General features: G+C 40.7%; 9 protein-coding genes across 29 annotated transcripts; 4 read left to right on the forward strand and 5 right to left on the reverse strand.

Annotated features, from left to right (window-relative positions):
• Nucleotides 1-6,591: 6,591 nt before the first annotated feature.
• LOC133451233 (interleukin-8-like) lies at nucleotides 6,592-8,307 on the reverse strand. The gene is made up of 4 exons (XM_061730207.1): nucleotides 8,136-8,307; nucleotides 7,851-7,983; nucleotides 7,651-7,734; nucleotides 6,592-7,037 (listed from the first exon to the last, which is right to left on the reverse strand). The coding sequence occupies exons 1-4, from the start codon at nucleotides 8,185-8,187 to the stop codon at nucleotides 7,025-7,027; spliced, it is 282 nt and encodes a 93-aa protein (XP_061586191.1). The 5' UTR covers nucleotides 8,188-8,307; the 3' UTR covers nucleotides 6,592-7,024.
• Nucleotides 8,308-16,965: 8,658 nt separating this feature from the next.
• Nucleotides 16,966-18,074, forward strand: LOC133451241 (interleukin-8-like). The gene is made up of 4 exons (XM_061730215.1): nucleotides 16,966-17,200; nucleotides 17,330-17,462; nucleotides 17,579-17,665; nucleotides 17,762-18,074. Exons 1-4 carry the CDS (start codon nucleotides 17,134-17,136, stop codon nucleotides 17,772-17,774), a joined length of 300 nt encoding a protein of 99 aa, XP_061586199.1. The 5' UTR covers nucleotides 16,966-17,133; the 3' UTR covers nucleotides 17,775-18,074.
• A 15,397-nt stretch (nucleotides 18,075-33,471) lies between these two features.
• On the forward strand, nucleotides 33,472-91,669 carry camk2d2 (calcium/calmodulin-dependent protein kinase (CaM kinase) II delta 2). 15 transcript variants are annotated; one of them, XM_061712156.1, is made up of 22 exons: nucleotides 33,472-33,880; nucleotides 38,524-38,618; nucleotides 63,808-63,867; nucleotides 66,321-66,375; nucleotides 68,628-68,693; nucleotides 69,138-69,210; nucleotides 70,662-70,764; nucleotides 72,237-72,320; nucleotides 72,477-72,571; nucleotides 73,607-73,729; nucleotides 74,080-74,163; nucleotides 74,440-74,482; nucleotides 75,541-75,581; nucleotides 78,572-78,631; nucleotides 79,906-79,950; nucleotides 80,084-80,132; nucleotides 80,619-80,717; nucleotides 83,518-83,538; nucleotides 83,949-84,024; nucleotides 84,120-84,214; nucleotides 86,985-87,213; nucleotides 91,164-91,669. In XM_061712156.1, exons 1-22 carry the CDS (start codon nucleotides 33,819-33,821, stop codon nucleotides 91,165-91,167), a joined length of 1,662 nt encoding a protein of 553 aa, XP_061568140.1. In that variant the 5' UTR covers nucleotides 33,472-33,818; the 3' UTR covers nucleotides 91,168-91,669. The 15 variants fall into 15 exon arrangements, with proteins under 15 accessions (XP_061568140.1, XP_061568209.1, XP_061568277.1 ...); XM_061712225.1 differs by having other exon boundaries at nucleotides 75,544-75,581; XM_061712293.1 differs by lacking the exon at nucleotides 83,518-83,538.
• Nucleotides 91,670-94,312: 2,643 nt separating this feature from the next.
• Nucleotides 94,313-173,828, reverse strand: ank2a (ankyrin 2a, neuronal). Of its 3 annotated transcripts, XM_061713391.1 has the most exons (46): nucleotides 173,703-173,828; nucleotides 167,066-167,167; nucleotides 158,539-158,637; nucleotides 155,798-155,896; nucleotides 155,585-155,683; nucleotides 155,291-155,476; nucleotides 153,218-153,316; nucleotides 152,829-152,927; nucleotides 151,133-151,231; nucleotides 150,845-151,042; nucleotides 150,664-150,762; nucleotides 150,462-150,560; nucleotides 150,280-150,378; nucleotides 149,956-150,153; nucleotides 149,739-149,837; nucleotides 148,791-148,889; nucleotides 148,381-148,578; nucleotides 148,182-148,280; nucleotides 147,469-147,567; nucleotides 147,265-147,363; nucleotides 147,070-147,168; nucleotides 146,883-146,955; nucleotides 146,251-146,377; nucleotides 146,066-146,144; nucleotides 145,839-145,942; nucleotides 143,905-144,129; nucleotides 143,079-143,233; nucleotides 142,223-142,434; nucleotides 141,330-141,537; nucleotides 137,508-137,604; nucleotides 137,181-137,409; nucleotides 135,303-135,428; nucleotides 135,076-135,198; nucleotides 134,944-134,976; nucleotides 134,831-134,852; nucleotides 122,479-132,162; nucleotides 121,683-121,760; nucleotides 121,335-121,466; nucleotides 120,578-120,718; nucleotides 120,281-120,491; nucleotides 118,022-118,100; nucleotides 99,613-99,696; nucleotides 98,379-98,543; nucleotides 98,068-98,241; nucleotides 97,316-97,407; nucleotides 94,313-96,332 (listed from the first exon to the last, which is right to left on the reverse strand). In XM_061713391.1, exons 1-46 carry the CDS (start codon nucleotides 173,826-173,828, stop codon nucleotides 96,125-96,127), a joined length of 15,354 nt encoding a protein of 5,117 aa, XP_061569375.1. In that variant the 3' UTR covers nucleotides 94,313-96,124. The 3 variants fall into 3 exon arrangements, with proteins under 3 accessions (XP_061569375.1, XP_061569232.1, XP_061569298.1); XM_061713314.1 differs by lacking the exons at nucleotides 97,316-97,407; nucleotides 150,664-150,762; nucleotides 150,845-151,042; ... (7 more) ...; nucleotides 167,066-167,167; nucleotides 173,703-173,828 and adding exons at nucleotides 143,682-143,780; nucleotides 144,644-144,679 and having other exon boundaries at nucleotides 96,183-96,332; nucleotides 150,462-150,556; XM_061713248.1 differs by lacking the exons at nucleotides 145,839-145,942; nucleotides 146,066-146,144; nucleotides 150,664-150,762; ... (8 more) ...; nucleotides 167,066-167,167; nucleotides 173,703-173,828 and adding an exon at nucleotides 143,682-143,780 and having other exon boundaries at nucleotides 150,462-150,556.
• Nucleotides 173,829-194,878: 21,050 nt separating this feature from the next.
• On the reverse strand, nucleotides 194,879-200,151 carry LOC133451252 (histone PARylation factor 1). Its single transcript, XM_061730226.1, has 8 exons — nucleotides 200,085-200,151; nucleotides 197,792-197,975; nucleotides 196,702-196,888; nucleotides 196,442-196,540; nucleotides 196,033-196,186; nucleotides 195,739-195,826; nucleotides 195,470-195,642; nucleotides 194,879-195,186 (listed from the first exon to the last, which is right to left on the reverse strand). Exons 1-8 carry the CDS (start codon nucleotides 200,121-200,123, stop codon nucleotides 195,052-195,054), a joined length of 1,059 nt encoding a protein of 352 aa, XP_061586210.1. The 5' UTR covers nucleotides 200,124-200,151; the 3' UTR covers nucleotides 194,879-195,051.
• Nucleotides 200,152-201,844: 1,693 nt separating this feature from the next.
• On the reverse strand, nucleotides 201,845-218,360 carry pde5aa (phosphodiesterase 5A, cGMP-specific, a). Its single transcript, XM_061713498.1, has 20 exons — nucleotides 217,955-218,360; nucleotides 215,900-216,584; nucleotides 214,612-214,695; nucleotides 214,173-214,253; nucleotides 213,619-213,708; nucleotides 213,362-213,514; nucleotides 213,197-213,264; nucleotides 212,204-212,352; nucleotides 210,379-210,554; nucleotides 210,223-210,273; nucleotides 208,722-208,868; nucleotides 207,670-207,798; nucleotides 206,874-206,968; nucleotides 206,471-206,558; nucleotides 204,996-205,096; nucleotides 204,828-204,905; nucleotides 204,690-204,753; nucleotides 204,508-204,582; nucleotides 202,673-202,756; nucleotides 201,845-202,525 (listed from the first exon to the last, which is right to left on the reverse strand). The coding sequence occupies exons 1-20, from the start codon at nucleotides 218,218-218,220 to the stop codon at nucleotides 202,355-202,357; spliced, it is 2,835 nt and encodes a 944-aa protein (XP_061569482.1). The 5' UTR covers nucleotides 218,221-218,360; the 3' UTR covers nucleotides 201,845-202,354.
• A 3,679-nt stretch (nucleotides 218,361-222,039) lies between these two features.
• On the forward strand, nucleotides 222,040-231,331 carry ppp2r2ca (protein phosphatase 2, regulatory subunit B, gamma a). Of its 3 annotated transcripts, none has more exons than XM_061713718.1 (10): nucleotides 222,040-222,392; nucleotides 222,733-223,095; nucleotides 224,070-224,167; nucleotides 224,282-224,465; nucleotides 225,099-225,211; nucleotides 225,452-225,629; nucleotides 228,087-228,251; nucleotides 228,369-228,538; nucleotides 229,396-229,487; nucleotides 229,716-231,331. In XM_061713718.1, the coding sequence occupies exons 2-10, from the start codon at nucleotides 223,032-223,034 to the stop codon at nucleotides 230,011-230,013; spliced, it is 1,362 nt and encodes a 453-aa protein (XP_061569702.1). In that variant the 5' UTR covers nucleotides 222,040-222,392; nucleotides 222,733-223,031; the 3' UTR covers nucleotides 230,014-231,331. The 3 variants fall into 3 exon arrangements, with proteins under 3 accessions (XP_061569702.1, XP_061569635.1, XP_061569567.1); XM_061713651.1 differs by having other exon boundaries at nucleotides 222,771-223,095; XM_061713583.1 differs by having other exon boundaries at nucleotides 222,902-223,095.
• An 8,127-nt stretch (nucleotides 231,332-239,458) lies between these two features.
• On the reverse strand, nucleotides 239,459-256,755 carry wfs1a (Wolfram syndrome 1a (wolframin)). Its single transcript, XM_061730235.1, has 11 exons — nucleotides 256,285-256,755; nucleotides 252,138-252,217; nucleotides 248,610-248,754; nucleotides 248,345-248,518; nucleotides 248,027-248,104; nucleotides 247,795-247,928; nucleotides 246,953-247,090; nucleotides 246,603-246,848; nucleotides 243,957-244,235; nucleotides 241,720-241,883; nucleotides 239,459-241,605 (listed from the first exon to the last, which is right to left on the reverse strand). Exons 1-11 carry the CDS (start codon nucleotides 256,583-256,585, stop codon nucleotides 240,426-240,428), a joined length of 2,919 nt encoding a protein of 972 aa, XP_061586219.1. The 5' UTR covers nucleotides 256,586-256,755; the 3' UTR covers nucleotides 239,459-240,425.
• A 4,068-nt stretch (nucleotides 256,756-260,823) lies between these two features.
• crmp1 (collapsin response mediator protein 1) lies at nucleotides 260,824-278,388 on the forward strand. 3 transcript variants are annotated; one of them, XM_061713909.1, is made up of 14 exons: nucleotides 260,824-261,193; nucleotides 264,061-264,149; nucleotides 264,279-264,463; nucleotides 266,277-266,441; nucleotides 267,914-267,975; nucleotides 268,116-268,196; nucleotides 268,787-268,855; nucleotides 268,942-269,062; nucleotides 269,178-269,334; nucleotides 270,581-270,722; nucleotides 270,810-270,980; nucleotides 274,266-274,445; nucleotides 276,868-277,033; nucleotides 277,130-278,388. In XM_061713909.1, exons 1-14 carry the CDS (start codon nucleotides 260,879-260,881, stop codon nucleotides 277,219-277,221), a joined length of 1,995 nt encoding a protein of 664 aa, XP_061569893.1. In that variant the 5' UTR covers nucleotides 260,824-260,878; the 3' UTR covers nucleotides 277,222-278,388. The 3 variants fall into 3 exon arrangements, with proteins under 3 accessions (XP_061569893.1, XP_061569814.1, XP_061569967.1); XM_061713830.1 differs by having other exon boundaries at nucleotides 260,824-261,232; nucleotides 277,130-278,387; XM_061713983.1 differs by lacking the exon at nucleotides 260,824-261,193 and adding an exon at nucleotides 262,982-263,216 and having other exon boundaries at nucleotides 277,130-278,387.
• The last annotated feature ends 1,432 nt before the right edge of the window (nucleotides 278,389-279,820 follow it).

Here is a 279,820-nt window from a genome sequence, read left to right on the forward strand (position 1 = left end):
GTAGGGTCGTGTTTGGGAAATTAGAGAACATGCGTCCGTATAGGTTCTCACTTAAACTCAACTAAGAGCATCCCTTAAAATTAATATACACTTTTTACCCATAGTCCAAATTTGCCTCATTGACTACCATCTCATAAAAGTGCAATAAAAATGTAATACATAGGCTATTTATTTTCACTTTCACCACATAAAATCTTTTCAACAAGTTCAGACCTAGCCATAGATATAAAATGTATTATAATTTTAAATATTATTTTTACAACTCCTGATTTTTTCAATAGGAAAATCACAAAATATGCAATATTTTCAAAAATAAGGTTCAAAGTGAAATATATTACAGCATTGACTATGTCAATAATAACATTTATTTTGATGCATTATTATTTTTGGAACAATGAGAGTTCATTTAAAAAAACTTACACTCTTTACCTTCATGTCCAAATTTGCCCCATTGACTCCCATTATAACCACATATTTCTTATGTAGGTACTGTAATTCTTACCTATTATAATTTTTTTCAGACGAATTCCTAATAAATCTAAGCCTCTACCTTCAAAATACAGAGAAACAGGTTTTAAGTCTGGTGACCCCCCCAAAACTAGCAGGGGCAGCAGAGCTTCATCACATCAAGTTTCAGTGATGTCTCATCCATCCCGCTCCCGTGTTTAGTTGGGGTCTTCCGTTTAAAAAAGTGTCAGCCTCCACAAGGTGTATTAGCTTCTACGCACACCTTTCAGTTAGACATGTCAGACATGTCCTCTTGACAGAGGTGTCAAAAGTATTCACATTCATTACTCAGGTAGAAGTATAGATACTAGAGTTTAAAAATACTCCTGTAGAAGTTGAAGTATCAAGTTTTTTACTCAAGTAAAAGTAGCTATAAAAGTACTGGTTTCAAAACTACTTAAAGTATAAAAGTAAAAGTAAAAGGCCATTAAAAAAGCCATTAAGGACAAAAGCCATTGAAAATGAATGCATCTTAGTATAATGCAAATATATTAAAGAACCATATATGTGTACTATTGAGCATTAACATGTGTTTCAGAGAGCAGAAGATATGATGACTAGTTGCTTATAAGTATTGTAATAGTGCAAAAAGTCAAACTTATGAGGTATTTTATCATTTATCCTAACCTTTATTGGAATGTACATCCAAGTTTAGCTGCAGGAATCTGAGGGCAACGGATGTAGGAACAAAACTGGACAAGAACATCTGTGCCACAACCACAACCAAATTCTATCCGGATGGAGCAATTTAACTGGATAGTTTTTTTTTTAAGGCCAAAATGAAATAGAGTAACGAGGCTGTTTTTAAAATGTAACGAGTAAAAAGTACAGATGATTGTGTGAAAATGTAAGGAGTAAAAGTAAAAAGTCGTCTGAAATATAATTACTCCAGTGAAGTATAGATAACCAAAATTTCTACTTACCGTAAGTAAGGTAACGAAGTATTTGTACTTCGTTACTTGACACCTCTGCCTCTTGAAAGTGTCCAGACAAACTTATCCTTCACCTTGCTCCAGTTTTAAACTAAATATAGTCTTAGTTATTCAAACAGGTTGATTATTATACAGCACTGGTACTCTTTGCAACTTTCCTGGACCCAAAAATGTACAAGACAAAGAAAAACTGCTGTGGAATGATCATACATTAATGTTTTTTTCTGTATAAACATCTTAACAGAATTGATTTCATTGTATTCGTATTTTTCATGTGGCATCATATTTAAATTTGTCATCCTCTGTTGACCCTCAACTTAGCCAAACTTACCAAATTTAATTCACAAAAAATATCAATGCATTGTAATTAGTTTTATTAGTTTGATTATATGTACATTGTTGTTATTAATAAAATAATAAATGTCTTCTTACTTACTCAGTTATTCTGCTCCTCACCGGTGGAACAAACTTCCTGTAGACCTGAGGTCTGCTCCAACTGTCAGCTCCTTTAAATCAGGGTTAAAAACATTACTGTTTACTGAAGCGTAAATTAACTACTTACCTGCTGTACTCTACTGCCGTTACTTTTTAACAACTTGTGCTTTTTATTATTACGGCCTGAGCACTGACAGTGCGAAGGCCCTATTGTATCTGTAGGAGTTTTTTTTTTTTTTTTTTTTTTTGTTATCCTCGTTTTTCTTCCGACCAGAGGAGGGCCTTTTTGCCCCCCTAAACGTGCCCCAAAAGTCACCAAATTGTGCACGCAAGCCAAGCCTGGCGAAAAATTTGATATTTAATGGTTTGCATTAATGGGCATGGCCTAAAGGCTCAACAGCGCCCCCTAGAAAACTTGCCATGCCATTCCTTCGACAGTTAATGCGGCCTGAACCGTAACGTGCACCCAGGTGTGTTATACATCAAAATGTGCGTCTCGATCCTGCGACGACGGGCATTACTTTTCTCTTTCAAAAGCGTTACCGTGGCGACGCTAGACGCCAAAAAGCGCGCCCCCCCTTCATTTGATTGGTCCATACAGATAAAACTTCATGCCTCAAGCCCCACAATACGGTTTGACGTACATGAACAAAAATCGGTACACACTTGTATCATGTCTCAACTTAAAGAAAAGTCTCTTGGCGCCATGGCCGAAACTGAACAGGAAGTCGGCCATTTTGAATTAATCGTGTCATTTTGGCGCAATTTATGCCATTCCTTCGGCAGTTAATGCGGCCCGAACCGTAACGTGCACCCAGGTGTGTTATACATCAAAATGTGCCTCTCGATCTTGCGACAACGTGCATTACTTTTCTTAGTCAAAAGTGTTACCGTGGCAATGATAGATGCCAAAAAGCGCGCCCCCCCTTCATCTGATTGGTCAATATTTGATAGTCCCTATTTTCTACTATAACTTTTGAATGGTTTGACATAGAGAGTCGTGGGTGTTGTCATCTGACTCGGTTTTGACTCCTTCACCTTAATTGGTGCAAATTAGCCCCACCCCTTCTTCTGATTGGTCGATATGTGATAGTTCCTATTTTCTGCAATAACTTTTGAATGGTTTGTGTAGGTGCCATATGCTAAATATTTATGTTTATGTTGGCATCAGCTGTCAGTTTGACACCTGTCACGCATGTCACGGGGGGGTGTGGTCAAGGCGTAGTAATCTAAGTAATGAATGAATGGGCATATATTCACCTGTTCACCACGCCGGCTGCATGGAGAGGGGGTGAGTAGGGAGAGTGTCATTTTTTGTTGACCGCATGAATACCGCTTGATTACCGCTTGGATATACGGACAGAGAGTGAATATCTTGCCCTGCCTTGCCTTGCTTTTGGCTGTTTGTTCGGCGTTGGAGGAGAATAAATGCGGAAACGGTTTAACAACACGGAAATGGCTTGTCGTTTGTGCAGCGCGTCAGCAGTACCATGCTCCCTCACTTAGCCTCTCAGCCTTGGTTTGGAGTCACTACAGTTTGACATAAAGACTTGTGGGTGGTGTCACCGGACATGGTTTTGAGTCCTTGAACATAATTGGTGCAAATTAGCCCCGCCTCTTCATCTGATTGGTCGATATCTGATAGTTCCTACTTTCTGCCATAACTTTTGAATGGTTTGATATAGAGAGTCGTGGGTGGTGTCATCCGCTAAATGTCCAGGACTGAATACATCTACATGCAAGTCATACAAGCGCTTCCACTGCAGCACGCCTGAACGTGCACAAGGGTGCAAGGGCTCGTTCATCGCTGCTTGCAGCTTTAATTTTACCTCTTTTTTTTTAATCCTTTTATTTGTTATTTACTATTTATTTGTGTCTTGCTGCTTTTAATGTTGATGTAAAGCACTTTGGATTACCTTGTGTTGAATTGTGCTATACAAATAAACTTGCCTTGCCTTGCCTTAGTTACTCAAACAGGTTTATTATACAGCACTGGTACTCTTTGCAACTTTCCTCGACCCAAAAATGTACAAGACAAAAAAACTGCTACGAAATGATCATACATCAATGTTTTTTTTTGTATTAACCAAATACAACAGGGGTTTTAAAAAAGACCAGCAACATTGATTTCATTGTATTAGTCTTTTTCATGTGGCATCATGTTTAAATTTTTCACCCTCTGTTGAACCTCAAGCCGAGCGCAAAACTAATGCACGAACAGTACTAATGCATTGTACAGTAATTAGTTTTATTGCTAATGTTTGATACTCTGATTATATGTACAGTGTTGTTATTGTTTTATTATATGTACATTTGTGTCATTGCATTTCTGTTAGTACATTTTTGTTTATGTTTATTTAAAAAAAATATATATTTATCTTCTTTTTATTTATGTGTACTTCTGACTTGCCTGACAATAATTCCAATGTACCTGTAGTGTCTGGTGCCTGTGCAAATGGTAATAAAACTATATTCTATTTGACAATATGTGGCCCTGCAATGGACTGGCAAACAAAGTATACCCTGCCTTTTGCCCAAAGAGAGATAAGATAGGACCCCGCTTACCTCTGTGACCCCGAATGCAAGGCAAGGCAAGGCAAGGCAAGGCAAGGCAAGGCAAGGCAAGGCAAGGCAAGGCAAGGCAAGGCAAGGCAAGGCAAGGCAAGGCAAGGCAAGGCAAAGCAGCAAGGCAAGGCAAGCAAGTTTATCTATATAGTACAATTCAACAGCAGGGGGATCCACAGTTCTTTACAAAGACATTAAAACATATATAAAAAACATGATTTAAAGCTTACAAAAAATAAAATAATAATAATAATAATAATCATGATAATAAGATAAATAAATAAAATAAAAAATAATAGGATTTTAAGGATTCAAACCTGAGGGACTCTAACACAACTAAATAGGTATAAGCGGGTATAAATGATGAAAAATAATGTTTCATAACAAAGTAATAGAGAATATGGAAACACATGAGGATCAAACACTACAGTGAGGCAAAAGTCTTGTTTTAACCCTGTGGTTGTTAAAATGTGATTAAATGTGTTGTTAATAAGGATTACCACTAGATGATGTTACAAGGACACATCCTGAGTTGTTGTGATATCATGGTGAAGTTTGGTCATTCATGTCCCCCTTAGCAAAGACCGGTCTACGCTTCACAGGCAAAAACACCGTTAGTATGTATTGACACACGAAGACACTGCTTGGTGGAAATGGATCCTGCATTTCTATTGTCACAACATTACTGAAATTATGGGGTCAGATGTTTTAAAAAAAATATGAGCGACTGAAGAATCAAAGCTAGTTGACCCTGAGTGTGACTACTTTGTTACCACTGATTTCACTGTTGAGCCTCTAAAGAAGTGCCTCATTTCAGATGATTACTGAAACCGAACCTGAAACAATAAGAAGGATGTATTATCAAGCAGGGGTTTAAAGGATATTGGCTGTGATTAAAACTACTAAGCTGTTGGATCTCAGGTGGCAAAAACCTGTGAGAACACCTCTGGATGACAGCTGTGTGTAGCTGGAGCCTCAAAGGATTAGCCGGCAAGAACAAAGAAGAAGCCAAAGCGGGGTCAATGGTGCTTAACAGTGTTGATGGTTCAATAAAGCCCTTTTACTGGAAACAAATAGTCCAAATGAATGGTCCAAATTCACAGAGTTCCTCGTAAAAACAACAAACGTAGTTGGCTTCTACATTTCCTTAGGAGTATTATAGTAGTAATAGTCTGATTTTGCTGGTTTTTGTCTTCATGGTTTTAACTTTGTTGCACCACAGACTCTGTTCAACATGACAATTATTCATTGAAAACATTTCAATGTTGAGGGATGTTGCTTTGAAATAAAAAAAACCTTGGCTGCAAATGAAGAAGCGCCGGCTGTAACCATTGTGATCGTGTGCTCCTGTGTCCAAGAGATGGCGATATCCTTCCACTGACAATTAGATTTGACTAAGCAGGTCAAATGTTTTACAGGACGCACCCTGAGAAGTGCTGACCCTTTTTTTTTCCACTACTGTTTTATCAAAATTGTACTTTTAAGTCTGCAAGTTTGGAAATAGAAATCACCCAGTTTTCCATTGCAATGAGAAAAGTAACATTTGAAGATGTGGTGAGGGGTTTGCAAAATATAAGGAGGCAGTGTAGAAGTGTTCAGTGGTACATGGTGCTCTACTTGACAAACCAGTTTTTGTCTTTTATTTTCTTTTCTTTTTATGAGAGCTCTGTTATGGAGAGTTTTTTCTTGTCTATTCTTGTCTGAAGTCTCACGGGACTAATAGGGCAACCGAACTGAAAGTCTTTTCATCAGTTTTACGGACATGCTCCGTCTTGTTCAGGGACCAGTTGGGGGGTAGGCTTTCCAACTTTCACAGCGAAAGAGATGGGGTACACCTTTAACTTGTTGCCAGTTCGTCACCGCATTAGCACGTAAAAACTATCCACAATCACACTCAAAACTAAAACCCATGTTAAAATAACTCCAGTAGGAGGCAACCAATCATTTAAAGGAAACTCACTCAGGCACAGAAAAAAAAACTTTAATCCAGCTGAGGTCCATACTAAAAGCGGTCAGCCTTGTAAGATGTAAATTAGACTATATTTAATATATTTGTTTGCTTTGTCTGTTTCTCCAAAATTCCCTGAGATGGTCTCTGTGGTTAATTTGTACTACACAAAGATGCAACATTGAATTGAAACAGGATAGCAGCTTATTCACAATTTCTCTTTAATATACAATGTGAAGTGCAACAATTTATACTACGTGAACATTGGCCTGGAAATTACATTGGCAGTTTAAAATGTCCCATCTCTGTTTACAATGGAGAAGGAAAGCTTATAAGTAAATCATCAATAAGATTTGAAACCAAAGTTTGTACACAGACTTCAGTACTGAAACACATTCATAATACAAGGCTGCCACTGAGTGATTTTTTTTTTTTTTAAGTAAGGTGGAATTTTTCATTTGGAAAACATTTTTGTCTCATCATGCCTTCGTATCCTGCTGACGCCTGGGTCTTAACAGTTGTATCATCTCCTCTTGAATGCCACAGCTGCCGCATGTTTCTTTCTAACAACATACAACAATCTTCACGCTCCACTTGTGTGATTATGCTTTAAGTCCTTGGAGTAACAATTTGACCCTCAAGGCTTCTGCCTACAGAGAAGAAAAAAGTACACAAAGACTAATTCAGTTTACTTACATAACCAAACATGAAAATTGTACAAATTACTATTTATTTTATGATATGATAAAAGTGCAATAATAATAACTTGTGTTTCTGAATGTGTTCAAAATTATATCTGAACTCCAGTAGGCTACTATGATTTGCAATGAAATGTTAAGTGAACTGTCACTTACTGGATTTACTATGAGTAATGATTGTCCTAATACTAAAATATTTTAAATGTGTGCTGTAAATTTTGTCACATTTCACTGAGCTGTGAGTAAGTGTGAATAATTACTTAAAAACACACTCATGACCTGAGCTGACATCCACTTGTCAATCATGTGACATCACACCTTTGTGTTGCAAGAGGTTTTTCAGACTGCACAGACACATTTCTATGGACCACTTACCCTGAACATGATTCAGATTCAGATTCAGATTCAGATTACTTTATTAGTCATTTGTGTAAAACACCTAGGAATTTGTTACGGTGGTAACAGAGTGCGCATTCAATATATTTTCACAAAATAAAAGTCCAAACTCTTCTCGTACAAGCATGGCTTTTACATGCTCATGAAAATACAGTAAAGATAGACTCACCTCAGAAGTCTCTTCTTTAGCAGTTTGACCCAGCGGGCATCAGGGTCAAGGCAAATCTTCTGTCCATCCTTTTTGAGAATGGCACTGCAGGGTCAAAAACACATTACAGATGCAGATAAGACAGAGAAACAGCTGGTTTTGTCATTTCTTGTGAGTTTATGAGTTAATATAATCAAAAAAGGTTTTAACCAAGCACTTACACTAGCTCCATGTCGTTGCAGTGGGAGTTTGGAGGATGCACTTCCAGCACTCTTATATGGCGCCCAATGGGCCTTTTCTCTTTAGTTATGCATTTGCATCTCAGATTTACTCCATGTTCTCCCACACTTCCCCCTAAGATTTGAGAGAGGGTACAATTCATCTCTGTACTCAAAGCAAGGACACAAACTTTGTTTTTAAGTTACAAATAAACATCATGCTGACATGAGGCATTGACTTTAGATTTCCAGCACAAAACGATCTGCATAATTGACAGATGTGTTTACCTTCATGGATGACCAGAAAAACCAGCAGTGCCACAGCGGTGATGGGAGACATATCTGCTCTGAGAGCGAGCTCCCGTGCCTCCGAAATATGATCTAAAGTCAAAGAATTTTGTACGTCACTAGACAGCAAGCATTTGCATAAGCTCTTCCCTCTGCAGCTGCAACTGTGCTCTGCAAAGACTTCACAGGTTACAGCTGTTTATATGTTCCTCCTCCGATCGTCTGAATGAAGAATGGAGATAAGACCGATACCCATTTACCGTATAATTATCTAGATTTCTAGGGAAGGAAATGTCTGGAGTAAAGAAAAACTTTGTAAAGAGAACACATTGGGACAAAGACATAAGTGACTTACTTGAAATAAACTGCTTTACTGTATTAATTTCCCATAAAATGCAATGAAAACTCTCTGGTGGTCAAAAAAACTATTTTATAGCAGTGCCATTGAGCAAAAAATAAAGAATAGCCTATGGAGAAGAAACATGTTTTGGTAAAAAAAGGCATGTGAACCCTTTGGAATCTGTGTTCAACTGCCATAAAATGTGATCTGATCTTCACCTAAGTTGGTATAAGACACAAACAATATGTTTATGATAATAACACACAAGCTTATTATCTTTTGAATTAATTGAAAAGCAAGCTGCTTCCCTTGGTTTTTCTCATTAGGGGTAACCGCAGCAGAGCGTGTGTGTTCTGCGTATTGCTTTGGCACGGGTTTTTATGTGGGATGGCCCGCCTCACACAACAACCCCCCCCTATTTATCTTGGCTCGGACCCAGCACGATGAGAAGACTGGCTTATGACTTTTTAGTGGCTCGCTCTTTGCAGTGGAGCGCAAATGATGGGTTCAGTGTCACTTGTGCAATCTCCAGACGTTAAGGTTTGACGCAACCAACTCTGCCCCGAAGACATGCAATCAAGAGTAATTGATGTTCATTGGGCTGGGAAACAAGGGAAACGAAATCATCCCAAGGTGTTCAGGCATGCGGCATTGTCTGTAGACAAATTGTCCATAAATGAAAACAGTATAGTACTGTGGCTATTCGTTTTGGAAATCTGCACCCTGCCTAGATGACACCAAAGGCAAATTAAGAAAACATCAGTGAGGTAAAGAAGGACCCACAAGTGACAGCTCTGGAACTGGCAAACAACCTTTGTCCATGAGTATACCATACGCAAGTTATTGAACTTCCTAGGAAGATTTGAAGATTTGGTATTAATTGTTTTATTACCTCAAATAGCTTTGTTTCTGCCACTCCAGTAAAACTTTAAACCTGGACTTGTTTGCGTTGTATTGAATGTGGCAATTGCAGTGGCAACAGTACACTACAAAGACTTCAAAATTACACTGCATCTGCTTGGATTTACTTAAGTGGACACATAATTTCCGTTAATATTATTAGTTTTCGTTTAGCAGCTGTGTTTGGACAATATGTATTAAGAAAGCGTGCATGTTCAGCTTTTTAAGAAAAGAGTCTATGAATTGCTGTATAAACAGTTTTAGTGGGTTTCACTAGATTTCACAGTGCCCATCATCACCAAACCAACCACTGCAATTTCTCCTCCCAGCTCCTATTCTGCAATATTTCAACCCTCTTGGTTATTTAGATTATAATCCCTAAAAAGTTTAGCCACATTTCTACAATACCAAAAAGAAAAAATTAAAGCTGCAAGCAACGATGAACGGGCCCTCGCAGCCTTGTGCACGTTCAGGCGTGCTGCAGTGGAAGCGCTTGTATGACTTGCATATAGATGTCTTTGGGCCTGGACATTTAGTGGATAACACCACCCACGACTCTCTATATCAAACCATTCAAAAGTTATGGCAGAAAGTAGGAACTATAAGATATTGACCAATCAGATGAAGGGGCGGGGCTAATTCATGCCAATGATGGTCAAGTACTCAAAACTAAGTCAAATAACACCACCCACGAGTCTTTATGTCAAACCATTCAAAAGTGATGGCAGAGAATAGGAATTATCACATATCGACCAATCAGAAAAAGGGGCGGGGCTAATATGCAGCAATTATGTTCAAGGACTCAAAACTGAGTCCGATGACACCACCCACGAGTCTTTATGTCAAACCATTCAAAAGTTATTGCAGAACATCGGAACTATCAAATATCGACCAATCAGAAAAAGGGGCGGGGCTAATTCATGCCAATGAAGGTCAAGTACTCAAAACCGAGTCAGATGACACCACCCACGACTCTTTATATCTAACCATTCAAAAGTTATGGCAGAGTAGTAGTAGTAGGAACTATCAAATATGGACCAACCAGATGAAGTGGGGGCGCGCTTTTTGGTGTCTAGCGTCGCTTTTTTCTCAGTCGCTTTTGACTGAGAAAAGTAATGCAGGATTGAGACGCACATTTTGATGTATAACACACCTGGGTGCACGTTACGGTTCGGGCCGTATTAACTGTCGAAGGAATGGCATAAATTGCGTCAAAATTACACGATTAAGTCAAAATGGCCGACTTCCTGTTCGGTTTCGGCCATGAGACTTTTCTTTAAGTTGTCCCATGATACAGGTGTGTACCGATTTTCGTGCATGTACGTCAAACCGTATTGTGGGGCTTGAGGCACAAAGTTTTCTAGGGGGCGCTGTTGAGCCATTTTACTACGCCCATTAATGCAAACCATTAAATATCAAATTTTTCGCCAGACCTGGCTTGCGTGCAAAATTTGGTGACTTTTGGGGCTAAACCTGGTGTATTTACACTGCTTAATGTAGTGTACATAAATATGCATTGTCCCGTCTAAATAAATCTTGAAACAAATGTTTAGGGGGGCAAAAAGGCCCTCCTTTCGTCGGAAAAATAAAAAGGAAAAGGAAAAGGAAAAAAAAAGGAAGATTCCTACAGATACAATAGGGGCTTCGCACTGTAAGTGCTCGGGCCCTAATAAACACACACCATAAAAGGTATGCCACGACTATTCAGCGAGTGTGCCTCACATGGATACCTTTCCTCAAAGTCAAGAAGAGCAGTCAGTTTTCAGTCATACTCCCCCTCCTGGGATTTCGAAATCCGAGAACTTCCTGAAATTTCCTGGAATCTTCAGTGGCTGTATGCAGGCTTCCGCATCACTTGTGCTGTACATTATTCATACTAACAACAGCTCAGCCCTTGCTCAAACTAATTGTATGCTTCTTTAAACATAGCGGAACAGAGCATGCTTGAACCTAATACTAAAGCAAACCAACCAGGTAGCTTATGCACACACATATACATCCACACACACACAAATACACACAAAAGAATGTTTCAACAAGCTCATGATTCATTCCTGAGTTTCCCAGCGCTGCTTTCTCTCCATTGTATCTCCGGCTTTTGTGCTTAGTATCGGTGTGTAGAGATTTGCTTGTGCACAATCACATGTTGTTAAACCTCCAACAGGACAAGAGAGTGGACTCAATTTGTTTTCAAGACGAAGTATCCTCTTTGTAGATCACTGTACAAATGTGTGTGTGTGTATACTGTATATATATATATATATGTATATATATATATATATATATATATATATATATATATATATATATATATATACAGTATATACACACCGGGAATTCCATGAGGAGGAGGAACCCCCATGGAAAGAAGTCAACAGCGTCACAAAAAGGAACACATGAAACTGGATAGATACCAACAGTCGAGGGAAGAGATGGAGAAGATATGGAAGGTGAAAGCAGCAGTCACGTGGAACAGCGGAAGTGCTACGCAGAACCCTCAAACAGAGCCCACGTGCAAATACATGTGAAATGGCTGGAGCTGAAAATAAGTATAACTTATTGAGCCTTATCCTTTAAGAACTTTCCGCTCTGCACAAAACCTTAGATTTGGGTATTAAGCAGCTTCACATCCAAAACTTTTGCTGTCAGTAGCAGATAAGTGATCAAAATGAGTCATCTCTGTTGCAAAAAATATAGTGTGCAAAACCTTTGATTGATAGCAACATACCATTCTTCATGGTCATTTTCTACTAGCAAGTCGAGAGATGAGTAGAAATATGTGAATGATTTTTTCAGTCTGTTTGTTAGCCTGCAAAATGAGGAACATGCTGAATATCACGAAATCTGATGGAAAGAAAGTTGAAAGCCTGTTTAATTTTATAGCAAATTAAGGTCAATTCCATTAAAATTACATCGACGTGTGTGTGTATATATGGGGGGCGATGGGGTGAATGTCACTTCTCAAACTTTTTTCTTTTTTTTCTGCCTTGTTGAAGTTTAACTTGGGTCAAGGAGATGTTTTGGAAAGTCCAAACTTTTTTACTTCCCCTGTGATCGACTGTGGCCGTCAGAGGTTGTTTCCTCTATTTTGGCTGTATGTTTTTGGAACCTCATCATGACCTTTTATGGTATAATCCTTGACTAGTGTGGCACCAGGTACACAATGCCATTTCTGGGGTCCTGGTTAGGGTTCAAGTTAGGCTGAAGTTAGTTTTTGGTTTGTACAAAATACGTGGAAGTCAGTGCCATGTTAATATGTGAACTCTTGTGTAGGAGTGCATGTGGGTGGGTGTAACTAATACAGTGCTGTGAACCATAATAAACTACTGTTTTCACTAAAGAAAATAAATACCATAAATATAACCCAACCATTTTGTTGGTTTTTATTTTTGTTTTCCTTTTTTTTTTTTATAATAATCTAACATAAAGAATCCAGAATCTTTTCAAGAACAAGAGTAAATTGAGGAAGTGGACATTTTGTTTCATTTTCATTTATGTCACCACACTTAATAGGTTTTAGAAATGCTCATATTAAATCCAAAACTTTCCAATGAAGATGATCACATGCTCTCTATTTAACCTTATCTGTTGTTTTTCCTGGCAGCACAGTGGCTTAGTGGTTAGCACTGTTACGTCATAGCAAGAAGGTTCCTGGTTCCCTGGCCTGGCAGGAGTTTCTCAGTGTGGCGTTTGAAAGCTCCCTCCGGGTCTGGCTTCGTCTTTGAACTTTGGATCACCTTGTTGTTGAATTTTGCTATACAAATAAACCTGCCTTGCCTTACAGTCCAAAAAACATGCATGCTAGGTTAATTTATTATTCTAAATTGCCTGTAGGTGTGAGTACATGGTTGTTTGTCTATGTATGTAGCCCTGTGATAGACTGGCAACCTGTCCAGGGTGGACCCCTGCCTGTGATGAGCAGGGATAGGCTCCAGCAGAGCACAGGATAAAAATGGGTATAGACGATTGATTGATATTTTTTTTTTCCTGTCTTCATAAAACAAAAAGGATAGCTACTTCAGAAGTGGATTGGCCAGACATTCGTACAACTGAATTTACCACCTTCAGTTTAGTTTATTCAGGAGAATTTTAATGGAAAAATGGATCACTTTCACTTTTCTTGGGACTATAGAGTCATTCTGCCTGTTGGACTAAAACAACAAAAACGATGACTTGAGGAATAGATCTTGAGATCAAAGAAGAATTTTATATAGCTTGGGTATCTGTATCGGATGCCCCCTGGACGCCTCCCTAGGGAGGTGTTCCAGGCATGTCCCACCGGGAGGAGACCCCGGGGAAGACCCAGGACCCAGGACACGCTGGAGAGACTATGTCTCTCGGCTGGCCTGGGAACGTCTCGGACTCAGAAACGCTGGAGGAAGTGTCTGGGGTGAAGCAACCCGGGAACGGATAAGCGGTGGAAAATGGATGGATGGATGGATCTTTGGGAACTATTTACGCTTTACTTGGGTAAAAAAAATAAAATAAAAATAGAAAACACAACATTACAATAATGTGTGCAGCTGGTAACAAAAAAATAAGTTATATGTATGTATGTGTGTATATATGTATTTGTACATGTGGACGTGAAGGATTTGATTATTTACACAGGAAAGCACATATTTAAACACAACATATGAATCTGTCATACAGAGTTTCTTTATTTTGTATTTTTTGTGTTAATGGTGAGTGCCCACATGAGAAGCTACTGCTTGAATTAATTTAAAAAAATGGATTTCATTACAATAGATAAATAAATCTATTTTAAATAAATTCTTCTTTCTTTGCTGTCTGTTCAGATTTTTTTTTCTCATTCATATTTTTTTTTTAATGAAAAAGAATTATACCTGAACAACGATTTTTAACAGGTGAATTTCCTCCTCTGTCCAATAAACTTAAATCACACACGTGCTATAAATTAAGCAACAAGTGATTTCATTAGTCTGAACCAACGGATTCCTTTCTTTGTCTAGGAAGTTACACAAGACGTCCCTCAGCTTTGTGTGAATAGCTGCTCTGACGTGATGAATGATATGTTTGAGCCTGTCAAGGCCTTGGTCCCATGAACATTTCTGGCACATGGCCTGACGTTGCTTCAGTAATCTCAAACACTTTAGTATGTAATTCAAACCTTTTTGATGTTTGTATTAATTACCTTGCGGTGACACGGTCTGAAGGCTGTGTAAATGTCAACGGTTGTAATCTCATTTTATAGATACTGAGTATAAACACGACTAATAAAGAAGGTTCACCCTCTTTTAGTTTTGATCCTTTATGAATCATCATGTGATTAAATGATAATCAAAATCTTCTGGTCACTCCTCAGGTCATAAAATGAAATAAATATAAACAGCAATGCAATTGAACCACATGTTTGAAATCCTTGTCCAACCAAATTTAGCAGGAAAAACTGAAAGTATTTGTTTTGAGTTTTGTATTATTATCACATGATTGTGGAGGAATTTTTGGTCTATTCTTTTTTCTTTTTTATTTTGCATTGCACAGTTTACTATTAGGGTATTTCTTTATGTACAGCTCTGTTAAAGTCCCACCACAGCATTTGGCTCTACGGGAATCTTAACTATGTCATTCTTTTCTTTTAAGGCATTGTTTTTGAAAGGTCATACTTGGGTTCATTCTTCCGTGTTACGTCCCATGTTTCTTATAAACTGCCAAACAGTTTTGAGTCGGATCCAAGTTATGTGGTTAACTGTTGTCTTTAACTTGTTTTGTTTGCACAACCTTTAGCAGCAAACAACACGACCAGGAGTATTTTGACTCACTCTTCGGTTTCACGTTTGACAAATGTCTTCTCCACAAAGCATTTTTCAGAATTTTCCACGGAAGTTCAAGAGACTCATAAGGACCACTTAAAGACCGGTCATTTTTTATGCTTTTAGTTTTAGCCGCATGTTTTGCATCATAACCTTGCATCAAAGCTTAACTTTCTCACTCTGAGCAGTAGGTTTTTCACTAGTGTTTCACTTTTCACATATCTTTGAGACTGCTGAATGCCTTGTAAAAAAAGCAGCTCAAAAACATGACCAAGCTCCCTCCATGGTTCATGGGAGGTTAATTTTTTCCATCTGCAAATGTAAAGGTGATGTGACATGCCAGACATTCTCTCCTCAACATGCACTCTTTTTCTTCCCCCTCAAATTTAAATGTCCATGTTTTCCTTTTTAAATGCAGTCCTTCTGGGTTCCCTTCTTTCATGCAACAATGCTGTTCAAACATCAACAGATGGCTTGATGATTTTCTTGGCCTATTGGTGACTGAACATGATATCCTTTTAACCAAACTGGGTTGCATTTCACCTTGCAGCTATGCCCTGAGAGCTAGGCTACAGTCCCATTGACCTAATTCATTTAGCTAATAATCCCAGGTGTGGTCGCAAGAAAAGGAATTGGCTTGAGACAGACTTAAAGCCCTCACGTGCTTGTCTGAACTTTGCTTACTCAGGTCTTTGGTAAACACTGTCGACACAATGGCCCGGTGTGTTGAAAGCAATACATCCTCTGATTTTCACATAGAAATATGACACATGATATAAGAAAATAAATGCTCACCTTTATAGTTTGCTGTTGATCCTACACAGGTATTTGATTTCTCCTTCTAGTTGAAGCAGCAATGGAGATATCTGCAGCAGAAAGTTTACTTTGGGATGCCCCCCTCAGAATAATGTTTTATCAGTGTGGAGAATTTTTTTCTCCTTTTTTTTTGTGTCCAACTGCAATTTTACCTCACCTCAGCTTACCTTGCTTCATTGGAATCCACTGCCTATGTGCAATTGATTAGTGAATTAATGAATTTAACAGTTCTGTGCAAATCTACCCACAGATTTATGATGCAATGTTTTATGCTCATAGTGATAACAAATATGGCCAAACTATTTGACAAACCCTTGTAAGATATACAATAAATCCTTTATCTTCACAGTTTTATTGGGCCACTTCATCAGATAATGACGGCAGCCGGATACAGAGGAGACAGTGTTTTTATTTATTTAATCAGATTTCCAGATGAATGAAGAAGTCAGTGAGCCGTAACTTTGTTGTGCAAATACTAAGTTCAAGTAAGGGCAAAACAGATTCCTTATCACGTACTGTAGCTTTGTGACAAAACGTGGTAATATTCCTCAACCACTCATTCACTGATTGCAACTAAATGTTATTTCATCTATGAATCAGTTATAAGTTGATCAATCTCTAACTCAAATAGCAGATATATATATGGTGAAAACAGAATGATATCATTTAATAAGGATGTCATACAAGCGGACATCCGTGAACCTCAACGGGATTGAAACAGGTATAGAAAATGAATGAATAGATGAGTGGGTGGATGTCAACAATTCCTGTCACGTGTGTCAATTCGTTAGAGAGATTTAGTCACTGTGATTTTCCTCATGACACTACTGCTGATAAATCATAAACAATGAATAGATTGAAGATAAAACCGTGCAGTGAAAATTCCGTCTGGGCAGTAACAGTCCAAACTTGCGCAACTCCCTCAGCAGGCGAGTGACTCACTCGAAGAAATCACTATAAAAGCAGAGGCTGCTCAGCGCTAGATTCAAACAGCAGGCAGACAAAGCAGCTCCAACCTGAGTAAAGGAAGAAGGGAACTGAGAAGGAGAATAATAAAGCAAAATATCTCTATGTTGTTTAGTGTTTCAGGCTCCATCTGAAAGCTTTGTGAAGGACCTTCTTATTTTTCATTGTTAGTTGAAGTATTATAGGATTTACAAGAAGCAAAATGGCAAGCAGCAGAGTTATTATGACTTCTGTCGTGGTTTTCTTGGCTTTTATTGCCATCAGTGAAGGTAAGACTTACATATCATATTATAGTAAAATGAATTATCATTTAATGTGCTTTTTTGTTCTATGCACTGAATGTTAGCTACATGCACTGTTGCACTTTGTGACCATATGCAACTCTTGTCTGCACGCAGGGATGAGTCTGAGAAGCCTGGGAGTGGAGCTGCACTGCCGCTGCATCATGACTGAGAGCAAACCCATCGGCCGCCACATTGAGAAAGTGGAACTGATTCCTCGCAACTCCCACTGCGATGAGGTCGAGATCATGTAAGGATTAAAAACCTCCTCCATTCATAATGACGGGGATTTGAGATTGTGTCATTATTTACCTGTTGATTTTGGTGTGAAGTCTCAACAAAACTCTTTGTTTCTTGCTGTAACAGTGCCACTCTGAAAAAGACCGGTAAAGAAGTTTGCCTCGACCCTGAGGCCCCTTGGGTGCAAAGAGTGATTAAGAAGATCATGGCTAAGTAAGTTTCACCTGAGACACAATACAGAAAAATGCTAAAATCCACTTTTGAATCATGTATTAATAATTGTTATTTCCTGTTTCTTTTTCTCTGCAGCAAGAGACGCTGAAGAGCCATGAGAGAAAGTACTCCATGATTGAACAAATTCAAAGCATTGAATAGTATTTGTAGATCTGATGATCGGGTCTTTACATCTCCACGCTAAGAAAACAACCATTCTTATCAGCTGTTGGAACAAAAGAATCATTTTACTGAAGTGTTTGTATCAAACATATTTTATCACAAAATCTTTCCTTGTTTGTGTGTCACGTTTACTGTTGTACAGTTGTTATAACTGCACTATTATCTTAATATTTACACAAATGTATTTATTTATCTATGTATTTATGAAGTATATATTAAAGCATTAACTACAAATACACAATTCTCCATTTGTATTTATGAATCATTTGTTGTTTGTGCTGTATGTTGGCATGAAAGTAATTTTGTGGTGTTATATATTTGTAAGATAGCAAAAGGTATCCTCTCCGTAGAAGCGTTTAACCTTTTCAATAATGTTGCATGTGTGGTCTATATCTCCTATACGTGGATGTTGGGCCACACCAAAAAGCCCCTTTATATAGAGAGATTTTAGGTAATAGATAAAGCAGAGAGTAAGTAAGAGCAGAAACCAGCTACTCAGGTGTACATTTTTGAAGTATTCTACAAAAAGGAAGCTTGATGGAGCCACTGCTCTGAAACCACAACGTAGAGCCCAGATTACAGTTTGTTGCTGCATACAAGGATACATATGTTCATTTTTTGAGGACGGTGTGATGAGAAATTGAAATGTTTGATTGTTTTATTTGGAGGAAAAAAGATGGAAGCTTGCAGGCCTCAGAACACAATCCGGGCTGTGAAGTATAAGGATGGCAGCATTATGACGCAGGGCTGCTTTGTTGCAGAACAGACTAATGGACTCTATCAAACATAAATCTCCATTAGAAAAGAAGACTCTGAGGGTATAAAAGTCTGAAGACATCAGCCAACAGTTCAAAGCTTAGCCATGGATGGAGCTACCAAATGGACAATAACAAGTCAAGTCAAGTTTATTTGTAGAATAAGTGTGATTCATATACAAGGCAATTCAAAGTGCTTTACGGCTACATAAAATCACAAGAAGGCAAATAAATAATTCTATGAAACATAAAAATAATAATTAAAGGAGCTTGAGGCCGGATTGTGGCAAGATTTATGAAAAAAATCTGTATACATTTTAAGTTTTCTAGTAATAATGTCAGATGAAGCGTTCCAGACCCAAAAGAATGAGCCCTCTAGTGTATCTCTCCTTTGCCTTGAACAGGCTGTGTGCTGCAAAATGTGCAGCAATTCGGTCCCGAATTTCCCGCGCTGGGCTGCGGATGTGACGTCACATGACGCTGCATGCACGTTCTCCCCGTTCTCCCGTGCCGGCTTCACTGTTGGCTGCAGTACCCCCAACGGCCGTCGTGGTGAAGGGTGGCGCTAGAGAGTCTCATTTTTTAAAAGGAGCCTCAAGCTCCTTTAATCAATTATTTTAAATAAAAAATGAAGCGTGCAGATAGCACAGCTAAATAGAACTGTTTTCAGCCTGGATTTTGAACATTGACAGAGCCTCAGAGTTGAGGCTTGTCTCACATCTTCTTTCCAAATCTTCCAAATTTTAGGAACATAAAACTGAAATGCAGTTTCACCATGAGGCTCTCAGAGTCCGAGTTGGTTCATATGGCTCTAACATGTCAGAGATGTACTTGATGTAGCAAAGCAAAGCTGTTTTAAAGTCTATTCTCTGAGCGACAGGAAACCAGTGCAGGGACTTGAGGACTGGACTAATATGGTCGTATTTCCTGGTTCTAGGCAGGACTCGAGCAGCAGCATTCTGGAAGTACTACAGGTCGTTTAGAGCCCTGTGAGAAGGCCGTTACAGTTCTCTAACCTGCTGGAGACAAACACATGGATTAGTCTTTCTAAATCTGGTTTAGACTCTATTCCTTTGATTCTGGCAATGGTTTTAAGATGGTAAAAAGCTGCTGATGGTACTGATTTAATATTGCTGTTAAAGTTCAGATCTGAGTACAATATCACCCCTAGATTTCTTTTTTTTAATTTCTTTTTTATATTTTTATCCCGGTTTTTTCCCCATTTTATCACCCAGTGCTCCTAGCTAACAGTCCTGGGCATTGCCATCCTCTACCAACCCCGGGAGGGCCCTGCACTGAGCCCAGGTCTCCTCCTTAACCTGAGGAGTGAGCAGGCCGCATCTTTTCACCAGACACCAGTGGGGTTTCTCCGGCCGGACGTAGCCCTAGATTTCTAACCGGATTATTAGGTTCTAGAGAGAGAGTCACAGGGTGACTGATAACACATTTGTTTTTGTTCTGTGGTCGCCAGACAATGATTTCAGTTTTGTCTGAGTTTAACTGCAGAAAATTGTTTTGCATCCACACACTGATCTGTTTTTATACAGTGACACGATGAATCTACAGGCCCATGTTCCCCTGCTGTCAGTGACGCATAGATCTGAGCGTCATTTCCTTATTTGTGGTAGGACACATTATAGCTGCGTATTAGCTGGCCTAATGGAAGCATGTACAGATTGAACAAGAGGGGTCCCAGCATTGACCCCTGGGGAACCCCGCATGTCATAGCCATTAGGTCTGAGACACAGTTACCAATTTCAACAAAGTAACTCCTGTCCTCGAGATAGGACCTGAATCAGTTTAAAACAGCACATGAGATTCCCACCCCATCTTCTAACCTCTGTAATAAGAACACATGGTCAACTGTGTCAAAGGGAGTGTTCGGGTCCAGCAGAACTAAGACAGAGACTTTGCCTGCAGATATTGTTTTTCACCTTGATCAGAGCTGTGTCAGTGCTGTGGTGGGGCCTAAAGCCTGATTGGAAAGTATCAAACCCAAATATGTCACCAAATTAGTTTTGATTGACTGAAGAACAGCAAAATAAATATACTGTACTTGAGTGACTATCACAAAGCGCTGACTTCAGTCAGCGGGGATGTTTAAGCAAAGTTACACTGTTTAAAGGCATTTCTAACAAATACCAACCAAAGGGATGTGAACTTTGGACTTTGAAGACTGGTATTAAAAAATAAAAATACAATTCTCTGACCAGTTTTTATTTTACAAGAAAGAAAAAAAAGTAATTTTTTTCCCAACATAATCGAAAAAATGGTTTGCATCTTCTTGCAAACATTTGAATAAAACCGTAGGTTACATCAGTTGTCGTCTGCTGCAATAAGCATGTAATCAGAGGACCGGAGTCAACAAGTTTTACACTCTCTGATCCATTGCCGCGATAAAGGAAGAAAAGCTGTCACGACTGTGCATGACTAACAAAACAGAAAAGCAAAAATGTGCATCAAGCTTGTGTCACCATGGGAAAGCCAAAGAAGAATATATCATCAATTATGTCATTTATTACCTCATCGTGGTTGGTATGAGCAATCTCAGAATAAGGGTAATGCTGACATTCTGAAACTTTAATAATTCCCAATAAAACTTTTTTGGTTTTTCACTGTTGGTTATGCACATCATAAATTACACTGCAATGAATAACAAATGGAGTGGAATGATGAGAGTCTGTTGCTGCACTCAACATTGGTCTGTGCCTGGTGTCCAGCAGTGTAGTGTTGCGTGACTGTCAGCTCATATGGAACAATGAACACTGATGACCACTTAGCCTCTGGCATTATTATTATGTTAATCGCTTGGAATTGATATTAGTTATTGTGTTAAGTCAAAGTACACAGTGAGTTGACATGTAATTATAACAATTAAACATTATAGATTTATTTCTTTAAAGAAATTGGTTGATTACATATTTATTGCATTTATCGTTTTCTTTTTCATAACCAAGTTGGGAGAGTAGAGAGTAACAGAATAGACCAGAGAAAGTGAGAAGTGCAAGCATAGTATCACATGAGAGATGAAAAGGTGGAGATTGTAATACAGACAAAGGTAACTCAGTTTAGATGAGGTAACTCAGATCTTGTCACACGAACAAAAACAAGCATGATTAGCCAAGTGTGAAAGTTAATGAAAGTTCTGGAAGTGAACAAACATATTACTTTTTTAGTATTTATTTGTCTACCAAGACTTAATAATCTTTAGTGTATGCACACAGTCTCACATCTCATATTCAATTTACTTTGTTCTCTCTATTTATCATGTATAGTAATTTCAGTCCTAAGCCAGAAAGGTGGAGGTACACCCTAAACAGGTCAACTCTTCATCACAGTGTTAGGATTTATATCCCAGCTTGGCCTTTCTCAAGCTCTTTCGCTCTTCATCGCTCTCTCTGACTTCTGTCTGGATGTTTTCTCCTCAGCTAATTGAAGACGAGACCTGCCACACATGCTTCTCATTTACTTATGGAATGGTTTGAATTTGGAGTTAAAAGAATGTACAAACATAAAACAATTTAAGAAGAAATATAAATAAAAAGTTTATTTGAGGTATAAAAGTGAAGACTGTGTTTAAAGATCACCGGCGGTGTGTGTTCTGCTATTTTGTCATGCTGTCTTTGTATGATTATATACTTAGATATACGTATTATATTTATATCATAGTTATATTATATTTATATCATAGTTATATTATGATAGAGCTTATATCTTGTATTAAACTAAAAATTATATATATATATATTTATACAAATTAATGAATAGTATAAAAAATAATACAGACATATAATTTATGTATAGTTTAGTATAGTTTATGTAATTCTTCCCACTCCTTTTCGAACATGTACTGTAACTGAAATATGTGTTTTGAAGTTTTTTTTTTCTTTATGTGGTGGAATGCCCACCTGTATTTGTTTTCTTATCTTTTTTCTTGTTTTTTATACATGTTCGAAATAAACAAAAACGAACAAACAAACTTATCAGCCTGCAGTACATAAAGACCTTCATTCAGTGTCAATTTGTCTGCTATCCTCAGTCCTCCAAAATCCTCACACACATGGCTATTTTATTTATATCCAAATTCTGCAACTACCAAGAGATAGTCCAAAGTTTATTTTTGGGTTGGGCTAACCCTCCAATGCTTCCAGAATCTCCAAGTACAAAATGCATAACCTTCATATGAGTACCAAATATGTAAATCAACCCTAAAATTATCTTGAATTTTCTGATGAAAGATAGAAGAAGATTTTTCAGTCACTGCGTAACTGTTTTACTGGTCTATGAGCAGTTTTGTGTTTCCAAGGTTTTAGCTGTTGGCATCATGTTTGAATCAACAACATTCTAGTATATAGAAGAGTCTGCAATACTTTTTGTTGCAAAACAAGCCCAAGGCATCACCCTACCACTACCGTGCTTAACAAGTGGTATGAACTGTGTCTGCCAATATGCTTGGTTCATTTTTGAAAGGTGCTCTTAGGATGCCTCGGTGCGTCCGAAATGCCATACTAAACAGTATATACGAAAAAGTATACTTAAATTCGGCACACATTTGAGTAAATATCAGTAGTGTGCATTAATTCGAACGTACTATTAAGAGCGCACACGTCACTTCCTGCCGTTGGGAGGAAGTGACGTGTCACAGCAGCAGTAGCAGCGCTACGTTCCGCTATTTCCCATTTATCCTGGCTGAAACGACATTATATAATATCATTATATATGAATATTATAATATGAATATTATATAATAATATTATTATACTTAATATTATACTTATGACATATACGTATCACTTAGCAACCAAACACCGCTTGGTTTCTGCTCGGCTAGTGTCCATCAATCCACACTAATAAATTTCTCAGGAATGAGTATGGATAGTGCATACTATTGAGTACATTCTAATGTTTCGGACGCACTAAAAAATCTTGCATACTCATTTTGCGTACTCATTAGGGTGGAAGTATGCAATTTCGGACGCAGCCCCTGTGTACCTGGAAATTAGTTGCCATGCAGCTTTGTGGGGGGATTTGCTGGATGGGCAAGTCCGGTGTAGGTTTGTGGACTACTTCCTGACTCTCTTATTCCAGCTATATATAATTTTCAACTTTACTACTGGCCCAGTACGATTCTGGCTTCAAAACCCATCCTCACCTTGGCTGAACATGGAGGCGGCATGTTGCTTTCCATCCTCTCTCAGCGTTATTCTTCTCCGCTCTGTCTAATGTTTGTCATAACTCACGATAATCCTCCAGTCTCTCACACACTTCAGATCTGCTTTCAGATCAGCAAAGCTTTTAACTGCTTGGCATGTTCCCTCAGAAGTCAACTAGCCAAAAACGTATCTTTTCTACCCTCATTTCAGAATACATGAGCTCTTCCAGTTCAAAACAATTATTTGCTTACATTGTTTTAACAAAGGTCCAGTGATTTTTGTTCGAGGATCGGTCCTTCATATGAAAATTGTTAACAGGCTCAAGCAAACTTGGCTCATTGTCTTATTGGATTAAGATTTATCGAACCCTGAACATTGTTTTGAATACATGTGCCAAGATAATCTGGATCGCTTGATGGCCGTTCTGGGAACTGTTGATTGTAACATAATTAAAAGCAGTGCAGAACATCACATGATTGCATTTATGAGCCTTCTTCCATGAAGGATGATCTTGTTTAGGTGGAAACTAAATTTAGCACCTACACATTTGCATTTAATGAATGAAGTGATGAAATACTCAGAGCTTGAAAAATGGAAATGATCTTTGAAGAATAAACAAGAGACAGTTTATAGAAATCGCCAGATCCTTACGGATCATTGAAATATATTGGTCCATCTCCATTCCTCTTTTATAATAAATATAACAATAATAATCATTATAATAAAAATGAAATTCCATCTGCAGTTTTAGCAGTTTTCTCTGTCCACAAACATTAATCAGCAAATCTGATGCAAGTAGTGAAAGCAGGAAGTGGTAATTTTTGTGTCAGAACCAAATTCCCAATTTTTTCAGATGTGACTCACTGCTCCCCTCAGCTTTGTGTGAGTAACTGCATTAATGACGAAGAATGTGTGACAACATGTTGAGGCTTCAGTCCCGCAAATGCTTCTGGCACATTTCCCAATGTTACTTTAGGTATTTTAAACACGAGTCAGCAATGTAAAGCTTTTTGTTAGCTTTGATGATTCTATTACCTCAATTACAGTAACATACTGTATTACAAAAGGAACACTTAAGTGCCCCCTCTTTCAGTTCCAAGGTTTTATGTCTTAAGATACTGTATAATCCTTAAAATCCTTTGTTCTATGACAGGTAACTACTATGTTGAGCTAAGTACAACCTTAAACATCACACCGTGTCAGTATTTATTGAACAAAAATTAGGCCAAATAGTTAAAACAGCTTATCAAAATCACTCCCTTAAGGTCCCACCACAGCATTTGGGTGGGATGGTGGTCTGGGCTTTGGCTGAGCCATCACAGCACTTTGATTATTTACTTTTTTGTCCTATTGCATAACCCCTATTTCACTCAAGCTGTTGCACAGACAGTTTCAAATTTGACTGTAAAATACTTTGATTCCAAAGGACTAGGAGGAATCCAGGAATCTTGAGGCGGCAAAAAAGCCCAAATCACCACCCTTCCACCACTGTGCTTGGCAGTTGGTATGAAGTGTTGTGCTTGAAAGATCTGCGTGCTCTTTAATCTGGGGATACCATGAGAAAAACCAGAGAAGAACCATCAAATGACAAATCAAGCTTCATTGTACCATGCACAATATTTTCCAGCCGGGGGTACATTTGTCTGAAACCACAAGGGTAGGAGAGAAATGCACACTGAGAACTCTTCCTACGGTCTTTTTATACCCAACAAAAAGGAGGTCTTGTTTTTCTACGAGTGGGGTCTCCAGCCCCTGTCTGAGCCAGACACCATAAAGACACCTAAACATATTGGTTTTAAATTATCGATTCCAGTTGATTGTTTTTACTTGGGAAACTCAGCAAAAAAGTCTAAACAGTCAGGACTTTAAAGAACAGGACTGTTATGGAAATTATTTCTTTACAGTTACCAAAAATGAGAGCTCCAAAGTTATATTTCTTTACATAAACTGCTTGGACATAAATCCATGGATTGCACCAGACACCTGGTCCTCCCAGTCATAAAATCCCCCCAACACGGGGCCGTCTCTCAGGTTCCAGCACACGCTGCAGCACGTACGGGGTCAAAAGGCCAAATCCCAAATGGTCGAAGCCTAAAGTTTACAAGCTTTTTAAATTTTTTTTTTTTTATAGTTTATATAGTTTTATTTGGATCCCCGTTATCTACAGCAAAACTGCAGCTATTCTTCCTGGGTCCGACACATAATACACAGTACATTACAGTACAAGCGTCATGTAGTTAGAATGTAACATCTATAGCAAAACATTCAAGCAATTTCATAAAATACTAACACGTTGATATGTTTAACTTTTTTTTTTTTTTTTTTTTGTCAAATGTGTTAATTAGGGCCCGAGCACCTTCAGTGCGAAGGCCCTATTGTATCTGTAGGAATTTTTTCTTTCTTTCTTTCTTTCTTTTTCTTCTGACAAAAGGAAGGCCTTTTTGCCCCCCTAAACGTGCCCAAAAAGTCACCAAATTTTGCATGCAAGTCAGGCCTGGCGAAAAATTTGATATTTAATGGTTTGCATTAATGGGCGTGGCAAAATGGCTCAACAGCGCCCCCTTGAAAACTTTGTGCCTCAAGCCCCAGAATGCGGTATGTCGTACACGCACGAAAATCGGTACACACCTGTATCATGGCGCAACCGAAAGAAAAGTCTCTTGGCGTCATGCCCGAAACCGAACAGGAAGTCGGCCATTTTGAATTAGTTGTGTCATTTTGGCGAAATTTATGCCATTCCTTCGAAAGTTAATTCAGCCCGAACCGTAACGTGCACCCAAGTGTGTTATACATCAAAATGTGCGTCTCCATCCTCCGACTACACGCATTACTTTTCTCTTTCAAAAGCGTTACCGTGGCGATGCTAGACGCCAAAAAGCGCGGCCACCCTTCATCTGGTTGGTTCAGACAGAAAAAACTTTGCGCCTCAAGCCCCATAATACGGTTTGACGTACATGAACGAAAATTGGTACACTCCTGTATCATGTCGCAACTAAAAGAAAAGTCTCTTGGCGCCATGGCCGAAACCGAACAGGAAGTCAGCCATTTTGAACATTCTGAATTAATTGCGTAATTTTGGAGCAATATATGCCATTCCTTCCGAGAGTTAATTCAGCCCGAACCGTATCGTTAACCCAGATGTGTTATACATCAAAATGTGCGTCTCCATCCTGCGACTACACGCATTACTTTTCTCTTTCAAAAGTGTTACCGTGGCGACGCTAGACGCCAACAAGCGGACCCCCCCTTCATCTGATTGGTCCATATTTGATAGTTCCCCAAAAGGCACCAAATTTGGCATGCAAGCCAGGCCTGGCGATAAATTTGATCTTTCATGGTTTGCATTAATGGGCGTGGCAAAATGGCTCAACAGCGCCCCCCGGAAAACTTTGTGCCTCAAGCCCCACAATACGGTTTGACGTACATGCACGAAAATCGCTACACACCTGTATCATGTCACAACTAAAAGAAAAGTCTCTTGGCGCCATGGCCGAAACCGAACAGGAAGTCGGCCATTTTGAATAAATTGTGTCATTTTGGCGAAATTTATGCCATTCCTTCGGCAGTTAATTCAGCCCGAACCGTAACGTGCACCCAGGTGTGTTATACATCAAAATGTGCGTCTACATCCTGCGACACCACGCATTACTTTTCTCTTTCAAAAGTATTACCGTGGCGACGCTAGACGCCAAAAGGCGCGCCCCCCCTTCATGTGATTGGTCCATATTTGATAGTTCTCCAAAAGTCACCAAATTTTGCATGCAAGCCAGACTTGGCGATAAATTTGATATTTCATGGTTTGCATTAATGGGCGTGGCCTAACGGCTCAACAGCGCCCCCTAGAATACTTTTATCTGCCATAACTTTTGAATGGTTTGACATAGGAAGTCGTGGGTGGTGTCATGGGACTCTGTAATGAGTCCTTAAGCTTCGTTGGCCTTAATTAGCCCCGCCCCTTCTTCTGATTGGTTGTCCCGATTTCCTGCTATAACATTGGAATGGTTTGACATAGAGAGTCGTGGGTGGTGTCATCAGATTCTTTATGGAGTCCTTGACCTTCATTGGCCAGAATTAGCCCCGCCTCTTCTTCTGATTGGTTGTCCCTTTTTTCTGCTATAACTTTTTAATGGTTTGACATAGGAAGTCGTGGGTGGTGTCATGGGACTTTGTACTGAGTTCTTAAGCTTCGTTGGCCTTAATTAGCCCAGCCCCTTCTTCTGATTGGTTGTCCCGATTTTCTGCTATAACTTTGGAATGGTTTAACATAGAGAGTCGTGGGTGGTGTCATGGGACTCTGTAATGAGTCCTTAAGCTTAGTTGGCTTTAATTAACCCCGCCCCTTCTTCTGATTGGTTGTCCCTATTTTCTGCTATAACTTTGGAATGGTTTGACATAGGGAGTCGTGGGTGGGGTCATCAGATTCTTTATGGAGTCCTTGACCTTCATTGGCCTGAATTAGCCCCACCCTTTCTTCTGATTGGTTGTCCCTTTTTTCTGCTATAACTTTTGAATGGTTTGACATAGGAAGTCGTGGGTGGTGTCATGGGAATCTGTAATGAGTCCTTAAGCTTCGTTGGCCTTAATTAGCCCCGCCCCTTCTTCTGATTGGTTGTCCCGATTTTCTGCTATAACTTTGGAATGGTTTGACATAGAGAGTCGTGGGTGGTGTCATCAGATTATGTATGGAGTCCTTGACCTTCATTGGCCTGAATTAGCCCCGCCCCTTCTTCTGATTGGTTGTCCCTTTTTTCTGCTATAACTTTTGAATGGTTTGACATAGGAAGTCGTGGGTGGTGTCTTTTCTGATATGCTTATGGGGGGCGGTGGCCGTGAGTGCGAGGGCCCGTTCATCGCTGCTTGCAGCTTTAATGTTCATCTTATGGCTTCTCGACTTTTGTCCTACCTGTCCAAAGGACATTTATGTACTATAAAAAAAATGAATGCAGATGAAAAAGCTTTGGGATAACTTTCCCTAGCCACTTTATATATATTCACACATTATATATATATATGTATATATATATATATATATATATATATATATATATATATATATATATATATATATATATATATATATATATATATATATATATATAGACTTTGTGAGTAGATATTTACAGTAAGAAAAAAAACACCGACAGCGTATACTTTGTGATGGGCATGAGTTCAGGAGCAATGTTATGTTTATGACAGTAAATAAAAAAGTGAATGGAATATACAAACACGAGTCAGTCTATAAAAAAAAAACGAAAACGTCAACATACAGTGTTATAATGTTACACTATGTTACTCAATGGCATCGTTATGCAGTATTGTGGCAGGATTGCACGTGTTGCACACCTAAATTGCACTAAAATGATATGTCAAATGACTAATCTCTAAGGTGTGACTCATAATGATCATAAGGAAGTGTGCCTATAAAGCTTCTCCTGTTCCGGGATGTTCTGGCGCCGGCATTCACCTCAGGCACTGGCCAAAGGGCATGCTACTTAACTTCAACCACTCATCCTGGCACCGCCTTTGTTACACAAAGAAATAAACTGTATTTATCAATGTCATCATCTGAAGGTAGGTCCTAATCTGGATTGGTTTGAGTATCAAATAAACATCACGAGGGATTCATTTATGCAAAGCTCAAATAAACAGACTGGTGCATCCGGTAAATCTGGTATAATATATATATACAGTATATACAGTAGATAGATAGATAGATAGATAGATAGATAGATAGATAGATAGATAGATAGATAGATAGATAGATAGATAGATAGATAGATAGATAGATAGATAGATAGATAGATAGATAGATAGATAGATAGATAGATAGATAGATAGATAGATTGATTAAATAAGGTCATAACTAATAGAACGCTTCAGACTCATCTGCTTAAGACAATAAAAGAGATGAAATCACGAGAAGACAGAGGGAAGTTTTCCTGACCAAAAATCTGATATAAAAATATTTTTTAAAAAGGGGATTAAAATTAATTCCACGTGAACTGTAGTTAAAAAAAAGAAAATCACATTGAAGGTTTCTTAACCAAAGTTAATTCACCCGTTCCAATCTTAAAGTTTGAGAGGGAGGTAAAGGTCTTCTTCTCCTTTTAGTCAGTTTTATAACTTTCAACTCCCCAGTTCCCTACAGTGTCGTGCACTGAGGGACTCCTCAAATTATTTTAGACCAAATGTATATTTCTTTACACAGCGTGTCTGACAGGGTCAGTTACTCCCTCAGTGTGACCGCACTTAAAAAGGTCATGTGTATTTCACCGTTGGTTTGGAGATTGTGTCTGTATTTTTGAGATGTCGTAAACCAGGCCTGGATCCTGCACCTGGGTTTCTTCTTCTTCCAGGTAGAGAAGTGCTGCAGAGTAAGCAGCAGAACATAGCAGTCACAGGAACATGAAACTGCTTGGAGATGGTTTAATAATCTCTAGTTTTGCTGTCTGCAGAAAACACTCTTTTGTTTGTTTACAGTGGTCCATATTCAACTTGAAAATTATTAACACAATTATGAAAAAAACTATACAGATTTCTCCTATACATGCATTTCATGGCTGATAATGATACTGATTACACATGAGAAACTAATTATTGCTGAAAAAAATAATAATAGTCTAAATTACTTTCTTCAATACACCTGTTCTGATCAATCTGAATCATGGCTTGGCAGGTGTAACGGTGCACAGTAAATTCCCTCTGAGCCAACAGTAGCATCTTGCACAATCTCCCGGAGCCAGGGAAATGACTCATTTCCGGGAGATGGCTATAAAAAACACAAGCTTTTTAGGGCTGGATTCAAACAGCAGGCTGAGTAAGCAGCTGTACCTGACAGAGTAAAAGCAGAAGAGAAAAGACCATGTTCTGCTCAGAACTGTGTTATTGCCATTAATCTAAGTTGAATTAATTCCATGTGGAATACTTGCTAGCTTTATTCATGTCTTATTTGTGCAATTGTTTGTTTTTCTGAACCCTGGTTTCCTTTACTTCCTGTTTTATTTTCTAGAAGTAGCCTGACTTGTTTGTTCCAGACAACTTCACCTCCTGGCTTTCCTTCACACTAAGGTAAAGGGGCCACACTGTGCTTATTTCCAGCCATGCATTTTTTTATTTCAGGTACCTTAAGCCCATTGGACCTAGCATAACTCCAAAAGCCTTAATTTCTGAATGACAAAGACTAAGAATCACAAAGAGAGGCTCTTCCTGAAAACAAGCAGATTGGAATTCGCTGTTTCTTGACATTTCCTTGGTTGTATACTGAAGGCTTGGTGATGGCAGATGGCAGACCATCACATTACAATACAATGTTTTTATTATCCACCCATCCATCCATCCATCCATCCATCCATCCATCCATCCATCCATCCATCCATCCATCCATCCATCCATCCATCCATCCATCCATCCATCCATCCATCCATCCTCTATACCTGCTTTATCCTTTGCAGGGTCATGGCGGTCTGCTGGACTGTATCCCAGCTAATTTCAGGCGAGAGGCAGGAGTACACCCTGGACAGGTCGCCAGTCTGTCGCAGGGCCGTTTTATTATTGTTATCAATATTATTATTGTTATTAACTCCTGTAAATGACCTGCATCCCCAATCATACATATCCATGTTCTGAATGGGATACAGAACATAAAAGTGGACGGTAGATGAAACATGACAACACAGATCACAGCTGAACATCTCTATTCTTGAAATACTGAACCTTTTGTATAATATTACAGTAATATTTTACTTATGATCTATGTAAATACATATACTTTTTTCATGTATACCTGCGTTAATAGCAATAGATGTGGGGAGTGTGATAAAAGAATAATTAGACATCTCAGATCAAGAAATAGAAGAACAAATGATACTGCTGCTAGAACATTTTTGACTCAATAGTTGTCAATACACAAAGCTGTCTTAAGCTGATAATCAGTTAAACTGATACTTTTTAACATGAGATACATTGAAGTAAAGTTACAAATTTATTTCCTTTCATTTATTGATTTTTTTTGAGTACTCAGCAAAATGTTACATTTTATTATTTTAAGGTGTCAACATTTGAAGTGAATACTAAAAAAAACAGGTATGCAGGATGTTCTAACATAATCCTTCTTTGTCTTAGAATAACTTTGATTAAATGTTCAAATGTTGACAACTGTCTCTAAGTTGATTAGCTAAGATCTGCTCCTCCAACCACTCTCCAGGACAGCCTCTGTCACGGTTTGTTTCTTTTTGAAACGCGTGTCTGTGTTTCAGTTTTGTCTTGACTCCCTTGTATCCCATCCGCCCTGATTGTCCGCACCTGTGTCTCGTCAACCCTTCTGTGTATATCTGGTCTTTCCCTTGCTCCCTGCTGGTCCGTACTGTTTCATCCCTCCATGTTTCCTGTTAGGTTTTTCTCTCTGCTCGTCTTTTTTTGGCCTCCTGGTCTCTCCTGCGTGTGGGTCCTCATATACCAACTCGTGACAGTTTCGGTGAATTCACAACATGCTTTCAACATTGGCAGGTTGCTGTGGTGTTCGAGTTATAGCCCCCCCTTGTTGTCTCCCCTTTGATGAGCTCAGCCAATGCTTTGTGCTCTCCTTGGCTGTAGCTCAGAGGTGGAGTCACCAAAGGCTGCAAGAACCAGTACTGAGGAGCTCCAACTTTGGAGAGTTAAAAAAAATAGTTTGTGTTTCCAAAATACACAGAAACACCATTGAGCTACATCATAATCTCCTTAATTTTTACATAATTATATTTGCCCTTAGGGTGAGAAGCTCAGTCACTCGGGAGGAGCTCGGAGTCGAGCCGCTACTCCTTCACATTGAGAGGAGTCAGCTGAGGTGGCTTGGGCATCTCTATCGGATGCCTCCTGGACGCCTCCCTAGGGAGGTGTTCCAGGCATGTCCCACTGGGAGGAGACCCCGGGGAAGACCCAGGACACGCTGGAGAGACTATGTCTCTCGGCTGGCCTGGGAACGCCTCGGACTCCCCACGGAAGAGCTGGAGGAAGTGTCTGGGGTGAAGGAAGTCTGGGCATCTCTGTTGAGACTGCTGCCCCCGTGACCCGGTAACGGATAAGCGGTGAAAGATTGATTGATTGATTGATTGATTGATTGATTGATTGATTGATTGATTGATTGATTGATTGATTGATTGATTGATTGATTGATTGATTGATTGATTGATTGATTGATTGATTGATTGATTTTTATTTGCATATATATTAATGGTTTATACGGGGGGGGCGAGTCTAGTGGCTACAGAGGTGGACTTGGGTCTGGAGGACCCAGGTTCAAGCCCTGGATTGGCAACCAAGATGTAAGTCACTTTGGATAAAAGTGTCTGATAAATGACAGCAGTAGTAGTAATCCCAAGTTTGCTAAAAACCTAAAGCATTTGCATTTTAATATATAATCAATTTCACATATAACGTGATTTTTTTTTACTTATTTAGCTGATCTAGAGCACCTGTAGCACTAGCAAGCCTGTAACTTAATGCATCTCCCTACATGGTACCAATAATTATTTATTAATATTATGATTAAAACCACTGTATATGTTTTTTTGTTTGTTTTGTTTTATTGTAGCTATAATTAAAAAAAATCCTCATTATTTTATTGTCAATATCCCTGTTATTTTGTCCTCGGCCTGTGAGAGGATGCAGGGAAAGGGGCGGTGCTGCGCGCACAGTTGGGGGTGCAGTAGTGCGGCGTCTGATGCGCGCAGAAACACTACACGCAAGGCGTCGGGCGCACACGCTCCGGAGACACAGAAAACGCGCACAAAATGCTGCGTCCACGAGCTGTGAGAAGCCGCTGGATGTGAAGTGAAGAAACACACAGGAAAGCCCCCCCAACCCCCCTCGTCTCCTGCCGGACTGTGTTTGTTGTTGTTGCTGCTGCTGCAGCAATCATTCCAGCACAGCTCTCGCCGATGCGCTTTAGCCGTGCAGGGATCCTTCCGTTTGGTTTGCAGGTTCAGGACGAAACCTGCGCTGCTGACGCCTGACTGAGAGAGAGAGGTGGGGGATACAGCCTTATCCACGTCCACGCACACCCAGCTTGGCACCTGATCCAGGATGGCGTTAACGATCTGCACGCGATTTACCGACGAATATCAGCTGTTCGAGGAGCTGGGGAAGTAAGGAAGCATGCCTTTTCTCTTTCTTTCTTTTTTTTTTTTTTTGGTCATCATCAGGAATCATCCCTGTGAAATATCAGCTTGTTATGTAATAGGCCGCTTTGGTTTTGGGGGAAGCGGATCTCGACACTTGAGCGCGTTTTCTTTCCTTTTTTTTTACCCCCCCCGTGTGTGCGCTGGCGCGCTGCTGGCATTCCAGCCGGTAACCGGTGGTGATGATGATGATGATGATGATGATGAGGATGATGATGATGATGATGCGGGGATCTAAAAACGCTATCATGTTAATCTGGGTTTCTGTTTTTCTTTAATCCCACATCTGAAGCCCTGCTGACGTTTTTTTTCCTCCTTCTTTGCTTATGAAAGAAGATGTCGTATTGAGGGTGTCGTCATTTTCCTCCATCATATGCAGCCGGTGATGATGCGTTTTGACATTTCAGGTGCCACAAGCCCCTGTGTCGAAAAGCCCCCAACCAGATGCATTTGTGTGGCTGATTTATGGTTCCGCGTTACACCAACGCAGAGCTTACGCCCAAGGGTGCGCGTCGCCGCGTAACCCATACGGCGTAGGCTCTGCGTCGATTTAACGCAGAACCATAATTCAGGTTTAAGGGTGAGATGTGCTCACCTCCCCTCACCCCTTCCTCCCGCGTGACAGAAATACACACTCTGTAATGCGACAGCACACCATGTAATTGAAGATGACACACTCCCCAGCCAAGCACCGAGCTGCGGTCAATTATCAGGCCCCGGCTGGGAATTCCTCAGCCCTCCGAGAGAGAGGTGGAGACGAGCGTCCGCGCACCTGCCTGTGTGTGCGTGCGCGCCTGCGTCTTGGACCATACCAATCTGTTGCCCAGTGCTTGTGTGGATTTTTTTTTTTTTTTTTTTTTTTTTTTGTGGTGCTGCTCCGCCTGACCTGCAGTCTAGTCTGCCCATCTCACTGTGGCCAGCGTACACAGTCCCAGATGTCTGCAGCCACCGCTGGCTTCCAGCCAAAGCAGAAAGAGAGAGAATATTGCACTTCCACTCGCCCTGTGTTCCCCCCTCCTGGAGGAATTACTCTCCTAAAACCCATCTGATGGAGGCCTATGTTTCCACCTCTACAGTTCAGCCCCTTCCTTAAGATCCTATGCAGCATCTTACACCCTCCTCCCTGAATATTTTCCATATTTTTATCATGTAGAGCCCCTTGAATTGCCTTGTTGCTGAAATGGGCTATACAAATAAAATTGCCTGGCCTTGCCTTGATCATCAATAATGCATGCATTTTCCTTTATAGTACCTTTTCAGTCAGTCACCTGATTCAATTAGTGCTGCTGCACCATTTCCCTGATAGATATGAAATATGCGTATTACAATTACTACAATGTAAAAAGAAAATCAAGTTTATACTGCATATTACTGAAAATCTTTTCAAAGTGAATATGACAAAACAGAACTGGAACATTTAGTTTCATCTGAGGTGCCATATAACTGTGTTTATAGACATTTTCCTTCCCAGACAATGTCAATTTTTGTGTTATTCAAATGCTATACACATTTACACAAAAATGCATGTTGGATTTTTGAATAGATGGGTGGTTTTTGTAGGCATTGGATGCATATGTGCATATTTCTCCTTACCCCATACTGCTGTACATAAATCTAAAAACATATTTAATTCAGTTAAATCCAGAAAACTGTATTGCTCCCCGAAGGGGAATTCATTGTAAATTCAGTTTGTTGTGAAAAACAGTACAATGTAAATTAAAGCTACATTAACAAGTTTTTCCATGTTATAATGTTAGTTTCAGATTAATTTGGGCTGCATATTTGATTAGTTTCAGGAAGCATTCTCCCTTTCCTATATCAGCAACACCCAGCCAAATTAACTTTGGACTCCAGTCTCGGTTGTCTATGTTATAACAGCTTATGGCTTTTACAGCACTATGTCACACATCAATAAAAATGGATGTTACTAAGAGATTCAAGAAAGAGAAAACTCTCGTCAAATGATTGAGATTGCTCCTGTCAAAAGCTGTGAAATGTTCAAACTTTCAACGCTTTGTCACGTGGGTCGGCCAATCAAGTTGTGGCTCTGCAGGAAGTGCAACAATATCTTACATTGGTGCAGGGACATTTTCAAAGAACGAGGCCCAATTATGAACAGAAAAAGAAGACACTGGATTGGTTGTTTATGGTACGATGAAGGCAGGTCAGAAGCACCATCTGTCAGGCATTAACGCTGCTGTGTGGGCGTAGTCTAAGCCTTGAACAGTGATGTGAAAGGAGCATAACCTCTACACCTAAAGATATTCTCTCTGAGGTAAAAATTGCAAACGAAAAATTGCTTTTTAAACAGCACAAAATTGAATATTTTCCTTATCTTTTGCCGTTTGGTGTTTGAGACCTCCCCGTCTATCCAAGGCTTTATCCTCCTTAAGCATTTGTATGTCATTAAATGATCAGATGTTTCGGCTTCACGTCTACAGTATTCCATTAAATCTTCTATCCCTGAAATGTCTCAAGCGCAGATGGTACATTTTTTCTTTTGTAGCCATCTTTCACCTTTTGCCCCCTTATGATTCTTGTTTCCGAAGACGCTGCTGTATATCCAGTCTTGTAGGACACAAACATATGTGCTTCACGGTGCCTTGCTCCTCAACCAAACTGGATTGTCAACTATAATTCTTATGCAACATGTCATGCTATGATTTATTTATTTATTTATTTTTTGGTTTAACAAATCCTCTATAAATTAGAGGTAAGCTTTAGAGGCAAGCTGCTCACTCCAGAGGATGTTAGATAACGTGCTCATGGTACACATCAGCGTGTACCCAGCAGCTCATCAGTAAACAGATAGAAAGCATCATCTATTTCTCATATTGTCACACTGATGTAATTAAATAACGTAATGTACAGTAAGCACAGTTATCAGAAATTTGAAGTAAAATGAGTCAAACATCAGGGTTGATTTGAGGTAATGATGTGTATTCTCGGTTGGATCTTTTCAGGGGTGTTGAATGCTAATTCTGCCTGCATGCGCGGCATCAGTGCCGAGCAGATCTGAGGCAGGAGGACCGCTGTGGCTGCATTGAGGGATGAGAGATGCAGCATCCTGTTCGTCTGCCCACTCAAATATAGATGACCTAGTTTTTTGATCTTCATGCGTGTCCCTGACACACTAGAAGAGCACTTGGCTTAAACAATAGCACGGATGGTTGGGATGTACTGTATATACGTGTTAACTTGGACATGGTGCTTTGTAGATACGGTGAGGAAGTTTGCATGAGTGACGACAGACTTACTGTACTGCATCATGAGGAAATAATGCAACAAGTAATCATTGTGACTTTGACATGCTGCGGGTGGTTGATAGATTAGGATTGGAAGCTGAAAGCTTGGTGCATTTCAGTAAGCAATCAAACCCTGTTAAATGAAAGAGGTTTACCTAAGTTAGTAAATATGGAAACATCTGTGCTGGGTGGCTCCACATCAGGCTTAGCTGCTGGAAATGCAGGTGTCTTCGCCAGAATTTCACCGCTGCAGTCAAGTCAGAATTACTTGCTGCTCACTCCGGAGGATGTGAGATGAATTCTTCTTATAAACCCATATTCAAAACAAAAACAATATTTTTTATTCATTTTTTTAGTTATAAGTATGCACATAATATTGGAATGTTTTTTTGTCAATGTTTACACATTAAGCAGGTTTCCATTAGCGGGGAACTGGGGTAGTTTTATGGGGTCTTAACTGTTGGGGCATCCTTCCTGTAACCGGAACCGCCTCTCAAGGACGATTACTGATATTTCCTTTAACTTTGAGCTTCCTCATTTCATTTTCTATCATTCTATGAATGCAAGAACAGCAAAGAGTCTCAGCTCCTTCCGTGTTGACCTTTGCTGGCTCTCACACCTACTTGGTGTTTCTGTTGGTGTTACAGCTAAACTGTTGAAGGATGATCACATCACTTCATAATTCCGGTGGGTTCTGCTGGGATTCTACGCTGTTTTCTGGCACCATCTAGTTATGGGTTTATTTGTCCCAGCGCTGTTTGAATAAGCTGTTCATTGACCCCAGATACTATCCACTGACTGTATACAATCTATTAGTTTTTCTGTAGGACCCACTTCTGTTATTGTGGTCCCTCAGTTTTTATGGTTTATACGTAACCAATCCAAATGACCAAACATGTAATCGCACCAAGAGGGCTCAAACATTCGCTTAGCTTCTTCTTTGGCTGGTATGCCAACAATGCCTGCTCCCATTTGTAAGTCAGTTTTTCCATTTTCTTGTTCTTTCGGGTCACCATCTTCTTATTTCATTCTCTTGTTGTCTTACACGAGAGAGCTAGGGATCATCTCTTGCCTACAGCATAACCAATCAGCACTGAGTCAGCACCACACTCCATCCAGCAGTTTCTTTGGGGTCACATTAGCGTACCCAATCCAAGGCATGGATGGACTTGTCTTAGCTCTGTGGACTTTCCCAGAAATTTGGTGAAGGGGACATGTGCCAAAAGTTGAAGTCCTCGAGCTAGCCTAATGTAAACCCTGCTTGTTCCAAAATGAAAACAGGGCTTTTATTTTGCAACAATTTTCAAATGACTTTCTTTCACTTGATACATCAGTAAGTTTGTGTGTGTTCATGTCTGTTTCAAGGGGCGCCTTTTCTGTGGTGAGGAGGTGCGTGAAGATCTCCTCTGGACAGGAATATGCTGCCAAAATCATCAACACCAAGAAGCTTTCTGCTAGAGGTAGGAAACACAAACGCACACACAGAGACACACACACTCCGCATGAGCAGAACAACATTCCCAGAGTGTCGCTGAATTACATGCTGATGAGCTCTGACCACGGCTGCCCCTGAAACAGGCTTAAGGCTCCCGGAGGTAACACGCATCTGTGTGTGCGTTGGTGCAAATGTATGTGGCTCTCGATGCCAGCGAGGGACAGTCAGAAGGAAAGAGAGTCATCTCAAGTTTGGATGATAAAAGTGAATATGTCAAGTAATATATCATTGTATATTTACTAACTTGCACATCTCGTGGTATGCAGTTATTTTTACTTTTAGTGTTATTAATATTTGTCCTATGGTTTCTATGCAAATGCCTTTTGTGTGTGCGTGGGAGTATGTGTGTGCATGTGTTCCGTATTGATTCAGGGCTCTGCTGTTCTTGTCGTCCCAGGGGCAGATCTCTTGCGGAGCCGACCCAGTTCTTTCACATCCGTCACTGTAATTGTAGCCGCTGGCCTGGTTGCCTCAGGCTTGAGACTCACACACACACACACACACTCTCACTCACGCATATTCATACACTCGTCCATAAAGACACACTCACAAACACGTGCACGCACAAGCACAGACGTGACCCAGCCTATTTGTGAATGCTAACCAATGGTGTGCTTTGCCTCAGAGGTTTCTCCTTTTCTTCAGCCAGTGTTGAGTTTTGTCACCACTTGGTTGGTCGCGAAAAAGGCGACGACTGGCGACACAAGTGCCTAAAATGTCCAAGGGCAGAATGGTGCATGTGGAATGCTTTCCTGGGATTTCTTTAGGAATTGTGCTCCATTTTAGTGGTTAGTCTGAGCAATGGAATCAAGGTCTAATAAGAAATTGTAAAAATAAAAGGATGTTATTTATTATCTCAGCCATGTTTAATGAAACTCAAATTTATATAGCACATTTCAAGCAGAAATCTACCCAAAGTGCTTTACAGGGCAAAAATAAAACCCAATAAGGCCACAAATGTAGAGATAGGAAAAGTATATTATTAAAACGAGAAAAATGTGAATCCATTTGCAGATAGTATTAAAAGATTAATGATAATATAAATAAATGCCAAAATGTAAAGTACAGAAAAGACAAAAAAGAGCATATCAGAACATACACACACACATGAAGATGTATTAGTTAGATATAACTTCTTAAAAAAAGTTTTAAACTTAGTCCTTATATCAGAGTATGTGTTTGGGTCATGTGACCAAACTAGGAACTGGTTCCACGAGAGATAACCTGAAAAGCTAAAAACTCTTTCTCCCTTTGACCTTGAAATTATGTGAAGCACTATTAAACCTGCACTGTAAGAAGAGTTCTTATTAGGTTATAGGGAACGAAAAGATCTTAAAAGGCAAGACAGATGAGGGTCATTAAGGACTCTATGTGATGAGATGGATTTAAAATTCTCTTTTTAATTTTATGAGGAGCCAGCGTGAAAAGGCTAACAATAGACATCTTTTCTCTCTTGATAGTTTCGATTGATACTCTGGTTTTAGTTGTCTAGTTTTTAAGAGAAAGATCTTCTGAGTTTGGTTCTATTATGCATATGAGAGAAGTTTTATCTAGAGTTTTGTTTTAATATGTGAATGAAAGGAAAATATAGGCAAAAATGAATGATTCTGTTGTAACTATAGTAACAAAAACTGCATCGTAACTATACAGTTAAATGAGATTGTTAGCAGGCAAAATAATTTGAAGTATTTAGAAAAATGACAAATCATTCAGGGTATTATGTCTCCAAGACAAGTCTATTACCTGTCAGTTAAGTAGTTTAAAGCAGCACAACGTAACTTTCAGCTTTTTTTGAGTTTGGCGGCTCCTTTGGACAAAAGCGGTAGTGCTTTACCAGTAGTGTGGAAGGGTTCCTACCATCCACCTCGAAGTTACATAGTGCCAGTGAAGGCGATACAGACCCCCTCAGTTCATGACAGAGGTGTCATTAAACCTGTTGTAAGTTGATGTACTATCACAATGACTCTGGAAATATTATATTAAGGTGGAAAAGTTACATAGTGCTGCTTTAATCAGACCATATAAGTTACTAGAGCCGGTGGTCATTGGTGAAACAATATGAAAGTATTTATACTAGAGCTGGGTATCATCACTGACCTCCCGATACGATACGATTCCGATACACTAGGTCCCAAGACGATACGATTTCCGATAGGATACGATTCAATACGATATCGATATTCTGGTTACAATAAGGGAATAACATGATCCTTCCACGCGCCACGTCCGGCCAGAGAAGCCCCACCCTGCCTGGTGAAAAGAAGCAGCCCTCTCACTCCTCAAGTAAGGAGGAGACTTGAGCTCAGTGCAGGGCCTCCCGGGGTTGGTAGATGGAGCAATGCCCAGGACTGACTTAGGTAGAAGCACTGGGTGATTAAAATGGGGGAAAAAAATCGGGATTAAAAAAAAATGTATTTATTTATTTATTTTTTTTTTAAATCGATACTTGGATTTATGGATCGATAATCGTTCCTACACATGCATATCGATAAAATATCGATTATATCGATATTTTTAACCCACCCCTAATTTATACTATACTTACTGATGATCTGAAAGGAAGCGTTCAAAGGAAGAACAGGAATGATCCTTGTTCAGTACCCTGTGGAACACCATAATGCTGTGTGTGGAGGAAGTTATATTTGTGTGTAGAAACTGGGATCTACCAGTTCCCCACTTGGTTTGATGATATGTTCAATTCAGGGCAATACTGAGATCTACAGTTAAAGACACAACCATTGTCGCAGGTGTGAAAGGAGTGAATTATAATTATAGTTAACATAGTTTCAGTTTTTTGGGATACTCTAAATCAGTGTTTTCTCAATCCAAGTCCTCGAGGGCCATTGCCATGCATGTTTTAGATGTTTCTCTCTTCCAACACACCTGGTACAAGGTCGTGCCGGAGCGATTACATCGCCTAGCCAATTTATGACCATCTCTGTAATTCCCCAGAAGAGCTGAGGAGGTGGTTGTGGAGAGGGAGATCTTGGCTTCTTTGTTCAGGCTGCTGACCTTGCAACCTAAACTTAGATAAATGGAAGTTAATGATGGATGGGTGGCGTTGGAACACCTTAAATGTGCAGGGCAAGCAAGGGACCTCGAAGACCAACATTAGGGAACACTGCTTTTAATTTAAGCTGAAATTTAGTCAGTTGTTTAAACAATTATTCTGCAGGTGGGTGTTGTTTGATTCAAGACACCCTTTCCAATGGTATTAGGAATAAAAAGAAGATTAGATAGAAGTCTGTAGTTGGACAAAACCTTAAGATCGTCAACTGGCTTTTTAAGCGATGGTTTAATTACAGCTCACCTAAAGCCCTATTCCATGAACAGGTAATTGAGATAGATTGCTCCTATTGAGTACAGAGATGTTGATTAGGAGTAGAAAATCCTTGAACATTCAGTTTGGATTTGGTCGAGCAAACATATCAATATTTTAAAAGTCATGATTGTTGATGTTCACGCAGGCAGATCGGTAGGAGAGAAAGAAAGTAAATATGAGTCTTAATCAGGCCTTTCACCCATTACTAAAGTCAAGTATCAATTTGTTTTTAACATACCTTAACTTGGCCTCAGCACTGAATTGAAACCTGGGGTAATTCTTGTTTTTCTCTTTGAGATGTAATAAGTATGTAGCTCTAGCACTGAACACAGTTTATTTTTACAGGTTATAATACTGTCTTTGGAGGCAAAGAAGCACTCTTCATGTTTAAGGTATATTTCCTCTCGAGTCTTTTCAGTATTTTCTTTAAGGTGTATGAAGACTACACCTACCTACAGTCCACGTTTCCTCCTGCATAGAACAACAGTACTGATAATTCAACTTGGAGAGGCTGCAGCACTGTCAACTAGACATTTCACTTGTATAGGAGAACAAATTGCAACTTTGCCACACAGATTATTTATATTGGGGATTTTAGGAAAGGATGTGATCAACAGTTTGTTGGATAAACTGGTATATTGATAATAGATTCTGCATTGTCCTTGATTGTAGCTGCAAGGCCAGCCAACAAATCAATGGAGCATATCCATTTGCACAATCACGATTGTAGAGATGATGATGATGATGAAAACAAATTAACTAGAGATTTCATTCAGTGCATTCACTGGTATTTTTAGGTTATGAATGTTAAACTGTACCAACTATAAGAGGTCTTTAACTGTCCAGTGTCTATGAGGTGGCCAGTCTACCATTGGTAAAAGGACATTTAACAAACAGTCAGGATCAGTGAAGTTGGAGTCTGACTGTGGCATATGGCTGCATAGCCTCAGTCACTCATGCATGGAAAGTAGGGCTGGCCTGAATACCGTTTTATGGGCTCCTGAGCTACAGTGGAAGATTAGAGATACTTCTTCAGTAACCTGTTCAGGATTACACTATCATCTGTAACACCATCCCTTATCCCATACTCTTATTGCACTGTCTGCAGTCCATTTTATAAGAGTGCTGTAATCTGGAATAGAGTATAGTATATCACATTTTCTTTTTAACCACTGAAAAAACCCCTGGCTGTTGTGCATGAGTTTGATTTTTATGACATAAATTTGTGTTTTTTTTCACACCGAGTACAGTGTTTGATGTGTGTTTAAAAAGCAACCCCTCTGCCTTTACCTTTGCAGTAATTTACCTTTCATGTGATTCCAGCAGCCCACAGTCTTTCCCTAACTTAGCACCCTCTCCAATCTTGTTCTCAGTTCCTTTTTAAAAATGTATTTTTTTCTCATTCGTATAGTATTATCATTATCTTCTTTTCTGTGATTTACAGAAGCCATATCTTTCAGCGGGAGCCCATGCCCATCTTTGTCTCGTACATTTTCTTCCCTAGTACCCCGCCATATATATTTGTCCTTCGTCTTGGATCGTACGTGTTATCTCTGTGTTCATTCACTTTGCTCTTGCTCTCGTCCCTCTTCTGCCCATGTTGACCCTCCCATTTGCTCAGTGTCGTTGTCAGTGCAGACCGATCGTTGTCTCACTACTTCATGGGCAGATTTTCCAAGAATACTGCAAAGAATACGCTCATCATTTATGCACGAGCAACCACACATGTACTCCCTCTTTCTTCAGATGTGTGTGTGTATACTAAGGTTTACATTCAGGGCATGCTGGTGTGTCGGATATGGTCTTAGCCTCGTTCTGCAATAAGCTCTAGAATTGCAACTCCCTTGACTCCCTTCTCTCTGGCAGGATCATGACCCCACCTCCCAACCCTTCCCCATCAGTATGTGTCTACGTCTGCATGTGCATGCGCGTTTGTGAGGGGTTTAAGATCGGTGGCTGGAACGCAGTCAGATCAAAGCACCGAGTGTGAGTTGGACGCTTCTTGTTACGCAGGCACGCATGTGCGCTGGTCCTGCAGGACCAATCACGGTCAACAGCTCTGGCTGCATTTCATTAATGTCAGGGAATGAGAGGAGGCATTGGGGATACAGTAGGGAAGAAAAGGCTAGGAAACAGGGACAGAAAATCAGAGGGAAAATTGGAGGGTAGCAAGTCGGTACTTAGGCATTTTTGTCTTTGAGCATTCAGAACATTCCTTACAGCAGTTGGATATTTTCCCTGTCCCTTCATGCATGTGTCAGTATCCTGTCACTTCTGCTCTGTCTGCTGTCTCTTGTCACTTTATATTTGCTTCTGCTGTGCTGTGTGTGCACAGTTCCGCTTGTGCATGTGTTTGTAATCCCTCATCTGTCTGTGACTGTCTTTAGATAAGTGTGTTGAATAAAAAAAATAAAAAATCTGTTCATCTCACTCTAAAAATATTGCATTGCACTAATGACAAGGGGCTAAGGGTGAAGAAATAGTGCTGCATTTCATTTAAAAAAAAATGCTAGTTTGATTTGATAGTTTGGAAAAGAGTAAACTATATTTCTCCTGATTTATTGATTTGTTTTTTTCACTTTTGTCAAAAAAAAAACAATAACCAACACCTTACACCCTTGAACATCTGACTGTGGAGTAGCCTGATAGATCAGATGATCCACAGGGCCTCCCCATCCAAGGGATGGCACCAGCGGTTTCTTATCAGACTGCTTTTGCACGCTGTTGGTTTGTGCTACGACCACTCAGAGCAACGAACAAGGTGACATATTCAGATCAACAATAGCGAGTCAACAGGAGAGTGAGTTGTGGAAATGAGTTTGATAGAGCAAGAGAGACAACCGTATAATAAAAATGAATTCCAACAACTGTTGGCCCTTTTTACGAGCAGAATTGGAGAATAACCGTGGAGCTCAAACACTCGAGGGATATCTTTCACATCAGGGACCATGTGTAACACAGCTGGCTACCATTAGAGTGACATAATCATGTTCAGATTACTTCTTGGAGAGCTTACTTTATTTATAGAGCAAGTTTACCAGATGCCTTTTGCCATTTGTAAATGAGCTGGACCTCATCCACCACAATCCCTGAGAGGTTGTCCCAGACGACCTTGATGGCCAACTTGGTGCCGTTTCGTCTGCAAAAGCCGGGATTCGGCACCGCTGGATATCAGCTTGCATTGGGCCCCTTGAATCTCACTCTGGTTGATGGCGAGTTGCAGGGCCGAAAATCCATATTTATTCGCTTCTTTCACTTGGTCCTCCATCCAGGGTGATCACTAGAGAGACACCAACCACCAGTGAGATTTCACTAAATCCCTCGCATTTAGTTACCAGTGGTGCTAACAGGTAAATTAAACTTTTACCGCAGCCTGTCAGCAAAAACAGCACATACACCTTCCTTGCAAAAGGAGGAGTTGAGGACTGTCTTTTGTTCAATTTTCAAAGAAAAAGTCTATAAATGTCGATGGTAAAGCGGATTCAAACGAATGCTATTCCTCAACTGCAGCTACTGGTTACCATCAGGATTACAACATCGCTACTCTGTCGTCATCGTGTTAAGCCCACCATTGGAGCGGCTCCCCATGACTTTTGGACATAGTTAATAAGCTCCAATGGATGGTAGCTCGATGTACCTGCAAAGCAAATTCAAATGTATTAGTGGAATGCTTTGATTTCTCGGCTTACTTTTGAGTGCAAAAAGGAAATAATTTATTAAAGCCACTCAATACAGTATACAAATGCCACTTATGACACTTAGATCTGCTGTGTTGATAAAGAGCCATTTAGTGCATTTCTATTCCCTCTAAATTTGCGCAAAACCAAATATTGAAAAAGAAATCCTGTAATGGAATAGAGAGGATTTTGAAACTCATTCAAAATAACTCCTGGATATCAAATAAACCTTTTTACAATTCCTGAGGCAAGACTGATTAAATTACCATTTTGCAACAAAGCTAGAATCTGCTTCTCTGTCCAGCTCTGTCCAGAGTCCAGGAAAAATAATAAACTATCATAAATATGTCACAAAATGTTAGTGTAATCCCGCCCCTTCATGCTGTAGTACAGTAGTTTACAGGGTTGTGCCCGGGGAGATTAGTAATATTTGCATGTAACTTCTGTGGCCTTCAATGCACTGAAGTGGAAAAATGCCTCTGTTGTCCTGCATTTGTTTTAAATTCTGGTTAAAAAAAACAGTTGGTGTAAAAAAAGTCCAACTTGCTTTCCTTAAAAATTGATATTTTCTGTGCTAATTGATAGTTCATCTTGTTATGAGCAGATGGACTTAATTATAGAGTATTTGTATATTCATGCGAGTATGTTTTCTCTTAGGATTGGGACCATTTTTGTAGTTCCCCCTCATTAGTCAAGATAACGATTTGTCCTCTGCCCTTCTTGCCATCTTTTTTCCCCATCATTTCCTTATCTTTTCCATTCCTATGTTGATTTTTTTCGGGCTACACTGTTGCACCTTGCTTTGAAGGCGGGTGGCGGAGGGAGTGGACAGAGGAGGGATACGATTGTGAGGGAGCGAAAATATGTAGTTGGAGAAACAGGAGGCAAGGAGAGAGGGATCAGTGGCAGGAGAGGGGATCACATGACTCACTGGGTTCTTGCGGGCTAAAAATAAATGCTGGTCGTGCCTTCATGCTGGTTGTCTCCGCGTCTATGTCACACACAGATCACATACACACATATGTGCACACATAAATATGTTTTTAAACTCGGCGTTTCATGAAAAACCCGGACGCTGTGCCAGGACTTTCGTCGCCATTTCATAACTGTTGTTTATATATTAGGAGATAATTGTCAAGATGACCCTGTGGTTTTGTGATTATGGCTGTTTTATTTTGGTAGCTTGGTGCTGTAAAGAATATGTATGTGTGACTGCTTCTTTCTCTTAGAAGGTATCTCCCCGTCAGGATGCGCTCAAACCATCGTCCTCAAATGGAATCACTTTCCACATGTTGGTTTGATGCGTCCGTCTGCATCACATTGGCTTAATTCCATCAGCTTTACACTGCAAGATAACAGACAATCCCACACCTTGTGAGGCTCCCACATATACTGGCTAGTTTTATCTCTGGCAACAACCACCGCTCGTTTCTCCTCCTGAGGAGAAAGCAGGGAAGTTAACAGTTTCATAATTCCTCTCCTGCTGGGATCCATCCAAGGGGACGGTGTTGAAGTGTCTCAGGTGGTTTGACTAAGCGTGTGTGGTCTTCAACATGCAGATTGGAACCATAACCACTGGCCGAAGGGGCTGTTACATTCATCCCACACATTCTTTTTAATTAAAATTCTTAATTGAATGGGAGAACAATCTTTTTTGAGATCTGTGGTTTGTGTGTTTTTGCATTTGTTGTGTATGTTGGGTTAAGACAGCAGATCAATCTTTAGTTCCTTTGATTAAATCATTGATAGTTTACAAGAGTTGATTGATTTTGGCCATCTCTGAGGATGTGTTCAAGCTCGTTATCTTGTCTGATCAGGAAAACATCCAAAGTTGTAAAATTGACATTCATTTAAAGTCATGTATAATTCTAATTAACACGCTTTTTTAATTTTTTACTGGATAGGATATTTCATTTATGAGCTGAGTATCAGAAGTAACATTAAGAGCACTGAATGGTATGTATGCTGTTCAGATGTGCACGTGAATAAAAATGGATTATACCGCATTAGAACAACATTGAGATGTGCCCTCGATGTCACCTGGCGCTGATGTCCAATGATGTGCAGAACTAGTTTCTTCTTCGTCCGTTCGTAATGCTCCTGAAGATCAAAGTTGAATTTAGAGGAACCAGACTCATTTTTTTTGTATTAAAGAGGAAAGAATTAGAATGGCTGAACTCTCTGTGTGATGCAGAAACACTTGAGTTAATGACTTTGCTTTGACCTTTATTATTATTATTACATTATATATTATTACTACCATAGTATTATTTCTGCCATAGTATCAAATAAATGAAGTCTGATATACAGAATCCGGTATATAGATTATTTTATTTTATTTAGAAGTGAAATGTTTGGTTGACATTAATTATGAATAACATTTTCCCCCAAACTGCTGCAGGATTCTTCTCTTCTCTTTCTGACAATGAACAGAAATTGTTCCAGGTTCTAGGATACAAGTATTTGTTCAAAAAAAGGGTGCAACTAGAAACTCTTTTTATATAAACTACTGATTATTGAAACGATTAATCGACTAATCGGATTATGAATTGTGCAATAACTTAAAGCATTTTATTTAGCAATTAGGTTTTAAAATGAGCCTAAGGCTGTTTAAGGCATGCAGCGACTAACAACTAAACATTGGAAATTATTTCTTCAGTCAAAAGTATGTAATTTTTTTTACCTGTGTGATGAACAAACATTTCTGCCTGTAAGACTATAAAAATATAAACTACATTAGATCAAGTTTAACCTTGTCAGCTCCAACAGGATTTGGCAGAGTACTTATAACCGTAACTCCTAGACTGTTTAAGATTTCTAAAAAATAAAAAAAAAACTACCAGAAGTGAAAGACGATCTGAAGTTGGTTGGTTTGAGAGAAAGTGCGAGAGAAGAGGATGTATATGATCAGCTTAGATGGGTCAGATGATTCAACAAAGTTAATTATTTTGTTTTTTCCTCTACTTCAAAATCCAACAGAAAAGGAATGACACTTTATTCCCTATATATCACCAGATTATGGGTCCTTAGGCAGTTTCTTGTTCTTACTCAACTGAAAATATAAAAGTGCATGCGGAAACAGTTAAACATAGTAATGTATTTGTGCTTTTGCAAATGAAAACGGGGTAACATATTCAATAAAAATTAAGCTCTCTGAGTCAACATGAGAATACAGCTGGCATTAGATGTCAGATCAAACTGATTATTACGTTTGGACTGTTTTATGCAGGTTGTGTAAAATGAGAGTAAGAAAGTCTGGTGACCCAACATTGGAGCTCAAACCGTACAAAATTTGAGCCTAAATGATGGACCAAATGTTCTGAAAAACTGTTCAGAAAATCTGGACTCACTTTGTGTTTAGATCAACCCAGTTTCCAAAACATTTTTTATTGGCTCCATTGATGACTGATTTTATAAGAAAAGAGGAATACAGTAACTTAGCCATTTTCAGCTTTTTTTTGTGCTTAACATATCTATTAACGTTACTGGAGGGCCAGCGAACAAAACTGTTCTTGGTTATTTTATCATGGTTCGGGAGGGATTACAATATTCAGCTTATCACACTTCAAGGGGAGGCATGTAACCTTGGTTTGAACGAAGAAACAATGTCTCGTAGTCTCAGTGTGCGTATGTAAAATTCACCTAAAACTAGTCATTTAACTTAGGTGTGGTTGTTTGTTACACTGATGCAACCTGACTGTCCTGCTCATCTCCTGCTGCTTCTGTTGCTTCTGAATTACTTCTACTGCAGCAGCCACCATGTAACTCCTCCCAACCCTCCCAAGTCTTTGTTACTCTATGTGACATGCAGCAAAAAATATTGTTCGCAATAGCGGACACAATGGAACAATTTGGGAAAAAAAAGGACCTTTTATAAAAAAAAAAAATTTCAACAACTGATTGTCCAAATGATTAATCCACCTCTGCTTGAGTGAATACTCTCCATCTGGAAACACCCATGCTGCCATCTTTTGTTTTAATCTTCATTTAGTAGATGTGAACAGCCTTCAGTGTCATTTTTGCTCGGTTTCCTTTTTCCTTTTAAATCTTTTTTTTTGTCCATGCATCTATCTGGCTTTCCCTTTACAGTCTGGGTCTGGCACATATTTGTCCCTCAGTGTGGATGAGTTAGGCTTACAGGATGTCAAAGTAAACATTAGGAGACCCTACACTGCTGCAGTGCGGTTGTGGACGTGACACATCACAAACTCAAAGAGAAAGGTAGCAGTGGGAGTAGGGATGTAGGTGGGAGTTTGTAAGGGTCTGCTGTGGGAATGCTCACATTTGTCCTCTTCAGTGCAATTGTTTTAAGAGCAATTAACCAAATTGATCTGTGGAAGGGTAGTACGTCTCTTTTCAGGGTTAAGACAAGCTGTCTTCTTGGCTGCATGCAACTAGATGCATGTTTGATATATGAAAACAAAAGACCATGGTCTCGCTTTGTCTTTGATCTGCAGTGCAATTAAGTCTGACGGTGGAACACGTAAAATCTAGCGGTTAGTTTTGTGAAATAATTAGAGCATTGCCTCTAATGAAAATAATTTCCTTTTAATATTACTTTTGATGCAGTTTTCCTTTATTCACTGCCTAACTTGCTTTGTCTTTGGCCAACAGCAGCTCGCAGCTGCTTGTTTTCTGACTCTACACTCATTTGGTTATACACTGAACTGGTTATTATCAAAACGAGTTAGTGGGACCCGCGTCACACTTTCTGGGTCCATTTGTTTTGGGCTGAGCTATTAGACGTTAGTGCTTTAAAAACAATGAAATGACAGATTTGAAGAAGGTACCCATTAGCAATTTCCCTCCTCCGTTTAAAAGTTTTTTTTTCTTCCTATAAGCATCATGGTCACACGTCACACGAGTGTTTGAGTAGTAATTCTGTGAGACGGGATAACATACACAGAGACAAACATTCAGTCAGCATATATCAGGCCCATAGGCGTTGAAGAGCTGACTGAAGTAGGTCTATATCTGCCCGCACAATTATAGCGGCCGCAAACTCTGCATAAACGTTGCCGCCAGTTTTAACCACCCAAGCAAAGTGTCTCTCATAAGTGTCTGTGGCAACAGGGCTCAAGACTGCTCATGCACAGACACGTTAAAGTATTGTAAAGCATTTTTGTCAGCCCGTCACAACTCATTGTTGTCTCATTCAGGTTTCGAAGGGTCTTGCACATTTCAAAGTTGCTTGCAGCAGACGTGTGTTAATGCAAAGGGGTTTATCCACTGGCCTATCCAGTGGATAAACCCCAGTTTCGACCGCCACACCTCCACTAACGCACATATCGGGTTTAAATCCTTTACACTCGTATGAGTTTTAAGTTTGCAAAAATTAATAAAAAAAAAGACATTGCACGTGAGGGCTAAACAATACAGACATCACACCAGAAATGTAAGAATAAATGCTTTCTTATATTTGGAAAGATTCTTGTTAAAGCTGGTATTTGCAGTCTAGTAGTGATTTGTTATCTTGTAAATAATTTATTCAGCAAAAGCCAAACCACCGTGAGGGTACATGACATTTTCTCATTTTTGTCAGAGATTTCAGCTGTGCCCCTTCTACAGCTGTGTGATATTTTTTCTACAGTTTAGATTTTATCATTTAAATAATATGCTTCAGAGAGCCGCATTTAACAGCGTTTAAGTAGAGCTTAAAGCTCAATGTCCCACTTTCCAATTCAAGCTGATGGTGTACAGTAAATTCGGGCTGAGTGGTCTTAACGCTTCTCAAAAAGACGTGCTTGAGTCAAAACTGGAACTGTGGATGCTCCTGCTGAGCGAGTTACTTTTGCTTTCCCCGTCTGTTTTTCTGTAGAGTTTGGTAGTTGTGTGTGAACTCTCAGATGTCTGCCATTTGCATGCAAGCCTGGTTCCACTGCAGAGGAGAGGGGAGGCCTGACGCTCTGATTGGTGCAGGAGTTGCTAGACAACAGATGTCCAGCCAGCTAGGAGGTGTGCTACCTGTGGAGGAACGAAACGGAGAGGGAGAGCGACGGGGCAAAAGCATAGTGAAAGAAAAGTTCAGGTGGAAAATGCTGGAGAGAAAGAGTTGTCATCTGAAAGGTGTTTGCATTGTTCAATTTGTTGGGGAGTCCTCGGGGGAGTCACATGGGAGTAATTCCATATGAAAAGACTTTCTCACAAAGCATCAATATTGTTCTTGTGACCCTTTTTTGAGGGACGTTCAGTTTTTAGATGCTGCATTACTAATCTAATGATCCCTGCGCTTGTGATTGGTGCAACACAAATGACTACATTTGACGAATAAAATAATATAAAAACGGTGAAATCTTTTCCACTGGTAAAGATTTTGGGCCTGTTATGTTGATAGACTCCTCTGCTGGGAGGAGCGGTCATACCGGCACCGTGTGCTGCATTATGACATCCATAAGAATCCACCTGAGTGGAGGAGTGCACATGAATGAATCATTGTGGCAGGATAACAGTTTCCATTTAACTGCAAAACTAATCTATATTTTTATAGATTCGCTTTTTATAGATCTAATACACAAGATATTCTACAATCATCAGATGAATTGATGGCAAGTGACTGGGATTTATATCCAATCTTGACAAGGTGCAAGGATTGGCTATAAATGTGTGGCGGTAAACATTCATCGCTTGAGATTTAAAAGATTATCAAGACTTTTTCAGTATTGTAACTTTTTCAGAATTTTTCATTATATGCAATGGATGAAAATGAAATTAATTGAAAACGCTTAAGGGCAGATTTACTAAACAAGGCAAATTAGTGTATGGTTGCAAATTACAAACACAGTTAATGTGCTTTGGATGCTCAATTCTCCATCCATCCATGCTTTATTCCTATTTAGGGTCACAGGGATCTGTCGGAGCCGATCTCAGTTTTCTGTCAGATTCAGTAATATTTTATTTATCCCCGTGGGGCAATAGATAGGGCAGAGGGCAATACAGGGAAATGAAAATAAATTACAAAAGATAAAGACAAAGCAAGAGGCAGCACAGGGGAAGGAATGAGAGTTTAGGTGTTGGATGAGTTGATGTGCATAGCTTGTGTTATTTATCTACTTTAAATATGCAAAAAATGAGATAGTAATATGTAAATATAAAATAAAAAATCAGATAATAGCCTGTAGTTTGCCTGTCATTCGCAAGCAGAAACCTGATCACGTTTTCACTTCAAATATTCAAGATATACTCTTTGGCTCGGAGCAAAAAAAGAATTCTACTTTATTTATTAAAGCAGAATGGATCTGCTTTAATAAATAAACTCTATGCGTGTCATAATAATTTGCTCTTCATCTTAACTAGTCCTTTTTTGTAATTGTGGGCCACACATAAACTATACTAAAGCCTAACATGTAGATAAATAACAATAATACCAAAAGGTTTTTGGATGTATTTAACAGCCAAATATCACTGTAGCCTGTTGTCCTCTCCTAAGATATCCATGAACAGCAATTATTCCAGAAAGTGCTTGCATGCATGCATATATATATATATATATATCGCGTTTTGGCTATAATGCAGTGAGCTGTTTCATTATGGGGTACAATATGTGAGGTAGACTAGTCACCTGCACACTGGAAATGTTTCTGCAGGTAGCACACCATCTAGGTATTTTTAGCATACTGCAGACTATTTGGAAGGAAATAAAGGCTACACACACGGAGAGAAAGAACAGTCCCCAGAATGGATTATCTAGATGTGCATCACAGCCAGCTTTATCCGGACACACAAAGACTCTCAAACTGTATGATGCTGCATGCCAGCAATAAGGAGTAGAAGATTAACTTCCAACACACATCACTGGATACCCATGACTGTACAATGAACATGACAACATCACACATTTGGGCTTCTGCAAAGCATGGCCATATGTGTTAGACCTTGTTTATACTTGCAAGAACCCCCCCTTTGAGCTGTGAAACCATTTGAGTCAGTCTCTTTTTCTCTCCATAACAATCTTGCAATTATTTGCATGCAGCATACAGTGCATTGCATTTTGGCAAAAGCAGCACATGCTGGTGGTATTGCATGATGTTTTTAAAATGGCCACACTCTTCTCTTGTTGAGCTAAATGAAAGTCATCCCTTGACAGCAACTATTACAGCCATGCACACAATCTGAAACATGGCAGCATTTTGCATGGATAGTTTAATTAATCCCCTACTGAAGTCTTCGATAAATACTAAAGCAACATGGACAAGTGCTAAAATCATTATGTCCAAGTCTGCCAGCCACTAACTTTCAGTGGTATACTGTGGATAGTAAATATTGACTGTAATGTTTCAACACCAAGGTGAAGTTTGCACAAGATGTAAAGTCATAGTTAATCTAGCCCACAGTATATCCAAGCAAGGACGGTTAAAACATTGATGTCTGTGATGATCTGGAGGTGGGTGACTTGTCATAAGAACCATAGGTATCTATGTATGTCGACACTGACTCGTATATTGCTTGTTTCAGGGCAACAACGCCAATGCCATTATGCGTAACTTATGGTAGCATGGCTACATATGCACAGTTTTCTTCTCTGGCCTGTCAGAACTCCAAATATGTCTGGATGTGTTTTGGAAATGCATGACACTTTATGAGGAGGAGAATCAGGCAATAATGGCTATGGCGTCTTGAGCAACTGGAATTTTGTATTTAACAAGGATTGACACAGCAACAATCTCAACATCTTCAGTAGCCTGGCGCTGGAGTCTGGTTCCTCTAGATTTGATTTTGATTTCAAGGGGCATTATCAGGAGATGCAGAAGAAAGTACCTCTGAAACCCGTTGAAGCATGTGACGGCGAGACTAATGTGCAGTGGAGTGACAATGTCAGACAATGACTGGTGTTGGTTTTGCAGTAAAACAAACGTAATCTAAACAGTTATTAGTGGATATCCAGATCTTTTTTTTCGCTTTGAGTCAGAGTCATTTGATTTTGAGTGTAGGCCGAGGACCGAGTCCTGGTCCAGTACTTGGCAATCCACACCCCCCCTTTACATTTATGTCAGCCAGTGTTGCCAACTCCTCAGTAAGGAAATTAGCTATTGGCTTTAAAATTCCAACTTTAGAACAGAAATAAACATATTTACAGCCTGCTTCAAAAAACCATTTGGTCTCAGTCGTTTTTGTAGCCATGACATATCTGAGGGAGGTGAAGTTTTTTGTACCACGCCAGGAGAGTTTATATCAAGTAATACATTTATTTCTAATATGATTGATTGACAATCCGCTCAGCCAATAGTTAGCCGCTATCACTTCCTTATCCGTAATTATCATGCTACCGCGCTTAGTGAAGCAACCACTTGCTTGTACAAACTCAGTATCGGCTAAATGTAATGTGCCAAGGCTGTGTTCCCATCGCTTGCTGAGCAGCATGCCTGCGCCCCATACAAAGAAAAACAGGCTTTAAAACTGGTCTTTAGAAACCAATGAGTCACGTGACTGAATGCTTCGTCCATTGTTTTATAGAGTCTGTGGCTACAACTGCTACCATATACTGAAGGTTACGCCTAGTCCCCACCTGACATAAACATTTATTCTTTTTTTTTTTAAACTTTGTTTATTAAGATTTTCAGGTTTTTATAAGGACAAGTACAAAAAACAAAGACAAAAAAACAAGATTGTGGTCAACCACTAGGTGGAGGCAGAACATGCATGAACTGTAATATAAAACATGGTATGTACGATAAATAAAATGATACCCTCAGCAAAATGTAAAGTCAAAAATAACAACAGCAAAACAAACAACAAAGAAAGAGACAAGAAAAGGAAAATAAAAACAAAACAGGTAGGCACTGTCACACATGACGCATGGAGATCAGAAGAAATGAAGCATGGCGGATAAACATTTATTCTTAACAGAAAAACTAATGGATGGACATATAATAATTATTAATCAAATAATGTCAAATAGTGAAATAAGAATGAAAAGAACATCACATCTTGCCTCCCGATCATCCGGAAATCACACGATTTCCGATTGTGTGATCGGATCGGGACATCGTAGCTTATTAGCATTTCTGCAGCCATATCGTTTTTTGTTTAATAGTGGCCTTTGCTCCTTTAAGAATCTTTGCATAAACCCTGCTCCCACCCCACGTGAGTGGTTTGGTCCTGCTGTTGTCCTTTACCAGTGGAAATGGCTGTGGCGAGTGGTACCAATCCCATGTCACCAGAGACACTTTTTGCAAAGTGAATGTGTACAGCTGAGCAGATTGTATTAAGTTCCTAGACGGTTAAAAAGTGGAAGTAAGATTCGATGAAAGGACTAGATGGTACAATCCTCGGGACTATGCATGGCAGGGGCGTCCTCTTCCCTGAGCCAAGCTTGCGCCTGACTGCATACCTGAGTGGAAGAGGAGTTGCTGCTTTACAGCCATACTTAGCCCCTGGGACACATCGTCAGTTCTGTCCTCAGATCATGGGGCGTTTCGGCCAATTATCACAAGACGCCCTCAGCCGAGGCAGGCCCACCACAGGTTGATCAGACCCGGGTGTGTGTCCCAGGGTTAAGCATTTGGCTTAGCAGCCCAGATGGTGTCGCTCCTCTTCATCCACAGCCAATGGTTCGTTCTCTCGGCAGTGTTGGCCAGCTCTTTGATGGCCTGTTTGTGAGTGTGTCCCCTGATTCCAACCTCCCTAAGGAGGTTCGCTGTCGAGCTGGCCACAAAACCCCTACAACCCACCTCCACCGGGCGCACCCTCGCCTTCCAGCCCCTGTCCTCTGCCTCAGCCGCTAGGTTGGAGTACCGAAGTTTCTTGCGTTCATACGCTTCTTCAACGGCATCCTCCCAAGGAACTGTCAGCTCAATGATGTAGACGAGTTTGCAGGTGTTGGACCATAGGACAAGGTCTGGACGTAGGGTGGTCGTTGCGATCTCCGGGGGGAAAATGAGCCTCCGATCCAGGTCAGCTTGCATTTGCCAGTCTCTGGCTGCATTCAGTGGGCCCAGGTCAGGATGTGAAACCCTTGCCCTCTGCTTTTCCCCCTCCCGAACAAACCATGGTGGGTGTTGCCGCACATCCTGGTTGTTGGTGGGCTGGGTGTTGATGGAAACCCTCTTGCACTCAAGCTTATCAGCCAGACATCTGAGGACCTGGTTGCGTCTCCATGTATATCTGCCTTGAGTGAGGCTGGTTTTACAGCCCACCATAATGTGCTTAAGTGTTGCTGGGGTCGTACACAGGGGGCACGCTGGGTCCTTTCCAAACCATTGGTGAAGGTTTATGGGAGATGGTAGCACATCATATGTTGCTCGAACAATGAAGCTCAAAAAGACAGTTATGTAACACAACCATAAATAGTTTCCCTTACTCTTTGTGGGGCTTTGGTTCCTGATTTGCTTATATTTTGCTGAAGGTGGTCGGTGATAAGATCAGATGCAGATTCATAACTTTATTGTCATTGTACAAAATGTGCACCAAACTAAGCAGCTGGAGTGGTTTTACCAAATATAAACATAAAAACATTGTGCAGCACAGTAAGTGTTACTGCATTTGTGTCTTCAGTGCACTGACCACTTGTGGGAAGAAACTGTTCCTGAGTCTATTGGGTCTGGATAGATGTCTAAGGGAGGTCCGCAGAGATGATGATACCAAGAAAAGTGAAGCTGTGGACCCTTTCCACAAGGCTGCCATTGATGCAAAGGAGCAGTAGGTTCTGCAGCAACTGCAGAATTTGTGTAGTTGGGTAGCCAGGAGTGTTTCGCAATACTTTTAACTCAGCAGAGTATTTCACTCCCTTAAGTTGTTTATCTACTGCAGACTGTTGTCATTAAGCTGATTCCTTTTCCAGTCTGGACTCTTTCAGCAATTACGGCAGATCTTTTGGGCTGCTGTTTATATAGTAATTGAAAAAAGAATGACTTAAAAATAATCAAATCTTGCATAAATCTAAATGTGAACAACCTTTTTGGCTGATGTGAAACAGATAAATAAGTATTCATCTAAATTCTTCTCTGGTATTGTACAGCAAGCCACACTGATGTGTACAGTAACCAAATGCGTGGAAATGAAAAGATTTATAGAACTTGAAGATGAGGTAAATGAAATGAATGTTTTAAATTGGCAACTACAAAGCAGAGTTTGTGCTAGATTGAGAGAGAAACCAAAGGATTATGTGCAGTGGCAAGACTGTTGAGACTGAGGCAGAGATGGAGAGATTAGTGACCTTGCTCAGAGGGTCTCGCTAATAATGCAATAATGGCGGATCTGCCCTTGTTTCTGGCTCTTTCTGTGCTCCTCTGCTGCTCTGCTTGTCTCTGCAGCTGGCAGTACACTTAAAATAAATAAATAAAAAAATAGAATCGCCGTTTTCTCGAGGGCAATGTGGCAGACTTGTGACTAGACAAAAGAACAGAGTTGGATTCTGTGTGCAGGAGTGATCGCGGGCTGTCTTTTACTGCTTTGAAGCAATCATTATTTGCAATAAAACCAAGTTAACTGTAGCTGTTGATTGCTTTTTATGATTATTTGGATTTCGTTCAGTTCAGAGATTGCCAAGTTCCATTTTGACAGAAACACATTGAGCCTTTTTCCTGGGTGTCTTTTCAAGATGTCCATCTGTTGCTTCCGAGAGATTCACGGCATACTGGCACAAAGAAAACAGATAGCTGGATCTATGATGAGAGCCAGCTGCCTGGTGGTTTTTTTCGGTCATCATTCCTCAGTGCTGCAGAGAGTCTACAGTTTCCATAGCATCTATAAGAGCAGGCGCAGAAGACGCAGACGAGAGTTGGAAAAAATAGGTGTCCTATATTATTTTGGGAGAAAAAAATACAGGCAGTACCTGCTGCTCTTCTTTCTCTCCTTCACTTTCTTATGCTTTCTGTGCCTCAAGACCATGTTGAAATGGGTCACCTCGAAACAGTACCGTGTTACTCATTACGATGACTACTCTTTCGACTATCTTGTTTTTTAGATGCTTGACTGGGGTATTTCTTCTGACAGTTTTGCGTGTTCCTTCTTGCCCACAGATTCAGATAAAATCAATCTGGATTCTTTGAAGAGGGATGTTAGATCATGTGTGGGTCACCATTTACATGACTGGGGTTTTGTTGCAACAGATTAGTAATACAGTCACCCCATTGTGTCCTTACTATTGATCAGATCATTAAATGTAGTGGTGTGTGTGTGTATATATATATATATATATATATATATATATATAAAATTCAATATACATTTAACTTACTAAATGGCGAGGATGCAGTGATGCTGCAACAAATTTGTATTTGTATTATATATCGTGTTGTGAAGATTATATATATATTATATATAATTATATATATATATATATATATATATATATATATATATATATATATATATATATATATATATATATATAATCTTCACAACACGATATATAATACAGATATATATATATATATATATATATATATATATATATATATATATATATATATATATATATATATACATATATCCGGTCTCCTTGTCTCTTGCCTACCTCCATCCATGGCTTTTCAGCCGGATGGTGAAGATATACATATATGTGTGTGTATATATATATATATATATATATATATATATATATATATATATATATAATCTTCACAACACGAAATGCTCCCTCATATCTTTCATTATATGTGGAAATGGGCAAAAGAATCAGTAAGTGCATTTTAAATTTCACTCAGTCAAATAGATGCATTGTCTGTTTTAAGTTTGGTCAATATGATTTTAATATTAATTTGCTCATAATTGTGTTCAGAAATCAGGAGAAAATAAGAATCACTATGATTTTGGTGCCATAAAATGGTGCCAGTTTTGTGGTGTAGAGGGTGTAAACGATCAACAAAGCCATCTGTTGTTGGATGTGAGGCCCAAAGGCTCTTTCAGACCACATGATTTCAGCCCCAGTCTACCAGTCACTTAACAGTCGACAGTCGGTGAGCAGTTGAGAGTTTGAACTTGGTCATCATGTTTAAACAACCCATAGACTCATCAAAGATGCTGGCCAATGTGTGTACTGCCATTGGCGAAGCAAGGGGGAGATGCACACAGTGCACCATACCGCAGCATGAGCAATCAGCCACGTTTTCATTACAAATCACATTTCCACACATTTCTGTCCTAATATGTGCCTGTTCCCATGTTTGTTCATACGGGGAAATAGTTTCTCTCTTGGTGCATTTTCAAATAACTCATCATTTCCCGAATATTTTTTGTTGATTAATTGCAGTTTCAGAGACTAGTCAGGCTGCTGAGTCACGGGTAGATTGTTAAGTATGTGGTCCTTCATTGGTGATCCGTCATGAAGTGTGTACTGGGAAATGACTTCAAAGATCCTGATTGCAAAACAGAGTCTTGTAATCTGAACAGACAATGGTCTGACTCTAAAAATCACATAGCCCAGAAAAAAAGGAAAAAGTAAAATACCACAAACAGCCACTAGAAGTTGGCTCCAAAACAGTTCTGATCCTCAAAACAATCCGAAAAAGTCTCCTATGAAATGCTCCGCCAGTCAATTCTATCCTCAACTCATTATGATTTCACCAACTGAATTGACCTATTCTCTTTACGGTTTTTATGGTTCTTCCAAAAAATATTTAATTATTGAAAAGTTATACAGTACAGACCAAAAGCTTGGACACACTTCCCCATTTGTTTGAATGAGAAGCCTTGGTCTGTACTGTATGTCCTCAAATAATTGCACCTAAATCCAGCCAACCTTCAGGGATCACTCTTAAGCTCCACTTTCTTGCAAAAAACATGGTCACTCCTGGTTTGAGAGAGACCAAAATGGGCGGCTGAATACTGATCTAGATGTACAGCACTGGTATAACTTATAACATGTATTTTGCAGACCATTAGGCGCACCACACTATAAGGCGGAATATCAATGAATGGGTGTATTTTCATACATAAGGCGCACTGAGTTATAAGGCACATGAACTGAAGATGAACTCTATTCAACTCATTCACAATAACTCGTTCAGTTGTAACAAATACAGAAAAATACACTCACATACATTTTAAATAATTCGTCTTCCACGAATCCATCAATAAAAATTGGAGGAGGTATGTGTACTGTAGTACTACATCCTGTTCTATGATTGGTTCATTGTTGCCAGCGATAGCAGACACCTGAAGTAGGTGAGGTTGGAACAACGTTGTATTCCAAACATTTGATTTTAATTGGATTATGATATAGATTTGAAAATTGGGTTTACGCTAAAATCCTAACGTTGGCTTGACGTCTAATTATAGTAAGGTAAAAATGACTAGATGTTGGATGATGGTTGTTTGCCAGCGCTTCCTAATTATCTAACGTTGTCTAACGTTGCAACCCCTATCCAACCAAGGACTAACTTTAATCCGTCAGCTGAACGGTCCTTCCCTCAATCAAGCGGAGCTGCTTCGTTTCTTAGCAAAGTCGCATTAAAACCCTTTTTGAGAGCAGTTGTACCACATAAAATTGGTTTCGTGGTCAGTAAGCACAATGAAATCCATACATAAGGCGCCCCTGATGTATGGATTGTATGGAAAATGTAAGGATTTTTAGTGCGCCTTATAGTGCAGAAAATCCGTTAGTTGAACCGGCCCCTTTAGAAAAGTTAGAATTAAAAAAACAAACAACAAAAGACGAACAAGGAAATAGAAATTTAAAATGGGCTTCCCCTGACATCAGATTTATCTGTCCAAATTAACGATTAGTAACACCTAACTAACATTAGTGCATTAGTCACATTTTAAATAAATACATCAATCAATTAAAGCCTTACTTAACATGCCTTAACTGGGTTCTCCAAAGCACTTTATATGTTTCTCATTTATCCATTCAACCAAACGCTCTCATACTACAGTGCTTCTATTATACTGTAAACTGATGATGTACAGCACTGCTTTGATTATTTCATTCATACCCCAACAAGCATGTTGGGAGCAGTGAAGGGTTAGGTTTCTTTCCCAAGGACACTTTGACTTGTGGTTTGGCTTCGGATCGATTCGGCGATCTTCCAAGTTGTTGAACTACCGACTCCACCCAGTGAAGCTGCGGCTGCTCTAAAACTGTTTCAACTGACTCTCTCTGTCTAGGACCCAGTTGGTGACACACCATCTGAGTGAATGTCAGACTTGATTAAACTTGGAAAAAGGTTGCTGAAAAGTATCAAAGAATTCCAAAATCTAAACATATACCGGTATCATGATCTAATTTAAATCTAATCAACATTTTTATAAATAATCTGAAACGTCCTCTCAAACTTTTCATACCTTTTTTTTTTTTTTTTTAACAAAATTTTATAAACTTGTCTTGTTTCCATAAAATAACTGTTCATACAAGAACAAAGATGAGTAAAAAAAAATGAGACTGAAGATAAATATAAGGTCAGTTGCAATAAACCAGTCAAACAGTGCCAGATATCTCACTTGGTCTGCGTCCGGGCTTGTGGCCCTTTCCTGTGCGTTTTCCCTTCTTTCCTGTCCTTAAATACCTTAAATAAAGGCAATCAGAGACATAACATCTGTGGTCCTGTCTTCAACAGGTTTTGGTATATCATAAACATGATCACGGCATCTCTTTTCATTGCTATGCCGATGACACTCAGCTGTACCTCCGGACTGACCCCAACCTACGTTCCACCCCAGTCCTCTCATCATCACCCACTCAAGCCCTTTCCAACTGCCTGGAGTAGATTTGGGCGTGGATGAGTCACAACTTCCTCCAACTCAACTCAGTTCCAAAACCGAAGCCATACAAATTGGCACCCCTCACCAGGTCCAGTCATCACCCATAACCACCATCTCCTTCTCCGGTCAAGACATCCCCCTCTCTACCAACTGTTACCAACCTCGGTGTGAAGCTGGACCCACAACTCACCTTCGTAAACCACATCAAACATCTGTACAAAACGTGCTTCTTCCACATAAAGAACATATCCAAACTCCACCCCTTCCTCACTTTCTCCGATGCAGAAAAACTCGTCCACGCCCTAATCTCCTCCAGGCTCGATTACTGTAACAGCCTGCTCATCGGTATCCCCAACAAACACCTCCGGAAACTTCAATTCATTCAGAACTGTGCTGGCCGAACTCTGATGAAAACCTGCAAATACGACCATATCACCCCTATTCTTCAGAACCTACACTGGCTTGCCATAACCTCAAGAATTCACTACAAGATCGCCCTCATCACCCACCTCTGCATCTACAGCAATGCCCCTCAATACCTCAAAGGCCTCCTGACCCCTCACTCATCCAGCCGTAACCTCCGCTCACAAAACACCAACCTCCTCTGTCAGCCCCGCACACGACTCCGCTCCATGGGAGACCGAGCCGTCTGCTCCGCTGCCCCCCACATCTGGAACTCCCTCCCTGAACAGCTATGTCAACCCCAGTCTGTGGACTCCTTTAAAAAGGGGCTTAAAACTTTTTTGGCTTTCCCTGGTCTTTTATAGATGTTTTTATTGTTTTTATGCTTTTTACTTCTGGTCTTTTATGTGTCTTGATTTTATATTCCCTTTGTTTATGTTAGCACTTTGAGATTATTTCATGAAAAGTGCTTTACAAATAAAATGTATTAATATTATTTTTATGATCATGGATGTTGTGCCAGGTAGCGAGGTTGTGCAAGTAATCAAGTTGTGATAATCATGTTGATGCAAGCAAGCAACGAAGTGAGATAGAGTACCTGAAAAGAGAGAAAAAAATGTTGAGAATATCCAAATGTGGATCATTTCAACCCTGATTAAACCTTTTTGAGCCTCGAGTTCTGATACTGTACACAGATACAAACAAACCAATAAAGGGAACTGACAAGTACGTTTCCGGAGCCTCATTAGGTCAACAGGAACCCACCGTTCACCGCGGTCATCCACTGCGTCCGCTGCTTTCTGTGACCTGTTTGTCTGTTTGTGGCACATAACCAAGCACATATCAGGTCACGTCATTTCTGCCGAGCATTTCAGTTCTAATAAGGAAAAGAGCAGGCTTGGTGCCAAGCCAGAACACACAGACTGCCTTCAAGAAAAACACGCTCTGACACTGACGGTGATGCCCAAACACTCCGCTGTGTCCTCCACTGAGGCAAAACTAAGTTGCAGCCAACTTTCATATCAGATGATTTAGAAAGCCAGTCATCGCAGGGCAGCGACGTGGAAAGTTAAAATAACTTGTCTCTCTGTGTGTCTCCTCTGCTTTTCTTTCAGATCATCAAAAGCTGGAGAGAGAGGCGAGGATCTGTCGTTTACTAAAGCACCCTAACATTGGTGAGCGGAGTGTCCTCGATTCAAAATACACACGTGCATGAAAACATACACTCGGTTCAGGTCTCTTGTGATTTCTGATATGGCTATTCATCTTCTAGACACACATATGAGCAGTGGTGTAAAGTAACGAACTACAAGTACTTCGTTATTTTACTTAAGTAAGATTTTTGAGAATTTGTACTTTTATTGATACTTTCATTTTTCTGTACTTTTACTTTTACTTCGTTACATTTTCAAGGAAAAAATCGTACTTTTAATCCGCTACATTTAAAATTGGACACGTCGTTACTCGCTACAAATTAAAGAACAGCACAGCGGGGGCTGATTTATGGTTCCGCGTTACACCGGCGCAGAGCTACAGCGTAGGGTACGCGGCGACGCACACCCTACGCCGTAGCCTACGGCGTAAGGTGTGCGTCAATTTAACGCGGAACCATGAGGCGGACGGGAAGGAAGGGGGGGCGCGTGAATATACCGAGAAGGAGCCGCAGCTCCCGGGAGAGTTGCGCCGCAGAGGCGGGCTGGAAGGCCGGAGGAACCGCCGTCGCGTCGAGTACCGAGGAGGACTGAAGCCTGAATTATGGTTCCGCGTTAAATTGACGCAGAGCCTCGCCGTAGTGTATGTTGGTGTAACGCGGAACCATAAATCAGCATTGAGCGCCAGCCGACGCGTGTCCATGCGCACCATTCTTTGATTCCACCACTTCTAAGGTGGTTTTGGCATTTAAAAGTTCAAAAGTCTCATCCTTTATCAGCTGGGGTTGCTTAATGTTGTCACTGCATACTACAGGCTGGGGGTGGACCTGTCAGCGGGGCCAATTGGGGAACAGCAGCAGTGATGAGCAAAGGGAGAAATTAAAATGGGGTAATGGAAACAAACACTAAAGGGGTCAGAATAATATCACCATTATTTAGAGTTGTAAGCAAATTCTTGGATTCTTCATTTCTTTGCAATCCTTTTGAAAATAATTTTGTACTTTGAATTTTGTACTTTGTACTTTGTACTTTGTACTTTTTACTTTTGTACTTAAGTACATTTTAACCCATGTACTTTTTGTACTTTATTATATTTAAGTTGAGGTACTTTTATACTTTTACTTAAGTAATTTTCTTAATGGGTACTTTTTACTTTTACTTAAGTAATTTTCAAGCAGAAAATTTGTACTTTTACTTAAGTACAATATTTTTGTACTTTTTCCACCTCTGCATATGAGACAGCTCTGTAGAAGGAGAAAACAAGTGTGTGTTAAAATATCTAATGATGATGATGTTCCCCCCTCTTTCTCCCGCCAGACTCATCAGGAGACAGGAGCCCTTTGTCTTTTATGAACCTCTGACATTTAAAGCCTTGGATATACTTGCTTTTGGTGCTTGCGTTGGCGTCCGTTCACGTCCGTTCGCACGCACCACAGACCGCAACGTCGCTCGCGTAGTACGCGAGGAGAGCGCGTCGTACCGGCGGTCACCGATAGGGGGCAGTAAGCAGAGCAACAGTAGGAAAAGCGATTAAATATTTAGTAGCAGCCATTGGATGATGTAGGAGATTATAACATTGCTTTGGTTGCGATCTCGGCGAAGGAAACGGCGCCAGCGACCTCCGTGTCGTCACTTGTGACTAGCTGGTATCTGACCGGGACCAGCGCCACTCGCGGCCAGAGCAAGAACTGCAGGTTGCTACGCGTTCAGGGTCTTTTTGAGAACGTGCACGTCGACGCGTCAAATGAACGCAGGATACGCATGGTGGCCATGATGCATACACGTACGCGGTCTGAACTGCAAGTATATCCCAGGCTTAACTCTCTTTCTTCCTCATTACACCCACCCCAAAAAATAATAAATAAATAAATAAATAAAATAAAGAATAAAAAAGAGGTTTTCAAACTATCTCTAAAATGCTTATATTAATTGGCAACATATAGTTGATGTACCCCAATGAAGCGTTCTACAATCAAAGGACAGTTTTTATACAGTACTTGCTGGGTTTTTGTGACGATTATTAACTCTCACTGGTGCGTGTATGTTGTGGAGCAAAGTGAGTCCGAAATTGTGTTTTCTTTTAAGGAGATAAAAGAATATGTCAAAACCAGGATTTGGAAATCATTAATCTATACAGTACGTGATTGTCTGCGTGTCACTGGGGTTATCAAAAAGTTGTGTTAGATGAATGTTTGAGGTGCAAACATTTTACCAATTTCAGTACACAAAATCCCCAGACAGTTTGATAATAGAAAACATTCGTGTCCTGGTTCCCAAATATTGTCTCAAAGTCATTTTCCGTGGTGATTTTTGCTTCTAGACCATATTTTAGGATGATTTTCAAACTATTATATATCACCAACGAACAATTGTTTCTTTTTTCTTAGTGGAATTTCTGATGATATTTGTTCTTCCTTTGTGTCCTTGATTCCTTATCTGTCGTGTGTGTGTGTTTTTTTTTTTTTTTTTTCCCACAGTAAGACTCCATGACAGCATATCAGAAGAGGGTTTCCACTATCTGGTCTTTGATCTGTGAGTAACACACTTTCTCTATCTGTTACACACACACACATGCACACTCACATTTTACATTCTAAGCTGTTTAAAGGAGGTCAATGCCACTTTGAAATGTTTTTTTTTCTTAGTACCATAAAACCTAATTCATTTATCAGCCAATAAAGATGTTAAGACTCCCGCTGGGCATTGATTACACCCAAACCGGAAATCAATCCATCAACTATCTGATGGAGTGAAAACCTTTTAGAGCTACATTTTGAGCTCTGAGCTACAAAAGGGAGGAAGAGAACAAATTATGACGAGGCACCATGCACAGGTGGAGTTGAATGTGAGGAGGTATGATTGTTGATGCTCGGTTTTTTCTAACCCTCAACAATTTTGTTACATTTTACTGAATATCTAGCTGCCCATCTCGTTAGTACATTTAAAAAAGAAAAAACAAACAGTTTCAGTCTCAAACCGTGGTAAATATTCCTCCAGCCATAAACTGGGGGAGGGTTTGTGCTTGTGTGCATGAGTCAAGGATGATGATTTCCAAACATCGGACTCATCGATGCTGCTGCTAGCCTCTCATAGCAATACAAAGTGATAACAACAGTGCACATGGTTTTTACGACCAACAACGTGGCAACACATCCAATGAAAAAGTCAACAAAACAAGTCTGTGCAAGTCTGACTTGATGGAATAAAAACTCGAGACAAACTGACAAAGTTTAAAATTATAGAGTATCTACTTTGCCGATGCGAGTTACAGCAAGGTTGCATTCCGAGGTCGACGCAGCGGAGGTGGTTTCAACTTTCCAAGTCAAAGTTTGACCTAAAGCAGAAGTCTAGTAAGAACTTTTGGGTAGGAACTTGGAAAATCTGACTTCTGAGTGCCACGGAACACACAAATGGACGGATTGCCTTAGTGAAAAACATTTTATAGAGAAACTTAATAAACATAAAAATGTATTATTAAACATTTATAGCTTCTGCTTCAGGCAGTCTTCAATTTTCCCTATGTCCTCTTCTTCTTTGCATTTCAGTGTTTGTATTTTAAAAATATTGTCTTGCTTGAATGCAAAAGTTCTGCTTTAGAAAAGAGAGAACCACCAAGCTTTTTTTGTTTAGGTTTACAGGGCTAAACTACCTACTGTAGCAACAAAACAGTTTCCATATCTTCCAGCTGACCATTTTCAGGAGATTTCCATAACATAACTGAGCCTTTCCCCCACTTTGAAGACACGGTTTAAAAAAAAAAAAGGTTTCTGTCATTTTTTTGCAAATGATGGTGATCTCAAACAGACTTAATTTTGATAAGATGTGGTCATGACTTATAGAGGGGCTTTTTGTAAGGGGTTTAATTTAATTGTTAACCTGCATTTTTATATTTCAAATTCTGGATAAGAAAGCAGGACGGGCAGTAGTAAAAAAAAGTCTTCTCGGCCCTGAAGCTGACCTCAGGATGGAGTAAAAGGCACCATCTTATGTGGTCACTGTGGGGAGTCACATCTTAGGCTCCACATAGCAAATATATTTGTAAACTAAGCTCATGACAAACTGGTGCCACAACCCCTCTGTTCCATCAAGTTTCCTAATTTTATGTGCTTGTACCTAAACTAAACCTTTTTCTCACACTGCCCAAGAAGGGACTCAAGCCCAGTCCTTGATGCAGTCCCACTTCCACCTGAAACCCATCTATGACTCCTACTTCCAACCTCACTACTGTCATATGGCCCCCTTATACAGAACTGTCTCAGAAAATTAGAATATTGTGATAAAGTTCTTTATTTTCTGTAATGCAATTAAAAAAACAAAAATGTCATACATTCTGGATTGATTACAAATCAACTGAAATATTTCAAGCCTTTTATTATTTTAATATTGCTGATTATGGCTTACAGTTTAAGATTAAGTTTCCCAGAATATTCAAATTTTTTGAGATAGGATATTTGAGTTTTCTTAAGCTGTAAGCCATGATCAGCAATATTAAAATAATAAAAGGCTTGCAATATTTCAGTTGATTTGTAATGAATCCAGAATGTATGACATTTTTGTTTTTGTAATTGCATTACAGAAAATCACAATATTCAAATTTTCTGAGACAGTCCTGTATATCCTGTACGTTAAACTCTTTAGTTATTTCTTTTTTCCAGCATTAGGCACAATGTGTGTTTGAGTGAGATTTTTTTTAAAGATGCAAGAAGAGAATGCAACATTCTCTTTTAATTTTCAGCTGTGAAGTGCTGAATCAGGTAAAAATGCATGTCTCTGTGTCCCTGCAGGGTGACTGGAGGAGAGCTGTTTGAGGACATTGTAGCCAGGGAATACTACAGTGAGGCTGATGCTAGGTAACACCCACCCACAAACCAACACACACACACACACACACAAACGCACGGTCATGATGCAACGCTGTCACTGAGGCAAACTTTATGTACATACACTTTTTACATATGGTTGTCTCTGGGGCACGACACAGCCGCCTTGTCTCTGAGGCATCATATGGAGTTATTTATACAGATGATTAATGACATAAAGACTGCAGTATTAATCATGTACAGCCTACCTTACAGTACCAGCTTTCTGTTGAAATATAGCCTCCCCAGAGATGGAGAGAGCTGTTGGAGTTCTTCTTTGATGTTACTGAGTAGCTTAGTACGTTCAGTCTTTTTTTTTCTGTCGTAGTTTAAGAAAACACCAGAAAGTCCAGAAATATAATACACATAAGGGATATAATGGGGACTACATATACAGTATTTTGAATCTTTTTCCCATTCGTTCTCTGCCTTCAGCCACTGCATACAGCAGATCCTGGAGAGCGTCCATCACTGCCATGTTAATGGGATCGTTCACAGGGATCTGAAGGTTTGTATGTCAGTAGACGTCGCAGATGGCAACGTTCAAAAGGACCAACGTCTTTTAACTTTCAGTTTTTTGCCTCTTTTATCATTTCTTTAATTGAATCGGAGACTCTTTTTTTTGATAAAGCATTTAGCTCGTTTGATTCTTTGTTGTAAACTTCCTGTTTGAAGATACCTATTTCTTCCTTGATTGTGCCACCCTGTACTTCACTTTCATGTTGGATCATTTTTGCGACAGTCGGCATTCTTGGTTCAGCAGAACCTTTTTTGGATGTGTGCGGGATTGTGTAGTACTGAGTGCAGTGCAATGGTGATAAGAATATTGGATGATTTATGCCTTTGCGTCGAACGAACAATGAAAGTCCACCTATAGGGACACTGCACCAAAACCTTCGCTGTAGCCTGATGCGCATCGCTTCAGAAATGCAACCACGGGATCAGTAGCTCAGAATATATCACCATTTGCATATCCAAGCAAAAATGATGTTGGTATTGGCAAGACTTTCTTAGTCTATGAATATTCTAATGTGGTCTCCACTCTCATAGCTTATCTCGAGGAATTTTGATGTGGAAGAGAATAGAAAAAAAGATGTGGCTTGAATGTGATAACTGTAATCTAAATAGTATAGATTGCATCTGATATTTCCAATCTGCTGATGTTGCTGGGTAAAGATGCCTTTCGCTTATGTGGTGTGAAGTTTTTATGTGCTTTGTAATTACGAATATTTATTCGTCTTTATGTAGATGTGTCCAGTTGTCAGTGAATGTCTGTGCCGTTGAGTTCAGTGTCTGCTGTAAACCGGCTGCTCACAGGCTGTCTGTTTTTAGTCTCTAAATGTTAAGAACTGCATTATTCATCAGAGCACGCTGTCTCACTGGCCTTGGGTTAGCAAAGACCTTTCTGCACCTGTGTCCGTGTGTGTGTGCGCGAGAGGGGTGCGTGCATGTCTGCATGGAGCGGCTCATGAGTATTTATGATCGTACTAAACTCTGTTGGTCGTGCAGTCGCCGTTGCACATATGTGGCCGAGTCACTTCACTGTACGTACAGTCACGCCTCTTGTGACACCTTCCCCCTGTATCTTTCTCCCATCACTGTGCACTATGCCCCCACTCATGGATTCTAACAGTGGATCATGGAGCATCATGTGCGCTACCGAGTCACTCCCTGTGAATCCATGAGCCCGAGGGAGCAAGTCCACAGCTCCGGCATACAAACTGTCCATGGTCACTTAGAGAGTCGGTCCCGTTCACATGTTTGTGTCTCTGTCATTTGTGTGGCAGAAAGGGAGTTGCCTCAGACACTGATTTAAGAGCAGTTTAGTGTCACTGACCCCTAATGGGTTTGATTAGGATTTGGTTTGGCTAATCTGATTTTAGATCTGTGTCTGTGAGCAGCTTGGTCCCTGAGCGTGTGACCTCTCACCTCTAACCTGTTTGACTCCGCCCCCCCCAGCCTGAGAACCTTCTATTGGCCAGTAAGCTGAAGGGGGCGGCGGTCAAGTTGGCTGACTTTGGGCTGGCTATCGAAGTACAGGGGGACCAACAGGCATGGTTTGGTGAGTATTTGCCCATCCCTTTTTTTTTTTTAATGTAGAGAGTTGGTCAGTCATCCAACCACTCAGTTACTCAGTCATCTCTTTTTTGATCTTGACATTGGTGAGGAATCTAACAACAGTAAAGAGAACCCTCTGAATCAAGTGAAAAGCTATTTTACGTAGATGTATCAGTTACTGTACACTCACACATACGCTTTGGAAGCGGCACGAGCATTGTTTTCCGTTCACTTCGAGTGAGGTGAAGTCAAAAGTTGATTAATTGAATTGTGGATTTTGTGCATCTCAGCAGCAGCATTATTTCTTCTAAAAGTAGGGGAGTATTTGCCTTTCAATGCCTCATCGCAAGTGCCAGCCAATGAAGTTGCAAGTGAACAAGAACTGTTATTAATTGAGCTGACTTTAGCATCTTCAGCTTCTGGTTTACACAGTTAAGGCACATGTTTGTTATAAAGTTCTGGTGATGATCACATGGTACACCCTTGGTAATTCAGGGAAGAATATGTAATCACCCAGAAGATTAAATCATGAAGCAACTCTGTGGAAGAGGTTATCGTTTCCGCTTTTGATTTTATGTGTTCATATTAGACCCTAAAATTTGAGTTTACAAGCGTCAGACTGGCCCCAGACTTGTGGACACAAGGCATGACCATAGCAGATGTTTTGCATTTTAAAATAAAAATGAATTAAGGTGGAAGTAGCCTCACTAATTGTGTAGATTATTTCGTGCCAATTCAGCAGTTTTAGATAATAAACCACAACCTCCATCCATCTCTATAGGGCCAAATTACAAAAAACAGATCACCTTTCATCTTAAAACTGCACCGTTTCCCACAAAAGCTTTGCAAGAACATCAGCCTAATTACATTTCGTAAACCTGACAGCTTTGTCGTTTCAGCAGCAATTAGTACGTCAACCTCTGTTTTTTTTTTTTTAAAAGGAGCTGTAATCTTAAGTCCCTGTGGCTCCAGTGTTTTGGGTTTATTCCACATACGATACCAGAACAAACTTGATTTCTTCATCAACTCACTCAGCCATCACAAAACGAAAGAAGCTGTGCACAACCGTCTGGGAGGTGCTGTTTATTTAGGCATTTCATGAGAAAAGAAAAGAAAAGAAAACAAAGAAAATGGTGGGAATATACGTTCCTGTCTTTTCTCTGGAGCCGACTCTTTGGGTCTAAAGTGGTCTGAAAAAACCACAGTAAAGCTTCTCAGACCCCGATTACAAGAAAACACTCAAGTGCAAGTATTCCCAGAAATCAATGACCCCTTTTTAAGTAAACATTTACACATCCTGAGATGCTTCATCATCTCAGAGAAGACTTCAAGTACCGTATACAACAATTACAGGACATGATTTTAGCAAACACAACAATGTGGCTATTTCCCCCATATCCAAGAGCCAAGACACTGAATTTCACAACACCATCTACCATTCCTTATCTGCTCCCTCCCTCCCTATGATCCCTCCAGGGTTTGCTGGAACTCCGGGCTACTTGTCTCCGGAGGTTCTAAGGAAAGACCCCTATGGGAAACCCGTGGACATGTGGGCCTGTGGTAAATAACATTGAAACTCTCTCACTTCAGCAGGCAATAGTCTAAGGTCTTTTGTTTGGAGGCAAAACTGAAGCTTTGTGCTGTTTGGAGGATTTTGCTGGTGAATGATGAAATGTCCATACATGCACACACACGGCTTTGCTTCACCTCTTTTAGGTGTGATTTTGTACATCCTGCTGGTGGGTTACCCCCCTTTCTGGGATGAAGATCAACATCGCCTCTACCAACAAATCAAGGCTGGTGCCTATGATGTAAGTGTAGAAGTGTCTCGTCTTAATCCAGGGCCGCCGCAAGGGGTGTGCGAACCGTGCGACCGCACGGGGCCTCGCGCCCCAAGGGGCCCCAAGGGGCGCAAGGCCGTTTTTGAAAAAAAAAAAAAAAAAAAAAGTTTTTTTTTTCTCGTTTTTTTTCTTCCTTTTTTCCCTTATAAATATCAACAGTCACGTTCCATTACAGAGCTAAATGTGTACTAGTCTGTGCCTATCAATAAATATATGTGCAATGATGCGCGTGTCTGTTCAATACAACTGCGTCAGACCAAGCGCAGACACGAGCTGCTCTGATCCAGATGGGTGGAGTTGGAACAAACTGTCACACAATGTCGAGAGAATGAGACAGATTCAGGAAATTTCCATCAGGGGATGAAAAAAGAAAAAAACTAAAGAAAATGGAAGAGTTTAATGCCTCTCTGAGAGGCTTGTTTGATACATTTGTTACAAAAATCACCGATCCGACCGGGTCTCCAGCAGCCGTGGGGCCCCGCGTCGAGGCAAGTTAAATGATGATGAGGCAGGGGAAGGTATCCAGTATTTTGCTAATTGGAGAGTTAAAATTGCGCATATAGACACCCGATCCGACCCGAAAAACCCCCCCAAATTTTGGGGTTTTTCGAAAAACCCAAACATTTTGAGGGCCCCCCCCCCCCCGGCCATTCCGCACAGGGCCTCGCAAAGCTCCCAGACGGCTCTGTCTTAATCACAAGTTAAAGGGGGGAAAATGACCAGATTACTTTTTGTTTACAGCCTTACATTAATACTCTATCTTGATTTTTTTTTTTTTTGTCGCATGAGCTAATTTTCAGATAAACTGTTTACTCTTAATGTCTCCCTTTTTCCTTAAGGGCATGGTGTCTTATCGGTTTTTCAAACTTTTCATTATTGTTTTTCTATCGCTTCTGCTTTGTTTTGTTTGTTTTAAAAATAGAGCACCCTTGGTGCTGTGCGCTCTGTTAGCTTTGGCTCTGTAATGAGTGTTTTTTTTTTTTTAATGCTCGTGTTTTTTGACAGTTCCCATCCCCGGAGTGGGACACTGTAACTCCTGAGGCCAAAGATCTGATTAACAAGATGCTCACGATCAACCCCAGTAAACGCATCACTGCCACAGAGGCGCTCAAACACCCCTGGATCTGCGTATGTGACACACTCGAACATACACAGAGAATTACATTTACACTAATGACGGTCTGGCACTTTATGCAACAGTTTTCTTCAATTCTAAATAAGAACTGTTTCTTGCTAAATGTGAAAATAATTCTTCTTAAAACACACCAGACTGATGCATCACCACAGATCATCTTAAAGGGTCGAAATTGACCTTTGATTCTGTAGTTTTACAAAGCACTGGCGCACAAACCCCTGAAAAGCAAGAAACGGCTCCGTGTTGAATTTCCTAACGTGTCTGAAAACACAAAACTTGGCACAGTTGCATTGATGTCTCAACAACTTTCTAACCCTGAGCCCGTCTCATTTTGTTGCCACAGCAACGGTCGACCGTGGCTTCCATGATGCACAGGCAGGAGACCGTGGAGTGCCTGAAGAAATTCAATGCTAGGAGGAAACTCAAGGTGAGGTTTCTGGCAGTCGATCATATTTCTATTTATGCCAAACGAATCCATCCAGACTTTTTTCTTTCTTCCCCCTCTCTTGTTTTCCTCCTTCAAGACTTCTCGCTGTGGCTTAAAAAAAAAAAAGGCACCTCCCTCTCTAAAACCTCCACGTTCGCTCGCTGTCGTGCTTCTCTTTTCTTACTGCAACCTTTTAATCGATCTTCCTCTCTGTCTCCTCTTTTCTTTTTGTCCACCGTCATTTCCTCCTTCTTTACCTCTCTTCTGTGACTGCAGGGAGCAATATTGACCACTTTGCTGGTCACAAGAAACTTCTCAGGTATGTCTTTGTGACTTTAGTGTCTAAGAACTGGTTTACCAAACGCCATACTAGACGAGACGCATTGAAATATAGCTCTTCTGATATAATATACAGGCACTGCAAAGTTACTTGTAGAGAGGACTAACTTTAACCTTGGAAACCTTGAATTGACATGATATATTTTAACCTATTTTGGAATGCCCTTTTGAATAGAACAAAGATGATTTTTGCATAAGGCGGCCATTGGTAAACAGAACCATGTCTCTTTATTTCTCTACCTATTTTGTCATACTTCCTTGCATATTTTTCTTTTGAGCTGTCTTTGTTTTACTTTTTTTTTTTGGTTTTACTAGACCACTGCCTCTTCATTCTATAATGAAATGCATTAGCACCTTTGTGTCTCTTTTTACTCATCATATTCTTCCTTTTTTTTTCAATTTTCTTTCCGTTTTTGTTTGGATTGTGATATCCTTTGGAGGTAAGATGTTTGGAAGGGCAGGGAGATGTACGTGGACGAGCGCGACCATTAAGCTGTGATGTCTAGGCTCTCCTGTAGTCCTAATAGCTTGTAAAATATGCATGAAGAAAAGGCATTAGTTGTCTGAAACGGCTATTCTGAATGTTGCTCCAACATAAATTCATTAAGCAACTACGTGGCATGCATTCTACTGTGAAGTTTAAGATTTTGATTTTGCAAAGCACTTTAAAATGACGAAGGATTAATAGGATTGTACACGTGGGTAAGTGCATGTGTATGTGCGTTGGTTTAAGATTATGTTAGCGGGTACAGATGGGTAGACTGTCCGTCTCATTATCTCCTACAGATACCCTTAAACTCCCATCCTTCAGCCCCTCACTGTTGACTTCGAATGTGATTGGATGGCAGCCTTGCGTAAATTATGTTATTCAGAGAATTAGTTGCCTTGCTTTACGGATCTTGCAGTCAAAATTTGCACCTGGACTTTTGAAGATAGGCACAGCTGATTGATATGCTTGCTGCATGTCAGCTGAGCCTCCGGCGCAGGACTCTTGTTTGGGAGGTCGCGTGCTGAACTCTCTTCTCTGTCTCTTTGCAGCAGCCAAGAGTTTGCTCAACAAGAAGACAGACGGCGTTAAGGTGAGTTGCTCTGCACAAAAGAGGGCAGTGCTTTCCTTTCTTGCATTGTTTTATTTTTGCACTTTTGTTTGCGGAGCCCTGTTTTTATTATTATTACAATGCATTGTGCATATAACAACATCATTCAGGGACAGTCGTTGAAAACTGTGGGAGGTGGTTGTTACTTTCTTAGCTTCCTCTTACTGCTGCTTCGTCACGAAGCAGAGGTAAAGGTGAAACTGCGTTAGTCTTTTTAGCTTCTCTACCTTTGTGTATTTCCTGATTTTTTTCCTTGCCATATAGTTTCCCTAATCATTGACTTTTCATTTTACAATCACTGTCCTGCTTTACATTTCTTTATGTGTTTACGACTCAAACTAAAATCCAGCACCTGACATGGAGGTGTACGCGTTGACATCTGTGTAATTTTTGTTCACCTGTTAAGAGTTTGGTGAGATGCATTAACTTGGTGTGTCTCGTTTCATACAAGAGAGAGTTGCTGTGTTTGGGTGTCACTGACCTGCAGAATCCCACGCCACATCCGTAGTGTCTTAAGTTTTGATTAAATGAAAATATGCTCTACTTACAAAATGCCAGCGTGACATCTACGGTATTTGTAATTTCATGCACCGCTGGGTTTGTTTATTAAGTCAAAATTACAGCATCATTGAGAAATTAGGCGTCAATTTATTCAGTCTTTGCTTTTGGCCTTTAGCATACGGTTGAGAGAAAAGTGCACCCACATCCCTCAGAGTGTCACGTGTTTTGTGGACCATTCTGATGGATAAAGAGATTTCTTTCCTTTTTTTGATAGTTACCTGCGTATGTTTTTCAGACCGTCTGATACATGTAGTTAAAGCAATTTAGGACTGCGATTTTGGAATGGGAATAGAAAAAAAAAGAAAGGAAAAGATCATTTAATGACAGTTTTACTGGATATAGATACAGAAATAGTTATAGATACAGTATATAGTTGTAGTTAAAGATGATGGAATATGCCCAGGATTAATACTCAGGTACAGTAGGAGCACTGGGTGATAAAATGGGAAGTAATCAGGGGATAAAATATTAAAATAAAAAAAAAGATTTCAGTGAAAAATGGTTTTCCGAAATAATTTATTTTATATGTAAGGAATTCTGTCGTTTTAGATGCATCAGTGCAGCTGCAGCATCAGCTCCTTCAGGATTAGTGGTTTTGTTTAGAATAGAAAAAAAACTCATGTCTTAACTAAAACCAGTTGCCTAATTAATGATGAAATATTTTAACCATAATCAAATATATTACTGTGTTGTTTGATGTCATTTTCTTGATATGAAAATTTACATATTTATTCTGATTTCTCTGACTTTGCAAAGTGAAGCAGTGTGGTTCCTTGTTAAAAACATTATTCAATAGCACTTTGATACCCCTACCCCTGCAAACAGTTGACCCCCACCACCCCACCTGCCCAATATTTGATATACCACAAGGTGCCTGGCCAAAAAAAAACCCAAACAGTCACAGTTTTGATTACAGCATGTATTTGCTGTTGCATGATCCTTTCAGTAAAAATCATGTGGCGATTATGGGAGAGACAGATTGGTGCTTAAGGTCTTCTCCAGCGCAGCCCAAATTTCTAAACGAGGCTGAGGTCCAGCTAAGCCATATGTAAAATGATGTGTCATATCCCCTGAAGGGATCCTGATTTGTCATCTTGGGATATGCCTGTGTCGTCAGGAAAGACGGAGGAAGTCTGTTGATGGAAAACCTGGTCGTTCTGTGCATCCAGGTCAGCAGCTGACCTAATTTTTTGGGCACTTGAAGTTACTGAACCTCGCTCTGACTAATCCAACCAATCCCAGCTCATGGCCCCGCCCCCGCATGCTTGTATGGCAGAAACATGGAATGATGGGTGGTTCACTTTATTTACCACTCTTCTTACACGGGAACAAGTCAAATCTGGACTCATCATCCCTCCCTGCTGTTTTTTTTTTTTTTAATCTCCGTTTTTTTATTTTTTATTTTGATTATCCCCACACAGGGATGGTTTTCTTAAAGCTGCACAGCCGTTTCTCCCGATTTCTTGGCTTCTCTGTGTGGAAATGATTTTGACTTTTGTGGATTTTTTTTTCAGTGTTTTATTTCGTTTTTCTTTTTCTACTATTACGGGGTTCGAGAAAGTTTGCCTGACTGAGCAGGTGCCCCATGTGCGGACGTAGCAGCCCCTGTCTAATTACTGCTCATAAAAGCCGGTAGAGCCAGAAAGAAAATCTTTAGATAGATGATTTTTATGTTAAGTACATTTTTTTTTAATTATCACCCTCCACAATCATTCAGGATTTTTTTATAACCACATTCTTCCTGAAGTTAATGGTTTATCATTTTCCTTCCAGATTTTAATATAGCATTGGATAGATCTTCACCAAATATCTCTCTACTTGTCTTTTTCTTTTTTTTGTTGCTTGAACTAAGACCAGGAATTTGAGCTTTTCTAAAACAGTGCCAGACATATCTAAATAACGTATTGCTAGCTGAAACATATTAATAACTGCAGTCCGTTTCTCTTGGGAGGATCTTGCTTAATTGCTTAGCTAAATACAGATAAACCTTTTTTTGGCCAGGCTACAAATTTGACTTAGAGGAAGGTCAAAAATAAGCCTCTTTTCCTTTCTTTTTTTAAATCTATCTGTAACGTATCATCTAAAATCTCATAAAAGGAAAAAAAATCCTTGGAATGCATATAATTATACAGCTCAGTTTGATTGATTTTTGTCTTTTGCAAACATTTCCTTCAGAGCTTTCCTTCATACATCAACCTTCTCTAAATCTTACAAGGTGTATACCTTTTTTAAAGTGTGCTTTGTAAGATGCTCAACCTCCATAATTCGGTGGTAGATGTGTGGAATGTAACCGTCAGTGTCATCAGAACCAGTTGCTTTGATAACCTGGGAACTGAGATGGAGAGAGGGTGTGTGTGTGCGCCTGAAACGTGCGTATGTGTGTCATGTCGCCTCTACACTGCCCCCTGCAGGTCAACAACAAAGTCAACACAGTGACCAGTCCTAAAGACACTGGCCCTGCCCCTGCACTGGTATCCACACTCAGTCTCATCCACACCCACATTTTCTGTCACAAAAACATCCAAACCTCATATCCCGCTGTCGAGGAGCTCCAGTTTCAGCACCAGCACAGGCTCAGGCCATTTTCTGCTCCATCTCGACCTCACTTGAACAGTTTTAAATTGTTAATAGGGTCTGTAAAGGGCGCTGATGAAATCAAGGGCAGTAACATAGGATGAAACAGCTGTCGAGCTCAGCATCAGGCTATCCCTGAATGAAATAGTATGTAAAAGCATTTGTGAATGCACAGCATGCCCCAGCTGCAGAATCTTTGATACAGCTAGCCCTGAGAGATATTCATAATTCAAATTGATGTATTAATTTATACATTAATTCACTCACTCACCTGAATACGCAAAGCATGCATTTCGTAAGGTAGAGATTTATCAGCCTTGAGTTGTGCATTGTTGATGTTGGGCTGATAATTCTTTACACACACTGGGCTTTTGACTAGTGTGGCCCTCAATCTTTGATTAGGGCATCAATTCTAACCCAACAGCTCCCCCTCCCACCTCACACTCACACTATGCATGAATCCCTTCCGAGTCATTAAACATGCTTCGCTCCTAGCCGGTTTTGCACATGAATGCAGAATTGTCTGACAAGAATCCACACAAGCATTATGCGGGATTTGTTGCTGCTGACACACTTCATCCGCGCATGGCTGCAAGGGGCATTGGCTCCATGGCTGTCCCTTTTGTTGGCTTGTGCCTAGCGCCTGCTCATTGGCTGCCTGCGTGAGGCCACGTGACCGCTGCTCTCCATGATGTTGAAGATTCTCTTTCCTCTCATTTGCTGTCGAGTTGATTACGCATGAACGCAGGCACATGACATCTGTCTCTTTCTCTTTCTATCCTCTTTTCTGTCTTCATCATCACACACACACACACACACACACACACACACACACACACACACACACACACACACACACACACACACACACACACACACACACACACAGAGCCAAGGATGCTGATGTTATAATCTAGTGTAATCTGGGCGAGTGATTAGAAGGACTGAGCTGGTCATCAGAATCGATTCTACAAAAGCCCAGACATCTGATTACTGAGGCAGACCACTGGCAGGCACAAATGAGACAACAATGTCATAGACGGAAAGACAGATTTCATATATACACACACACACACACAATTATTTCCATATCAATGTCTGTACCTTCATACCTCTTTGAGTGTTTGTGTGGTATTTGATCGCACGTTCTCCATCGTTTTGTCCTCTTTAGGAGCCACAGACGACGGTGATCCACAATCCCGTGGATGGAAACAAGGTACAACATAAAAACCACCTCTTTCAGCAGGATTTGCACTTGATTTTAACGCCGTGCTCTCGACTGAATGCTTCTTCGCTCGCCGGCGAACGATCTTTTTAAAGATGAAGGAGTTGTTGGTTGTTTTCCGCAGGAGTCCGTCGAGAGTGCCAACACCACCATAGAGGATGAAGATGCAAAAGGTGAGGGAAAACTCACCAACACAGTTGCAGAAATCAGCTACCGTGATTTTCAGTCAGACTATTAACACCTTTTTATGTTTTTCTTCACTCTGCTGTGACATGGTTGATAGCCAGTTAACTACTGCGTCTCCTTTTTTGGATGTTCGCTCCTCGTTTTTTTTTTTTTTTTTTTTTTTTTCTATTTCCTTTTTAAATTCCTGGATTTAATGCATCCTCTTTTTTCCGCGTCATGTTTGAAGTTAATAGCTGTATAACCAATACGTTCTTTTTGCAGACATTTTTCTGTTTTCAGCATTATTAAATGTCGCCCTTTTCTGTTTTTCTCCTCCTTTCTTGTGTTTTGTTTAAAAATGCCATTTTATTTTTTTGTCTCACATATCTTTCCTGAACAAACATGCTTATCATTTATGACACCCCTCACCTAACCCACACACGTACACGTGGCACCGAACCACACACCCATCACTCATGCAACCCCCCCGTCAGCCCTTCGTATGGGCAGCTTAGTGAGCAGTGTCTTGAGTTCTAAGAGCCGTTCCTCACAGATGTCAGACTCAAGACAGACTCCCACCTCCTCAGTTCAGAGTAAGTGCCTCTGCAAAAAGGGGAGATGCTCTGTTTCGTTTACCTCATGTAGGACCGTGAACCTCAGTGTGTAAAAGTGTCTCAGATTCTGTGTTCCCGTTGAGCAGCTAATTTCCTCGGCGTGTATGACCCGATCTTTCATGTGGTCTTTCACGGTGTTCCTCAGCTCTGGTGCTCGGGGGCCGCTGCCCTACATATTTGAGATATTTCCTTCCTTCGACACACCTGATTCAAATTAATGAGTCATTAACAGGCTCGTTCAGACTCTGGTGTCGAGCCGATGGCGATCTATTCAGGACCGAGTCAGGTGACCTATCTAAAACATGCAAGGCTGTGGCCCCTGAGGACTGAATTTTAGAAACACTGGTCTGTAGTTTGATATCATTGGTCCCTTTGATACACTAGTTATCTAGTTAGCTCTCTTAATAAAATGAAACCTTTGTTTATGGCCCCTAAAGCCCCTTGCACACCAAAAACGGCAACTGCACCTCAGCGCACGAAACCCATTCGGTAGCTACGGCCTCACGATGAAGGTTTGCCCGTCTCGGCCTGCTGTGAACAAACTAGGTCAAAGGTAGCTCGGTGATGTTTGACATGTGGAATAAGTGACAGGAGTTTAAGTATCCCGGGGTCTTGTTCACGAATGAGGGCAGAATGGAGATTAACAGGCGGATTGGTGTGGCGTCTGGAGTGATGCAGGGTCCGTATCCGTCTGTTGGGGTCAAAAGAGATTTGAGCCAAAAGTCAAGGCCTTCTGTTTATGGGTTGAGCTACATTCACACACTCACCTACGGTCAGGGACTGTGGGTAGTGACGGAAAGAATAATATATCAGATACAAGTGGCTGAAATGAGTTTCTTCTCTCTGATTGAAATGAGTTTCTTCTTTCTGGTGGCTGGACTATCCCTCAGAGAAACTGCCCGATCCGCAGGGTCCGTACCTACTTTTAAGAGCAAGCTAAAGATTCAGTTCTTCGAGGAGCATTTTTTGCATCCACTTAACTTCTCTGCTCATCAGAATGACTTAGAAGATTTATTCATCTCTTTGCATGACTAGGCACTGAGAAAGCTTATGCCAAAATGATATTATGACAGTGAATTTTAAGACATAGTTTTGCTGTATAAAGGGATTGTTGTTGGGTGAGAAGGCAACAAAAAAAACATAAAGATTCTTGCACCAGCATGTCAGCACCTGTGTCCAACTGGACTCACAGCAGTCTGACCAGCACTGATCCAGCTGGACCTGAACTATGTGATTTCTTGCTTGTCTTGTTCTCAGATGTAAGTCACTTTGGATAAAGGCATCTTATGAATGACTAGTAGTAGCAGTAGTAGTAGTAGTAGCAGTAGCAGTAGTAGTAGTAGTAGTAGTAGTAGCAGTAGCAGTAGCAGTAGCAGTAGTAGTAGTAGTAGTAGTAGCAGTAGCAGTAGCAGTAGCAGTAGCAGTAGCAGCAGCAGCAGCAGCAGCAGCAGCAGCAGCAGCAGCAGCAGCAGCAGCAGCAGCAGCAGCAGCAGCAGCAGCAGCAGCAGCAGCAGCAGCAGCAGCAGCAGCAGCAGCAGCAGCAGCAGCAGCAGCAGCAGCAGCAGCAGCAGCAGCAGCAGCAGCAGCAGCAGCAGCAGAAAACTTCCTCTGGAGGTGTTTTAGGTACGAGGCCCCATGGAAGACCCAGGAAACGCTGGAGTGATTATATCTCTTGGCTGGCCTAGGAACGCCTCAGTATTTCTTTGAAGGAGCTGGAGGAAGGTGACCAAGGAGATGAAGATTTAACAGTTTGTTTTGTTTTTACTTGAGAGTTTTTAACTTTGTAGTTCTCTTTTGAGTATGATCATTTGGTATTATGAAGTTATAGCTAGTTGAACTTACTTCACTCTGCGGTACGTACCAGAGCAACCAGTTGTCTTGAGGCTCACAGGCCGTCCATCAATCCAGGATGACAACTGAGGCCAAAGTAAGCAATAGCCAGTTATAAAAAGAGGTCGCTTGCGAATAGTTTTTCTCCATAAAGCAATACTGGCAAAACTGGAAGTGAGTCGCGTGACCTCTGCAACTGGCTTCACTGCCGTGCGCCATTGCATTATGGGAATCAGTCTTTAACGTAGACTTGTAAGTTGTTCACTGGAAATATTTCCAGAAGAACAACACAGCGTGCGTTTTGTTCACATACTGCACACAGTGTGATACTCTGGAAGTTGCAAAGCATGCAGTTTTGAAAATGGCCTCTCATCTGTTAACTGCAGCAGAAAAACAAACCCTAATTCTACAAACTTTACCTGAGCGTCGCATATATCCACATACCTGCCTTTTTGCTTTCCCTTTCTTACCAGCGGGGTTGGTGTCAGCGCTAGTTTATTAGGATGAGTCTATAAACGCTGCACATAAGCAGGAGGCTTTGTGCAAGGCTTTGTGCAAGGCTTTGAAAGCTGCGTCTGGTTAGCTCTTTACTCCACAACTTCCTGCTGACGAGTGCGTGGAAAGTGGTGAGATCAGCACATGTCGCCTTCGGTGTGCAAGCCGCTTAATCTTTCCCCTTCCATCCAGTTTTTTTTTTTCTTCAAGAAGAAATTATCCTGCATATTTGTGTCAGTAGATTCAGCTTTTTTCCCTCTCTACTATTTGTTCCGACTTAGCCAAATACTGTTTCACACCATGAAGAACAACTCATAAACACTCTCGTACGCTCGTATTTGTAGTACGTGTTTATAAAGGAAATGACAGTGAAAGACTGATCTAAATCCAGTTTTTATTACTTAACATGTCTCTTTTGTTGCACAATTTAAGTAATTTTTTCAATATTCCCCAGCCTGCACCAATAACAATAAAGGTAACTGTCAATATTACTTAGTTGTACTACTTTTGTAGTAAATACATTGCATCTGAGCATTGGTTTGTCTCTCCATTTGAGCTTTGTTTTATATTAAAAAAAAAAATAATAATCCCGTCATCCTGCATTTTCCTGCCTGATATCACTGTTAGTGATGGGAGGCTTTCTTCTGTTAATTTAGACATAAAGTATCAAAAAAAAAAAAAGAAGTGAGATCCTTTTTTTTTTGAGCGCCTTCCATTTCTAATACCTTTTTGAAATCCCCGTAATGCGTAGACTAGAACTCATTTGAACCTGATTTGATGTCCGATTTTGTTTCCCTGCACTAAGAACATTTGCCTGGAAAAAAAGAAACGTACGCAGTGAGTACTTCGTCCTTGTTGATGATAAACTGTTGTCTTGTGTTGTAGCTCGCAAACAGGAAATTATCAAGGTCACTGAGCAGTTGATCGAATCCATCAACAACGGAGACTTTGAGGCCTACGCGTAAGTGTCCTTCTCCCTGCATGCGGTACCGACTGACTTTTTTGATTATTTGTTTGCCCCTTTTTCTGATTCTGGATTCATTTTTGTTGCAACAGGAAGATTTGTGATCCTGGCCTGACTTCCTTTGAGCCTGAAGCCCTCGGCAATCTTGTGGAAGGACATGACTTCCATCGCTTTTACTTTGAGAATGGTGGGTGCAAGACTATTAATAATGAGGAAGATTTAACAGTGATACCATAAGCTTAACGTGGCCTAATAGTGCCAGTATTTTTCCACAAAACAAACACATTGCTGGAATAAAATCAGATTTTTTGTTGAACTAGATCTACTTACCAGTTAGACAGGCTGAGAAATATTTTTTTTATTTTAGATGTTTATATTCAATTGTGTATGTTGTTCAAGCTGCTCTGTAGATTCTCAAGAAGAAGAGTTGTGTACAGTATTTGCTTACTTTGGCATGATGGACTCACTACTCAAATCTCAGTGGGGGACAACATCCTGTTGGGGGGAATTCAAGTTGTGAAATAAGAAATGTGTATGTTCAAAGTGGTGTTTTTGCATTTACATGTTGACAAATCCTTCCTTTAATGAAAGAAAAAACATAGTTGTCACTGAAATAACTTCAAAAACAAAACAAAATATGGATACTTTACACTGACTAATGAAAATCACCACTGCTTATAAATTGTTGGTACAATAGAATTTTTATTATTATTATTATGATTATTGATTAACTAATGAAACTGGCCAAGAGAAACCTAGAAAAAAGCTGTACACCTACAAAAAGATTGAAAATAATTTGACCACCAGAGGAAGCATAGGAGAGAGTTGTATGAAGAGACCACACAAGGAAAATTGATGACAAAATTAATGAGAAGGATAATACGAATGGTTACTTAAAGGGGACCTATTATGAAAAACACGTTTTCTCTTGCTTTAACATATATAAAGTGGTCTCCCCTCAGCCTGCCAACTCAGAGAAGGAGGAAAGCAAACAAATTCTGCAGTGTCTGTACAGCCGCCCGGATGAGCCATCCAGTATGATGTGGCTTCTACGAGCCGTTCAGATTCTGCTCCCTTTCGTTACGTAACCAAAAGGCAATATGTATCGGTTGGCCTTCGATGCGTGAAACCACGCCCACAACTAACTCTGGCCGGAACAACAACAACTAACTCCGCCGGCTGGAGCTTCCGCCAATTTTTCCGTAGCGGTGTATCGCGTCATTCAGGCAGCCAATCAGCACAGTGCCTCATTATCATAGCCCCGCCCACTCAGAATCCTGCATATATAATGAGGTTAGAGAATGGGAAGATAAAGACATTCCTCAGAGGCTGAATTTCTAATTTATTTAGAAAAAACAATCAAAAGCTTGTTTTTAAGACATTCAAGGCCTGTTTAAAATAAGGTCCCCTTTAAGAACTTCCAAAGAGATTCAAGGTGAACTCCAAGGTCAAGCTCCTTCAGTGTCAGATCACACCATCCATCGCTGTTTGAACCAACGTGGAGGACCAAGGAAGACGCCGCTGTTGTAAGGAAATTACGTATCAACAAAACTCAAAGCTTCTGGGAGAGTGTCCTTTGGACAGATGTGACAAAACTGGAGATTTTTGACAGGTCACAACAGCTCTTTGTTCACAGAAGCAAAAAATGAAGCATTTAGGTAAAGAAGCGTGTAGCTACTGTGAGTTATGTTCTGGAGCTGCTTTTCTGCATCTGGTACACAGTGTTAATCTTTGCAGGTGCAATAGAATCTCCAAACTATCATGGCATTTTTCAGCAAATTTCATTGTTCATGATGTTTACTGGTGCAGAAGTTTCATTGAGACTTTCAGAAATCTGACTCAAAAGTCAAAATTATCAAACTGAGTTTTATGTGATTTATTTTTTTAATTTTTTTATTATTATTTCTTAGAACTACAACTCAAAACCAGTTTCTGATTTTCATGGTCAATGTATCCTAATCCTGGGATCCCAATCCTGGGACCAATAAAGTATATCTCATCTTATCTTTAGTAAATCGTTATTTATGAGTTTCATTTTTTGTTTATTTTTCCATAAAGGAAAGCTACACATTTTCCAAGTCTATATTTACTTGGTTTGAAATTCCACTAGATGCCCACTAAAAACTGGTCAGCAATTATAAACGTAATTTTGAAAATAATTGTTTTGGGATTATCACCCGTGTGTAGGATATACAGCTGATATGAGCTTGATGAGGTAGCTTGGTGGTTATAAATCATGGAAACAAACACATAATGCAGCTTCAGAGACCAGATACCTTAACGTGTCCACTGAGATCTGTTTCACTTATTCTGGAAAGGTATTCTTGCAATAACCCTAATGTTAATGAGTACTCTCGATCCCCACCATGATTATTAAACATTAAATAATTATTTCTTTCTTTTTTATGGTATTTAAACAAGCCACTTGCAAAGAGAAAGGAAAAGAAGACATTCATAGTAAGATGAAGGTCACCATCACAGGAAAAGAGAAAGAAAAAAAAAGCTGTTAAGAATGAAAGAGTATAAATAGGGCATTTGTGTGTATGGCTTCAACTATATGCTTCATATCGATATGTATCCTGTCGGTTTACAGTTTGTGTGTTCTTGCTGCTGCACTCGAAGGACATGGGCAAACCTTGAAGCAAAATATTACTAATGCATAACGATTGCCATAAATGGCAGAATGTTCTCAGTCTGGGTAAAAATAGTTGAGATAAACCAGATATGTCCCAGAAACCTCAATCACTTGGCAAGCCTGTGCTCGTCTGCTATCCAACGTCAACATATGGAGGCTTCGGCATCTCGTAACAATTAATGTTACAAGGAAGATTAATTGTTTTCCTTTTGAACACTTCTTTAGATTATTATAAGAAGTGCCCAGCGTTGCGTTGAAAGCAAGAAAAAATGATATCCACATTATTAACTCACTGCATTCCTTCTGTAATCTCTCAATTCAGCACTGTCCAAAGGGAACAAGCCAGTGCACACCATCCTCCTGAACCCACACGTGCACCTTATTGGGGAGAATGCAGCGTGCATCGCCTATATTCGGCTGACCCAGTATATGGATGGCGGGGGCATGCCGCGCACCATGCAGTCTGAAGAGACCCGTGTGTGGCACCGCCGGGATGGAAAGTGGCAGAACATTCACTTCCATCGCTCAGGCTCGCCCAGCATCCCCTCCCAGTAAGAAACTCTTGGAACCACACAACAGGAAAAAAACACACCTACTCATTTATATGAACATTAATGCTGCACAGCAAATAATACAGATTTTAATTACGAAAGGAACACACCACAAATACTTACAAGCCAACTAAAGCTGCAGATTTTATCAACTGTAGTGGTAAGTGCCAAGTAAATCTAATACTAAAAACACATGTTAGTTCAAAGCTCTGTCCCTTATGGCTTTTTATGCCTCCTGATGGCTTGTTTTTAAAAATGAGCCTGTGAAAGGTTCTTACATATTCACTCGATGGCATTGCATGTATATTGTACAATCCAGTGAGTACTTTTGTGGTTAAAATATGCTTTAAAAACAGACTAATCAGTGGCTTCAAAAGTGTTCTATTATCTGAAGGATGGGCAGATTTGACCTCTGGTTGCTGTAATGTTTTAGTTTACATTTTTCTGTACAAACAATGACCTGGGAGGCTTTTTTTTGGCAGCATAGACCTATAGATGCTGTATAAATATATATTTATGGATCAAATGCAATTTGAAATTATGATTTACGCCCACAAAGTAAAATTTCTTTCACATATTAAAACACAGAAAAAAAAAATCTCGTCCTTACTATGTGTTAAAATTTGGTAAATCCATGTTTGTTATCTTTTTCAGGGAAGAATGATGAACCCCAGATTGTTTCGGAATGACTTTGTAACCTTTACTAGGAAGATGATCCGCTACTATTACGTCACCAAGTTTATTCCTGTCCATCCTTCGTAGTATTAAAGCATTAGTACCGAAAAGGTTTTCTAAGGAGCTGGTTTGAAGCATTTCGTTTTGTGGTATCTGAATGTTGCCCTATTGGCAGACATTACTCCACCCGACCCTAGTTGATCCAAAAATGGGATAAATGTGCAGAATGAACCCCAACAACTGGTTAGGACATGCTCACGTAACCTCAGTTACCACACGCTGACTATTTTAGCTTCACTCATCTCATTCTAAGCCATGATGCTCACTAGTAGGCTACTACCTTACATTTCATCTGGTTGAATTTGTCCATCCATCTTCATTTTATACACTGCTGCCGAAATAACTAGGACAGGTTAAGCTGAAATAAGAATAGGCACGCCTGTAATCAAGCTCCGACAGGACCCTCGACTAGCAAACCTGGGGTCCCTGGGACTCTGACAGAGTTTTGGGTGAAGGGGATCTGGGAAACATTTAGTCTGGAAGGGTGCAGGCCATCGTGGAGTTTAGGTCAGGTGGAATAGCTTGCTGTTGCTGCTTCTGCCAGGGCTATTGGCCGATCAGCTAGAAGCAGTCCTCTGTAGCCTATACACGAATCCGGCGACCGGTTTGTGTGTGCCGCCATCTTGCGGCGGCGCTATTGCTGCGGTGGCAGGTGTCAATCAATACATGATGCTGTTATTGTAACCTGACGCTCTACACAGCATCATGAATAGCTGGATTGATGATGTTAGACAGTGGCCTCCCATAACTAATGAAGGTATCTTAAATTAATGCTGATGTTAATTTATAATGATGATGAATAATGATTTGTTTGAGCGATAAGCATGAAAGAATAGAGGAATTGGGAGATAAGGGAGTGTATGATTAAACACTGTAATATAGCATACGTTACGTGTGCTGACGTTAGAAAGCTAGCAGCGCGACATTTAATCATTATGGAAAGGCTACGTGATTAAAAAAAACAACAACAACAACAACACCTCATGTTTTGTTTTATTTTAGGTATCCAAGAATATTTAATTTATCGCCTGGTGTCCGATGACCAAAAAAAAACGCAATTACAGGTCTCTAATTGAAGGGCAGAACTATCTCAGCTCCGGATGATACAGAATACATACATACATAACCCCAATCTTCAGATAAAACTAGTTTGTTGAGGAAAAGATATTAACTCTATTTGTAGCTGCAGAGGAAAAAAATAATCCCACGAGGAAAAGAAAAATATTGCTCACGCCTCGGAGCCTCTTCAGCATAATATAGCAGTCAAAAAAAGAAAAGAGAAGTAAGAGTAATACAAAACATGTACTGTATGTTGTACTATTATACTAATTTATTGAAACACATGGTGAGTCAAACATTTACCAAAGCAGCTGCCAAACACTCCTAAATAAGGTAGCCTAAGACGTCGGTTGTGCAGAACTGCGGCAGCAAATCCTCATCGGAGCTCCACTCTTTGATAGGGATTTCATATGAACCCAAACCGCTAATAATCATTATTTTCTCCATATACCACTCCCTGGCTTCCTTGTTTAAGGTATCCCGGTAAATTCCAGTTCCTTTCCAGCAGTTTAACATCTTTTTTTTGCGTTCCGTCTGTTCACTTGGTGAAACAGAAAAGTAGTTTTGAAAGTCAGTCCCGTCTTCATTCGCTATCAAAACAAATGCACGCGACGGGACAGGCGTTTTCCAATAATACAAATACATTAAGAGAGCCTGGCAGGGAGCCGCCACCGCAGTAATGGCGGCCGCTAGACTTCCGGTTTTTGCTGGATTCGTGTATAGGTCAGATAGCAGCCCTGGGATATGGGCAAATTGATAGCAACTACCTGCTGCTCAAGTAATGTTCAGCTTTGGACCCTTCCAGGCCAACATTGAGCCAACTGTGGTGGTCTGTTTCTACAACTAACTATGGAATAAGCCATACTATTTTTTGAAATAATAATTAGTATTATCTTTTAGGTCTTTATGTACAAAGTCAACAACATCGCTAAACTCTAAATCAATGACAGCAAGCCGTTGCCATCATAGCCTGCAGTGCAGCTGTCACTCAGAAAACATGACAGCATAATATAATTTTACCTGACGAGGTCCATAAAAATTCACCTCCCCACACAGTTCTAGCCATTAAGACCAAAGTCATTTTTTGTATCATGATGTAAATATGTATATTTCTGTTGTAAAGCTAGACATTTCAACATGGGGATCAATAGAGATCAATTCACTTTTGTAGCCAGCCTCTAGTGGTCATTGAAGGAACTGCACTTCCTCATTGGCTTAAACAGGAAACCCAGAATTTGCCCCTTGGTGTTGGACACTTAAATGATCCGGACCAGTAAACTGCCAAAACCGCTGCTTTTATAGAGGTTCTCACTATTGTTGATGGCCTGTTTATCAGTGCACTCGAGAGGCCAAATTTGGCTGCCACCCCCCCCACCCCCCCGATTCCCACGAAAGCAGGACGTTTCTACTTCATTTTTGCAAACTTTTTTGACACATTATGTGGTATTTTCATCTTATCTTTTTTTTTTTTTTTTTTTTACCACACTCTGACATTGTTTGGATATATAAAAGCTGGGACTTTATAGAGTTTACATTTTTTTCTCATGACTGTGTAAACAGGGATCAGCTCAGCGTCTGCAGTGGTACAGACTTTGGGGGGGTCTTAGGCTTGTCCAACGGGGAGGAGGACTTGAGCCAGATCGAGGACGTGTTAGAGAGATTATATTTCTCATCTGGCTCAGGCACCTTTTTTACCTTGGAGATGGCGGAGGAGAGTGAAGTATTGAGTTCTCCTCCCTCAACCCAGACCTGGATAAGAAGAAGTTAAAGGATGGATGAAAGGATATCACACATAATAGCTTAGCAGTGATTTCAAAGGCTGCACACAGGTCACCTGGAAGTAGTCAATAGACCCAAAAGCTTGGGAGTTGGGTTGACATGCTGCATAATTCTCCCTCTTTTGTGTCTTCTCCTCGATGAAGCCGTTAAAAGCGAACCCTTTCACCTTAAAAGCGTAATCTGCTTTCAATCAGCCCACAAGAATTTCTGCAACAAATGCCAGAAGCCACGGATCCAAGATTTCCCAATAAAATGCTGCACTTTCGCAAATGAATCAATGTTATTTACCTCCCCTGTCATCTGTTTAATGCTGTGACCGATAGCTGCAGTCTGCCAGTGTTTGTTCACAAGTTTGTTCTCTCTTTCTCTACTTGCAGTTAATGGAATATCAATGAGCGGAAAAAGTGAAAGGATAAAAGAAATCCCATCAGCAAATTTAGCGGAGCAGTCAACTAGCCAACCCATGACTGCCTTTTAGACCCTCGACCCACCTATAAGGATATAACGTCGCACAGGACACAAGCATTACTCAATTTTACCGTTATGACATTTTCTGAAAGGACATCATTCGAAACCACCGTGGGGTGGTTGTACTCTGTATTTGGACATTATGAAACAAGCATATTGAGAACATTTTGTTTGTTTGGTTAGGTTTTTTTTTTTTTTTTTAATGTTTTGGTATGCATTTTAAATATAAAATAGAGATGTTTAAAAATCTACGACTGTAACCTCACCCAAAAAATTAGTTCCGTATTTTTATGTGTATTAATGTGTGTGCAACTCAAAACCATTTGGAAGATCAGAACCTTAAAAACTGAGCTTGCTTTAGTTCTGGTGATGTATATATGTTGTGTTTGTTGATAAAAGGAAAAAAAAAAACAAAGCCAAACACTGAAATTGCTATTCTTGCTATCAGAGGACTTACGAGTTTCTGTAAAAACCAGTTTATGAGCTAGATTTATGTTTGCTATGAGCTAAGTCATACTGTTTCAACTGTCAGATTTCAACCTATAGTACTAATTTAAATGTAAAGAACAGCAGAGCAGCTTCCACTTTGCATTGAGATATGTTTGCCTTTATATCAGTGAATTAAGAAATAAGAGAATGTAGCATATATGTAACATATGAAAACTCAAGACTATTGTGTAGTGCATGGTGGGGCAAGGGGGGTGTTACTGTCCGTAAGATCATATGAAACTAAAATATCTTCTGTTTGGTTTGTTAAACACTGACTTGTTTGTTTGCATTTGTTATTGTTGTGCATCAGTCCTGTCCCAAATGTTTCTATTGTCCTCCAGTATCATGAATCTGCTGTAAAATAAATACTGTTGTGGTTAACATCCTGCGCAGTTATCAAAACCTCACGTCAAATAGGAGGAAGAATAAAATATTGGTTGTGGAAAAACCCCTTAAAATTTTGTTAAAAAAACAAAAAAAAAAAAGAAAGAAAAAGAAAAAAAAGCTAATTTTTCATAATGTTTGTATGTCAGATTTCTGTTGTCATTCGGTTATTGTCATACCGGTGTGTTGCTTTGCCAGTTGCACAGATGGTGCAGATAAATGAAGATGGAGCGAAAGCCCCGGAGTCTCAAATCGGTGTCGACCCTCCAAAGTCATGTCAAGAGAAAAATCAGATGCCGCTGCAAAAGTCTCGGACTGGAAAATGTTGCAGTCACGAGAGTCAAATGAGAGTTGGACTGTAACAAAAGTTGGCATGTCTTCCTTGTTGATCAGTGCTTCTGCCAGCCAGTGGACTTACCATGGCAGGACAATGACAATGTCTTTGTTGTCCCTACTGTTTGCTTTTATCCGATTGGTTTTGTCTCTTCTTTTTGTAAAGGGAAAATAAGATAAAGGTTTCTTTTGACAAAAGGTATGATGTCAATGCAAAGCACCAATCCTTATATGGTGTGTACCTGTTGCCAGCATGGCAATGGATGGCTTAAACATGTTTAAGAAATAAATATATCAGCTTAAAGGTGTGATAAAGAATGACTTTTAACTTGGCTTGTGTGGCTGGTTGATTTGCTTTCCTCTCAAGAGCAGCGAAGGGGCGGAGCGGCTGCTGTGAAAGTCTCAAAGGTTCATCTGTGAAATAGAGGCTAAGGTTTTCTCTCACAGTCTCACAGAATTTTTCTAAATTACTTGTTTGATTAGCAACATGTCCAGCGTGGACGGGCTCCTGCAGGCCCGGATAGGAAGTAGCGAGCATAGATGAAGGATGGATGCATGCTTCCATGCTGCTCTCAGCTTTAATAATGACAGAGACCCACTAAATTGATTAAAGTCACTCTGTGTGGCAACACCATTCCTGACCACATGGAGGCAGCATATCACAAGAAGGTTCAGTGAATTGAATAATACTCCATTTATCCACAATCATACTGTTTCAGTGTAAATTACTCAGGAACATATAAAAGAAAATTAAATGAATTATGTCAAATTAAAATGCAGGTAATGTAAAAACATTATGAATGCATTGGTGGGTTTTGTTTGTCATCTGAATACAAGTCTCATCAGTGCCACTCCCAGGGATCCCACACACCCCATGATGACTGTGGGTGCGGGGGGGGGGCTGCCATCAGGCATTTACAGCGCCCATGTGGTCAGAAGTGGTATTTACAGCGGTTAACATGTTGACTTGACGACGAAATAAAAAATGACAGATGCTTTGATTTAACATTTGGTTAGCACCAACGGGTGGTTTCTTCGCTAAGCGTGGCAGCATGAAGATTGTGGACAAGGAAGTGATAACGGCCAACTATTGGCTGAGCCTATTGTCAATCAATCATCTAGCTATCCATCCATCCATTATCTATCACCGCTTTATCCTGCAGGGTCACGGGGTCTGCTGGAGCCTATCCCAGTTATTTTCAGGCGAGAGGCAGGGATTACAACCTGGACAGGTTGCCAGTCCATCGCAGGGCCACATATACAGACAAACAACCAGACACACTCACACCTACGGGCAATTTAGAATCATCAATGAACCTACTATGCATGTTTTTGGACTGTGGGAGGAAACCGGAGTACCCGGAGAAAACCCATGCAAGCACGGGGGGAACATGCAAACTCCACACAGAAAGGCCCTGCTGGGCCTGGGAGCCGAACCGGGGACCTTCTTGCTGTGAGGCAACAGTGCTAACCACTAAACCACCGTGCTGCCCTGTCAATCAATCATATTTGAAATAAATAATAATTGATTTATATAGATTCTGCTGCCCTGGTATGTGTTTATTTCTACTGTAAAGTTGGACATTTTAACATGGGATTCAATTCAGATTGACACATTTTTACAGACACCCTCTAGTGGCCAGTCGATGGAACTACAAGGAATCTTAGTTTGGCATCAACCTTAATCCAGAGGTTAGATGGTTGGCGCTTGCAAAGTGCACCTCTTCTGGGATTAAGTGGTATTACAAGATGTGCTTTTTTTGCCTCCATGTGGTCAGAAGTGGTGTTGCTACATAGTGTCTTACATGTATCACAAGTTAAAAAAAAAGTACAAGACGCAATCGACTCATCATTTTACATTTGTAGAGTTTTATTCTCAGCGATAGATACACTGCAGCCATTTTTGTTTTTGTCTTTTCAAATTTTGATACAGTAAAACATGCCTTTGTAGATATTTATATATGCGTTGTATATGCATATAGCTGTCATCACAGAAAAGGGATGCTGATTTTTCAAAGTAAAAGCATACCTGTCACAGTGAACTTGCACTAATTTGCATTATACATTTTCCTGGCTCACAAAGTAAACAGTGATAGTGACATAAATACATGTAGGTACATACAGTTGCGATGCTCAGAGCTGTGGATAGTCGCGTAATCGAGCTCTCGACCTGACTGTCTGGCGTTACTTTATCTGGCATGAGACTATTCCTGCTGCTAACATCTGCTGCATGTCATAACCTGTACACAGAGAGCATGGAGGTGTTCCCGTCTGACATTCAGGAGTGCAAAAGCAATTAGTGTAAAATAAACAGTTGTCTTCTTCGCTGACAGACACCAACACACGCTCGTCCACCACATGCACACACAGACTCACTCGCTCTCAAACGTGCTGCATACCCGGTTCAACGCTTTCTGATTCAAAAGCTGAACTAATAAAGCTTTTACGTTAAATAAAACATTGAATCCCTGGTCACTTTACCACAAATGTCACATCAGAAGTACGCCACTAGAAGAAATGAGAGGATTTTGCTTCAGAGTGGCACATTTTGTGGGACTTCCTCATAAATAAAAGATAGCAGTGCTCCCTACTAACTTGTAAACTAAATCAAAAATCACAAAATAGCTCTATAATAAGACATCTTCAAACAGCAGAGTGGATGATTCTCTAAAGTTATTCCCCAAAACACTCTCCTCAAACCAGCAGTCAACGCATTCAACACGTGCACAGACAAACCAACATTCAGCACTCACACATTCACATCCATACAAGGAGTCAAGATCAACAATTTAAAGCCTAAAAACAAAAGAAAGACACACACGGAAGGGAAAGAAAGGGACAATCCACTGAACGACAAAGCGGTCAAAGCTAGGATCAAACTGACAGATGTTGATTAGTCATGCCTGTTCTACGTCACGTGAGTGATTATTAATTCCTAGGCTACAGATGTCGGTAATTTTCAGATTATAGATAATATATAATTACCCAAGACAGAACACACATAGCCCACAAGAAACACGATGGTAGCAGATAGATTCGGTGTCAATTCAGCCTGGTTTTCGTTTGTGACATATATTGACCACCTGAAAAAAAAGAAATTTAAAAAAGCAGAGAGGCTAGAACAGTGTGTAAAAGACGTTTCCTTTCCAGTTAGGAATATCTGAGTTGTGAGAGGCAGTGCAAAGTGAAATACTGTCTTTCATTCTGAGCACCTACATTAACAGCAGTAGCAGTGGGTCTTTACATTTTTGTCATTTTTTGAGTAAGGTTGGTTTTTTATTTTATTTTACCTTCAGTAGGTCTGTGAACTATCTAATGTGAACTATGTTTTCTTCTTTTTTTGTTGCTCTACTACAAGATCAAGAACAAACTAAAGACAATTTCGACATTCAAAAAAAAAAAAAAAAAAAAAAAAAAATCAGGAAAACGACAAAAGGCTTTCTTTGGTCACAAAAAGGCAAATCAACATGAAATATATGAAAAATAAGGACCCATATAACTATCAGTCAGGGAAGAAAACTCTTTGTGGACAACGAGATCATCTTCCAGGACTAAAATGGGAAGACTGTGGTCGTTCTGCGGTGCCGAGGTACACACTGGGATTGCATGTGGCTAATGCTTAGGATTAGCAGGGACGTTAGTGTGGAAAGTGTAACTCAATATTCTACTCTTCGTCCTCCGTTTTGTCCTCATCATTGTCCTCCTTTTCTTGTTCAGAGCAGCGGTGAAAGAGCTGGTGGAGCTGCTGCTGGAGATCAAAGGGCGTCGGCCCTTGTCTGGAGTTGTCCGTTAGCTCCACGAGGACATGTTTGTGCTGCCCAGCTCCCTTCACTACCGTCCGTCTGAGGGTGCGACCTTTAGGCATGTGGGCCCTAGAGATGCGGCGGAGAGAGACGGAGCACACCGTTAAAGACCTCCTTCTTGGATGCGATGAAGACACAAGGAGCAGCAGCATAAACTAAATGTTTGCTACCAGATGAACACACCCTCGTCCATCCTCTCCTTCCAAGCAAACTGGAAAAACTGTGGTGTCAGTTCAGGATGCACATAAATACATTTACATCATGCTTTGTAAATCCAGCATTTAGTAAACATGCACAGTAACTTAATAGAGGCTTCCTAGAAGCAGAAACCTCAAGTTTATAAATGCATGCATCCATCCATCCATCCATCCATCCATCCATCCATCCATCCATCATTTATACGTCATGGGGCTCAGCTCGCCAGTTTATAAATGTATGATACACAATTAATTTACATGCCTCTACACATTTATTCAAAGATTTCTTTTAGTCCCATTCCCTCAATTAAATATGGTTCTCACAGGAAAGTCCCAGCAATGAGACAGTTATTGAATTAAACTTCTTACAGACTTCATTTTGATCGCTTGACTGTGTGTCTCCTTAATTACTTGGAGGGTTTTTTTTTGTCAGTAAACAAACCATGCAGTGGCAAAACATCCGGTGGTGATTAATACATTTGTGATCTACTAAATCCATCTACAATAAGGGTGTCTCCAGTTCTCCTGTTTTAGATGTCCCTCTGCATCAACATACTTGACTCAAATGAATGAATTATCAGCTGCTTCTTCATTCATTCAGTCATTCATTTTTATTTCCTAACATTAAAATGGGCTTAAGCAAACATTTGATTCAGTCAATGTTCTTTCCAAGATTAAGTGACATCATTCACTGTCTGACGACCTTGTCACTGCTATAAATACTGTGCAAAATGAGCAGACTTTAGTCACTATTAGTGAGTTTGTTGCACTTAGATATTCACACTTATATTAAGTCCACTCACACAAAATATCAAAAAGAGGCACTGCATCTCAAACCCACACCCATCCACACACCTCCTGACCACAGTTCCATCCTCTTTGACAGTTTCTCTTTCTACCACACGGGGGAGCTCTGCGCTGCCGCAGAGTCCTAAATAACTCAGTGCCTGGTGGCAGAAAATGGAGAAATGGGAACGAAAAACTTTAGAGGGGGGTTGAAATTTAGCTGCATTGATGGTAAATCCTCAAACATAAACATTCCTAGCTTATTTAGAAAACTTTGACATACTGCGAAAAACTATAATGGAATATATTTAAACTCCATGTCTACATGGCAACAGCCACATTTGTCATATTATATATAGCCTATATATATATATATATATATATATATATATATATATATATATATATATATATATATATACTTTTTATTTTTATTTCTTTTTTAATAAATTTGCAAAAATTTCTACATTTTGTGTTTTTTTTCTGTCAAGATGGGTTGCTGTAATGGCTTCAATGAAAGAATTGAGAACTTTCCGTACCGGTACCCACTGTATATGTAGATACATACAGATGTTCAATTTAATGTCAGCAACAAAGCTGGGATCAGGAGAATAAAAAGCACAAAAAAACAAAACACTGCAAAATGAATAAATACATAAAAAAAACCTTTAAGGACTTAGATGATTTGCCAACCATATATTAATGGGTGTGTATGCTTGTAAATGTCTGTACAATGAACACTCAACCTCTCACTACTGTATTGCCTGTATGATCTGATAAATATGCACTAAGGAATGATGAAGAGGATGCTTTTAACAAACCTGTTTGAAGTCATCTTGGGCTGAGGGGAGGTCGGAGGCCAAAGATGGATCACCCTGGGAGGTCATCGTTCTTTCAGCCTCCACCACTGTTGTGTTTTCTGTGTGAGTGACCTCACAAGCATCAGCTGTCTGCTGTCGTGAAGACAGGAGACTGTCGGGTTCGACAAATGTCACCTAAGTAAAAATAAAAAAGGGATTTCACATACTTTATATACAACCAAGAAAGCAAATGTTCTTGTGTATATAAGAATATTAAACGTTGTTGATCGTGATGATGCCCACCCACATACAATAATGTGCAGTAAATGTACCTCTGTGTCATCCCCTTCACTCTTTACTACAGTCCGCTTCACCACTTTGGAGTAGCCGTCCCCCTCTGCGAGAGGGGCGGACCCCTGAGGAGCTCCCTCTGATGACATGTCGTCGTGCTGCACGCCATCCATGGAAACACACTTTTGGATGATTTTTCGGGTAACCTGAGCACATTGTGTTCATAAATCTTCAGGTAACAAGTACTCATTCAGCAGAGGTGTCAAAAGTATTCACATTCATTACTCAGGTAGAAGTATAGATACTAGAGTTTAAAAATACTCCTGTAGAAGTTGAAGTATTATCTCAAGTTTTTTACTCAAGTAAAAGTATAAAAGTACTGGTTTCAAAACTACTTAAAGTATAAAAGTAAAAGTAATGTAACGGGGAAAAACCATTAAGGACAAAAGCCATTGAAAATGAATGCATCTTAGTATAATGCAAATATATTAAAGAACCATATATGTGTACTTTTGAGCATTAACATGTGTTTCAGAGAGCAGGAGATATGATGACTAGTTGCCTATAAGTATTGTAATGGTGCAAAAAGTCAAACTTCAGAGGCATGTTATCATTTATCCTAACTTTTATAGGAATGTACATCCAAGTTTAGTTGCAGGAATCTGAGGGAACGGATGAAAGAACAAAACTGGACAAGAATATCTGAAACAACCACAACCAAATTCACTCTATCCGGATGGAGCAATTTAACTGGATAGTTTTTTTTAAAGGCAGAAATGAAATAGAGTAACGAGGCTGTTTTTAAAATGTAAGGAGTAAAAAGTACAGATAATTGTGTGAAAATGTAAGAAGTAAAAGTAAAAAGTTGTCTGAAAAATTATTACTCCAGGGAAGTATAGATAACCAAAATTTCTACTTAAGTAAGGTAACAAAGTATTTGTACTTCGTTACTTGACACCTCTGTCATTCAGACACTGCAAACAGCAAATGGTTTACCCTTACGTTCACTGATCACTTTATTAGGTACAACTGTTGCTTTTTACTCTAATCAGCCAATCACATGGCAGCAACACAATAAATGTATGGATATAGATATGGTAAATACAGCCAAATAAAGTTACAAACCAAACATAACCCCAACCCTGAGCTACAGCCTCATATTATGCATCACTTAATCTAAAACCCCCTGTGTCAAATAGAGCAGCAATGTTCTACAAATGCAACTTGTACAAAACAACAGGTTAAATAAGAGCATGAGTATGAGAATGACTTTACCCTTCTGACAACTATGTGCCCATTTTCATCTGTGTACTTCTCCTCTGTCACTGATTGAGTGGGGAGGTAGGCCATTTCATCAGCCTGTAAGAGAAACAGGACAAACAATAATTAGATTGCCTTCCCAGGTCTAAGTGACCTTGTTTTTAATTCTCTGTTTAATGGCAACAGATGTTAGAGAGAAAATAAGACATCAAAGTGGTGCTTTAGGTGACTTTCAACAAGGAAAAACAAGGGGTTATGTTTCAAAGAAACCAACAAAGACGTGCTCAAAGCAGCAGAAAAAAACTCCAACGGGATTCAGCCATCTGTGCAAATCAAGTTGCAGGTTATGTCTGGTTTCCCACATTTTCCCTCGTTCTGAGAGGATTAAACACACACCGAGACAGGTGTTGTCAGACCTTGTATTCATGCCGAATTAGAACACCATCAACCACACCGGATCGGATACCTGAATGATAAACCTCCGTCGTATTATTCTGGTTGTCAAAAAGTCATCGTCTGAACTCTCAGACGTTGATCCAAACCCTGCAGCGATCTCCTGAGCAACCAAAAAATATCGGTTCAGATGTAATGAATGACAATAAACCAAATAAATGCCATGTTTGCAGCAAAGCAAGCAAAACCAGCATGACATGCTGCACTTTCCAAGGTGTTGAATGTCACGGTGTTACTTTGGAAAGGCACAACATGGCAGTCTGCTTGAAAAGCATTTGTAAAAAAAACATCATGCTTTATGAGAAAAAGTTATGAGAAAAAGAAAAGTATTTTATGTCATCCTTTTGCAATTAAGGTGAAGAGACATGCTGAATTAGGATTGGTTATGTCTGAAATCAAAAGAAAATGAAAGGTACAGGGAGTTTCAGATCCCATTCGCGTGGCCAGAGGGTCAGAGGGTTAGCAGTCATTCCTTCTTGAAGCGGATATATTATTTGGTGAAGCTCAGCTCTGGGGGAAAAACTTGCAGGTTTTTACGAGGTCTCAGCTTACCCTTCTTAGAGATTTTTTAACATCAAATGTTTCAGGTAGTTGTGAACCCTCACACATGATAAATTCTTCATCTGATGTCTCTGAGAAGTGTTGTGGTTCTTCGCTTTCTTGTTTTACACCATGAGACGGCTCATGACTGAAAGAAGCATCTTCATAATCTTCACTTCCAGAAGATAAGAGTACTTTTTGACTTGCCCTTTCTCTCACTCCAATGTGACTGAGTGTATTCTGGGTCTGACCAGCACTTGATGTAGCTGTTGTATCAAGTCCATCGGGTTCGGTCTCAGAGAGGTCTGACACTCCTTGCTTGCAGTCAAAGTAAGGTTCTGGGTCTGAATATCTTAAGGTCGGGCTGTCTGGTCCACTGTGTCCCCCCTCATCATATCCTGGAGGTGTGTGTGTACAGGCACAGGTACAGTTCTCTGCATACGCTGATGGGATACTGTACTCTTCATCAGAAGTTGATGAAGTCATCCCAGTCTTTGTCTGGGCCGATGGAGAATGATGGCCCAAACCTTCATAGCCAAGTGGAGGTGGGGTTTCTTCTGAGCGGTCTTCACAGGTCCTTGGCCCTTCCTCATCAGAGGACATCTCAGGATATGGCGCCAGCTCCTCAAAGCTGAAATGTCTTGCAGTTGTAACTGTGTCAGGAGTCAAATCGGTTAGAGATTGAGAAGAAAGGGTTTCAAAGGAGCCTCCATTGCATAAATGATGATCTTGGAGATTCTCTGCTGGCGTTTCTTCTGTCACACCCCTTGGCTCACTGGATTGAGGTATTGAGCCCTTTTGACTTACGTCACTTGTAAAATCTTCTCCACAAAGGTTTTTCTCAGGTACCTCAGGTGCTGAAGGAATCGATTCAATTGCGTTTGTAGAATTTATGCTAGACTGAAAAACATCAGAGCTCACTTCAAATCTTTGGGGAGATTTGGGGCTTGAACTGGATTCAGCGGGGAACACAACGCTCGAGTCGTATGTCTGTGTTTCATGGCGAGTGACTGCTACATTTGTGTTATCTTCTGGAAGCTGTGCAATAGGTGACATGTCGTTTCTGAAGGTATTGCAATGTTCTGGAGGGCATTGATCACCAGGTGAAAGATCTTCAAACTTGTACGTTTCATTAACTGCGGGGCTGTCATCAGGAAACTCTGGCAAAGGCGGGTCAAGCGTCTCTCGTTTAAGTGCAAGTTTCATCTCCTTCAGGTCAGACAGAAGTTGGTCAAGCTGAGGTGACCCAGATGCCGGAGATGCGTCTGAAGACATGATAGTTTCTAAATCTGGACTGCCTTCTGAGTCTGGTGTCATCAAACTTGGTTCAACTAAGCCAGGGTCTTCGCTTTGTTTGGGTAATGAGCGCTTTTCATCTTGTTCTGAGGATAAGCGACTTTGACAAGTCAAAGAGACGTCGTATGGGGTGTTACCTAAGTCCAAGGTGCACGGAATCACTAATTCTTGTTTTGCGCTGGGAAGTGTGTTTGAATCATGTGCCAAAGATGGTGCCTCCGTTGGAAAGCAATGCCTTTCTCCTAAATCATCTTTCTCTTTTGATGGGGAAAAAATGGTCTTGCAAGATGCAGATGGTACCTGAAAGAAATACAACGGGTGAGGGAATAAATGACAGTGGAGCGATGGAATGAATGGTGTTGAAATGAGTCTTGGATAAAACATGCACTTGGCACAAGCAGGTCATCATTTTAAACATGATGCTCCCACATGCATACATCTTGTGACAAATGATTGACGCATACAAACAATGGAAATGAAAGGAGTAATCGAAACCCCTTGACCTCAACCATGAGGGAATTATGATGTGAGGGACATTTAACTTGCATTGTTTGAGGTCCACAGATAACACAGTCAGTGTGGTTACGTGCAAATCTAAATCAAGCTATTGGCAACCATTTAGCTAAGGATTAAACTTGAGTTTCCGAGAAATCCAAGTATACATGTGCAAGGAGACAAGCGATTATTGAGTGAGGTGCGTTCGACTCCGCAATGGCAGGTGGCGCCACAAACTTTTGCGTTGGTGTTCTTCCGGTTAGTTATTTGTTGTTTGTCTTCTTCTTCTCCTACTGTGATGATATTCTGGTTTTCGCAGTGTCATGACTTCCCGGGGCAGTCATTGGCACGAATAGTTCGATCTCAAGAGCTTCAGTTCGGTTCAACTACAGCCCGGCTAAGGTGTATACATGGCTTTTAAAAATTCGATATCGGTCAGATTAAGGCAAAAATTCGACTTTCTGTTAGTGCATGTAAACGTACTGAGTCAAACGGGGGGACAAATCAGTGTAAACAACTTCTGAATTAACATCTCAGCCCTGTGATAAATTATATTCTATCCTGGTGGCAGTGGCCTCTTTTAGGACGACAAAGGCGCCGTAGCGCAGTTATGGTATCGTTGTAAATCACAACCACTCTAGAAAGTGAGAGTGGTCACACCAGAAGCATTGAGGTGCAATTTAAAAGTGTCCCAGAAGCAGCCGTCCACTCTGTCCTGGTAAAGTTTCGCGATAAGTCTATTTTAGATTTAGCAACTTACACACTACACATCAAGCTGGCAGTAAGTAGGAAGCTACACAGGGATGGCATCGAAAACCTTTTCTAAAATAAAACATCATCAGCCGGCTCCAACTAGAACATCAAAGGTACATTAAAGGAATATTCCAGAATTAAAACCACCCTAGGTCTATTATCAGATGGAAAGGAAGATAAACCTACATGTATTTTTGGGAGCAAAATACAGTCAGCTAAAGCAATTTTAAGTTAGAACACAATATATGTTTTGCAGAAAAATGGCAAATAATATTAACCATGGCGGAAATAGACTTGTATCAACTCTAATTCTAAACCACTGACAAGACTCAAAAATGCCATTCCAATTACATGATGTTGTGGATAGGGGCCTTGCAGACAGACAAATTAATGGCCTTTACTTTGATATAAATTGATCAGTGCTTATATATTTATGACAATACTGGAAGGAGGATTGTTTCAACTCTCCTCTCCAAGTCAGGAAATACTTGTACATCCTATTATAATACACTTGCTGTGTGCAGATTACCGAATTGCAGCAGGAGAAACTCATCAAATGAACAGTCAAGAAGTTAAGAAAAAGGTCAGCAGTAGGGGATAATATATCATTTACCACATTTAATTTTACAACTAGACTGAATTCTGGGCTGAACCTATATACGTACGTGATTGAAACTCTCCTTTACCATTGGAGAGGTACGTCTAAAACATCCTTGACGTGTTTTTCATGGAAATGTGGGAGCATGTGCTTTACTAGGGGGAAGGAGCATGACAAACAGCACATGCCACTCACTGTCTCAAATTAAAGCTTTCACGGCTGTTAAATATTGTAGGAGCACAGTCAACGATGGCAGAATTGCAGAAAATTTCAATAGTCGTGTCACTTCCACAGAACCACGGTAACTTCCATTAGTTCTGCTTCAGCACAGGATTATTCCGTGTCCTTCAATGCAAACAAGCCACACCAAGACACTAAAGCCTGTTTTGTTATTAGTGGAAGCTGGAGGAGCATCTACGACATCCACACTCGTCTGTCGCCATGGACTACGGAGCTTTAGAAACCAACACTGCACTCACTGACAAGCAAGAGCTTCTGCACTCTTACCGACACCAGGGAGGCTTTTTCTCGTCTCGTTGCTCAGGGATTTTCTGTTCATGGTCTCAGGGAAACAAATCTTGGGTGGAAGTCATCTCAGTTCATACACAAGGGGGTGATCATTTTCTGATTCTTCCTTCACTCGTTCGTGGACAGCATCTTCAAGCCAGTCAGCATGGTGAAGCCATTTGTTTGGTTCTACAGATGGCATGCAACTCAACTTGGTGCAAAACTGTCTAGTAATGTACGATTTGACACAAGAGAGTCTCACACTTGTTGGTGACTAAGAAATATAGTGAGTAAAAATTACTGCTCATTTAGTTTTGATAAGGGAGGTCCTATTTCAGTTGTCCCCGTTCATCTCATTGGTATTTTAAAATACGGATCTGTTATCTTAGATCAGTGATTCTCAACTGGTGGGTCGCGGACCCGATTTTTAGTAGGTCACGGCCCTTAGCCACATGGTAAAGGTAAAGCTCTTTTTGGAAGTACTTCTCACCTGCAGTTGTTTGGATCCTAACAGAAAATAAATTTAAAAAAAGAAGGTTTGTCTGGGGTTTGTGGCTTTCCTGTTCTTATTTTTTACTTTTTTTTTTAATATATTTTGAGGATTTCTCAGGGTTATTTAGAGGATTTATTTATTTAGAGGATTTATTTACTGCACATAAATTAAGGAAAAGCAAACATAATTTATTTCAAAGACTGCACTAACTCCCCAACACTATATAGTAACAATATGTGATGGCACATTGTTGGAGGACATTTAGAATTCAGTGTCAAACACTGTGAATTTAGGGCTATCTTTTAATTCTTTATGGGTTTACCAGGGTCGGAGAGCATTTTAACTCAATCATGAAATAAAATAACCATCAACCGGATACTTGTGATATTTGAAATCATGGTAGCGTTAACTCTGAAAGTTATGACATATTTTAGAAATAGTGTTGCTGTTTCAATCAGCATGGGCGTGCTGAGGATAAAAGCCCCAGAAGAAGACCCCTCTGTGAACTGATGGACAAAAGTCCTGAAAGCTTTCGTCATTAGAGCAATGAAAACTTTACCAAACCCTTGAAAACTGTTGGTGCCTTAAATTTCATGTTGTCACATTTTTGTGGTGCAGTATACAAAAGCGGTTAGTTTAATCCTGTTCAGAATCTCTTAAAGTTAATGTCAGGCAAACCCCTACAGTACATGCTAGGATACGGCTGATATTTTTTACAGAAGCTTTGTTAAAAACATGTGAAGAGCTTGAGAAATATCAGGTTCTGAAATACGGAGTTAAATCATTAAAAATGTCGTTATTTTTGTGTAAAGGATTTCTTTAATTGTGTACAGATCAGAAAGTCAGGCTCAAAGGAGCTTTCTGACCTCTCAGCTTAATCATACCTCTAACTTCTAGCTAACTCGAATGAAAGAAGATTAGAAGTTTTACAATTCAGGACACAACAGTTAATATTCTAGTCTTACAAGGGTTTAAAAATGAAGTGTAATTAACTTTATATGGAAAGTCCTGAACTAGAAAGTGACAAATGCTTTTGTCATTTTCAGCATTTGTGATTTGGTTCACAGAAACTCAAGTTTCGTTCCAAAGGCGAGCACACTTCATGTGACCTGGTGTGTGTATGTTTGGACTGGTTGGTTTCACTCCCTTTTGGCTTTCAGAAGACTAAAAACTTCAAGATTTGCATCAACTGCTCAGACTTTTGCAATCGAAGAGATTTATTGTTTTCAGCTTCTGTTTCAAATTTCATATGTGCATAGATTTGTTTATAAAACATAATCCTCAAAGCCTATATTTCAAATAAAGTCTGTTCATATGTATGAATATAGGTTACATAGTGAAAATTGGCATAATATTGGGTAATATATCAGTATAATGCACAAGTATAATGTTTTAATTGTGGTAACTCTGGTAGCTGAAGACTGGTACATTTGGGGAAAGGTGGAAAAATTTAGCAACACATTCACATTTGGAAGAAATTTCAGATGTCCGCTTGTCTACTGCTGTGATGTTTAAGTGGATTCAGGACATGTCAAGTTGCAGTAAAAACATTTTCCCTTGTAAGCTGGATCATACACGTGTGACATGAGGGAAGGTCTGCATCTACCGTGAGACTGATGGAGAGAAGCAAAACTGTCGGATGATGACTGTTTACATAAGACAGTGGCAGACTTCACAATATCTGCACATGCAATAGTTCTGTCAAGAGACACCTGTGAGGAGGCAGCTGCACTTGATTTTAACTGTGAATCTGAATCTGGTCTACGACCATGAAGACTACTGTCAAGAAGGGAGCCAAGATCCTCACCATCTGATGATGCTGAGGGAGGTGAAACTGCTTTGTTTTCACAATAATGCAAATAATAGTCACAATATGTATGACTCATTTGACAAGATGTCATGTTAGGAAACAAAGACAAAACTGATGGAGGTTCAACGTCTGATGAAACTGACTGTGGGGATTCTGGTCTGATTTCATCAAAAAGTCTTTCCAGACACAAATCAGTGCCTTCCCAGTCTGATGATGTAGATTCTGGTGTAAACGACCTCTGATCTGACATGTCTATGTTGCAGGCCAGATGTGTACTAGTGAACTGAGGAACAGGGGAGTCAGGAGAGAGAGGTCTGAGGTCACTTTGAGATTCTGACTCTGGAGAAGATGGTCTGACCTCAGAAACCCAATCATCTATGGAGGACAGACTGTAGTCATGATCTGATGGTGAATGAGGAGGCCATAAACCTCTGAACTCCAGTGATTTGAAGCTTAAAATAGGATCCCTCTGCTTTTTAAATTTAATTCCACCAACAACATCTGTAGTAGTTTGATGTTTGGTACCAGACAGTGAAGAAGATGCAGTTACATCTGAGTGTTTGGATTCAGAACCTGAAGGAAGTGAATCTGGTGAATCTGCTCTGTTCTCATCAAACATGTCATCAAGAAAACATCCAAGATCCTCAGCATCTGATAATGTTGATAAAGGTGATTCTGTTCTTTTTTCTGAGTATTTTAAGAAATAGTTACAATACTGATTACTTATTTGACCAAAATACATGTGAGGAGACAAAGAATATAACTGAACTGATGCTACAGATTCTGAGGACAAAGCTCTGCTACTAAATAACTGATCCAGTTCAACGTCTGATGAAACTGACTGTGGGGATGCTGGTCTGATTTCATCAAAAAGTCTTTCCAGACACAAATCAGTGCCTTCCCAGTCTGATAATGTAGATTCTGGTGTAAACGACCTCTGATCTGACATTTCTATGTTGCAGGCCAGATGTGTACTAGTGAACTGAGGAACAGGGGAGTCAGGAGAGAGAGGTCTGAGGTCACTTTGAGATTCTGACTCTGGAGAAGATGGTCTGACCTCAGAAACCCAATCATCTATGGAGGACAGACTGTAGTCATGATCTGATGGTGAATGAGGAGGCCATAAACCTCTGAACTCCAGTGATTTGAAGCTTAAAATAGGGTCTCTCTGCTTTTCAAATTTAATTCCTCCAACAACATCTGTAGTAGTTTGATGTTTGGTACCAGACGGTGAAGAAGATGCAGTTACATCTGAGTGTTTCAGTTCAGAACCTGAAAGAAGTGAATCTGGTGGATCTGCTCTGTTCTCATCATGAACATGTTCAAGACAAGAATGAAAGTTCTCAGAATCAGTTGTTAACAGACGTGAAAGATGGACATTTTCTGAGGGATGTAAGTAAGAGAAACAATGTGCACGAGTTGTTTGAACAGAACTTATGTGAGAAGAAAAGGAATGTAACTGAACTGATGCTACAGATTCTGGGGACAAAGCTCTGCTACTAAATAACTGATCTAGTTCAACGTCTGATGAAACTGACTGTGGGGATGCTGGTCTGATTTCATCAAAAAGTCTTTCCAGACACAAATCAGTGCCTTCCCAGTCTGATGATGTAGATTCTGGTGTAAACGACCTCTGATGTGACATGTCTATGTTGCAGGACAGATGTGTACTAGTGAACTGAGGAACAGGGGAGTCAGGAGAGAGAGGTCTGAGGTCACTTTGAGATTCTGACTCTGGAGAAGATGGTCTGACCTCAGAAACCCAATCATCTATGAAGGACAGTCTGTAGTTATTATCTGATGACAGAGACTGTTCTGTGTGTTGTTCATGTTTGGTTCCTCGTACAACATCTGCATATGTAAGAGGTCTGGCAGCAGACAGATGTGAGGATGCAGTTACAGTTACACCTGAGTGTTTGGATTCAGAACCTGAAGGAAGTGAATCTGGTGAATCTGCTCTGTTCTCATCAAACATGTCATCAAGATAACATCCAAGATCCTCAGCATCTGATAATGTTGATGAAGGTGATTCTGGTCTCTTTTCTGAGTATAGTAAGAAATAGTTACAATACTGATGACTTATTTGACCAAAACTCATGTGAGGAGAGAAAGAATGTGACTGAACTGATGCTACAGATTCTGGGGAGGATGCTCTAAAGTCCATCAGCCAGTCATTTAGGAGAGAAAGGTCCAAATCAGAAGACACAGATTCTGGGGACAAAGCTCTGCTACTAAATAACTGATCTAGTTCAACGTCTGATGAAACTGACTGTGGGGATGCTGGTCTGATTTCATCAAAAAGTCTTTCCAGACACAAATCAGTGCCTTCCCAGTCTGATGATGTAGATTCTGGTGTAAACGACCTCTGATCTGACATTTCTATGTTGCAGGCCAGATGTGTACTAGTGAACTGAGGAACAGGGGAGTCAGGAGAGAGAGGTCTGAGGTCACTTTGAGATTCCTCTGACTCTGGAGAAGATGGTCTGACCTCAGAAACCCAATCATCTATGGAGGACAGACTGTAGTCATGATCTGATGGTGAATGAGGAGGCCATAAACCTCTGAACTCCAGTGATTTGAAGCTTAAAATAGGATCTCTCTGTTTTTCAAATTTAAATCCTCCAACAACATCTGCAGTAGTTTGATGTTTGGTACCAGACAGTGAAGAAGATGCAGTTACATCTGAGTGTTTCAGTTCAGAACCTGAAAGAAGTGAATCTGGTGGATCTGCTCTGTTGTCATCATGAACATGTTCAAGACAAGAATGAAAGTTCTCAGAATCAGTTGTTAACAGACGTGAAAGCTGGATATTTTCTGAGGGATGTAAGTAAGAGAAAGAATGTGCACTAGTTGTTTGAACAGAACTTATGTCAGAAGAAAAGGAATGTAACTGAATTGATGCTACAGATTCTGGGGACAAAGCTCTGCTACTAAATAACTGATCTAGTTCAACGTCTGATGAAACTGACTGTGGGGATGCTGGTCTGATTTCATCAAAAAGTCTTTCCAGACACAAATCAGTGCCTTCCCAGTCTGATGATGTAGATTCTGGTGTAAATGACCTCTGATCTGACATTTCTATGTTGCAGGCCAGATGTGCACTAGTGAACTGGGGAACAGGGGAGTCAGGAGAGAGAGGTCTGAGGTCACTTTGAGATTCTGACTCTGGAGAAGATGGTCTGACCTCAGAAACCCAATCATCTATGAAGGACAGTCTGTAGTTATTATCTGATGACACAGACTGTTCTGTTTCTTGTTCATGTTTGTTTCTTCGTACAACATCTGCATATGTAAGAGGTCTGGCAGCAGACAGATGTGAGGATGCAGTTACAGTTACACCTGAGTGTTTGGATTCAGAACCTGAAGGAAGTGAATCTGGTGAATCTGCTCTGTTCTCATCAAACATGTCATCAAGAAAACATCCAAGATCCTCAGCATCTGATAATGTTGATAAAGGTGATTCTGGTCTCTTTTCTGAGTATAGTAAAAAATAGTTACAATACTGATTACTTATTTGACTAAAACTCATGTGAGGAGACAAAGAATGTGAGTGAACTGATGCTACAGATTCTGGGGAGGATGCTCTAAAGTCCATCAGCCAGTCATTTAGGAGAGAAAGGTCCAAATCAGAAGACACAGATTCTGGGGACAAAGCTCTGCTACTAAATAACTGATCCAGTTCAACGTCTGATGAAACTGACTGTGGGGATGCTGGTCTGATTTCATCAAAAAGTCTTTCCAGACACAAATCAGTGCCTTCCCAGTCTGATGATGTAGATTCTGGTGTAAACGACCTCTGATCTGACATTTCTATGTTGCAGGCCAGATGTGTACTAGTGAACTGAGGAACAGGGGAGTCAGGAGAGAGAGGTCTGAGGTCACTTTGAGATTCCTCTGACTCTGGAGAAGATGGTCTGACCTCAGAAACCCAATCATCTATGGAGGACAGACTGTAGTCATGATCTGATGGTGAATGAGGAGGCCATAAACCTCTGAACTCCAGTGATTTGAAGCTTAAAATAGGATCTCTCTGCTTTTCAAATTTAAATCCTCCAACAACATCTGTAGTAGTTTGATGTTTGGTACCAGACGGTGAAGAAGATGCAGTTACATCTGAGTGTTTCAGTTCAGAACCTGAAAGAAGTGAATCTGATGAATCTGCTCTGTTGTCATCATGAACATGTTCAAGACAAGAATGAAAATTCTCAGAATCAGTTGTTAACAGACGTGAAAGCTGGACATTTTCTGAGGGATATAAGTAAGAGAAACAATGTGCACTAGTTGTTTGAACAGAACTTATGTGAGAAGAAAAGGAATGTAACTGAACTGATGCTACAGATTCTGGGGACAAAGCTCTGCTACTAAATAACTGATCTAGTTCAACGTCTGATGAAACTGACTGTGGGGATGCTGGTCTGATTTCATCAAAAAGTCTTTCCAGACACAAATCAGTGACTTCCCAGTCTGATAATGTAGATTCTGGTGTAAACGACCTCTGATCTGACATTTCTATGTTGCAGGCCAGATGTGCACTAGTGAACTGAGGAACAGGGGAGTCAGGAGAGAGAGGTCTGAGGTCACTTTGAGATTCTGACTCTGGAGAAGATGGTCTGACCTCAGAAACCCAATCATCTATGAAGGACAGACTGTAGTTATTATCTGATGACACAGACTGTTCTGTTTGTTGTTCATGTTTGGTTCCTCGTACAACATCTGCATATGTAAGAGGTCTGGCAGCAGACAGATGTGAGGATGCAGTTACAGTTACACCTGAGTGTTTGGATTCAGAACCTGAAGGAAGTGAATCTGGTGAATCTGCTCTGTTCTCATCAAACATGTCATCAAGATAACATCCAAGATCCTCAGCATCTGATAATGTTGATAAAGGTGACTCTGGTCTCTTTTCTGAGTATAGTAAGAAATAGTTACAATACTGATGACTTATTTGACCAAAACTCATGTGAGGAGAGAAAGAATGTGACTGAACTGATGCTACAGATTCTGGGGAGGATGCTCTAAAGTCCATCAGCCAGTCATTTAGGAGAGAAAGGTCCAAATCAGAAGACACAGATTCTGGGGACAAAGCTCTGCTACTAAATAACTGATCCAGTTCAACGTCTGATGAAACTGACTGTGGGGATGCTGGTCTGATTTCATCAAAAAGTCTTTCCAGACACAAATCAGTGCCTTCCCAGTCTGATGATGTAGATTCTGGTGTAATTGACCTCTGATCTGACATGTCTATGTTGCAGGCCAGATGTGTACTAGTGAACTGAGGAACAGGGGAGTCAGGAGAGAGAGGTCTGAGGTCACTTTGAGATTCTGACTCTGGAGAAGATGGTCTGACCTCAGAAACCCAATCATCTATGGAGGACAGACTGTAGTCATGATCTGATGGTGAATGAGGAGGCCATAAACCTCTGAACTCCAGTGATTTGAAGCTTAAAATAGGATCTCTCTGCTTTTCAAATTTAATTCCTCCAACAACATCTGCAGTAGTTTGATGTTTGGTACCAGACAGTGAAGAAGATGCAGTTACATCTGAGTGTTTCAGTTCAGAACCTGAAATAAGTGAATCTGGTGGATCTGCTCTGTTGTCATCATGAACATGTTCAAGACAAGAATGAGAGTTCTCGGAATCAGTTGTTAACAGACGTGAAAGATGGACATTTTCTGAGGGATGTAAGTAAGAGAAACAATGTGCACTAGTTGTTTGAACAGAACTTATGTGAGAAGAAAAGGAATGTAACTGAACTGATGCTACAGATTCTGGGGACAAAGTTCTGCTACTAAATAACTGATCCAGTTCAACGTCTGATGAAACTGACTGTGGGGATGCTGGTCTGATTTCATCAAAAAGTCTTTCCAGACACAAATCAGTGCCTTCCCAGTCTGATAATGTAGATTCTGGTGTAAACGACCTCTGATCTGACATTTCTATGTTGCAGGCCAGATGTGTACTAGTGAACTGAGGAACAGGGGAGTCAGGAGAGAGAGGTCTGAGGTCACTTTGAGATTCTGACTCTGGAGAAGATGGTCTGACCTCAGAAACCCAATCATCTATGAAGGACAGACTGTAGTTATTATCTGATGACACAGACTGTCCTGTTTGTTGTTCATGTTTGTTTCCTCGTACAACATCTGCATATGTAAGAGGTCTGGCAGCAGACAGATGTGAGGATGCAGTTACAGTTACACCTGAGTGTTTGGATTCAGAACCTGAAGGAAGTGAATCTGGTGAATCTGCTCTGTTCTCATCAAACATGTCATCAAGATAACATCCAAGATCCTCAGCATCTGATAATGTTGATAAAGGTGATTCTGGTCTCTTTTCTGAGTATAGTAAGAAATAGTTACAATACTGATTACTTATTTGACCAAAACACATGTGAGGAGAGAAAGAATGTGAGTGAACTGATGCTACAGATTCTGGGGAGGATGCTCTAAAGTCCATCAGCCAGTCATTTAGGAGAGAAAGGTCCAAATCAGAAGACACAGATTCTGGGGACAAAGCTCTGCTACTAAATAACTGATCCAGTTCAACGTCTGATGAAACTGACTGTGGGGATGCTGGTCTGATTTCATCAAAAAGTCTTTCCAGACACAAATCAGTGCCTTCCCAGTCTGATAATGTAGATTCTGGTGTAAACGACCTCTGATCTGACATTTCTATGTTGCAGGCCAGATGTGTACTAGTGAACTGAGGAACAGGGGAGTCAGGAGAGAGAGGTCTGAGGTCACTTTGAGATTCCTCTGACTCTGGAGAAGATGGTCTGACCTCAGAAACCCAATCATCTATGGAGGACAGACTGTAGTTATTATCTGATGGTGAATGAGGAGGCCATAAACCTCTGAACTCCAGTGATTTGAAGCTTAAAATAGGATCTCTCTGCTTTTCAAATTTAAATCCACCAACAACATCTGTAGTAGTTTGATGTTTGGTACCAGATGTTGAAGAAGATGCAGTTACATCTGAGTGTTTCAGTTCAGAACCTGAAATAAGTGAATCTGGTGGATCTGCTCTGTTGTCATCATGAACATGTTCAAGACAAGAATGAGAGTTCTCGGAATCAGTTGTTAACAGACGTGAAAGATGGACATTTTCTGAAGGATGTAAGTAAGAGAAACAATGTTCACTAGTTGTTTGAACAGAACTTATGTGAGAAGAAAATGAATGTAACTGAACTGATGCTACAGATTCTGGGGACAAAGTTCTGCTACTAAATAACTGATCTAGTTCAACGTCTGATGAAACTGACTGTGGGGATTCTGGTCTGATTTCATCAAAAAGTCTTTGCAGACACAAATCAGTGCCTTCCCAGTCTGATAATGTAGATTCTGGTGTAAACGACCTCTGATCTGACATTTCTATGTTGCAGGCCAGATGTGTACTAGTGAACTGAGGAACAGGGGAGTCAGGAGAGAGAGGTCTGAGGTCACTTTGAGATTCAGACTCTGGAGAAGATGGTCTGACCTCAGAAACCCAATCATCTATGAAGGACAGACTGTAGTCATGATCTGATGACAGAGACTGTTCTGTTTGTTGTTCATGTTTGTTTCCTCGTACAACATCTGCATATGTAAGAGGTCTGGCAGCAGACAGATGTGAGGATGCAGTTACAGTTAAACCTGAGTGTTTGGATTCAGAACCTGAAGGAAGTGAATCTGGTGAATCTGCTCTTTTCTCATCAAACATGTCATCAAGATAACATCCAAGATCCTCAGCATCTGATAATGTTGATAAAGGTGATTGTGGTCTCTTTTCTGAGTATAGTAAGAAATAGTTACAATACTGATTACTGATTTGACCGAAACACATGTGAGGAGAGAAAGAATGTGACTGAACTGATGCTACAGATTCTGGGGAGGATGCTCTAAAGTCCATCAGCCAGTCATTTAGGAGAGAAAGGTCCAAATCAGAAGACACAGATTCTGGCGACAAAGCTCTGCTACTAAATAACTGATCCAGTTCAACGTCTGATGAAACTGACTGTGGGGATGCTGGTCTGATTTCATCAAAAAGTCTTTCCAGACACAAATCAGTGCCTTCCCAGTCTGATGATGTAGATTCTGGTGTAAACGACCTCTGATCTGACATTTCTATGTTGCAGGCCAGATGTGTACTAGTGAACTGAGGAACAGGGGAGTCAGGAGAGAGAGGTCTGAGGTCACTTTGAGATTCAGACTCTGGAGAAGATGGTCTGACCTCAGAAACCCAATCATCTATGAAGGACAGACTGTAGTCATGATCTGATGGTGAATGAGGAGGCCATAAACCTCTGAACTCCAGTGATTTGAAGCTTAAAATAGGATCTCTCTGTTTTTCAAATTTAAATCCTCCAACAACATCTGTAGTAGTTTGATGTTTGGTACCAGACAGTGAAGAAGATGCAGTTACATCTGAGTGTTTCAGTTCAGAACCTGAAAGAAGTGAATCTGATGAATCTGCTCTGTTGTCATCATGAACATGTTCAAGACAAGAATGAAAGTTCTCAGAATCAGTTGTTAACAGATGTGAAAGCTGGACATTTTCTGAGCGATGTAAGTAAGAGAAACCATGTTCACGAGTTGTTTGAACAGAACACATGTGAGGAGAAAAGGAATGTAACTGAACTGATGCTACAGATTCTGGGGACAAAGCTCTGCTACTAAATAACTGATCCAGTTCAACGTCTGATGAAACTGACTGTGGGGATGCTGGTCTGATTTCATCAAATAGTCTTTCCAGACACAAACCAGTGCCTTCCCAGTCTGATAATGTAGATTCTGGTGTAAACGACCTCTGATCTGACATTTCTATGTTGCAGGCCAGATGTGTACTAGTGAACTGAGGAACAGGGGAGTCAGGAGAGAGAGGTCTGAGGTCACTTTGAGATTCTGACTCTGGAGAAGATGGTCTGACTATGAAGGACAGACTGTAGTCATGATCTGATGGTGAATGAGGAGGCCATAAACCTCTGAACTCCAGTGATTTGAAGCTTAAAATAGGATCTCTCTGCTTTTCAAATTTAATTCCTCCAACAACATCTGTAGTAGTTTGATGTTTGGTACCAGACGGTGAAGAAGATGCAGTTACATCTGAGTGTTTCAGTTCAGAACCTGATGACACAGACTCAGGGGGCAAACGTCTTGATTGTTGTGTCCTGACAATATCAGTTTGTTCTGTTTGTTGTTCATGTTTGTTTCCTCGTACAACATCTGCATATGTAAGAGGTCTGGCAGCAGACAGCTGTGAGGATGCAGTTACAGTTACACCTGAGTGTTTAGATTCAGAACCTGAAGGAAGTGAATGTTTTTGGTCCAATGTTTGTTCCTTGCTCCTGCCATTTGCAGGTTTTGTTGGGCTGCCCTGTGTATTTCCATTTTCCTGTGAAAATGCGCTTTCATCATGTACTGAAGAACTTTCAGTTGGAAACAATAAAACATATTTTGGTTTCTCTACAAATTCGAAAACAACTGATGTTGATGATTGCAGTCCTTTTAAAATGTGAATAGTTTCAACAGTTTCGTCTTTCTTGTAATCAGAGTTTGAGCTTAAATCGGATGATTCTTTAATCCTACTTAAACTAGGATCCTTTTCCTCTAAGTTGTTTTGATTGGCGTTTGATACTTCATCATCCAACTGATCTGACAATGTTGTATTTGTAGAAGACTGTTGTTCAAACTTTGAAAACCAGTAGGTAAGGTAAGACTGAGTGCTTTCGTTGTCCGGCGTTGGGATTGCAGGTGCGTCTGACTGAACTGACCCTTCTCTCTCACCATGGATAAGTTCTATATCAGCATGTTGTAAACATTTTACACCTTCATCAGCAGCTGATCCGTCATCTGCATTTACATTACCAGTGGGTGAATCTGAAACACCTTTTTCACTCAACCATTCATGATTGAGTGAAAAAGGGCTTGGATTTTCTCCTGAATATTGTAAAAAATAAGTACAGTGTTGGCGCATAAGTTCGGCGCGTGTTGCCTGTGAGTAGAAGAGGTCAAGAAATGAGAAACTGTTCTGAGAACTCTGAGATTCTGGGGAGAACGGTCTCGGATCCCTGTCTGATCCGTGAATAGATGTTACCGTGTCAGGTGAAAACGCTCTTCCACTGGGAGAAGCATATTCAAAATCAGACTTTATAGGTGAGAATGTGCTTGACTCTGTTTTTATGTTCACTTCAGGTACAGTCTTGCTGTATTTTAGTGCCTGAGAGTCAGGGGACAGTGGCCTACATTCATCCCATGACTCAAAGGCCTCAGAAGTTGGCGTGATGTTAAAGTCTTTCGGGCCAAAAGGCTGTTTACGCTCACATGCATGCGACAGAAAGGGATCAAGCTTGCTCTCTGTGATGTGCAGCGTAATTTCTGGTGAACTACATTGGTCGGACATCGAATACAGAGTCGGAGCGTCTTCCAGTATACTGGAAAAATCAGCCATTAAACCTCTTCTTTTACTTATGGGGGAATCAGGTGACATTGCCCGATAATCGCTTATTGACATGACGGATTCAGGAGACGACAGTCTAGACGGGTGCTTATTTAATATCCATTCTTCAGCAGCGAAGGGGCTCGTCTCACTAAAGGGTGAGAACGAGCGCTCTTCAGCTGCCGAAGAATCAGGAATCAAAGGGTGGTGTTCTGTAAAAGTGGAAGGGGATGGAAAGACCAGTTTGAGCTCATCGTGTGGTCCAGTGTGGGTTAAATCCTCCCTATCTGGACTGAGAGAACACCAATCACTGATCATTTTAGGTGAGTTACAAGCCATGTGAGAAGGGTCTCTGTGTGCAGGACTTTGTAGCAAAATAGCCTGCGTTACCTCCATTTGCTTTGGTTTCACCATGCTGTACTTAGCTGTAGCAATGACGGATTCAGCCGACTGGGTATCGTCACTCTCATCAATGAAGGGAATGTTTTCTTTCCATCTGTCCTTTTGCACTTGTTCTATTGTGTTTTCTTTCTTTTTTGATTTGAAAGGCTTGAATCCGATCTTGACATCTGAAACATGTGGTATCTTGTCACGGGCATAGGTTACGTCACAGAACTTGGCCGCGACCTCATCGGTACCCCTGTGAGAGAATCTGCTCTTTTGAACTACATCTGCGTCGTCTTCAGTGACGGCCAGAGTAGGGTTATGGTCCTCTGGCGCTGAAGCTGACACCTTTGGTTCATAGATTCTTCTCTCGCTGGGGCAGCTGAATTCTTCAGAAAGCTCGCTGAAATCACTTTCTGCTTTGTCAGACTCAGACAGGCTGAAGCTGAAGTCTCTGATAGATATGGACGAGTGTAAACCGGGAATTCCTGCCGCTTGGCATTGCTCGTTTTCAGACTGCTTCAGTGGTAAGGTTTGGCTGCGGTCGTCTTTGACTAGCGTACCACCTTGGGGAGACCTGAAGACATGACCTTCAACACCGCTGTCAACTTGTTGCTGTTTCACTTTGGGGTGATAAACCCGAGCTGCTCGGCTCCCTTCTTTGGACTTGGGTAGCGTACTTACTTGCTCATCTGAGATGTTGTGACTTGCAGGTTCGTGTGTCATTACGTCCCTGGAGGTCAACAGGTTAGGGTTCAATTCACTGTGGAACAACAAAATGAAGTCAAAAAACATGACTTTGATGATTCATTTGATATGACAGAGAGCAACAAAATTCAAGGTCGACATTGTTCCACTTCCTAGACTCAGCATGGTGTTGGGCGTCGCCCATATGCCCATGTGAACTCTGGACTTATAAATGTATGAACATGTTGTGAATGTGTATATTCAACTTTGAGACTGCTCAGCCGAAAATCGGCTGTAATGTGCCTCCTAAAATGGCCACCTTGCCATGAACTACAACCCCCAGCATGCCTTGCGTGGGGGGCGGCGCCTACAAGCAGCGCGCATCCAATCGCAACGAGGCACCGATGACGTCACCGCAGCGCGCGGAGGACTCAAATCCCTGGGTTGCTCCTTCATCTTTCTCTTTTTCCTTTCATCAACCGGTGGGTCGGCACGTCCTTTTGGCTCCGGGCCGAAAGGGACCACGACCTCCCCCCCCCCCAAAGGGGGGGGGGTAAGAGGAGAGATCTGCAGCGTGGTCTGGCTGGAGGATCCGAGGATCCACGGCACAGACCGCGGCGCTGCATCCCTCTCTCCCTTTTTCCTCTCTTCTCCACTTCATCTCATCCAAGCTGGATCTTTTGGCTCCGGGCCAAGATCCCATCTCCTTTTCTCCCCCCGGCTGGGGGGAGGTGTAAGGCCCGCATCGGATCGGGCCCGCCCGTTGGACCTGCGGTCCACGGAGCAGCGGTCTCCGGGAGGCTCCGACCTCTCACTAAACTCTGTCCTCTAAGTTTTACAGATCCGAGCTCCCGACGCCCACGCGCTCCCGGCAATCAGATTGGGACACAGCTGCGACTGAACGCTCCGACTGAAGCCCCCCTCCCCGCTCCAAGCCCCTGTCTGCTAACCGCGCAGGGATCGGGACGGACGGCCGGCCGGCGTCTCGCCCGGTTGTGAGCTTTCCCGGGGCCCGGACGGCCGCGCGTCGGCGACCGGCGAGCAGGGAAGCACGGCAGGAGAGACCGGTCCCCCGCCGCGCCTAGGAATGCGTGTGAGCCTCCGTTTGGTCCGGAAGCACGGCCTGGCACGAGGCGGCCCCGCTGCTGTCTAATCCATTTCAGGGGAAGGGACGGCCCCAGTCGACAAAACCCGCAGGCACCCGATCCGGATCCCAGAGGAGACGTGAGCACGTGAGCAGTGATCAGTAGGACTAAGAGCGGTTCCGAACTGTGTGTGAAGTCGTGATCCCTGGTTATCAGTAACTTAAGAGCGTTTTCAGAGCTAAATCTGTGTTCCGAACTGAGATTACCGCATACATCATCATCATTGTTATCATTATCGTGTCTGATTATTTGGTAGTCGTTGTTTTCTGCCGTAGTCACGTTTGAAACGCCCGCGTTTGCCATCCGGTCTAATTGCACGTGGCGTGGTTACAGTCCGCCATCTTTAAACACCGCAGCCATCTTGGTGCAGCCACAATGTTTTAAACCGTAGATGTTCGTTGATACCATGTTTATTATTACATTTGATTCTTTTTTTTCATTCCATGCATTTAACTTTCATTTCATTTTTATTGATTGCTGTTTTTCTAGTTAATTAATGGTTTTATAATAACGTAGTGTGCCATCAGGATTTATTGGGTATTTATTTACATCTGCTTTGATACCCATATGTAAATAAATTCTGATTGATTTTTAATGAGTGGTTGTTGTTATTTCATACAAGACTTGGTCACAAACTGATTGTTTGAGCAGAGCCAGTGTTCGGATCTCACTCCTTCAATCGTTATTCTGTAAGTGATAGTAAGATTTACTGTTCTGCAGGATAATCCTAATCATCTGAGACTGATTTTCTGCTGTGAAGTTATCATTTTTCCCTGGATTAAGGCCCCGGGGTGGTGCCCCTACGAGAATTATTATCATTTTGGTAATTCAATTTGATAAATAGTCATTATTAATTATTAATTATTTAATAGAATTATCATTAGCCTTCGATAACTGACCAGCTTAGCTACCTGAGTTGCACAACAATGGTAAGAAACACTGACCCCAAGACAAGCCAGAGTTAAGTTTTTTCTCCAAGAGAAGAAAGTCAGGACATCATCCAGGGTTGCCGCTTACACATCTAGCATTCAGTCTATGTTCCTACCACCACCCAAGTTGATGAACTGTGTACAAAGTGCAAGTAAAGAATCAGTTAATATAAATAATTTACTGTGGGATCTCAAGCTCCTCCATTAGGTCCCCGTGCATGCTCTCTGAGTGGACGTGTCCTATGGGTTCTGCCCACGAAGGAATATCCAGCAGAGAAGCGACTGACAGGTCTTCTTCAGAAACAGCTGGAGGTGGTCTGCGGTCAGACTCAACCTTCCTCACAAGTCTGGGGCTGTCTGTGTCTTCTTGCACTGAAGACAGGGCTACTGACACTGTAAATTGGACACAATTAATTAAAATTGCAATGAAACACAAGTTGCGCTTATGCTATATAGAACTTTCAAATGGGTATAACTACCTTCACTGTGATCCAGCGTCTTCTCTATTTCTGCATAAGTCCTAGATGTTTGCTCTTGGACGGACTTGTTCATCTGGGTTTCAATAAGATGAACTATGTCCATGCGGTTGATCATGGTTAGTCTTTTAACCAGGCAGTCCTCTGTGGAAAGACAATAAATTCAAGTTAACGCAGCTAATATTTCAGAGAGGGTGTGAATGAAACAAGGAAAGGTACCAAATCATTTATAAATCAAAAACATTTCAAGGAATACCGGCAACATTGACCCTCACATGTTTTTTCCTTCAAGTTCAATTGAGTAATATTTAAGGAAAAATACATATTAAAGGGGACATATGAGTAAATAATGGGGAAAAAACAACATTTATTTGAGTGCTTGAAGTGACTACCGAATACAAAACTGACAGAACGCTGTCACTTTGGGTCGCCTTAGGTCTGAAAGTTTTCGATCAGTGAGCTATTCAGATATTCATGGTCTTCTGACATCACAGACCCAGATAAAACTGGACCTATCCAGCCTCTCCATCCTTATCTCCTCCCTATTTTACATCATGCTGCATTTATTGTACCTTCAAAGTAGGAAGCACAAATCTGTAAGCAGTTTCAAAAGAGGAACACCCATGGAAGAAGGGGTGGAGTTTAGTGGCTGACTCCCCACCTCTAAAACTGGCTGCTATTAGCAGTAAAGACGTGCATCAGCACCTTTATCAACATTATCAGATGCTGCACAACTTAAATCATACAAAGTGGCATGTACCTGTGGCATGTTTGCCTTCCCGTTCGACCCAGCGCTGCAGCAAGGCGTGGCTCTGCTCTTGCAGGGAATTCGGATTTTCTATTCTCACGAGCTGAATTTCATCTCCACTGAATTCGAGTTCTCTTGCAAGCTCTTATGGCACGTAAAAAGTGTGGGATGAATGTGAGGTAATGAAGTAGGAAAAAAAGAACACGTATGATACAATATTTTCAAATGTCCCACCAGTTCTGCAGATTCATCCATTCAGTTCAAATCAAAAGATACAGTACATTTCTTCTCCCTAAAAGGCGTTAAATACTTCACATCCGACTTCAGGGTAGCAAATATATGAATAATTTGACAGCTTACCAGTCCAGCTGAAGCCAAGAAGATCTGCAATGATCGCTAATGTCTCCTCTTTTCTGTCAGCATCATCCTGCCAATCAACTTAAAAAAAAATGCCATCATAGCCAAAAGGTAAGTTTGACCATTATTTCCAACTCTTAAAGGGTAAAATATCATTAAAAATGAATGCAGTAACACTTTTTTCTGTATTGCAGTGCATGTCATGTAAGATTACTACTATAGGTTCAGTAATGTAGGATAACTTTAGACTCTCATTTGCTGAGGACTATGCTATAGGCTGCTATCGAAATGTGAAGCTGTGATGGTGACATGGATGACAACATAAAGGTTGGACTGAGAGGTGTTCATGTGCATATGGGAAACTACTATTTGGTCACAATAAGTACAACTTATTTTCTGATGAGTAGTGTAAACAATGCCATTAATGCGCTTGTTAATAGTGCTTGCCATGTGCTTGTTAATGTTAGTGAAGCTTTAGTATTAGCTCTGAGAACAGCCAGTGTGCATCAACATTTTCAAAGCTAGTTCTTGAACTGACATGAACATTCAATCTTGAGATTACGTTTACACAAAGTTGGACTGGAAGGTAACTTTCCAAAACGCAAAAAAACATACACTCACATAAACTCGTGGACAAACTCATAACACCAAAACAAAACAAGAAAGGGCAAAACAAACAATAACATTAAAGCAAATAACACATAAATTATGGTGACACTGGTCTTAGGAAGAGGGAAAAAAAGATCTTGTTGCTAAGGAGAAGAGATAAAGCAAAAGGCCACAGAAGGTCAGGCCATACCTGGTGTATATTCTGGAGTTTGATCATCAACGGTTCTCTGCATCTGAGTTTCCACTGTGTCATCCCAGGCAGGCCTGGCTTCAAATACTTCCTCTGTCCCACAAGCTGGATGCACAGCTGGCAACTGATTGCTATCAGAATCTGAACTGTGTGAGGCTGGAATGTCATACGTAAACATAACTGAATTTGGACTAACGCAACTGGCGCTGCTCTTATCAGCTTCCAAAGAAGACCTAACAGATGTGTCTAAAGTGTCGGAGAGCTGAACGTCTTTTCTTTCGGTAATGTTAGAGGAAATATTATCAGCTATGGTTCTCTCTTGCACCGTGGAAGCGAGTTTGGAGGGGGAAAAGCTGGATATATTAATGGATTGACTATCAGAGTAACTCCTAATTTCTTTACTTGGGGCTTTACACCTGTCGCTAGCCTCAGATCTCGTCCTACGATCAGAGGATGAGCCTTTTTCTGCTTTTCTAGGAACAGGATCAAGCTTCAATATTTTAACATTGTTCATGGTTAGTTCATCTCTATCTGCTGGGCCTGGTTTGATTGCTTTAAGTGGGGGTGAATCCTGTTGATTTGCTAGAATGCCAGACTGTGGATCTGAAAAGTTCATCTCTATGACTGAGCACTTGTCTTCTTCTTCCTCGTCAGTCTCATCATCATCATCACTGGAAGAGTCTGATAAATCCTTGTTCTTTTTTGAGTATGCTAAATGGGCAATTCCAGATGTGTCCGACTGAAGGTCAGCTATTGTGGAGTCTAGATAATCTAGGCCAAGGCTTCCAAGACTCTCAGCCTCAGTTTGAATGCTTGTGAGACTCCTGAAAGCACTAGGAGAAATGATCAGAGCATCTGCAGGGCTGCAGAGATCAGCTTTAGCAATTGACATCTCGGGTTCCGGCTTGTCAAGGGAGTGTTTGATGAGAGTTTCAGTCAGCGTACTAGAAACTCCATCCTCAATATCTTGAGTTAGCTGTAATTCCAGGGTCTCCTGAAGGGTTGTGCCTGAAACTGAGTCACTGCTCTGAAAAGTCAAAGACTTTGCTTGGGCTTCCTCTGTCTCTTCAGGCAGTACATCATCAACCTGATGTTCTCCAATATGGAAAAATGCATATCCCTCTCCTTCATCAAAAGACCTTCTTGTCATGTCAATGGCTCCGCCTCTGGTCATCTCAAATAGCTTCCCCTCTTGAAATTGAAATGGATTAGGACTTTTTTCACTACCAGGTGTCTGAACGAGCATCTTTTCAAGTGTTTTCTGTCCTTCTGCATGGTCAGTATCTATTTGCTCCTCAGTCTGTGCCTCGAAAGATACATTGCTGGAACTGTCAGTGCCTATTGCGTGGTCTAGATCTCTAGTACATACTATAGGCTGAGGTTTGCTAGAAAATCCTGAACAATCTACTGGTGGAGAGTCAGTTGCTATGTCATCATATGAATAGTGTTCATCAGTCACAGAGATCTCAGTGACTGCGGAAAACATACATCCTGCCTTGTCTTGGAGTACTTCTGCTTCTCTCTCTGCTAAAAAAGGCACATGTTCTTCACCTTCTCCATCACTTCCCTGTTGTTGCTTTGCCAATAAAGACTGTGAACTGTCAAGTGACTGAGCAGTTCTAAGTTGTGACTGGGTTTTGACCATATCCTTCTCTTTAGGATGACTTGTTTCTGATCCTGAAGTGGTGTCTAAAGATCTGTCTCTCTTCATTTTAGACTCCTGTTCCATCTCCTCAAATGTTTTGATCTTTACAGCCATTTTAAACATCTCCTCCTCTGGGGTGAATTGTTTATTGGCTGCATCGTCTTCACTGCCATCTGAGTCGAGAGAGTCTTTCCTGACAAGCATGTTAAGACCCTCACTGCATACCAAATTGTCATCTGTCACTCTGTATGTGAGGTTGGAAAACTTGTCTTCGGTAGTTTCATAGTCAGTGTGGGGGACCTCGGCACTCTTTTCTTGCATGTCCTCCTTATATTCACTTGTAGACATGTTATTATCATAAGATAAACATGCTTTAAGCTGGGAAACATAATCCTCATAGAGAGCTGTCTTGGCTGGCATCTTAGATTCTGTGTCTTTTGGTTCAGTAGGACTTCCTTCAAGAGAATCTTGACATGGAGACTCTTTGGTAGGGCTTGGCTCTATTGAATCAGGGGATTTCTTTGAAGATCCATCCTCTATAAGAGGACTTGTCTCTAGTGAATCTTGGTGATATTGCTCTGTTTCTAGGTCATCGAGTACCACTGTGCTAAGATTTTCTAAAACACCTGGTCGTTGTAACACATTATAACTACCTTGTAGTTGTAAACAATCCTGTCTTTTGAGATCTGAATAAAAATCATCTACACTTAGATCCATTTTATCATCAACTGTTGCTGTGTATGAGTTAGTAATGTCAACCATGCCTTCAGCAGAATCTGTAAAACAAGCAGCTACTCCGGCTGGAGTGCTATTCTCACTGTCCTCCAGAGAGTCTCTCTCTGGCTCACCATCTTCATTAGAAGATATCTCCCATTGCATGTCCATACCTCCCATCTTAGTGTTGTCCACACTAACAAACGTGGCTTCACCTGGGGAAATCATGTTTTGTTCATCAGAAAATGAATAAGTTTCTCTTTTATTGTCTTTTGTCACTATAACCTCACTGCAGCTTTCATGGACTAGGTCCTGGACCTGTTGAAATAGAGTCTCTGGCACTTCACTTGGGGTTAGTTCTTTCACATCAGTTGCATCAGTTTTTATGTTTGCCTCTCCCTTGTTTTGTAAATCATCACTTGCCAGTATAACTTCTCTGTAGCTCTCGTGGACAAGATTCTCCTCTGAAAGACTCAGTTTTGTAACAGGTTTTTCTTTGAGATATTCATCTAGATCACTATCGAGATGGGACAACATACCTGAGATGTTCTTCTGAGTTGTGGACTGTTGTGTGTGTTCATGTCTTTCGACATGAACTTGTTGGAATTCAGTTTCAGATACTACACTTGGTGATAGTTCATTGACTCCCACTACAACAGTGTCCATGCTTTCCCATGCATTTTCATCCACATTGTCCTGTATACTATCACCTTCTAGTATAACTTCTTTGCAGCTCTCCTGGACATGATCCCTCTCTGGTCTCTCTTTGGTCACAGGCTTTTCTATGAGATATTCATCTAGGTCATTGTTGAGAAGTGACAACATGCCTGACACATTCTTCTCAGTTGAGGACTCCTGGTAGTGTGTGTCAATGATAATTTGTTCAAATTGATTTTCAGAAATCATGCTTGATGACTGTACTTTGACCCCAGTTTCATCAGTTTGCAAGTCTTTATTTGTTCCTTTCTCCATTTTGTCTTGGAATTCATCATTTGTCAGTTTAACTTCTGTGCAGCTCTCATGGACAAGATCCTGCTGTGATTGGCTGGATTCGGTCAATGGCTTTTCTTTGAGATCTTCATCTAGCTCATCGTTGAGAAGTGATAACATGCCAGATATATTTTTCTCAGTTGTGGAATGCTGGTAGTGGGACTCTGTTTCAATAAAAGCTTGTTGAAATGGAGTCTCAGAAACTATACTTGGTGTTTGTTTTTTCGCTCCAGTTTCAGCACTCCATAAGTCTTCGTTTGCATCTTTCTCAATCTTGTTGCCCAAATCATCACTCTGCAAGTCTTCATTTTTATCTTTCTCAAGCTTTTCGCCCAAATCTTCACTAGTTAGTACAACTTCTGTGCAACTTTCATGGACAAGAGCTTCCTCCAAATAGCTTTCTTTAGCCACTGGCTTATCTTTGAAACCTTCACCTAGGTCACTACTGAGAAGTGACAACATGCCTGACATGTTTTTCTCAGTTGTGGACTGCTGGTAGTGTGCCTTTCTTTCAATGACAACTTGTTCAAATGGGGTTTCAGAAACCATACTTGATATGTCCGCTGTGAATCCAGTTTTATCAGTCAATGGCTGTTCTCTGAGATCTTCATCGAGCTCATTACTGAGAAGTGACAACATACCTGACATATTCTTCTCAGTTGTGGGCTGTTGGTAGTATGTCTCTCTTATGATGGAAACGTGTTCAAATGCACTTTCAGAAACTGTACTTGGTTTTATTTCATCACTCTGGAAGTCTTTATTTGCCTCTTCCCCAATACTGCCTTCCAAATTATCAGTTGGTAATATCACTTCTTTCCAACTCTCATGAGCAAGACCCGCCTCTGAGTGGCTTTGTTGGGTCAACGGCTTTTCTTTGAGATCTTCATCAAGGTCACTGCTGAGAACTGATAACATACCATTCTTCTCAGTTGAGGACTGTTGGTAGTTTGTGTCTCTCTCGATGACAGCTTGTTCAAACTGAGTTTCAGAAACCATATTTGATGACTGCACTTTGACCCCAGTTTCATTAGTCTGCAAGTCTTCATTTGTCATTTCTTCCACCCTGTCGTGGAATTTATCACAAGTCAGTTTAACTTCTGTGCAGCTCTCATGGACAAGATCCTCTTGGCTTTCTTTGGCCACTGGCTTGCCTTTGAAATCTTCATCTAGATCACTACTGAGAAGTGACAACATGCCAGATATATTTTTCTCAGTTGTGGACTGCTGGTAGTGCACCTTTCTCTCAATGACAACTTGTTCAAATGGGGTTTCAGAAACCATATCTGATGTTTCCACTGTGACTCCAGTTTTATCAGTCAATGGCTGTTCTTTGAGATCTTTCTCAAGCTCATTACTGAGAAGTGACAACATACCTGGCATATTATTTTCAGTTGTGGGTTGCTGGTAGTGTGTCTCTCTTATGATTGAGACTTGTTCAAATTCACTTTCAGAAACTGTACTTGGTGTTATTTCATCATTCTGCAAGTCTTTATTTGCCTCTTCCCCTATACTGCCTTTCAAATTATCAGTTGGTAATATCACTTCTTTTGAACTCTCATGAGCAAGATCCTCCCCTGAGTGGCTTTGTTGGGTCAATGGCTTTTCTTTGAGATCTTCATCAAGGTCACTGCTGAGAACTGATAACATACCATTCTTCTCAGTTGAGGACTGTTGGTAGTTTGTGTCTCTCTCGATGTAAACTTGTTCAAACTGAGTTTCAGAAGTCAGTTTAACTTCTGTGCAGCTCTCATGGACAAGATCCTCTTGGCTTGGTTCAGTCAGTGGCTGTTCTTTGAGATCTTCATCTAGCTCATCGTTGAGAAGTGACAACATGCCTGACATATTCTTTTCAACTGTGGGCTGTTGGTCGCGTGTGTCTCTCATGATTGAAACCTTTTTGAGTGCAGTCTCAGAAACTGTACTTGGCGTTAGTTCATCACTCTGCAAGTCTTCATTTGCCTGTTCGCCTATCCTGTCTTTCAGATGATCAGTTAATGATATCACTTCTATGCAGCTCTCATGGACAATATCCTCTTGGGATTGGCTGGGTTTGGTTAGTGGCTTTTCTTTCAGATCTTCATCCAGGTCACTGCTAAGAACTGATAACATGCCGGACACATTCTTCTCAGTTGTGGACTGCTTGTAGTGGGCCTCTATTTCGATAAAAGCTTGTTGAAATGGAGTCTCAGAAACTATACTTGGTGTTAGTTCTTTTGCTCCAGTTTCATCACTCTGCAAGTCTTCATTTGTATCTTTCTCAAGCTTTTCGCCCAAATCTTCACTAGTTAGTACAACTTCTGTGCAACTTTCATGGACAAGAGCTTCCTCCGAATGGCTTTCTTTGGCCACTGGCTCATCTTTGAAACCTTCATCTAGGTCACTACTGAGAAGTGACAACATGCCTGACATATTTTTCTCAGTTGTGGACTGCTGGTAGTGTGCCTTTCTCTCAATGACAACTTGTTCAATTGGGGTTTCAGAAACCATACTTGATGTTTCCGCTGTGACTCCAGTTTCATCAGTCAATGGCTGTTCTCTGAGATCTTCATCAAGCTCATTACTGAGAAGTGACAACATGCCTGACATATTTTTTTCAGTTGTGGACTGCTGATAATGTGTCTTTCTTTCGATAACAACTTGTTCAAATGGAGTTTCCGAAGCCATACTTGATGTTTCCACTTTGACCCCAGTTTCATTAGTCTGCAAGTCTTCATTTGCCATTTCCTCAATCCTGTCCTTGAATTTATCACTGGTCAGTTTAACTTCTGTGAAGCTCTCATGGACAAGATCCTCTTGTGACTGGCTTTCTTTGGTCACTGGCTTATCTTTGAGATGTTCATCTAGGTCACTACTGAGCAGTGACAACATACATGACATATTCTTCGCAGTTTTGGACTGCTGTTCCTTTCCTTTGATGCAAACTTCTTGGAATGGAGTCTCCACTACTACACTTGGAATCAGTTCTTTTACTTCAATCACTTTATTTTGTTTCTTTTCTTGTGTTATTCCACTTGCCTCATCTTCCATCTCAGTAGTAGAGCACGTTTGCATTTTGGTATGTATAACTTGTTCAAAGTTCTCAAGGACAATTTCTTCCTCTGGAGACCTACGATTGTCTGGCCTGTCAAGGATGTACTGATCTAAGTCACTGGTCGGGAGTGATGGCATGCCTGACATCTTTTCATCTGTGTGTTTTGCTTTTAGTGCTGTTCTATCTACTAATGGTCCCTTACTGTCAACAGTTACTCTTTTGGGGATTTCATCTTGCATTTCCTTTGTTAAAACAACTTGCTCAAACTTGTCCTCAACAATATCCTCTTCCGATGACTGTCTTTCAACATTCCTTGCTTGTAGATACTGCTCCGTGTCCCTATTCATTAACAACACCATTCCTTGCACATTCTTTCCTTCTGTAGATGACTGATGAGTTTTCATCTCTGTTTGGATTTCGTGAAGTGGTGGTTCCTCGATTTCTACATCTGTTTGCTCAGTCTCAGTTTGTCCCAAAAACATTCTGCTTTCACAATCGACTGTTGTGTCTTTTTCACCTGCTTCATAATGTTTCTCTTCACATGAAGGTATGCTATCCTCTTCTTTTGTACTTTTAGAGTAAATAAACATTTCATTGGTAATTTGGTGGGTTGCTATAAAACCCTCAGACCTCTCTTTTGCCTCTGGGCTGGAACGAGAGATCCTGATATCAACTTTAGTTTCAGAGAATTCCGCCAAACCTTCATGTTTGGCACTTCCAGGACTCCCAGAACTCTGAACACTTATGTGTTCCCCAAAAAAGGGACTGGAAACATATTCTGGATTCGTGTCAGAATCATTAGCAAAGGTGTCCTCCTCAGGTGCCCCAAGCTGATAGTTGTTAGATGCTGCTGATGTCCGTCTGAACAACTGATACTCAGGACTTTCCTCCAGCTCAGCTTTTATGTCAGCACTGAAGTCCTCAGATGGTCTGCGATCAGGGCTGATCTGATCATCATACAAGCTCCAAGCAGTGCTTAGGAGTGGTTCCTGTAACTGATTCTTGTCTGGACTCTTCCCTGGCAACCCTGGCTCTCCTCTGTTGAGGCTACTCTCACTATCAAACTGAATTCTCTCAGTATTTTTTACCGTCACTCTAAAGTAAGGTTTGTCTGAACTTTGTTGTGAATCCAACATTCTAAATGCATTGGCATCTTCTTGTGATTGGGAAATTGTAACCGCACTCTGTTCAGCTTGTTGACTCTCCTCAGGGTGTACTGATTCAAGGAGTTCAGCCTTAATCTCTGAAGACTCCTGCTTAGTATGGATTGTATTTATCAGCTCCTTTACAGACATTGTCTTGTCCTCTGACAAGTTGCCCGCCTCACTCATGAGTTTGTCGTCACTTTCTACTGTCTTTATATAACCACTGTCTGAGACTGAAAGTGATTGGTCTTTGGTTAAGTTTACCGATTTAGCATCTAAATCTGCTTGTTCATCTTCCTTAACATCACTCCCTTGATGTAACTCCATGGCTCTCTCAGTCTGTACTAGTAGTTTTGTCTCATCTGCAGGACTTTTTTTAATGGGCTGCATCTCTTGTTGATTCTGAAATGCTTTCATCAGCTCCTTTACAGACACAACACTCTTTCCTTGATCGTCTCTCTGTGGGGTACCATGTACAGGGTCATCATGAACTGTGGCAGCAAAGTGTACAGTTTTTTTCAAACGATCTGAAATGATCACAGACTCATCAGAAATGTGCTCAGTAAAGTTTGCTGTTTGGTCTTCTGCATCTGTGTCACCATATATTAAATCACCAGCAATTGCATTGACAGGTGTGAGGCTTGTAGCTTGGCCTTCTGATTTTGGCTCCTGTTCTGGACTTTGTTCAGTTATTTCTACCTCCTCAGCAGCTTTGGATCCAGATATCACTGTTGAAACGGGAGCCATGGTTTTGGTTTCTAAAGGTCCTGATGTCATTTCTGGACTGTCTAGACCAGTTTGGAATTTTTTCATACGTTCCTTCACAGACACCTCCTTTTCTGGCAACTCATAGCTGTCATGCAACTCTTTCTGTGGGCCATCATCCCCATCATCATACTGAACTGTATCAGCAAACTTCACTGTCTTTCCAGTGGAAGGCTTTTCTGAATTCAATTGGGTTTCTCCAGCATTACGTCTATCGACGTCCACTGGTTCATCTCCAATGTCTGTTTTATCACATTTGTCACTTTGTCCATTGAAAATCGTGGGACTCTGAGATTGGATTTGTGTTTTCAGCTCAGATGTAGGACTCTGTTCTGTCTCCTGTATCTTTTCAGAATCTGATGATTCAGATGTTATAACATCAGCAGAAGGGACTGCTTTGTGTTCAAAAAGCCCAGATTTACATTTTGATGGGTCCTGCCCTGTTTGGAATGCTTTCATCAGCTCCCTCACTGACATAGTTTCCTCTAATCTTTCTGTCTGACTTCTTGGAGATTTAGGGGACTTGGGGAGTCTGGGAAGTTCTGGCATGACTTCCTCTGTCTTTTTTATGGTGATAGAAGGTTTTACCTCACATGTTACACCTTGAGCATTCTTTTGCATGTCCTCTTCCTCAACTTTGTTCTGTAAAGCTTTCACTCTGTCCTTTATAGAACCTATAGGTGTCTCAACAATTCCTGGAGAAGCTGGAGGCTCCATAACTGAGGTAACCTCAAGACTATTTGTATTGAGAAGAATGTCACCATCTAAAGATTCTTCAGAACTAACTCTTTCTAGCTCTCCCTCAGAGCTGCTACACATAGAAAGCTCTCGTTCTCGAAGTTTCCTTCTAATTGGTTTCTTGATATCTGGGGGATGTCGTTTGCCCTCACGCTTTATGACAGCCTGCTCAGATCTTTCTTGGGCTAAATTTTCTTGAGAAGCATATTTCACAGCAGTCTTCTCTTTCAGGTGGTCCTCCATGTCTGTGCTGAGGTTTGAAACCATGTCTGCCACCTCAGAGACAGTTCTGCTTGAAATGCTAGTCTTTATACAAGTCTCTTGCAAAACTGGTTCTTCAAAAGTTTTTGCCTCACAGAGAGGAGCTTTTTCTTTTGCAGCCCCATTTTCTTCTGTCGTCATTCTATTAGTCAACCATTCTTGCTGGAAATATCCAACCTTTTTGTCCCTGTCTCTGATCTGTTCCACAACAATAATAGCCTGCTTTTCTTCCAACCCTCCAACTCCAGCTCTCTCCTCAAATAGCTCTGCAGTAAAAACTACGGATGTTCTGATGTCCGACATGTCTGACAGGAGGTCCGGACTTGCAAGAGTTGCGGGGTCAAGAGGTTGGTTAGTTCTCAGGGAGAATGTCTCAGTTGACTCAGATTCATCGTCTTCAATGCAAAAAAAGTTTCGTAACCAAAAAGGGTAAAAAACATGGGACAAATGAAGTGGGAAAGAGAGACATCAGAAAACTGTCATCAAGACTATGTCATCAAAAATCCATGTTCAGTTCACAGAGTAAGAAGAAGAGCGACTACGCAGAAGATAAGGATTTCTTGGAAGAAAATGCAAAAAAGAAAATGACGGAGTCCAGTAAAGTTTGAAGGGGAGTAGAGCAGCAGAAGCAGAAGCAAAGCCAAGAGGAGTAACGAAAGGTAGGTAAAATGTAGACAAGGATAGTAAAAATCTACTCTAATTGAGTACACATATAGAGTTTTCACACAAGATAAACATTAAAGACAGAATGCAACAGAAATATAGAACAAAAGGACAGTAAGAGCTTGTTCACACCTGGTTTAAAATTCATCCCGAGTGATCTGACCACAAGTGGAAAGTCTTGTGTAAACACACCAATGACATGTTTGAGGTTGCATTGAGATCCGATCACTCAAACATTTCGAGGTGGTCTGGGCCACATGTGGCCACAGGGTTTTAGCAGTGTAAGTGCAATTCATTCTTAGCCACACGGAATGATTGCCTACATAACTGATGACTTCTGTGTAGGTCAGAGTTCCCTCTCCAGGTCGTTGAGGTCCACCGACATTGCATGTTTTAAATATTTTCTGCTCCAACCTATCAGATTAAAATCAATGGATCATTGTCAGATTTTGAGTGAGGTCTGCATACAAATCTGCAAATAATCCATTTTTTTGAATCAGGTGTGTTGGATCAGCAAAATATCTAAAACATGCACCGCGCTTGAGGCTGTGGATTACATAACCTTCACTGCAGAAGGCTGTATAACCCTAATTTATGGAGCCATCTGTCTGGTTTTATTTGATGAGCTTAGTTTTTCTTTGTCTTTGAATTTTTGACATAAATGTTTTCTGTTTCAATCTATCTGAAGCCGTTTCTTCGTCCATGTTTTGGGATGCGTTCTCATTGCTGCTGTGATGTGAAAATCGTGTTTGTGCTTATTTTTTCTGGGGAGACATGTTCATTCTGGGTGTGACCAGACGCACTTAGAGTTATTCACTTGTAATGGGATCACCCAGGATGGATTCCAAAACCAAGTATGAACAGAGTCTATGAATGGAAGGATAACAGACAGACAAACAAACCATCTCAAGATTGCTGCTGACATAATCAGGTCTGCCTTTAAATCAAATCTTTAAAACACAATAAACTTGAAAAGAAAGAAAGAGAGTAGCGTTTCAGGAGAAAGAAATGAGACAAACAGCTAGGTAATGTCAAATACTAGTACTCTTGCTATATTATCCAGCATATTGTGAAGTTTACAGCAACATTAAATATGATCTTATTTTAAATTAAATTATATTTTGTGTACTGTGGAATAAGTAGCATTTATATTTTACTCAAGATGTTTGCAGTTTTAGTGGTGACAAATATAAAAGGCTAGAATCTTTAGACTTATGACATTTACTATGTAATGTGACTTATGGCGCTTTTAAAGCAGCACAAAGGAACGTTTGTCTGTCTTAGCTCAAAGGGTCCCCGAAAGGCACAGCGGTTACGTCACTTTTACAGCGCTGTTCAAGATTTTTACTCTTGTTTGGTGTTTTATTCGGTCACTCTCTCATTTTCTCTCCCATCTTTACTTTCTTCAGTCTTTAAATTACTTCTAGTATCATACCTGTTGATGCGTAAAATAGAGCTATAAGCAATATGGACAGGAGTACAAAGTTACTTTGGTTGGTTTTTGCCAATATCAGGGATGGGGGATAGCGACAGTTAGACGACGATTCCTAAAAGTAAATAAATACTCCTTGAAATGAAACTGAATTCGATTTTTTATCATGAAAAAAGTTATTTTCGCTGATTTAACTTACAAATATAAATGGAATGTGAGGTGTTGAAGTGTTAAATCATGAAAAACTAAATTAAAGAACAACTTATTGCAAAAATTAAATAAAGAAATGTGCACTTGAAATCAATACTTAATATGGCCAAAACCATGCACGAGGCATGATTCCAACAAAAATTAACCAGCAATAAATGCATATAAAGGAATAAAGAAAAAAACAACACAGCAGTGTTTATCCACTATTTATGTGCAAAAGGAATGGCAGTTGTTAAGCATGTCAGTGGCAAAATGCAAACTTAGGAAATAAAGAAGGCCAAAATTAAGACTTTTTAGACATTATCATCAAAAAAGAATTATGTCTTCTTAAGGATGAGTGAATTTGAATCAAAAGTATTATTCTGGCCTTTGTTTATGATTCTTCAAAAACAAAGAGATCAAAAATAAATGATAGGGTGAGGAAACGTTAGTGAAATTGAGAGTGAGGGAAACACAGCCATAGCATAGCTGCAAGTAACACACAAGTAACTACATAGTGTTAGCAAAGCAAAATAACAGAGCAGAGTTCATCTAAATGAACATATCAGGCTGTTATATCTTCAACTAGCACTTCACAACTTTTATGATTACTAATCCTGAGTGTCGCCACATCAGACCTTTAAAGATGTACTAGCCAAGGATATTGATAATGTTCTCGTTTCAAATGCATTAATCTGCTAAATGCAAGACTATCTAAAAATAATTCACTTTTAACATGCAAATATTTGGCCTAAAAATAGTACATATCAACAACTTACATTTCTTGTCACTCTTTTCACTCTATAAAAAAAGAATGTAAAAAGTCGTAGTTATAATCTTAAAGCGCTATCATGATTACTTTTTAACGCAGTACCATCTAAACTTAATTTACCTCTTCATCTCCGTCTTGGTCTGAGTCAGAATCCTACAAAGAGTCAAAGAAGCAGCACTGTAGTCACTGCAGCTACATATGATACATATCACTGTGTACATGCAAGAGAAGCGCTACAGCCCTCAGACTGACCTTTGAGTATGCTGGCAGAGTGATGTTAAGGTTGCAGATGGCGTTGTGGTTAAGAGTTCGGTATGTGCGTGGATCCTTGGTGAAGGACAAGCGACCACAAGGCTCCTGTGCTGTGTCTCTGATCTGTTGGTTCGTGAAATAAATGCATTCATGAATGCACTGTTTTTTTTGAAAATCAATTCACTTTCTGAATGTGTCAGAAATGACGACTGATTGTGCAGCCGTACTTTGATAAAGAGCGCCAGTCTGTTCTCTTTGAAGGCAAAGAAACTGAAGACGTGGTGTTGTCCACTCTTGGTGAGAGGCACCAGGTTTCCAAAGCAGTCTGCATAGATGGGTTTTCCCTCCAGCACCTGTATGTGGATACAAAAAGGCTTTTGCAAGGCTCAACCAATTGATGTTCAGTCTTTGAATGCATCGTCAGCCAATTTTCAAGAAAATGAATTTGCAAAATATCCCACTTTAGCTTTTTCAGTTACCCTCACCACCTGTGTAACCCTTATTTGACTTTTTATAGTTTCTTGGTAATTTAATCTATCAGAAAAAAATGTATAATCATATATAAATGATATTAAAATAAATAATGCAGTGATTTATAAATGTAGCATGACTTTGAGTTTTGTTTACAGAACCCAAGAATGTCATGCTTTTTCTTCTGGCTGCTTCATTTTTAATTTGTTAGTATACAGTACATCCAATTTTGCAATTCAGGCCTGCAAGAAATTCCAAAAAATGTTGGGAAAGTAAATCTTTCATTCATTTTTAATGGTGCCATTTGTTCTCAAACACCAGCATTGAGGATAATAAAGATGTAGCACTTCGGATGCTTTTTTGCCCCAATGTTTCTGCAAACATGTTGGAGAAAAAATACCTTGAAACCACAAATATCACTCTCAGAGTCTATATGGGCAAACACAGCTAGGGCCACCATGTAACCTGTGGTTAAACCCATGTGAGACCCTTTATTTCTCATATGTGGCCCGCATAAATGCTGCCTTGGGAAATGATCCAAATATTCTCAATAGGGTACATGTCAGGACCCCAGCCAGTCCAACTCAGTACACAGACCTTCTTCATTTCAGAGCCTTGCCAATATAATGTGTGAAAACATTGGTTTTGCATGGACAATCCAGTGAAAGATGTCATTTTGAAGGTAGCATATGTTACTCATTTTCCTGATAGCAGTTTGAATGGCCCTTTTCATCCTTGGTCCAAAGAATGTTGCTTTCATTTTTTCCAAAAAATAACTGATATATCGATTAATCTGACCACAATACAAATCTTTGATGGTCCATTCCAGAAGCCTCAGAACCCCCGAGACGCCAACACCAACTCTGATCAAGGTTAACATAGGTTGTATGTGAGGCTTTTCGGAGTGTAACTCTGGTTTTATTCATTTTTTATAAATTATTTTTTTCTTTAATTACTTTCCCTTTGGGGAGTATAGAAGTGTTTTTAATTTTTATTTTGAATTTGTTTATTAAGCTTCTGATGACTGATGGTTTTTGCAGCTGTGCTGTCTGAAGGAGCAGAGATCTCAGGTATCCAGTTTAGATCATGTGGACTTATCACTTATGCACTGAAATTCTACCAGATTTCTTGAATAATTTATTGATAATATGTACTTTTGAAGAATTATGCAAATCCCTTCCAGGGTAAGATGAGTATCGTTTTCAAAAATATCTGTGGCTTTCTCACATTTGTCAACAAAGTGGTCTCCTGCCGATGGTTACTTCTCAAAGACTCAGCCGATGCTTTTGTACCAATACCTTTCACCTCCTTACTAACACTAAATTTCTTCCTCTTCAACTGTTTTGAAATGTGTTGCAAGCCCTAAGTGCAAAAATTGATACATATTAACAAATAAAATTAAGTTGATTTGAACGAAATAAACTATCTTGGGTTTCCTCGTGTCTGCAAAGAAATAAAAGTTTTTTTCTTTGTTCTCTTTATTTTTGATAGTGTCCCCTCCTTTTCTGATTCGGTGCTGTGTTTTAGTACCTCTTGAGATAAACATGGGCATCGCTTGTACCTTTTGTTTTTCTCAGGGAACATTTTCTAACACCGTTTCCTCTCCTTAAATATTCCCCACCATGAAACTGCACCTCAACATCTCGGCTGCGGGCGACTTCAGTGAAGTTCTCCTGTTGCTCCAGAGTTTTGTCCATCTTGTCGTCCGTCATGCAGAAACAGCGCAGGCGGGCTTCAATGGGGTCCAGAGTCTTAGCGAAGATGACAAACTTGGCCATGTATGGGACGCATATGATTTCTCTGTAGAGCTGAGTGCCAAAATGAACGGACTCCTGGATCTGTCTGCAGTCTATGAGCCAGAACCTGTGGATGTGGATCAGCCATTTAACCACAAAGCAAAGCAGAATGGTAGCTCACATGCGTGAGACACCTGGACGTTTAAAGAGATGCGAAGGGTTTACCTTGCTGACACGTTCGTGGTAAAAGACACACACTGGTTAACAAAGGTGAGAGGTGTGGAGCCAGTGATGTCCTCCCACTGGGCAGGAGTGGTTCCACCTGAAACAAAGATGAATGGCTTGTTACTTTTGGAAAGAGAAAATGCAACAGGATTTCAAAATGTAAAGAAATGTTTCCTAAATAAGCATGAATTATGAATTACATTAGTCAATTTAATACATTTGTAATAATAATAATAATACACATTTAAAGAGAATTTAGATGCTTTGCAGCATTTCTTAACACAAGAATGACTATATAAAAAGGATTTTAGTGTGTGTACTTGCCAAGATCTGAACTGACATTACCTAAACCAGAGGTCGGCAACCCAAAATGTTGAAAGAGCCATATTGGACCAAAAAGTCTTGTATAAGCCTTAGAATGAAGGCAAATGGCGAAATGTTGAGAAAAAAGTCGAAATGTCAAGAAAAAAGTCGAAATGTTGAGAAAAAAGTCGAAATGTCGAGGAAATAGTCGAAATGTTGAGAAAAAAGTGGAAATGTCGAGAAAAAAGTGAAAATGTTGAGAGAAAAGTTGAAATGTCGAGATTATTGTTGAAGTACAATCTCGAAAAAAAAGTGGAAATGTTGAGAAAAAAGTGGAAATGTCGAGAAAAAAGTCAAAATTTCGAGAAAAAAGTCGAAATGTCGAGATTAAAAAGGAAAGGAAAAAAAGAAAAAAAGAGAAAAGAAGAAAAAAAGAAAAAAAGAGAAAATAAAGAGAAAAAAAGAAGAAAAAAAGGAAAAAAAAGGTCAAACATTTTTGAAAAAGCTCCAGGAGCCACTAGGGCGGCGCTAAAGAGCCGCATGCGGCTCTACAGCCGCGGGTTGCTGACCCCTGACCTAAACTAGTGGAGCAGATTATGACCCGGATCGTTCAGTTGCGGATACAAGCATGAAAATTGGTACACATACTCGTCAAACCCCACTCTATTCAAAAATACTGCGTGCCACGCAAAATTTTAAGGGGACGGCCCCTAAAATCCAAGATGTCTGCCCATAAATGTGGTTTTTCCTTTATAACTCGAGATCCATCGATTTTAAGCCCCATAAATATATTGAATGTGATTATAAATGTGGGCATTGCGAAAATTTTGGTACCAAGTACATGTCTGTATCTATTACGGTTCTTGTAATACAGCATATAGCATATAGGTACTTTTACAGACTCGGGAGCAGGGCCGGATTTAGCCTGGCTGACTAGGTCCCCAAGTCCCCAAAATGCATAGAAAAAGATGCTCTATGCTGTCATCATTTCATCTTATATCCATATTTTATATTTCTTATTGGTTTTATATGTTGGATGGCCTACCTGACACTACCCTCTGCATTTACCCGGGCTTGGGACCGGCACAAATAGGATGCCTGCCCTGTTGAGGCTGCATTAATCTTTTTTTTTTGTTTGTTTGTTTTTTTACTTTTTTTTTCTTTTTCTTTTCTTTTTTTTTCGTAAAATGCACTCTCGTTCAAAATCCACACAATAATGCCCCCAAGAAGTTCAATCCCAATATATTTAATAACGGAAGTTTAGGATGCTTCTCCCCTCACAAAGACCACTCCGTTTAGTTCACATTAGTCCACTTCACAAACCTTATCAGCCACTTTATACCAATTTTCATGTTGTTGTTATTCAAGCGTTGTCGTTGACAGCTAACATCCCCACTTCTTCTGCAGCCATTCCTTTGTAATATGTGCAGAAGGTGATTTTGAATTGGTTGTTGAAAAATTAATGGATGCCCCTGGAAAAGATGTCATGTTCAAAGCAACATATGTTGCTCTAAAATCTCTGTTCATTTCTCTGCGCTAATGCTGTCATCACAAAAGTGTAAATTGTGTAAACCACCCCATACCATCTTACAGAGTTAGCTTATAGACTTGTGCTTAAGTATGGATGATCCGCTGTGTCCATGTCTCCCCACAAGAAGTAATGCAGTAATGCTCACTTGAAACTCTGGACTTCTCTTCATTGATGCATGGTGTGCCGACCATGTCAGGTTCACGGCACCATCTATTTCTTCTGTCACCATGACCTTCTCTAGCCACTGGTACTCAAGTGCGATTTGGGGCCCAATGCCACCTGTACCTGTCTTTGGTATTTGGCATTTTGGTGGTAGGGGATTCTTTGTTTTAAAAGGAAGCAGGAAGAATATTTGTGAATGTGTCAGGCAGTTCTGGAACTGACCTGACTTTATCAGGTCCAAATCGGATTTTCTGTCTCTCCTGTCCCCCATTTTCCTGAGTGGGATGCTGGAAGACGGAGATGCTGGTCCCATGGAAGGATGTTGTGGCAGTTGTTGCGGATGGGTTGTGATCAATGTTGTCCATCACTGCAGTGGTAAACAACCCCTTACGCAAAATTGGTGGACAGACCACACCGTCTTCTACATACCTACTGACTGCAGCACCCCCCAACTGGGCTGAAATCTCCAGCACCCTGTCATACGAGATGCTGAGACCATGCTCATGCATCATTTCTACAAGACTTCTCTTTCTTGTTTTTACAAAGACAGATAGTCCCATGTAGATGGGAAATGGGGTTTCTCTAGCTTTTGAATGCCTGTGTCTTGTAGCTTCTTTATATTGTGAGTAGCAGTTGTACTGTAGGAGTTGGGCAATGGCCTGGTCTGACTTTGAAGCTCCAAATCTCAGCTGTGATTTGATATCTCCTCCATGTTCAACCATGCTGATGAACTGAAGAAGAAGGTTAGGCGTGGCATTTTTAATAGCACCCTCTGGAAATGTGCCATCAAAACTACAAGGATGATCTAGTATGTTTTTCCTTAAAATCCTTGCTGCTTTGGAAATAAGTACTGCTTCTGAATATTCAGAAGACTGTGTAAGTGCTGTACTCACATCTTTATTGAAAGCAAGAAACACATCTCTTCCCTTTTTATGAGTCTGAAGTTCTGGAATTTCTGCTAGAAATCTTTCCTTTAATCTTGTGGAGTTGACAGCTGGTGAGTCAATGCCAAGTTGTTCCAGACATTGTTGGTATAGATGTCTCATATCTGCAAGGCGAAAGGTGTTTGGACCTTCGGAATGATTGCTTGTTTCAACAATGTAAGTGACAAGTTCTGACAGAACTAGTGGGTAGTGTGGTTGTGTGCTGACATTCACTCTAAATTCTGCAATGGCCCCATTGGATGCATAGAACAAAAACATGCATGCCAAAAAAATGTTTCGTAGTTGCTAAAATGATTATTTCAAGTTCATGGCAGCCATCTTGAACACTGGACTTAAAATTTTATAATCCTACTTAAAACCCAACTTTAATAACCCTACTTAAAAAGGTTAGGAAAAAAACATTTTCATATTAGCCTACAATATTCACTGAACAACAATCAATGTTCAAATGTCTATTTCTCCCGCGAGTCTGTAAAAGTACCTATATGCTATATGCTGTATTACGAGAACCGTAGTAGATACAGACATGTATTTGGTACCAAAATGTCCGCAATGCCCAAATTTTTAGTCGCACTCAATATATTTATGGGGCTTAAAATCGATGCATTTCGAGTTATAAAGGAAAAACCACATTTCTGGGCGGACATCTTGGATTTTGGAGGCCGTCCCCTTTGAATTTTGCGTGGCACGCGGCACTTTTGAATAGAGTGGGGTTCGAAGAGTATGTGTACCAATTTTCATGCTTGTATCCGCAACTGAACGATCCTTGCTATTTTTGGCCTTAATCTGCTCCACTAAAACCAAGTGATTGTGGCAGCACATAGAAATGCTTTCATTGTCATTTCTCTCATTGATATCATGTAAATGATTCCTCATTTTTACCTGTAATACTGCAAAGCAAGCGTAAAGTGGGGGTCTCCCCGCTGAACACTGCACTTGTTCCGTCGCTGTTGGAGGTCTTGGGAATAGGGATCGTCATGGTGATCGGTTTATGGAATTTCCTCCGTCTCGGCTCTAATGTGACAATTGGGCTGAAGGTGGCTTTGTTACCAAGAATCTTTTTCACCACCTCGACATCGATGGGCTGAGCCTAGGACAAGGTACAAAAGCTATCAGCATTCCCTGGAAGACACAATTCCTAATATTGCATTGATCTCCTGCAGCCACTGCTCCAGTAGGTGTGGGCTAAGGGCCAGCTTACAGGTTTCTATTGGTACTTTGAATGGCAATGTTCACTTCCATATGAGGGGGCATTGATTCCATGCACATAAACACATATCTGGGATTAATTCCAAAGCAATTTTGTGACAACAGTTTTGCTTTTAATGGTTTTACCCTGGATAACCACAATGTAAAACACACTGCAGCACATGAAACACTATCTTTTACCCCCAGAAGTATAAACTACAGAAACCTTTTGCAGGAGCTGATAGTTTGAGATTACCTGGGATTGTCAGGATGGGGCTGACAGGGCTGAACATTTCTGACTGGCCGAGCATTCACAGGATTTAAATTTCACCATCTCTATCTCTGTTATCTGGTGTAATTTCCACCGTTGTTCGCAAAAACTTTAAGCTCTACATTCAAGTTTGTAAACCAAGGACATGTCTAATGTTTGTCTAATCCGACCTGAACCTCAGACTTCAGTGTCAAAGCAAAGGGCCTATCCTGAAATCCTTTTCTGTTTCAGCTCCTCCTCTTGGCCAAAGTGCACCCGTAGATGTGGAGTCCCACACTGGTTTACTCGTCAGTAAACTAAAGCATGCCGTGTGTACCTGGAGCCCAACTCTGATCTTCTTAGTAAGAGCACCCTCGGGGAAGACGGCCTGGACCTGGGGTACCAGAGTACTGCTGAGGACCCCGCCCTCTGGACCAATCAGATGACTGTCCTGCTTTACCCTCGACACCACAGCAAAGTACTGCGGGAAGTCTCTGGTGATGATTCGGCATATTCTTTTCTTCTCCAGTTCTTCGGGGGAATCGAGTTCTGTGAGAATCAGAGGAAAATGCTGTAAGTATATTTATCCATCATCACCCTTAATACTTGCTATTCCTGCTTCAAAGAAGTAAGTCTGTCCTACTTTGTTGTACTATATCCTCACTTAAGGAATGGCTTGATCATATTGTGACTTAAAGAAGACAAACTATGATTTTCTTAGTAGTTAACCTGTTTTCTGAGGTCTTACGAGCAGTCTGTGACAAACCTCGGTCAAGCATCGCAGAGATGTTTGACATAATTCAACCATGTCTTTAGACATCTGTCCATAGCAGCCAGTTTGAAGAGGGGGATGGCAATTTGCCTCCAGTCCTTTTCATCTCTTTAATGGAGTTTTTCTTCTTTGAAATCAGTATTACGGCAAACTACTTCAAATACATCATGATGTGAAGTTGAGCAGATATTAAGATTGCAAGACTGGATAATTCTACCTACATCTGGGCCTGTGATGTCATAGTCCTCTCCACTGTTCAGTTGGTACAGTAGGTACTTCAAACAATCCAAATAAATGCATCCAAGAGCAGAAAGGGTTTTTTTGTTGTTTGTGTATGTGCTGATGTAGCATCCTGTACCCTTAGCCTTAAAATGTGGTGTGACATGAGCGCAACCCGTCAGTCATTTTCCGGGTCCCTTACTTTCATCCATGCCATTCAGTATTTGGTTCAGTTCCTCCTCTGTAAAGTCACAATGGTGTTCTTTCCAGTTCTCTCCAGTTTCACTCCTTAAGATCACAAGCTCTCGCTCTGTGCCCCTCAGAGCAGCAAAATGGGGAATTTCCACAATGACGGGCCTGAAAGAGGATCAAATTGGAAATAAAAGTGTTAGAGGTTTGAAAGAGTTGGCTTTTGGGTATAATATTAAAGGAAATATGGTGTTTGGGTTGACGTATACAGATCCATATGGAAACTCATAATTTAAATGTAACCATTTCATGCTAAGTGCAACAAACGGTCGTGAAAAATATGCAAACATAATGAGAACATCCAATCAAGTGAGCAGAATCCTACTGTACAACAAACAGAAACTGGGTATTTCATAAAAGAAAACAACAGCCAACAAAAGGTCAGTAGGTTCAAACTACATCTTTCAAGAAAAAGAAGAAAGGCAAGCCAATGAAATAATGATAAAAAGGTTCTGAAAATAGTGTAATCATTAAAAGAATGCATTCTGGGACATTTATGGTGGGGCAAAAGACCAGGATTCCAAGGTGGCAGGTTGTTCCCCTCCCATGATCCTACCCGAGGAACTTGGTTCCTGGAGGACCGAGCTGCAGAATGCGACTGACCAGGCTCTCCCCCTCATTCAGAGGGGGCGGAGCTGTGGGAAGGTGGAGCTTACTGATCCGTACGCAGCACAGAGGAGGAGTGAAGAAGAAAGTATGAACACACACAAACAAATACACAAGTCTCCGACGCACTCGCACGCACGGTCGACATGCAAACGCGCTCGGCATCCACCTACCCCAGGAACTGAGCCCCGGTGGGTCCTACTTCTATGATGCGCCCGGCCAGCCCTTCACCCTCCACCATGGGGGGCATGGAGGCCAGGCGGTGTCTCTTCACCAACCTGCACGTCACCCGCGTGGGCGCAGAGCACTTTCTTGGCGGCACGATGATCCGCAGGCCGTTGTGACGGCAGCCGCGCATGGCTCCCCCCCTGGCGTCTACCATGAAGCTGACCAGGAAGCTACAGGAAGTGGCCCCAGCAGAGGAGATTGAGGTTGATAATCTCACACAATAAAGGAAATATTTCTGACATAGACGTTTATTCTGTAAACCTCCATGTAGACAAAGCAAGCAAAGCAAAAATAAACTTTCATGACACGAGTAGAGACAAAGAACACAAGAAAACTGCATACCGTATTATTAATTCAGCTTATTTCATGGGATTTTATTTAATTAATAAAATCCTGAGTAATTTGTACTGTTGTTTAGCATTAAATGTTGTTATGTTACTAGAATGCCGGGACAATGTATCAGTGGATCTTCATTATTACAGATCTCAATCTGCATAATAGATAAAAATGTTGTTAGAACATGTCGGAAATTTGAACCAGGGTAATATGAAATCATGCGTTATAAAAACACATGCAGAGAGAGAGAGGATCGGAATGAGGAGGTCCTTAAATGATCAACTGGGGCAGTCAGTAAGTGCACCGAGGAGAGAAAAAGGTAAAAGTAGCCAAAATAAAAAGAATCACCTGCTGTTGTCATGGTCTAGGCATGGAGAGGAACGACTAAAGGCAGAATACGACACAACACACACAGACACACACACACACACACACACAAATACACCATCACAAACAAGGCCAAGAGAAGACAATGTAAAATAAGTTAAAAAAAAAGAAAGCAAACACAAAGAGAGAGAGACAATAAAGAAAGTGAAAAAGTGGGGAAAATCGGACCAGACACAAGAATACACAGGAGCAAAAACAAAAGGAAAGTAATGAAAGGAGCACGAAAGTTTGATTAAGAGGGTTGTTTTTCTAACAATCAATAAAAAGACATAAAAGTCGGAGTCCGGATTTGAAGTTAAAATACATACTCTAGTTTTGGGTAGAGCAACGAAGCTCCAAACTTCTTGGCTTTCTACATGTACTGTAACATTCAACATTTTTTACAAATGTATTTTCAAAATTGTCACAGAAACAGCATCAATCTGCACTCATGTGACTTCATAAACAGGGAAATTAAGTAGTGTGCAGAATCACGCTTAATGAATAATTAATGAAGGGTTTTACATTTTGACAAAACAGCCAATAGATTTGTTGCAATCAGAGACGTCCCTGGTTAAGAGTGTATGGATTTGTTTCACATCAAATTGATCCACTCTTTTGGCATGTTGCACAACTGCACAAGAATAAAACAAAATAAGTGTTCACATTTATGCTGTATGAACCCATCATGTACAACTTTGCACACTTCGTCTGAATCCAAATATCCACAAAACTTCTGCACCACATTTGCATGCCTGTAGGTAATGGACAACGAGAGAATAAAATGTATCATAAAACTCCAATTGAAGATCAGATTACATTTCTAATCTTTTTCGTTTTCTGAGCCGTTGTTAATGGCATATGAAATTTAGATTATTACAAACTTACATGCACATTACAAGCATAAGAATGACATTTATCTTTACAGTTGAAATACATTTTCAGACCTTTGAGTGTTTTGATCTCAAGTTAGAATTCTGCAGGAGCAGCATTATCTTCAGCATCGTTGAGCGGCTGATAGAGCTTTACTGTATTTGGCTAAAAAAAAAGAAGTTATTTTTAAATATTTGTTGAATCCCGCAAAGAGAAATCAGTCTGCAAAGTGTGGACACTTGGGTTCACTTGTGCACATATAAAGGGTGTGTGACAGTGTGAGCGTGCGTGTGTGGTGCTGTACCCAGAGTGCAGCAGACTGGAGGACAGCACCACATTATCCAGGTGTTCAGCACCCCAGCTCAGGCGGAACGACTCCTTGTCATGTTCTCTAGACAGCGCCGACACCTACGGGCCGCCAATCATCGCGAGGTCAGGTGGACGCACCAAACTTCTCATTTAATTGTATTTAATTTAATTTACTGCAGGCGAAATGGCAAATTGCACTTTTTTTTGAAAGGTTTTGGTCACCTGGTGGCTCGTCAGGAGATCCTCAATGAGAACCCCGTCTCTCTGGTGGAAACTTGGGTGCATGGGAGTGTGCTGGGGCCTGTTGAAGAATGTATGTGTGTATCAGCAGCTGATGGAAGTATAAGTATCACCTACACTACATACCGGAAGTTAGCAGAACTACTGTGGGTGTGTGTTGCTGTGACCTGTCCAGGTTGTGGCTCATGTAGCTGAAACTATCCAGGTAATGTCCCGGCAGGGAGTCGTCTCCCAGCTCCCGGAGGTCCTCCGCTCTCAGGTACTCTCCTCCGTCACCCGTCATCGTGTCCTCACCTGGAAAACAAATATATATAAAATTTCTGCTCAGGAAACCCTGAGAACCTGGATTAAAAGATTTAAAGCCACCAAATTAGTGTTTTCTGCAACTTGGAAGATCATTTCCAGTCAAACCTTCTCATGCAGTTAGTATTATGGTATCATTAATGAATCTAATGGCATTTATTGACTCTGTGCAGTTCAAATATGGGTTTAAACAGTTTAAAGTAAAAGGCTGAAGGTCAAAATGCACACACTTCCTTGTTTCTTTCCCTAAAAAACTAATATTACACTGCACCCAAGCTGGCAAAGCACAGCAAACAGTGCAGTACCTTCCAGCTCCACAGACATCTCAGAAAACGGTTCATCTTCCACCCTCAGAGCTATGAGACACACAGTTTTAAGATCTAACCATTTAGAAACTTAAAAAACAATGAGCCTGATAGTGACTATGAGGACAGCGGCTCTTTTTGGGTTTTTTTTCATATTTTTTTCTTCCCTCCTTCTGTTTACAGTCACTCACCTTCCTCGTCGGACACATCGAGCATCTCGGTCATGGTTTCTGGGACATTAAGTTTGTGTTTCTCAGTCACCGTCTGACACGACGCCCATTCATGGACATAAAAACAAAAATGTCAAAACGTTTGATTTATTCAATTTTGGACATCAAACAATGACTTCAAAAGCATCTAAAAGTATTGCAGCCTCACCGTTGTTGTTGTGATGACTTCTTCAGTGACGACTTTCAGTGTGTCCACCACAGAGATGTAACCTAGACGTCTGGCAATCGATAGAGCGGTGTTCCCGTTCTAACAGGGAGCAGGACATTTATCAGAGGGAAAACAAGATCCATCCTCTTATTACATGAGAACAGAGTAAATCCAGGCACTCTTTTTCTGTCTTACCAAAGTAGTAGTGTTAGGTTTGGCCCCGTGTTGCAGTAAAACATTGATTATATGTGTATTCCCTTGTTGAGCCGCCTGGTGAAGTGGAGTGTAACCATTCTGTAATGAAAAAAAGAAAAAAAGAGTTTATTTAGTTGCAGTCATCAGCCGGCATCTTCGACGTAGCTTAGCGTTCATGTTGCAGATTTAAGATGTGAGTAGCACCTTTGTCTTGGAGTTGACGCCGGCACCTTGTTGTAGCAGGAAGTTCACCATCTTGACATTTCCATAATGGCATGCCACAATCAGAGGAGTGTATCCAAGCTGCGGGATTTAGAGGAAGAATAAATGTTACGAGACATACTTGGTTTGATTTACTTGATTGCAGTGACAACATAAGAAAGGTTGCGTGGGTTGATCCAAGTGATTGCTACTTCAACTCACTATTATAACCCCTATATATATATATATATATATATATATATATATATATATATATATATATATATATATATATATATATATGTATATATGTATATGTATATGTAACTGTCATATAAAAGCTGCTCTGTTAATGCTAAAAGTCGTCTATTCTGCTGTTTTAATGTTATAAAATCATTAAACGTTCTTGCTCAGGGGTCATGTTCTGGGTCTCTGGAAAGCGCCTAGAGACAACTTTTGTTGTAATAGATGCTATATAAATAAAATTATATTGAATTGAACTGAAAACTATGACTGGTATCAACAAATCACCTATAATGTATGTTTGTTCAGACGTTGCTATGCTTCCAAACAGCCAATAGGTGGCAGATGTGCTGTGCTACACTGTAAAATCATGTGGTAAACACTAAATACATGCACAGTAAATATATAATTCAACGACTATACTGTAATATTGCAATTTCTCTGCATTGAAACATGACATTATGAGTTAATACTTTAGTTTGGTGGTCCAGGGTGGCATCATGTTTGGCGAGAACTTCTGCTGCATTGACCCTGTCTTCTTGAGCTGCGAGATGCAAAGGAGTCAATCCACTCTGCAGCACAAAAGACACGGACGTTTCAGCGTACATTTCTTATGAACACAAACAAGCACACTGTGTGCACACGTGAAGGCATCTGGAGCTGGTGTCTGACCTTGGTGGCAGTGTTGACGTGAGCTCCTTTGCTCAGCAGCAGGCTGACCATCTCTGTGTTCCCCTCCTGGGCTGCCAGGTGTAGCGGGCTGACTCCCTGCTTGGTCAGAACATTGGTCTCGGCTCCGTACTCCAGCAGAGCCAAAGCAATGTTCGTCTGATTCTTTTTGGCTGCAATGTGGAGAGGAGTATAGCCGTTCTGGACAAAGAAGAAGCTCGGTTGTTAAATAATGCAGTTAAAGACCTGACATAAGTCAGGACGGGTATCTCAACATCACTCTCATCTTTTAATTTGCGAGGACAACTATTGATTAAAAGCATAACAATATGGTTCAAGGGTTTGTGAGGAAACATTTAAGCAATATTGTGAGTAACTCAACTATTTTTATTCCTTTGAATCCTTTAACTAACCTTAGCAGTGGCATGAGATGATGCTCCTTTGTCCAGCAGCAGCAACGCCACCTCCCGGTTGTCATAATGAGCTGCTACATGTAGCGGCGTTAGGCCGTTCTAGGAGAGCAAACATTCGAGTGAAACAACACAGCTTTGTGATTTTCTTATGCAATTTCATGCTCAACATCGGTTCAGTGTTTATTTACAATTAAATCAATTTTAGATAAACAAATGACACCATGGTAATCAACATTTGAATATGTGTTCTGAAAAAGGAAAAAAATGGAATTCCACTAAATTTTAGCAGCACGAAACTGATTTAGATTGCATTTGGCTTTTTGGGAAAATAGGTATCGTAGGGTAGCCGAGGTGTCTGTAGGGTAGCCGTACAAGGGTAGCCTCCTCATCTTCTGATGTTACATAATATTTTAAAAATGTAACTAGCCATTTTATGGGAAAATTAGAGATAGGGTAAGGGATTTATGGATGACGTCATGTCTGTTGAGATATGAAAATGAACATCAACGAAGAACCCCTCCCTCCAGGGCTCCACGGGACAAAATGGCCTATTATAAACTCCCAACACTGCGTGATGTGAAATAAGGTGGAGATAACGATGGGAGGCGAGATAATTCTAGCCTAATCTGGGTCTGCGATGTCACAATAAATGTACACTTCTGAGCTCTGTAATTACACCATTTCCTTTTGTTTCCTTTTGTTTATTTCCCTTATGTAGCTCATGCATGGCAACAGAGCAAAAGAAGTATATTTTACTCGATTTGCAGCTGGAGAAGTACAAATTTACCTAACGAAGTGAGTCATATTCATTTGTGAGAAGTCACTTAAGACATCCCAATTTATGCACTGAAGCACAATCTTTTTTATTTTCAGATTATGTTCCCTTTAATAACGTCTCAAAAATAAGTTCTGACATTAAATATCTGCACCTGTATATCGTCATCTCACCTTGCCAGCATCATCAGCTGCGGCTTTGCGTTGAAGGAGAAGTTTAGCTACATCTAGGCTTCCATATTTTGCTGCTACATGTAACGGAGTGAATCCTTTCTGTTGGGGTTACAGAGAAGAAATATTCATTTGATGCATTTCCAGGCTTCTCTGTTAGGTTTAGCTTTTGCAATCATTTGAGAAACTGCGTCTCTGACTGCAAGCACCACTTTCTCACCTTGGTGGCCAGTGAGTGTGAGGCACCAGCCTCCAGGAGAATGGCAGCAGTCTCTACCTGACCCTCTCTGGCTGAAATGTGGAGGGGAGTGTAGCCGTTGGTGGTGGCAGCATCGGGGTGGGCCATGTGCTGCAGCAGCAGCTGGACGATATCTGTTTTCCCCAAACGGGATGCGATGTGGAGCGGCGTCTGGTCCTCCTGCGGGCAGAGGGGTAAAAGGTTGATTTGTGTTTCAGCAGAAGTGGGAGAGAAATAAGTCAAGCACTGAATTGAAAAGAAAAAATGAAACAGTGTCTTCAACTCTGACGCCGTCGGCAGACTCACCCTGGCCATTGCATCCACCAACGCCCCGTTTCTTAGCAAACAGCGAACCACTTCCATCTGACCAGCCCGTGCCGCCATGTGGAGAGCGGTTTCCCCACGCTGATGTTGCAAACACACGACACTTAGGAGCTTCTGAACACAAATCAAGAACATTTACAGGTAACTAACTACTGATCACTCACTATGTTGCGGACATCAGGAGACGCTCCATTCTGCAGCAGAAGCAGAACGATGTTGAGGTGGCCCATGAAAGCTGCTACATGAATCGGAGTCAAGCCAGACTGTAACGAGAAAGGGAAAGATGGGCGTTAAAATGTAGAACAGTGCAAAAAACGTGCACTTAAGCATCTTCAGAATACTCAGAATGCCATGAACACAAATCACCTCAGTGATGGCCTGAATGGAGGCACCGTATTTCACCAGCAGTTCCATCACCTTCACTCGGTTTTTCTTACAAGCGATGTGGAGAGGCGTAAAGCCATTCTAGAGGAGAGAGGAAGAGAAGACTTAACTGGCATGCACCCACAGATCTCTAAGCTCCATGGCAAGATCTCTGAAATCCTACCAGTGCTCTGGCATTAGGATTGGCCTTCTTGTCCAGTAGGAGCTTGGTGACTCTGTAGTGGCCGCAGTGAGCTGCAACGTGCAGCGCCGTCAGGTAGTCAAGCGTAACGTCGTCAACGGGCGCCTGGTGTTGCAACAGGAATTTCACACACTCGACGTGGTCTCCCTGGGCTGACATGTGCAGCGGGGACAGTCCATTCTAGACGGTTGCGAGGATCGACACAAAAGGCATATGTAACTGTGTTCTACAGCAGAATTATAAACTTGATTATGACGGAGAAGCAGCTACCTTAGTTCTGGCTAAGATGGGGGCTCCTCTTTCCAGCAGAATCTCCACTGCTGGGTCATGACCGCTCCTGGCTGCACAGTGAAGGGGTGTCAGACCGTCCTGACGGACAAATAATAACACAAACACAATGAAATGAAAACAAAAACAGTGCTTGTCTCGATTAACATACGAGGTAGGGCTGGGCGATATGGACCAAAAGTCATATCTCGATATTTTCTAGCTGAATGGCGATACTCGATATATATCGATATTTTTTCTGTGCCATAATTGGGGTTTCCCCCAAAGCATTATAGCATAGCATCTCTGTTAGCTTCCTTTTTTCTCTGAGGCAAACCCTTAAAAAAACTGTCAGTTTTAATACAAAGCCTCGTGCCAAATGTCACACAGGTACCTTTATTAACAGAGGTCTGCACAATATCAAAATGTATAAAACAAATTAAATAAAAATAAACTGCCTGCATATATAGAATAAAAATGCTTCTTGAATAAAATAAAACAAATATCCCTTTCCTGCATAACAACAATGTAGACAGTAACAGGCAGAATTTTCCACTGAGGTTGACAGTTGTGCAAATAACAAAACATTTGTGCAAATCTCAAATAAAACATTCAAGTCAATTTGTCACAAAATAAACTATAACAAAATCATAAAAAAACAAAAAGTATATATATATATTTTTTTTAAATTGATATAAACGATATTGTCTCGTACCATATCGCGTTTGAAAATATATCGATATATATATTAAAATCTCGATATATCGCCCAGCCCTAATACGAGGACGTCTTTGGTGCACCCAGTCAATAAGCCACAGCAAGTTAATTTAAAACATTTTTCTCCCTCAATTCATAGTTTCCAAATCCTTTTTGGCATTTTATTGACTTATATTTGGACGAACGGGAGCCCTGTCCCTAACGGCACACCCGGTGGTGTATTACAAAACGTATTACATCACAGCTAAACACTTGGCACCTCTGAAAGCCGGCTCTGTCTTGCCAGGAGCGACATAACTCACTGTTTTTGGTGCATTCATTATAGCAGAGGTGGCTAACAAAACTAAAGAGGACCCCATCAGAGGAAAAGAAAATGTTGGGCTGGTTTGTACTCTTGGTGAGATCCTTGAGAAAAAATGTGGTAGAAGCTCTGTCTTCGCACCCAGACTAATGTCCAGACGTGTTATACTGACGCCAGGGTTTTCTGTCAGTTTCTATCAAGCATCGTAGCCGACAGCGGAATGAGAAAGTTTCAGTCCTCCTCGGCACTTCTACGTTTTGCAAAGTCAATTTCGTTCATTCTCCCTCCATTAAAACTGTGTATGTAAAAGTGTGTTTTGTTCCTTTTTGTTGTTTCAGGGTGCCATTGTGAGCTGGCCGATGTGCTTTTGTAAACATGGTATAAACAAAAAGTTGCATAGATATAGCGCACATCCTACATTACTGTGACTGTCACCTCCTGTTGGGTTTGTCATTTTTTATTCCTCAGCAGTTTCTCCACGGGCTCAGTTTCCTAACCAATTATACTCAGCATCAGCCGGTAAACAAAGCCCCATGGACTGCTCTCTGTGAGTCGAGCTAAATGAATTATTTTTACTTTACCACGCCATCACCGCAGATGTCCCGAGAGCTAAAAGCGCAGCGCTCCTGTGGGCGGTGTTCTACATTAAGCTGGTGTCGAGAGTTTAAATAAAAGCCTCACCCTGGTTTTAGCATCTATCTGACCACCCCGATCCAACAGCAGAGCCACCATGTTGGTGTTGCCTCTCTTGGAAGCCACATGAAGAGGTGTTATCCCATTCTGACAAGGAAGATAAAGAAATAAAGGAAAGTTAACTTGGCCACAAACATCTAAGTTACTTTTTTAAAATTGTAATTAAAGTAGAAGACAAACATGATTTTTTATTTTTGTGTTTCTGCTGAGAAGAAGCCAATGAAAGAAAGGACAAGGGAGGAAAATGACCATGCAGGAGGGAGATTTGGTTTTAAAATACTAGAGATGAATATACAAACAACTACATGCAATGTTTTAATGAAACATAAGCATGAAAAAGTGTCTTTATTAGACTAGAAGAGGGAACTAGGCTCTACCCTGGCCATGAAGTCGACAGCAGCTCCTCTGTTCAGCAACAGGGTGGAGACGTTCACGTTGCCATAGTGAGCTGCGATGTGCAGGGGGGTAAAACCGCTCTGTTCGTGACACACAAGGGCACAGCGCAGAGGAACAGAGTCAGGGGCAGAGGACAGCAGCAATACAGCAAGAAAGAGAGGCGGTGTATCTGTGGTAGATACAGGTGTGAAACCACACTCTACTGAAGCAGTGCCAGGACAAGGAAGCACGCTAAAGACAGAAAAGCTTGTAAAAAACAAGAGGCATAATAAATGAGCATATCCCAAAATAGCACATGCAATACATAATGCATGCAAAACCATTGAAATTAGCTGACTAGAAAAAAAAGCAAAAACTAAATGAAAACTGCGTTTTTGATCATTTAAAAAAAGAGTTTGAAATAAAGGCATAAAAATGAAAAACTACACACAGTGCAACTACACGCTGGCTTGAAACTAACTGCTTGGATGGAAGTATGATCATTTATGATAAGCAAAACGTTGAATTATCTACAGTACACAGCTACAGGACGGTTAGCTCCTTACCTTCCCGTTCTGATAGACATGGTGCAATTTAATTAAGAAAAACAGTTAACTTAAAGGTAAAGTGTTTCAGAGAAGAAAAGCCATGATAACATGCAGAGAAAAAGAGCCACGAACAAACAAAACTTTGTTTACACAGACACAGACACAGACACAGACAAATCTGTAACAAAAAGGCATTTTAAAGAAATGTTCTTTCCTTTAACTAAAGAAAAATAAATGGGAGACAAGTAATCTGTGGTTAAATTCAACATTCTCCAGGAACTGGTAACCCAACACAAGCTGCTTTTACTGTCAGCCATGCAGTGTGTGGTACGGCAGAGTGAACTCCATGCGTTTATAGTCTTGGTACATAAATATGACGTGCGGGATTTGCCTGCGTCCCTAAAGTTCCCACTAAGTGGGGGAAGAGTCAGGACAAAAAAAGCTGAAAGAGATGGTCACAGGTGACGAAACAAAAGCAGATGAGGAGGTGAAGCGTCTGTATACCTCAGTGGTTCTATTGACCATCATCTGGGTAGGAGCCATGGGGAGAGAAAGGGGATAGGATGTAGGAATGTTAAGGAAAGGACTTCACAACTGTAATTAAAAACACCGGCAATGTCACACACACAAGGAAGAACTAAACAAGGCGTTTATTGGGAAGACTGGTCCGCTGATTTTTGTGAAATGCTGGCGAAAGTCAGTACAATAAAAAAAACAATTTTTTACGGTACTTTGTATTTCTACGCACTTCCTGCTTACCTCCCTATTTATTTACTTCATACAAATAGAATCATTCTGTAGTTAAGGTCAAAATTATTAGCAACCCAACAATGCTTTTCACCTTCATGATTGGAAATAACCGTAATCAATCATTTTTATAAGCTTAGTTGGTTCCAAATGAACATGCATAAAGGTTTTGGATGAATTTAGATGTATTTTCTAAGACTCAGAAGGGACCTGAAGCTATGAAAACAGATTTCTTTAAAGTATTCCTCAGAAAATCAGTGTGGTCCTGTTTTTTTTTTTTAATGGTAACATGTATCAGAACGAGGCTCGTGTGCTTGAAACAAAAAAACATGTTTCCTTGTGAGAACTGTGTTTTTTGGGGGGGTTGAAAGCCTCTTCTTTCCTTCGCTAAACAACAGCAGCTTCCATGAGTTTCCGATGGTCCAGTTCAACTCTGAACAGGAATTTAAGAGGAGTCTCTGGTTCAAGTGTTGAAGTAACACAAACCTCTGATGATGGAGTCCTTTATGTACGGTTCATCTGTTGATTGATTGTTCAGCTGAGGTTTGAAAGCTCATTGATTGCTCACGTGTGGTTTAAAGGGAAAAATCACTTGAGGACTAATCATTTTTTAATCAAGAGTTAATATTTTTATTATGCACTCAAAAGTGCATAATAAAATAATAGACTAATAATTTTGACCATAACTGTACATTTACCTCCCTGCTATCCCTAATAACTATTTATCTCTTATAAATATCTTTATCACGCTCAAATCCTCATTCCTTTTCCCTCCCTCACCTTAGACTGGACATCGGCGTTGTGGTCATTCTGGAGCAGCAGAGCAGCAGACTTGGTGTCGTCCTTGCGGGCTGCTATGTGCAGGGCGGGCAGGCGAACCTTACCCTTGGTGTCATGCTCCAAAAGCAAGGAGACAATTGAGTTGTGGCCCTGCTGGAGAGCGATCGCAAGTGGGGTAAAGCCATCCTGATGGAGCAAGTTTAAAAAGAAAGAGAGAAGAAGAAGAATGACTGTGTGCAATGACAGAGGAAAAAAATTAAGGTTCTACAATTCAACCATTTAAAATAAACGTACTTCTGTTGCGATGCTTTGGTTCCCTTCATTCTCCAGCAGGTATCGCACCACCTCCAAATGATTCTCCTGGGCTGCCATGTAGAGCGGAGTGAAGCCATTCTACAGACACAAAACAGAGTCCAAACATGCACACCAGTTGACATCCTGCTCTTGGAGAAACAAGACCGACTCTTTAATGCCTTATCTCAAGAAACTCTTACGGATCATTCTCACCTGCGACTGAGAATTGATGTCCGCTCCTCTCATCACCAGGAGTTTGACTACTTCTTTTTGTCCAGCCAATGAGGCGATGTGGAGCGCAGTGTTTCCTTTCTGCAAAGAAAAACCATAGGCTACATACAAGTTTGCTCCAAGTGAAATTATAAAGTGAATGATGAGCACAGAGTCTGATAATGTGATTTTTTTTAGTAAACTTTTTTCATTTAAAAATATATAAGCATCAATGACTTATTCTGTCCAGGAAATAAACACACTTTAAATGTAAAGATATGCTGCCTCTAAAACAATTTGCTGTCAAAACAACAGACTGTATAAAAGATGAATGGAGCCAAGCTGAAGCCATCACCTGGTTTGTAGACTTCTGTTTTGAATCCTGAAGTTTTATACTTTGCTCAGTATTCTGAAATGTTTCCAGTGAGTAGGGTTTAAACTAAGAAACTTAAGGCAGAAACTTGACAATCACTTCTACCAAAAGATGTGTTTGCAGCTTGAAATGACTTTCAACCACCTACAAGTATATACTGTTCAGCTAGTGTAGACACACATGCTAGGCAGCATGACTGTAACAAACTACCATGATAACGTTAAGAAAACCAAGGAAATGCTTGAATGGTTGCTCATCGTGCTATTACGCTAAACTTGTTTTAACTCCTCAAATACCTACATACGATATGTCGAGGAAGCACAACATAGTAGCTTGGTGGTTGCAACGTTGCCTCACAGAACGTCTCTGGTTCCAATTCCATGTGAGGCCTTTTTGCGTGTAGTTTGCTCAAATTTCAAGAAGTTAACTGTCATTCCAATATTCAAGACTCTTGTCCATCTATTTATCCATTAACTTCTGTATACAAGGTTGGACCGTGGGAACACACCAGACCTGTCCCTCACCAAACATCTCCTTCAGCTCTTCCGGAGGAACACCGAGGTGTTCCCAACGCTATTTTGTCCTAGGTTTGCTTTAAGGCTTTTTCCCAGTAGGGAATGCCTGAAACACCTCCCAGGGGACGTGTCCACGGGGGAACCCACACAAGATGTGGAGGAGCAACGACTCTACTCCATCCGTACCGGAGGACTGGACCTCTCACCTTTACAGAGAGTCCAGCCACCCCACGGAGGAAACTGATTTAAACCTTTTTTGCCGTTGGGAGTTTTGTATTTTCTCCCTCCAGGCAGCAGGAGGAACTGGCTTGCATGAGGGTGTGTGGGGTCAGTGATCATCCTCCTTCAAGACATGTTTCCTGTACAGCTCCTGCAGAATGGGCAGCTCTTAACCCAAGCCGGATATGGTTATACAAACCACTGTGCCCAGGACTTTTTGCCCCATGTTGGGTTAGGTCCCGTACCAGGAAGTGAAGCATCCAGTCAAAAGGCTCCCTATATAGTAAAGCTCTTGAGAATCCAGTAGTTCACCGACCTTCTTCAGGGGGCTGAGGGAGGCTCCAGCAAAACCCCATTATCATGAATGGAAGGTAGCGGGTACAGGTGATGAGTGGCTTGATGGGGGGATGTTTATTATAGTAAAATTGGCTCTCCTGAAGGAGAAAGTAATCGGGATCATTGACTTAATGAATATCTTTATCTATATATCTATATTTTATTATAAATGAGACAGTATAGTTATTTATACTATGAACATGACACAAATTTCAAACGTGATGTGAAACTAACAATCGAGTGCACAAATACTTTATATTAGAGCTGATCCAATCAAGAACCAGCAAGAGAGGCACAAACTCCTTCAGTTTAGGGTGTGGCAGAAGCATTCTTGTATTTACAGGAGATATATTGAAACTCTTTCCTGAAGTCTTAATGAAATATCCGTGGTCACCATATTATATATATTTCTTTAAGACTTCAGGTGTGGTGTGCTTTAGTGGAAATACCAAAGATATAGCGTATATATGGTACAACTGCTTCCTTTTCAGCATGTTTTTAGACTTCTGTTCAAAGGAATCCGTTTTAAGAGGTGGAGCTCAAAATATGGATCAAATATGAATCATTCATTGAGTGACATCATTTCAGCCTCAGGCTTCCTAAAACTGAATGACAGTGTTGTCTTACGTTGGACTTTTTTTTTTTTTTACCCGGTAGTCACTTGAGACACCCGAGGTTTCATTCTTAGTAATGCAGAACACTGACAACGCTTTTCAAACAGGGTTAAAAGCTTGCATATTATATTATTATGAATAATACATGTTAGAGTCTGAGCTGAAACCCAAAAGACCCGTTGTGAGAGAATGATTGTGAGCTTTATATGAACTTGCATGAATGGAGTATAAAATCCCTCATTTTAATAGACAGTCTTTCTCGAAAGCCAGACCACATGTCTGTTGCATATTTTGGAACAAGTGAGAACATAATAATGTCAGTCCAAGGACACCGGAGGCCTGGCGACAGATTCCAGGCTGGTTGTTAACTTGCTGCTGAACGGTTGAAGGTGAAGCATGAGATATTTACAGACTTGTAGTGATCAGCTTGCCAAGAAGCACACACCCTCCCACGCCCACTCATACCGTCAACCCCATATGACTGAAGCTAGAATATCCATGTATGATGCAAGTTGGGAGTCATGTCGCCTCATTATAAGCTGATAACTTATAAGAAATAAAAAGGAGGAGAAAAAAACTCTCTTCTCCCCTCATTTCCTCTGTTCCACTTAAAACCAAACTGCTGTGTTCGTATTTTAAAAGTTGATACAGAGGGCACATTAACACAATCTTAATTTGTGCGCATACCTTAGTGGATGAGTCGACAGATGCTCCTCTTTGCAGCAGTTCCTCCACCAAATCCTTGTGTCCCTCCTTAGCGGCCAGGTGTAACGCATTGAGGCCATTCTGGAGGGGAAATGTTAATATTGGGTGAAGCAATTAAATTGAATTACTTCACAAACAGCAAGCCCTGTGATTTCGTGAGCTGTGGAAAATGTATAAATATTTTAAATGTATATGCAGCCACCGTGGGAGGCAGGTTATACAGTAAATGGGCATGATAACAAGTGTCAACACCCCATACATTCAAATAGAATATTTTCTGAAAATATGTATTGCTTCTCCTGTGAATCTGGTAAAAACAATTATGGAAGATAGGGGTGTAACAATATATCGTGCCACGAAATTTCGTGATACAAAAATTTCACAATACGTGTCGTGGAGGTGACAAAGTGTATCGCGATATTGGGTTATTAATATTAATCTATTGTGTTGACTAGTAACGCGCATCCGACCGCGACCGCGGCCGGACCGCGCGGACCAAAATCTTCCTCCGCCCAGAAGAAACTAGTCCCGTTTTGCGGTCCCGTTTTGAGGTCTGAACCTTTACTTATGTAAGTCTGGTGTAGAGTTAAACCTTACCTTATTAAATTAAACCTTTTTGGGGTCGTGAGTAGGATAAACACGGAGACAACTTCTGCTAAATTCCAGTGTACTTTAATGTCCGCTCAACAGCGTAGGATTTTAGAACATCAACACAGCACCTAGTGCCGTACTGTGGCGTATCACTCCACCCAATCTAAAACATACTAATCACTACAGATAAACTGACTAGTGTCATTATAGTCAGGGCTGCACATAATTATTTTGGTCTGGTGCTCAGAGGAGCCCCTGGATATGTGACTTGGGGCTCCAAAAACGCGGTGACCCGTCTCGCCGGATCGATAAAAGAGGGATGCAGGAATAAGTTATAGGCAAAACGATATTTATTCACTTACTGTATAAAGATGAATGGCTCAATTTTACAAAGTGAATTTATTTCAATAATTCAACTAGAATATGGTGTAAAAGTGAATTTATTTCAATAATTCAACTAGAATATGGTGTAAAAGTTAATCTATTTCAATAATTCAATTTAAAAGGTGAAACTAATATATTACCTAGTCTTATTACATGCAAAGCAAGATATGTTGAACCTTTATTTGTTATAATTTTGATGATGGAATTGTTTATTGATTTAATAAAATATTCTCTAATTTATTTTTTATTTGGGGTTTTCATAAACTGTGAGCCATAATCAGAGCAGCGTCTTGCAGGTACACTGCAGGACACTGGCTGATTTATGGTTCCGCGTTGCATCAACGCAGAGCTTACGGGGTAGGATACGCGGGACCGCGAACGTACGGTGCGCGTCGCCGCGTGCATCATGCAGCCACTTCTCGGTGAAAACATGTTTTCTGTTTCTATCCACGGGTAGTGGTTCAGTTTGGCGTCTCTTTGTAGTTGGTGGTGGTGGAACGCCAAAATAATTACTTAATGGCGCTTGCTTCTTGGATATTTTGACGAGACGTGACGGGGTTTGTTCAGTAAAGCTGATCCTTACCTTTCTTCCTGCCCAACGAGCATGGAGGGGGAGTAAGGACGCGCTGTGATTGGCCAGTACAAACTTTGAGTGGGAGTTCTGGGGAAAAGCTCTCCCAATAGATGTTTTAATATTAGTATTCTGGTCTGGCCACAACCAATAATATGAGCCCCAGCTGTTGGTACGCAAATGCGCTTCGCAGCACAAGATTGACAGCGCACTGTGGATTTTGACGGCGCATGCGCTCTGGCGGCCCACTTATGTGCAGCCCTGATTATAGTCCCTGATTTACAGAATATAAAGAATATATTTATAAAATAATGAGCCCTGAATTAACAAAATAACCTTCTTAACAAAAATAAATCTCCTCTTACACTTATAAGGTGAGCATGAATCATTCTTTTTTATGATGTAAAATTGTATGTATTTATTTACTTATTTACTCATACATGAGAGAAACTATTCAGTTTGTGGCAAAATATTTGTACTTGTATGAAACTGAAGATCATAATGCAAACCTGACATTTACTTTTAGTTCAGTTTGTGGAAAATGGTTGGACTGGCTTTCTCTTTAAAACTTAAACAGTTATAAAGCATTACAAACTGTAACAATAGGGCAAACGCACAGCATTATTTTGTATTTTGCGTCTTTCAAATAAAAGACAATTTCCTCATAACTACCTCATTCAAGGTTGTTAAAAAAATACTGCTATATCGTATCGTATCGTTATCGTGACCTCAATATCGTGTATCGTACCGTATCGTGAGATTAGTGTATCGTTACACCCCTAGAAGATATACAAGACAAGTCTAAAAAAATGCATTTGGAGTAATATGAAACAGTAATCCCAGTTACTTTAGTTTGTCCACCGTCTGAACAACTAAAAGGCCCAGTGTCAATACCATTGCATAAAAAATGCTGGGTCATTTCCTGTTTTGATTTTCTAGCCAGATAGTATCAGGAAACATTAATTTCCAGAAATAAATTGAGCAATCAATAGTGAGGAAAGCTTTTAAGCATCACAGTGAGAGATAAGCACCAACACAGAGTGTGAATACGTCAGACTGAGGAGCATTCACACAAATATTTATCACACATCCACAGGTGCAGCGTTATAAACGTATAAACTCAAAGAAAATAGAGAAAATCATTCACCTCATCCTCTTTTTCTTCCATTCTGTATGGTGTCCCTCGAAAGCCAAGGCAGTATCTTAAACCATGTGTTTATCCTTTCAGATCCCTGCTCATTTGCAAATCAATTCTCAATTTTTCTTAGTGTTCTGTCCCTTCGTGCATCTTTTCATCTTCCCATGTCGTAAATTGTGCTCCTCGATAGATTTAGCAGGAAAGGAGACTCATTTAAGTGTCCTTCCTATTCCAGCCCTGGTGCACGTACAACGTGCATACATTGACACACAAACCAAAATATAGACACACGCCCTCCTTTCTCCTGCAACCTTAGTTGCCAAATGCCAAACTGCCAACAGGGTGTAGTGTTTCTGCACCGTCACAGACAGCATGTGGGACACACACAAACATACATGGTCATGTTTAGAAGCTGATGAAAATGCCAACCGCTCAAAAAGGTGGCCATTTCTCACAGGCCAAAGTGTCAAACTGGGCACCTATTTGAGTGACATATGATATGACTTTAAAAGCTACAAACGGGATCGTACGGCCGTGCTGCACCAAAATAGAATGCATACATTTCTCAAAACAGGATCTTATTACAGAGATATCTTATGTTTAACCTAGTTTCAAACACTTTCATAAAAATTACAAAAGCTCAGTTATCACCCATTTCTTCTACGGTCATATCAGCTGGTTTAAGGGGACGGAGTGAGCCATTTAAATCCAATCCTCTCTTACTCTTCCGTAATTGTGGTTAAAAACGTGTACTACTCACTTCTGAGGAAAATTACACGCAGCACAATGAAAGTGGGTGGCAATAAAGATAGGAGGCTGCTATTCTGGGTCTGTGATGTCACAGTATCCTGCAGATCTGAACAGCTCACTTAACGAGCAGCCACAAACAAGGAAATACATTTACAGGACTGTCTCAGAAAATTTGAATATTGTGATTTTCTGTAATGCAATTACAAAAGCAAAAAAATCATACATTCTGGATTCATTACAAATCAACTGAAATATTGCAAGCCTTTTATTATTTTAATATTGCTGAATGCTGATCATGGCTTACAGCTTAAGAAAACTCATATATCCCATCTCAAAAAATTAGAATATTCTGGGAATCTTAATCTTAAACTGTAAGCCATAATCAGCAATATTAAAATAATAAAAGGCTTGCAATATTTCAGTTGACATTTTTGTTTTTTTAATTGCATTACAGAAAATAAAGAACTTTATCACAATATTCTAATTTTCTGCGACTGTCCTGTATATTGTGCTGGTATTTTTGAGTTCACACACCTAAATAAATGCACCCCACCCCATTAAACCCCCCTTTAAAGAGAAAGGAAATGTAGTCCAAAGAAATAAACCTAGGTAAACAGATACTTTACTGTAGCAGAAATGTCCCCCACATACAGTATCTTGTACATCAAAGACCCCACCAGCATCTATATACAGTACGTGCCCCATATGAGCTAAAAGTAGGCTGTCGCATGCTTTCATGGTGTTGCCCATGAATGCATTTGCTAATATGGATGCTGAGTGGGACCTACCTGGATTTTAGACAGGGCCCATGTTACTGAAACAACATGGGACCCACATGATTTGCCAGTGTGCCTTGAAAAAGCTTCTAGCCTCATCATTTCTCTAAATGAGAAATTACTGTGCAATAAATCACTCAGTCAGACGATGACATTTTCACTCTTCTGCATCAGGTGTGACGTAACAGAATCTGACACAGCAAAACCAGCTGCAATCTGATTAGTGTTTCAATCACATTCAAACCATTATGTATTCCAGAGGAGGAGACAAGAAAAGCCAGCAGCAACAGACGCACATATGTACACACTGCGCGGCACAAACTGATCTAAAGCGCCTTTTCCTCTGAGTTGAGCTGTGAGTGAGAGCTTCATTAGGCTAATGGACGTTCAGCCTCGGCAGTTTGTCACTCCGGTGGCAGGACTGAACCTGCTGCTCTCCATCTAAACCAGATTAGTATTCAAGGTCTTTCTGCTGGCTGACCTTTGTTATGATCACACAGGTTATTACCGGTTATATGTGGTTCTATTAGTTTGGTTTTGTTTCTGTGGTCTAAGAGTCACGGGGGGGTTAGAGGGAGAAGAGGAAGTCATATAAATGCATGCAGATTAAAGAGTAATATCACTCACTGTGGATTAACATAGGGTTGGATTAGAGGGAATATATGGCTTTTAATTGTGCAATGAAATAGCTCAAATACACAAAACAGCAGCTGAAATATTCATGGCGAGATGGGATAGCCCTCCATCACTCTGCTGATCCAGAATTTACAAAGACATGGAGCTACAATAGTATTCTATGGAGACAGTTACATGTACTGTACGTGTTTGTCTCGTTCATAAAATCCGCGCAGCAGAGAAGCATCGTAGTGTGAATCTGGCTTTGGCAAGCGAGGAAAATATAGCCCTTTCCTTCTCTTTAACTGACTTGGAAGGTCCTCTGGCCTTGGCACCATGGGCCAGCCGTTGCCGCCCAGTCGCTGCTTTCGAGGACTGGACCCTCCAGTTATAAATGGACATGCAGCCGAGGTTCCAGCTTTGCCTGGTGACTTACAGATTTATGGAGTGTGCAGAACCGGTGATGATACTGCACATCCTGATGTGTGGGAGGATTTATTTATTTCTGTTGTGTTTGACTGGATTTTAAAACACACAAGTAGTTAGACGATGCAAGTTAAGTTATAGCAACATGTCTGGGTCGATGTGAAATATCACTCTCAGGACACATTTGCCTCGATGTCTTAAAAGAGAAAACTGCTTTCTATCATCATTCTATCTGCTCCTGTGAATCAAGCAGGTCAGCGAGGTTTGAGGTAGACCCTGCTGCTTGGCAGGATCCCCTAAAAATGTCCCCTAAATCCCAGTTGTTCTCTGGCTGAAGGCTGGCAGATTGATCTCTAGCCCCCAGACATGTTCATGTACATGTACATACAGGCAGGACAGTGAACCCAGGAACCCCCCACCTAATGTGCTCATTGAGGTATACGTGCAGAAATGAAACCTGTAGGCTCTGGATATGGTTAAAAAAGTGCTGTCTGATTTAGCATTCACCCCTAATGAGCTAGACCTGCTGACTGGAGGAAATCCTGCCAAGGAGGAGTTGGTTGTGAGCGTGTGGAACTTATTAATACACGAACATTTTTGGGTCTTTTTTATTTTACCAAGGTTGCGGAGTAAACAAATAAATATGCCCTAGAGCAAGGATCTGAACAGTGCAGAGTCTCTTTCTATGACCTCTGAGCACTGCATTCTTATACTGCTTTTAATAATCTAATTAAAATTGTTCTGTCTTTTCATCTCAATGCCTTTGTGTATGAAACCCGCTGTAGCACTGACTTCGAATGGAGGGATGTCATATATTCCCAGACTGAACGTTGGGTGCGTTGTGTCGCAGTCGAGGCAATGCACGTGTCTGAAGTTGAGAAAAGTTTCATTATTCAGGCTTCAGCAAGCGATTCAGCTAATTAAAACCGCAGCTATACAGACTAGGTCATAGCCAATCAAACCATACGCTGGGCCAGGCCAGTAGTGGGCAGAATGGAGGGAAAACGGGTCAGTGTTGCATGCAATCCACCCATCCTGCATGACCAGACTTTGTGGTCATACAAACTTCCAAAATAAAGCTTGGAAAGAAGCGACAGAGGACTGAATTGAGGAATAAGAAGTTTGAGACTTGAATTTGAATGTCCACTCATGTGCATAATCTTGAAGCGTGTAAATTCAATAAAAATGATCTAATGTAGCAGCGCCATGACCAAAGTGTTTAACTCGAGTCTCTATTAATGTAGAACTTATCTTCATTGATTTGTGCACGTCTCCATTACAAACAGAAATGAATATAAATTCATGGAAAGTTTACTGTCCTCCACACACACACACACACACACACACACACACACACACACACACACACACACACACACACACACACACACACACACACACACACACACACACACACACACACACACATATACACACACACAGACTCGCATTGATTGGGGGCATCGCGTGGAGGTCTATGAAAAGGTCCCTCACATTTTTGTGCACATGACACGGTCTCAAATTTGATCATCTGACATTGTGAAATACTATCAAGGGCACTGATCTCCTGTTGCAGAACTGGCTGTGTGTGTGTTTGTTTGTGTGTGTGTGTGTACATGCAAAGCCCTTTAACCTTCTTTGTTCACAAAACAAAATCCATGGTGTCCACAGCAACAAACAGTACGGCCATTGCTATTTCCTACTGTAACTGCCAACCAATCACACGTTAAGTGTATAAATAGTTGCTGTTAATTTGCAACAGAATTGCAAAAGGCCAGCACCAACGAAACACTGGAGTATAAGATATGCACACCCACACACAACACTGGCTCAACATCTAACATCACAACATCTACTTTAAGCTACCTTGTGACCGCTGTAAATCAGAGTGTGACAGAGGGGGTGACTGGGTTGTAGGGGGGAGTATTTTACCCCCTGTGATCCCTTCCTCTCGGTGGAATGTAGCCGAGGGGACTGGAGACCAGCTGTCAGTCGGGCACGCACACACACAAACACACACACACACACACACACACACACACACATACACACACACACCGACACACACGCACACACACAAACACACACACACCCCAGAAATGCTGCTGGTACTAAAAAGGGGTGTAGTGGAGAGATGCAACAGTAGCTATAATGGCGGTAATAATGGTTCCCACCATGGTTGTGTGTGTGCTCGCAGAACTCATTTCACTGATGCCACAATGACACAGCAGAAAAAAAGGCCAGTTTAAGCCAGAAGGACAACCATGTTGGTGTTTTGATAAGAATATGTGCTCGATTAGCCATATTAGACTAGATTAAAGTCAAAATCAGGCAGGCATGATTCATTTAAGGCGATTAATACTGGAGCACTGCATATTATGGGATATTAAATACACCAGGGGAAGACATAGAAACTTGATTAATTGGTTTTATTTTACAAAATCTGCATGCCACAATTTTGCAATAAAATGAATATGAAGGAGCATGATGACATTATTACAGGACAAAAAAGACCCCTGTTTATGACCTTTGGCCCCACATTATACTATTATTGATTATTCTGGTAGAAAACTAATCAATCACTAAGGCACGTTTTGGTCAACATATCTGACATATACTGTTGTACGAAGCTCTCTTTTTAACCATGTCTTTAGTGCTCTAGTCACAGCTGGTTTTAGGGGGTGAAGTCAGTTACTTGACCTTACTATCCCCCCATTATAACATTGGGGCGCCCAGTTCAGAGCTATAGTTAATGCTGCAAGATGTGAAGCCGGATGGAGACACGGAAGGCTGAATATTTATACTCTGATCCGAGGTGGTGATGTCACAGAGCCCTGCAAATGTGATTGCTTCTCTAAATTAGAGATATTTGGACCGAGGTTGCCCAGTGAGGTACATTATGTCATAGTTTGTGAGTCAAACACTAAAATGAATCCCCTGAAGTTCAGAAAAAGTAGCCTTTTTTTCCTGGTCCCAGTATGGGTTCAAGACCAAAAATCTCACATCAGTTATTATGCAAAACCCTGGATTTTGATAGTGACATCTTTATTATTATTTTTTTTAGCTGCCTGTGTATTTTTGGAATATTTTTAACATTCTGAGGGGGTTTGTCACAAGTTTGAACCATAAAGATGTTATAGCTGTAGGACTTAAAGAGAAGAAAACAAGAAAAGAAATGCACAGCAACGCAGGAACAAAAATAGAACTGCCATCTGGCACCAGATGTGCCTGATGTTACAGCTGCTAAGAGCTTCATACCTGGTTACATGTTCCGATGTCTACTCCATTTTTGAGGAATTCAAGGACTTTGTCAGTGTTGCCTGCTCGAGCGGCCCGGAGGAAACTGGTGTTACTGTCAGACTGGAGAGGAGAGGACAGAAATGAGGAAACTGAAACACAAGCATGATAGCATTTTTCAAAAAACAAACAGACATGGAGAATCAGTTTGGAGCGGAGCTCTCCCATTTCCTTTCAGTACTCAAAAATGTGTACCTTATTCTCAAGTTCACTCTTCCTATTTTCTTTTTATGTGGTTTTATGTTTACATCTGCATTAAAAATAAGCATATATTTTTCATATAAAAAGCTGAAACAGAGAGTGGCTTTATGGAAGCTAGACTGCTTGTCAGTAGTCTGAGTAGGTCATTCTAAATTTAACTCTGAGGTGTTTCTGCAGCTTCTGAGTGTTCATAACATTAACACTCAGAAGCTGCAGGAACTTCAATCTAACGTCTAACCGTGCAACAAGTGCAAAATAGATGATGTGCTTTAATATCATAATACCGTCTAATATGTCTAATACTGCTGTCATTAGCTGGATTTCTGTTGATATATTGTAAGCAATGACACTGAAGTTTCCCACTGAACCAACCAAAATTGTTGACCTTTCTGTAGCCTCTGAATAAAAAAATACAAAATTAAAAAAAGTAAGAGAAGAACTGCTCTATCCATGTGGTCTTTTCATCTGAGCTGGATGCAAATTCACCCACCCTTCAAGCTTCACCAGTAACCAAAACAGTGCCAGAAAGAGTTTAAAATCCAAAGATGCATCAGATTTTAAGAAAAATATCGGTTTTTCAAAAGAATTAAAAAGAACAACAAAAATAGCTGCTGTTTTTTTTTATTATTATTTTTTTTAAAAACATTTAGGCATCAATCAGTAACAAAATTAGAATCAACTTTATTCAGTTTGTGCAAACTAAAGAGGAATTTGATTCGGAAGACTGTGTTGCTCAAGTTTCAACAAAAAATAAAATACAATAAAATTAAAAAATGAAATAAAATAAAAGCTAACCCCCAACCCCAAAAAATGCACACCATGTACAGCACAGGACCAGTATTTATAGACGGGAAGACATTAAACAAATATCTGCCATTCTATTAAAAGTTCTATTGAAAGTTCAGCAGAGCGATGACCTGAGGGAGGAAAATGTCTCTGAGAAGTGCACGGTGCTCTGTAGCGCCTACCAGGTGGGAGAAGTTTGAAAAGTTTGCATGCAGGGTGTGAAAGGTCTGCCGAAATGTTCCTCCATATTTACTCCCCCCCCCCCCCCCCCCCCCCCCCCCCCCCAGCTATGTTGATAGTTACAATAAATGTGGAACAGCAAAAAAGCACTAAACTGTTGTTTCAGGTGGAGAGCAGTAAATCATCATGAAACTGTAAGTAAAGTACTAAAAACGTTTTCTGAAATAAATGAGTAAATAGTTCAGTGAATAATCAAAATAGTTTTTGCCAAACAAGATCTTTATGATCCAGACATATAAAATCATATAAGATAAGATAAGATAAGATAAGATAAGAAATCCTTTAATAGTCCCACAGAGGGGAAATTTCCAGATTACAGCAGCAAAGGGGATAGTGCAAAACACACACACAAGAGGCATCAATATCACACAATAATAATAAAAACACTATAAACAGTATATACAATAATAATAATAATAAGAAGAAGGAGAATAAAAATAAGTAATAAGAAATACTAGTATATAAAAAAATAACAGATGGATATTTACAGATGTTATTTGCATAATTGCACGTTGCAGAGAATTATATTATGTATATTTATTGTCAGGTTGTTATGTTTGTGGTCTACTGTGAGCAGTGCTGGTTGTGTAGTCTCACAGCTGCAGGGAGGAAGGAGGAAGAATATTTGCCTAGAAATAGTGTAAATGTGTAACATTGCGCAACACCAAACTAAATGATATAGCTGATCTAGTATACTTGCAAATTCCTCGTGGATAGTTTTGAGAGTGTTGACAGGGTTGAGCTTCCTGTCTAATAGGCAGGCGTTAATATTTCAGACGGAGACTGTTGACCTGTTGTCAGGTCAACACTGTGAGCTCCTAAAAGCATGATATGAACGAGGCCACCCCCCTCTGAGGGTCATTGGTTTGGGGTGTTGTGCCTCGTCATGGCAACTGTATGGTGACAGATGTTACACAGCGCTTTTTCCTGCCCCACAACTCCCTTATCACATCCAAAATACTGCCATATGGGAACAAATGTTTCATCTGAGTTTCTGGGTTGGACATTGGCTCTGGATTTCTGATGATTACAATGAAATGTTTAAACCCCCCCCCAATTTCCACGTGTCTAGACTTGGCCCATTTTAGATTGGTTGGTGTGACTAGTAGGCAAGTAGAACGGCACTTCTTACTGGTGGGCCTGACTACAACACGAGGAAGACATTTTGACTTTGTAGTACCATTGAGCGGCTAGATTTCACACTGACTAATGCATAATCTAAAACCCTATGAGATAATATGCAAGAAATCAAAGCAGAAGAAAAAAGTAAACCTCTTACCAGAAAATCATCAATTTTAGGTCCAGAGTCAGCGGGTTTGTAGTAATCAGTGTCTCGATTTAGGTCACTTTCGCTCCCATTTCTCTTTCCAGCTCTACCTGATCCACAGGCTCTACACGTTGCTGCATTCCCCATAGCTACAATCCACCGCAGATATCAACTTCCCAGTTCTTCTTCTTCACTCACTTTCAGGACTGTACACTATACAGTCAACCAAGGTCCAGTGTTTGTGATTTCTTACTTTGAATCCTTCAGCCAAAGCCTTCAAACCCTACTTCTCTGATCCCTGCCAGCATGCATCAGTCCAACAACAGATCAAATCCACGGTCTAAACTTATCAAACATTACGACAAATCTGACTTCCTATTTCACTTGCAACACCATGTCCTTTTCCTTGATTCCCTGCGCCTCAGTTTTGGAGACCTTTCCCTCTGTCTTTGCTGCATGTTTTCGAGGCCTCGCCACTCTTCCACCCCTGCTCTTCCGCCACCTCTTCTCCCTGTATAGGTTAACAACTGTGGACATAAACATTTAACCGTCATGGTCTCTCCCGCTTGGCTATTTTTACCGTTTCAGATCATGAGTTTCCCCGAGTCCCCAGCCCCACGCTGTGTGTGACCAGGGTGGGGTGTGCGACAGCTGAGTTGGAGTCAGAATGTGGACTGCAAGGCCTGCGGTGCTCCACAGAAACGCCAAGAGTCATTACGGAGTCCGGCATAAACACAACACTCGGATCGAATTAAACTATATCTTACACAGAATCTCTGTCGTTGTTGAGCAGTAAACCTCAATAGTGTTCCATTAAAACCTTAAAGCAGCACTTATACACTTGTTGTATATCATTAGGACACATTTAAAGTACAGTAAAAGCACCATTACCCCTGTTTCCCTGTGCTTTTAAGTTTCAATAATTAATGATCAGTATATGATGCACAGTCAGACCAGACAGTGTGTATTGTAAAACTGCTCTGCATCAAGATCTAAAGTTATGCTACTCATGAGAAATATGACACAGCCCATCCTGACTTTACCCACAGTGTCACGTTACTGATGCAATCATTTTGTGCATGTGTACACAAGTGTTTTTCCTCATCTGCCTATCCAAATGTCCAGTTCGTCTCTCTGCCAAGCAAACTACACAACTAGAGATCAGACTGATTGAGAACCAGTTGTAATATCTGCAGGACTAATGGATATTGGGTTTGACATTATCCTATATTCAAGTTGGTTGATGAGGAGTTCAAAATCTTGTCAATATCATCAATGACCCTTTAGCCACAAAACAAGAAAAACATTTTCAGACCCACAGGTACACACCAACTCATACGAGGTCTCAGGATTCATGTCAGTCAAAGGGCTAGCCAAAGGCCTCTGTACCTAGGGCAGGCCAAGAGGTGCAGAGAATGGCCTGCAGAACTAAAGAAACCCGCAAATTTCTCAATTTGCAGATCTCACAAAACACTCAAGAATAACATGTCATTATGTGGTAAGTCAGGAAAAATTAAACGGATAATAACTTCCTTTGCATAAACAGAACGAACAACCAGGCTTTTAATGGGTGGCCATTCCTCTTTAATGCACTTGTCAACCTGCTGATACTAGTCGAAAAAAGGCACTTGAATGACCATGAGAAGCAGAATCTCTGAACTGATGGAACCAAAAGCATATACAGTGTGGAGGATATCAAGCAGTGAGCATCACCTCATTACTAAAATCCCAATAATCAAGCACGACAGTGAAAGCATCATGGGATATTTTTTTACAACAAAGACTGGGAGTCTAAGGATGCACCAGCACATATATTCATTTCAAAAAGTTATAATATGGATATGACACAAAGTGTGCAGTTTTATGGAAAACATGTGGTGTGAAAAGTGATGATAATAATGTGAAACCCAAACTCACACATTTCAAGAACTTTAAGCAGTGTCAGTGGGTTGACTAAAGCATTTTCCCCTTCACCCAAACTCCTGCTACCAATGCAGTTAAAAAATGAATTCAAGCTGCAAGCAGCGATGAACGGGCCCTCGCACGTGCAATTTTCACCAATAAAAGTCAAGGACTCAAAACTAAGTCCAATGACATGTCATACCATTCAAAAGTTATTGCAGAAAATAGGATCTATCAAATATCGACCAATCAGAAGAAGGGGTGGGGCTAATTCATGCCAACGAAGGTCAAGTACTCAAAACCGAGTCAGATGACACCACCTACGACTCTCTATGTCAAACCATTCAAAAGTTATGGCAGAAAATAGGGACTATCAAATATCGACCAATCAGAAGAAGGAACAGGGCTAATTTGCGACAATTATGCTCAAGGACTCAAAACCGAGTCCGATGACACCACCCACGAGTCTTTATGTCAAACCATTCAAAAGTTATGGTAGAAAGTAGGAACTATCAAATATGGACCAATCAGATGAAGGGGGGGCATGCTTTTTGGCGTCTATCGTCACCACGGAAAGCTTTTGACTGAGAAAAGTAATGCGCATCGTCGCAGGATGGAGACGCACATTTTGATGTATAACACACCTGGGTGCACGTTACGCTTCAGCCGAAGAAGCGGCCTAAGAAATGGCATAAATTGCGCCAAAATTACACGATTAATTCAAAATGGCCGACTTCCTGTTCGGTTTCGGCCATGGCGCCAAGAGACTTTTCTTTATGTTGCGACATGATACAGGTGTGTACCGATTTTCGTGCATGTACGTCAAACCATATTGTGGGGCTTGAGGCACGAAGTTTTCTAGGGGGCAATGTTGAGCCATTAGGCCACACCCATTAATGCAAACCATTAACTATCAAATTTTTCACCAGGCCTGGCTTGCGTGCAAAATTTTGTGACTTTTGGGGCACGTTTAGTGGGGCAAAAAGGCCTTCATTTCGTCGGAAGAAAGAAAAAAAAAAACAAGGAAAATTCCTACAGATACAATAGGGCCTTCGCACTGTCAGTGCTCGGGCCCTAATAAATTGGCCAGCAGAACAGAAAACCGCTAAGGCAAATGCTTGTGCTCCCAGCGTTTAAGTGGTATCAAACTGCACTTCCAGAACGTATCCAGGCACAAACACTGTACAAACTGCACAAACACACCTTTCTGGGGTGCCTGCTCTCTACAGTGAGGACATGCAGAGGTTGTTTAGGAAATACCAAAATGTTCAAACTGTGTCTCTGACACTGGGAAAATTGAAAGACCTGGAGAACCCTGCCAGAATCTGGAACAGAGGCCAAAAAAGAAACTTCAGAGAGAGCTGGAAATTGCAGTGAACCAACATTCCGTCCAAATCAAGTGAGTTTGACAATTGCTTGAAGGTAACAAAAGATCTGCAAAGAACAATGGATCATTTTCCAGAATATCTGAGGCTGCCTGCCCTAGCAAAGGCACTTTACTTGGTGAGGAGTGGTAATGATCCCAGCCCTGAGCAAATGGGGCAAAGTTTAACAATGAGTAAGTTCATGTGTCAGGCCCGGGGTTAAGACACTAAAAAACCCACTTCCAGTGGTATTATGAGGCTTGCTGGACCATCTCCACAGTATTTTCAGTGTCTCTTATATCAACACAGCAGACTTTTATGTTTAACATGGTGTCTAAATAAATATAAACTTGCAATCATTTGGTTGATTTTTAAATATCTTAGATAGTTAATCCTTGATAGAGCAGCTTTAACAGAGTGGTTTGATAATATAATAGACGTTTTAATTTTTCAATAAAAAAATAAAAAATAAATGCCGATTATCAATTCAAAATGAGCCTGAAATATTGAAAATGTCAAAAACTGGATGTGAAAACTTGCCATATTTGATGTAAGATAACATGACCACCTACTGTATTTCAACATAAAAATAACTGTCATATAAAAGCTGCTCTGTTAATGCTTAAAGTCATCTATGCTGCTGTTTTAATGTTATAAAATCAATAAACGTTCTTGATTTTCCACCATTCTCAATGAACCACATAGCCTGGGACCTTATGTGCTTTCAGGGACAACTCCATGCAACATCTCTGATGTCTGCAGCCCTCACCGCCATATCAACAAGTTTGTGAAGCCACTGGCTTGTGTTAATAACACCGCAACTATATACTTGTTTTACCTGCCGCTTTCTCTCAGCTCTCTCCCGGTGCCTCCTCCTCTTCTCCCGGGCTTTCTGGAGTGCTTGATAGTCTGGGTGATTCTCAAGCTCACGAGCTTTCTTCAGATGGGCTGCAGCATGGGCCATTACTTTATAACTTTACCTCTCTACCTCTTTTAATGTAAAAAAAAAAAAAAAGTACTTAGACAAAGTGGAAGCAACAAGTACGTTTTCTCCAAGGTTTCGCCAGACAAAATGCTTTACTTTAAGAAAGGTATGTATGCCTAATGCTGTGTAATCATACAAAATTATCAATTATTTTCAAATGATACAATTAAAACCACGTTCAAGTCAAACTTGAAGAAAAGATTGTTGAAAACGTCCCTTTGCCTCTTCTCTTCTTCAGTTCTCTTGTGTCTCATATAGACTCAAAAACGACATTTTCCCAAAAAAGCAAGAAATATCAGCTGGATTCCCATGCTCCAATATTCCAGATGAAACAGGACTATCTGCATGTATGCACGAAAAAGAGATGGGATGACTGGAAAAGGGCTTTTGTATGATGAAAAATCCCATCCACTCACTCATCAAATAACCAAATACACACACAAACACACACACACACACACACACACACACTTACAGGGAATGATCCCAACCAGCTGTACATGAAAACCCTGCTCCGTGTGAACAGATGTAGCCACAAAAAGCATTTGTGTGTTTAGTTGTGCTGGCATGAGCATGCATGCGAATCCTACTGGATATATGACCTACAGTGACAGTAAAGTGTTTCATGTGAAAGGTGTTCAGGGACACTGCTTGCCAAAAGCCGGCTGACTGCTGCAACCACAGCTGCTCTTTCTGTTGCCGTCACAAAACTGTGCATCCTCAGTGAATGAGGTGCAGATGAGGCGATGAAGAGGAAGGGATTGGTGGGTGGATGAAGGCAGGACTGGAAAATTATTATTAAGTGTAGTACTGTCAACCACAGCTGGTAACCACATATAGATTATGTTAAGCAGAAATTGTCTAAATCTATTGGTATAATTTACAAAACAAGGGATCTGTTGGATAAAAAATGTCTGCACATACTGTATTTCTCTCTTATCATGCCATACATGTCATATTGTGTGGAGGTTTGGGGGAATACGTATAGAACTTATATAGACCCTATAGTTAAACTCCAGAAAAGAGCTGTAAGAATAATAAATAAAGTTTCTTATCGTGACACTACTAATAAATTATTTGTAGAGTCATGCATATTAAAATTCATAGATATTGTACATTTACATAAAAACATTAGAAATTTTGTTTCGAGTTAAGAATAATAGCCTTCCTGCTTGTTTTCAGCATTTCTTTAAATTAAGAGAAACAAATTATAATTTAAGAAGGCTGTGGGTCTTTGAAAGATGTCGCGTGAGGACTAATGTTAAATATAGATGTGTTTCATTTTTGGGAGTCAAATTATGGAATCAACTTAGTGATGAAGTGAAACTGTGTAAATCTCTGTTGAATTTTAAAAAAATATTGAAAAGTAAAATAATTAAGGATTACAATGCTAAATGATTGGAGTGTAATTTGGTTAAGCAGAACAATTTAAAGGGAAATTTCTCTTTTTGTTTCTTTTCATATTGCAGATAATCTGGGTTTTCTGTTGGAAAGTACAGGGTAGGCAAATATAAGCTTTGGCTTCAGCCTATTCCTTTTTCGGTTACAGAGTTTATTATTATTTTTTGTGTGAAACTGATGAGTGTAAACTTGTATGAAAGTGTTTTGTCATTTACACACACACACACACACACACACACACACACACAGTTTGAATTGCAAATAATGTAATGTAACCGAAATAAACAATTCATTCATTCATTCATTCATTCATAACCAAAGTCATCTACATCTGTCAAGGTTACAGAATAGATAAAGTCTACTGTAGCATTTATGAACTTACGACACGTTAAGGCACAAAAATGAACTACTAAAATACGGATGCTTTTTTTCTGAGTCAGCTATTCCTCGATTTCAAACCTCATGAATTTGTTAAGAGGCCTGGGTGGAAGCCATTTCACATAGATGTATTATACAGCTGCGATTTTGCTCATAAACCCTCAGGCTACGTTAAAAGGTAAAAGGAGAAAAAAAGACAATTCGGAGAGAAAAGGTTAGCTGAGGAGGTAAAATAAAAACATCAAGGTAAAAAAAGGTAAATGTACAATAGGAAGCAAAGTGAAAGTGAATACAGGGTGTGCTCTGGTGTGATGGCAGAGAAAGAAGAACACACAAGTTCCAGTCCTCCACCTGCATGCAGGGCAAGTGTCTTGGTCTGCATCTTAACTGCACTCTACCTTCAACACTGGCAGCTGATGGAATTAAGTATGGCAGCTTGTGCACGCTTGTGTTTGTGTGTGTGTGTGTGTGTGTGTGTGTGTGTGTGTGTGTGTGTGTGTGTGTGTGTGTGTGTGTGTGTGTGTGTGTGTGTGTGTGTGTGTGTGTGTGTGTGTGTGTGTGTGTGTCCGTCTGTCAAGGTCTCCTCTATCACTGCAGCTAAAGTTAACAGTTAAACATTTCAGCACCAGGGACAGTGACACACTCTCCATCACCTCTATTTCTGTTCACACATTCAGCCTGACATATATCTCAGGCTCAGTCAGCAACAACAACAACATCAGCAACATTTCTTTCTGCTAGCAATCATGAATGGGACAGATCTGCTGAATCACGCCGCAGTGTAATACCGTCCTAAATGTTTTACTTCAGTCGGTTACACGGCAGTGCTGCCGTTGGGGGGAATACAGATTAGTGTGAATGTGTGCTGTGCCTTTAGCACCATCTGCTGTTGAAACAGGTCACATTTCTACACGTCATAGCTTCAAAACATGTCAAGGCCACATGGTATCACGGCAGCACTGTTGCTTACCACAAAGAAGATTGCAACAAGACCAACTGTGGTTGGTCTGTGCAGAATTTCAATTCTTTCTGTTCATTCCCAACTATAGTAAAAAATACCTTTTTTCACTTTTTTTATTGTTGATTGTGAGTTTTTGTGTTTCATTTTTTTGTGCTTGGTAGTTTATGGTTCACGGGTCAATGACGTGACGCCTATATTTTCTGAAAAACAGATTTTTTTTCAATTCAAAAAAGGTTTAAATGGATAAGAAAATACCATATTTATGACCTAACTGTCTTACATATGGACTCACTTGAATTTTACAAAAAATACCAGTTATTTGGGATTTTATTGTTGTTTTAAGCATCTAAATGTCATGTGGTGCGACCGTCTGACCAAGACTCTTGTTTTGAAAACTTTTTTAAAAATCGCTCTAAATGTATTTAAATCAATCTTCTTCTATCTGGCATGATTTCCGAAATGTCTTGTAGTGTGTAAGATTGCAACAAATTTGTATTTATATTTCCATCATAATATACAAGCAAAGTTTTACTGATGTCCATTTTATGAAATATCATGTGGCGCGACCATTAAAAAACAACCATTTTTGTATAATACGGAAAACTTGTAAAAAAAAAGATGTCAAGATGTTAAGGAAATTAATTTATTTTAATATGAATCATGGTTGCACCACATGACCTTTTTTAAGGCTAGTGCCAATTCATCTTGACAAAAAACTCAACAAATTGACCTGTTGAAAATCTTTATTCGTCATTGACCCTCACACTAATTCTTTAAAGCCCAGCCTACTGAAAACGAATAAAAAACCCTAAAAGTGGAAACATTTGTAGTTCCTGACTTCTTGAATATCATATGTTGATGGTAAAATCACTCTGACACAGGTAATCCCAAAGTGTCTTGTTAGCATAAAGTACAATACACATCACTTTTTGGTCAATGACTTGTATTGATCACTTATGTAAGATAATAAGAATTAGGAGACGTAAGATCATAAACTAACACTAAGCAGTGTGTGCATGTGTGTGCGTCGTACATTTAGGAGTCGGATTACACTGAGGACCCCAAACAAAAACTGATGTGAGCTCTTGTTTCTGTTAGCCTGGTGGATCTGACACACAGGGAGCAGCTTAATGGTCTTCTTTCCATATTATAGATCCGACAGCTTTTATTTGGCCCATTAGGATTTCTTGATAGACAGATACTGGAGACGCACAGACCATCACGCAGACCCCGAGAGTGCTTGATCAATTGTTGCAAACAGTGAAGCTATGCGTGTATGCAGGTACTTTGTCACAAAAACACACACAAGATGGTTAGAAACTACTAGATTCAAATGTGCAACATGTCTGACATTTTAATTTGTTTTTGCTCTCACCAGGCTTTTCCAACCAGTTTTTGTTTCTATTATCATCAAATGGATGGATGGATGGATGGATGGATGGATGGATGGATGGATGGATGGATGGATGGATGGATGGATGGATGGATGGATGGATGGATGGATGGATGGATGGATGGATGGATGGATGGATGGATGGATGGATGGATGGATGGATGGATGGATGGATGGATGGATAATCACAGGAACCACCAAAACAAATAGGCTGAAAAATATATTTCATCAATACCCTAAACTAATCACAGTATGAAGCACATATTTTAATAGAAAAAATTAGCAAAAAGATTTGTTTTTCTGAATTGATGTTTGTTCCTATAGATCTCACTAGTTTTTTTGCCGTTACCAGTCTCCATATGTCTGATTCATTTCCCTCCGAATGGAGCTATGTTAATGACTAGTGAGGTTCTGACCACATGGTGCATTAATCCATCTCAGACTCCATCTCAGGAAAGGTCCTTCTTTTAGAAACAATTCATTCAGATTTCTTAAATCTTGTACATTACTACAATATTTAACCACTTACTGAGAAATATTGCATATTTAACCACTTACTGGAAAGTACTGTTTTTTGCTTACATTAGTTTGTTTTAAACAGATGAGTGAAACTTCCAGGTACTTGTGCAGGTAAGTGAGTGACTTAAAGCTGTGTTGACAGTCAAATTATGGACTTTTCCATTTCGTTTACTCTTATTTAGAATTTTGTGAATGTAAAAGGCCATATTGGCTAATTTGGCAAGCAAAGACTGAGCCTCACCATCTCTGATGAAGCAGTTGAGGCAGTCTGGGCTTTTCATCATGGGGGCTTTAAAGTGGCAGGAGCTAAAAATGGAGCACTTTGACAGAGGATGACAAGAAGTCCTGCATAAATGTACAGCTTTAAATAAACTCTTGTCTTTTTAACTTTAAAGACTGTACACTAATTTTAACTGAGACAAAATAAAATTGTGAATGCATAAGTTTTCATAAAAAGGGCACTGTAGTGTAAAAATAAAACTAGAAGTTCAAAAGCACATGCCTAATAATGTCCCCTATTTTTCACTGTTGAGCACTCGGGGCATTCACAATCAACCAACTATAAAAAAAATTGTTCACTTAATCAATTGCAATGTATTAACAATGAGCCAATCTATTCTTCCTGAAGTATAATTTTATCTTGTAATATCATATTGTTACTGTGTCAACTGAGGTTTTATGTGAAAACACTGATAATTATTTAACGTCACTACAGAAGACTGCTAAATAGCATCCTGTTTCCAAACAACCTCCATCACGCCATATGATAGATGTAACATGGCCGCAGTATAATAATGAGCACTAATAAAAGAACTACCAAAAATAACATGTGGAGTTCTACAAGGTTCAATTTTGGGGCATCCCACTCCCTCAAATTATGAAAAAAGAAAAAGAAATGTTTTACCATAATTATTCAGATGACACACAAATCTATACAACCATCTTGCCAGGAGACTATAATCAAATTCAAACAATTATCAAATGCATTTATCAAATTAAAGAGTGGATGTGTCCAAATTTTCTTCAGTTAAATGAAGATTAAAAAGGAATATTAGTGTTTGATGCCAAGGAAGAAAGATTAAACGTCAGCACTCAGTTTCATGCAGTAAAGCTAAAAAACAATAGCTTAGCCAAATTTTGGGAGTGGTTCTGAACTCAGACTTGAATTTTAACAGCTACATTAAGACAGTAATGAAGTCATCCTATTATCACTTAAAGGACATATCGAGAATTAAAGGATTGACATCTCAGCAGGAAAAAAGTGTCCACGCATTTATCTTCAGTAGACTGCACTTCTGCGACGCTGTCCTCACTAAGACCAAGTCGACCATATAACTCCAGTTCTTAAATCTTTCTACTAGCTTCCTGTCTGTCAGAATACATTTTAAAATCCTGCTGTTGGTTTATAAATCTCTGAAGGGTCTAGGACCAAAACACATCTCTGATCTCCTGGTCCATCATGAACCAACCAGAACCCTCAGGTCGGCAGGATCACGCCTACCCAGAGTTAGAACCAACACAGTGAGACATCATTTAGCTTTTATGCTTCTCACGTGTGGAACAAACTCCCAGAATGCATCAGGGCTGCTGAAACTCTCAAATGCTTTAAGTCAAGGTGGAAAACTTTTTTATTTATTGCTGCATTTTAGTAATCCCCCACATGCACTGTAATGGGAAATTTTTGGTATAAACAATGTCTTTTGCCTGTTTTCAAGTGAACATTCCTTGCCGAGGTCACGCGCTTTGACACAGTACGGTTGGCGATATTTTGTCTAGTTCCCAGCTTCTCAACTATAACATAACTTGTCTCTAAACTTGTTCAGCTCACTCAGGACTGACGGTTCGTATGACCGGTTGGACTGTGTGGCTCCATTCAATTGAATGTTTTTCCTCTTTTCATTAAAACTTCAGAAAGACAGCTGAGGTGTCCTGATATTCATTTTTGAACAACAATTTTTGCCACCACAGCACTGCAACCCTTATTTCGTGCATCTTTTCTATTTTATTCATATCTAACCATATTTTATTTTGGTATGCAATACAAAAATTTGGTATTTTTTAATTTACAGTAAAGGTTTCATTCAGGAATAGGCTATAACCGGGATTTGTATTATTTATATCAGAACAAGGAACCTAGCTAGCTAGCTAGCACTTTTAAAAGGGTAAAGTATATTTGAACAGTTTTCTCAGTGGTCTGGTACAAAAAAAAACTATTACTGTTTGATAAGGTTAACAAAAATTAATTAAGGGCATTTCTACAAGTGAAACAGAGTCATCACTTGAATGAATAGGTGAAGCTTAGCTTACTTAACTGAAAAGGGGCTGGTGTGTGTATCCTGGCTCTCTTCCTTCACACACATTAAAGAAATCAAATTGTAGAAATCCAAATTTAAATTTAGAAAGATTTAGATTTAGATTTAAATAAGAAAGTTAAAACGCATAATATTGTACATGTTGCTAGGTTTTAGCCAATCTGGTCACTTGCAGCCCAGACTCCAGCTTACTTGAATCAGAATCAAGGATTTATCATTGTGATTGGGTTTTATGTACACAGTATACTCGAGCCAATAACAGTAAAAAACTGATTAGAATATGTAGATCAACATAGCTCACCCCTTTTTTCTCTCTCGATAGACTGTACACTGCAGCTGCAATAACCGGGTACTAAATGACTGAAGCAAAACAATATCCAACTGCAGTTTTCATCTTGCCCTTTCCCAAAATTCAAAACTGAAAAAAAGTAAAACATCATGTAAACAGTATGTTCCCAATTAAAGTGATTCTCAACTGGTGAGTGGTGGATGTGCCGAGTCAAAAGAATAAAGTAAAAATACATATGAATGAGAAAAATACATAATAGTTTCCAGTTTTTATGACGAATATGGTGAATAGGTTGCATGTATCTCATATCAGTTCTGCTTGTGTTTCAGAATGGAAAAAACACAGGCTAGATGCAGTAATGGACTGGCTCATGTCGCGTCATTTTCAGCCCTCTCCACTGCTTGAGAAAGGTCAGAGCCATAACGTGCACCCCACAGATGCTCTCTCTTCTTTCCCCCTTGTTTCTTGTTAAACCAAATCACATCAAATCAAACTTATTGGCAAATGCGCAAAGCAGAATGTCAATCCAGGCCAGACCACACCCAAACAAAGTGAGTAATGACACTGAGACTGTAGAGGGGGTGGGCTAGGAGGGGAGAGGGGATATATAACCACGATACTGTAACATGATATTCTCTGGGAGAAAGTCCACCGGAGGATGAGAAAATCGAGACGACCACACCCTGCTGTAACTGGAGCAGCACCACGTCTACACGTCGCGCTATGTGCGGGCGCACAGATGGAAACTGATTTATGACTTTGCTGATTTACAAGCAGCAGCACGAGCTCAGTTCATCTCTCACTATTGCAACCATATTAACAAGAGGTGGACTGTACTGTCTCAAAGACAACAGAACCACCGCAGGAGAATCTAATAATGCAGCTGCTCAGGTCCATAATAAACACCTGATTTACTTCCTGTAACTAACACCAGGTTTAAGAGTTGACCAATCTGAATACTGGGTAAAAAATGCAATGGCTGCAAAACATGTGATAAAGAAACTTAATAAGCCCTTATAGTCATAAGTCATAGAAATGACTCAAATACTAATTTATGGATCCCCTTTTTTTACTGTTTCAAGTGCAGCATCTCTCTCTCTCTCTCTCTCTCTCTCTCTCTCTCTCTCTCTCTCTCTCTCTCTCTCTCTCTCTCGGGAAGAGATGATGTCAGCTTGCCATTCCAGTTAATTAGATGAAAGAGTGGCCTTGAGCTCACTGGTTGAAGAAAAAAAATCCTATTTTACTGTAGATGCTACCAATATTAAGTACCAATATTGCAGACATCAGAACAACAACAGTCCACAGACAACTATAGCAGAAGAACACATTAAACTATGGTCCGGTAAAAGTGCGTAAAAGCTGTGATAACACAATACTAAATACCTGTCAGCCATTCTATCCTACTTCTTTTCCTCTTTCCCAGGGAAACTACTAACAGATGCAAAAGAAAGTACCTCTAAACAATGCTGTATGAAGCATTAATGTTCTTTAAAAAATCAGAGAAGTAAAGCATATAACGAAGGCAGAGCAACGAACAAATTGGGATCAACACTAGATATCCAACATGACATGACAGAGAATTTAAATGAATGTATGGTTAGGCTTATTTAAAGGCACATGTCATACAAATAGAGTCTTTTTTTTCTTTGCTTTAAAAGAGATGGTGTCTGAAGTGACAACCTAATTAAAAACTCCAACATAACGCTCACTGTGGGGCGCATAGGACTAAAAATACATCATTCAGTTAGCCATTCAGTGACATCACAGACCTAAATCGGAGTGAAATATCTAGCTTCCCAGTTTTTATCTCGGCCCAAGTGCACACCATAACACATACAGTGTACACAACAGAAGTGAATGGTGTAAAGCTCCAGCACTGGTTTCAAAAAGACAGGAAGGATGGATGAGTGTGAATTTGAGTTGTGAAGCTGACTCCACCCCCTAAAACCGGCTGCTATGAACCAAGCTGTGGCGATATGGTTGAAAAGAAATCTTTCTTACTGAAGGCGTGTGGCTTTTTTGACCAAAACATATCACAGACATTTCATTAAGACCTCAGAAAATTGTATAAACTTTCACAAAAAAGTGATATTATGTATTATTTAGGAAATTAAGCATTTCTTAAATAAATTCTTCTGATTATTTGCCACAAGATACGAGACTGGCTTATCTCTGGATGTCTAGACACGAGGCAAAAATGTCTCAAATAAAAGAAAGATGTTAAAGAAAATGATGAAGATGAGGATATGTGGATTAGTTATCTTTAAATCAGATCTTTCCCCCCAGACAATAAACTGAGAGCGCAGTAAGCTTTGTCTTTGGCAGACTGTATTTCTGTCTCATGGCCGCTCTCGTTCAGCGTCAGAGGGCAGAGAGTATTGACGCATGAAGTGATTTCGCTCCAAGTTCAATGTATTATGAATAATGAAGAGTGTGACCTAAAATTTGCAGCAGTGCACAGTCAGATGAGAAATTGCTGAGTGGTGGTGTCAGACTGAAACAAAAGAGAAAAAAATAAAAGGCAGATACAGACTGTGTGAAAACACAGTGAGGGAGACAGACAAAGTGAAACCAAAGAGGTTATCGACTTATGTCATTAGGAGTCTTTACTTTCAGTTCTGTCGGGGGCTGCGACTACTTTCGATTAGGGAAGCAAAGTGATTAGATGTTACAAAATTGTGGATATAAAACAGGTAAAGGTAAACCGAGTTAGCAGCTCTTAAAAAAATAAAAGTATTGTGATAATAATAATAATAATAATAATAGATTTTATTTGTTGGTACCTTTCTGAGCACCCAAGGACACCTTACAGTAAAAACATAATATTGATATTGTGATATTCTCCTGTCATGTATTTGTTTGCCTCTCTCTGCTTTCAGTGCCGTGAGCCATGCTATTTTTCATTTTCCTGGGATGGAAAAACAAAAAAACTTCAGAATTAAATAGTGATGCACGAGGAAGCAGGGAGAAGAGGAAAGAGCCGACGAGCACGGGAGAGAGCACATTTACATGAAGGTGTTTGAGATACCCTTCTGAGAAGTCCATTGATCATAAACCACACCCTCCTACCTCAACCTCTTTCTGCATCTCTCTAACTGGAAGTAGTGCAATAAAACCAGAATCAATAATTAACATCTAAATGCCTCCCAAGGCCCCGATCCAAAAACACCTGCCATCCGTGAGGTAACCAAGGCAATATGCCGAATCTAGATGTTATTTTTCATATGATGCAACTACGGACAGTCAAAGCGGTTCGTAGACTCATTTCTCTCCTCATACCAACGTTGTTTTAGCCTCTTTTCTCTTTAATAATCTCTTGCCTAAACAGTTAAAGTGTAATGTTGATGAGCTGTGACTCATCAAAAGATGCTTGCTCCACCCTTGAAACATCCATTAAAGGAAGGCGTGCCAGTGAGAAATGGTGTCAGATGTAACTAGGACAGCCCGGTTATGAGGTACCGTGACGACAGAAAACAGGATACATAGACGTGCTGATGCACCGTACGGAATCTGGGCCTGGGAGGGGAATGCACATGCTTTTTTCACCGCCGTATCACCATTACATGGTATGGAGACTCTTAGGAGACCCCGATATCATCATATGGCTGTTGCACCTTGTTGCATCAGAGCTTGGTATGTGCGGGTCTCAAGCCTAATATGGTCGGCCAATACGGTTCTCGACCAAACAGGAATATCTTAATGTCACTTCATCGGGTTAACTTTGTGCTCTGTGGTATAAGAACAATATAAAAAGGTCATAACAGCAATGCTGAAAACATGATGGTTTCCTGCTGAGTGGATTGAATGTTTCCGATCTCCAACACCTTTAAATCTAAGAAGATCTAACAGGTATACTGTCACTTTAACGGCGCGATATGCCTTTGGCAGTAAATTTCAGTTAGTTTGTACTAGAGGTGTCAAGTAACGAAGTAAAAATACTTCTTTACCTTACTTAAGTAGAAATTTTGGTTATCTATACTTCACTGGAGTAATTATTTTTCAGACGACTTTTTACTTTTACTCCTTACATTTTCACGCAATTATCTGTACTTTTTACTCCTTACATTTTAAAAATAGCCTCGTTACTCTATTTAATTTCGGCCTTAAAAAAAAACTATCCAGTTAAATTGCTCCATCCGGAGCAATGTCCAGTTTTGTTCTTATATCCGTTGCCCTCAGATTCCTGCAACTAAACTTGGATGTACATTCCAATAAAGGTTAGGATAAATGATAACATGCCTCTGAAGTTTGACTTTTTGCACCAACAATACTTATAGGCAACTAGTCATCATATCTCCTGCTCTCTGAAACACATGTTAATGCTCAATAGTACACATATATGGTTCTTTAATATATTTGCATTATACTAAGATGCATTCATTTTCAATGGCTTTTGTCCTTAATGGCTTTTTCCCCCTTACATTACTTTTACTTTTATACTTTAAGTAGTTTTGAAACCAGTACTTTTATACTTTTACTTGAGTAAAAAACTTGAGTTGGTACTTCAACTTCTACAGGAGTATTTTTAAACTCTAGTATCTATACTTCTACCTGAGTAATGAATGTGAATACTTTTGACCACTCTGGTTTGTACCTACAAATGAAGATACTAAACAGAGAGTGGGCCGGGATGATGATGGACATGCAGATAATACGTATCTTGTGGCAACGAGTCTAAATTCTTAATGGAATTTGGTAAACAACAGCAGATGCAGGAGTGGTTCACAAATATCTGCATAAGCATTTTCAACAAGGTTTAACAACAACTAACGATCTAATGCTCTAGTAAATGGATATTTAATACACTGCATGAGAGTGTTCTAGGAATGGACCGTATAGCTGCACCTACAGAGACCTCATCTGGCCAAACGTTTCTATTAGACCTGGTGCAGAGTAAGGCTGTAGTCAAGTGTGGGTGTGTTGATGTACTTGTTGTGAAGTAATGTAATGAAGGCCATGGCTCCATTAGTACTCTCTTCCTGCAGAGTCCTATCATACCACTCCCAGTAGAGAGAAAGAGGCAGACAAATAGACAGATACAGATACAGATACATGGAGGCGGAAAACGGGGAGATAGAAAATGTCAAAGGCCGCAGTGTAACCTGACCTCCTGGCACATCGGGACTTCAGTGTGGGGACCGGCGTGGAGCAGAGCTGGGCAGAGCTGGGCAGAGCTGGGCAGATTGGGTGCAGAGAGGGAGGGAGGGAGGTATTTTACAGGGAAATGGGAGAAGGGGAAATTGTAGCTGAAATGACAAGGAGGAAACTGGAGCAGCAAAGTGTCAAACCCCAGTGAGAAGGCAGTTGGATGAAGGGAAGCACCGGAGGAGGGAGGGAGGTTGAAAGCCAGACCAAAAGGTGTGGAGGGAATGTGTTGCATGAAGAGTTAATGACAAAAATAAAAAAAAAGCTTGTTTAAAAAGACTTCCTGCCATATAAGCAATGTCTCAGCTGAAGCCTCTGGGTACAAATATTTTCATCAGCGGGACCACAGTCACGCAACAAAAAAGCGGGTTGGCATGTACAGAAAACTGCAATATCGCGACAACGTTTATTTGTTGTTCAGATAGGTGAGAGGGCACTGCAGAGAGCAATCACTCAACCCTAGAGCAGCTCACACAAGCCCAGGGACACAGGAGCAATCCTGAGAGCAGACACCTGGACACCGAGCCACTTGGCTTGGAAGAAGCCACTTTTGTCCAAGACGGCCACTCTGGAGACAGGCAGTATTTTTAGATCTGCAAGTAAGATCCTCTCATCACATGTCCCTTTGTCATTTTCTCTTTTTGTCTCCTTGCTCAGGCTTCTTTTAAACATTAAGCTGCAATGAATTCTGTATATTGCATTGCATTCTAAACTAATTTACTTTTTATGCAGACTTTTGTGGTTCACAGTCAGAGAGACCAAACTAATTTAAAGGGTCGTAACCTCCTGATTGTAAGCATCTTAACTCCATTCCTTCTTCAGTGTTGCAGCTTTGCACCACCCCCTTGTAAGGTCCAGTACATACAGAAAGACGAGGAACCGGGTGGGAATAAAGATGGGGATGTTAAATAAAGGGCTTTGTCTGTAGTATCACAGAACCCTGTGAATCTGATCCACTCACTGAATTAGACATTTTCAGATTTAGAGCACTGCGAACAAGATGACAAGGTTGTTGCATGTTGGAATGTTTTAGTAGCTAGTATATTCTCTCAGACACAAGATGTTTTCTTTCTTCACAATGTCCCTTTTAATGGAATCGTCAAACAAAGTTCTGTGGATCCTGGAGCGAAACTAGGACTATTATTTCTAGAAAGATATTCAATGTTTTAAACACAGGAAACCCATCAAGTACTATGTGTTTGTGCACCAAAGCCTCTTGATTCAACTGGGTTTTTTTTGTTTGTTTTTTTTTGCTATAAACTGGTAATCAATAAAATAGACACATGAAATGTTGCACATGCTGTTCAATAGACCCCAGTCCACTCTGCGGCTCTTCCTGTCCTTTCAAAAGGAACAAAACGACAGCAGGGCTTTGCACTGAGGCCCCGCTATTTCCAACGACCCCAACCACGTTTCTTCACCATGTTAAACAACACGCAGCTGGATCAGCCTGCAGCCTGCAAGTTGTGGCCCGACTGGGACAAATACCTGCGAGGCTCACACCACTTAGCCCTTCCAGGTGTGTTCAGTCCCCTTTATTCAGTCGACATTACGGAATGAAAAGCGTGCAGAGCTGCAGAGTCCTTGTTGACTCCTGCAACAAAGACGACTAGAACAGTGTCACACGTTCAGAATAATGTCTCTACTGTGCTGCGGCTTCAGTTCGAGTCATGAAGAAGGGCGAGAAAGCTTTCCAACCTCCCAGCCTATTGCTCAGAGGGGTTTTAAGGCATGCACGTTAACCTTTTGCTGCTCTGGTACAAAAGCTTTTACAAAGTAGCAGGATGGCATGAAATACATTCTAGGAAGCCTAAGTGGAAGTGATTGGAGACGTTTAAAGTAAAGGTAAAAAAATTGAGTGATACTAGAAGCCACTCTTGCTAACTTAATTTGTAAATCAAGAGCCCCCCAACTTTTTAGATGTAGAGTTTTGTTTTCTACTATTGGCTCCCGTGGATGCTGAACTTTCCCCGTGTCATCCTTCTGGACACGCTGCACGAAAGCAGATTCAGTTTCAGGCCTTGAATTTCCTGCTTCAAACTGGTAGTTTAGTTGATTAAAGTAATCCATTGAGCATTAGCCAATGTTGACAAATCAAAGTGATGCCTTTCTTCTTCGTCCTTTATCTTATTTATTTATCTTTTTGTCTTTTTTATTTCGGTCTTCTCATTTCTACCACATGTCGAACACTTGTTTTACTATTGATTTAGTCATTACACAGGCGTAACACCGTTCATACAGCATTGGTTAACAGTCCTCAGTTAACCTATGACTACTTTTTACAATTAAGCCTCAGAAATGAGCTGCTGCACTTCATGAAAATAAAAGTTTCTTCTTCACAGAGCCCTGAGCCATGTATCCTCATTCCTCTAACAGCTAAAGAGGATAGCTTTGTCAGACCTCCTGTTAAAGATGTGATCACCCAGTCAAGATCACACCCACACCTGTTCCAGTAAAGGCCAAATGTGAGTTTGTTCAGTACTGATACTAAAGAGAAAAAAACCCCACTTGATTGCATCCAAGCATCTGATCTCGAAGGCCCCACCCAACAACAGGAACCTAAAGTGTGTGTGTGTGTGTGTGTGTGTGTGTGTGTGTGTGTGTGTGTGTGTGTGTGTGTGTGTGTGTGTGTGTGTGTGTGTGTGTGTGTGTGTGTGTGTGTGTGTAGCACCAGTCCATTACTGAAATCACATTAGCCTCAGAGTGCACTGAGACAGGAAACAACCCCTATATCATCTCCTGCCTCACATTCAGCGATGACCAATACACAAACATTACACCATCAGCAGCAGATGGTAGCACTATCCGTTTATTTGTCTTAGTTTTTACCTACCGGTACTTAAAACTAACTTGTGGGTACAATATCTACTGTGAGGCACAGATACGTGTGTTGATGCTTCTGTGTCTACATATGAAGACGAATGTACCCGCAGTTATACCCGAAGTGCAGTGCAAAAACTTAACAAATCAGACATCTAGTCTTAGAATCTGATGCTCTGGATCAATAAACGACACATCATAAATAACAATGATGATGTTTAAAGAGTCCCACGTTGGAAAACTATTTTCCCCTGGCCAGTATAACGTGTTTTAGCCCATCTGCACATGAAGTTGTGGACATCTCTCTCCATGAGTCCCGTCATGGTAACCAGGAGCGCAGATACGCTCGTGTTTATTCTAACGGCCTTCGGCTGGCACCGTTTTTTTCTGGTGGAGTCTTTTTTTTTTACACTCCACTGAGACAGATCTCCAATCTGAACAGAGATGGGATTACTCTCCGCAGATAAGATTTGGCTAATTAATAGAAGAAACGGGGAAAATTTTAGTGGGACGAGTCTGCTGTCTGTGTTACAGCGGCAACGCCTCTGAGCTGATTTATGGTTCTGCGTTACACCGACGCAGAGCCTACGGCGTAGGGTTACGCGGCGACGCACACCCTACGCCTTAAGTCTGCAGGACAAGACGAGCCACGCACCTGCCGTATGCGGCTCTGCATGAGCGGCGGGGGTCCTCCCCCCTCGGGGGACGTGTTGCTGGACGAGCCCGTCTTCAGGTCGCGGTCGGAGCCGCCGCCCCTGGAGCGACTGTCCTCGAAGCTGCTCGACATTCTGGGTCCTCTTCTCTTTGGGGCCGGTGCAAGGTGGATGTTCTGCGCGGATCTCAGAATCCGCAGGACTCGGCGGAGCCCAGCATCTCTCTATACGTCAGAAGCGTCAGAGATGGAGAGAGAGGGAGAGAGAGAGAGATGGGCTGCAAACTAAAAAAAAAAACGCAATGATTTTCGTCCAGACTGGAGCCGAAATGAGAGCTGCCCCTGGTGCTCAGGGAATGATGCTCCCGGTGTGCAGCTGGAGCCCGCTTGTGTGTATATATGCGTAATGGACACGTGAACGCGCTTCCATTAGATGCGCTTCCCCGAAACTCCGCAGGATCCATGATGCTTTCATGGATAATCGGACATCGTACGAACGCTGTTTGCAGTACTCGAGTTGTAAAAAAAGAATCAGGGGGGATGGGGGATTTTATCATATGGGGACAGATAATTTGTGCTGATTACAAATAATATAATATATTACAAATAATAGCACTGTCCAAAAACCCTGCAGAAATACTGCAGGAATGACATAGCAGCAGTTAAATGCAGCCTTCTGTAAGCTTTAAATATCCACATCAAAACACAAAACAGTTTTCTGAACTTATCAATATGCCTCTGTCCTTCACAGGATAAGTAAAATGGATCACTGCAAAAACTCAAAATCTTAACAAGAATATTTGTCTTATTTCTAGTTAAAATGTCTCATTTTAGTTGAAAGAAATCTCATTACACTTAAAACAAGACTCATCACTGGAAAAAACAACAATTTTCACCTGTTTCAAGTAGATTTTCACTTAAAATAAGTAGAAAAATCTGCCAGTGGAACAAGATTTTTTTTGCTTGTAATGAGAAGTTAAATCTTGTCCCACTGGCAGATTTTTCTACTTATTTCAAGTGAAAATTTACTTGAAACGGGTAAAAATTGTCAAATAAGTTATTTTTCTCGTGTTATTTTTCTGGTGATGACTCTAAATGTTGAAATAGCAGTAATACCACATTCCTTGATGAAATGACATCCCCCCTCATCTCGAGCACTGGCTGTTTGTGATAAATATCATTTATTTAATGCTCAGGTATAATATTTATAATGCTCAGGTATATTTATATTTATAATGCTCAGGTATAATATTGCAATGAAGTGCTGTAATATATATAATAATATAATATTTTATAACGTAATAACAGGTATATTTTTTGAGAAAGTAAAGCTGTCTGTTATATTTATTTATATTTATTTTTATTTTGTATTCAAGCAAAATTGAAAAAGAAACAAGGGGTAGGAACTCATAAGTTTTTTTACTTCCACCTACTCCTTTTTGGGCATGATGGTTTATTTCCCTTTGATTTGTTTAATGGCTGTTAATTTGTATTCTTTTCTGATTTTTTGTGTAATTGTTTTCCTTTTTTATTTAATATGCTCGAAATAAAGATTTCAATCATTAAATTTAATCAATAAACGATCTGGGGAAAAAACAATCCAGTTGTAAATGCTAAAACTCGTAACACATTTTCTTTTGTGATTTCAGTACAACATTAATTATATTTTTTCCATCACTTTCGCATGCTGATAAGTTTCCATCTGTCACCACAGTGTCCCAATGGTCCCTGAACGCACCAACGTGCCTCTGCAGCGGTAGGTTGTTGAATTCGGGCATGAAAGTTGTCAGGACAGTTTAGCCAACAATATCCCATAATTAGCCCACATAAAAGCTGTAAGAATGCTTACATATGGTGACAGCCCAGGCGAACTGCGTCGGTCATACATAATTTAATCTTCTTTTGTCCCTTCCTTGACCCGAGCTTCCTCACTAAGCCATCAGTTTAATTGGGGTTGACAAGGGCAAAATCAATATTATCACCTTGGAAGCATAGAAAAAGATAAAGACTTGGGTGGAGAAGAACGACATGGAGAATGAGATATAACAAAAATCTCATTAAACTGGTAACATGTTGTGGCTGGAGCAGTCATGAGATCAGTGTGATGGAGTGGGCTGCACAGGGGTTCAACGTTCATCACAGGGCCGTGCCGCCCATAGGGCAGGTTAGGCAAATGCTAGGGGCGCCAGCATGCCAGGGGGCGCCATGCAACCAGCTGTTTTTTTTTTTTTTTTTTTCTTATAAACTTTTGAAAAATTTGAAATGAATACACTAAAAAACAACAACAGTACATATATAGCCAAAAGTCTTTAAATAATAATGAAATCGTTTTTCTAATTTTAATTTCTGCCTGGCTGCATCCTTCTGCCTCTCTGGCAGCCACAATTAATTTTGCTGCGGTCCCTCACCTCAACACACTCGCGTGCGGCGCCCCCTCCCCCACCCACTACGCTCTGCGTTGCTGTAACGCAGAACCATAAATCAGCCTTTAGCCAGTTGTCGAGAAGGAGCCTTAAAGCAGGAAATATGTTTTGATGTGGATGGAAATATGTTTTGTTGGGGTTTTCTGCTCACCACTGGATGAAACCATCATTGGTAAGCTGTCATAATATTAATTATTTCTGATAACATTGTCATGACGCTGACCACCGTGTCTGATTGTGTTAAGTACATGTCGTCATTGTAAACTGTTGTTGTGCAGGTTGAACACACGTGTCTGAATTGATCTACTCAGCCAATCCGACATCTATGGCTAAGATGAAAACTTAGCCTTAAAAGTAATAATATCCCCACGATAAGTCATAATTATGAGATAGAAAGTCAAAATTATGAGATAGAAAGTCATAATTATTAGATAGAAATTCGAAATTATGAGATATAAAGTCGAAATTATGAGATAGAAAGTCATAATCATGAGATAAAAAGTTGAAATTATGACTTTTTATGTCAAAATTATGACAAAATTATGATATTTTTATTTTTAAGGCTAAGATTTCATCTTATTTTTTTCTTTTATTGGCGGAAATGAGCTTCCATAGACATCACTGGTTGTCATTAGATTTTTATCTCCAGTTTGATACTTATATCTTAAAGTCTGCATTAGGGTTATAGTTAGGTTTGGTAAATCCATGGTGCTGAAACCTCATTTGAATAGTTCTGACCATGTAGCCTGTGTGCTGTGGTTGTGTGTCAGAGGGGCTGATCTGTGGCCTTTTTTTAGCTATTATGTTTTAACGGAGATGTTTAGGCCACAAGGGCCCATCTACAATGCTTCACCCACCCTAGGCTGGGACCCTTGCTCCGCCCCTGACCTTGACAATCATATATAGTATAGTATAGTTATTATTGGTAGTAGTTGTTATTATTTGTGTGCAATACCTTTTACTTGACCCATTTTACTATTTGAAATTTTGTTTGTGTTTGCACTTGTTTCTTTATTTAATTGCTGCTCTGAGTTGTTACATATTATATATTTAATACATCCTAAAGAAATTGCTATTCCGTTTGTGTGTGTGTGTGTGTGTGTGTGTGTGTGTGTGTGTGTGTGTGTGTGTGTGTGTGTGTGTGTGTGTGTGTGTGTGTGTGCGCGTGCGTGCGTGCGCGTTTGCGTGTGTGTGGTGGTAGTGGACGGGACAGGACGGGAACGGGGTGGGGGGGCGCCAGCAAATATTTTGCCTAGGGCGCCAAATGGGTCAGGAACGGCCCTGGTTCATCATGATTATATCTACCTGTTTCATGTCTCAGGAAGACCTGGAAAAACTAGTCCATGCATCCATCTGCAGTAGGCTTGATTATTGTAACAGCATCTTTACAGGTTTACCTAAATAAATCAGTCACAACTGCAGCTTGAGTCTAAGACCAACAGTGGACCACATCAGTCCAGCTCCAGATCAGCACCGTAACCTTTAAGCCTAAATTTCAAAACTCAAAAGTATTTCACTACTGATTACATATTTTGTTATTTTTTCTTTCTTTTTTGTTATTTACATTTTAAATCTTTTCTAAATCATGTTTTATTTAATTTCATTATCTGCTATGTGATGTTTTGATGTCTGTGAACCGCTTTGAATCACGTTGTTGTACATTTGCCCTATACAAATGAACTTGCTTTGCGTACATTTTCATTTATATTTCTTTCATTTTACTATTAAAGCTCAGTGTTCAAGCATATTTTTACTTTGCTGTTCATATCAGCCAGTTTTTGGGGGTGGAAACAGGTAGCTCCACTCTGCTTCCCTCCTCTGTAAAGTGTGCCTGCTTTGAATTAGTGTTAAATTGTCTTTATGACATTGAATGCAGAGGGGAAAAAAAGAGGGTGAAGATGTGGATAGGGACGACTTAACATCTCAACCCTCTTCATGACGAACTGGAAAAACATTCCAGTTGGAAATGTGTGTACTTGAAATGTAATTCAACTAATATATAAAGATGGTGAGGCTAGATCAATCTACTCTAGAATATAAGCAGTCATCTTAATCTTCAGTCATCTCCACAGGGATTTGGACACATAAAATATAAAGATTAAGACATTCTATATCATATGGTCTCAGCAGCCATCAGAATTACCAGAATAAACGTGTAAATGTACATCAAAAGGGTCCTTATTAGTACATCCTTGAACTAACAAGGTGCATTATTAGTCATTTAAGTTTTAATGGCATCCATAGTTACTTCCCAGTCTCACTTAGATAAAAAAAAAGTGCAAGAATCTGTCTATCTCAAGGCTTAATATGTATGTTCTACCTTTATAAAAATCAAGCTGGATACTAGCCTCTTTAGGCTAAATAAATAGGTTTATTCTGTGCTGTTGCAGCAACACAGGCAGCAGGTCCAAACCAGCAGCTGCTCTTTGTAAATCTTTTATCAGCTCATTTTAATCAACTGCTAAATTTATCGTCAATATGACACACAGTGACTCAGTAGGTATGATAAGGATGCCGGCCCTGATGCCAGTAATTTGTGTAAACACACTTGCATTCGCACAGACACCTAATGCTGCCCTCTGTCTCCACTGAACGGCATCACAAGAAACATCTCATCCCGCCCTGAAAGACTGCAGCTCATAAAACCTCAATGATCTGCATCGAAAGATCCAACCAATATAAATCTATTAGACGAAGAATGCAGTAGGATCAAGACAGACACTAAAATCAAGTATGTAAAAATATAAAAAAAGCTTTATTAGACATTAGATTTTACAAACAAAAGAATCGATGAAGGGGTTCCCATAAGTGGCAACAGCACCAAAAACATGACGACAGAGGACAAGGACACATGGGAGGAAAGCTTATGGACCAGAACGGAAACTTCGGAGTGTTTTTTTTTTTTTTTTTTAATGTGCAGACAGCTGGTCTAGGTTGTCATGGCTACGGCTGGAAAGGTGGGCCTCCAAAATTTCACCAAACAAATTCCTTTTCAGCAAGTTGTAGGCCATGGGCAGGTGTTGCTTGATAACCTTGTGAAAGTACTGGAAGAGAGAAGAAACCAAACATTGTCAATATGCGTCTTTTTTATTTGGCTTAAAATGAGGTTTGCTTCTGACATTGAATGCATCTGGTTTCATTTGTAAATAAAGATTTTAAAACATCTCTGTTATTGAGATCTACAAAGAAGGATATTTTTCAATCTAAGCTTTTGCTTTGATTGAAATGAGGATTGCTACAAATGTTTATTTTTCATTCTATAATTTCCAAAATAACATCTCATCTGAGCAAAATAAAGTTTGTTATTCAACAATTGTAGAAACTCACATGCGATCCGTAAGCGAAGAGGTCTATTCCCAGTTCGTAGCCCATTCCGTAGTCGCACTCATCGTTAGCAAACTGAACGAAGGTGATCATCTCCTGGATCGGTCCAAAGGCTTTGACACGCTCTTCATCGTTGCGTGCTTCTACAATTGCTTTACAGATCTTCTTGAGACCAGCTACAAAAGGAAGAAAAATACACAACCGACAGATGACAAACTACAAAAGCTTCAAAAAATAAACATAGCATAGCAACAGTTCATATTTGTGCTCACCGTCTGTTTCCGGCAGTTCTCTATATCCTACATCATTCTTGTCTACAGGTACAACGATGCCAGCACCGTGGAATGTCTTGGTGACCACCTACAGTGTGGGAAGAGGATTCTTTTAACCCTTGTTGAAGCACAAGTTTCATCCAAGTGTAATAAAATAGAAAAATAAGCTATAGTGAATGATACTGGTGCAATTCAAAAGATTAAAAAATGGATCCTAAGGCACCAAGAAGCAGAACTTTCTCTGAGGTATAAACTGCAGGGTTTTTTTTTTTTATATCGTTTTGTGTATTTTACCTTCTTGTCCCTCTGCTTCATGCCTTTGGTCTTCTGCTCTAAAGAAAAGCCGAGCGTCTCAGCTTTGCCCCTCAGCTTTGCCTCCAGGTCTTTCCAAGCCTCGAGCTCTGCTTTGTTACCACTCCTCTCTTTCCTCTTCCTCAGCGAATATAAGCTAACAGAGGAAATGGTTGCAGACATCAACAGCATTATAGTAATGCGAGCCACGTTCACGGCTGTCAACAGCTTACAAATAAAAAGTACACATGTCAGCTCTGTCCTACGGGATTCAACTAGAGGTAACATCATTACAAACAACCATAAACTGTTTTTCTGACGATGCAATTTCAATTCTCTTCCAACACCAGACAAACAAACATCATCAAGACAGAAAGTAATACATTATGAATGTAGAAAGATTATAACTTACTAAACAGCCGCAAACAGGTTATCCCCCATCTGTTTTATAGTGCAGCCTTTCTTAGCTTCATTTTCCCCAACAAATGCAGGAAGGGAGTCTGGAGTATCTCTGGAAGATTTAGTGTTAAACAAAAAATAGATACTCGTGGTCATTTTGATGAATTCATCAGTGTTTCTCGTTTCTGTACGGCCAGATTGTGCTTTGACACTTTGGTCAAGCAGGTAATGGCTGCAAAGCCAAAAAGGACTGTCACAAAAGCAGTTCAGTACCTGTAGTAGCCCATGTGATGCTGGCTGTCCTCACTTCCCTGCAGTAAAGTCTGAAACTCTGGGGGGTCATAAAAATACCTCCAGTGAAGATGGAAGTTAGGCTCGGTGTTTTTAGAGTTTCTGTGAGCTCCGGCCAAAACATCAAAGGGACCAACCAACTGTAAATCCAGCGTGTCCTTCAGTGCACCTATACAGGTTTGGGATGACAAAAATACGCATAAAACATTAAGATAGGCAAATTATCCCTGGCTTCTATTGTCATGTTTAAGGATTTACACAGTCATATTCATCTAATATTAAACTAAATCTGGCAATAGAACTTAAGAATGCCAAAAGAAGAAAATCCTTTCTCCAAAACACCTTAATCCATTTCAGTCATGGTAACATAAATAAGAGCAGAGACCCCCAGGTTCTCCCTCTTCCCACAATTCCCACCTCGTGCGGGAGGCGGGATTCACTCCGGGGGGTCCCACCTCAGCACCAGCCCCAATAAATCCTGAAAATAGACCCCCTCAACTACAATCTCTCTGCGTGGATAAGCAGCAGGTCTAATTGAGCCTGCTTTTGCCTTTGGTGGTTTCACAAAACACAAGACCTCAAATTGAAAAGCTAAGCTGAAGATTGCTGTTTTACTAATCACTGACAGTTACAGTTTTGTGATTTGCTACAAACTAAAGGACGACTGACTTAAATATCTGTATTCCACACAGCAGTGCCGCTAACAGAATCTGTGACTCTCATGAGAGAAAAGTATAATTAAAAGAACATCTACTGACAATGAAAATGCTTTTGCATGTTCAAACCGGCAAATATAAAACCACCCAGCAGAGATAATTACAAGTCTCCTCATGTGATTACCTGGCTTTACAGATAAAACCAGCTTGAATTGTTGCTATATTTAAATGTCTGCAGAAAACCCATTTCTAAACGCTGGCCTTCAGTTAAGGCTGAGCTTTAGATAGCTTGTCATTATATATTATTTTTAGCTGTGTTCTAACTACGTTTAGATGTGCATTATTTATATAGTTTCATTTTACCTGCAAAGAAAAACAGATTGAGTTGTAGTGACTTGTTTTTATCCAGCACATACCACGGGGGTTGGCAGGACAACACTCTTTGCAGAAATCCCAGAAGTGGTACAGATCTTCTGGCATCTGAAAACCATACAGCTGCACCATTTCATCACGTTGCTCCGACGTCACTCCCGACAACGGTGCAGCTTTGGACTCTTCACTTCGGGCCTTCTTCACCTCTCCATTGGTTGAGTCTGACTCCTGAAGAAATTAAATATAGGAGAAACAGTTGCAGTATGCCCCAAATGGCCAGTTTATTGATTTATTGTGATGGATATAACCAAAATGCTTGCCCCCCCCCCCAGTAGATGAGTTTTTTCTAAATACATCCCTGATTCCAAAACAGTTTGATGCCGTTTTAAATATAAATGAATACAGAGTGAAGTAATTTGCAAATGTCATAATCCATAATTTATTCACAACAGAAGATAGAAAATACATCAATGTGGCATTTCATGTCACATTTTATGTGAAAGTAACATTTCATGAAACATATCAGCTCATTTTGAATTTGATGGCAGAAAATGAAGTTGGGGAAATGGTAAGCTAATGGTATGCTAAAAAAGACATCTCTGGGAATGTCTTTGAACTATGTAGGCTAATTGGCAAAAAGATAATCCTAAAGAGGAAGAGTCTCTTAACAGTAAAGCTGGGCAGAGGTTCACCCCTTTGCAAAAAAAAAAACTGCATCTACAAATTATTAAACAATTTCAGAATCATATTTCTCAGGGTAATACAGCTCATATATCATTGAAAGTGTCCAAGAATCAGAACCAATCTTCCTCCGCAAGACACAATGCTGAAAATCAATAAAGGATGTGCGTAATCGTTGGGCCCTCGTGCACCAACGCATTAAAAACAAACATGGTTCTGCAATGGAAATCACTACATGAGCTCAGGAACACATCCACAAATGCTTGTCAAAGCTCCATCATGCAAAGGAAAAGCCATACGTGAACATGATCAAAAAATATCTAAAACTTCTTTGGTCCAAAGCTCTTCTTTTTTTTTTTTTTTTTTAAATCAATTGAGGAAAAGGCAATAACTCTGCTGTGGCCAGATGAATCTTACTTTAAATGTTGTTTTTTTCTAAAACAAAGGATGCCGTGTTCTCTGGAGTAAAAAGGTAAAGAATTATTAAAGTTGTTATCGACACGCACAAACTTCAACAGCCCCATCTCTCAAGGTATGGGGATGCATTAGTCCCTAATGCAATACAGGACTGTGTCAGAAAATTAGAATATTGTGATTTTCTGTAATGCAATTACAAAAACAAAAATGTCATACATTCTGGATTCATTACAAGTCAACTGAAATATTGCAAGCCTTTTATTATTTTAATATTGCTGATCATGGTTTATAGCTTAAGAAAACTCAAATATCCTATCTCAAAAAATTAGAATATTCTGGGAATCTTAATCTTAAACTGTAAGCCATAATCAGCAATATTAAAATAATAAAAGGCTTGCAATATTTCAGTTGACATTTTTTTTTTTTTTTATTTCATTACAGAAAATAAAGAACTTTATCACAGTATTCTAATTTTCTGAGACAGTCCTGTATGCAGCCTGCACATCTGCAAAGGAAACAGCAATGCTGACACACACACATATACAAGTTTTCGAGTACCATCAAGACGTCTTTCACCTACTACAAGATACAACAATAAACCAGGACTATTGGACAGATTGAATTCCATACTGGACATAAATGAGACAACATTGAGACAACATTGAACCAACCTTGAATGTTTTTCATGTTCTGTTGTGAAACAAAATAGATTTTCGAGGTTGCAAATCATCTCATTGTTTTATTTACGTTTCAAATTGCAAATCGCATGGCACCGTTTGTATTATTACCTACCATTATTGTTAATTTCCACCCAGCAGATAACCGAGAACTCGTACGTGAACAATTATCAGCACAATATTAGTTGATAGAGGGAAAACTTCACAGCCGCATTTGATGAAAACAATGAAGACATTCATCTTGTTTCCCGGCGGCACACTGGCAACACGTTAATACTGCCTCAAAGAGCCTTGCCTGGCTCCCTAAAGTAATCTACAAAAAGGTAGCATATTGATTTGTGGCGCTGTGCAGAGTAAACGTGAGAAAGCAGCAGGTTTGCAGCGCCTGTTGGCGATGCTGCTGCTTCTGCTGCCATATTGTCTTCCAGCCCCCCGACTCGCTCACATCTGCCCACTCCGTGTCACAAATGACCCGAAAAAGCCATCACCGACGCAACTCCAATAACTTCTCAAAAGGAAAACCTCCGGGAACTGAAATATTGTGTCACAGCTGAGAATTTACCTGAAGTGATTTGGGTTTTCTTTTTGCGCGCCCTGTCATGTTCTCACTCTCGTCTCTCCGTCGCTCTTCTTCTTCTGCAGGTTAATAACGGCAGCAGCTGCTTGTCATCGTGCTGCACTAGCGCCCCCCAGAGGACATGAGGAGACGTGCACTTTCTCATCCGATGACAACGCTGACAAAACGAGCTTCATTGCGTGAATTTATATTCCCATACCTGTCAAGTCTCCTGTTTTGCCGGGAAACTACCGTATGTGACCTCTCTTTCCTCCAGTATTAGTATTTTCCCGTAAATTTCCCGTTTTATAATGTAATATTTTTTAAAAAGCATTCCTGTGTCTAGCCAAACTGGGATGTCATTAACCTGTGTTTAGTAGCAACACGGGAGCAAACTCGGAACAACAAATCAGATGATGGATGAAACTAGAGAGAAGATATTTCTGCCAAAAAAGCGAAGACTTCGTGTAAATATCTGTAAAAATGGGAAACCGAATTTACTTTCCTAAAGAGGAGCAGAATGGAGCTCAGAAACATGAATGCCAGTGAATGCCAGAGAGCCACATTAGTGAAAATGACAAATTAAAATAAAATGTAAATGTTTCACTTGAAGACAATCATATACACTGAAAATATTTAAAATAAATAAGTGTTACTTTAATTCCCCTTTGTGTTTTTTCATTAAGGCTCTATTATAGGAATTGCATACAGAGGAATGTCCACAGCATTTCAGTGTCAACAAAGGTTGTACTATCAGATTCTGAGCACCTAGTTGTAGATTGTAAGTAGTTGACATGTAGTTATGTTAGATTTCTCTTAAATCTGTCTTAAAATGTAATACTGGACCTCGGTTGGTGTGGTGGGACACCAGGTGGCGGAAAATGTCCCTTATTTTGAAATCCAAAACTTGATAGGTATGTATTCCAGAATAAAAAATACATTTCAGCCATTTTTTAAAATGGATTTCCAAAATGTAGATGTATGACATTTCCTAACTATTAAGATCTCATTCATGTAAATATAAGTACTTGAAAACCCTCCTCTTCCCAGAGCTCAATATTTATAACTTTTTGACCCACACTGATATGCTCTCTTAAGTGCCTTTACTCTGCTCTTTATTTTGTTAACTGTGGCCTTATTTTTTTTCTTCAGTTGTAAGTTGCTTTGAGTAATAGGGTCTGCTTAATTGAAATACAAAATGGTAATGTCAATACCTGCAATTATGGAAATGTGAGGCAATCATTTAGTCATTAAGTAGTTTATCTGCAACAGAAGACTCACATTTATTTATAATAAAAAAAAGAAAAGTTAACCAGATGCTCATACACTAAAAAAGAAAAAAAGAGAAATCAACTAAGGCACATGCTTGACTGATTAAATATAATTACACTTTAATAACCGGCTTGTTTATACAAATATTAATGCATAAATGTATTGATCTACACTAAGTACATCTCAGTGATCTCAACACATTTATGGTCCTTTTTTTTCAAATTAAACATGTGCCTTGATTTTGAGTTTAACAACATAGTGTAAATAAGTAGGATCTCAAAATGCTAAATAGGATTATACTGAGCAGCTTTGAATAGTTTGGTCTACTCCCTCAGCAAATTTTACATTTAAGTTTTAGAACAATGCTCTATTCGACAATATATGTACATACGTACACACACACACACACACACACACACACATATCTATATATATATATATATATATATATATATATATATATATATATATATATATATATATATATATGTCTGTGTGTGTATACACAGTATGGTGAATAGTGATTAGTAACCCTTCATTAATATATATGTTTGTAGATCTCAGTACAAATCAAACTCCACTAAAAGTTGAAGATAAGAAGAAAATCACAAAATGTCAAAAAACATATCTGCACACACATTGCAGAAGTTAATAGTTCATATGCAAATGCATAAATCTCAGCGCAGTTGTGATGAACAAAAATAAATAAATACAGGCCTTCAGATAGTCTGCAGAGTGGAAATGATCAAATGCATTTGGCAGGCATTCACAGCGTCACAGCCAATGACATGTATCAACGACTTGACAGAGTTTACAGTACATCTGTTATATTGCACACTGATCTACATTTCTTTGGTACATAGCTGCTAAATTACATATGCATGTGGTGATTATGAGCTCCAGATCAGAAATCAGCTATAATGTTTTCCAAGGAAGGCGGAGATCAACAGATTGCTTGGAAACAGTTCTCTTTTCTAAAACCCCACGTCTTCTGTTTATTCAGTTCATTCTTTAGTCTGTGTTTCCTCCTCGTTGCTTTCATCTGCCTCCAAAATTAAACTGCTGTCATTGTTACGTTCTTCGTCTGGGTTTTCAGCATGCTGCAGCCAGTTTTCTCTGTTCTTCTTACAAGCGTTGAGCAGCGGAGAACAGGTGGTAAACAGTGTTGACACGGCCTGTGGATGACGGAGAGTCTATGGTTAACAGAGGCTCCGGTGGACAGACGTACTAATACCATATTGGGATTTTAATTTTTTTTTTGAAAAGTGCACTTAGGTACTGTGCCACAGGCAGACATTCGCACGCCAATCGTATTGACCCACCTTATAGAGTGGATAGCAGATGTCATCGATGTATTCAACCTGCATGTAGGGCAGACGCTTGCTGTTTTCTCTATTCATTATATCCTAATGAGAAGAAAAGTGCACATTGGTTGTTACAAGAGCACATCCATTATCTCAAATGGAAAAAAAAAATACAGCTGAACATTAAAATTATATCCAGATGAGCACAAACAACGACATTCACTGACACCTTTCCTTTAACAGGAAAGAAGATTAAGAGATTCATGAGATTAATGAGAATTAAGCGCTCTGAAGATCAAAAAACACTGTATATGGCTGAGTCAAAATAAGATCATTAAACGTTGATCTAGTCATAGATGCTGTTTTCACATTTCCATTTCACGTTGCATGAGAGTGAGGCTGAGAAATCTATCGAAACGACATTCATAACCTGTAATTGACATAACTTTAATTTTGTCATTACGTTCCCCTTTACTCTATGCATTACAAAGAGTAGAAATAGTGCCTAACGGCTGATTTCAATGAAACTGAAGTTTGTTACAAGAAAGGAAAATGTTAAAACGAAACACAAACCCACAAACTGACACGCAACATGACAAAGGTTCGATTCGTACACTTTGTTGATCACTGTGCACGTCACTCTTTCCTCATACAGTATGCAAAGAGGCGTATTTGCCTGCTCTGTGAGGTTTGCAGGTTGGCTCTAAGTCTGGCAGCCGTGACTACCTTTACCCCGACCTCTGCTGTGAGTCTCACCCCTGTCACCGGTAGCACTGCTGCCGGCTTCACTGCATATTGATGCAAATGACTTGAATGCCACAAATGTATTTTTTTTCCATCCCTTAAGCTTTCAGTATTACCTTTACATTTTATCCCTGCGTGTTTAAGCACCCACAGTCAATATTTGTTTTGCTCTGGATCATCTGATAAATTGACAGCAGTGCAAGCTAGGGGCCGGCCTGGAAAACCACTCATAATAGCCTTCAAGGTAGAGTTACGTTTAAATATTTGAAAGACCATGACCAATCATGATAAATTGCCATCCCATTCCAATCAGAACCTGATGGGAAAGCAGCATTTTATCAGGTGCATGGCCATTGGTTTTAAATAGTTTATTTTTCCTTCCTTCAAGAATACTTTATTCTTTATTTGCCCAGTTGTCCAGTGAGGAGAAAACAATTTCCAGTGTTTTGGTCACATTTAGCAAAAACGTGTAGCCATAAAGCATCTTTTAAATATTTACACACTGAGAAGGATGTACAGTATGTATGTGATTTTTCTCACTTTTTATTTTACCCCCCCTTATCCTGCTTAGTGTTGGCCTGGTCAGTCATACCCATTCACCTCATGAGAAATGTATCTCCTAAAATGTTTCTATCAGCCATCCCAGAACCAGTCAAAACAGGACATATGTTAACTGACCATATTTTCTCAGTAAAGGGTTTTATGCGCTGCATGCAGGAGCGTCCCAGACCCACCACCCACAACAACCACAGTCGTTGACGCTCATACTCTACTGCACGCCGCTTCGGATTACTTTTGTTGATACCCGTCCAGTTGTTGCTCCACCTACATCCCACGCTTCCTTTCTCTGATTGGTTGTACGCCTATCCGAAGCATTCATTTACAGTTCCTTCAGTGTCCGTTGTTATTGCCCCCCCACTGGAAATCAAATCAAACCTGGACAAACCAGACTAATTCTTTGTGTCAAAGAGGAACATGATAACTCAGTTTACATAATTTATGTGTAGATTATTTTAGTCCTAAACGTACACTGAACAACACTTCATTACCATAAAAACTCTTGTAAGGTGTTATTTGTACCAAAATCAAATGTCACTGAAAAAACCTACAATGGGTTTGATTTTGAACTCTTCCCTCTCCTTGTCTCCTTGTGCAAAGAACTCCATGGCAACCAGGTTGGCAATCTGTAAAGGAGAACAGCGAGGTTAAGGATAAAGATAAACTCAAAATGATTGTCAGACGAAGCAAGGGCTGTTTGCTCGTATTTTATGTAGTATCTCATGAGACCTACCCTTTTCTGTTCAGGCCAAGGCTTTGTGATGCCCGAGAGATCACTCGCTGTCATCAGCATTGATCTGCCACAAAAATGATTAACTTCAAACTTGCTTCCATTACAATACGACTCCATTCCAATCGATTTGGCTCTCACCTGAGCAAATCTCTTTGTTTCTCACTCTTCCAGTTCACCCTGCTTTTCTCAGCAAGAGAAAAGAAGTCCTTTCTTCTCCTGAAAAACAGTGATGGGTCTGAGGGTTAGGGGCGAGGCTCGTTTAAGGCTCAGCGGCAGCTGCTTTGACATTTAACGCTTGAAACGTACTGCATGTAGACGTTGAGGTCGGTGGCAAGAATTGCCCGTTTGATCATGTGCAGCAGAGCTTTGTGGTCCTCCGGTGACAGACCCCTGAGAATCTGACTCCCCTGCCAGAACACGAGACCACCACTGAGTGACCACCATAGACAGTCAAACTGGAAGAACTTTATTTTGCTTTGGACTTTTTATTAATTGATATGAAAGCATTCACCGTGACAATAAAAGCATAGAGTTTACAAATGAAAATGATTTTCAGTGTCTTCACTGAACAGCTTCATTTACTTCAGAAACATAAACAAATCTAAAATCTGATGCCAGGAACGAATTCGGCTCACAATGTTAGGATCAAATATTCATAACAAAATATGTGGATTAGTAATCAAAAATCCCAACCAGCTGCTTTTTCCCCTTTAAATTTGCTGCTGATGTCTCGTGCACACATGTACAGTAGATTCTGATTTTATGCTACTATATTTTATTTGATTTATTTTCTTTTGCTTCAATCTTATGTTTAATTTGAATTTTAGTGTGTAATTCATTAACTTATTACTGCAGTTGTTTTTTTTTGTGACAAATAACAGTTCATCACATTTATACATGTTATTGTGTCCTGAAAAATTATTGTTTCGTTTTTCAAAGAAAGGAATAAGTCAAGTCAGGTGCCTTTAGTCCCGTCCACATTGGGAGGAAAACAATTAATTCATTACAACAACGGTATTGGATTGTTATCAACTGGTCTGCAAACCCGAGGCAGAGATTAAGATAGTTGAATCGGTGCATCCCTACTACAACCATTCTGTTACATCGCCCTTCCTTTAATGACATTTCTTAATTGTTCACAGCCCCTGTGACTAAACTGTTTTGCAGACTTTTCTGTCTGCATTTGGTTCCTTCCCAATGAATGTTGCAGTTTTGCACAAAAAGTCACATGTTTGTAATCGGAGCGGCACACGTTCACACATGCACACGCCACCCACGCTGTGAGCAATGATGCGCTCATACCTCCCCAGACACTTTCCCCAACATCTGTATCTTCTGAGATGGGGTTTATTGTCAAACTAGACCAAAATCCTCTTGTGTCTGACTGCTTTTCAACTCACGCTGGCGTGAGAAACTGTGGTGCACGTGGCTCAGATGAAGCGGAAAGCCACAACATAGTTATGTCTAGTGCACCACAGTGGATGGTCACTATTGGAGAGCTTGTAGAACATACTTTGTAATCATAAATTATTTAATGTGCCTTCAGAGTGTGTTGCTGGCATCTCACTTTTGATTTGTTGATGATTTTCTTTTAAAATGACACTGAAAACAATTTTCATTGTACGGTGTCTTTACGATGAGGGTTCCAACAACTAAGCTACTTACATATTACACATGAGCATTTGTTGCATTTTAAAAGCACGTTGGAAATTACATTCATATGAGTTGGCTTATAGGTTGAAAAAAAAAAGCGATGAGAAGGTCAGGGGATCAGATCTTACTTTGTTATTGAGAATGAAGAGGCACAGGTTATAGTGGTGGTTCTCGAGGGAGGAGTGTCCATACAACTGAGCTAACGGCTGTTGAGACCTGCAAAAACAAAAGCATATGGACTTATCTGAGCTAACTGGCAATTATTCATCAATGCAAGTTGAATATAAGATTAATATATGTATATATAAACAGTCACACACACACACACACACACACACACACACACACACACACACACACACACACACACACACACACACACACACACACACACACACACACACACACACACACACACACACACACACACACACAGTATATAGCCATTTATATTAGTAAATGACACTTAGTAACGCTGATTCAGTAAAAAAGTAAAGTGTGATATTGGAGAATGAAAATGGTAATGTTTACCTTTCTATGTAGGAGTTACTGACCCCCCTGTGGTCAATATCGTGGTTTAGGGAGGCTATCATCAATGCTAAAACCTCCAAGCGGGAAAAAATGTTCTGAGAGCAAAGACAGGGTTTCAGTTTTTGTGTTTTTGTGTGAGATGGACATTGCTGCATCACCACAGTGTAACCAAAACCCGTGTCTGTTTCCGATAGACAACTTGACAGAGATGTTGGTCTAGATAAGATTTTCAAAAATGAATACTTTATTTACTTTATAGGAGAATTAAAAAAAATGCTTATGCTTAGTGTTGCTTATTATTAAATATTAATAATACTAATGAGGTTAAGGGGAAAAGGCAAAAATAGAAGGATGATCTCAGTAAAAACAGAACTATACATTTTTTACATTGTAAAAATGTTACAGGCAAAAGACACTTATTTAGAAAATAATAGTAAACAGTGTTCCATAGAAAACAAAGAAGAAAAGTTTAGACACATAAAGACTTCAATTTAAGTTCGTGTTAGCTGGCTTATGAGATGCTGAGGCTTTACGTTTATGGTCAACGTTTACATACTATAACGATCTGCAGTGATTGCAGCTGACGTATCCGATGCTTTCATGTCGTACAAATTGAGCTTAAACTAATTCTATAAAATGCTAAAACAGTAACAGTAAAGTGTACTCTAAAACATCCACGGTGCATGGGTGCATGAATGCCAGTGGAATGAATGAACGAATCAAATCACGTCTGTATCTATTCTGACAGGCATGTGATCCCCATGGCAGCAGGTGAGGAGTTATCACATTTACTAACCTGGAGCTGGTCCGTGGCCATGAGTATGGCAAACATGCTTTGAGCCGTGCTCAGCGCGTGGCTCCAGTTGTGATAGGGTACGTTGCTCCTATAGCCACGTCTCACACTCAAGACCCACTGACATAAACTCTGGAGGGAGGAAATGTGGATAAAAGGTAAATAACAGAAGACAGATTTTAGGAATCAGTCAGATTTAGTCTGCTTTTTAATTTCCTAAGAAAAGTAACAACGCTTAAACAGATCAACAACCAACAGCTCACATCCTTGGTGTCTTTAACTTGCTGAAAAATTCATAACAAACTAATTGTTTTTGAGCTCATATTTGGCTAATTTGGTAAAACAAAGATACTAGCAGGCAGAGCCGTCTGGGAGATTTGCGAGGCCCTGTGCAAAATGGCTGGGGGGGGCCCTCGTGAAATTTTTAGTTTTTTCGGGTCGGATCGGGTGTGTATATGCGCAATTTTAACTCTCCAATTAGCAAAATACTGGATACAAACACATACACACGTTTCATTATGAAGCATTGCATACCTTCCCCTGCCTCATCATCATCTCTTGCCTCGACGCGGGGCCCCGTGGCTGCTTTGAGACCCGGTTGGATCGGTGATTTTTGTAACAAACTTATCAAACGAGCCTTTCAGAGAGGCATTAAACTCTTCCATTTTCTTTAGTTTTTTTCTTTTTTCATTCCCTGATGGAAATTTCCTGAATCTGTCTCGTTCTCTCGACATTGTGTGACAGTTTGTTACACACTCACCGTCTCGATCAGAGCACCTTGTGTCTGCGCTTGGTCTGACGCAGTTGTATTGAACAAGAGACATGCGCAGCTGCGCAGCAACATCAATCAGCAAGCACATTATTGCACATATATTTATTGATATGCACAGACTAGTACACATTTAGGTCTGTAATGGAACGTGAATGTTAATATTTATAAGGGAAAGAAGGAAAAAAAAAAAGGGGGGGGGGGGAAAAACGCCCATAGCACGAGGCCCCGTGCGGTCGCACGGTACGCACACCCCTTGCGACAGCCCTGCTAGCAGGTCAGTTACCTTGTAATCAATGTTGAAATCCTGCACCAAGTTCAGGTCCAGGAACATCCGGACAGTGGCCTGGGTGGTCATGTCCTCTGGGAGGCCAAAGTCCGAGAAGTGGAAGTCCAGAATATTCAGGGACTGAGCAGATGGAATCGTGGCCTTCTGAAATACAGACCAAAATACACATTTTCAAATCAAGAACATTCATAAAATAAACATGGTCCCTTTATTTATTTACTTTTACTCCTTCCATCAAACGGTGGAATTTATCCAGCTTAAACTTGCAAAAAGGTTACTGTTATCCGGTCGCAGACAAAGATAAGAGCTAATCAAGAGCGTTAAAGGCATTAGCTGTATGTCAGCATCAAAGCCCATCGATCGGTCCGAAAGGGACGAAATCCATCGGTACTTACACGCAGAGCAGCGCGGAAAGTGAAACATAGGGAAGATGAGAAGGTGAGTGGGTATAGGTTCATTTTTTGTTGTGATTACTTTTCACATACAGCTTAACACACTGAAATTATTTTTTTAAAACATGGTGAGTGAGAGTGAAAATACAAGTCAGGGCTTTAATGAGACCAGACTTTTCAATAGTTAAAGGGAGAATTCTTATATTGTCTTTAGACCCAGGCCTCATTTAGGGTCTAAATTAACCTGGCCTTCAATCATCTATTAAACAGAAAGAAGCAAGAAAAAGCAACTGTATGAGGTACTTGCTTATCAAAGTCCATGGGAGGCTTCTATCATTCAGTCAAGCCAAAGGGAACCACGTGGAAACAATCAAGAGCGGGAGCTGACGTTGAGCTCTGTCATCACATTAAATCCCGCCTGTATACGCTGCTGGTTTGTACAAACTTTTGTAATTGAGAAACAATTGGATATTCTGAAATTGCCTGTAGTTTTGAGTGTGTCTGGTTGTGTGTATATATGTGGCCCTGCGATGGATTGGCGACCTGTCCAGGGTGAACCCCTGCTTCTCGCCTGAAAATCAGCTGGGATAGGCTCCAGCAGACCCCCGTGACCCTGAAAAGGATAAAGTGGGTATAGATAATGGATGCATGGATGGAAACGATTGGATAGCTTGAAGCAGGGCGAGATGGATTCTCCACCTATACCACCCTGCCTCCACTACCTTCTTCACGTCTTTTCCACTTTCCTCGTTGCTCTGGATCGTTGAACCCAAGAATTTAAACTCCTGTACCTTCTTCTGCTTAACTCCTTGTATCCTAACGAGTTCCACTTGTTTTGATTAACACACGTGTTCTGTCTTGCTGCGATTAGTAATGTAGCTGCTCTGGGATGTGAGATCTAATTGACCTAAGACGAGTAAGTGTATGAAAAAGACGAGTGTGGCTACTATAACCAGCATACTCTGGTACTTGGGCGATGTTTTCTGTGAGCAGAGACTTCATGAATACATATGGGAGGCAATTTCCAGGAGGTAAAGTTATTTAGCTGCTGGGGGGAATATATTAAAGTTCAGCTTGAAAGCAGCAAGGGTTTTCTTTGATCTCACCTGCAGTGCCTGGATTTCCTGCTCTGCTGCGGTGATGTGGTATGCAAGAACCTGACACACATATAACACACGATTTACATTTCTTGAAGTCATCTTCATGTTTTCATGACTCTCGCTAATTAGTCTGAGCATCATGGGGTACGTTGGCTCTCCTACCTCCTGTGTGACCTCTATACTGGCCCTGCGGACCTCAGTGATCCTGACAGCCTGGGTGTACTGCAAAGCCAAGCCGCAGTACACGGCCAGGTCCTCCAAGAGCCGCTCGTCATATCGATTAAAGGCTTCCAATTCATTCGAGTCTCTGCTCCGTTTGTTCATGAGCTGGCACACGGCTAAAGGACGGAACAGAAACAGACAGGTGCACAAAGTGACAAAGAGGTTCCAACACTTTTTGTTCACCTTCAGTGAATCTCTCCTCCCTATCTCACGGGAGGAGCTGCTCATCTCAAGAGTATGCGGTAAAAAAACAAAAATGCTTCGTACAATACCACAGTTTTCAAACTTGAAAAGAAAAGTGTTTGGGAGCAGCCTACAGGAAGAGGGATCGTTCTTGTGCTGCCTGTGTACATGAAGTGGGGAAAGGGGAGGAGCCTTGGGAGAATTCAAGATGAGGTGTACTTTCTCTGGGAACACTGGAAGGAGATGGGACGGAGGAGCGAGCTCTAGTTTGCTGTTTTGATTTTCAAGAGACGTGACATGCTTAATAAATCACTTACCCTACCTTTAACTATTTCATTTTTCTTTTTAAAGTGCAAGTAAAGTAAAGTAAAACCGCAATGAAACCGAAACTGGATCCAAAAATAACATCTCAGAGTAAAGTATATTTAACAAAGCTGTGGTTGGCATGAGACTCAAACCTTAATCTTGTGTAGCGCCAACCAATCAGTCAACATGCTGACCTTGCTGCTTGTGGGATGAGCTGTTATAAATGTGTTTCTTTATGTAGTTATTTTGATCTTCTTTAGATAATAAAAACATTCGAAATTTCTAGGAAACATTAAATGATGATTTTTTTTGGGGAACTTTTTAAATTTTGATGTGAGACTGGTTTTACAATCTTGCCACTTACAAATGGTGACGGTTGCCTTCACCCACCTGAGCAGAGATATTTGCTCGTTCATTAGTAAACATATTGTAAATATTCTGTCTGCCTGGTTTTTGCATGCATCACATTAGGACAAGAGTGAACCACAGAGCACCTTTTGTTTGATTAAAGGTGAATGTTTGATCCCTGAAAATAAGAGCTGGGTGAGAAGATGAGCCAACGCCTCGACTGAGCATTCCCCCCTTGGAAGTGTTGTGGTGACAGGATCAATAAGACAGCACGTCAACTTGTCAAGTCAATTTATGTCATGAACTCTGTCACAGGGCTCTTTTGCATTTAAAAATTTGGGATTGATTTTTTAGGAGTTTAAAATTGTGTTTGTGGGGAAGTTAAAATATAAAAGCCACAATTCCAGTGAAAGAAGTTGAGGAGCATTTACAGTCAGCACTTTACTCTATGTTACTCCTTTCTATTTCAGTTACAATGTGAGATCAACAAGTCTCGCAAGGGTATGTGATAATCTGGTTTATCTTTCTAATTTATGACTGTAACAAAAACAATGGAAAGAACGATGATTGAATGAATGACTTTTGTCTCTAATTGAATCAGGCATTTTTGTGCTACAGTAGTTGACTGTTTGTTTCAAAAATTGCTATTTCAAATTCAAGTCCTGCAAATAGTTTTTCAGATTTCTCAGAATACTAACCCAGGATAAGACTCTTATTTCTTATCTTGAATGAAGTTCAGGTCTGAACTGTTTTCTGTGACGGCTACATTGTCCTGACAACAAAGAGCAGGAGTTTTCTTTCCACGTAAGAAAGATTCTGCCTGAGCTGAATGCTGCTGCGTTTTACAGAGACCGGAGCAGTACACTGAAAGCCACGAAATAGTGATCAGAACTAAAAGATGGGTAATGAATTCAAGAAAGAAACTTACCAATGACATTTTCAGACCTCTCATTTCTAACAGGGCAGCAGATGATACTCCTCACTGACTCCACGGGACTCTTTGCCATATTGAGTGTCTCCATAGTCCTGAGCGTCTGACAGGCATATGATGGATCCAGACCACTGATGTCGTGCTCCCTGAAAAAAGTAAGGACTCTTATTGATATCGAAAAAACAGAGGAGAAGAAATAAGCAGAGGTGGGTAGAGTAATCAAAAATTGTACTCAAGTAAAAGTACTGTTACTTCAGAATAATATGACTCAAGTAGAAGAAAAAAGTAGTCATCCAAATAATTACTTGAGTAAAAGTAAAAAACTACTCAAGTACTGAGTAACTGTTGAGTAACGTCTGATTTATTTTTTTAACACAACCATTCAAACAGACAAAAGTACAAAATAATCATCTTCAGGCAAATTAAATCAATAAAATAATAAAATAAATTAAAATTAATAAAAAATAAAAAATAGCTTAAAATAAAATATTCTTAAAGTAAATTCAAGTACTTTAATAAATAATAAAATAAACAAAATAACAGAATAAAAAAATAAATTAAGCACAAGTAGAACAAAAAGTATTTTCTTTTTTAACCAGGCAGAACTAGAACAAGCCCATGAACTCATAGAAACTCTGTGTGTGTTTGAGTCTGTGTAAATGTGACAAAACATGCAAAAATGAACATTTTTCCCAAAGAATCACCCAGTGATGTCATGAGATTGATGCGTACGTGGATAAAAGGGATAAAAGAAAAGTCATGAGCTCAACTTAGCCTAATGTAGTGGAGTAAGAGTAACAGTTTCTTCTTCACAAATCTACTCAAGTAAAAGTAAAAAGTATAGTGATTCAAAACTAATCTTAAAAGTACAAAATTTCCCAAAAGTTACTTCAGTAAACATAACGGAGTAAATGTAACTCGTTACTACCCACCTCTGGAAATAAGGCACCATCAAGGACCTTTAGGACCTTTACAAAGTTTAGCAAATACCTTCTGTAGACCTGGCAGGTTGATCCCAGCTCCTCACACTCCAAGTGGATCACGCGTGAGAATGAAATCTGCATGAAAGCAACGAGAATGACAGAAAACGCTGTGAAAACGAAGATTAGGTCAGCACACAAAACAATGACTCCAGCGACAGAGTGGTTTGCACACCTCGCTGGCCAAGACTGATGTTTGATCGCTGGGGATGAAGATGGTGCAGTACTGAGCGTGTGTGTAGGGCATGATTGTGGAAGCCATCTTGCTCAGCAGAGCCTCGAAGGAATGGTGCTCCCTCGATAAAACCCGAGCCATCTCAACCAAAGCCTGGTAGATGAAAAGGAACACACACAAGTATCCCCAGATAGATTAGATACACATACGTGTCTTCATGGAAACAAACAGATGCCGTTGTTCTGAGGTGGACTGACCTGGCTGCGCTTAGCTTCTTGTCTTGAGCTCTCGTACAACTGGACGTTATCTAAAACCATCCCCAGCATATCCATGTGATTGGACAGCACCTGGCAAATAAAGATCAGGGAAATTCATTCATTTTAAATCTAGTCAGATTACATGCATGTAATAAGTAATGAAATATGATACATATGATACATATGACATATATTCATAAGCAGAAAGTCCATATCCGTAACCCTCTCATGCACTGTGGAAAACCAGGCAAAAGCTGTTTTTTAACAATCACTCAAAGCTTCGCATTAAACATTGACATTTAAATGAGGTCAATTTTGCAGTTTTTTTTGGGATTCTTTTAAGATAAGAATATAAAAGACTTGACAGGAAAAACACAATGTGAGCTTGTCATCATTCAGGATTACATGATATTCATATCAGGAAATGCATTCATAAGATAGTAAATAATAAGGATGATGACTTTGCATGTCCTTAGAAGTAGATATTTGTATTTGAGAAATAATATTTGTAGGTTATCACTGGCAGTATTGTAGCCAAACTTCCTATCGCTCACCTTTTCATCCAAGTTAGTAAAGGCAGAGAGGGACCCATCACAGCTATTTCTTTTGTTTATCATCACCACAACACCAATTACCTGGGTACAGAAGAAGACATTTTTTTCAAAATGACTATTATCCGACCCTAAATTCAACTTAATGGGACCAATCTGATCTAAAATCAGAGTCAGTGGCCATCACGGTGTGATGTTGGAACGACTGCACCGATCAGAAAAAAGGGTGCTGCTCTTTAATATTTTGTTGTACTAACAATAAAACAAAAATCCACAATACATACAGTATATTACATTTTAAAACTTCTTACACTTGGAGTTCAGCATGAAAACCTTTCACAGTTTTTGCCCTTTTTATTTCAAATACTCCATTTGAAAACCATACAGTTGTCGCCACGACTTGTGACACATTTTAATTTAATAAAAAAGAAGAAAAATGTACCTCTCCTCTGTGGTTCTTGATGGGAACACTCAAAACGGTCTTAATCTTTGACAGCTGATTGTTTTCTATGTTGAATCGAGGATCCTACGGAGAAAACCAAGAAAACAATGCTGTGATATTTCAGACAAGCACTTGTGTAAATGCATATTCTATGAACCAGGAAGGCCCCTCAGATCCTCTGGCTCTTCTTTTCTAGCTGTTCCACAGAGTAGAACTAAAAGATTTGGTGATGCCGCTTTTAACCACTATGCTCCAAAACTGTGGAACAGCCTGCCGGAGGATCTGAGAGGAGCTGGAAAAACTCATCTCTTTGGTCTGGCTTTTATGTAGCATCACATTTTATAGTTTTAGTTTTATTCCGTTTAAATTTTTTTAAAGGTATCCGTTTTATTTATTTATCTATCTCTTATAATGTTTTTATTATTTTTATTGTTGTGGACTGATTTTTTTTTTTTAGCCTCAATCCTTGAACCTTTATCTTTTTATAAATTTTATATATTTTATATTGTATGTCAGGGTGCATTGGTCTCCCAGTTTTTATTTTTTTGGTCTCCCAGTTTTTATTTGTTTATTATGCTTATTTTTCAATCAAAATGTCAAAGCACCTTGTATTTCATGTACCTGGACGAAAGGTGCTATATAAATAAAATTTGATTGATTGATTGATTGTGTAAATGCAGATGGTTGTTAAAATAAATAGGGAGAGGCCAAAATGAATATTTCTGCATGAAAAAAAAATATAAATAACTGTGCTGCTTTTAGGACATGTGTGGAGTGTGTTTTAGACCTTTAAGCAATTTGGCACTCCCATGCTGAATGGATTACCTGTTGCCCAGCTCTGCCAGGAACTGGCTCTCATCCCTAATCACATTGATGGTGGAGACGAGGAGGGCAGCAGAGGGCACCAGCTGTAGACCTTTTACGTAGATGTGCCACCTTACCTCATTGTGTGGGTGTTTGCCTGCGCACGCCGCTCTTTGACAGAACCCATTACCATCTCTGAAGCCTAATCAGAGCTTTATCAGTGGAAGAAGTCTAAAGGGATTAAGTGAAGGTGCTTATCGGGCATTCCCTGACACGCTTTTAACATACCACGAAATAGCCACGTTGTCAGGTGAAACCACTCCCACACCAAGTGGATGACTCAACAGCGATCACTCATGAAATCCCTGTTTCCTTTCTCTGAACAAAAACAGCTCAGCCATGTGTGGAAATCTGCCGTTTGTTTGATGAGGAGAGATTAGGCCTACTACAAAGGACACCCCGTGACAATCACAAGAAGATTTACCTCAGATGCATCCCTCAGGTTCATCGGTGAACCTGTGGCCAATGCGCACTCCATGATACCCTTCAGGAGATCCTGATGTGCTTGGCTGTAGAGTGTGGCCTCGCTCAAGCACCCCAGAGCTGTTAAGGCGATCACCTCCTCCAAGTTGCTCCTCCCACCACAGTCTTTCCTCACAAGTGCGAGGGAACACCCCTCGGCTGCCAGCAGCTCTCCGGTATGATCGACAACCCCCTGGCAGAGTTCCGCTACGGAGCCCATCCATCTCAGGCCTCCGCCCAGGAGCCCCATCATCCAGGGACACCCGTCGCCACGGCCACAGACCGCTGTCTTTACTGCGGCCGGTGGCAGAGCGTGTGGGGCGTAGGGCGAGTCAGGGGAGAAAGGGCAAATGGGTGAAAGTGGTCGTCGAGGAGACAGACACATGCGCGGGGAGCGGGGGGAGCGGGGGGAGCGAGGGGAGCGAGGGGAGCAAGGGGAATGGCAGAGCTGATCCATCCACTCGGGGGTGCTGAGATTGGGAGGAAGGGGTTTGAGCCTCTCTCGGGTGGAGGAGATCTCCAGGTGCGAGCTGCTCACGGGGAGGGATGTCCGACGAGGAGACATCATGAGCAGGCCGGCGTGGTCCGAGCTGCTCCTGGGCAACCTGGGCATCAGTGGAGGGATCTCTCCCGGGGGACCACTCGTCCTGAAATCACAGGAAACACAGTCAACACGGGTTACACAGCTTCCTCCCTGGGAGAGTAAAGAGACACGTTCTTTTGACAAAAGCTGAAACCATCCGTGCTCCAGTTCTAAAGTCTGGAAAAACTGAGATTTTTAGAAAAAAAGTCACATTCATTCTTCAATAAAACATGTAAGCTACACCATGACCCTTTCAAAACTTACAAGTAATTGCTGTAACAAACAGTAAAATTAGCCGAGCGTTTACTCTGTTGACGCAAGCAGCAGCCATCTTGGTTTCTGAGGTCAGGGAAGGTGAGGGTTCTCCAACTTTCTGAGTTGGAATTCCGGTATTTTCGGTAGAAAATTCTGACAAAAAACTCAAACATTTCAAATTCCAAGTTTAAAAAAAGCACAGAATTCTCTGATCAGGGTTCGTGATATCATAGTAGGGTACTCTGTGTATTTGTACCGCTCACTACATATTTTCAGACTGAAGTGACCCCAAAGTGACAATGTTGTGATGTCTGACATTGTTTGAGTTGATAGAGACTTCAAACATTTAACTATATGCCCTCATGACCAGATTTTTTTTTCATATGCCCTTTTTAAAAACACGTACAATTGTGTTTTTTGTGGAAATCACTCTGCACAAGTTCAGTAACTTTTTATGATTGTTTTCTTTGCTTACGGTCAAATTAACGTGTGTATTTTTATAGGACTTTTAAAATGCTTTTTTTATTAGTATCATAATCTGTGTTTTTTTATTAAAAGTAACTAAACTAGTAACTAAAAGTAACAAAAACCAAGAGGTATGAACACATCACTCCTGTTTTATACTCTCTTCACTGGCTCCCTGTTAAACAAAGAGTAGATTTTAAAGTACTTCTTATTGTCTTTAAATCTATGAATGGCTTAGCTCCCTCCTATAGGTTGACATGCTCACTGAATACATATGGACAGATCCCTTAGATCATCAAATAAGAGTCTTCTCATCATACCTAGAATACACATCATGGTGCTTTCAGTCACTACTACACTCTCTGGAATTCCTTGCTGCAGGAACTAAGGTCTGCTCCAACAGTGCCCTCTTTCAAAAGCAGACTAAAAGCTTTTTGCACAGGCGTTTGACTAAATTCTACATGGTTGGCTGAGTGATGCACTTTTGTTAAAATGGAATTATTGTTGTTATTGTTGTTTTTCTCTTGAGATACTTTTGTCTGTTTCTGTTATTGTAAACCTGTAATTTTGTTTGTTTATGTATTTGAGCACATTGAGTCCATGCTCATCATGTGAAATGTGCTTTATAAATACATTTGCCTTTGCCTTTTGCCTAAACTGACACCACATTTTTTCCACAAAGACAAAGCAGATTTGAAAACAGATTCTTCTTACACTGAAGTCCTGCGTGAAAAGTAGGCCCGGGTGAAGTCGGAGTGGTCATCCAGCCACGCCTGGTCGCTGGACACGTCGCTCCCGCGCATCTTGCTGCGAGGGCTCCACAGGGGAGAGAACAGCCACCCGGTCCCCTGGATCTGCCAGCCGGTCCCGTGGATCAGGGGCGAGTCGCTCCCCGGACCCGGGGCCGCGCGTAAAGACGCGTCTGCGCCAGGAGGACGCGCCCCGGGACGCGCGCCGGGACTCCGCCTGCCCGGCTCCATCAGCCCGCCAGGCTCCGAGATGAGCTCCGCTGCTTCGGATCAGAGGCGGGTCGGCTGGGCATCACCTGGAGGTCGACCCGCAAACTAACCACGGGTCAAAGGCAGAGACGCACGAACGACTTCCCTTGAGAAGCCGTTGCGTGAGGGTAATCCTCTGACCTTTATTTAGCCGGTCTGGCGCCGCGGGTTTACCCAGAAGAAGCAACCGATTTAAACTTCAGTACAGAATTAATGGATTGAGCCGCGAGGCGCTCAGGGATTTGCTTCATGTCATTCTAAGTTTGCTAAACACTGAGGGAAGCACTAGAAATACACGAGAGTCATTCAAAAGTAGGCCTACACCGAAAAAAATACATCTAAGCGCATGTAAATATAACATATTTAAATCTGTGATATTAACAATTAAAATGAAGTTTGTTGCTTTACATGAATACATGTAGTTTGTTCAAATAACAAGAAATTGTGCATTTTTTCCTTAACAAGCAGTATTTATGTAATTCCAGGCAATCTTTTCATTTACACACAAACAACAAGCAATTATCTTGTTGTGAAACACAATTTAGAAAAACCGAGGCACTCAAGAAGTAAGAAAAATATAAAAAGCCTTTATTGAATCATGTCTTAATAAAAGTTAAAAAATGCCATCAGCCTTCTTCAAGGCAGATAACAAAGAGAAAGGGATCTCCTTCAAGCAGCTCTTTAAAAACAGGTAAACAGTCACATGATCAGCTCAGGTGGCATCAATTAACCTGGTAGGAGCAATGATCTTGTTGTATTTACTTTTCCTTTAACAATTTTAATCTATTGGGCAGATTGACCAACGTTTAAATGAAACACGTAGTACAAGTAGAACACCACAGTAAAAAATATCTTGCTTGATCTACTAGTAGTAGCCTTAATAAAAAAAAGTTAAGGCTACTTTTTCGCATGAGATTTTTATGTAGATCAAAAAGACTAGTAGTAGTAGTAGTAGTGTTTATTTCGAATATGAATCATATAAAAAAAAAGAACACAATCGTCTTAACATGAGACATAACATACAGTTAGTACATATACAGTGAATACATATTCGAAAGGGAGTGAGAAGAAGTAAAACTTATAAACTCTCACCCCCTCTCCTTAAATATGACTAGCTAATATATGCATATACTAGTCTTTGTATAAACTACTTAATTTTTAGTATGTACAAAATTCATTTGCAAGTAAAGTCAACTTAATTTTTGCAAGCAAAGTCAACTTATTTTATTTATTTATTTTTTTCTCCTTTTTCCTTTTTTATTTGTCAACTTAATTTTGACAAATAAGTTAAACTTAACACAATTAAGTTGACTGTACTTGCAAAATGTATTATTTACATACATAAAATTAAGTAGTTTATACAAAGACTAGTCTTTCTTGATCTACATAATAATCTCATGCAAAAAGTTGACTTATTTTTTTTAAGTAGATCAAGCACAATATATACATCATTGTATTCTAGCAGTAAAAGGTCATGTATGGAAGGCCACTTCTGACACTGAGGAAAAATAGTCAATCAATATAATGTATTGAGATATCATATCTTTAAATTATGGCTTCACATCTCATAATTATAACAATTTTGATTTACCATGTCATTATGACTAATTAATACAATAATTCAATAAGTAGTGTTCAAAAACTACTTCAGAAAACACTACTTCAGAAAATACTGCTGTTAATATTTGATTAAGTTGTTCCTTTAAGTAGCAGTATTGCTAAAACTGTTCCATAAAGACAGAAAAATCTGTTGGTGTTCATCGCATCGCTGCTGTTGAACACATAAATCAACACTGATCACAGCCAAGCACCAACAGTCTGTCTGTGTTGAGACTAACCTGGAAGTAACAAAAACTGCAGTTCCCCAACTGACCACTGGGGGTTGGTTCCAAAAGCAAGTCAATTCCTACTGACGTCTATGTTAATGTCCAACTTTATAGCAGAAATAAACATATTTAGAGCCTGATTTTGGTCTTCATAGTAAGAGTTCTCATACATTAAAATTTTGGGGGGGGAGTGAAATCATTTTTTTGTGGGACGTCAGGGGAATTTATATTTTTAATATGGGATGTAGCCTTTTAGTTGGCAGTCAGATTAGCCAGTGGTTAGCCATCATCACTTCTTCATCAATCATTGTCAAAATACAAAGCTGAACAAATGAATCAGCAGTTTGTGCTAAACAGCCTCGCCTTAACACAGTGGTCATTTCCGATTTTGCCGCCGAAACGACATCTGAAAAGGCTGCAAACGTTCCCTAGTAGCTCTGCAGCTCCTCAAACAGCCACAACAGCCAAAGGAGCTGCTATTCATCCATCCATCCATCCATCCATCCATCCATTCCTCTGCTTATCCGTGGTTGGGTCACGGGGCAGTGGTCTAAGCAGGGTAGTCCAGACTTCCCTCTCCTCGACTTCTTCACTATTTTTAAGTCATAACTATGAGATACTAAATCATGAATACAATGAAAAAGTCATCATTTTGAGATACAATGTCATTAATTCGACTTAAACCATACATTTTTTCCACATAGGGAAAGAAATGTGCTTTCATAGTAATATATCCTACATGTCTAATAAGATGTATTATTTGTTCAACTATATTCTCTAATATTAAGATCCGGTAACCCCTTCAGAAAAGGTTTTCATGAAGGACTCAGTCCTGAATTTCAACAATCTTATTTATGAAGTGAGCCGACTGTCACCTCAGTAATATTTAAGGGATTAGCGGGCGTGTGTCCCCGGGTTTTTTGGAAAAGCTGGCACATGTATTTACCTTTGGTATAGTGTTGATTACTGTAACTGGTCTGCTTGAAGGATCGATCCCAGCTGAGGCTGATTCAGAAAGCTGAATATCACTCCCGTCCCGACGTCTCTACTCTGGCTTCTAGTCAGTCAAATACTTCATTTTGAAATACTGCACTTGGTTTATTACACTTTAAATAGTTTAGGACCAAACATAAGATACTTGCAGAGTATGTGTTGAACCTTCCAGCCATTTGAAGTCAACCAGAATTAGTTTACCTTTCTGTCCCAAGAGTAAAGCTTATACATGGGGGAGCTGCATTCATCTTTACCCCTTATGAGCCTGGTCCTGCTCAAGGTTTCTTCCCTCCTAAAGGGGAGTTTTTCCTTACCACTGTTTGGCTTAAGGTTTTTCTCCCACTTGGGGAGTTTTTACCTGCCATTTTTTATGTAATAACTGTTCGGGGGTCATGTTCTGGGTATGGGTCTCTGGAAAGCGTCTAGAGACAACTTTTGTTGTATTAGACGCTATATAAATAAAATTGAATTGAATTGAATTGAATTGAATTGAATTGAATCTTTAAAGCACAATTTATGTGGAATAAAGTCCCAGAGAAATGCAGGTCTGTTGCAGCTTTTTAGATCCCTAATATTTATTTTATTTTATTTATTTATTTTTTGCCACTTCATTTGACTGAGTCACTTTGATTAATAGTTTTCAATGTACCACATGTTTTTTAATAATTTATTAGTGTATTATGTGCATTCCAGATGCATTTTGTTTAAAATAAAATACTAAATTTACTTTGCCTTTCACACCTTTTTCCCCTATAAAATTATTATTTTATTGAGAAGTTCACATTCTTCCATTAAAAAGAAGAAGAAAAAAAACAGTCTAATTTAAAAATGTCTCCATAGAAAATTGAGTCTGCATTGAAAGGCTCCCTCTGCTGGACCGTCAGGCGCCTCTGCACCTGCAGTGGGCGGAGCCACCGTTGACAGCTGCGCTGGGATTGGCTGCTCCAGGAGGAGGCTGCCATGATACAGTGGATGCTGCACAGAATCAGATCCAAAGCATCAGCCACCAGAGATCCTCCGTCCTCCTCGCCATCCCTCTCTCTTTCTCTCTTTACTCCTCCTTCATCTCTCCTCCTCTCACCACGTCCCTCAATCTTCTGTCTTCTGTCCCTTCTCTCCTCCCTTCGCTAGACGCACACAGGCCTGCTCGAGAACACTGCAGCAGAAGACCGTGATCACACACACACACACACACACACACACACCGGCAGCACCGGCAGCGGCAGCAGCAGGCGGACTGGTAGGTGTGCTGAGGCCTGTCTTTTTCACTCCTGCAGCAGGAGCAAGACATCCGTTCTCCTTTCGTCTCCGTCAAGGACTATCAGCTCGACACAAGTGAGTGTGTGAATGTGTGTGTGAGGAAGCAGGAGCATGGACCACACCACACCCTGAGATCATTTACTACCTCTGGCATAGCTTCATAGGATGAACGTTGCCGTGCATGCTTTCATACTCACACCATCTTTACCCTACGTGTATTTCTGCTCGTATAGGAACCTGCAAGGATTCATTTCTCTGCTTGAATTGTCTGTTTATTTTGCTCCAGTAGACAGCACATTGATTTATGTCATAACTGACTGCATGATGCACATGTCTTTGCTAATGAAGATGTTGAATGTATGACTAAGGTTACACCCTTTGACATATTTTATTCTGCCATTCTGCCTAATGATAGCCCTCCTCCCTCCTTTCCAAACCTGTCTTCATCACCAGCCCCGTCCATTTCCCTCTCCCTCCTCTATCCTCCTGTCTCACTCCCGAGCTGCCTTCTTAAAACCATCTCTCTCCTCCCTCTTCATCTCCTCCTCGCACCTCCTCTCCTCCGGGCCGGCTGGTTTTCCCAGGATGCCCTGCTTCAGGTCCCTCTGGTAGGCCCTAGCAGCATGGGCGGAGGCTGGGTGGGGAGAGAGATTACGGATTGGACCCTTCCCCTCAGGACGGGCGCGCTGGCGGGTCACCCTTCCTCAGCTTCAGATGGGCGAGGACGTTGAGAGCCCCAAAATCAACCACACCTTTCTACGAGACTACGTCACTGAAGGTGGGTCACAGTTGTCCTTGTGGGGTCAGGTAACACACAGGTGGGAATAAATAGGTTCCTATCAGGTTTCTGGCTACATCCCTTCTGCATTGATTGGTAGTGGAGACTAGGAATGGGTGATATTTTACCGTTCACGATAAACCGTCAAAAAAATTCCTCACGGTAAGAATTTGTCATCTCGCGGTAAAAACGATAAATTCCCGTTGATGACGTTTTTGTGTAAAGCTGATTTTTGGAAGGAAGGGAGAAAACAAGGAAAGGACGAAGGATGGGAGAAAAGAGGAAGGGAAGAAGGAAGGAGAGAGCAGGAGGAAAGAAGGAAGGAAGGGAAAAAGAAGGAAGGAAGGAAGGGAGGGAGGGAGAAAACAAGGAAAGAAGGAAGGAAGGGAAAAAAGAAGGAAGGAAGGAAGGAAGGAAGGAAAGAAAGGGGAGAAGGAAGGGAGAAAACAAGGAAAGGAGGAAGGATGGGAGAAAAGAGGAAAGAAAGAAAGAAAGAAAGAAAGAAAGAAAGAAAGAAAGAAAGAAAGAAAGAAAGAAAGAAAGAAAGAAAGAAAGAAAGAAAAAAGGATAAATTCCCATTGATGAGGTTTTTGTGTAACAAACATGGCGGATCTAAGAGCAAGATAGATTTATAGTTACAAAGGTGGAGTTGAATTGGTATTTTTTTTATTGTCATTTTTATCGTTATCGGGATAAATGCCAGAAATTATCGTGATACATTTTTTAGTCCATACCGCCCATCCCTAGTGGAGACTCCCAATTACTCTGATCAATCTAGAACCAGTTCAGAGACATGAGCAGTTAATAATTGATCCAATTGTTTTTCCTTTCACCTTTACTTCTGTCCATATTTTAAACAGTCAGTATTTTCTGACCTTCATTTTCATTGTGCCAACTAGATATTTGAGTCCCCCTCATCATGCTTCTATTACCATCATCATAAATTACCTCCCATTTTCCTGTCTGACTCCCAGCTGATGTCATCTCTACGGTGGAGTTTAACCAGACGGGGGACCTGCTGGCAACAGGGGACAAAGGTGGCCGAGTGGTCATCTTTCAAAGAGAGACTGAGGTCAGGTTACATTGCATCAATCAGAACTCTCTAGGTCCTGCAGTCGTCGTGATGCATCTCTACGCGTAGTGCAAACGTGTATCCTGACAGGTGTATTGTTTTCACTTCCTTCAGTCAAAAGGGGAGTTAGAGGAGACGGGTGAGACGGGCGACTCCGGAGAGTACAATGTCTACAGCACGTTCCAGAGCCACGAGCCAGACTTTGACTACCTGAAGAGTCTGGAGATAGAGGAGAAAATCAACAAGATCAGATGGCTGCCACAGCAAAATGCCGCGCATTTCCTTCTCTCCACCAACGGTGAAAATCATTGAGATGTTTGATATTATAATCTTGGAATAATCTTGGTAGGATGATGTGAGATCCATAGGAGGATCACGTTGACTGCCTGTGATTTAACCTGCGCTTTAGTTAAACTTCCAAATTAAATTAATTTAATTTATTTTATTTAATAGGGACAATGCAGGTTTACATGTGATCACATTCACTCATTACAAACAAGCCAATGTGACTGATGTTCTGCATACAGAGATTATAGCTATTGCTAGTTTCCATCTCCTGTCCCTAGTTAGGCTTTTAGTAAAAGAAAACGAAAGAAAGGAGAAAAAGAATACAAAAATACATTCAATTTTCAACATGCAAAGCTATATCCTATTTACAATTCTCAGCTTGCAAGAGAGCACCCTATTAGCGGTTACAGGTGATTAAAAATGCGTACATTTCTGATTTTGCTTCAACCAGTCTTTGACATTTTTAGTAAAAACCTTAAAATCTTGAGTTGTTTTTATCTCAGTTGGCAGTGTGTTCCACATTTGAGAGCCCTTTATAGAGAACGCTTAAATTTCTGTCAGATGAAATGAGATGTAGCTGGTACAATATGTTTTCTGAACCAAATCCACATTACTAATGTCTAAATTCTGATGCTCTTCTCAGATAAGACCATTAAACTGTGGAAGGTGAGCGAGAGGGACAAGAGACCTGAGGGATATAACCTGAAAGATGAGGAGGGACGCCTGAAGGATGTTTCTACCATCACCTCCCTTCAGGTACTCACTTCCACCTACAAACACACAAACCCTTTTACTCAGTCAACCGTGTATCAGGTTACCCATCCAGAGCAAACCAGTTGTTTGTCCTCTATGAATTTGCTGTGTTCCCTGTTTGAGTGCTCACGTCCTATTGTTCTATCCCTTCTTGTCTTCATTTTTTTGTTTCTCTTCCTCGTTTTTATATATTTTTTTTGATTCTTCCTTTCTTATTCGATCTTTCGCATCTCTTTATCTAAGGTGCCAGTGCTGAAACCAACAGATCTAATGGTAGAGGTCCGTCCCAGGCGAGTGTTCTCTAACGGGCACACCTACCATGTCAACTCCATCTCTGTCAACAGCGATGGGGAAACCTACCTGTCTGCTGATGACCTCCGCATCAATATGTGGCACCTGGGCATCACAGACCGTAGTTTCAGTATCCTTTTCAACAGTCATTCATTTTGTTAAATGTATACTGTTTTTAGTTTTAACTCCATGGTCACAAACATCCTCCCCTATGTTTGATCACTTTGGAGCTCTCCTCAGAGATTTTTGCTTAACTAGATGTACTTCTAAAAAGGATTTTATTTTAAAAACACTGGACTTAAAACATACTTAAAAACACAAGACGTTTCGGTGTTCATCCAAACACCTTCATCAGTTATTTGGTTTACAGGAAGTAGCTCTGGCAGTTATAGACACAAAGGAGTCACATGACTAAGGTCACATGACTGACATGACTTTAAGTCCAGTGTTTTTAAAATAAAATCCTTTTTAGAAGAACTTTCTACCTGGATAAATGAATCTCCACAGACATATTAACTAGATGTAGTTTCTCTGACAACATGAACTATTAAACTCCTAAATGTGTACAGAGTGAAAGTACTTTGCTTCACGATGTAAGGCACATCTTCAAATATAAGGAACTCATTGCATGACATCATGGGTAATTCAAAAGAAATTTAACTGGCAGAAGAAAAAAGAATTTGGGCCTTTCACCAGCCTGGTTCTGATTCTGAAGGTGGCAGATTTATCTGTTCAAATAATAATATGCATGTTTAAACAGCATTGGAGCAGATAGCTATTACACCACAGCTTCAGTGTCCCAGAGATTAATATTATTTGGTAAAAAATGCACAAATGAAGATCATAACAACAAGGAAAGATTTTGTAAAGATGCTGCCAGACACTAAGACGAGAGTATCAATATTAACAAAGGGCGTGTGACAAGAGAAAACCACTGCTCCTAAAACACCATAAAAAAGCCAGATTACAGTTTGTAGATGCACATGTGATAAAGATCTTAATTTCTAGAGACATGTCCTATGATTTGATGAGACAAAATTTAAATAAACTGTTTGGTAACAATGATGATTGTGCATAGAAAGCCTGAAAGCCTGAAAGCACCAGCCCAACTGTCAAGTATGGCAATGCCAGCATTGTGTTTTTAGTGCTGCTGTGCTGAAGGAGGGATTGGTTTATTAAAAAAAAAAAAATAGACATCATCATTAGGAAATAGGATTATGTCGACATATTAAAGCAACATCTCAAGACAACAACCAAAAAACTTAACGCCTGGTTGTAGATGGGTCTTTCAAATGGACTTTGAACAGAAAAATACCTTCAAATGAGTTGCATTGTGGCTTAAGGAAATCAAAGCTAAATACTTTAAATGTAATTCTAACAAATACTGGCCGAGTGTGTGCAAACCTTTCACTTTAAAGAACGTAATGAAATCAACCCTTTCATTATTATCCTGACATTTCATGTAATTAATAAATTGGAAGTCCAAACTGACTTACAACAGGAAATGTGTCCACAACTTTGCTGTAAGACATGGGGAAAAAAAAAGGGGATTTTTCGAAACGTTATACAAACCTCTGGCAATATGTAGTCATATTGTAGCATATTGTGTCCTTTACAGTGTAATCGAGGGCAATAATACTCAATGATAAAACACATGGACTGCATTGGACGTGCATGATATGCATGATGTGGTGGGAGATCCTGTTCATACACCACTGGCAGCATGAACTAGCTATTGCAGCAGTTGAATGTTTCATGATTATATGTACAATTTCAAGAGAATACAAGCACCATTACAGTGTACATAGATATGCAGTGGCAGTTCTTTTCTACTACAAAAAATGGAACGAGAGGGCTAATTTGTGACCTGCAGCAGCTGTGATAAATAGTCCCTCCTGCTACTGTTACCTCACCACTGCTCACATCTACCCCTACATCTGAGCTGAAAGCACACACCAGCACAAGTTTTTATAAAGAACCAGCTTACTTAACTTCTACTGTGCATAGTTTGCACATCTAACCAGCTGCTATGGCCAAGATGCAGTCAACGTGCATTTACGTTTTTTTCTGAATTCATCTTCTATAGCTTAGAGCACATAACACGGATTAAATACATGTTTTGATTGAAAGGCTGTGTAGAACTCCAAAATGTGTATTCAGTGAAGGATGTAGCATGTCTGTACAGGCTGCCTTTGGTGTTTTCCCATTCAAATGAAAGCTGACCTAGAAAATCATAGATGCATCCATGAAAGGCGAGTTTAAATAATTCACTCAGCTGTGCACTTTCTACTGAACCACATAGGACTACCACAAATAGAACAAAATGAGGAACAGGGTGTGCATGCATATTTGGGGATGGCTGGGGTGCATCATTGTTGTTGCGATTATAAACCTATGTGAGCATTGATGGTGGAGGCTACTGAAAATAAGAAATTACTTCAATCTGAAAAAGCTGTAAAAGATGAATGAATGTACATGTTACAGAACAACAATGTGTTTATCACGCTTTGCGCAAAGATGGTGCAGATGTATTTGGTTTTAAAGATCTTGGTGCTTTTCTTTTGTTCCTTGATCGATCATTTCTCAGATATTGTAGACATCAAACCTGCCAACATGGAGGATCTGACAGAGGTGATAACATCTGCAGAGTTCCACCCTCAGCACTGCCACTTGTTCGTGTACAGCAGCAGCAAGGGAACCCTACGCCTCTGTGACATGAGAGCATCAGCACTCTGTGACAAACACACCAAACGTGAGCATGTAGTAGAGGCTACACAGTGTACTGGAATGTAAAAAAAAGATCAGTCTCGTCACACAAAGCCTAATTAAATTTGTAAAAAATACACCTCACCATTTTGTGTTTTGTCAGTTTTTGAAGAGCCTGAGGATCCAGGGAACCGCTCCTTCTTCTCAGAGATTATTTCCTCTGTGTCGGATGTCAAATTCAGCCACAGCGGACGCTACCTGCTGACGAGAGACTACCTCACCGCCAAGGTGTGGGACATCAATATGGACAAAGGCCCAGTGGAAACGTACCAAGTAAGATAGCAATATTTCTACATCAGTTTCATTTATTTTGCCACATTTTGTATTCCTAACAATATCAGCAAATGCTTCTTTCAACTTCTTCTTTAGAAATCTGAACAATTGAGTGATCCCTGTAGCACCCTTTAATGTAATAATTTCCTGAAAATGTAATAAAATTTGCACTTAACTCAATCGAAAATGTAATAAAACCAAATAATGTAATAACTTCACCAATAATGTAATAAAATATCCTGACTGATATTGTAATAACATTTTTACCGATGATGTAATACCTTATTACGTTATTGAGAATTTATTACATGGTACTCAAAGTCTGCAATTTAACCAAATAGTCATTAAGTATGTTTTTCAAATCCAGTGTATATAACATTCTTAGATTCTTAAAACACAAAATGTAGAACTCTGGACTGAAAATGAACATATATATTACATTATTTGTCAAGTATTACATTATCAATTTTGGAAATAAAAAAAAGACCCACCTGAAAATGTAATACATTCTCAATAATAAGGTATTGCATTATCGGTAAAAATGTTATTACAATATCAGTCAGGATATTTTATTACATTTTATTACATTTTCGATTGAGTTAAATGCAAATTTTATTACATTTTCAGGTGTTATTACATTTTCAGGAAATTATTACATTATAGGGTGCTACATTCCCTCGTCTTAGTATAACTCCTGGAATGTGTGCATTAGATGTGACAAGAAAATAGTTCAAGGGAGATGATGAGCTTTAGATCCAGCCAGAATTTTAGGGCTTTGTTGTGCTTTTTTTTTTTACATGTCAGGTTCTGCATGTTGTCAGCCTTAATCTAAGTCTGAGTGTCCGCATCATCCCCAGGTCCATGAATACCTGAGGAGTAAGCTGTGCTCCTTGTACGAAAACGACTGCATCTTTGACAAGTTTGAGTGTGTCTGGAACAGCTCAGACAGGTAAGTGGCAGCGGGAAACCGACAATTTCCAGAAGTGCATTTGAAAGCACAGTGGATCGTTGTGTCACTCTGTTGCTGCTGACTGTGATTTTCCACAAAACCTTGCCTCTACTTTCACCATTTAAATCAATCAATCAGATGTCCTGTGGCAGACAAGCTTTGCGGACGTCAAATCAATCAATCCTCCTGACCTCAGAACTTTCCCCTCCCGTCCTCTCTGTCCTCCAGTGTGATCATGACGGGGGCGTACAACAGCTTCTTCCGGATGTTCGACAGGGAGACGGGTCGAGGCGTGACCCTGGAGGCGTGGCGAGAGAGCAGCAAGCCCCGAGCTGTGCTACGCACACGACGCGTGTACACTGGTGGTAAGCGTCGCCGCGGTGATGTGGGCGTTGACAGCCTGGACTTCACCAAGAAAATCCTGCACATGGCTTGGCACCCGTCCGAGAATATAATTGCTATAGCGGCCACCAACAACTTGTACATCTTTCAGGATCGTGTCAACGCTGAGACACAGCTGCAGTGACGGGACTGGGAATACACCGTTTTTTCTTCACAAACAGTGACTCAAATATACGTGAATGTTTTAGAGAAGGCATGTGGGGATAGAGCCTTTATGAGAGGATTAAGTCAAACGCCAGGCTGTATCGTGACATACAGAGATGCAGCCTTTTGCAGATTGAATTAAAGATCCGATTGCAAGACTATTTGTTTCAGTTTATTTGATCAACAAGGAATGTGTAAAAAAAAAACATTTTTTTAAACACTGAGAGGAACCCATATCTCCGGTGGCCAATGGGACATGTTTTTTGCTGCACTCTACTCACACTTTTTGAAGATGTTTGTGCAATTTCCCACTCCAAAGCAGTGAATGAGGTGCAGGGACACCTCTCCATCTGCAATGACTCGGTACTGTTGCTCACATATCGCTGCACCACTCACTAATGTACCCTTTTCACAGAAAATAGCAGATAATGAGCTGGGTCGCGTCAGAGAAGATATTCCTGATGCTACGAAACGTGCATACCTTAGACCAATTTGTGACTTTACTAGACAATGTGCATCAACATCGAAGCATTTTTAATGTGGAACGTTAGGAATCGTGTTCCTGTACAGCTCTTCACAATGTTCTTTTTCTTCTATCGAGTGATAGCAGCAACGGAACCACTCCTTTAGAGCAGTGCTCATGGAGATAGCACGCATTATTCACCCATAACCTTTGCAATAATAGCAGCAACAAGAATTCTGCAGCAGTATTCCAGCTTTAACGCGAGTTCCTTTACAGGTACCATGAACGCTTCTGCTCTTTCTACACTTAGCTGTAAATACCATGTTCTTTTTTTAAAGGTCAACAGATTTTGTCAAGTGCACTGTAAATGAACACGAGATATAATTTATGAAAAGGTTCCAGAATCACACTATTTCTGATATTTTTTGTTGAAGCAATATATTGGCAGGTATTACTGGTACTGGAGAGGGTAGCGTGGTTTGTACTCAGAAGAGCCTTTAGTGTTTAGCTGTGTTTATTAAGCCTATATTGGGTTTTGATTGCCATATCAAAGTCATTTCCTGTCTAAATTCCACATACTCACATAGTAATTCATCACCTGTGAAGGAGGCTACGTGTTAATGTTGAACTTTTTTGTACAAGGGCAAGAAAAAGTTTGTCAACCCCTTAGAATTAATTGGTTTTCTGCAATAATTTGCCATAATATCAGATTTGATCTTCATTTTAACTAACAGAACCCAAACAATTATAATTGTTTTGGTTTCTATTGATCGCACCTGCTAGACATTCAGAGATCTGGAGGAAAAAGTAAGGGATTTGTTGGCCTAATAGTTCGTCAGACGCTGTACAATGTTCAGGAGAAGTCTTTTACCATTGCTTTTTGCCAAACTGCTTAAGACACATGTGTAGGATGTCCGGTGTGAAGAAATTCCACAGCATCTCTACAGGTTTAAGGTCTGGGCTCAGACTGAGCCACTTCAAAAGGCAGTTTTTTTTAATTTTTATTTCACTTTTTAGAAGCCAATCTGAGCTGGATTTACTTCCCTGCTTTGGGTTGTTGTACTTTAGCAACACCCGACTTCTACGAAGCTTCAGCAGGAAGACAACCGCCTTCATGTTAACCTGTGGGATATTTCGGTATACTTGGGAATTCATTCTCCTCTCAATGATGCCAAATGGTCCGCTCCTTGAGGCAGCCAAGATCATGATCCTCCCTCCGCCATGCTTCACTGTTAGAGTTATGATTTGACGTTGACGTCCTATTCTTGCACTGTACATAGCTGCGAGTTTTCTTACGAAGAATTCAACTTTTGCTTCATCAGTCTTCAAAACCTTTTCCAAGACGTTTTATGGATTGCCAACATGCTCTTTGGCAAACTTTAGGCGTGGAGTAATGTTTATTTATTCACTTTTTCTTCCTCTGTGGCCAGTTCCAGTCCTTAAGCCTATATCCTGGCCTTTTTTTTGGTTTTTATCTCAGTAAGGATTCCATATTGTTTCTTTGGAGTCGTCTTTGCTTGGCATCCACTTCTAGGAAAAGTAGCCACGGTGCTAAACTGTGTCCAACTGTAGAACATTAATCTAACTGTGGACTCATGCCAGACCGTGACCCTTGGATACCTTAATACTTTGAGATGACTGTGTCCCTTTTCATTCGCAAGCCGACAAACTACTCTTGACTTTCGCCTGCCAAGGATTCCTTCCAGCAACACATACGTCCAGTCGCTGGCAGGTTTTCTTAGACGCACCATTTTAGGAGAAGATGATGATCAGCCGCCCCCTCTGGTACCAGGTGTCGCTGTAAAAGTGTTAATGGGCTGAGTAATGACAGCTGGTCCGCTCACTGCCGCTCCAATCACCTGAACCACTGCCAACCTTTTTTGCATCAGCAGACGCTCCATTTGAACAGCAAATTGAAAACATTTGAGTGTTTTGATACCGCACCTCCAAGCTCATTTCATTAACTGGACTGCAGGAGTGCAAACTACTTACTCCAATCAGTGTTTGTTGAAGTCGTTAGTCTGGGTTCACTTGGTTTCTCCTCCAGCACTGTAAATGTTTAAAAGGTGTGTTGAATAAAGAAATCAGGCCAGATATCAGTTAAAGTACATTGTGTTTGTCCATCATTGTGACTTAGACGAAGATCAGGATGTAGAAAAGGGGTTCATTCCAAAGGGTTCGCATACTTTTCCTTGGTGCAGTATATGGTGGAAGGCTGAGGCTGACAGGTGTTGAACATAAGAAAATCGTATTAATCGTGCAGAATTGAAATTAATATTTATCATTTTGTAACGCACAAATACATTTTGATACAGGATCTCGCAATCAAAATCTTGCACATTATTTATGAATGAGATCCCTGAGTTAGCGAAACAGTCTAGCGTGTTTGAGGGTGAGGGCTGATTGTCGGTGCAATATCTCATTATGTACATCACTGAAACATTGATATGTGTGATTCTCATGCTCATGCTGCTTCACATGTTTCTTACTGTCATACTGTATACCTCACGATGCCACATGCTACTTTATGGTGAAACATTGAAAGGTGATCACTTTGAAGGTGAAGTGACAAGCTTCGGTTGCTTACAGTTATTCACTTTGTTGTCAAGAGACCTTGGTCCTGATTGGATTATTGTGAGAGTTTAGGGTGGCAACCATGATAGGTTGAGTAACAGAATCAGTGCAGAGGCGGATGGTGCTTTTGCACCTTTACACAATCTGAAATGCGATGGGTCATTAGGAATTCACTGTGCAAACCTTCAATAGCTTAAAAAGAGGACGCTTTTATCACTTCTGTTCCAGTGTTGTGCTTTTCTCTTGACTTGTTTTTCTTAGCCACAGATACAATTGTGTGCAAATCTGCTTAAGTCATTGTAAGATAAACACAACAATCCCCCCAAAAAATGGTTTAAAGAATGAGAGGGCACCTAAAGGAGGATACAGGGCTCAGCCCTGCAGGTTAGCCAGTCGTAACAGCATCACAGCCATCTCCACATACAACCGATGAGAGCAGATGTGTCCAGGATCACAGCAGCAGCATGTTGTCATTATTCAATGCTACGTGCATATATATCTACCATACTTTTAAAAAAAAAGAAAAAAAGAAGACAAATCTAACAGTACCAACATGACTCAAATAAGATGAATGAAAGGAATGTGCATTAATAAAATAATATAAAAAAATCTGAACATTTTGTTTGGTTTGTTTATGTCTGTTTGCATTGATTTGCAACTTTTTTCCCCCCTTTTTTTGTTTTTGCTTCTCGAGCTTCTGGCATCATGTTTTGTGACTCAAAGATTAACTGATTACATCGCAGACATCAAAGGTCGAGGTTACGCTGATATGATATCATTTCATGCGTCTGCATATCTCAAGTGTTTACATTTAAAGCATAAAATAAACTTCTGAATGAAAAAACGCTCAACTGCAGTGTGTGACAGAATTACTGTATGTCGAGCAAAAAAAAGGACTTTTCTGGATTTTCCTTTCTAAATAAAACTCAGAATAAAACTTTTCACAAGAAATATTGTTTCAGAGTCCAAAACTTTAATAATATCTTTACTTTTGTTAATCTTAATAAAGAGGTAAAACATTTCCTTTTTCATTTGAATCTTCATTTTTAAAGTTAGGAAACTTCAGAATACAAACAAGATTGTAAATACATGCATGCGTCATATTTGTCAGTATATATATATATATATACATATACAGTGAGAGACTTGATAATTTTTGCCTTTACACGTCACCAATATTTGATTGAAGATGTGATCAAACTATAGACTTTCACATTTAATATCAAAGGCTTCACAGAAGTATAAAGCATTAGTCATTTAAAACATGATTGAGAGCTCGAATGTATTTGGACAGAGACGTTAATGGGCCAGGTTTAGTCCGCTCCCTTGTTACGTCAATAGTAACGAAGCAGATAAAAGGTCTGGAGATGACATCAGTTCTGATGTTCATGAAGGCGATCGCACGCACCACCACGAAGAAAAGTAACAGTCACCACCATGTACGTGTATAAAAGCATATACATTTACAACGTTGCTACAATCGTCAATTTCCATCAGTTCCAGCTCTGTGAACACACAAGCACACGCACACGCATACTCTCACACACACACACACACACACACACACACACACACACACACACACACACACACACACACACACACACACACACACACACACACACACACACACACACACACACACACACACACACACACACACACACACACACACACACACACACACACATCTACACACAGGACATGGCATTTCTGCCAGCATCACCAACCGCAGCACCCCTGAAATTTGTTTTCAGGAGCCGCCACTGCATTAGCTGTTGCGTTGGTGTCTGGCTGCTGTTTGACAAGAGCTACTAATGTGAAGTGCAAGAATATCTTGGTGCAAATAAATGAAGCCTTCAACATTCAGCCAAGTATTTAGGAATTATTACTGAGCTCCTGAAGGTTTTGGTAAAAGAAATGGAATAACTACATGGTCAATTGTTGTGAAACCTCTTCAAATGAAGATCCTTAGTTTTTTAATTTTCAAGTCATTGTGGTGGTGTAAAAAGATAAAATCATGAAGACGCTGTCATTATCCAGTTATTTCTATACCTAACTGTAGGTCATGAGATGAGGAAAAGACCATACAAAGAAGCAAAACTGATTAATTTACAGTAAATATTCTCTTTGGAATGAACACAACATGGCTGAAGGGTTTCAATAGCAAGAGATTAAAAAAAGGAAACGTAGAAATATCACTTAGAATTCAATTGAACTATATTTAATCATAATTTAGCCAAACATTTCTCTGATGTGGCATTTTTAGTGTTTGTGTCTCCGATGCAAACTACGATACTGCGACTTAAGGCTGAGGGTGTTCCAGCTTACTGAAAATCTACCAATATCTAATTAAGACAAGAGCATTTTAAGACCGTAAGGCAGGAAAACTACCTTCTTTTTTTCAAGGCTCATTTGTGATTGGATGACTACTGCACCTCAAAACTGGTTTCAAATTGGCTGTTTTTTATTCCACTATTACTTAAATACTTTGAATTCATTCCAAATGTGGCCTTTGCATTTGGAAACGGTGCTGTGACCTTAAGAAACTGAAGTCCAGCTCCGTTCTGCGGAGACCCGTTACAGGTGGTAGGAGAAAGAAGGATGTTGCCCAAGCTAACGTCCATGACGTCTCTCACCCCACAGAGGACGTTTGTACATCCCTGAGCAGCTTCTTCAGCAAAAACCGTGAATTTCCACTCAGAGGAGCTAATCTATTGGCTCGCTTATTTTTCTTCTAATAGAAACTGGGCACCCTTAGGGCACAAAAGCAACAAAACCATCAGAGAGGTAAAAGGAACATCATCCATCCATCCATCCATCCATTGTCCACCGCATTATCCGAGTCCGGGTCGCGGGGGCAGCAGTCGGAGCAGGGATCCCCAGACTTCCCTCTCCCCGGACACTTCCTCCAGCTCTTCCGGGGGGACTCCAAGGCGTTCCCAGGCCAGCCGAGTGACGTAGTCACTCCAGCATGTCCTGGGTCTTCCTCGGGGCCTCCTCCCGGTGGGACATGCCCGGAACACCTCACGAGGGAGGCGTCCAGGGGGCATCCTATACAGGTGCCCGAGCCACCTCAGCTGGCTCCTCTCGATGTGGAGGAGCAGCAGCTCGACTCCGAGCTCCTCCCGGGTGACAGAGCTCCTCACCCTATCTCTAAGGGAGCGCCCCGCCACCCTGCGGAGGAAACTCATTTCGGCCGCTTGTATCCGGGATCCCGTTCTTTCGGTCATGACCCAGAGTTCATGACCATAGGTGAGGGTGGGAACGTAGATCGACCGGTAAACCGAGAGCTTTGCCTTTCGGCTCAGCTCCCTCTTCACCACGACGGACCGATACAATGACCGCATTACTGCGGCCGCCGCACCGATCCGCCTGTCGATCTCGCGCTCCGTTCTCCCCTCACTCGTGAACAAGACCCCAAGATACTTAAACTCCTCCACCTGAGGCAGGAACTCTCCCCCGACCTGGAGGGTGCAAGCCACCTTTTTCCGGTCGAGAACCATGGCCTCAGACTTAGAGGTGCTGATTCTCATCCCAGCTGCTTCACACTCGGCTGCAAACCGCCCCAGTGCATGCTGAAGGTCCTGGCTCGAGGGAGCCAACAAGACCACATCATCTGCAAAAAGCAGAGATGAAATCAAGTGACTCCCGAACCGTACCCCCTCCGGCCCCTGGCTGCGCCTAGAAATTCTGTCCATAAAAATAATGAACAGAACCGGTGACAAAGGGCAGCCCTGCCGGAGTCCAACACGCACCGGGAACAGGTCTGACTTACTGCCGGCAATGCGAACCAAGCTCCTGCTCCGGTCATACAGGGACCGTACAGCCCTCAGCAGAGGGCCTCCGACCCCATACTCTCGGAGCACCCCCCACAGGATGCCACGTGGGACACGGTCGAAAGCCTTCTCCAAGTCCACAAAACACATGTGGACTGGTTGGGCAAACTCCCATGCGCCCTCGAGCACCCTGCGGAGGGTGTAGAGCTGGTCCAGCGTTCCACGGCCAGGGCGAAAACCGCATTGTTCCTCTTGAATCCGAGGTTCGACTATCGGCCGAATTCTCCTCTCCAGCACCCTGGAATAGACTTTCCCCGGGAGGCTGAGGAGTGTGATTCCCCGGTAGTTGGAACACACCCTCCGGTCCCCCTTTTTGAAGAGAGGTACCACCACCCCGGTCTGCCAGTCCAGAGGCACTGTGCCCGACTGCCACGCGATGCTGCAGAGGCGTGTCAGCCACGACAGCCCCGCAACATCCAGAGACTTGAGGTACTCAGGGCGGGTCTCATCCACCCCCGGTGCCTTGCCACTGAGGAGCTTCCGAACTACCTCAGTGACTTCAGCTTGGGTAATGAATGAATCAACCTCTGAATCCTCAGCCTCTGCTTCCTCGACGGAAGGCGTGTCAGCGGGATTGAGGAGATCCTCGAAGCATTCCTTCCACCGCCCGACGATGCCCCCAGTCGAGGTCAACAGCTCCCCTCCTCCACTGTAAACAGTGTTGGCGGAGCACTGCTTCCCCCTCCTGAGGCGCCGGATGATTTGCCAGAATTTCCTCGAGGCCGACCGGTAGTCCTCCTCCATGGCCTCCCCGAACTTTTCCCAGACCCGAGTTTTTGCTTCCGCGACCGCCCGGGCCGCAGTCCGCTTGGCCTGCCGGTACCCGTCAGCTGCCTCGGGAGTCCGCCGAGCTAGCCAGGCTCGGTAGGACTCCTTCTTCAGCTTGACGGCATCCCTTACTTCCGGTGTCCACCACCGGGTTCGGGGATTGCCGCCGCGACAGGCGCCGGAGACCTTACGGCCGCAGCTCCGGACGGCCGCGTCAACAATGGAAGTGGAGAACATGGTCCATTCGGACTCAATGTCTCCGGCCTCCCTCGGAATCCGGTCAAAGCTCTCCCGGAGGTGGGAGTTGAAGACCCCCCTGACAGGGGAATCTGCCAGACGTTCCCAGCAGACCCTCACGATATGCTTGGGTCTTCCAGGTCTGACCAGCTTCCTCCCCTGCCAGCGGATCCAACTCACCACCAGGTGGTGATCAGTTGACAGCTCAGCCCCTCTCTTCACCCGAGTGTCCAAGACATACGGCCGGAGGTCAGATGAAACGACAACAAAGTCGATCATTGACCTCCGGCCTAGGGTGTCCTGGTGCCACGTGCACTGATGGACACCCTTATGCTCGAACATGGTGTTCGTTATGGACAGACTGTGGCTAGCACAGAAGTCCAATAACAGAACACTGCTCGGGTTCAGATCGGGGAGGCCGTTCCTCCCAATCACACCTCTCCAGGTAACACTGTCGCTGCCCACGTGAGCGTTGAAGTCCCCCAACAGAACGATGGAGTCCCCAGTTGGGGCACTTTCCAGCACCCCTCCCAGGGCCTCCAGGAAGGCCGGGTACTCTGCACTGCCGTTCGGCCCGTAGGCCGAAACGACAGTGAGAGACCTATCCCCGACCCGAAGGCGCAGGGAAGCGACCCTCTCGTTAAGTGGGGAGAACTCCAACACATGGCGGCTGAGCTGGGGAGCTATGAGCAAGCCCACACCAGCTCGCCGCCTCTCACCATGGGCAACTCCAGAGTGGAAGAGAGTCCAACCTCTCTCAAGGAGTTGGGTTCCAGAGCCCAGGCTGTGCGTGGAGGTGAGCCCGACTATCTCTAGTCGATACCTCTCATGTGGAACATCATGTGTGGCTAAAATGTTTGGGGAAAACAAATAAAACAGAAGATGAGCACACTGGTAAATTTAACTCTAAAAATGTGCCTGGACCTCTTTGGTGGATGTGCAGAATCAGCTTGATGATGAAAACAAACCAAAACCCAGGAAATACTCTCCAGCTAAACACACACATAAAAAAAACACCTTAAAAGTCAGAGGTTTTGTGGAACATCATTATTTGGGCTTATAAAAAGAGGAATTGTGAGGGTTTGGGCTTACTTTCTCCTGACACTGGTCACTAATGTTGATTAAAGACGTGACAAAAATAACTGGGTGATTTCTGGACATGGAGTAAAACAAATTCTTAGAAATGCTGGATTAACAGCATTTTACAGACAATAAGAGCAAAGCATCCAGCAAGAAATCCAAGCGTTTTTGGAGTTAAAGGAGTGGAATAGTCTCAGCTGGAGTTAAATATGGGTTTTCAACCCTGTCACACACACATTTCATTGACTGAAGGCAGGAAAACCCACAAACAAATAGTAGCTGAAAGCAGCTGCAGTAAAGTCCGGCTAAAGAGGAAACCTATTTCATGGTTTCCATGAGGGTCCGAACCATTACTGCCTGTATGTATGTATGTACGTACATATGAACATTTTGTTATGATAATCCTCGTTTTTGTCCAATTTAATATGAGCCATGCAAATTTTGTATCAAACTGGTAAAAAAATTCTAAACTCCTCCTAAAAGAATTTAGGTCGGCCCTCTTAAATTAGAGGTAAAAGTCTGCATTTACCTTCATTTGTAATCTATCCCTGCATATACAGGCCAAATTATTCAGATTTTTAACACAACTGCATATTCTGCCACACAGATTGTCACAAAAACGTATAAATAGGTTAATAAATATGCACTGAAACATACACTCATATAAAATCCCATAAAATCTCCTTTCAAATATTTCTAAAATAAGAAATTCCTAGATACAAAAGCAGCACTAGCATGATTGCCCTATGACGCAATGCTTAGTTTTATGTACATCTCTAAGTGTTCGGAGGTGGTTAGCATGCTGCATTAGCATCCATATTTTTTAAAGGTAGGGTAAGTGATTGTATGTCATTTCTAAATGAGGACACTTTTTGCCACATTAAATGAAATAATTCTAAAAAAAACCTGATCTTCATAGACAAACCTGACTCTGGAAACAGGAAAGAACCAATGTGGGGTTCCACCAAACCACAACAAACACTGCTCCAGCCAATCACTAACAAGGGGAGGGCTAGCGCTTGTGAAGGGGTATGTTTTCTCATAAAGTACTGTAACAGGGGAAAGAATGCGCTAGTTTTCTGTGTTTTGGCAATGTTTTGTTATAATATAAACGGATGTGACATAACCCGGAAATCGCTTACCCTGCCTTTAAAACCATCAAATGCCAAACTTTCATCCAGTTCTTTCTATGAGTGCTTGAAAACTGAATATTTAGAAAGCTTGATTATTTATATAAACAGAGGGGATTTGATTCGTCTCCGTTTTCATCTGGGCATTTCTCACCTGCTGTACATGAAAAGAAAAATATCTGCTACATAGGATCCATTAGTAAACTGTGCTATGAATTACAGTTGTCAGATGATGATTACAGCACAACAAAAAGGTTGACGTCCTGAAAAGATTCTGTCTGGGTTTCCTGTATGTTTTTCCTCAGATATTTGCTGACAGGAACGGTGAAAAGAAAAAGTCAAATGCAAATTTGATGGCTTTCATGGTGGTACGCCGCCAGTTTCTCTCTATCTTCACTTGCCTGCCTCCAATCAGGTTCGAATTAACACAGTCCAGACAGTGGATAGCCTTCAACTCAAAGACTGGAGCTCTGCCTCCCAAACGGCCCTCCAGTTTAGTGCTGAACTCCACGACATTACCAGGTCTGAGATTCAGCAGAACTTGTTTAAACTCATTGCTGGCCATCATGATTATATCCCTGGCTGGGTCCTCCGGCCCTGCAGTTCCATCCCGGATCATCCCCAGCGTCACCTCAAATCGATAGCTGTCAAACTTCTTGATGTGACAGGTGTACATGGCCAGAGCCTTGAGCTGACACAACTCCTCCTCTTGCTTTTGAAGCAGCTTGGACAGCGGAGCCACGTGTTCTGCAGAAGTCACTTCTGCAGCTGTTAGGTTCACCAACGTAGCATTCTTTGGCTCACATTTGGGATATGATTCACCGTACACGCAGCGCAGCCAATCTCCCATGAACACCGGCAACATGCTGATGACCGAGCGGGCCCCGTTCTCTATGTCAGCTACACGTACACTCTTGAAACGGCCGGACCAGGTAACTCTGTGTCCATGCAGGTGGCTACAGAAGATCTGTGTGTTGGCGATGCCCTTCGCTTCCCACGATGGAGGCCCACAGACTTCGCTATACTGGTTCCAAGTCAAGGTGGAGTTATACATCTTAAACTGTCCTTCTGAGTGGTACACGTAGACAGAGAAGAAAAAGATAACCATTGAAATGCACAGTAGGATTAATTTAACGGGCCCGCGCTGCGTCAGTGAACGGAACACATCCAGAATGGACATGCTGAACCGCGTCCAGAGGCGCAGCATGACCGGGATCGCACACACCACCAGGGTCACGACCATCTTTGTCAGCTCCAGCTCCAGGAACCATTTGAAGAGCTGGACGAGGAGCATGGCCGCCAGGCCGAATGCCAAAACAGGCAGCGCAAACAGGAAGAGAAAGTACGCTACGCAGGTGCGGATCAAACCCACAGCCGAGGAGTTCTGGAGGAGGACCGCTGAGAACTCACACCACATGAAGCACACAAGGTATGGAATCAGGAAGCAGTAGGTCCCGCGGAAACCACGCGTCCTCGCCATGCTGAGAGGCGAAAAGGAAGGAAAAAGTTATCTTTAGCCATCTCCGACACAGCATGGACAAAAGAGGGGCTAACAATCAATGTAAAGAGCTGATACGACTAAAAATACACCTCACCTGAAGAACAAGTAGAACATGTAAACATACAGGAAACAGGGGAGGCTGAGCTTCAGCACCACAGACTCCCCGAGTGGCACTGTGACAAAGGTTCGTCCCATGAAGTGGAGCACTGTCATGGTCTCTGGCAGGAGCTGGGTCAGGGCACACACATTTGATGCTACCTGAATTAAAAAAAAAAAGAAGAAATTTACTTAGTTACACTTGTGGCCTCATTATTTAGTATTCCAAACAATCTTTCTGATTCATGTATTAACAACTTGAGTTTAAAACAGAATAGTGCTCGACAATAGAACCGCATCCTTTTAATGCTGCCGGCAACGACAACAACAAGTTGTAGTTGACGTATCACTGCAGAAAGAGCACCTTTAGAAACAAGTCTAGTGTTCCTAAATCTAGTCAGTCATTTAAAAGAAAAATATCTCTGCCAATGGGGTCAGAAAAAAGGACTAGAAATACTAAAACTAGCCAAATAATGTGTCCTCTATCGAAAAGGTGGGACTAGTTTTTGCATGGTGTCGTCACTAGCTAATCTTCATATAGGGCTTCGTCGCCAAGTTGCATTTTGGGACGCGGCAGCCATGTTGGCAGCCTCATGAGTGTAAACAAACCGCAGTGTAGTAGCAGTGTGGTAGCAGTGTGGTAGCAGTGTGGTAGCACCAAGTAAACAGATTGAACGCAAAAAAAAATGTTAAAATGCCGGAAAGGAACTGGAATTTACCGGGATACCTTAAGAAAGGAAGCCAGAGACTGGTATATGGAGAAAATAAGGATTATTAACGGTTTGGATCCATATGAAATCCTTACTAAAGAGTGGAGCTCCGACGAGGACTTACTGGCGCAGTTCTGCACAACCGACGTCTTTGGCTACCTTGTTAGCGGTGTGAGCGCCTACACTTCAGAGCAGTTCCGTTGTTATAAGTCATTGGAGTCTCATGTGCAGTTCACAAATGGATGGGGGCAGGAGCTTCAGATTATAAAGCCGGCAAACAGTGGGAACGCGGTTATCCGGTCAAAGGTAAGCTGCGCTCCATTCTAGCAACTGTTAGTGCTTTGTTAGTAGCAGCATGCACACGTGTGCTTTTAACTAAGAAAATAATAACGGAAAGTAATGATTACAAGTAAGACACAACGAAGAGGGAGCATGTCTGTACACACGTCAAGACGACCAAGCCCTATTAGAGTTTGACCTGGTCTTAAACAATTGTGTGTTGTAAAAAAGTCATGGCACCTCTTAAACCTGTCGCACTGTTGTTTTTTCACTGCGACTGAAGGTTAGCAGGACCTCTTCAGTCACTTCTGAGGCGATACTCTAATAGACGATCTTGTGACGTAAGTGTCGGTAAGATCAACTAACAGTGAATGTAGTAGGCGTAGTTTTAAAGGTGATGGATTGTACAGAAACAAGCTTAAACTGAACTCTAGGAAGCGCTCGACTGAAAAGATAAATATTCATGTGGGAAAGATGAAAATTACTGGAAGCTTTGATACTTATAAAATCCCAAAAACACAAAGGTCTGTGTCTTTAAATGTTTATCTCTCCCAATATTTACACAGATTTATCAATATTTCGTGGCTGGAGCGCCTCTACAGCTGGACAGCTTTACAGTTAAAAGTCACTAGAAGCTCACATTTTGTTAAAACTGGTTGAGTACATGATCTGGAAACTTAAGAAACTCTGAAAAGTGCATTGTTAAGATAGTGCCAGCATTTGAGAATACTGAGGACAGGGTTAACATATATACTTTCATTTACTGTTTAGCCTTATTTAAAATTGAATAATGTCTTCTATGCAAACAAATCATGCACCGTCTGTGAATTCCTTGGTTCTGGCTTCGGGAATATAATCAAAACAAATAAAACCCATTCTCTAATTATTTTATTGTGTCGTGAACGGACGTTATAAAAGACAAAACAACAAAATTCCTCCTCCCAAGGCTTAAAAGTGCAAAAATAAGTGGGAAAAATAAGAATGACAACACTTTTTGTCACCCCGTCTCATCCAGGACTGCAACCACGGCCATCTAGCAATGTTCTCACACCTGCCAACCTCTGTGTCGCCTTCATGCTCTAATGAACTGAATGAACGACTTATTAGATGTTAGAAATTGAATCTGTAAGGGAAACTGCAGTCTTAATAGTGAGAGCATAGAGATACTGCACAATGACATTTGCAGTTAAACTATAGAAACATGTAGAACAGTCCTCGTGCTCCTCTAAACCTTCATACTACATACCTCTATGAACAAAGCCCGACGTGCGTACGTTGCAGCAGCTGGGCTGAGGCTGTTGTAGCTGACAGCAGTGAAAAACATGGCCACTGTGGAGAGCTCGGAGCAGGGGATCCATTTCTTGTCAGCAACGGGGAAGGAAAAGATGACGAAGAATACGGACAGGATAAAATAAAGGTACGGCTCCAGATTGTTCCAGCCGAAGTTGCTCTCTGCTTGCTCCATGTCGAGGCCGGGTTCAAAACGAATCAGCAGCGATGTCAGGGCTCGGAAGTTCTCCCAAGTCTGAAAGATAAAAGGTTGATCCCAGGAGACCAGTCTTTGAAAGCGTAACACGAACCATCGCAACATCCTCGTCTCTTTTGAGACGAGATGATTGCTCGTTTCATAGGCTGATCAAGCCCCCTCCCACAACCTATTCCTATTACTAGATGCATGTGAGCAAATGCCCTCAGCAGAACCTCTCGCTACAATTCAGGCCATGATTCAGTCATCTTTGGTCAAGATAAACGCTGGTGGAGCGATGACATGGGTGGGGACTGAGAAGAACTGAAGAACAAAGAGACTGTGTGGGGTCAGTCAGTCAGCCTGACCAACAACAAATCGGACTGTGCAACAACCAGGACAGTGCAATAACTCTGTGTAATATTACACAACACTCTTTTCTATCCATATAATTCTATTTATGGCATTGCACTTTTTATTTTTTATTTTTTATTTCTATTTTTGTTTTTATTGTTTTTTTAATCGTATTATCTTTATATGTGTGTTTGGTTTTTGAGGTGTTTGATTTATATATGACAGTGTTGTGTGAGAGTGAGATGGAGATGTAAATTTCCTCGAGGGAACCTCCCAAAGGGATTAATAAAATCATCTGAATCTGAATCTGAATCTGAATTAAACAGTTGTTGCTATATAGTTTTCTCAACACCACTGTTTGTCCATCCTGGCTAATGCCTTAATGACCGATGGCCACACCAGCATCCTACCACCACCTGACTTGAAGTGATGCCCTCTGTCCACCAGAAGATGTCCATCCAACCATGTTGCTCCCTTTTCATATTCCATACTCCTACTGAAAAACATTTTTTGTTTTAGGCGCTAACAAGCTTTATATTTGAATTTAGGATCCTTTTAGACTCTTCCCAATGAGCTTCTTGCTGTTAATACTTTGTCACAGAGATTTATTGCCTGGTTGTCAAAAACCTAGCATTCCTTTTAAAAATCAAACGAAGTGGATTAAGATGGACTAGTTGTGATATCGGGGAAATCACACTCCTCAGCCTCCCGGGGAAAGTCTATTCCAGGGTGCTGGAGAGGAGAATTCGGCCGATAGTCGAACCTCGGATTCAAGAGGAACAATGCGGTTTTCGCCCTGGCCGTGGAACGCTGGACCAGCTCTACACCCTCCGCAGGGTGCTCGAGGGTGCATGGGAGTTTGCCCAACCAGTCCACATGTGTTTTGTGGACTTGGAGAAGGCTTTCGACCGTGTCCCACGTGGCATCCTGTGGGGGGTGCTCCGAGAGTATGGGGTCGGAGGCCCTCTGCTGAGGGCTGTACGGTCCCTGTATGACCGGAGCAGGAGCTTGGTTCGCATTGCCGGCAGTAAGTCAGACCTGTTCCCGGTGCGTGTTGGACTCCGGCAGGGCTGCCCTTTGTCACCGGTTCTGTTCATTATTTTTATGGACAGAATTTCTAGGCGCAGCCAGGGGCCGGAGGGGGTACGGTTCGGGAGCCACTTGATTTCATCTCTGCTTTTTGCAGATGATGTGGTCTTGTTGGCTCCCTCGAGCCAGGACCTTCAGCATGCACTGGGGCGGTTTGCAGCCGAGTGTGAAGCGGCTGGGATGAGAATCAGCACCTCTGAGGCCATGGTTCTCGACCGGAAAAAGGTGGCTTGCACTCTCCAGGTCGGGGGAGAGTTCCTGCCTCAGGTGGAGGAGTTTAAGTATCTTGGGGTCTTGTTCACGAGTGAGGGGAGAACGGAGCGCGAGATCGACAGGCGGATCGGTGCGGCGGCCGCAGTTATGCGGTCATTGTATCGGTCCGTCGTGGTGAAGAAGGAGCTGAGCCGAAAGGCAAAGCTCTCGATTTACCGGTCGATCTACGTTCCCACCCTCACCTATGGTCATGAACTCTGGGTCATGACCGAAAGAACGGGATCCCGGATACAAGCGGCCGAAATGAGTTTCCTCCGCAGGGTGGCGGGGCGCTCCCTTAGAGATAGGGTGAGGAGCTCTGTCACCCGGGAGGAGCTCAGAGTAGAGCCGCTGCTCCTCCACATCGAGAGGAGTCAGCTGAGGTGGCTCGGGCACCTGTATAGGATGCCCCCTGGACGCCTCCCTCGTGAGGTGTTCCGGGCATGTCCCACCGGGAGGAGGCCCCGAGGAAGACCCAGGACACGCTGGAGTGACTACATCACTCGGCTGGCCTGGGAACGCCTTGGAGTCCCCCCGGAAGAGCTGGAGGAAGTGTCCGGGGAGAGGGAAGTCTGGGGATCCCTGCTCCGACTGCTGCCCCCGCGACCCGGACTCGGATAATGCGGTGGACAATGGATGGATGAATGGATGGATAGTCGTGATATCCATCCTAGTACAATAACTGAACAAAAAGAGGAAAAGAAGAAAGAAAACATAAAAGCAAACATTCACCTTGCTGCTCTGGAAAACGCGCAGCGTGCAAATGATCATTGAGATGAAGGAGAGGTAGAAGACGAGTAGAGGGATCACCACAGCGAACAAGTCCACCGTCAGGTTGCTGATGATGAAGAAGAAGATGAGCGCATTGACGTGCTGCGTGGGGATGATCGTGCTCAGCCACTGGACCCCGGCCCGCGACGCCCAGTCCACCAGGTGCTCCTTCATCTCGATGGTGGCTCGCAGAGGATACTGCAGCATCTGATGTCAGAAGAGACGGACGCAACGATGACAGCAGTCAACAAATGATGTGGAAAAAAACCCAAATGACTTAAACAAAACCCTCCAGCGGGTTATCTGAATACCATCAAGCGGGACTTCATGTCCATGGCCCTTTTCATGGCTCCGGTGTGGCCGGTGTCCAGCATCATCCCGGTGCAGTCGAAACTCCAAGACTTCCTGTTCATTCTTCGGTGTCCTGTTGGGCCTGGCTCCGTCTTACGCTTCAAAAGCACCGCCACACACACACAAAAACTGATGCAGAGCTCCATATTTATATATATTTATATATCCATATACATAGAGGAATTTAATTAATAGTAAAAAACCACAATATTTCGCAGATCAGATAGTGCTCACTAGAACCGTCAATAAATATCCAGCCAGACAATCATGTTATGATCATTTGCTGGCACCTAAGCCAAGAACAAACTTTTTAAAACACACTGTTATATACAGAGCTATCACAGGATGGAACACATTACCGAATAACATCAAATATATTACATCAAAATACAGTTTTAAAAAGGTAGCAAAAGACTTTTTACATAAAATTCAATGAGTAACAAATATATCACATGCTATAATTTATTACAGGAATTTATTTGTTGGTTATACTTCGTGGTATTGTAATGACTGTATGGTTCCTTTTTTTTTGTACCACCAATGTATTTTAGACAGAAAGTTTGCCGTTTGTGTATATTATGACTCGGTGTTACAGTGATCCAGAACAGCGATAAATGTGTGTGTGTATGGACTATGTTCTTTTAAAATTGCATTGGGGACCCCAGGAAGAATAGCTGATGTTGTGACATCAGCTAACGGGGATCCTATAAATAAACAAATATTTACACAATACTGAATTCTAAAAGAAATAAAGTTGGAAGTGACTGTTTTGGTGAGAGATTGTTATGATTGTTATTTGTACCTTGTCACCACTGTCCCGTGGTGCAGAGCTTCCGCCTGTGGCCTGACTCCCACTTTGAGGAGCAGGCGGGACGATACCTTGTGCATAATTTTTCGTCATCTCAACAAAGTCATCCAGATCCATCATCTGGTTGGCTAGGATGATACAAAAGAGCCTTTAATAAATAAATAAATAAATAAAAAATTGAGTTTCTACATTTTGTGCTGCTTTCTAACTCTTTTGAGATACCCACAGTCATTGCTGACCATGCTCTCCAGCACTCTCTGGGTCTGGCCTGAAGTCGGGGCGGGAATCCTGCTTGCACTGCCCCCTGTCGTTGAGGAGAGAGCAGTGTGTCAGTGAGTTATAAACAGTCCCTGGATGCCTGCGCGTAACGTGACACTGCACACTGCACACTGAGACAGCTGCATGCCCTGAAATTACAAATGAGACTGCAGCCCTCCGAGCAGCCTGCACTACACCACAGAGGGCTGTCATCACAACGCACAAAAATACGTGATGCATGTACGGTATCTTCAGCCACATGTTTGTAACCGTGTAAACCTTTTACCCTGCACTGTGTCCACTTGGCTGACATTTTGAATCATCTCAGATACTGCCACTTTCTTCTTTCTGTCCGGGTTGAGCTTCCAGTACATCATCATGGCCGCTTTGCGCACTGCCAGTTCAAACTTGCTCTCCGTTGACAAGGTGCGAACGTCAGCCTCATTCTCTGGAGTAATTCCTTGCAGAAGACACCAGGGAGTTATTGAACTGCTTATATAAAGACACAGAAGAAGATGAAGAAGCATTCGATGAATTTAGTAAACCTGAACCTGTTTTATGGATCCAGCAGCGCCGAAGGAGTCTCGCTGCAGCCCTTCTTCCCTGTTTAGCTGCTTTTATCAGCCAGTTAACGGCCAGTTGATTGTTTATTTCTGCATCTTCCTCTTCAGCAAGAGACAAGTAGTGCTGACCCAGCTGAAGGGAAGCATAGAGGTAAAAGCAGCATTTTAACACAAGTGTCTTAAAGATAGACAGATTTCTTGCACAAAAAAAGCTGAAATCTTGAGTAAAATGTAATACAATGCAAAATGCAATAATGTGCAATTTAGTTAAATCTGTTTTGAAGTAAAAGTCAAACGAACAAAACGTCTCACGTGTTGAAATGTTCTTAAAGCAACAAAGAAACAAAACACTAAAACAGGCTACAATAAACCAACAAATATCCCAGAGAAGCTGAGTCATTTACACGTAAAGCCAAGGAAAGGGTTACCAGTCTCTAAATAACTTTGAAAGCAAATAGTTCAACAATTTAAGATGAATAATTCTCAAGCTGAAATTGAAACCTGGAAAATGTGGGTGTTTTATGATCATTTCATTATAAGAGTCATACAGGGAGGATAAAACAGCTAAGACGCGCATCCCAATGTCACTTCAGTGAATGCTGGTTTGTCACTGGATCTGCTCATGCAGTTAAGAGAACATTCCAGATTTAAAACAACCCTACAGTATAGTAAAGGCTGTAAAATGTCTTTAAAAGTAAGGGAACTTGGCTAATTTGACTGAGAATGGAATATATGTTTGCGTCAAAAGGAAAATAATTGTTGTACATGTCATACCACTGAAGGGATATTGAGGACAGGGTCCCTACAAACAAGCCAAGGACGTTTTAAATTTTGGACCTGGAGAGGGCATTCAACAACATCGCCCAGGCACTCCTGTGGGGGATTACTCCAGGAGTGTGGGGTAGCAGAGTCCCATATACAGGTCCCCGTAAATCCAGTGCCAGAGCCTACAGTCCGAATGGTGAGTTGGATTTGTTTCCAGTGAGAGTTGGACTCCACCAAAGCTGTGCTTTATCACTGATACTGTTCATTACTTTTATGGATATAATTTCTGGGCACAACAGAGGGGGGAATGGGGTCTGCTTTTTGAAGATGATGTGGTTCTGTCAGCTTCATCAGGACAAGACCTGCAACTTTTACAACAGCAGTTTGCAACCGGATGTGAAGCAGCTGGGATGAGTATCAGCACCTCCAAATATGAGACCATGGTCCTCAGCTGGAAAGGGGTGGAGTATTGAGCCGTGAGTAGTGACCGAAAGAACGAGAACATGTATACAAGCGGCAGGGTGTCTGGACTCTTCTTTAGAGATGGGCTGGAAGCTCGGCTCAGAGTAGAGCCACTGCTCTTCCACATCGAGAGGAGAGTCAGATGAGGTGGCTCGGGCATCTGGTGAGGATTCCTCCCTCATGAGGTCTTCAAGGCACATCCCACTGGGATAAGATGTTCTCTTGGCTGGTCACAGAACGGTCTGGGCTTCCCTGCCTAGACTACTGTCCCAACCCAAAGTGGAAGATATGGATGGATGGATGGAAAAAAATTCCAACGTTTTTGTAAAGTCGTCCATACCCTGCCATCCAAATGAAGTCTTAATCAGTAAATATTTGCTCTTTTGACAAATTGTGGACAATATTTCTCCGCAATAAAAGAATCTGAGTGCCTAACTGGCCTGCTTGCAGTCCACACCTGCTACCTCATGCATGTGGTTCCCTACTCTAGTCTCAGTTTAAATTCCACAATATTGTCTCACAACAATGAACCATTAAGTGGGCAATAATTAACAAACGTAATATATGAATTCAACAAAAAGAAAACAAAAACAATGCTTAGAATAAAACAAAGAAAGAAAGAAAAACTTTGACTACAGCACATCTTCTTCTCCAAGGTCCTCCACTGCCTAATGTTCAAGTGACCTCTATTACAGAAATGACAGAGAATCTGAAGCTGATGTCCGCCAAGATTAAAGACAATGTGATCAGAGATAGCCAACAGTATATATCCATATACGCATTAGGGTCTAGTGGCAAACTGGCAAATAAAGCAGGAACAAAGACTGGTGAGAGGTGGGTGTAGAAAGAATATTCTTTTTATTCTTTCGCGTCAGCTTTGTGATCAAAATAATGCTTCCCCCTTTTTGACAGTGTATTTATCTTTGTGGGATTAAGGCCAAACGTCACCACAGCTGATGCAATTATCCCTGAAAGGGTGGAAAGACAATAAGTCAGCCTGGACTTACAGACATTCTTCTGCTCAGCCTAGTTTTGCATAATGTACAGTTGCAGGAGAATAAAATGGATGAAGGGAGACCTAGATCCACATCTTGGCTGAGACCTGTCTCCATTTGCGGTTCTGCTTTGATAAAAACAGAAGGCTTAGACAAGAGGAAGGGAGGAGGCCGAGGCGGTTACATAAAGGATGCTTTGTGCTCAGGCGGTCAGGGCATGGGTGCAGAGTGGCTGCAATCCGGGAGCGCCACATCAGGGACAACCTTTCTGTCAGACACATCGAGCGGTGACTAAAGAGAGATTTTAAGAGCAGAAATGTCACAAGCAATTCTCAGCATCACAGCCACAGGAGTCAGCTGCAAAGTCCACTCTGGTTCAAGGTGACACCGAGGGCCGGCGTGAGAAGAATTCTGCTGAGCGCGAAAACGAGAAAAGCTGTGGGAGAAGATAACATCCCATCTGGTGGAGTAAAACTTTAATGAATCAGGTCACTGATGTCTTTAGCGTATTGGTAACCCAAGAGAGAATGGCCAGCAGAAGACCAGCCTCCGTGACTCCCACCCTGTGGTTGTTGATCACAGTCTGCCTTCGGACACACTGACGAATACTCCTACATCAGCATGCTGCGCGTTGACTTCAGTTAAAAGAGAAGAACATATCCCTGGGCACATCCTTGTGATCCCGTTGCCACCCCTTTAATGGCCAACCAACAGGGGCAGCTGAGGCCTCACTGACATATCAAGTAACTGATTTCTAATCTTAACAGTCGGAGCAGAACTTTCTCACAGTTATTATCAAAAGTGTGCTTTTGCTGGAGATGAACTCTGCCTTTCTTTGAAGTGCAGAACAGCTTCATGCTGTATATGTTTTGGATTTAGTGATGCAAGTGGACAGAATACACCGAATTAACGTAGTTAAGAACACAGAACACTGGTGCATGGCTCGATCTGATGCATGAGACATCTCTGAAACAGCAGACTCACTCTGCTCTGCAGGTTCAATGTGTCTGACCAGTTTTTATTTAGAAGAACAATGCATAATATCCAGTTTAGAGCTGCATGACTTGGCTCTTAAAATGTGGCTTTTAAATGCAAAGATTTTACCTAATTATTCACATGCTGCCAAACAAAAACCATCTTCAGAATCACTTCTAAGTGCAGCAGTGTGTTGATGTATTAACTGGATCATCTTCCAAATGGCAGAAAATAGAAACGTACTGAGAGCCAGACCCGAGTCAACCAGCCGGACTGGCAACAATGCCAAGTGCCAGTGTCTCAATGTACTTTGACTCACCCGGGCCTGAGCTCTGGCATCGCCAGCGTTGGCCTTCTCCTCCAGCTGCTCCAGCTCCAACTCTTCATCCGGCTCTTCATCTAAAAAGATCACACGTTTCTTGGTCTTATTTGCAACACAGGATACACAATATATATTTTTTATTACATCTGCAATGTGACTTGATACTTGTTTCCCAACATGCTGACTTCACAGCCAGCGGAGATCCGACCCCCATCCATCACATATGAACTCAATAAAACATCAGCGGTGGTGTGGATGTGTCTGCATGCATCGGCGACACCCCAGAGCTCAAGTGCCACCACACTCAAGAGCTTATGTCATACCAATATTTTATCTCGTGTCCTTTAAGCTAAAAAGGTTGCGCCTCCTCACCTCAAAGGTCACAGCTTCTCATGGACAGCAATAGTATCTACAGTACTACTAGAGCCAATATTTAAGTTCCACTTCCTTGAGCTCTGAAATAGAAGTTTAGTTAAATATCACCATTTTAAATGGGGCAGCTAATATTGTCAGTTACTCTAATGAATTAACAGAAGATAAACATGAGTTGTTGTTTTTTTAAGCTACTGCATGTTCAGATTAACCAACATTAAGCATTAGCAGCAATGAGGGCTGCTTTGTGGGCTGAATGCCAGCATCCCCACAAACACAAGGGTGCCAGCAGATTCTGTGCTGTATTTTGCATGAAAACGTCAGGTATGAAGGATGTCTCTATCCAGGCATCATCCTCCGCACAAGTGTGCGACATGTGCAGGTTAAATGCATGCATCCTTCTGGGTCAAACCGATTTTTCAGGCCATCCCAGGATGATATCCTTTGGTACCTGTTCAATTAAGTCCTCAAAATCATCCCACCCCCACAGGCTGGGACAAAGCGCCATTTACAGGTCCTTAAAGAAGTGTGGGACAGACCGTCAGAATGAGTCTCATGAAACAAAAGGCACAATAATGCTACCACAAAAACTTGCACACATCCACCCACAACTACACCACAACCTAGTGTGCTTGTTTATGTTTTCATGACTTGTTCTAGCAATTAACAATATTTTACCATCCTCAACACTATTAAATGGAAACTGATGAACTGATGAATTGAAATGATAGTTTTTAACTAAATCATATTAATTTGACCAATTATTTTTTTATTGAAAACAGAATGCGCACTCCTGTTCTATCAATTTATAATGCTAATGTTAATATCCTATCAACTTTTCAATGTTTGTGTTATCAGAATCAATTTACAATGCCACTTTTGTCATTCATATCACTTTACAATGTCAATTTTAACATCCTATCAATTTATCATTATCCATTTACAATGCTAATGTTTACTGTTTTAACGTTATGTTATGTTATGCGTGTTAATGCTTGAAAATCGGTCCTTGTCCTAGTTGTTTTTTCATCAATTAATAAAACATTATTCAATTGTTATTTATATCTATTGTCATTTTTAATGGTTACATGATGGAATAATGTGTTTATAGAAAATCTGAGGGTACATTTGACAGTTTAAAAAAGATTGGTATGGTAAGCTTTGTTTGTTTCCTCAACTCCGTTACGATTTTCAACTCTGTCACACAAGGCTCAACTCTGTCACACGTATACATTTTTTATCAATTATTTATCATTGTTTATGAAAACATCATCTATTGATGGTTGGAGGTTGTCTGAAATGTTTATAAGATCATACAAAAATTATTTTTTAACTCACATTCTGAAGTTAAAACAACTTTAACTCAAAGTCCAGGAGGCCCTTGGTTAAAAAAAATGCTATTTCAGGTGGAGGAATAGCAAATGTGTGATATTGTCAGCATTTTTTATGTTCTCAATTATTGAATTAGAGTGAGGGACATCTGATTCATAGAAAAATTATGTTTTAATTACAATAATATGTTTTAATAGAGTTCAGACCAATTCCATAGTGTCCATAACGGAGTTGAGGCCAAATAGTGCCCACATCCTACAATAATGACCAAAAATGATTACGATTTGCAACCTGAGGTGGGAAAATACAATTTTCTACAACTTTAATATGTTCTTAAAGTTGTGAAGTATTCAGAATATTAATACATTTGGGTAAATAATTTGAGAATGTCAATGTCTAAATTGCACCGGTTTGGAAGAATGACCCAAGTAGCAGCTAGCACCGAGCTGCTAATCACCAGCTCTTGATACATTTTAAAACAACAGGTCTGCAGATAAAAGCAGGTGTTTTGGCAGTTTGCTTGGTCTGGAGACGTTAGACCTCATGCCAGGATGCAAACTCAAAAGCAATGGTCTTAAAGAAGCAACTGATGCTGCACTACAGGGTTACCAAACAATGTCCTACAGTGAGAACGATTATTCAGAAGTTGAAACCATTCCATCCAGTAGATGAATATCCCAGCTTATTTTTCTCAGGATAGACTGTGTAATTCTCAGAGATGTACAAAAAGAGTTACATTGCACCCTTCAGGTCTCTGTGAGGAAGTTAAAGTTCACTAGAGTAACTGACAAGATTAGCTGCCCTATTTAAAATGGTGTTAAAGTTCACGACAGCACATTTAAAAAAGACTAAACAACTGCAGTTAATGTGGAAGGGCTGTTATGAGAAAGCCTCTTCTGTCTGAAAACTACATGCAAGCACAGATGCAGCTCTCACATCTGCATCTGAACCCATTCGACATTATGTGGAGGAGGGAACCTTGGAGGACGTGTGCGTAAGTGATGTCCCCAAAACCTCAATCAGCTGAAGCCGTTTTCAATACAACAAAGGTACAAAATTCCTTCACAACAATATGAGAGATTGGACGTAAAAACATCAGCTTACTGTGGGAGTAGAACAGAGGCTTGTTCATATGTGATCAGGTGATGCACCACTACCAGGAAAAGCATTGACTGATTGATTGATTGATTGATTCATTCATTCCAGCCATCTGTTATAGCCGTGATTACTTTGAGTTTGAGCTACCTCTGCATGTTATTGTCCAATCAGCATAAAGCCATGCCACTTAGAGACACACGTCTTTTGGGATGATTTCAAGCCCGGTTCACACAAGATCTCTCCGACAGACTCTCGCATAGCATCAGTTATTCTATCTCTATGGATTCTGGGAGTTGGTGGGTGGCTGGGAATTGTACAATTGTTGATTTTTAAGCAGCTGACATGACTTTAAAATAACTGATCCTGTTATTCCACAAGGTGGCACTACGACTGAATGACTGAAAGTTGGGATAAATATCATCTCTCAATAATAAAGAATTTTTTTTGGGGGGGGATTAATAGTTTTATTGGTAAGTTTGTAACATCATACTTTCATTTTCACTGACTAATCCAATTAAACAATTGTTACTAAAAATCATTCACACTCACCAAGTGGAGCCTGAGGGAAGGATGAAGGACATAATCAAAGCAACTGAGACGAGCCCTTTGACCCTCCTGATAATAACTGGTAGATGGTCAGAGGTGGTTACGTCAGCCCCCACCTCATTCTACCCCAGCGCAAAACTAAACGTTTTTAGATGCTGTTGCCATCAGAGAGACTTGTCTCTCTGAACTACTGTAAAATAGCACCCTGCTAAATTCAACTGTAACTTGAACAGTCCCCCCCCCCCTCCTTGTCCCTTTCACAGCCTTTTATTGGATAGAAATCCCAAACTGTCCTATAAAAATATTTCACCCCATAAGAAACTTTGTAAATGTTATTTATCCTTTTTTTTAACTTGATTTGAGGTATTATTTGCTGCAATGTGTTTTTTGTGCTGCTGTGACACTTAGATATCCCCTCTGGAGATCAATAAAGAGATATTTTAAGGTGACTGGACTTCCTTTTCCATCCAGCTCAATAATGGCAATGCTTTCTGGATGGAAGATGTCATGTCTTATTTTATCTTATAGGATCTACGAGTTACTGAATTATAGGGGTATTTGCAATTAAATGAAAAGTTTATTTCACTGATATTATTAGTCTTTCTGCAATTACTTGTGCCAAAATGCCACCCAAAATGGAAAATTGAAATTGGAAGATCCAAATGGGGAAACAGTGAAAGTGATCCTGTTCTCTGTCCCACAGGGTGAGCTTTATCCCCACAACACAGCACTGGGTTAGTGGTCTGTGACACACAAGTGTCATTTATTCTCAAACTGAAAATGAAGGCCTTCTCACCATCTTCATCATCGTCCTCTGCTTCCTCTGCTTTCCTAAGTCTCTCCTGCATTATCAAGCGCTTGGCCACAGAAGCGAAGCTTGGTTTTGTTGCGGGAGCGGAAGCATCCGTTGAAGCAGCTGCAGGAAAAAGAGGATGGGAGTCTGCCTGCTTGTCACAGGCCACGCTGCAGGCAGCCATCTTGAGCTTGGAAAAGGATGAGACTTTGGACATCTGAGGGACTGGGGTGTTGGGAGACGCGGAGAGTGGCGACTGGTTTGGAGTAGGGGATGAGGGTTTGGAGGAAGCTGTTTTAGACATGGGTTCAGAAGATGAGAGCTTAGAGATATGCTTAGACTCTGGAGTGGAATCTGGTATTGCTCTGGTATCCAGATGAGACGGTGATTTGCCATCCTGAGCTGAAGCAACAGAGTGATTACCAGGTGCAGGAGGGGGTACAGGGGTGGGTGTTGATGGAAAATTCTCTTCCATCGTGCCTGAAATATAAAAGAAAACAGAGAGAGTAGTTTATCATCTAAGCTACCAAGATGAGAATAACGAGTGAAAGGGAAGACGCATGAAAAACGTAACTGAGAAATCTTTGTTATAAAGTTTTTATTATTGTTATTGTTTAAGGTGTTTGTCATTTCAAACATAACCCTTTATTTTTTAAAGTAAAAATATTGACAAGGAAGTAAAGTTAAAACTAAACGTTTTTTTTATTAACAAGTAAAATATTCATAATATTTGAATATCATAACTAACAGAGCTGTTGGCATTTTATTATTATTTTTATTTATTATTTTTCCAAGTTGTGAGAGTCAAATATGATATAATGAAATGTGGGCGGTCCTGCCCACGCAGACTCCGGGAATACACGGATCCGTGAACTTCATAACGCTCTTGCGTAAATAGCACTCGGTGAAAAACGGGATAAATAAACCTTACTTTCTTACTTGCTATTTCTGTAGATCAGGCCGATAGGACAACAATCCTCCTTATTTTACAAAAGATTAGGCTACTCCATGTTGAGTTCACTTCGTTCCACAGGGATCCACGAAACCAGACACGCGCACTTGCTGCCGTCCAACTCTGGTCTATAAACATCGCCGCAACTTTGTGACCCGCCCTCTTAAAATAGGCTCTCTGTTACAGGGAATAAGGAACGCCCCGCAAAACACTCACTTTCCCCCCGAGAATATACAGTCTCAAAAACAAAGACGTTGGTTGGGACACTATGTAAAATGTAAATAAAAGCATAAGGCATTTTAAAATATCATAAAACGTTATTTTATTCGAAAAACCCTATAAAAAATCGTTTTAACTGAGGATATGAGCCATTTTTAGGGGGAAAAATATGTATTTAGAATTTGATGGCAGCAGTTTGTCTGATAAAAGTTGGAACAAACAAGATAATGTTTCCCACTGCAGAATCCCCTTTTTCTTTTAGTTTCACTTTTCATTTCAAAATATTTCAAATTGGTGACATTACTGCAGGGATGCAGTAAGCAGTTCAGCATTGTTTTGATGAAAGATGCAAGGTTTTCATGGAGAAAGATGTTGTCTATGGGAGCAAAATGTATATGTTTCAGCATTAATGTTCTCTCTAGTACACACACACACACACACACACACACACACACACACACACACACACACACACACACACACACACACATATATGCAAGTTACCCATTTCGCATTAATGCGCCCCTAATCCATCATAGGCGCTGGATTTTCAACGGATTTCCACTCATTGGTCTGGAAGACATGGTGTCGGTGGTTTCCAAAAATAATTTGAACTGTAGATCTGCCTGACCATGGGACAGTTTTCCACCTTCCACCAAATGCATCTTCATTACATGATAGCGCTTTAAGTTGCAGCCGTCGTAACTGGTTTCTTGGGCAGTTATGCAGAGCCCATAGTGCAATGCTGCCTGCGTGAGGCCCCAAAGATCATGTGCATGCAATGGTAAATTGTCCCATGTGTGCCCAGATTTCTACAGATTATCTCAATATTTTAACATTATGTAATTGAGATGATGAGATATTCCAAGTCTTGACATATTGACTTGACGGAGCAACATTCTTCTAAAATTGTTTGACAATTTGGAGAAGCAGTTTGTTATGGTTTGCTGAACCCTTGCCCATCTTTACTGAATCCCAAATAACCCTTAAGACCAAATATATGAGGAGTGTTGGGGGGGATGGGCCCCAGCATCTGAATAAGATTGAAGCAGGCCTATGGATGGATGGATGGATGGATGGATGGATGGATGGATGGATGGATGGATGGATAGATGGATGGATGGATGGATGGATGGATGGATGGATGGATGGATGGATGGATGGATGGATGGATGGATGGATGGATGGATGGATGGATGGATGGATGGATGGATGGAAAAATGTCTCTCTTTCAAAATTTGATGTTTCTTATGCTTTATTTCATGTTGACCTCTATTTATACACACTGTCGCCTATAAAGTTGGTATAAATTTGTTTTCAGAAACATTCTTCTTTTTTATTCCCACTTTCATTTCCACTTTTTATTTCATGGGAAGCTGTAAAACATGTTTTATTCCAGCTTTATGGGCAACAGTGTAGATATAAATATTGCATATGTATAAGGTTGAATGTGCTGTTGTTCGGCTAAAGCCTACTGAGTGGTTGTCCCTATATTTAAGTAGATTATGGGGTTCTGGGTCAGAAGCTATCTGCAGTGTCCCTCTCTCCCATATGCCACCACTAGTTTGACCACTGATATTCTGGGGGGCATCTTAGAGTAATATAAGAATATGATAATGAACTGATCTTCACTCAGTTTATATGACTGCTTCATATTCAATGAATGCTCACACATGGGCACATCACCAGCAATGTACCTACGAGGGCATGATAAGTCTTTTAAAGATATATGTGATTATTTAGTTCATAATTAAGCATATGATTAATGAGTGCCAAATATCATATTATATTATATTATATTATATTATATTATATTATATTATATTATATTATATTATATTATATTATATTATATTATATTATATTATATTATATTATATTATATTATATTATATTATATTATATTATATTATATTATATTATATTATATTATTCATTGCTTGTGTGTTCAGCACTTGTTTGCTGTTGGAGCTGTCCAGTACTGAAATATATGAATTTCCCAACTACAGCTGTTGCTTTTGGCTTTTCCTGGAATAAGGATGCTATGGACTATGGGTGACTGATCTGTTTATGTCTGGAAGAAAAACGAGTGTCTACATTTGGCTGACTGGTTTCAGCACAGTCTTTACAGCCCACTGTCTTGCTTTGTGTGACAACAGCAGCAAGCCTTGCAGCCACATCGACCATCTGCACCGCCCCCCCATGTCTTTCTCCCAGATGTGGGTTAAAGCATGACACATGCTGCTTTAATCCGCAGATGGAATGACCTCCTCATGCACGCCCCCCACATTCAAACAGAAATTACACGAGGACATGGGTTGCTCTCGTGTACGAAAGGTGTGATCACTAACTCGTGCTCAGCTTATGCTACACTTTAAGGTTCAGTCCATAGTTCTTGCAAAAACTGGAGGTTTGCATCATTGGGGTGCGTGAAGAGGAAGGATTGTACACTGATACAAATATTGCGCTTGATATACTTCGAAAAAATAAGTCAACTTTTTGCATGAGATTATTATGTAGATCAAGAAAGACTAGTCTTTGTATAAACTATTTAATTTTTTGTATGTAAATAATACATTTTTTTAAGGACAGTCAACTTAATTGTGTTAAGTTTACTTTATTTATCAAAATTAAATTGACTTTACTTGCAAATGAATTTTGTACATACCAAAAATTAAGTAGTTTAAAGACTAGTCTTTCTTGATCTACATAAAAATCTCATGCGAAAAAGTTGCCTTACATTTTTTAAAGATCAAGATCAAGCAAGATATTTTTTACTGTGTTGTTCTACTTAAACAAATAAAGCATGTTTCATCTAAACGTTGGCCAATCTGCCCAATAGATTAAAATTGTTAAAGGAAAAGTACAACAAGATCATTGCTTGTTGTTTGTGTGTAGCCTAAATGAAAACATTGCCTGGGAGTACATAAATACTGCTTGTTAAGGAAAACATGCAGAATGTCTTGTTTTTTGAACAAATGCAGATTGAGTTCAAAACTAGATGTAGGCTATTCATGTAAAGCAACAAACCTCATTTTTAATTGTTAATATCACAGATTTAAATAGCCTATGTTATATTTACATGCGCTTAGATTTATTTTTTTCAGTGTAGTGTGCACGAAGAGAGCCGCTTTTCACGGTTCACATCCTCGAATGAGTGCGCTTGCCTGAAGAGGCGGGACTGTGACCCGGTTAAGGCTGATTTATGGTTCCGCGTTACACCAACGCAGATCTTACGCCGTAGGTTACGCGGCGACGCGCACCATACGGCGCGCGTCACCGCGTACCCTACGCCGTACTCCTACGGCGTAAGGTCTGCGTCGATTTAACGCAGAACCATAATTCAGGCTTTATACATAAAAACAGGCGAAACTGCCTCTGTCGCTTCAGACTAGTGGAAGTCCAGGTTCCCCCGCGGAAGCCACAATGTCTGACTGCAGGAGGCAGTGGAACCGCGAGGATGAGCTGCCGGTCTACCTGGCGGGGCCGATCAGCACCGGACCGAACCAGAGGAAAACCTACGGCATGTTCAGCTCCGTGGAGGGGGCGTTTGAAAGCAAGACCATAGACTTCGAGAACTATGCGGTGGGGAGGAAAGGGAGTCGCACTCCTCGCAGTGGGAGCCGGGAGAGGCTCCTGGACGCCGGTGACCCCGCGGGGAAGCCGCCCGGCGAGGCCGCACATCAGGACTCACACAGCAACTCTCCTGAGGAGCCGGACGATGCGCAGACCGGCGACGAGGTCAGATTTCCATCGGATAACGATAGTCCAAATGGAAAGGTAGGGCTGATGGATTTATCCCTTGGCTCTTGACCTATTTTTGATAGCTAGACTCCTAAAAAAAAATATAATCCAAAACAGTGCGTTGGAGATACATGCAAGGAAGTATTTTTTTTTATTCCATGACAGTTGCCAATAAATATATTTTAGATATGTCTTGTGTGACCCAAATAATTTCCCATGAGGAATATTAAATATGATGCTTTGCTCTGAATAAATTATTAACTTGCGTGCTGCATTGCAGTTTGGTTATTTTAGTGTGCAGGCTACGTGGCCATAATAAAACCTCAGTCCCCCCCCAGAAATGCAAACCAAACAGACACACTGACTGTTCTAACTGTGGTGCTGAAATGGACAGCGACAGACAGCCTGCTGTATTGTTTAATGCGCGCAAGTGAATTGTTTTTTAACGTGTGTATGGCAAACCATCTGGATCATTTGAGATAACGTTAATGGTGTCACTTCTTCTAAAGAGATAGATATGATCTAAAACAAACACCAAACCAGGAAAGGTTATGGTGGCCATTGCATTGATGTTTTAAAGGACGTTTTATTATTATTATTATACTTTACCTGACAGACTTTGTAACAATTACACCACTACAGCAGATGAGAACCAGAGATTCTGACCATTATGTATTATAAATGATATAGGCCAGGGGTAGGCAACTCCACTGTCCTGCATGTTTCCCCTGCTTCGAAGCACCCTCAAGATAAGATAAGATAAGATAAGATAAGATAAGATAATCCTTTATTTCTCCCTCAATGGGGAAACTCACTTGTTTAGCAGCAGTACACTTAACACACACATGCAGGGGAGGGGTAAAAAAAGTTTTAAAAAATAATAAAAAAAATAAAAAATAACAGACTTGTGCAGACCTTTATGATGACCACTAATCAGAACCAGGTGTGTTGATACAAGGAGACATCAAACACATCCAGGACAGTGGTACTCCAGGACCAGGATTGCTTACCCCTGAAATAGGCTATGAAATAAATTGGTCAGGACATTATTTATTCTAGTTATTTAAAATGGGGGAACAGAATATTCCCCATATTTCACCATTATCCAAATTATCCACTTATCCAAACAAACAGTTAACATAATGTTAACTAATGACATGTTAACATAATGTTTATGGCACAAACATAACCATTTGTCAAAGGAAATCTTTGATGAACTGGACTAGTCTGCACTATTTGTTTATTTATTGGATGATTATATTTCAATTGTAGTGGCTGTGAAAACCAAGGATTGAAAAATCCATACAATTTAGTCAAATTAATTGAATTAAATTGTAACATCTATTCTATTTGGAGGAATAGCAAGCCAACAGTCACACAGGGCATTATCAACACAACCCTGATAGACAAGGCTGTGTCACCAACAGAGTTGTGTAAACCTTGATGACATGTTGATGACGACCCGTGATTAGAAACAGGTGTGTTGAAGACAGGGAAACATCTAAAACATGCAGTAGACTAGCCCTCAAGTACCGGCTTGTGTGCACCCCTGATTATCAAACTGGAATGTTTTGCAGTCCTGTTGGCTTGGCGTAAGAAAACTAATATTGAATATATCCTAATTCTTTTATTTTGAGGATCATTGAATGCTGTTTTTCTTTTAGATTTTGCTATTGCGTCGCCGCGTACCCTACGGCGTAGGCTCTGCGTCGATTTAACGCGGAACCATAAATCATAATTCTTCGACGCGCAGTGAACGCAGCGCTCGCTTTCCGCGCGCACGCGCAGTCGCCAGTCGCCTGTCACTCACTCGGGCGCAAGCCGACGCGCACGGCGGCGGATCCCTCGCCTTCCGTCTCCGCACACTAACAAAGTTTATTGAACAAAGGGGCGCAGAGCAGCTCGCAGGGCGCCGGATTCTCCTCAATCTGCCTGTGATCTGACTGCCGGGGGGCAGAGCGACGGACGGGGCATGTCTGGCAGCAATTACCAGGGGAATAACAGCATCCCCCATCACACGGTAAGAGACCCGGCCTGCAGCCGGAGAGGTTGCTTTTTATGCAAATCCTCTCTTCAAGTCGGAAAGTGGATTAAATTCTTAGTGAATGGCAAAGAGCATAAGGATCTTGCATGTGCACAGCCTCTTTGTGACAGTGCAACTTCCAAGCAGGTGAAGCCGAGGCGGCCCCCCCTTCTGTATGTCCGATGGCATATATGTTTTCTCTCTGGTTGGATGGCGTTGCGTAATATCACCGTCTGTCAACGGGATTAGATCGACCTAACGTGGAGTCTTACGTGAAACACTTGTTTAAAGCAACACCTTGGTGTGTGAGACTTGATTTGGTCAAACCTGCACACCCTTTCCAGCTTTAACAATACATGCATCCCCCCCCCCCAAAAAAAAACGTCGTTGTTATGCGAGAGGGACCTGATAATCCAGCAGGCTGTCAAATGTCGTCATGTGGAACCATGGATGATCTCTGGTTACCATGGAGACCTAGCATCTTCTCAATGCTGTTGCCAAGCACCCTGCCAAGTGGTAGAGGGCGTGGACACAGTTTGAGAAAAAGGGCCCTATTAAAAATGACTTTGCACTTAAAAAAATCCTGATTGTTATTGCATAAACTGGTGTATGATTAAGATGTAGAGACAATGAGAGCCAAAAGCCATCTTTTCTGATGTGACACTCATGCACACTAATTATAAGGCTCTGCATGTTCCCCTGTCTCGTCACTGACTGTATTGATAATGGTTTAAGGTCATGGATTATATAACTGATTGTGAACTACATAAAAATGCAGTGGTCAGTTCAACCCCTCGCTTTCCTCTAATCTCCCCTCCCTCTCTGTGCTTTTCCCCTGCAGAGTGAAAAGCTGCTGATCAAAGGGGGGCGAGTGGTCAATGATGACCGGTCTTTCTATGGAGATGTTTTCATCGAGGATGGACTCATCAAGTGTGTATACATGAAGGGACATTACAGGAGTGTTTGGTGACAATTGCACGGCAGCCGTTTCCATCATTTCCTCTTCCCTTTCCAACTCACCAGTCCCCCTGTTTTTGTCTTGTGCCCAATCCTCGGCAGGCAGGTGGGGGAGAACTTGGTCGTTCCAGGGGGGGTCAAGGTGATCGAGGCCAAAGGCCGCATGATTATACCGGGAGGGATCGACGTCAACACGTGCCTGATGAAGCCCTTCATGGGCATGCAGCCTGTTGATGATTTTCTCCAGGGCACCAGGGCTGCACTTGCTGGGGGCACCACAATGATCAGTATGTGGGAAACCCTAAACACAGCATACGTATATAGTACATCTTCTTTTAATGTGTCTTTGTTGTTGATTTAAAACCAACTGAACGTAGTGGCTCTGAGTAGTAGGACAACAACATACAGGATTGTCTCAGAAAATTAGAATATTGTGATTTTCTGTAATGCAATTACAAAAACAAAAATGTCATACATTCTGGATTCATTACAAATCAACTGAAATATTGCAAGCCTTTTATTATTTTAATATTGCTGATCATGGCTTACAGCTTAAGAAAACTCAAATATCCTATCTCAAAAAATTAGAATATTCTGGGAATCTTAATCTTAAACTGTAAACCATAATCAGCAATATTAAAATAATAAAAGGCTTGCAATATTTCAGTTGATTTGTAATGAATCCAGAATGTATGACATTTTTTTTAATTGCATTACAGAAAATAAAGAACTTTATCACAATATTCTAATTTTCTGAGACAGTCCTGTATACCTTTACTGTGCCATTCTTGTTTAACAAAAATGAAGCCAAAAAGAAATAATGCGGGCAATACTAAGTAGCCCCTTGTGCCTTAGGACCAAACATTAACAGCTAATTAGGATTTATTGATGAATGTATCCTCAGTAGGTGTGCAGGGCTATATAAAAGCTGACATCTCGTATTTAGGTGTGTGTGAAGACAATGGCAAGAGGGAAAAACATAAGCAATGTTCTAATAGAAGCAATCGTTGCTGCTCATCAATTTGAAACTGTTATAAAATAATTTCCAAACTATTTGGAGGAGTGACAGGGATCATTCAGCTTCTAACAGAGATGCCAATCTTCACGTGAGTGGACGTCCCACCAGATCTAGTCCAAGGTCAGACCTAGTAATGCTCAGAAAACTAAAAAAGAATGTTAATTTAAATGTGAAAAGTTAGAATAAATGTTAAAATCTATAACGACACAAGTAGAAGAAAAATGAATAAGTATAGTTTGTCTGGTATGTTTGTCAGGAGGAAAACCTCGTCTGTCTATAGGAAACATGAGAGCAGAACAAAGGATCACGTAATTGCATCTGAACCAGACGCAACATGTCTGGAAAAATGTCTCACGGACAGATGAGACCAGGGTATAGTTGTCTGAGCCTCAATGTCCAGTGCAATGCATTATGAAAATAAAACAGAATTTCAGCAGGAATATCTGATACACAATGTCAAGCATGGTGATGGATAGATGATGATTTGGTATTTTTCTCCATGGCCACAGGACCTGGACGGCATGCAGTCACTGAGTCGACTATGCACCTCTCTGTAAACCAAATCCTTCTAGACGCAAACGTAGGGCCATCTGTCCAACCAAAAAGCTTGATTGAAACTGAGCCATGTAACGGAAAAGACCCGAAACACATCAGTAAATATACAAAAGAATGGATGAAAAATAAAAGAATCAAAGCTTTCAAATGACCTAGTCCAAGTTCAGACCTTACTCCAAATGAAATGTGGTGGTGCGACCCCAGTCCCCTCAACTTCACATTGTTACAGTTAAAGGTGGATCTATCAGTGACTGGCTCATGGGGGTACTTAGTATTGGCCACGTGCTTATCTTTTCGCTTTTTAATTCACTTTTCTGTAAAAAAATTATGGTTCAGTGAGAAAAAGTAAGTGTTGTTGTACATTTGAACTTGTATTTGGTTAATATTCAGATCTGCTATGATCAGATGTGTTTTATATTTTACACACACATAAAAACATAGGATTGAAAGAAGTTGACACATATTTACATATATATCCTAGAGAATAATAGCCACATCTCTTTTCATTTTACCTTTGAACTTCTTAGTTGATCATGTGGCCCCTCAGCCTGGAGACAGTCTGCTGGAGGCGTTTGAGCACTGGCAGGAGGCTGCAGATAAGAAGGCCTGCTGTGATTACTCTCTGCACGTAGACATCCCCCAGTGGGACGAAAATGTGAAAGATGAGCTGGAGCAGTTGGTGCAGGACAAAGGTAAATCCCTTTTAAGATTTATATCTCTGTAACATTCCACTGTCGTGCTGTACTTCACATTTTGTAAGAACACCAGAGACAGATATGGACGTAATTTGACTAAGTGCTGATTCCTCTCATAGTCAACGCATGGAGGAGCGCCAGTGTTTTCATTATACAACTTTGGTGGTGACAGTGCACATATATTTCCTTTAATCTCTTTTTAAGTTAAAAAAGCCAAAACAAACATCTTCCTTTTGGGTCAACTTTAAAATAGTGCACCATCTTAGCCTAGGTTGCTGCTTTTTTGACAAGTGTTTTGACTTTTATTACAACTTAAATTCATTAAAAAAAAAGTAGCTCATTATGAATTTGATGGCGGCAAAAGGTATAAAAAAAGGTTTGGTGATGGGCAACAAAATGCTGGAATGGTAAGAAACACCTGGAGAAACATCCTGAAGCTGATTAGTTTAACTCACAACAGGTAAGGAACATGACTGGGAGAGACAGATAATCTAAAGCAAAGATGGGGAGTGGGTCACCAATTGGTGAAAAACTGTGTCTACAAATTGTGAAACATTTTGGAATAATTTTCCTCAGTGTGACACTTTAAAGACTTTGAACATCTCATCATCTACAGCCCATAGCGTCATCAAAACATCTCGAGAATCTGGAGAAATATCTGTGGGCATGGAAACGACTGGGAATCATTATTGGATGCCTGTGATGTTCGGGTCCTCAGGCAGAACTGCATTAAAAATAGGCAGCACTTTGTAATGGAAATCCCTGCATGGGCTCAGGAACAGCGTGGGTGTCCTTTCTGTGACATAGCTGATATTTATTTTGGAAACCATGAATGCTGCATCAGTGCTCAGTTCAGAAACTGTTCTCTGATAGTACGAGGGTGCATTTGTGCCGATGGAATGAGCAGGTTGCACATATGAAAAGGAAACAGCGATGCTAAAATATAGGTTTTATGCTCCAATCCAGACAGTCATTTTCATGGAAGGCCTTGCATCCTTCAGCCAAACAAACATAAAAGCATCTGGATGCAGCATCTTGATGCTGAACTAGCCTGCCTGCAGCTCAGACCTTTCAGGGACTGAGGACCCAGCACTGTGGAGCAGCTTGAACCCTGTAGGAGACCGGGACGGGAAAACATTCCTCTCCAAAAACACCAACAAATGGTCTCCTCAGAGTGTGAAAAGTTGATTCTACAAAGGTGTCAACGTTACTCCGTCCAAACTTTTATGAGCTGTGTTGCTGCCATCAAATTCAAAATGACCACTTTTTTAATGTTGTGCATTTGATGTGTTTTCTATGTTCTTATAAGTGAATGAGTTTTACATTCTGTTTTTATTTAAATGTTAGAATGTGGCTTGTCCTTTTAGCAGGTGTTAGTTGTAAAAATGCATTTCTTTGTAGACCAGATGATGTTTTGTTGTTTTATTGCCTTTTCATTGTGAAAGTTCATTATTTCCACTGTTTGTCAGGTGTCAACTCCTTTCAAGTGTACATGGCTTACAAAGATTTGTTCCAGATGACAGATTCTCAGGTATGAATCGCAACCATCAACAGTGCCAACAGTTTTCCAACACAAGCTTAAATCCTTCCCCTCAAGTAAATCCGTGAGTTTGGGATTTTTCCTTTTGCTGTTAATCTCTCTGTTGTACTTCCTTCTTGCTGCATCTGCAGTTGTATGAGGCGTTCTCCTTCCTGAAGCAGCTGGGTGCTGTGGTGTTAGTTCATGCAGAAAACGGAGACCTGATTGCTCAGGTAGGTGCTGCAGTCTCTTGCCTTTTATACCTCCCTGCAACCTCCACTGCAGTCGAGAAATATTCCTGTTGCGTAACTCACCATCTCTTAAAAAGGAGAGCTAGGGGATTAATGCTTCTGCTGCTGCTGCAACTGCAGGGGATGACAGGTTTATCTTCGGGCACCGTTATTGCTGACTGTTATTACACTAATGATGGTGATGTAATGGTAAGATGGTAAGAGTGGGAGCCGATAAGGTCCGGAACACCGATGATAAGTATCAGTAATGGTCATGACGACAATGGTCCAGATTAAAGGAATGATTGTGACAAAAAATAAAGGCGTACATGAGCATAAATCTGGATAAGAATCGATAATGAGAGTGCTAAAGAAGGGTTATGGCATACTTGTTCACGTTAATGTTTATAAAAGGAAACAATAAAATGTAAGCCGTATGGATGTATGGAATGAAAAGCCTTGTCAACCTGTTGGGGGTAGTGTAATCAAACGTTGTGAAAGGCCATCTGAGGCCCTTAGACAAGTGCTGTCTATAATTTTGACAGTGACTGTAGATAACTTGGGAATAATTATAATTTTTTTTGTTGATTTAGGAACAGAAAAAAATTCTTGAAATGGGAATTACCGGCCCCGAAGGCCACCCTCTGAGCCGTCCTGAAGAGGTGCTTTTCCTATACCTTAGCTCTGAATTAAAATCCAATCGCTCATGAACTGGTCCTGAGGTCTGTCTGATCTCCTTTCTCCACAGTTGGAGGCCGAGGCCGTGTTCCGCGCCATCACCCTCGGTAACCGTGTGAACTGCCCCGTCTACATCACGAAGGTGATGAGCAAGAGTGCGGCCGACACCATCGCTCAGGCCCGAAGGAAAGGTTGGGCACATTTCTCTTTTTTCCCCATCACAAGATTCTTGATCGCCACTTTCCTGTGCTTCTTAACAGTTTCCTTTTGGTCTGAAATTTACCGTCCAGCTATCATCTCATGCAGGTTCTGTGGTTTTTGGAGAGCCTATCACAGCTAGCTTGGCAGCTGACGGCTCCAATTACTGGAGCAAAAACTGGGCCAAGGCGGCGGCTTACGTGACCTCTCCGCCTTTGAGTCCTGACCCCACAACGCCAGACCATCTCCACACGATGCTGGCCTGGTACGTGTTAACGGTTCTCCATGACCAATGGATATGTATTCATTAACATATGTAAAATTCAATATATTTGCGCTTTAAGGAAATAAATTCATTTGTTCCCCCCATGTAATAAACTTTTGAATATGAACAAACTTATAATGAATGCATTGTGCAGCTTTTGAAGTGCTAAATCTAAATTTAGCTTTAACCTCTGCACAATGTTGAATGCAAATCGGTTAGAAGACAGGAAAGGAGACGCCTGCAGAGATCTCATTCCTGCTGTTCAACCTTTTACATTAGTTTGGAATTCCAACAACAGCAAGTGCGACGCGCAGCGTGATATTCATCAAAGTGTTGTAAAGATACACATAGAGAGAAGGAAGTCGGTCAGGTCACTTTGAGGGTGAAGAATCCATTTACAGACCAGTTTAGTAAACATTAGATAAAGTAAAGACCTAAATATATAATCCTTTAATGGAGAACTCCAACAGGAGTAAGAGTAAACCTGCCTCTGGTCTCACCTCAAACATACACACACCCATGAGCAACTTTCAAGCTGAACATTTTTGACTGTCCTCGATTTTATAAATAGCACAGGAGCTAGAATCCTTCATCTGTTGCCTTGACTACCAAGTGCCTCCCTTGTACTTCACCTCATTCTCCTCCTCCTCCTCCTCCTCCTCCTCCTCTGTTGCTGGGAGTCCAGCGCCTCAAGGCGGGTCTATGTTGTCACACCGGTGGCGTGATACTTTTGTTGTCATTGAGCCTCCTCAGAAATGACAGGATGTATTTTAAGGCTCAAACTCAAAGACGTGAGTTTTCTGTGAGAGGTTTTATCTTCATAATAAGCACTCTCTCTGCATAAGCACAGCTGGTATCACACAGTAATGACTATAATTAATGAGGGAATAATATCCTTTGCATCAGAGATTATGATCATCGTAATGTAATCAGTCAGATAGAATGTCTTTTATGAAGTCAAAAATGCTGGAAGTTTGATGATGAACTCGTCTACTTCCCACTGCAGCTGTGTTGTTGCGTCACTCTGACTTGTTCTGTGGGCTGGTTTTGTGTCTGTGGCCTCTGCATGACATGCACTTTAAAACACATGCTCTATGAGGACACCTGGTGGCCGATGACAAACACGTCAGGCCTCGCATCCGCTCCCAAGGAATGACGGCGATGACCGTCTCGTCCACCTGATTTTACTCATCAATCCCTGTGTTTTCAGCGTTGACCACAGTGTCTCTTTGTTGTCTTGGTTCAGCGGGGATCTCCAGGTAGTGGGCAGCTCTCACAGCGCGTACAGCATTTCCCAGAAGGCAATAGGAAAAGATGACTTCACTTTGATCCCAGAGGGAACCAACGGGGTGGAGGAGAGGATGGGATTTGTCTGGGACAAGGCCGTGGTGAGCAGTGAGGTTGTGTCTGTGTGTGTCGTTTGTGTAGCCGTGAGAGCTTTTAATGATCTTCAAATGTACTTCTCCGTCACTTAGGCTATGGGGAAGATGGATGAGAACCAGTTTGTGGCCGTGACTTCAACCAACGCCGCTAAAATCTTCAATCTGTATCCACGGAAGGGGCGCATAGCTGTCGGCTCCGACGCCGACGTCGTCATCTGGGACCCCGACAGTGTCAAAACCATCACTGCCAAACTTCAGCAGTCGGTGAGAACAAAGAGGATGATGGCAGGTGTAAAATCAAGATCTGATCTAAATATAGCAGTTTTAAAAAGGGAGAAAAGGGAGATAGTAAACTGAAGCAGGAACACATCTAAAGTACACATGTCAGTGGGAGACTTGTTTATTTGACATGTTTGAAAAAAGTAGACTTTAAAACAGTTTTTTTCTGAGTCATTCTTCCTTTAAAGGAGTCGTATTATACCTTTCCATATTTTCTGACTTCTCTACGATGTTATAATACTGCATTTCATCCAGAACTTGATCAGTGGCACAAAAACATGAGATCCCCGGCTCCGTCTTACGTGAGAAAGTGTGGGATTTCCTGAGAATCTCAGGCTCTTTAGGCAGTGTGGGTTCTTCTGAACAAATACCTAACCGAGACGCCACTAACTGAGCTCTGCCTGCGGGACAATTTTTGCATTTTCCAGTGTCTCTCCGGCCTTTTGCAGTTCTGTTGGGTCCAGTTAAACAGCAGTACTAAAGACGAAGTTTATTTCTTATTTCATTCATTTTTATTAAAAACAACTTCAGTTGACTTAAGCGTTCTATAGACTAAAATATATAAAAATCCCCCAAAGCAGAAATATACAAATATATCAAATAAAACTAAATAAAAGCGCAAAAACAGAGCAAAACAACAATTTCTACTAAAAGTGTAAGAACAGCAAAACTAAAATGAAGTGGAAAAAAAAATAAATAATAATAATATATATATATATATATATATATATATATATATATATATATATATATATATATATATATATATATATATATGTATGTATATATATTTGGAAGCAAGAACAGAAAATTCTCTCATCGCCTCAGGTTTTTCATTTGGATCTGGGAACTGTGTTGAGCAACGCAGATCCAAACCATGAGCATGTAAAAGCTCTGATGAATAAGATGGGCCATAACTTTCAGACTCAAAAAAGAACAAAAAAATCTTAAACTGGACAGAAAGCCAGTCCAGGGATGATGCAATCGTGCCGTTTCTTCCCCATTAGCGGGCGAGCTGCTGCATTCTGGACAGTTTGTAAACGGCGCAGAAACCGACCCATCCCAAAGCAGAGAGGTGCAATAGTCCAGTCGACAGGTAATAGAGGCATAATTGTAGGCCTTTGCCCTAAACTATAAAATCACTGAGCTAATGTCTCCATCAAATTTAAACCAGAGTCAAAGACCACACCACAAATTGCTTCCAGTTCACAGATAACTGCCCAATTACACTGTCATGACCGTCAAAAATGTCTGTCTGACATTTAAAAGGGTAAAATTTCATTTTAGATGGTATAATAATAAAATAAGATGGAAATTAGAACTTTATGGGTTTTTAATGCAGGTCTGATATTCCAACTCACTGTTCATGTTGTGTCAAAAGTCAACTTTGCACCCAACACTTAGCGTTTTAAAGAGGCCTAAGATTGTGAACTGGCTACGACGCGGGTGACCCTGCAATCTGGCTGTATTCATGACAGATGGCGAACTAAGTGTTTTGGCAGCGTCGCAGAAATATTTCACTTGATGTCAGAATTTGCAGAACTTAGGTCACATACTTAATAATAGGACCCAAAAAAAGCACCACCACAGCTGCACCACGGTTGTTGGAGGACTATGCACCGGCTCAGGGAACTACATTTATTCTGCTCAATTGAAGTTTACGATGTTATTCTGCATTAGGGGACCGTATGTGCACTTTCTCATTGGGTTGACAACAGGTCCAATGAACAGACTCGCTTTCATCTAGGATAAAGTTTAAAAGAAGATCCCCTCGCTCCTATGCCTTCACGCAACTTCGGCTACAATGCAAAACTTATACACTCACCTTGTCGGTGTGATTTTAAGTAGGAGAAAGAGATTATGATTACGGCTGCAGCTATCGAATATTTTGGCGATCGATTTTTCTATGAAATATTCCATCGAGTAATCAGATAAAACTTTTTTACAATTATAAATATAAAATAGAAAACAAGACGGATTACTTGATTAAAAACAACCAATTTGTTTCTTTTATGAGAATAATTGACATTTATTTAATACTATGCAAACTAGTAAACTGTTTGTTAAATTTTCCAATAAAAATAAATACAATTATTTTAAACTTAACATTTCCTGAAACATTAAAAAAAGGTATTTTTTCTAACTATCAAAAATATAAACTGCTTTTGAATTGTGCAACTTCACATTCAGAACCAACATGTTTCAACTGAGATACTTGGCTGTGGACTTGGAACAAGAGTCTTACATGTGGACCAGGGCCTTCATTTATAATTTGAAATAATCCCACACCTTCAACATCTTCTTTTTCTTCCTCTTATTACTTTCGCTTTGCTGCGTTTTCTCCTTGGTGCTGTCACTGTTGTCAGGCAGTCTTCTGCTTTATAAGGGACACATGCATGTTAGCACGTTGTGTCACATTAAACAGAACCCGTGCGAAACGTGAAGTTTAAATGTATTTTTTATTTAAACGAGGCTTTGAGGCAGAGGAAATTCCTCTATCATTTTTTGTAATCGAGGTACTCGAGGTATTCGAGGAATCATTGCAGCCCTAATTATGATTCACATCAAAGCCGTCTGATTGGACCAAAATTAACTCAGCTCTGTTTTTTTTTTGGGTGCTAATTTTAAGTATCTTTATGGGTGTTGTATGTTCTATATTTGCTAATTATTTGGGTCATTACTGTGTTACACACAGCTTACACAGACTTTGACTAGGAGGGCAGCAGATACTGTATCTCATAGCATATGTACAAACACGGACAAATCAAACTATATCTAAATGCAATTTGATTCATTTTCTTTTGTAAATTTCAAGGAGATGTTTTTATTGAAATTCAGCGGAACACAATCAGAGGTTAAAAACTGCCTTAGGCAGCATGACACACACAACGCGGTGAAAATGTTAATGGCAGCTGATTTAATTAGTCTGTTCAGCTCCAGATCCAGTCTGGTGCCAGCTTGAGGTTATAATCCCCCTTCACCCTTCCACCATTCAGTACCAGCCTCTCATTACCCGCTCCCCTGTATTACCACAATCACTTTCTCTACAGCATATGCTCCAAGTCCCCCCCACCCCCACCCCCACCTTCTCAATTACTACATTTTGCTGCAGCTACTAAACCCTGCAATAGAATACCTGCTCAAATAGCTTTCACAGTCCACGGTTTCGGTGCTCTAGAGGGAAAACGGAGGTGGAAGAATTCTCTTTTGTCCCTCTCTTTTCTAATTCTCCGACTTTTTCTGCCGGCTCTTGTCTCCCTCTCTACCCAGGCTGCGGAATATAACATCTTTGAGGGTCTGGAGTGCCGCGGCGGTCCGGCGCTTGTGCTGAGTCAAGGTCAGATAGTGTACGAGGGGGGCAAGCTTCAGGTGCAGCAGGGCGCCGGCCGATTCATCCCACGCAAGCCCTTCCCGGACTACGCCTACCAGCGTATCAAGTTCAGGAATCAGGTCGGCTATATGGACAATTTCAAGGAGAAATTGTCTTTTTTTTTTGTTTTTTCTAATTGCAAATATACCATTTATGCATGTATTAGAATGGCTTAAATATCCAGTGTTACTTTGCATAAACTCAATATTTTGCAAGTTTTTTCTTTTGTGAAATATTTAAAACTCCCAGTAACTGTGTACCCGATTTTTCTAAATTTCTTCAATAAGAGATGCATGATGAATACTCTTGCTGCTCCAAGAGAAAAAAGGGAAAAAAGAGCTTGAAAAAATGAAAAGAAAGTCTAATTTTGCTGCAAGATTCATTGACTTTGATGAGAGTATGAACACTTCTGTCAGATATTTGTTGACATGAAGACAACTCGGGTCACTTTGTTTCAGGAGAAACTGACAATATTTTTGAAAGTACCAAGAACATTTTTTAGTTTTTATGATAATACCCCATCGGTTTTTCAGCCATTCTACAGCAGAATTTATTTCTATTTAATATTCTATGTTACCTTTGTAATATTTTCAATTAAATTCAGTTTAGATAGTTTTAGGGCTTGTTTTTGTAGAAAGGTTACAAAAGAGCAGTAATTAAACCACTTTATGAGTCATTTCCTTGACATCAAAACAAATGAGCTTTTCTTTTGTTATATGAGCTAAATGAATAGCCGAGCTGGGTTTACACTTAAAAGATTACTGCGGGTTAACTAAATTTTAAACTTTCTCTTTTTATGCAATTTCCCTCCAGACATTGAACAACAAAGTAATTGTTCACTATAAAGTAGCATGAAGCAACTCTTGTGGTTTAAAGTGTGTACGGCACCGGCTGAGGTTCGCAGTTACCGGCACTACTGCAGATTTGATCATAAATTCCAAAGATAACAAACCCAATTATCCTGTGATTAGTCAAACTATCTGATCAAGACGCAACACCATCGTCTTTTTCACTGAAAGCGTAACAAGCATTCAAAGACATCCACAATGTCGACCATTTAGCACGTGAAGCGACCAGTGATCCACACACATTAGGCAAGGCAAGTTTATTTCTATAGCACATTTAAACAAGGTGATTAAAAGTGCTTTACAAATATATTAAAACGTAAATTTTACTGACCGTTTCGAGTGCACCAGCCGAGTACTTGTAGTGTACTTAAAAAAGCCAGAGTTGGCAGTGGAAACGTGCACTCGTGCAGTAGAAATGGTACGTAACAAATGGTAAGAGCAAACTAAAGACTCAGCTCTTTAAGGAGCACTTCTGCATCTAGTAAACTTCTCTGCTCATCAGAATTAGTTAGAAGATCTAGCTCTTTGCAGGACTCAGCACTGAGTAAGCTGCATGCACTTATGACAAGATGATCACATGATAAATAAAAAAAATTCTAGCACTGGCCTGGCCTGGCAGCAGCTGTGTCCAACTGGCAGTCTGACCAGCCCTGATCCAGCTGGATGTGATTTCTTGCTAGTGTTGTTCTCTCAGATGTAAGTCGCTTTGGATAAAAGCGTGTGCTAAATGTGCTAAATGAAAGCCTCACTCATGCCTGGTCTCTTGCTCGGTCACCATTACTACGATGGACCGTCAGATATCCAAATATTCATTTGTTGGTGGCGCATCCAGTTTTTTCTTATAATGTGATTTTTTTTTTTTATTATTAAAGAAAACAAGTCCCAGAGACCTCAGCTCACTTCAGTAAAGTGAACCCAATCTTTTTATCACCCAGTGCTCCTACCTAAGTAACAGTCCTGGGCATTGCTCCCCTCTACCAACCCTACCAACCCTGAGCTCAGGCGCTTCTTTTCACCAGGCAGGGTGGGACTTCTCCGGCCGGACATGGCGCGTGGAAGGATCACGTTATTCCGGCCGGATCTCCCCATCTGGCGACCCGGTTGGCCAGAGGGGGCATGTGTAGCCCAGGACTGTGTGCATGTTTTTGTGAGGGGTAGCTCACATTGCTACCCAAGGGAACACGGGGAGAACATGCAAACTCCACACAGAAAGATCCTTTCACCAACCCCACCCAGGGTGTGGGCACTGAAGCCACAGCGTCCCCGGCGGGAATCGAACCCAGGACCTTCTTGCTTCTTGAGACGGCTGCACTACCTGCTGCGCCACCGTGCCCCTATACAAACACTCTTTGTTGTGGATGTGGACATAGCCCTGTAAAATGATGCTCAGCTGTTGGGAGTTATGAAATTACTTTGGAGTCCAAAGTTACTTTGAAGTTTTTTGGGGTAATCAATTACTCCTGAAAGAAGATGAAACTGATATTCAAACATGAAAGAAAACTGCTCAGATGCTCCCAGGAAGATGACAGTCTCCCAGTGTTTCCACCGCACAAGCCAATTATACTGTAAATAAGCCCTTTAGGAATGTGTGATGGTGATTATTGGTCTATTTGTAATAAACATCAACAGTTTTGCTCATGTTGTTTCCATCCAGGTAAAGGCCAAGCAAGCAGTCGCTCGTGGGGTGTACGACGGTCCGGTGCATGACTACACCCCGATGCCCAAATACATCACCCCTGCTCCGTCAGCCAAAACCTCACCCACCTCTCACCAGCCTGCGCCCATCCGCAATCTCCACCAGTCCAACTTCAGCCTTTCAGGTAACAAAAGGAAAACATTGTGAAGTATAACGTGCTCCAAAAGCCCCACTGAGCTCTTAAACTTCGGAATCCTGGCGGGTTTTTTCTTCTTCTCAGGCGCACAGCTCGACGACAACATCCCTCGCAGGTCCGGCCACCGCATCGTGGCGCCCCCTGGTGGTCGCTCCAACATCACCAGCCTGGGCTAAACGCCCCACCGTGCAGCGAGTGTTGCTGGAGTGGGCTTTCACCTGAAGTGTGCGAGTGTGTGCGTATGACTGAGAGTGTGCGCAAATCGGCACGAATGGATATCTATCTATCTGAGGGTCAGTATTTATTAGTTTTGAATGGTCATTCTGGCAAAGCACATGAATATTTTAAAGAAAAGCGTGATTCACAATCATTTGTCACTCAGAACTCTGAAATCTCACTGTCAGATCACACTTATGCACACGCACACAGATCTGGTGTTCGCCCCCCCCTTCCTTCCACACATCCTTATGCACTCTTCCTGTTTTGTTTTGTTTTTCTCTCCTCTTGAGCATGACTCCCTACTCGCTCCTCACCTTCCACTTTTTATTGTGTGGGTCTGCTCAGACACGGTGCTCCTTCTCTGCCCTCCAATGGACAAATGAAGAAATAACTTTATTTTTTTGTTTCATTCCAATTCTCGCAGTATGTGCAGTATTTCAATGTTACTGAAATTCATCAGTTATACATATTGCATGGATACGTTTTCACATGTTGCACTACTCGTGTTTGATCGTTGCAATAAGTCGAGCACTTAAAAATGTACTCAAAGCACATCTGTATTCAAAGGGCACAATAGTAATTCTAAATTATGAGAGTGAAATTCACCATGGATAGGGAGAACTGTTACCAAATTCAAAACTGTTTCACTGTAGATCCAGCTGAAGCAATGTGATTCTCCTCCACTAGATACTATATGCAAATGCATCAATGCTTTCCTATGAGGTATGAAAGTAGATGGGTAGCTGAAGAAAGACAACGGTAGGATTTAGTTTTAGACTGATGTATGGCATAACCGGCTTTCCTGGCGTGCACTCCCCATGTGTGTCATCGTCTTTTTGCCAATCACTGTTGCCAGAAATAGAGCTTGTATCTTGTCATGCAATGGCATTTTGAACTCTGCTGTAAAAGAGCCCCAGCTCCAACCACAGCTCATTAAAACTTGACTTTTACAATGTTTTAAACCTTTTTTTTTTTGCTATACGTTGAAATGTGTTGATTGTTGGTGTTGTATCTGGTATGCTACATTTAGTGTTACTATGCTGCGCTGCTTCTCTTGCAGTTGTCTGGTGTCTCCACTGAAACCAGTTATAATTAATAAAGACTTGACTATCAAACAGTGATGGATTTTAAAGCAAATCTTTTATTGCGTAACACTATTCTTAGCGTGGTTTTAATTCAGATACTTAACCTTTGTCATATTGCTCCCTTTTTCTTTTTTTAGCTGGATTTTTCAGGGGTTTCTTTTTTGTCTTTTTGGAAATTTAGACGACCTGGCTCAAAAGCATGTAGAAATGTTTAGAATAAAGTATTTAAGTAGTAAAGATTGAAGTAGTAAACCTGCCCAGCGTCCCAAAGTTCAGTTGTTTGGCAAAACCTTTCTTTCCATATTTTTTCTGACTGAGCGTCTGCATTTACAGCATGGCCTAAAGATCTGCGAATGCACCTGCTTACGTATTTTTTATTTAGCCAAGAAAATTGTAGTTCGGTGTAAGTCCAAAGAATGATATGTCTTTAATGAATTCCAAATGAAACAAACTCCTTTTTATGTGTCAAAACTCCCAAATCTTTGATAAAAATGTTATACTTTTTTAAACAAAAATATGGAAATGACTCAACTGCTCCCCGCTCAGTTTTCAGACTGTTTTGAAAGTACCATTCTGGTACTCGTAGTGTATTTTGTGTAGAAACACTTGTCGATGTGCACATTCTTACTCACTCAAAACATGAAGTTCGGAGTCGGGAGGATGCAATGATGTATTTTCTGCAGGCAAGCACTTTCTCACCTTAGTTGTTCTTGGCTTTATAAACCTGGGTGTGTTCTACAAACCGGTCTTAAAGTACAATTGTTCATTCTGCACCCTAAACATTCAATACACTCATTTTATAAATGTTTAAAAGGGAGTTTTTAATCCTTATATGATGCTGTTTTTTTTTAAATAATAAAGCACCAAAATAACGATATTTTTAGCTGAATTGAAGCTTAATCTTGTGACCCTGTGAAAGCTAAAGCTGCTAGGGGTCATGTGTCCTCGGGGAAACTCTCTAAGCCCATGAAGGGTAACTCCTGATGGATTAAACAAATACGATGCAGAACTACTGCACCAACAGATTTCAGTAATAGATTATTTAAAATGTTCCAGAATAAAGTATTAAATTGGGATCATGCGTTTTGTAATTTTGTCAATATGTTTGAGCGGCAAATATGATCATTGTTTCCCTCAGCGGCAGTCCTACTCTCATCATTAACATTTTTACACACAAAATGTATGGTGCTTATAGAAAAAATATAGAATGCATGACATATAGAAAGTAGAATAGTTTTGAATAAATAAAAACCCTTCTTTGAAGCCATAAGGCAGTAATTTGATGTGCTGCATGTCTTATTCATTTCGACCACTAGATGTCAATGTTGGCCTTGTCAGACGGCTACGATCTTGTCCTTTTTTCATTGTTAATTGAAGTCCAACTTTAATTTCATGTCTCTTTATTAGGATACGTCCAGAATATACAATGATAAAATATGTACACAAGATAAAACCACACAATATTCAGGAC

Source organism: Cololabis saira, chromosome 1 (genome assembly GCF_033807715.1).
Source record: "Cololabis saira isolate AMF1-May2022 chromosome 1, fColSai1.1, whole genome shotgun sequence".
Classification (NCBI taxonomy): Eukaryota; Metazoa; Chordata; class Actinopteri; order Beloniformes; family Belonidae; genus Cololabis; species Cololabis saira.

What these genes read in the sequence shown, in the direction of transcription:
- wfs1a (XM_061730235.1), bottom strand. Translation starts at nt 256,585, where the DNA reads ATGTCTAAAACAGCTTCCTCCAAACCCTCATCCCCTACTCCAAACCAG. An exon ending in CCAAGTGGACACAGTGCAGG is followed by an intron (nt 248,105 to 248,344) that starts GTAAAAGGTTTA and finishes CCTCAACGACAG; the next exon opens with GGGGCAGTGCAAGCAGGATT. An exon ending in ATGTTCTACTTGTTCTTCAG is followed by an intron (nt 241,606 to 241,719) that starts GTGAGGTGTATT and finishes TTCGCCTCTCAG; the next exon opens with CATGGCGAGGACGCGTGGTT.
- ank2a (XM_061713391.1), bottom strand. Translation starts at nt 173,828, where the DNA reads ATGGCCCATGCTGCAGCCCATCTGAAGAAAGCTCGTGAGCTTGAGAAT. An exon ending in CTGTCGACTCATCCACTAAG is followed by an intron (nt 155,897 to 158,538) that starts GTATGCGCACAA and finishes TTTTCTTTGCAG; the next exon opens with AAAGGAAACACTGCGCTCCA. An exon ending in TGAAAAGAGTGACAAGAAAT is followed by an intron (nt 132,163 to 134,830) that starts GTAAGTTGTTGA and finishes TTTGCATTGAAG; the next exon opens with ACGATGAATCTGAGTCAACT.
- camk2d2 (XM_061712156.1), top strand. Translation starts at nt 33,819, where the DNA reads ATGGCGTTAACGATCTGCACGCGATTTACCGACGAATATCAGCTGTTC. An exon ending in CACTATCTGGTCTTTGATCT is followed by an intron (nt 66,376 to 68,627) that starts GTGAGTAACACA and finishes GTGTCCCTGCAG; the next exon opens with GGTGACTGGAGGAGAGCTGT. An exon ending in AGAAGACAGACGGCGTTAAG is followed by an intron (nt 75,582 to 78,571) that starts GTGAGTTGCTCT and finishes TGCCCCCTGCAG; the next exon opens with GTCAACAACAAAGTCAACAC.
- crmp1 (XM_061713830.1), top strand. Translation starts at nt 260,879, where the DNA reads ATGTCTGACTGCAGGAGGCAGTGGAACCGCGAGGATGAGCTGCCGGTC. An exon ending in GCAGTTGGTGCAGGACAAAG is followed by an intron (nt 266,442 to 267,913) that starts GTAAATCCCTTT and finishes ACTGTTTGTCAG; the next exon opens with GTGTCAACTCCTTTCAAGTG. An exon ending in CTCTGAGCCGTCCTGAAGAG is followed by an intron (nt 268,856 to 268,941) that starts GTGCTTTTCCTA and finishes CTTTCTCCACAG; the next exon opens with TTGGAGGCCGAGGCCGTGTT.
- pde5aa (XM_061713498.1), bottom strand. Translation starts at nt 218,220, where the DNA reads ATGGAGCCGGGCAGGCGGAGTCCCGGCGCGCGTCCCGGGGCGCGTCCT. An exon ending in ACCTGCCAGGTCTACAGAAG is followed by an intron (nt 212,353 to 213,196) that starts GTATTTGCTAAA and finishes TACTTTTTTCAG; the next exon opens with GGAGCACGACATCAGTGGTC. An exon ending in TCTGCTATCCACTCTATAAG is followed by an intron (nt 202,526 to 202,672) that starts GTGGGTCAATAC and finishes CGTCATCCACAG; the next exon opens with GCCGTGTCAACACTGTTTAC.
- ppp2r2ca (XM_061713718.1), top strand. Translation starts at nt 223,032, where the DNA reads ATGGGCGAGGACGTTGAGAGCCCCAAAATCAACCACACCTTTCTACGA. An exon ending in ACGAGACTACGTCACTGAAG is followed by an intron (nt 223,096 to 224,069) that starts GTGGGTCACAGT and finishes TCTGACTCCCAG; the next exon opens with CTGATGTCATCTCTACGGTG. An exon ending in CATCACAGACCGTAGTTTCA is followed by an intron (nt 225,630 to 228,086) that starts GTATCCTTTTCA and finishes ATCATTTCTCAG; the next exon opens with ATATTGTAGACATCAAACCT.
- LOC133451233 (XM_061730207.1), bottom strand. Translation starts at nt 8,187, where the DNA reads ATGTCTCCCATCACCGCTGTGGCACTGCTGGTTTTTCTGGTCATCCAT. An exon ending in TTTTCTGGTCATCCATGAAG is followed by an intron (nt 7,984 to 8,135) that starts GTAAACACATCT and finishes CTCAAATCTTAG; the next exon opens with GGGGAAGTGTGGGAGAACAT. An exon ending in TGCAACGACATGGAGCTAGT is followed by an intron (nt 7,735 to 7,850) that starts GTAAGTGCTTGG and finishes TTGACCCTGCAG; the next exon opens with TGCCATTCTCAAAAAGGATG.
- LOC133451241 (XM_061730215.1), top strand. Translation starts at nt 17,134, where the DNA reads ATGGCAAGCAGCAGAGTTATTATGACTTCTGTCGTGGTTTTCTTGGCT. An exon ending in TTTTATTGCCATCAGTGAAG is followed by an intron (nt 17,201 to 17,329) that starts GTAAGACTTACA and finishes GTCTGCACGCAG; the next exon opens with GGATGAGTCTGAGAAGCCTG. An exon ending in TGCGATGAGGTCGAGATCAT is followed by an intron (nt 17,463 to 17,578) that starts GTAAGGATTAAA and finishes TTGCTGTAACAG; the next exon opens with TGCCACTCTGAAAAAGACCG.
- LOC133451252 (XM_061730226.1), bottom strand. Translation starts at nt 200,123, where the DNA reads ATGACAGGGCGCGCAAAAAGAAAACCCAAATCACTTCAG. An exon ending in GAAAACCCAAATCACTTCAG is followed by an intron (nt 197,976 to 200,084) that starts GTAAATTCTCAG and finishes TAATTTCTTCAG; the next exon opens with GAGTCAGACTCAACCAATGG. An exon ending in TGAAGCAGAGGGACAAGAAG is followed by an intron (nt 195,827 to 196,032) that starts GTAAAATACACA and finishes CCCACACTGTAG; the next exon opens with GTGGTCACCAAGACATTCCA.